This window comes from Vigna unguiculata, chromosome 2 (genome assembly GCF_037176805.1).
Source record: "Vigna unguiculata cultivar grain cowpea cultivar isolate G323 ecotype 2 chromosome 2, ASM3717680v1, whole genome shotgun sequence".
NCBI classification, from domain to species: Eukaryota; Viridiplantae; Streptophyta; class Magnoliopsida; order Fabales; family Fabaceae; genus Vigna; species Vigna unguiculata.
In genome coordinates, this window is record NC_140793.1 from 30,295,841 (window position 1) to 30,572,157 (window position 276,317).

Consider the following 276,317-nt stretch of genomic DNA (forward strand, 5'->3'; position numbering starts at 1 on the left):
CCTACATAGCAATAATAAAAGAAAATATATCCTCAGCTCTTAAAATCTATTTTATCAGAAATGAGATTCTGGCCTTGCAGACATGAAAATCTTCCAGAACCTCATCAGGACTTAGCTGCTAGGGAATAGATAGGCTACAGTGAGAATAGGTCATAACGGGTTTCATAGGTTGAAGGTAGGGGAAAGAGGACCGGTAACCTAACAGTCGGAGGTAGAGTTGACAGTGTCGGATTGCACTAACCGATGTAGTTTGTGGCACTTTTGTTTTTATTATGCAGAATACAATTTCTTAGACTTTTTGTTGTATTAGTACAAATTTTAAGATATATTATGTATTTGAATAATTTTGTAATTACGTGTGTACAAGGATATTACGTATTTGAATAATCTTGTAATCTTTTGTATTTGAATAATTTTGTAATTACGTGTGTATAAAGATTTGGAATAACGGTAGTAGTTACTTATTATATATGTATACATATTTTTTTGACAAAAAAACAAATCTATAAAGTTCGGACACATATCATAAAAAAGTGTTTAGTGTCCGATATATATATATATATTATTTATTTATTTTGGATACGAACACATAAGTGATATATATGACATATATGGATAAAGTGTCCAATTTAAAAGATATGACTCAAGACAATATTAATAACTATGAATTAAATAATTTTCTAAAATACCCATAAATTTATAAATTTATTAAATAAGTTTCTATATTATGATTATAAAAGTAAAAAATCTTATATAATCACTTTTTTTTCTTTTTGAATATTACATAGATATATTATTAAGATTATTATGTTAGTTGATAACGTGAAACTAATATCAATAATGTGTTGGGTAATAGTTTAAAACTAATTTATATATATATATATATATATTGTTTTGCGTCTTATATATATATATATATTTTTTTTTAAATTTAATAATTTTTCTGTATTTGTATCCATATTGTATGCATGTTGATATTTGTATCGAACATCATAAACACAATGAGAAGAAAACCTAACTTGGAGAAAGTACGGAGCAGTGTGTTTGCACCAATAAGAAAGGCCTTCTCCCTTTCTATTGCCACCGTGGAATCAAAATAAAAAAGTAATAATTTTCGGCCACTTAGTAGCCACCTAGACGTTTGTCAAAAGATGTCAACTTAATTTGTGTCAAAATATCAATTTCTAATTAAAAAACCGCACTTTTATTTGTTCATACACATAATTACGGTCAGAACGTAACATAGTAAAATAGTGGAAGAGAGGAGAATGTGTGCTCAAATTCATCTCATCACGCAATTGCAGAAGGGTGTGTTGGAAGAGGCAACCTAACCGGTTTGATGTCTATAATCTTTGTACTCTCTATATGATCATCTTCATGTACAACTGGGTTTGGACAAGATGTATTTGGATTGTTCATTTGAGTTGGAGTATTTCATCAATATATCCAAAAAAAAGAAACAGCAAACTCTATTTTCTTTCTAAAACATAACATTTCAACAAAAGGGTACTATATTATTTTGTATACATGTATAACATATCCGGTTGCAAGGTATATGAAGCTGAACCAACAGCATTCAACTACATGTATCCCAAACTTGTAATTAGGGCATAATTTTTTTCTCAAAACCCTACGAAAACAACTACAACTGAAACAAGAATACTAACCAGCAGCATTTTATTGAAATAGCCCAACATTTTTTAGGTATTACATAGATAACTATCGATCTTGATCCATCATTCTTCAGCCAAGGGCATCTCGTTCAAGTCAAACCCAAAAACATTTCCCTCAGCATTCAAGTCAAATCCAAAAATCTTTCCATTCTCAGCACTCTTTTCTGTAACAGCCCCACCAGCATTATTCTCCACTGCACTTGGTGGTTCATTCAGATCAAACATCAACATTTGAATAGGCACCGATGCTGACCCTTTCTCTCCACCAGTTCTCTTGCTTTCACCATCACCACCTGCCATTTAAGAACCACATCAAAATCATTCAAACATCGTTGTTGGAGTCTCATAAAAAAAAAAAAAAACCTTATTTTTCTTACTCTCTGAGGTGTTGCCCTTGTTCAGGGGATGATGGTGTTGGGTTGAGGATGTGGATCCAAACACAGGAGGTTTGAAGAAACCACGATAATCACGATCAGGGTGTGCCCTCATGTGACCAAACGCACCCTTCCATGTCGGAAACTCTTTGAGACAAAGAGGACAAGTAGGTTTCCCAGTGGGAGGATCCCTCACTACCGAAGTCTTTCTCTTTTTCCCCATCACTCCCTCCCTCACACCACCACTCTCCACCACAGCCACCGGAGGAACCCCACCACCACCACTAACATCACCACCATTACCATTCTCACCACCACTTCCACCACCAACACCATTCTTCCCTCTTCTGTGATTACCACTCCCTCCACCAACGTCATTTTCACCGTCATCACTACTTTCACCACGCAGTTCATCCAACACTTGCCAAGGGGTTTTCATGGTGCTTTCACCCTGCACGTTCTTCTTCATCGGATTCATCATTACAGTGAGGGTGTCACCAAAAGGGTTCTGCTTTTCCATGTCTGCGTGGTTAAATATGAAAACCTGAGAATGATCAAGTTTCAGATAAGTTTTTACGTTGCTTCATTATGCCATGCTTAGAATTAAAGGGTTTCGAGTGAAGGGTAACCTATAGTGGTTTCGTTGACGCTGTTTATGCACCCATTTCTGAAAAGATGCAACTTTTCCAGAATAATGACTCTTCACGAACAAATTTGCTACGGGGAATGTATGTATCTGTACATCTCAGTTCGCCTGAAAAAAAAAAACATTTAATGAAACAATCAATCGAACTATTTCTAAAGAGTCACTTTAATCATTTTCAAGAATTTATTACAGTGATAATCCTTCATTACAACAGTGAACAAATATTACATTAGTTATAAATAAATAAAAAAATCTATTGCTAGATTTATTTAGCAAAAGGGAATAATCCTTCATTACAGTGAACAAATATTACAATAGTTATAAGTAAAAATATGTGTATTTAGTGCAGCAGTATGTTGAACAAGATTATGTTTGAAAAGAATATCTATAGAAAAAAAAAACAACAACAAAATTGGTCTAATAAGATGCAGACATTAAAATACAAAGACAAAGATTAAATAAATACAAATACATGTTGAGATGAGACAAAGACAAATACAAATTTATGTAAATATTACTTCAATTCAACTGCTTTGGACTTGAGAAATTTCACTTTAAAATATTCATTTTGTATAAAAATAATTACAACTAAGATTAAATAATAAATATTAGGGTTTCTCATTCATTTGTTTTTAAAGTAAAAGAATCACTCTGAACAAAGATCCATATTAAATCCAAGAGCTTAATAAAACATAGGTGTTACTAGATTTGAATAAATATGATCGATATGAGAATTTAAACAAAATCAATCAATTGGATTTAGATTTTAATTGTATTAAATTTAACTCGAACTAAATCAATCAAACTAAAATAATTCGTTTCCATTTTGAATTTATGATTTACAGTTAATCATATGAAAGTATGTTGTTTGCCCCTTTTCATAACAATATTATTTCAAATTGTCTTGATATTTTTTGTTTTTTACAAATTCTTTTTGCACATTTACATGACGGTTAACCCAATTCATTTGAGTCGAATAATTTTAGAGTTTTGCAAGAACTAAAACAATCTAAAAAAACATTGTAAATTCATTTTCCTCAAAATTCAACCCGAAACCATCAACAGCCATAATAAAAATCAAAGGAATCGGGTCTGAAAATAATAGAATTTCTCGATCACATTCTTGTACTCTAATTTGATGCATTTTATATGTAGTCACGGAAAAATTGAAAAATCTTAAACTATAAAATAGATTATTTTTGTGTTTTCTTCATTATTTTATATAAATAATTACCAATCTTCATCCAAATACGATTAGACGCATGAGAGTTCAGGCAAGTTCAATTTTGCTTGAATGATAAAATTAACATAAAATAATACAATTACATTCATCTATTTGCACGATTTAAAAAAATAAAGAAAAGAAATGGTGAACACCATAGGAACAACCACACGATTAAGCAAAAGTGAAAGATATAACCACACTTGAAGATTTAACTTTCGAGAGTGTCAAAATATTAATGCTTTCAGAAATTGAATTTCAAAAGTGTCTAAGATATTGTCACCTTTGATATATATGAAAACATGTTTTTAAAAAGTGAGTTCCAAAAAATAGTTTTCAGAAAATAGTTTGTAACATAATTTATAATCTAACTTATAGGTTAATCTATGAAATTGAAGAAAAAAATATATTAAAAGATTGAAACTAACCGATGAATAGGGTATAAGGTGGTGCTGCAAAACTAGGGCAACAGAGAGGGCGAAACCAGAAAAGGACAAATCTTTTCTGGTTTTTTGTGTGAGTGAAGAAGGTGGAAGAAGAGAGAAAGAGATGAGTGAGGGATGCAAAGTGAAGGGTTAGAGGTACCTATTAAATAACACTGTGAAAAAAAAAATCAGGGGGTGTGGTGAGAGAAAAGTGGTGCAAATAGAATTGTCCTAAAATGAAATATAAAATATCTTTTAAATTAAACAACTTGGTTTATTTAAATAAATACAAATATAATTAGTATTCTTTTATTAATATTCATTTGGTATTTCAAATTATTAATATGCGTTAAAAAAACGCATATTTATTGTCATAGTTAAATGTATATTAAATGTGTGATTGACATGAAGATTCAAACCAATAAATTAGATGTGGTTTTTTGTTTTCTTTTTTAAATGTTTAAGAATGTTAATTTATATAAAGAGTTAAATTTACTTAAGACTAAAGCTATATGCTCTATTTCAAAGTCTCACTACAAGATAGATTTTAAATAAATTACGGTAAATGTTGGATTATATATATTTTAAATTATATTAGATAAAAATGTTACACTGTCTCCTATAAAATCTAGTTTTCCTTTTTTTTTTGTGCTTTTAATTTTGTAAAGATTTAATTTTTATAAATTGTAGTTTGCATAAAATTCTATTGTCTTAAGAGCCAGTTAGAATAAGTACCCTATATAAAAGTTTTAATTTAAAATATTAGACCTTTAACTTGGCTAACTGAAGAAGTGAGAGTTACAATTAAGTTAAGTCAAACCTAAAAAATTAAGTAACGCCAAACTCAAACTTCAAAATTTTGAAAATAAATGTGGTCTAGTCTAAATAAAGTTTTATTCGAAGTGGATTTTTTTCCATTAAAATTAATTTAAACATAAGCTAGTTTGTTAATATATATATATATATATATATATATATATATATATATATATATATATATATATATATATATATATATGTGTGTGTGTGTGTGTGTGTGTGTAATTTTTTAAAATAACTTAGGTCTGTCTAAATAAAATTTTATTTGAAATGAGTTTTTTCCTAGAATTTCAAAGAAAATCAATAAATAAATAAGTTTTTCATAGATTAAAGTTAATTTATACATAAGTTAGTTTGTTAAAAATATATATAATTTTTTTTAAAATTTTAATTTTTAACTTATACATTAATTAATTTAAATTTATAAGAAAGCATTTTTTTATTATTTTAAAATGTTTAGGGAAAAAATTTACCAAACATGTATCGTTCAACTTATTTTCATTACTTAAAATTTGGTTTTTACTACAAAATATGCACCCTTGTCTTTATAATTTAAAAATTAAAATATAATAAAGACATGAAATGAAAATATTTTACCTCTCTTTAAAGGGCATTAGTTATTTAACATTTAAATAGCTAAAATAAATAAATAAATAAATAATAAACATTTAATAATTAAATTAATGTTCAATTTAAAATATTGAAGTCAATAAGATCTTGAATAGGCAGTAATAATTTTATATTAATTTTATTTATATATTTAAGGTATTATTCTAAATATTTACCTAACATTATTTCTTATCCCTTGCAACATTCATCCTTATCAAGCTAAATTAGAAGAGTCTAGAAAAAATGAGGTGGACCACAATTAGGACCCACCAAGATTCATCCCAATACATGCACACTTTTCGTGGCTAAATAAATATAGCATATCCTAAATAATTTTACAATAATTACGAACACTTTATTACTTATTTTTTTCATAACTCCAATTTAATATTTTTCACATAAATTAATTACAATAATGAATGTATCATTTATATAATAAAAATAATGCATTACCTCAATAGATGTATTACTTTAAGGTATTTTTGCTCATTTATATTAATTTTCAATTCAATCCATTTAAAATTAATTGGTTTTGGTTAAATTTGTTTTTTAGTTAAACAACTCAGCCTTATCATGATTAGATTAATTTAGGTTATTATGTGAAATGAAGGAATAAATTTGATTTCATGATAAAAGTTGATGAATAAAAAAAAAGAAAAAGGTTTGCTTTAAATTCTCATGCTAACAAAAATCAATATAATAAATGATAAAATTTATATTTATCGATAAAAAAGAGCTATTAAAGTAAGTAATTTGAAAATTTAAAACCTTCAATAATAAAAAAACAAAATCAATAATTTTTGTGCATTTTAAGGCTTACCCATTACCAACAACATTATCAATAATTCTCAAAATATTGAAAATTTAAAAAATATTTATGAATATGTTTTATAACTTAATCAATGAAACCGTAATACTGCAGGTTAGATAATAAACCATTATTGTTTAGCTGTAAGTACGTGTGATATAAAATATTTACTCGTAGAATAATATTTACCTGATAAAATAATTTTTATTTTAATAATAAGATTAAATATTTATTATTTTTACGATATATTTATATTTAATTAATTTGTATTAGGCGTACTGAATTTGAAACTAAAAAAATATATCATTTAACTTAATTTTAATTATATTTACTCTAATATTTCATTGGTTCCAATTAGTTCATATACATACTATTAAATAAATAAATAAATATATATATATATATATATATTAATGCATTTTTATATTATAAATAATTTTTAGTATGTAAAATATTGTTTAATAGTGAAACTATTAAATAAAGAAGACAAATAAAATTCACACATTAATGGAATAGACTATACAGTTATCAAAAAGAATTATAACTATATAAATATAAGAAGAAACTTAAAGTTTTAATCATTAGGTGTTTATGCCAAAAGTCTAAATATATCTTAACCAACTATCACAAGCCTCACACTGAAGGCTCCTCAACATCCACTAATACATCAATGCATGCATCATCTTCTACTCACATCTTACATTGGTGATTGTAACAAAAAAAAAAAAAAAACATAACACAAGACAAACAAGAAAACATACAAGGTAAGTTAGCTGAATAAATAATACATGAATAAATAATACATATACGTCTTTAACATTTTCACATATATATAAGCTTCATGTAGCATATAAAACACAATCACTCAACATGCCATATTATCAAGCAAACTCTTCTAAATTTGATATTATCCGAATACTTGCATTTGAGTTAGACCTGTGAACTTGAGCACTTGTGGAGATACAAGTTTCTCTATCGAGCTAGCACACACAAGGTTAATCCATTACAATCATAAAAATAATCGAACCACCCTTATGAAAATACCTTGTGCTACTCTCACCACCTAACCATTCTCTTCTATATGAGTATGAATAGCTAGTAGAGTTTAAGATAGCTTTACAAAATGGAACAATCCTAACCTCAAGGTACATCCTAGTGAATACACATCATCAATGGGTTTCCTCTCTGGGAAATACCTTACAACAGTTCACCACATTCCTTTGTTTCATAATATAAATCAATCATATACTTTATTTTCACAATTACACAACAATTAAAGAAAGCAAACAACCAAACAGTAGAAATAAGCAAAACAAGGCATTTGACGCTCAACATCATTTGCCTTGCAAAAACTGGCGCTCAGCGCTAAAGTCTGGTGCTCAACGCCTTTGAGTTATATCACTTTCAGACCTGTTATGAACACTAGCGCTTAGCGCCACCTGTATGCCACTCAACGCTGATCAATTTGCAAAAATGTGGTGCTCAACGGTAGAGAATGTCGCTCAACGGTAAAGAATGTCGCTCAACGCCATATCAGAAAACAACATATACAGTTTTTGGTTTTAAAGTGATCTGGACCTGTTTCATAATTCAAATTGGTACTCCTTGTTTAGATATTGATCCTTAACAATTTTTAAAACATAAATATTGGTATCAATTTGACCAATGTCTCAGATTCAATTTATTCCCAAATACCACAAGATCAAACAACCACATACAACAAGAATTATAAATCTAAATCAACCAGATTAACCAACCAAAATCATACTAGTTTATACTTTATCAATCCAAGCACATGCACAAATCTGAAACACTCATTTATACATAAGTTTAAGGCTAGCTTGTCTTACTTGGTAAAATTCTTCAACCGACTCTAACAACGCCAAAACATTTTCTAAGTTATCGGCAGAGACAGACCTTTTTAGTGACACAAGGGAGCCTTGGGGCTCCCAATATTTTTATATTTATATAAATTTATATATAATTTAAATTATTTAAAAAAATTTAATATATTTTAAATGTATTTAATTTACGTGGTATCCCCGATATTTTTTATACATTTATATAAAGATTTTGGCACCTCTGAAATATTTGTTGAAGATCTGTCACTGGTTACAAAGTACTTTATCTATACATCAAATTACCATAGAAACGATTAGATCATACCCTCATGAACCGAAAAGAGTACTGGAATGACAAATGTGAGCTCAAAGAGAGACGCATGCAAAAAAGAACAGAGTTCAACCGAAAGAAGGGTTGAAAATCAACCTACTTAAACGGAGAAATTGATCAGTTAGACTTGAAGATCTCATCTTGAACATCACACATGCAGTCTCCGATTTTCAAACAGATGATCACACAATTAGAATTTCTAGATAAAAGAAAAAGGGTTACAGAAAACTAATTTGTAGAAAAATAAAATATTTTAAAATAATAGAACTCGTTTATAAATTTTATATTCATAATTAAGTATTTTATTATTAAAATAATCAAATTTCATTATTTTAAACCGAATACTAATTCAAAACAATCATATTATATTTCATCGTACCATTTTTTTTACTTAACCAACATTAAACTAAATCATTGGCGTATAAATGTTATCTAAACAAACACGATTTTATATATGCTCAACCCAAAGGCTTTCAAAAGCAATAGTTTGTAAGATGTTGATACTTTATGTATGTTATCTAGATGTTTCTTTTGGAATGTGTATGCTAAAGAATTACAACGTGTCCTAAAATACACTTAAACGAACAAGTTATCTTTGTGAAAAAATTTTCTTATCCCCTTCCTTCCATTATTGGAAAAATTTAGAAAAAATATAATTTTCCCTCTCCTAAAAACTGTTCTTCTCCTCCTAACAAATACTCCCCTCGCCTCTAAACAACTATCCCTCCACTTATCTTATGTTTGAACAGAGGATTATTCTAAAAGTTAAACCTAAATGATGCTATGTAAATCTAAGAAAATGTGACATATTGTTTTATTATTCAACTAATTATATGCAATGGAAACATTGATAACGAGTTTTTTCAATTTGGTAAAAAATCTTAGGTTTGGTCTAGATATAAATGAAATGAATCTATTTGATAGATTAAATACCAAACACAATTCACAACCTGTTTACTAGGTCTTTTTATAAATAATAAAGAACCTTATATATATATATATATATATATATATATATATATATATATATATATATATATATATATATATATAATATGGAAGTGTTCCGGTGCATATTTTATAAGATAATGATATTTTAATCCAATTTTTTTACTTAATTTTATCTCATCATTTCAATCATCTTTAGATCATCACATCACACCACTAAAAAAAATTAAAATAAATAATTGAAGGATAATTGGAATGATGAGTCAAAATATCATTATCTTTTTATAATATATAAGTACAAAATATTACAAGCAACATGAAGAGCCCCTCCAACATGAGTCAATTGCCATTACATCTTTAATCTTAGATTCTTATGATTTCGTGAACATTTCTTTTATCAGCAAAAGAAATTAAATAAATATAACAGGGATACCCTAATTTTACAAGATTACAAAACATTATATAATTAAGTACTATTTTTGTTCAAAATAGTCTCTTATGTTAAAGTCATCATGTCTTGTATGCACAATGACAACAACTTGTGTTATTATTTTCAAGTGTAAGACATGATAATGTAACGGAGACGAGTTTTGCTATCACATACCTATTTTCAGATAAAAAAATTCATCTTCATTCCTATATCTAAATTCAATGAGTATCAAATTTGTGTTTCACCTCCATCCCCACCAGATGTATACTCGTACTCATTTTCTTACCGTTCCACCATTAACCAATTAATTTTTATAAAATAATACAAAAATTACAGTAAATGAAAGATATATTATCACATATTCAATATTAAAAAGAGATTTATTTCTTCTATATCAAATATTTATAAAAAAATTATAATTGTATATTTTTCAATTGTATACATTTCAAATTAGAATACCAAATAAAATTTCATGAGAACAAAAATATTTATGAAATTTGCAAACACTAATGAAATCTAGTTGATAAAACTTAAAATTATTTTTACAAAATATAAAAGGGAAACAAATATTCAAATTAAAAAATGTTTTAAATGTATATTTACTTTAATTTTTTAAATTATAATGAAATCTCTTATTTTATACATTAATAAATATTATAATACATCATTTGATCAAAATCATACAAAGAACAAAAATTAAGCTAATAATAATAGAATTTTAACATATATATCTCATCTTTTGAACTTCAATATATGTTATGGTGGAAAAAAAAATTCAAGGCAATTACATTAAATAATTATATTATAGCAAATAAAATTTATTTATAGTGATAAAATTACACATATGATAATGAGTTAATAAAAAATTTCAAAATAGTATTCTACATAATAAAAATAAACAACAAATAAAAATATTAAAAAAATAATCAAATGTGTATCTTAGAAACAAATTAAGAGATAACAAAAATTGTTTTAACGAAGTGAAAGGGTTATTTAGATAAAATAAAAATTAATAATAGTAAAATAAAAAAAATATTTTTGTATGCAACCTAGTAAAAGAAAGGTTGATGTTATTAAACACTTAAATTAAGAGGATTAAACATTCTTATGTAATTCACATACATCATTTGAGCATAATTACATAAAGGTTGTGATAAGACAAAAAATATCTTGGAGATGCGAATGAATTTCATTATAAGTTAAACAATTAGAAGAAATAGGAAATAAGAAATGTGTAGTGTATGTATATATAAATATATATCAGGTTACTTGATAGACTATGAATATTTTAATAATTTAAACTGCAGCAATTATTATGGTGAGTGTAGAAAACAAGGATGAGACGAATATTTCATCCTCATATCCAATAGAAAAAATCGAATATTTTTCATACTTATACTCATACCATATCCAGTCAATGCAATACAGAGATTTTTCGTCAAAACAGGGACAAGTTTAGACAATATCCACAAGACGAGTTTATTTGTCATACCCACAAGACGAATTTATTTGTCATCTCTGAGTGTGAGTGAATTGATGATAAAAATGATGTGAAAATTAATGAAAATTGTGTTAATTGTGATAGTTATTTGAATTTTTTTTAAACGTTATTTTAAAATATGCTACTTTACTTTTTTAACATAAATATGATTGATACGAAACATAGGATATGACTTCAACAAAATTTGTCTGAAAATCTACTGGATTGAGGTCCTTCTCAAATATTTTGGTGATAACAAGATATTAAAAACAATTAACATATAAAAGGATGACTAAATTCATGCAAATATTCCTTTCATAATATATTTTACTTATTTAAAAAAAAATACTTTTAAAGTATCTCATTTTTTAGATAGGATAATCTACATGTTTCCACCTTTTTCCCTTTTACAAAATAATTATATGATTTCAGTCAACTTGAAGGGTAGGGCGTGAATTTTTAAATCTCATATATAAGAAAATAGATATGATTTCAAATTCAATGTATTTTATGGAATACATTTAGATTGGTTTTAAAGATTAATTTATATTTGGTTTTAAATCTAGTTGTTTTAATTATTAGATTGATTTTAAATTCAATTTTAAATCATAAACAGAATTTAAAGTCTGAAACTATAGTCAATTTAAAAAATATGGTGGTCGAAGTTATACAGATAATATTGTGATCAATGAGTCATTAACCGAAAGTCGATGCTTAAAATTAACTGGATAACATTTGGTTACAAGATTAAGAATAAAATGTTTAAGTCAAAACCAACCCAATACAAAAATAAATTCTTAAATAAATATATCTCATGATGAATTACTTTGAATTATTTAAAATCCAAAACTATATTCAATAAATTAGATTAATTTAAAATCTAAAAAATAAATCTTGACCCATTTAAATGCACTTAAAACAGTTTGATATTAGAATAAAATTCAATAGTTGGATTTTTTTTTTCTTTTGCACCTTAATACTTAGCCTAAACCGATATGGATACACTCATTCGCACACAATAAATTATCTAATAATTAATCAAGGACCATTTACATAGAAAAATCTCTTCAACCTCATAAATCATACCCTCTTTTATTTTTAAAAAAACACATTTACTTAGATTTGAGCATGCGCAAATAATTATTTTTCTTATTTAGTTGACTGAAATATATATCTAATGTACAAGAATTTAAGATTTGAGAGCAATATATAACCAATTAATTAGACTCCAGTTTGTACCATGATGTAAAATTGTACAATCTTATCCTTGATTTTGACGAAAATATCTCTCATTAAGTATATATAGATAGATAAAACAAAAGTTGACAGTTCTACGATCTTCTCTTTGCCAAATTTATAATTTACAAAGACTGTGTTTTCTCTCCATTAATATGTCTAACTATAGCAAATTAGCAAAACCTAATTAAAAAGAATAGTTGAAGGATTTGAAACAACTCAAGTATTTCATATATATAATATATACTTGTTCCTGATAAAAAAAAAACGATAAAAACACTATTTTTTTTCTCATTTTAAATTCTAAAAGCAACCATTTTATGAACTCTGAGACATATTTTAACCTAAAAATAATTATAATCGTACTTGGCAAGAACATTCTCAGTATCTCAATAAAGCATATACGTATAATGTCCCCAAAAACAAACTATATACCGATATGTTTGGTCATACACTAGCAGAACTAGTTAAGTATTAATATATATACTACTTCTTATTGCTTATAAAGAAAATAACACAAACCCAAAGGGTTCACTGTGCTTTGTTAAAACAAAACTACTTTGAAAATGAACTGTTTTTTTTTTTTTTAATTAAAAACACAAAACCACCTAGAATTATTGTTTCTCACTACATGTCTCTCTCTATAAGCTAGCTTTTAGAAAGTAGTAAAATACAAAAAACTCAATGAAGTTCAGCAATGGTTGATTTCTCTGGTCTATTTTTTAATCGTCCTCCATGGAAGGAACTTGATTCAGGTCAAGATCAAAATCCAGTGGGCCACGCAATAACCCTTCCTTCACCGGAGAAGATGTCTCCACATCATTTTCTTCATTGTTCATCTTCTCCTTCTCCTTCTCCTCATCCACAACTTCAACTTTCTCTGCAACATCTTCGTTCTTCTCCTCCGCAGCCTCATCATAAGGCTCAACTTCCATTTTCTCAGCATCATTATCAGAAAAAGGCTCGCACTCTTTGTTCAATTCACAAGGAAGCTCCATTTGATGATAAATTCCATCAATCAAGGAACCAGGCTCCTCTTGTTTATTCTCAGAAGCAGGAACTGCTTCTTCTGTGTTCTCAACCACGTTTTCTGCAACTTCTTCGCTTTCTACAGAATCATTCACTGTTTCTTCCCCTTTCTCTGTCTCCATCTTCGAAAGCCCCTCATGAGCTATCTCCTTGTCTTCTTCAGCCTTCACATCACCATCATTGCTTGAGTCAACCACTCCTCCCTCTTTGTTTAGGTCAAAATCCGAAAGTTCTCCCTTTTCAGGCTTCACTTCAATGTTCTCCTCAGCAACAGTTTCCACTTTTTCTTTGAACACATCGTCATGAATATACGCATCCATTTCTTCTGGGCCTTGGTTCAGGTCTATCAAAACCCCTCTCTGAGACATGTTCTTGTCATCATCTTCCACTTTCTCATTCTCTCCACCTTCTCAAAACACAGCACATAATCATCTATGTAAAGAAAAAGTGCTAACAACACACTCACTCACAGTTTATCACTCTATATCATTCAATAACCAAGATTTACTATAGTTTCTGTAGAAATTCAATTCGAAACATTGCGCTTCGGAATGTATTACCAGCATTTATCTCTACTACATAGATCCGACTCATTGAATAATAACAAGTGAGATCTACAGAATTTAATACCCTCCAACAAAATTCAGCAAAGATTAACTAGTATTGAAAACAGTTCACTCTGGAGTGTGGATATTATTAGCATTTATATATCAGAAAACCAACTATGGTATTAGATCAAGAAATTCATATATGAAAACTGGATTTTGTCTATACCTTGAGGAGGCACCATTTCAGCATGCTGTTCAACAGCTGGGGATGAAAGAGGATCAGAAGAGTTGGCACGATGAGGATCGATCTCTGATGAAGCCTTCCTCTTGTGACCCGCCAAAGCCAAGGGATCCGGATCCACTGAATCCACTTCAGTGACGTCATCAGCACCACCCTTAAGCTCCATTGTTTCCGAGGAGCAAGCAATTCCCTTTTCTCCGTCTCCCTGAGATCCTTCTCTACCTTGAATTGGAGTAGCAGCAGCAGCGTTCATGGTGGTGGTGGTGGTGGCCTCCATTTTCACTGATTCTGAGTTCTGCATTAAGGAACTGAAACTGAGAGCAACGTTAAACTGCGAAAACACGGAGAAAACGAACACAGAATAATAATGATAATAATAGCTTAATGTTGTGGGTAGGGTTCTTGCACTGGAAAAAGGTTCTTATATATATATAAGCTACGTAAGTTGACATAATGTTTAGGTGGCGAAGACTTATATGAACAAAACGGCGCCGTATTGTACTCTTTATATATATTTTTTTATTTCACACGTTTTTCAATTTTATAATTTTTGAAAATATTTTGAGGAGACAAAAATTTGGAAATCCTCGTGAAATTTACTTAAAATGAATCTCTATCTGTTGTTCTGATCTAAAGTGTATTGCGAAATTTACCTAAGACCGTGTTTGGTTGTTCAGTTTGCAAAACACCAAACTTACCTTCACAAAAAAAAACTATATAATATTACTCATTTTAACTCAATTTTTTTTTCTTAAACGCACTTCAACTTTTAAGCGAAACGCAGCGGAACGTACTTTTAACGGTGTTTTTTTTTTTTTTTTTTTTTTCCTTTAACGTAAGTTTTTTCCTCTTTGTATATGCTCACTGCCAACTAAGAATAAACGCACTGCATACACAAATATGTATATATATTAATTCATATAATATATATATTTTTTATTTCTATCTTTTTTTTTGTTCGTCATTTATTAAATTTTTAACTTAATCTCTTTTCCCTTTTTCTCACTCTCTGTTGTAGAACTAGTATTTGTCATAAAAAGTATTTATGATGTCTTTAATGACATAATTAAAGATAATCATTTTAAATATGTGGAAGAAATTAATGTTTATGTCTTTTTCTGGTTTTGTAATAACAATTGTTAGAAGTCAAATGTTTTTTTGTGAAATTCAAATTTCAAAGACGCGCTCAAAGATATCTCTCGAAAAATATTGAAATATTTTTCATTTTTAATCGATGTGTAATAAATTAAATTATAAATGCAACGCTCACTCTCCCACGTTAAGTGGAATTTTAGTCTTTTATAATAAATTTCAAACTGATTAGTGCTCTTAATTTTCAATAAAAGTATCATTTTTGTCTATTTAATTTATTCTTAAATTAATCACTTTAGTTTTCTCAATTAAAGGAATGTATTTATTAAGAAAATAAAGTTAATTTACTAAACTAGTTTTAAAATGCAGCTTATTTATTATTTTCCACAGATATCCCAAATGACCTTAAATCACGGTTATAGTGAGGGACACATTATTTTGTATTAGAAAATGAAAAGTCTTCAATAATATTGATTACCTTTGTGTTATAATTGTACCTTAAGGTAAGAACAAATAGGTGCTAATTTTTTAATCTACAATTGCATTATTTTTATTCAGAAAATAATTTATTTGGAAATAAAAGATAATAATATTTCTTCGAAAATTGAAAAGTGTAAATTCGAAATTATATTAAAATAATATAATTTTGGGAAGGAATGAGTGGTTTAAAGTCTTTAGTTTCTAGAAAAAAAAAATCACTTGTGTTTATAATTTGATTTAGCTTTAAATATGTTTTAATTGATCAAATTTTCTTTTAATCTCCTGTAAACCAAAAATATTTTTTATTTCTCAAACATTAGAAATTGTTCTTGTCCTCTCATTACTAACAACTTGCCACTTCTTGTTAATGCAACTAATAACATTCATAATAATGACATGTATAATTATAATAATAATATAAAAAAAATCAATTTCTTTCTTGTTTAAATATCTTTCAAGTTCTTAAATTTATGTAGAAGTTACTTTTAGCTTCTTAAATAAAAAATTATTGTTTCCCTTAATTTTTAAATTACTTTTTTAGTCTCTTAAATTTAAAAATATTTTTCATAGTCCTAAAATTAAAATGTGTTGTTTTAGCGATTATAATTTCAAAGGGATGTTTTAATCACGTCAAATTTCAATATGAATTTTCAGTCTTTCAATTTGAAAATGACCTATTACAGTTGACAAAGTTTTCGTTGCTAAAAGTTCAAGTTACTTCACTGGCAACATATTTTCTAACAATTTTAGAAATAATATTAATACAATTTTAAACTTCAAAAATTTAGATATTAGCAAGTAATGTTTTAAGATAAGTTAATAATCCGTGATTTTAAAGAAACAAAAACTAGTAAAATGAAATGAAATAGTGTGTTTACATATTGTATATCTATAAGACAATGTATATTTTAATATCAAAAATCAAATTTAGGTAAAACAAAATCATTGCATGACACGTGGAAAAGAAAAGAAAACTGAGCATGAGGAAGATGTAAAACGACATCGTTGTGGTAAAGAGTGCCGGTTGCCCTAGCTACTATAAAAGAGGAAAAGAAGAGAAAAGCGACAGAAAAAGAAAACCATATGCTAATAATATCGCATTTTTTAGGAAGTCTCACGTCGATTCGAGATATATAAGGTTAATTCACAATATATAAATGAGGTGCAAACTTCATCTTAAAAGTCAGTTTTATGGAGTTGAATTAGGCTTAAACTTCATTTCTAACATGATATCAAAGTCAGGTTAGAGTCTATTCTAGCAAGTTTTCTTGGACATTCTATTCCCCCCGATATTGGACTGCTAACGGACCACCCATTAATTTCTAGTCCCACACACGAGATGAATATACATCGACGTGAGGAGGTGTGTTGGAAGTCTCATGTTGGAAGTCTCACATCGACTAGAGATAAAGCCAATTCACCTTAAAAGCCGATTTTGTGAGATTGAGTTAGGCTTAAACTCCACTTCTAACATATACTAATTAGGTCAACAAACTTTTCAATCACATTCATCTTGAATTAAAAGAGGTCAAAGTGAGTAAATTTGACTTACACACATTAGTTTATTAAGGATTGAATTAAAGATGAGTTAGTTCGATCCTGTTCATAAACAAAAATTTTGTAATTTCACTCAACCCACCACAGGTTGGCGAGATAATCCACTTAAAGGATGTTTTATTTTTCTAAATTATTTTATATATTTATTATAGTACAATCATACAATCAAAGTGAATTGACTCGACTCACTGATTTACAATATTATTTTATGACAGCACAATCAAAGTGTTCACCTATTTTACTAAAACATTATTTAAAGACAATAGTTAAAAGTTAAAGTGTCAGCTTAACAAACCAATAAATTAAACATCGACACTATTCAAATATTATTGAACATCGTATTAACGTATTTAAAAATATCAAATTATCAACCTATATAATTCAAAATAATAAATAATTATAATAAAACTTGTGAAAAAATGAAATAAAAAAGACTAATAAATGATTTTGTTAGTGGGTTGTGGATCAATAGATGTTCTTACTAATCAAGTTCTTGTTTCATATGTGTGTGTATCGGGGGATGTTCTTGTGCAATGAGAAAAATCATACAGTAATGTGTTCAATAAGGGAAACCATAAATAGTTGTCCATGAATTAAAAATAATCATTATTAAAACTGAAAATGATAGATTATAATTAGAATACAATAAATTGTAATTATTCATGAATATAAAAGATGAAATATATTTACTTCTTGTGTTCCAAACAAAAGGTGATTTAAAGAGAAAGTTAACATCTTACAATTCTTTCTTAAACTTGTCATGAGTTATCAAATGTATAAGAACTCAATTATCTTATATGGGTTTCTTTCATTTTTCATGACGAGTTGGGAGTGAAGGAGGTTGAACAACACTAGTATCATCTTTTGAAGGTTGATACCTTGATTTCTCCTTTTTCTTCATCATTGTATCCTCAAGTTTTCTATACCTATTACGAGACAATATGTGTGGGAGTTTATTTGAGCAATGATGAACATGATTTTCACTCCAAGAAAATGTCTCATTAACAACCAATTTTAGTAACAAACAATTGTTAATCATTTTAATGATTAATTTCAATATCAATTTACAAAATAAAAATACTGGTTACTAAAATAGATATTGTTATGAATAAAAAATTATAATTAGTCGCTAAATTGATTTACGGTTATACTGTACCGCAAATCAAGCTTGTATTTTCTATACTTGCTACCCTATTCACATCCTAACAAAACAAATGTCCTACGCTCTGAATGTCCATTGATGGTGTCAGATATTACAATAATAACAATAAAAACAAGAAGAAAAGCTATACATCAAACCCACTTAAGTAGGTCATCCCGTGTTTTAAAAATCTCATCAGTTGTGAACGATCCACTATAATCTCCTTCCATCATTTCATTTTCACTCATAAACAATTCACAGTCTTTCATATACAAACTCTGGTTAACTTCATCTTATATATCTCATACATTACTCTAAAAGTAGTCCATCTATGGCATCAAATATCCAACACCAAAAGCATTTAGAAAATTAATTATGTGAACACTATGCATAATTGTAAGATAAATTGAGTAAATTACTTTGAACAACTGTTTCTATATTTTTTGTGAATTTTATTTGAAATATTAGACTCGTCGCTTTCTTAAATTAAATTGAATTTTTTTTGCTCTATATAATTGAAGAGTATTATTCCATAGTATCAATTTTTTTTTCTATATTAATTTTGTAACGTCCCATTTAATCAATAAACATAATTAAAGGAAGCGTCACACAAGATAATATAGCAGTGCGCAGTTCTGGAGTTTTAAACTTAACTCCTTACAACCCAAGGCATACCACGATGTCCAAAAAGAAACAGGTTATACAGTTTAATGGAAACATATAGAAATCTAAAAGACGGACAAGTACATGGGCCATAGCCCTAAAGAAAAGCCCAAGAATGACATGAAGTCCAGTCCAAGTAGACTATGCAACGGAATCATCTCTCCACTGTTGACCACGAGTACCTCTCACATCTGCTCCCATCAATAAATTGATGATCATCGCAAAGGTAGAAGAACAACATACAAATAATCAAACAAGCAAAGGGTAAGCTAGAGCCAAAAAGATTTCATCATGCAATCAGATATACTCCACAGTCCAATATACACACATCATCCAAGCATGTTATGACCTTCCAAATCAATACACTAAGACTCGACTCGACTCATCCGAATACATATAATCTGGTCGGATTCAGTGAATGCTTGCACTTGTGGTGGATACTTCTACTCACCCACGAGCTGCTCACCCCCGAGCTATGTGTTACAAGTGTTACAATAATTCAATCCCCCACACACAAGGTTAGCCCTTAATGAGTTTCAAGCCTCCTGCTACTCTCACCACAAGAGTCAGTCCGCTCTAAGTGAGACTAACTGACTCCTTAGAGTGTCAGGATGCAATCCTTACCTTGAATCCTTACCAAATTATATAGATGGGGCACCACCATGGACACCCAGTAACAGGGACCATGAAATTATGTCCCGACCACTGAAGCACGACCCTGAAACCTCACCTAGAGATTCCAAGGAATTACGCACTGACACATACCAAATATATTCAAACAACCAAATAACAATAATCATGCATTCAAACCTCATGTCAACATTTGTAACCACTTTCCATTCGTATTCCATGTTGAACCCATGCCATCTCATTCTTCCAATTTCATGAATATAGAGTCTCATCTCATACCAATATCATTCCCATTTTAATATCATCCATCTCATTCACTTTACATGCTAAGGTCACACCAATATATCAATTCAATTCGTAACTACATATATTCCATACCATTTCTCATACTTCATACTTAAAACATACCAATCAATCAACCAAACAATTTATAGTACCCAGGTGAAGAAAACAGCGAGGCCTACAACGCATCTCGCTCAAGCCAGAAGCCATCGCTCAGGCGAGAGGGGTTCCCTCGCTTAGGCGAGATCGCGACAGAGGCCCTGGGAGATTTTTCGCGAACTCGCTTAGGCGAGCCCTCCCTCACCTGAGCGAGCCCACTCCTCGCCCAAAAGTGAGGTCCCTCGCCTAGACTGCAACTGTAGCAACACACCTCGAGCTCCCACGCGTTCTCGCTTAGGCGAGCATCTCTCGCCTGAGCAAGATAGTACCTCGCTCAAAACTAAGACCCTTCACCTGAGCGAGAGCTCGAGTGCGAGCTAGGGTTTGTTCTCTGCAAGTCTCGCCTAGGCGAGACCGGGTCGCTTGGGCGAGAATAACAGGTCTCGCCACTGTTCATCCTGCAACAGCTATATTTTCATACTCAAACAATAGTATCAACCAGCACATGCATCCACAGTAGCATACAAGCTCAGAAATCACGGAACAAAGGCAAAACAAACATCAATCACATCAAATAGAAAGGTTTCTAGCTTCCCTTACCTGGAAAGGAGCTAATCTCGGCTTCAACTCTTAAACCAACGGGACCGACAGCTCCAAGAGCAGATATAAGAACTAGAACCAGTAGCACAGAACAGGAGCGAGGTTACTAAAGTGGACCTCTAACGGGAAAAGAACAACAGAACCTTGAAGGAAAATAGTAGGGGTTGAGGTTTAGCTTACGTGAAGACGAGCTGAGCTTAGAGCTAGCTTGACCAAGAGCAGCCGTAAGTAACCCTATCAGAGCGTTCTCAAAAGAAGTGGGGCAGCGTTTTAGGTTCTGTTTTGCAAGAATGAGACTGAAAGAAAAACCCTAGCAGCTTTAGTGGCCTTAACACCCTATGGGCCAGCCCTTAGGTCCAACAGATTAAGGCCAGCCCTTAAACATTAGGGCAGAAAATAAAACTGAGCATACAAATTTTCAGTTTCAAATTAACTATGAATTCAATTATGTTCCAACAAGTTCATGACATCTAATAACATATTTTAGATAAAATATTCAACATATTTCAAAATTATTAATTTGTTTCTATTGAATCCAAACACTATATCTTTAAGGTTTCAAATCTAACATTTATTCCTCTAAAACTTCTCACGAAATCATTGGAATTCTGAATTGATATTATGTTTGAGATGTGAGTGAATGTTTTACTCATATGCACCAGATAGATAAGAATGGGAGAGAGAATGATAATACATGATATGGTAAATTATTATCAAGATTAAATTCGTAATCCATATTTTAAATTTTTAAGTGCAAACAACTTTTTCTAAAATAATCAGTCAACAAATGTGTTTAATTTATTTTTAAAAAAAATAGATAAATAATAAGTTTTTCTTAACTTTTATAGTACCTTGTGATGAGTTAAGTTATCCATAGATTTGAAGCATGACAAATGAGACTACTTCAATGCTAAATGATATGTGACAGGTTAAACAAATTTTGAGAAAACTCATGTTGCTACCAAATGTGACTAGTCTAGGGCCAAACAAACACATAATGAATAATGAATTAGATACCTTCTAAATTTTCACCTTGTGAAAACATTTTTTAGGTAAAAGCTTTATTAGATCTTTTCTTATTATGTTTTATTTTATTTAAATAAATTTCCTCAAGTTACATTATTTTTTTAAGATATTACAAGTTTGATTTTAAGTTGTTAGATTTTATAAAATTCATATTTTTTTTATCTCTTATACCATTTAAAATGTAATTTAATTATAGTTAAACACTTGTTTATGCTTAAAACCAGTCTTATATAAGACCCATTATAATTACAGTGTGCATGACATCATTTAAATATTGAAGATGCTTTAAAGTCTTATAGGATTCACAATTTATTTCATTTTTTTGCAATTTAAAAATTAATTTAATTATATAATTGAATACTTTTCTAAGACCATAGCTTTATATAAGGTCTTAAATTTAATCTTTATATGTTACATCATCATATTTTAATGATATTCTTACAAAACTAATGTGTTAATTTAAGATTCTTACTAAAATCTTCCATTTAAAGTGTTGTAAAGTTTTTTAAACAACAATAATTAAATTAGTAGACAAGAATACCATTCAAATAATTTTTTCTTTACTGTAATTCTTCTTGCATATAAAATAGCTAATGAAGAAAATAAGTAACAGGAACCAAAAATAATCTTTTAATAAAATTCAAAATTTTCCAGAAAGAAAAAATAATAGTCGACCCATCATTTTAAATATAATTATTGTTGCTTTACATTTGGATCAAAGAATCCTGTCAATTTAAGAAATTGAAATAGCCTGCCATAAAATTCTTAACAAGTATCAACATTTTTTAACTATAAAGATTTTCCTCGAATCAACCTACAGGTCCTATTGAGCCAGTGACTTAAAACTAAGGTTGAACAAATCTGAAGAGCATTTTAAAATTCACCAGTGATTGCGCAGTAATTACAACTATAAATAATAAAACTCCAAAGAACATATTATAAAGCTTTCTTTTCATTCTAGAAAACCAAGGCATATTACACTAGCTCATAAAAATTGTACTTCTAAAATTTTCAAAATGTTATGGTTGTTTATGTAGAAACTATATGATGAAATTATATTTTGAAATAAAGATTGATCTCTAAGAACTCTTTTGCCACTTTGTCATTAATATCGTTGTGGGATTTACAGCAGGATTAACAACTAAAATAACAAACAGAAGTTCATAATTATATATGTAAATTTCATGTTCCAACGTAAATCCCTTCATTGGAGAATACCTATGAACCCAACCCTTGCTTGCAAACAGGCAAGTTAGAATTACATGTATATGGTACAAAATGCCTTGTACTTTCTTGTAGCCGAAGGTATAATTAATAATTGGACATTGTAATATTGGATTTAATACTAAATTCTGGATATCATGTAAACGAAAAAAATCAACAGATTTGTTTAAACACAATTCCATGACGAAAATCGAAGCTAAATGGATAAATATCTCACACCAGATTCTAGCGTTTGAGATTTAATTGCTAGTCCTGTGTCCCTTACCACCTGCCAAATCAGTAGCTATAAGTTATTAAAGTGTGAGAGAAAAAACTACACTAACATTGTAAAATAATTTTATACTATCACTCAAAAGCATAAATCACCATATATATCAACATTAACAGAAATTGCCTTCAAAGTCACACCAATGATGATTTATGATTTAATGATAACGTAAAAATTGTATTACATAGTCAACCTTAAACTGTTCCAGATAGTATAACCAAAAGAATATTAATACAATACATCAACAGTTTTGAAATAAATTCAGTTGAAAATATTTAAGCAATGCTGCCAAGTGTCTGACACTTGTTTTGATATATGTACATAAGAAAATAACTGCCATTAGAACTTGAAAGGAGGGAATTGATGATCAGAGTTGGTCGAACGAATAACCTACATCACCATGTCAGTTCGGAGTTCAGACCATTTTAATTTGGATATATTTCTGATTTTACTTAAATACCAAACAAGACGCTCTAAACAACAGAATTCGAAGGGACCAAACTCAGTAGTACACACATAAGAACCTCCATGAAAGGAAAATCAACCACCATTACCTGCTACTGTCCAGAGTTCCCCAAAAGCCGCTCAACTGCTGCATGAACGTTCCCTGATGTGGCAATAAGAGCCCTTATGTTCTCTTGTGTATCAAAGAATCCCATCTCTTGAAGCTGAGAAAGTTGGGTGGCATACAATTGCTCTGGTGGCTCTGGTTAACAAAAAAGTCACACAAGTTAGGGAGAACGTATAGAAACCATTTGGGCAGAAAGACAACAACAATGTCAATCTATTCAGAAAATTACGAAACTATGCCTAACCATTTGATCTGTTAGGAACAGCAAGGCTACCAGCTCCAAGTCCACCGAACATGCTCGATAACATCTCCAGTCCCATGTTGTTCAACGGTGCTACCATTAAAACAATTCAATAGCAATTACTTAAAATAAACAATTAATTTATGCATGCAATCAAATGGCAATTGCATCATCCAGCAGCCACCTTAGAACCTAAAAGCTCCCCCTTCGCTACTCTATAGATGCATGGGGCCCTTAAAGAGTTCGCAAAGAATAAGTACAAAGGGAACACCTGATGACATATTCCACATTCCACCGATTCAAAAAATTATAATCCAAACTAAATCAAGTACTAGCAGGTCGCATATGATCTTAATGATAGCCGAGCGATTTGAATTTCCAATGCAAAACCACAGCCACAACAAATTCCAAAAACCTACTACCAGAGCATAGTTTCTAGAACTAAACAGAAACAAAGAAAAAACAGAGTTCTCTTGCATACCAGTGCCTCCTCCTGTTTGACCTGGTTCCCTGCAAACGCATCCAGTTTAGAAGATTAGGCTAGCAACAACCATGAAATAATAAAGTAAATAAAATTCAAGCCATAACTACTTATTTTGCCTCCAAGAAAACTTTCCTTTCAAGGGCATTGTGCACACTAAGAGAAAGTTTAAGTTGAAGGAAGGCTCTCCACAACTCAAATCACCAACCTCAGCAATGATTTTTTTCATGGGGATTCAAATTATATTTGGCACCCTGGACTCAAACCCAAGTCATGCAATTGTTATGAACAAAAGGTCAACCATGTAGGCTTAAACCCCAACTGGCTGTGTTGAATGCAGGTTTTGTTAGATACTTGTAGCATGAAAATGAATGAGTGTTTAGAAAGAGAAATTGCGTCTATTAATGGAAATTAAGCAAATGGTTTGGAGAAGTTAATTGAATAAATGATTAGCTTAAGTTAGAGAGAAGATGATTCATTCCATTTTGCTATGAGAACTGAGCATTTAGCTCTGTTGTAAGACAGGGAAAACTTTTCATGACGGGGAACTACTTGAAAGGAGGATTCTCTCCTTAGATCCTTCATAATGCAATGAACGTTATCAAAGCCCTACAGGGCACTTGCTATGGTACAGAAAGTTTAGAGTAGGAGAAGGTTGTCCCATTCTCAGGAGCGTTTTGATAGAAATCTCAATCTTATATTTCAAGTGTAGGATCAGAGAATAACAACTAGAAAAAGTAAAAACAAACACATTAAAATTTTCCTCTTTAAAAGATTGCAGTTAGACAAATGCTAGCATGGGAGACAAACAAAAGTTTCAAACCATGAGAAAGACATTTCATCCATGGAACATTAATTTTAATATAAGTGGGTGAGATTTTTTTTTTTTCTTATTCTTTTCAAATGTGTCCCTCGTTATTCCCTTCCTCTCTCAGGGTCAAACTGCACAACACAATGGTGGGATGGAAGCTTCCACATGCCTCCAACTACAACACTAAAGCCACAATCACCCTCATTTACAATCTTTCTTGTCTCTGGCGTACACAAATATTCCAAAACTCCTCTATTTGTTTTAATGTCTCAAAACCCAAATCTGTGTGCCAGATTCTAGAGGGAATGAACGCATCACGCTTACAGAAATTGACAAATTATTTTAACACGCCTACAAATCAGTATTCATATCCAGCCTTCTAGTTTGAACGTGTGCAACAATGGAAAGAACAAAAGTAGTGGTGATGCCGTGAAAAAAAGCAAGGAAAATCTGGTAGCAGAGTTCGCCTGACCACTACAACAGTGGTTCTGCGCTGTGGTATTCTACCCTTCCTCTTCCTCTATCTTTCTCCCTCAACCATCTTCTCTCACCATTGTCTCAAACTCCTAAATCATTAACTGAGACAACCTCTCAAAGCTTCTCCGACATTCCACATTTGTTGTTGATGAAGGAGGAAATGGTACCATCAGATGGGGCTCAAAGAGGGAGGTGACATCACAGGATTTGGGCATGTGGGGAAACAGGAGGAGCCGAGGGACAAATTGGGAAAGTGAACCAAAAAACAAACAAATAGTATATCTACTGGACTACAACTGTTTCCCATGGTGGATACATCTCTGTTTTCCTACCCTAGGCATCTTGTTACTGGACAGGAATCCAAAAACCTGGTATTTGAAGCATAGTTTCTGCCAATAATAATCAGCAAAAGTAAAAAAGCAACAACAATGACTACATATCCAAAATGATAAGACAATTATGCGAACAGCATCTGCCAATAATGATCATCAAAAATATAAAAAAAAAAAGTAACAACGAGAAAATGATAGGACAGTCTATGAGAAGTATGGCAGTTATGTGTGTTTAGTAATTCATAGGGCAGTTATGTGTGTTTAGTAATTCATAGGGCAGTTTTGTTGTTTTAGAAACCCTTCTACAGTCATGCATGTCTCTCTCATACGCATATGATGTGTGTCAGGTACATTGTATTTTGAGAGTACTTGAAGGAGCAAGACTCTCTTCTAAGGCTAGGCCTGTGTATTGTGTACTAAAAGAGGTTACTGTGAGAAACTCTTTCCTTTTATTCTTTTGCTGTCTTTTTTCTGGTTAAATTCACAAAATATATAAATAACATTACTAGAATTGTGTGTAATTCTCAAGTCAGATTCTGTTGAGGAGGCCTAAGCTAAGTTGCAACAGGTGTACTAGGGATAAATAATACTTCACCAAGCTAAAGGATTGAAGCATTGGCACATTATAGTACAAATCCAGTTACCAATACTAAAAGGATTCAGAGTAAAAAACAGAAGGTATTTAAAAATAGAAATACAATGATTGCTTCTTTTCTTACTGTGTTGATTGTTGCTGACCAATCTGAGACAGAAGAGCTTGCTGGAAAGACAAGAGTTGCTGCCATTGCAAATAGGACCACGTCATTGTGAGAAAATTACTTAAAATAAGTATCAATTATATCGGCAAATATAATAATAAAACCTCTTTTTCATATTAAAACACGTTTTATGTGACATAATTTTTCAATGCAAAATATATACACACACACACACTTAATCGTGGATGTAAAACTCAATTTTTTCCTCAAATCCTTAGCTAGGAGGCCATTATGCAACTCTCAGTCAAGTTAGATCATATGCTCGTTATTAGAAATTTCCACAGACGAGACAAAAACAAAATAGCTGTAGAAAACAATCATAATTACCATTCTACATGCAGTGTATATAAGCATGGCTAAAAGTTCTAAAATTTAAACACATAAAGCACACAAAGACATGTATACAACTGTACAATTGAGAATATTGAATCAATAAAAATTTATTAACAGACTCAATTTTGAATCTGTCTACCTGCAGTGTCTCGGGTGAGGAAAACAGTCGTAAAAACTCTGGGTTTTGCATAACCTCCCTTAGAGAATTTATATCAGGCATGCCACGCTGCTCAGAATTGACCCCAAGAATCTAAGAGTAAAAAATGTCAGAAATAAGTTCAAAACAGGAGCTCATTGGAACAGGCAACAAATAATTACCTGATTCATAGTCTGTGGATTGGAAAGGATACTTTGCATCATTTGTGAAATAGCTGGATTTTGCATTAACTGGGTCAACATAGCAGCATCCGGCATTCCACCCATCATGCCTTCAAGATCAGGCAGTCCAAGCCCTCCTAAGCCAGTGGGTGGCTGCTGTCGAGCATCCCCACCAGCAGTAGTTGACCTTCTGGTGTTATTTTGGCCACCTCCAGCTGCAAATATTACATCAAACAGACCAGAAAAATTCACAATCCAGTGAACAACATAGCTACCAGCTAGAAAATAGACCATAATATCAGAAGTAAAAATAATTTAAAAGAGGCATTCAGTCACTATCTGAGGAGAAAATTGTGGTAAGAAAACTTACTTCCAGGAGCTGACCATGGATTAGGAAGTGGGTTCGTATTGGGTACAGGGGAAGTTGCTTCAGAATTAGCAGTTGAGGGATTAGTTGCTTGGTTCCTAGCCGCTGCACCATCATTTCCGGCATTACCAGCCATTGTGGTGGCATTTAAAAATGGTTCTTGAACATTTTCATACATGCGTCTCAGCATGTTAAATCCCTCAGGAGAAGATTCGATGTTGCTCATTGCTCTGTCTGTATTCCTCATCATTTCGCGCATGATCTCAGGGTTCCTTGTAGCTTCAAGTGTCTGACGAAGAGTGCTGGGATCATTAAGTATGTGCGCCAGCTCAGGGTTTCTATCCATTAACTCTTGCATCTGAGGATTATTCATTATAAGATTCCGCACTATCTCCGGATTATTTATTAAATTCTGCATAGCAGGTGTGTTCATTATATCTCTCACTAAATTGGGGTTTGACAAAAACGGTTGCTGCATTTGTTCAAGGTCTGGAAAGCCCGCTCCAAATAAGCCATTGAGGCCACTGCCTCCCATCGCATTGTTACCACCAAGTCCAGGAAAGAGTGAAGCCCCAAATCCTGGCCCTCCTAAACCCCCACCCTCATTAGCACCAGCACCTCTCGTGGTATTTGCTGTTGTGGTATTGGCACCGCCACTATTAGTCCCACCAGTGTTGTTGTTAGGAGCAAAGCCACGAACCAAATGTACAGTGTGATCAGCCTCCAAACCTATAAATAGATATGGAAAGTGAGTCACATTCAATCAATAAAAAGAACTACTCTCCAAAATATCAGTGTCTTCAACTAAAGAAATTTTGACTGCATTAAAAATTATTTTCCATTCCCAACTACATGTAATATTCTCACTGGAGGATTTTCATTCCCAACTACATGTAATATTCTCACCCGAGGAAATCATGCCATATAGCATATAAAATTCATATAACGCCTTTCACAAGCACCATTTTCATTCCCAACTACATGTCATATTGAGGAAATCATGCCATATAGCATTAAAAATTCATGTAACGCCTTTCACAAGCACCAGCCGAACCTGTACACAACTCGACAAATTTCTCAACAAATTAACCCCACATTACGACTAACATTAAGCCACAGAAAAAAAGAGTTTCCCGTCCATTACTATATCAACAATATCTGCGAGCAAAATACACAAACTACAAACCACAATATCCTTAATATACTTGAGTACATGAAATCAATAAAATCATAGATCACATAATACATATATTTAACAGCAAGAAAATCAGGATCCACAACTTGCCGAAAAAAAAAAGTCAATACCAAAGAAAAACACACGTATAGTAACAAGATCAAACAAACAAGATACCGTAGCTTTGGAGGGTTTGATCATCCTTGAGGATCCGACCCTTGTAAATCAGCCGTTGTTGATCGGCGGGGATGTCACAGCTGCCAGCCACAACGTCCTTGAAAGATCTGACCACGGAATCCAGACTAATCTGAACAGAAAACTTTGAGCCATTGGAGCAACGAATGTTGATGTTGACCTCGGCGGCGTTCGACTCCGATGTGGCACTCTCAGCTGTTGTTGCTGCGTCACCTCCCATGGTGTCCTGCGTCCAAAGCACGACGGGAGGGAATCAGAGGTGCCGCAATCCTTGATAAAAATTAAATCAGAGGGAGAAAGGATCGAAACCCTAACCCTAGAACGATTGAAGCGAAATCCAAATTAGGGAGAAGAAATAGGAAGATGAGGATTGGAGAGATAACAGGAGAAATCGTGGAGAAAAAAATAATTAGCAAAAAAGATTGAAAATAGGAGAGTGTTGTTGGGCTATGAAAACGGAAAATTAAAATTAAAATTAAATCAAAATCAAATTTAAAAAATAAATAAATAAAAAAAGTAAACAAATAGAAAGGAGAGAGAAGCGAGAGACCCCACACTTCTTAACCCACCTAAGCCGGGAAAGAATTGATGTTCTTCTTTTTTGGAAACTTGAATCCACTGCTCTGCCTGCGCGTGACTAAAGATGGCAACCGCCTCCATTCAGTGTTATCCTTTCCCAGCTCTGGAAAAGTCTATTTAAACAAACACTCTCCTTAACAAGCGCGTGAAAAGATTTTTAAATAAGGACTAATAGCCAGGTCATCAATTTTTTTCCAAAATTTTAATGAAATTTGTAAATTACGCTAAAAGAATACCACACTGTCCTTAATTAATTCGAGGTATACTTCTTGATATAGTTTTAATCCATTTCTATTAATATTAGTAAACTAAATTTTAATCATGCCAGAAGAATATCTCATTCCATTGTCCTCATGTTCTTGCAAAGAAGTGCTTCTCATTCTGGAAGATCCTCATGCTAATTTAAGTCTTTTATATTAAGGAATGAGTAATAGACATAGTTTAATTTGTGTGTGGTTTTGTTTTTCTTTCTTTGTTTTGTCTCTTTTGCTTTTGCATCCTTTCTCTACCAAAGTATATTTAGAACTAGTTTTAATTGTACCATTTAATATCATTGATACATTACTTATAAAATATAATAAATACAATTAAGTATATTTCATAATGTATTTTGAATTTTTCATATAAGTTAAGTCAAAGTATAATATATAATTTAAGTGATTCTCATCTTCAAATTATAGCTATGTTTATAACATGGGATTCATCCACATTGTCATTGAAAACCAAACTATTACACTCTTTCTACATATAAGTAAGAATGATGTTGAATTAATCAAATTTATCCACGATTTCTTTAATTTAAATAATGTCTTGTATATAAAGAAACTTTGTTTATCATCAACCAGTTAATTTGTTATAATCGAATTTGCATATCAATTTACTGAGAGAATTTTTGTTTTTCAACTTAACAAAAATCATTAAGTTTGAATTTAGAAATGCAGTTATACTAACTTTTAGGAACAGTGAATGTGTTGAATGGTAGTCGAGTGTATCACTTTCTATCATAATTATTAAAAAAATTATATAGAAAATATATAATTTTTATTTGAAACAAAACATTAGGTGCAAACAAAACATGAGAATGTAATTTATTTGTAGTGACCAATAAAAGAAGACAAATCTTTTATAAATGTAGATTAATTTATTTTTGACATTCTAGATTTAGAATCTATTTAAAAATAATTATGGACAGACCGAAAGATAAAACTTTGTTTTATAAAAATTGTGAAACAAAGTCATCTAAAGGTTTGATGATGTTTATTAAAAGATTTATTTCATTGAAGTAGTTTTACTAAAAAAACTATTTTTTTACGGATAAAATCTATATGTAATGCTTAAAACTGGTATGTAATCGAATATTATATACGGATTAGATATTATGAAAAACAATTTGTACGTAAAAATAGATGTCAAAATCAAAAACTTTACGTACGAAAAAAAATTGTATGTAATTTTCCATACAAAATTTTTCGTAAATAATAAAATTTATACAAAACTTACATAGGAATGATTTCATATGTAATTATGAATGATTTACATACGGAATAATTCATATATAATTTATATACAAAATAATTTATATGTAATTTACATAATACGTAATAATCCATAGATAATGTGAATAAATTACATACCGATTATTATATATATATATATATATAATATAATATAATATGTATTTTTCAAAATAAAAAGTATAAAATTTATTTTCAATTTTCTTGTACATTTCCAATCAATTGTAATAAAATTTAAATTAAACAAAATAAATTTTACCAACACATCATTCACAATAAAAATTATGAATAACATAAAATCGAAAACCAAGATAATATTATTTTAAATCCAAACTACAAACAAAATAAGTTCCAACAATTTGATCCAATTGAAATCTAATAAAACATAATCTAAAAGTGATGACGTATGTAAAATTTTAAATGCTTAATATTTAGAGTTGCCCGTCAACTCTCATTGCTCCATACCTTCTAACAATACAAAATCATACACATGAATAAAAACAGTATTGAAAAGGATAATTAAACCATTTTCTCTCATCACTCCTTAAAACAACATAAAAAATCACATATTAGTTCCTTTTTCATAGAACCCCAAAAGGGCGTGCATGTGTGCTTGTTATAAAATAAACCCAAAAAGAGATCCACCAGCACAAACAAAATTATAAAAATATAATCCTATGCAGCATATAGAAGTGAACTGAACTAGTATATAAAAGAGAACTATTAATATACTAAAATCGATTGCAATGAAACAGTGGCTACAACTACAATTAAACCTTGCTTCTAATTATTCATAATTTAAACTTATCAATTCGCACAACATCATTAACAAATATTAATGAGAAATTGACACTCACACTTATATGCAAACACTTAAGATGAATTTTACAGGGTTAACTAATCGAGAGTTTTAATCAATATCATTAATCTTTTTTCAGATATATATTAAATTGAAACAAATAGATATATGTAAGAACTAAATTGGAATAAAGACAATGATACTTGGAAAGTACCTTGTCACGTAATGTCACATGTCACAAGCTGTCAACGGCATTAATCATTCTTTTTATTCTGTAAAAGACTTAATTAAAACACTTTCTAAAAATTAAGATGAAATTGAAATTTTTTAAAAAATGGATAACTGAAATTTCGGAATGAAAACAAACATTATTCGACTAATTAAACCTTTTATTTTTAAATTACGTGATATGTAGTTATTTTTAAGAGAAGATGATATGATTATCTATTTTATTACCTAATAAAATTATTTTAATTTAATAGAAAATATAAAATTATATAATGCTATAGATGCATTGTAGCGATATTAAATAAAGTGATACAAAGGCACTGTTGAAAAATGTAGTAAGGTATAAAAAGGCGGGCGGCGATCCTCGGAAGAAACTTAAAGATCTTTTGGCGCTTGAAATGAAGTAAGACGAGATTCAGTGAGCGGTGAAGTGGTTGATTCATGCTCTAATGGCGGTTCCTTTCAGAATGAACCATAACAAACATGGCATGCTTGCTCGTTTGAAGACTCTCGTCAACTCTCAGGTGCACAAACACCACACCACTCTTTTACTTTGGTTGAGACATTTTCTCAAACACATTGCGATACGTGACATCTCTCTAATTTTTGTTGGATTCTTTGGTTTAGAACTTTCACTCACCTGCTCCCAAACCGGGCAAACAATCAAAGCAAGACAGACCGTCTCCAAAACAAGACTTGGACTACTCTATTTGCCGAGGTAAAATTACTTAATTGTTTTTTACTTTTCAGCTTAGCACGGTTATTCGAAAATTTGTGACCTACTGCTGCTGTCGCTTTCATGTTATCTGAATTTATTTTTCTAATCGAGTCACTATGATACTATCAAACAGAATGCACATAAAACCATAGCTAAGTCTCTGATACTGAGTGCAAGTGGTTACCTAAAGTCAGTTTCAGACCTTGTATACGTAGAAACCCATGTTAAGCCATTGATTGTATGCATTTTGAGACATAGTTACAATTTGAAGTTATTATTCAGATCGCATAGGCATATCAGAATCGAAGACTTTGGATGCAGAGGAGCTTGGTGTAACTAGTTCTATGATTTCACACTCATCTATGTTTGTCCTGAAACTTCTTCGGAGCAAAGGTGAGAATATCCCTATACATCGACTGTTGTGTGCCACGTAAAAGGCTGGTAAAATTTTGGTATTGACAAATAATGATAAAAAATTAGTATTGCCTTCCTTTCCAGTTTATTTTTTGTATCTTGATTTTGAAAGTCTGGTCTTAGTATTTAGTTATTGAGTATCCTTTCTGGTTAATCCTAATAATGTAGACACCTCAAAGGATAATTTACAGGGGAGCATTCTTGCAGCTTTGAGCTGGTGGAATTGCTAGTCAACAAGGTTAAAGTATAATTCTATTGAATTACAGTGCATTGGTAAGGACTAGAAAGAAAGAATAATTACTATGAGAAGTATATATTGATGTGTTATGTAAAATGATACATAATACTGACATAGTGGTTCCATTTATGCTAGTAATTAGGTACTATAGTTGTCCTACCAGTATAACCACAAGCCATCAGTACAACAAGAAGACTAACCGTATTTATGCAAAGGTATGGAGGAGGTTCATTTATGTAGTCTCGCCCTTGCAATGCAAAGAAGTATTCAGATGTGAATCCATGACCCACAAGTTACCAAGGCACAACTTTACCGTTGTGCCATTGTAGCAACCTTTGCACATGCAAGAGGCTGTTTTGGATTCAAACTCATGATCAACGGACCATCATGACACAACTGTATCAGCGCTATGACTCGCTCTCGAAAAAGAGAACAAAGCATAAAATAATAAATAGGAAGCTAATAAAGACATTATGAGATATTAAGAATATAACGTTGCGAAGATGTGCTAATTCATTTTAAAACACTCTCAAGACAATTTGAGATATACTCCGTGGTTTATGTGATCTTTCCGCCTTTTTTTGAAAAGGATGCTCAGTTGTATGACACCTTGTTTGTTAGCGTAGGAATGAAGTGGAAAGAAATAGGACAGAAATACTAAATTTCTATTGTTTACCAGAAAACATTCCCTCCCCTGAGTAAAATTGGCGTAGAATGGGAGGGAAGCGATCTCTCCCTTGTTCATTTTTTTTTTTAATATCTTAAAAATTAAACATTTTTTTATAACACTATTTTAAATAATAGATAAGATTATGTTAAGAAAAAATTATGGTGAAAAAATATTTTTTAATTAGTGTGAGGATATTTTTCATACAATTTGTTTGTTTCTTTGAATTCTATTTTTCACTCATCCAAACAAAAACAGAGAAATTGTTGTACTTTTTTCTTTCTTATTTCTATCCATGCAAGCAACACATATTTTCCACTCTATTTCTATCATTCCTAATTCTTTCCTTTATATTTCATTCATAATCCAAATAAAATGTTTAGGCATTTGTACTATACCTGTTTATATATTGGTACAAAATTTCATTTACCTTGAACTTTTTTGTATTTCGTTATACCCACATTTTCTTTTATAATGACTACGTTCTTTCACCTTTTATGAATTGCAGGATTTGAGTCCTACTTAGTAGGTGGGTGCGTGAGAGATCTAATACTCAATAGAACTCCAAAAGATTTTGATGTTATCACCACAGCAAAGCTTATGCAGGTTTTATGACAATGGCTCAATTTGTGAACTATATTGGAAGCATATGATACTATCACTTTTAATACACTTTTTTTCTTCAACGAAATCTAACAGGTGAGAAATCATTTTCGTCATTCAGTTCATGCTGAAATTGTTGGCCGTCGTTTTCCAATATGCTTGGTTCATATTAAAGGTTCTGTAGTTGAGGTTTGTCCATTAAGTAGTTATACAAGATTACCTTTGCTTTTATTTTTATCTACAAACTACATGTATTATTAGTCTGCACTCATTTGCAGGTTCTGCTTTCAATAATGTAATGTCAAAATATTGATCAACCTATACATTTATATTGTATCAGGTAACTAGTTTTGAGACAGTGGCACGAACTTCCAATGTGAAGGAACAATTTTTGTACTCTCAGTTGCCCAAATGCAGTAATAAAAAAGACCTATTTCGCTGCAAAAACTCCTTGCGTAGAGACTTCACAATTAATAGGTATCAATGGAGTTTATTTTTTTCCTTTAAATTTTCTATAGCTTGTATGCAATCTATTTGTTTTTGTGCATAGTTTCTGTTTTTAGTTGCTCTTTAAAACGGATTTTTGGATTATATGTTGCAATGTAGGAAGTTGAAGTAACAGTATCTGTTTTAATATTGAATATATAATTTTTATTTCTGTATTATTAATCCGTTTCTGATTGTGGTATCAGTTTATTTTATGACCCCTTTGCCAATAAAATCTACGATTATACCAATGGAATGGCAGATTTGAGGACTTTAAAGGTAACTCTCTATTCAATGTGTTAATGCATTTTTACAACCCCAAGTATGAGTGCAACTTGTAATTATGATTGGTGATGTGGATTCAGCTAGAAACTGTTATCCCTGCTCAGCTGTCCTTCAAAGAGGATCCAGGTAGGTAGCATCATACTCTCATCAGCATCTTTAAATAACGCATTCTTAATCACATTGATTTGCATGTACTATGAAAATGAAGTCACACGTAAGAATTTGTCTGTAGGAAGAATTTTGCGTGGCTTCAGACTTGCAGCTCGGCTAGGTTTATCATTATCAAGGGACATTGAGGCTGCATTCTGGGCGTATTCTTCACTAGTTATGAACTTGGACAAGGTACATCAATTGAAATTTTATGATGGTGGTGTGCTGCCCTGATTTTGGCATAAATGATAATTCTGCTCGTGATATCTGTTGTCCATGGGTTGTATAGAAATGCTCATTTTTTGTTGCACTTTATTATTGACATCTGTAAAAAGTAAATTGGTTCATTGCACTGAATACTGATAAGGTTTTATTTTTGGATATCAAATTAATTACAGTTGAAGTCTCACTACTCATCTTGCTTTTTCTATATATATATTTCAGAATAAAATTATGATTGAATTGAACTATATGCTGTCTTATGGAGCTGCTGAACCATCTCTGCGTCTACTTTGGAAATTCAAATTGCTTAAATTTTTACTTCCTTTACATGTAAGTGAATTCAAGTTACCGATTTTAGTCTTTTAATAATATGCCTGTCAACCAAATACAGTGTTTACAAATTGATTGGTTACAGGGAGCATATCTAGATGAAAAGGCTATTGAAGAAGATGATCAAGCTTCCAATATGTTGTTAGTAAGTTAGCTTTGCAAATAATTGGTTACAGGCAGCATCTTTCTTATGATATTATTTTGCTTTAATGAATGCAAATGCTAAAGTCATTACAAGCTGAAGGGATTTATTTCAATAAGTTTTAGTTCACTGTTAACTGGATCATTATTTGAATGCTTTGATGTGTATAGTCAAATATTGCTTGCTATTAATATAAGATTTGTTGTCACTCAAAATTGATCAACGAACTTGATTGAGTAATCCTAAATTATTTGCACACTTATCTAACTGAAATTCCATGTAGAACCATGAATCCTAAGGACAGAAGAATATTATTACCACTCTTCTGATGATAAGATTTTTATTTTTGTAAGGTCACAATTATGTCTATAAAAAAGGTCAAGGTATGAGGTCTTAGCGTCCAAATACTGATTACCTTTTGCCTTCTCATCTCCACCTACTTGAACGAGTGTGGCCTTATAGTCGGAATCACACTCATAAAAGTATACATTTGTTATACAATTTGCATGCTTTCACTTATGGTTCTGATTTTACTTTTGCAGAAGTTATTCTTTCATCTGGATAAGTCGCTTGCTTGCGATCGACCTTGTGATTGTACTCTGTGGTGAGTGATTGTAAGTTTCGTTTATCACAATAGTCCCCTCTCCAATAAAGAAAAAAAATGTTATTAACCTGAAGAATTTAGGCTTAGTTTGTCTATCAACCAGGTTTTGGGAACAATTTTAGGGTTTAGGTTTGAATGCGAACAAATATCCCATTGAACATTTACGCGTGTATAAAAAAGTAGAGCTATCTTCTGAAACCTTACTCCCAGATTGAAGGAGTTGAAAAATTATTATTGAATCTAAGTTTCAAATATTAGATGCTCGTAACTTAGTTTTGAGTGTTTAAGACCCATATATTGTAGACAATTTTACCTTCTTAAAACTATTTGTGTTACAGAAATCATGCCATTTTTAGTCAACTATTTAGCCGAGCTGACCTGGTTCCTGATATGGCAAATCAACATCCATATCAATAATTACTTTTATAGTAAAGCTATCTACTTTGACAAATAAAAACCAGCATAATGGTGGACTTAATTTTCAAGGTTTTACGGACGGAAGTGGAGAGGGAGAAGAACTGGTTTATAAAGGAACCTTATTTTCTACTGTAGCTGGAGTTTACTTGGCTAAGGCTTGGATGGATGTTGTTTGTGAATTTGTTTCTGTCTAAGTGATGGGTGTTTGTGTTTGACACCATTGTATATTTGTATATGTTACAGGATTGGATTGCTTGCATTTCACCTGGCATTAGTAAATGATCCTCAAGATCCCCTAGTGGTGTGGGCTTTTGCATCTGTTCTATATCATGGAGAGTGGAAAAAAGGTGTTAAATTTGCTAAAGAACAGGCCGGAATGAGTGTTAATTTTGTACCTGAAATAAGAAAGTGTAATATATACAAATCAGATGAAGAAATTGCAATGGCAGTTACTAAATTGGCATCTTTGGTGATGCGCTCGACACATGCATTGGTTGAAAAAACTAGTCTTCATCACTTCATGTGCATGCCTAGATACTCATCTTCTCCACAATCTGACATGGTAAGTAAATCTATATCATGAAGTTGCAATGGGATCAGATTCTATTCTAATTGGTTAGGCTATTCAAACATGCACTAGTTAGGGCTTATGGTACTTCCTTGTTTCCTACATAGACCTTGTCAACTATTATAAACATTTTTGGCTCTCAAATTGAAGTATCTCTGCTGTCTTGTAAAGAAATTGTTTCTAATTAGGTTTTTAGAATTTGGACTTGAAGCCTAATAAAATCCCACAAAACTCTAATAAAATCCCACAAAACTGATCATGAAGTTATTGGCCTGGAGCGTGGCAAATAGGAGGCTCAGTAATGGATTTAGGATTGACTCTAATACCATTTTAAAATTTGCGTTTAACTGCCAAAAGTAGCTTAAAAGGTGAGTGTTACCCCACTTATTTTGACTTTATTACTAATCATTGTTCTAACATCCCATTTCTGCAAATGTCCACATATTTTGACAGTATTATACATGCATACGTGCACTTTTAATCATTCAACCAGTTATCCATTGCCCGGGACTCCTTCTAAGATGAACACCAATCCGAATTTTAAATCATTGATCAATAGACTTAACGTAGCTTACTGGAAATTGGTACATGTCAGTAGATCATTTTGTATTTTTTACTGGGATATTTATCCTTTCTGCCCTTGTGCCAAACTGGTAGTATAGTTCTTGATTACAAAGTTATCCCACAGAGTCAAGCTATCTTTTACCCCTTGTAATTTGTAAATGGATCATTGTGTCCATTTGAAGATCTTATTGTGTGTTAATTCATAAGGCTCCGATCCAACTGAATCATTGTGGATTTCAGGTATTTGTATCCAGGAAAGCAGGGCAGCGTGCTCAGACAATTTTCAAAAGGCTGGCCAATGATGGTAAATTTTACACGAGTGGAAGAAGAAAAAATTTGAAGATAAATTATGACATGCTTGGGAAGGGTGAACTTTCAGAGACTGGATTTGTTTTGGGCAAAATTGTACTTGAAACTATGAGTAGTGGAATTGTTGGGGATGGGGAGGATTCTGAAGCTGGACAATGTCACCTAAAGACTAAGGGCACTGAAGAAATTGGTCTATCGCCACATCCAGATCTGGTAAACCATCAAGTGGCGTCAATGGATGGTGAAGGACAACTTTTATCAATACCAAATTCAGAATGCGGGCAAGGAAAAAACAAGAAACGGAAACTGGTTAAGGATAGTTGTATTGCAAGGAAGAAAATGGGCTCGGGGAACCATAAATTGTCTGTGGAATATGAATGCAAGGAAAATAAAAAAGAGCAGCAGAAGGTAGTTAAGTTAAGCCAGAAGGCTGATCCATCCTTGACGAAGGACTCCACAGAAAACAATATTTATCTCAGAAAACAGCTGACAAATAATAGGAAGAAAATAACCAGTGCCAATACATTTCTAGACCAAGCTATGCAAATGAAGACGGATGAATACAGCACATGTACGGCGTCACAATCTGCAGAATCTGATAATCATCAGGTGATAGCTCACAACTTGGACATGGATGCAAAAACAACAGATAACAACCTGGACGTGGATGCAAAAACACCAAATGAGTCGGACTTGAAGAAGAAAATAATGAGATTATCAATGATTGAACTCTTTAAAGTGAAGTAACACTGAAACAGCACTCTACACAAGCTAACAAGCGATGAATGAAAATTTTTGGTGGCAGTAGATGTTTGATTTCCTCCTGCCTGACCAGCATAGTTGAGAGGCAAAAAACGAAGCAGATAATTCTAGCTATGCTTTTTGCCATAAAGAGTTTAGCTTCCTACTTCCCTTTCCCCTCAAAGCTTGGTGATTTAAAACTGCGTCCAGTTCCTCTATTTTGTTCTTATGCTTATATTTTTAAGGCTATCCTGGGTCTGTACCATTGAGAGATATCTCTTTCCTCCACTTTTTAATGTGGCAAAGAACTGAGGGAAGCTTGGTCTGTTAGGTATCTGTATGAGATACAAAGCCCTAGGATGAGAGTTTAACAAAACAAAACTGTATGGTTGATCATATGATTCATTAGTAACTTAACAGGATATTAACCTAAGCAAATCAAACTGGCGTACTAATCTATCATCACTCGAGCAAGGACGAATACTAGCACTTACAATTAGGTATCAGCTATTTAATTATTTTAGGATCAAAACTTCGTGCCCAAGCAAATATTATTCAAGTAAAATTCCCTAAAGTTTTGTAACACAACGAGCTTGAGTTCTTGTTGAGCTTAATAATTAACTTGATATGAAGTATTTATAATATGTGTGTGGTATAATATATGTATGTGTGTTGTAATTTTTCTTAATGAATTTGTAGTACCTAAAATCGAATAAGAAACATTTTATGGAAAATATAATATATTACGAATTCAGCTCTAATTTATACGTGTAATATATCGATTTAAAATGAAGCAATTAATAGTTTTATTTAACTAGGTTGGTTTTGAAAGAATTACAATTTGCTTACTAAATACTTCATTTCAATTTTAAGCTTTTTAGTATCCTTACTTATTTCAGTAGTAGAAAACAACCCCTGCATATGCCCTAAACCATAATAGGAATAGAATTAAAAATAATGCAAAAAGTTTCAAACGTACAGTTTAATTCAAATGAAATGAAAAAACACAATGTGCTGTGGTCAAACTACATGTTCTATAGCTACTACAAAAAAATCAGATTGTTTTTTCTACATGCCATATCCTGGGAATTTGGTCTTGGTACCCCATGTTTCCTTCCTGCACCCCCATAATGAAAAGCTAAAATTTTCCCTCATCTTCTCTCCAATTCCCCGTCCCACTTCCATACTTTCCTCTACATTAAGTAAATGATATGGATGTGAAATTTCTCATGGTCACAATTTTTATGCAGTGATTGTGTTGTTTGAATAGAAATGTTTAAGTTTGAGACAAAATAGTTTGATTTAAATGAATGAATCCAAAAGGTGAGGTTTGTTGTATGGTGAGTAATGAAAAATTATGATTAAGTCAAATTGTTTAGAACAAAACAAAACATGTTATGTTAGACATGAAAAATGAAGAAAATATCAATTTGAACTAATTGGATCCTTGTCATATGTGTAAGTTTTCTTAATCATGCAAAGTCGCTGTGTGAGAAAAATTGAAATTTAATTAATTAGAAATCTAAAATCTTTAATAGTTGGACAAGCTGTTTGAATACAAACTCAAAAGTTTGGTCATCGGACAAATCAATTATTGTTGGATAAAATTCAATTAATTGAAAATATCAAAGTTTTGGTAGTTGGGTGAGCAAAATTTTCACTAGGCAATTAAAATTCACTACGTGTGCTAGCACCTTTGACCAGACAATTTGCAACATTTACTTAATTCATTAAGTAAATCAAGTGTTGGCTGAAGGAAAATTATTTTCAAAAAAAAAATGTTAAATGTTTCAAAATGCTAAAATTTGTTTATTATTCACCATATGATATTTGATTAATATTTTGTATTTGAATATTATTTTATTATTTTTGTGTAAAGAAAAATTAATTATAATTTATTAGTAATTAAGTTGTGGCTTGTTTAGATGAGTTATAATGTATGCCAATATTTAGTGAGATCAATGAAATTTGTATAAATTTGGAATCATACATCTAGTCTTGTTGTTTCAGAAAGTGGATTTGATTGAATTTAAGAGAAAATAGGGGTGAAAGTTGAGTTTTTTGAATTAGGAAAAAAATGATAAGATTAGAAGAGAAATGAAAGAAAGATGATGAGAATTACCAAACGATGTTATTAATATGATAAGTAAAAAATAAAAATTTAATTGATAAGAATATAAAGTTACTAGTTTACCTTTGTATATAAAAGTAATTTAAATTAAATTGCAAATAGTGTAAATTATATTACAATAAAATGTAAGTTAATATTTAAACTGGCAAAAAAATATTTTGTGATTTTTAGAAATTAAAATGGAATCATTTAAAAAAATTTAAATAATAATTTAAAATTATAAAATTATTTTAAATTGACATGTGCTAGTTTAAAAATAATATAAATTTACTTCTACCATAATTATCTAATAGAATTTCTAAATTACAAATTTATAATATATTAACAAAAAGTGTTTAATTCTATTCATTTATAATTAATATTATTTTTTTGTATCCAATCAAAAATTTAATCTAAATAAGATATTAATTAATTTAATCTAAACATAAATATAATTTTTAACTAATTAAAATTGACTAATCTACAACACTTCAAAATAAAGCTCTAATTAATTACGTTTTAAATAATTGGACATTTCTATGATAAATATCATTTTTCTGTAATGGCCTAAAAAATTAAAAATTACAATTTAATTAATTACAATCTTTTATAGTGAATACTATTTAAGCTAACGACGTAAAAAAATTGAAACTTTTCTTAAATTGGACTTAACAAAAGAATTAAATTAAACTTTTTACTCTAGTTACATAAAAAAATTTAAAAATATTATTTTACCATAAAAGATACATTTGTAAATTTTTTTACCATAAAAAACACCATAATATTTATTAAATAAAAACATATTAACAAAAACACATTTTTCTACTTAAAAAAAAATAATATATTATACAATGAAAAGTCATAATAGAAGTATGAAGATGGAATAATAATTGTATAAGTTTACCTAATTTTTTACTCAAATCTTTCATCACTCTCTTTTCACTCCTTCAAATACGTCAATCATCACAAAAGTCACTTACAAATTCATTCTCTATTACAATAAATAAGTACAAACAAATACAGACTTAAGATGATATGTAAACAATTATTTTTTAGTTGTGTATTAATTAAGTATCGACACTTATATGTAACAAATATATTTTTTCTTCACCAATAATTTCAATCACATTAATAAAGAGAAAATGTCTAAGTGATGAAAAGTTGAAAATATGGGTATTTGTTTTTCGAAGAGTCTATGTTTTTAGAAGATGGTACAATAAATTGAGTATTTGTTTTATAATAGAAAATTCGATTTTATGTTTTTAGGGTGTTAATGAGTACTGGTTTCATATGGAAATAATAAAATGTAATATTAAAATTCATTAATAATAAATTTAACTTAATGCTTTAGTAATATATTTTTTGAAAGATTCAACTAAATTTGTATGTGAATAATTATGTTAGAAATGTTATATATATATATATATATATATATATATATATATATATATATATATATATCATTTCGCGCTTTATTGGTAGTCCACTTTGATTCTCTATTTATCAAAAATTTTGGACTATTATCATGGTTAAAAAGAGTTTGAAGTCTATACGCAGTGTAGTACTCTTTCTACCGCTATATTAATACAGAAAGGAAACGGTTTCAAAAAAATTATTCGATGGATGACCTATGTATAAATTCAAAAGAAGTCTTTGGATTTGAATAAAAAAACAACTTTGTTGACATATATTTATTTGGTCAAAAGAGTTCTCCGAATATTCTAGTCTTATATTGGTAATTGTTTTCACTTTGAATAGAGAAGAGAGGATAGGCTCATTACATAAAAAATTGGTAAATTTCCGATAAGTAATTGAGTGTGAGAGCCAAATGAATCGAAAGATTCATGTTTGGTTCGGGAAGAGATCATAGACATTTTGAAATGGATGGAAAGATAGTCTACTTTCATTACGTGATTTATTAGATAATCGAAAACAGAAAATCTGGAGAACTATTCGAAACTCAGAAGAATTACAGGAAAACGCCATTGAACAGCTCGAAAAAGCCCAGGCCCGCTTAAGGAAAGTTGAAACAGAAGCAGATCTGTTTCGGGTGAATGGCTATTCTGAGATCAAACGAGAAAAATTGAATTTAATTAATTCAATTTATACGACTTTGGAACAATTAGAAAATTACAAAAACGAAGCTATTGATTTTGAACAACAAAGAGTTATTAATCAAGTTCGACAGCGGGTTTTACAACAAGCCTTACAGGGAGCTTTAGGAACTCTAAATAGTTGCTCGAACAACGAGTTACATTTACATACTGTTAGTGCTAATATTGGCATGTTTGGGATGATGAAATAAAAAAACAACTGATTAGGCTTTCTATTATAAAATAGAGTATAGGCATCATTTTTTTCTTATAAAAAATAAATTTAAGATATTTTCATGGTAACCATTCGTGCAGATGAAATTAGTAAAATTATCCGTGAACGCATTGAGCAATATAATACAGAAGTAAAAATTGTAAATACTAGTATCGTACTTCAAGTAGGCGATGGTATTGCTCGTATTTATGGTCTTGATGAAGTAATGGCGGGTGAATTGGTGGAATTTGAAGAAGGTACTATAGGCATTGCTTTGAATTTGGAATCAAAAAATGTTGGTGTTGTATTAATGGGTGATGGTTTGCTGATACAAGAGGGAAGTTCAGTAAAAGCAACAGGAAGAATTGCTCAGATACCTGTAAGTGAAGCTTATTTGAGTCGTGTTATAAATGCCCTGGCTAAACCAATTGACGGTCGAGGAGAAATTTCAGCTTCGGAATCTCGATTAATAGAATCTCCCGCTCCCGGTATTATTTCAAGACGTTCGGTATATGAGCCTCTCCAAACAGGACTTATTGCTATTGATTCGATGATCCCCATAGGACGGGGCCAGCGAGAATTAATTATTAGAGATAGACAAACAGGTAAAACAGCAGTAGCCACAGATACAATTCTCAATCAACAGGGACAAAATGTAATATGTGTTTATGTAGCTGTTGGTCAAAAAGCATCTTCTGTGGCTCAAGTGGTGACTACCTTACAAGAAAGAGGAGCAATGGAATACACTATTGTAGTAGCTGAAACAGCGGATTCTCCAGCTACATTACAATACCTCGCGCCTTATACAGGAGCAGCTCTGGCTGAATATTTTATGTACCGTGAACGTCACACTTTAATCATTTATGACGATCTCTCCAAACAAGCACAGGCTTATCGGCAAATGTCTCTTCTATTACGAAGACCACCAGGTCGCGAAGCTTATCCAGGGGATGTTTTTTATTTACATTCGCGTCTTTTGGAAAGAGCCGCTAAATTAAGTTCTCAGTTAGGCGAAGGAAGTATGACTGCTTTACCAATAGTTGAAACTCAATCGGGAGATGTTTCAGCTTATATTCCTACGAATGTAATTTCCATTACAGATGGCCAAATATTCTTATCGGTCGATCTATTCAATGCTGGAATAAGACCCGCTATTAATGTTGGTATTTCAGTTTCCAGAGTTGGATCGGCGGCTCAAATCAAAGCCATGAAACAAGTAGCTGGTAAATTAAAATTGGAATTAGCACAATTCGTAGAATTAGAAGCTTTTGCACAATTCGCTTCTGATCTAGATAAAGCTACTCAAAATCAATTAGCAAGAGGTCAACGATTGCGCGAGTTGCTTAAACAATCCCAATCAACTCCTCTTACTGTGGAAGAACAGATAGTAACTATTTATACCGGAACGAATGGTTATCTTGATTCATTAGAAATTGGACAGGTAAGGAAATTTCTTGTTGAGTTACGTGCTTACTTAAAGACCAATAAACCTCAATTCAAAGAAATCATATCTTCTACCAAGACATTCACTGGGGAAGCAGAAGCCCTTTTAAAGGACGCTATTAAAGAACAGATGGAACTCTTTTTATTCCAGGAACAAGTAGAAAAAAATTGATGAATCATTAAATAATTTTGTAATTCAATTTTCCAATTTTTATAATTAGTATCTTTTAATATGTTTTTATTTCATTTGAATATTATATATAATGAATTCGAATCAAAATGTAATAAATCAAAAAAAATAGAAGGACAAGGTTGAAATTAGATATGCAAACAACTTGCGTCCAATAGGATTTGAACCTATACCTAAGGTTTAGAAGACCTTTGTCCTATCCATTAGACAATGGACGCTTCTATTTTATATTTGATTCTTTAACCTTTTTAACTAAACCTTATTAAAAAGATTAAAGAATCAAACAAATATAAAGAATTCTAGAAATTATAAAAATAAAATAAATAAAATATTTAGAATAAAAGAAAAAAAAATAAAAAAGAAAAATCAATTGAATATAATTGAATATATATAACTAAAACTAAATTAAGAAATGAAAATGAAGAATTGACAAATTCTTTAAGAATTCTAGATTCATTCTCGAAGAAAAAAGATAGATTTAAATAGAATAAAATAGAAGCGGGTAGCGGGAATTGAACCCGCATCGTTAGCTTGGAAGGCTAAGGGTTATAGTCGACGTTGATTCATCATTTTGATTTAACGTCTCTAATTCAAAACTGAACGTGAAACTTTTGTTTCATTCGACTCCTTTACGGAATGAAGAGATGGACAATAAAAAAAATTGACCCATAACATCTATGTCAGCCTTTTTGTATGAATAGGTTTCAAATATCTTGCTTTTTAGATGATCCCTCTAGAAGAGCAATATTCTAACAATCTATGTTTTTTTTCTAGTTACTTCGTTCTCTATTTCTATTTCAGAAAATCTTTAGGAAAAGAAGAAAAGTTCCGTCGAGCTAAAAAAATGTCGATGTCTCTAGTAAACTAAAAGAATCGTTTAATAGCTATTTTGCTTCAATTTTTACTATGCAAAAAAATGGAAGATTTAGTTACGATTAGAAAGAAACTTTGTATATTTCTCTCCATAGATCCTTTAGTAATACTCAAAAAATTTGGATTATAGATCCAATTCCAAAAACTTATGTTTCATAATTTTAAAACTCAATTTGTCAAATTCGATTTGATTCTTCTTGTATACAAATTACAATACTGTATATTATATCGCAAATAATTCATCGAGGGGTATAAAGGAGTCCCTTTAAGTAAAAAATAAAGTTTTTGATCGGCATATGAATCAAATGGGGGATCCCTTAACTTTTGGGGGGTCCTTGAAACGAATCGCACTTTTACCACTAAACTATACCCGCTACAATATCATTATTGTATCTTTTGTTGAACAAAGCAATCAGACAAAATAAAGAAATGGGGGGCATAATATTCTAATAAGTCGAGTATTGACAAGTTTCATTAGAGAATCTTCTAATGAAATTTGAAAAACGGGATAATTTTCATTTTTTTATTTTGCTGAAGGTTATATATATACAATTTACGTTACCAGAAAAAAAAAGAAAGGGAGTAAGAAAAGAGAACATTTTTATATTATCTTATTTTGGTTTTATCTCATAGGAATCTATCTGTATCTCTTATTTTTTTTTAATTACAAATATTTTTTTTTTCGAATAAAATATATTCAAATAAAGAATTTTTCTTCAATATTCATGGGAATAAAAGAAAAAGAGCCCGACTAGGTACTAGCCGGGCTCATTGGCTGTATAAAAAGAAAAAAAGAAAACTAAAATATATAGAATAATAAAAAAAAGATAGATAAGATAAAAAAGAATAAAAAAAAAGCAAGTCTCTTTTTTTTTTAAGCTCCCTTTTTGTTCTTCTTGTTTATGTGATATAACATAAACAAAGTAATTCTTTTTTTTTTCAATTGGGGAGAGATGGCTGAGTGGACTATAGCGTCGGATTGCTAATCCGTTGTACAAATTCTTGTACCGAGGGTTCGAATCCCTCTCTTTCCGTTGATAATTTGGTATTTTTTTTTGAACTTGTTTTTTTTTATTTACTAGTTAAAGATGTTAAAATAGAGAAAATCCTAAAAATATTTCAAAATTCCGCACAAGCAAGAAAATACAGAATCCACTTTTTTCTTATTCTATTCTTCACGTATATATATATATATATATATATATATATATATATATATATATATATATATAACTCATATATATATATATATATAATATATTTGAATAAAATTAATTAAATACTATCTTAATATTAGCATCATGACCACTCACTTTAAAATCTGAGTTTACAAAATTAATTTTAATTTTTTCACAATTGAAATATACAAACGTTCATTTTTACCTAAATTTAATTCAGTCAATTAAGAATAATGAAATAAATTATTATGTATCATGCTAATACAAATTTCATATATTCTACTTTAAATATATTTGATAAATTAAACTTCAATAAATAGTAAGACAAATATTTAATGTGTATACATAAGTATGCATTAAATTTGTTGTAATTATTTTAATTTAAAAATAATAATAATAATGATATTTTACTTTAAATTAAAAACATATATTTAATACACATCCATTATCATTACATTTAAATTTAATAAATATATCATATTTAGTAATAAATAATATTATATAAGAAAAATTTTATACCAATATTCAATAAATACAATTTATTAAAATGATATTTTAATATTTGTGTTGTCACAGAAGACGTTAAAGCTAAAAGTCAATTTATAAGGATAGTTTTGTCCTTTAATCTTTTATATAACAATCCTAACATAAAAATTATAATATTTTGAATTGTCAAATAAAAATAAATTATTATTATTATTATTATTATTATTATATAACAAAGAGTGATAAAATCTCTGACAATAATTTTAAGAATTATTTTTACTTTTTTATATTTTGAATTAAATTTAATTCAGTCAAATAAAAACATAATAATAATAATAATAATTTATAATAATATATAAAGAAGATTATCTGTCCACATTTCATAATATTAATTATGTCTTTTACAGTATAATTATTTATTATTTTTTTTAAAATTAAAGGTTATTTTTACCTATTTTATATAAAACTGTTTTTTTTTATTCATCAACAATTGATTTCTCTATTTATTTCATTTTATTTTTAATAAATATAAACTTATTTTATATATTAACTTAATAACATTATACTATTATCACCTATTAACATACTATCATTTATATTTAAAAATGCGTATATACATTACTTTTATGTGTACACTAGTGATAATAATAATAATAATAGTATATGATGGTTATATAATAATTATAATAATAATAATAATAATAATAATAATAATAATAATAATAATAATAGTAGTAGTAATAGTAATAGTGTATAATGGTTATATAATTAAGAGGGAAAAAGTGTAAGCAACTCCTTTCATAAATAAAAAAGAAAAGAAAAGAAAATTTAAGTTAAATGTTTAAAATGTTTTAAAGTTGTATATAATATTAAATTATTTTATTTTTGTACTTTAAAAAAAAATATTTCTATAAAGTATAAAAAATATGACTTTTTATATTATTTCTTATTTTTCTTTTCTATTAAAACATACAATAATTTTTTTAAACCTTTTTATATTACAATATAACATCTTACTTATCGTCCTCACGCGTTTTTTATTTAATGTTATAAACAATAATTTAAATAATTCAACCATTCATATATCTCATGAACGTCTACATATGTAAGGAAATTATTAACAAATTAATATAATCAACATTTTAATTAAATTTGAATTCTAAAAAACATATAAACAAATTTGAATCAGAAAATAAATACAAAGCTTCGACGATAATAAGTGCATGAAAGTTTCACGTGAGAGACATCTAAATTTGATTTTAATAAATATGAAATCATCAAAATCATAAATCATATTCATAAGTTGTTTGACTGATTTTCAAAGATAGTAGATAAATAAAAATCACTTAGTAACTCTTCTATTTGATTAATTCACGTTCAATTTTTCAAACACATGTCCAAACATGTCTTAATTTGAATTTCGGACACACCGTTAATGTTTTCATTTTTAACATAAATTAAACCAATACAATGTAAATTTCGTTTATATATCTTAAAAAATGACATTTGATAATGAGTTTCGAAATAGATAAACATCATTCTAAATTTCCAAATGTTTATATTATAAATATAGATGTTAATGCTGATGAGGACGTTACTGTTTTTATCTCTAACATACAAATAAGATGTAAAATTTGTTTTATATATTAATAAAACATAATTTGATAATGAGTTACAGATGAACATCATTCAAAATGTTTAGATTATAAATATAGATAATAAATAGTAGGGAAGAAGATGGACAGTCTACTCTTTCATAATTTGAGTTTTTCAAGATTTATAAAAGGATAAAATAAATTAAAATAAACATTTAAGAAAAATAAAATTAAATATGTTTTTTATTTTTATTTTTAATATAAGATTACAAATTATTTTTTATGTTAAATTCTGATACAGTTTGATATTCAAATTTTAGAAATTAACAGGTATAATTTTTTTAACTTAATTCGTTTTAATTTATAAAAATTGTATATGTGAGATAATTTTGTGTGGTTTGAACGGTTTACTTTATTCTGTAAGGAAAAAATTCTTTAATATTAATTTAACCATCTTTATAAAGATGAAATAGTTTTAACCAAAATTAGTTTGACAATCTTTATAAAAAAAAATTTTTAACAAAAATTAATTTTTATATTTTAAGAAAAGATAAAAGTAATTAATAAGGAAGAATAATATCAAATAGGACCAAAATATATATTATGTAAGTAGAGACTATTTTTATAAAAAAACAATTAGTATTAAATTCACCTTCTAATATAATATTAAATTCTATCCAAATTAAGATGTACCGTGTTATGTTGCTGGTTATCAAACTATTTAAACATATCTGAACTTTATGTAATATTTAATCATGAGATGAGTGTGTTCAAAATCAACTATAATGCAGTGTTTAATCATGCATACACTATGTCTATATGAGGCAGTTAGATTGAAGATCTTACTTCAAGTGCTAATTTATATTACATAAATGAAACATTATGAAAATTTTATAAATTTGACAGTGTTATCAGAAAATACATATATTTATTTATTTGTTTTTGTTCACATTTTAAAAAATAAAGAAGAGAAAAACTGAATTCTAAATTAGAAGTGCGGTAGAGCGCAGGAAGGAGCGCACAATGACCGTTATAAGAGATAGGGAAGAGAGAAACGCAGCAAAGAAAATGCCAAATTCAACACCCAATCATTGGTTTCACATTCATAGTTTTTTTTGTCTTCTTATCACCTAAGTTAAATTGAAAAAGATTAAATACTATCATTTTATATTTTAATAATTAAAATAATATTTAGTATCAGATAAATAAATAATCTTATAAGATTTCAACACAACATTACTATTCCAAATATATCAATTATTTCTCACGACTTACCTTCTTCCATTCTTGTCGGAATATTAAGAAAAGAGAAAGATAAATTTTATTGAAAAATCATAGTAATAAACTATAACTTATCTCTTACTAAATTTCCAAAGTTAAAATAAATTGCAAGCAAACACTAACAAAAAAATCCACAAGATTAAACACTCTATATATATATAAATAAAAACGTCACAATTATTATTTAGTATGAAAATATATGCATATGAAATATACATATACGACTAAAATTTGGAAATGTACTATAACTTTTAATAAATTGTCTCCTATAAATTTTAAATTCTTGTTCATTCACCGTCATTAAAAATATTTCGTACCTTATCATCCGTATTCCAACTCAACCAAATATGAGAGTCATAATTTTTGAAATGTATAAACTAAATCTAATTTCAACTAAATCTCGAAAGATTTAGAATAATTTTTATTCAAACGTTTAATATATTAAACTATAAAAATATCATATTTTCAAGCTAATTAAAATATTTACTAAAATACCTAAAATGTAATTTTGTTTTCTAACACAGCTATAATCTTCGTATGGAAGTTCTTTAATGTTATCTTAAATTGGAAACAATTAGATAAAGAAAAACTGTTAATCAGCCATAATTATTATGCAATGAAAAACATAAACATGTACAAAATTAATCATCTATGCTAATCATAATTATTACATTTTTAATATAAATAAAATTGTTTACCTTAGAGTAAAAGACCAAAAAAAGGTAGAATAGTAAAGTGTAATGGTAACTGTGGTTTAAAAAAAAAAAAAAAAAAGAGATGGAGGGTTGGCTACGGCTACACGCTTCTCCACATGGGAGGCATTTTATTACCGTTATTAGAATTTAGGACAGAGAGACAACTTAGAAAAAATAGAAAAAAAAAATAAAGTAATGGTGGTGCCAGCCCAAGGATCCAACGGTCATTAGTGACTAGCCGTTGAGTTTTGAAAAGTGTTCTCACCAGACAAATACCCCATGGTTTCAGTCATTCAGTGTGGTGCTTGTAGTGTCACTGTTAATTAGTGTAGAAGAGTACCTACCCACTTCCATTTCCTCCTCCATTACATGCCCTTCTCCCTCTGATCGTAGTCTAGTGGTGGTTCTTTGTTTCTGTGTGTTCATCCACAATGGTTATATCAGATGAGAACAGATCTAAACCAGTGAACCCCACTAGTTTTCAAGGTATTAAGTGAAGGTTTCGGTTTCAATGTTGAGGAAAGATTCAAGATTTAATGATAAAAACAACATGGGTATTGAGGGATTTTTGTTTATTAATTTTTTTTTGGATGTTGTGATAGGAGGGATGAATCATGGGGGAAACAGAAAGGTGGGGCAGAACAGAAGGGCGTTGAGCGTGATCAATCAGGATCTGGTGGCGGAAGGAAGACCTTACCCTTGTGTTGTTAACAAGAGAACATTGGCAGAGTAATTTTTTTTTATTTCATCTTTTTCGATTGATTCATGCTGTTCTTTTTTGTTTGTCTTGTGATTTTTTCAGTTTTTTTTTTTTTTGGGTCTGTGATGTTGATGGTGTGGTTTTCACTTTCAGAAAACAAGATATGTGTGAGAAGAAGCAGGCGGATCCGGGGCATCGACCCATCACAAGGTTAGAGAATACAATAAAACCCTTTAGTGTGATCTGGAGTTTTATTTGGGCGGATGAAAAAAGTGAAAACAAGTGTTTGAATTTTGAAATTGAACTGCGTTTCAATGAGTGTTAGTATATATAAGCCTCTTTCTGTTTCTCACTAGAGGGAAGAAAGAAAAGAAATCGATTAATGAGACTTTTATTTATGATCTTTAATTTTAGACACAAGTTTCAATGTAACGGATTGTTGATGTTGGTTTGCTTTTAGGAGGTTTGCTGCACAGATTGCTAGCACACAGCAAAATCGTGTTGAGGTACTTTTATGGTGAAATTTTGATGCTTTGCACAAATGCACATAAATTTGAAAGTTGAAACTGAGTGGTGGGGTCAATTTGAATGAATGAACAGGTAACCAAGAAGTCAAACTTGGGAAATTCAAATTCAAATGGATTTGGAGAGGTTATATTTGTTGATGATGAACTCAAGCCAACGGATGACCAACCAGTGCCAATGTCTTTAGAACAGACAGAGCCGGTGCATAATGAAGTAGATCAGATGGAGGAAGTTGAGATGGAGGATATAATTGATGAGACAGTTTTGGACATTGATATATGTGACGCAAATAATCCCCTTGCAGTGGTGGATTATATTGAAGATCTTTACACCTACTACAGAAAAATGGAGGTAAATTGGGAATTGAATAGTTTGAATTCAGTGCACTTTTCTGACTCTTTCAAAACATTTTAACTTTAACTGGGGATACTGTCTGGATTCTGATTTGTCAATTGAACTTTTTTTAGTACTGCATTCAAAAGTTGCATTTTCTATTGAATTTTGATAACTAAACAACATTGCTACAATGCAGGGTTCTAGTTGTGTCTCACCCAATTACATGACACAGCAATTTGACATTAATGAAAGGATGAGGGCTATACTCATTGACTGGCTTATTGAGGTAAACGATCTGTGCTGCAATAATAATCCTTATGGATTTTGTTTTGTTTTCTGTCAATTTTGAATTCCCTGACATGTTTGTTTTGATCTTTCAGGTGCACGACAAATTTGACCTCATGCACGAGACATTGTTTCTAACTGTTAATCTTATAGACAGATTTCTGGCAAAGCAGACAGTGGTAAGAAAGAAACTTCAGTTGGTTGGACTAGTTGCAATGCTTCTGGCATGCAAGTATGAAGAAGTTTCAGTTCCTGTGCTGGGGGATCTAATTCTCATATCAGACAAAGCATACACAAGAAAGGAAGTTCTGGATATGGTAGATTTTTTTGCCTCATTGACACATTGCAGATAAACTGTTTGATAGAATTGTGTAGCTGAACTAATTGAGTTTGTTCATTGTAAACTATGCAGGAGAAGTTGATGGTCAACACATTGCAGTTTAACATGTCTGTGCCAACAGCATATGTTTTTATGAAAAGATTCCTAAAGGCTGCTCAAGCAGACAGAAAGGTGAGAAGTAGTAAGAACTTCATCATGTAGTTCTGCTGCCAAAGATTATCTGAGTTTGGAATCATGCACTAATTTTTTTTCACTCTATTATTATTCCTCAACAGCTTGAGCTACTTGCTTTCTTCCTGGTAGAGCTATCTCTAGTGGAATATGAGATGCTGAAGTTCCCTCCATCATTGTTAGCAGCAGCTGCTGTTTACACAGCACAATGCTCCATTTATGGCTTCAAACAATGGAGTAAAACATGTGAATGGCACTCCAATTACTCAGAAGATCAGCTATTGTAAGTGGTGTATAATTTTATGTTCCTATTACCCAATATGGTGTTGTGTTGATTATACTAATGTGTGATTAATTGTGACTCACAGAGAGTGCTCTACATCAATGGTTGATTTTCATCAGAAGGCTGGGAATGGGAAACTTACTGGGGTACATAGAAAGTACTGTTCATCTAAATTTAACTACACTGCAAAATGTGAACCCGCACGTTTTCTTGTGGAGAACTCGTTGTAGCAGGCCATGTATAGCCACTAACAAAACACCATCATCATGATATGATACACTTGACTATGATAATTGGGGGGCCATTTGGTTGATGCATGCATGCACATGAATGTGAGCAACTTAGGTTGCACTTATTATATGTTGTGTCTCAAGTGTCGGGTTTGTCTTAAGTATTTTGTTGTTCTATCTAAACTACTCATGTTATTTTTACTTTCTGTTATGTTCTAAATGAACAGAACATACTTGAGTCGTGTATTTCTCTTGTTCCCATTGAACAAAATAATGAAAACCATGACATACAAACAACTTCATTCATTCAACAAGTATTTGGTGACTTGTTTTTATTTACTTTTGCTGAGTGATTATTATATCTGTGAATTGGATATTTATAACAACAGCTGAATAGATTTTGATATGTGTTGTTGTTTGACTCAAAAAAACAAGAAGTAGTTATTGTATGTGTTGTTTTTTAACTCAAAAACAAATAACTAAGTGGTTCATAGTAATTTTTGTACATAAATATTTTATGATATAGAACCATGTTGTGTTGTGAGTCTGAGTAGATATAAAACATATTGACATAAATATTTTATGATATTGACATTTCTAAAACATATTATATAGGTAAAACTTCAAATTACTATTCAATAATATAACAATAGTTACGGATATTAGAACAAAAAATAAAAATAAACAAATGAAAATAAACTTTAGAAGTATATATTGTAATATTGTTTGACTATAAATAAATAGGTGAAAGAAGATCTAGGATAACAGAGTAAAATATACAATAATAACTTTACAAAAATTGTAATATTATTAGACTCTAAATAAATAGGTTAAAGAATGTAGGATAGGAGAGTAAAAAAGTTTCAGCAAATCATTATACAAAATTTGTAATGTAATACTTTAATTATAATTTTAGTGTGTTAATACAATGCCTAATAGAAGATATTTATAGTTTTTATAGTTTTGTGTGTTAATACTTTAATTAAAATTTTTGTTTTATAACTATAATTAATTGGTAGGATTTCTCTAATTTGATATTGTTTGATTATTTTATGTTATTTATAACTATAATAGTGAGATGTCTCTAATTTAATTTTGTTCGGTTATATTATGTTATTTATGATTATAATTATTTGGTGGAATGTCTTTAACATCAGTTTATTTAATAATTTTATGTTAATTGTAACTATAACTGTATAGTTACTTGTCCATAATCTTATTTTATCCAATTATATTATGTTATTTATGATTATTTAATAATTTTTGCGTGTTTTTGTGTGAGGTATCTTATTTATGTTTATTTAATAATTTTTGTGCGTTTTTACCTTATTTTATGTAGTTTATAATTGTTTAATGATAGTATGTTATTGAATTAATAATAATATAACATTTGATTTTTTTTATTATACATATTTTAAATTTAATTTAAAATATAATATTTTTGTTGGTAAAATAAATATAAACTACGTGCATAATATACTTATAAATGTAATAAACATTATTAAGAATGTTGTAATCATAATTAATCTCTTATGATGGTGACACTCTGAAGAAAAAATAATAAATAAGAACTGAATGAATAAAATAAAGATCTAAACTTTTTTTTTATAATTTAAGTAGGTAAATTCAAGTTAGATAAGATGATTTTGTATATTTTTATTTATAATAAAACTTATTTATATTACTAGAAGTTAATTTTTTACTATATATGCTGCAACTTTCATCACCTTGGTTTGTGCAAACTGACCCTGAAATAAATGTTTTCTTTAATGTTTCGTTGACCCCTGTGCTCTTCACAAGGCTACATTCTTCGACCAATCCTTTCTTAAAACAATTTTTAAATTTAGAGTACCAAGATAAACCAAAAAGGATAGTATTATATTTTAATATTTATTGTGTGTATATTATTCACGTTAAAATTTACGTAAATAATATTTTTATTTATATAACTGGGTGGCAAAATGGATTTAGTTCGTGGATTGTAGTAGTTTGTGGATTTGTGGTTTGTTTTAGTTTGGTTTGTTTAACACATCAAATTGATAGGTTAAAATTAATTTGTTTCGATCCGTTGATTATTTTTTAATTAAAATTTAAAATAAAAATAATTTTAAAAGTTAAATTTTTTATATTACATTTTATAAGAACCTAAATATATAATATTTTTTAATTTGAACATTAGTATTTATAAATTATATTTTAATTAGTAATTATAACATATAAATGAAATAATTATTTTAATTTATTTAATTAAAATATTAATTAATCAATAGAAAAACTTGAAAAATATTTGTATATTAAATAAGTTTTTAATATTTATTTATAATATATATATATATAAACAAATTTTAAAAATAAAATTTTCATTTACATGATAATTATTTAATTTTAAAAAAATAAAAATGGTATAGGTTGAAGTAATTTTATTTAATTAAATTTTTTATAAAGTTTATAGATTTGATCTGACCAGGAAAGATCAGGAAAGTAAAACGTAAATAAATAATCATTTTTAAAATAACATTATGTCTTCAAATAACATTTTTAACTACTACAATTATGATATCAGTATGATTTGATACAATTATTTTTATTAATCACGAGCCCAGATTTTAATATTTGTTAAGTAAAATCAAATTTAGATGTTCCTTTACAAATCTAACATATGAGAGAGAAAGTGAAAACTGACACATTTTGTCTAAAAATAATTATTATTCATTTAAGTTTTTTCTCAAATAATAACTTCATTCAAGTATATTTGAAATATTAAACTTTCATTATTTTATCTTTAAATTAATATTTTTAAGTTCAAATATGTTTTTTATTTTTTTTTCGTAAAAATTTAAATTAATTTTTTGAAATCTTAATCTAATTTAATCCTTTTTACTCTAGAAATACAATATATAGATTTAATTATTTTAATCAAATTTTGTTAAAATTATTTTTCGTTTTAAATGTTTTATCATAAGATTTGAGTTATTTGACATATTTTCACTTAAATGTTAATTGAACACACGTTTTAAACATTAAATAAATTTAAACAAAATTTTGGTTAAAAAAACTAAATTTGTACAATTATAAAAATGTTGGACAAAATGATTTAAAATTTTGAAAATTGACTAATCTTAATTTTTATTTAAAGTTAAACACTAAAAACATAATTAATCCACATTTTTATTAGAACTTATAAATTAATTTAGACATTTTTTATTTTCTTTTAATTGTTTTATCATTATTTATTATCTATCAATGGGCATAAAATATGTATTTGATTGGATAAAGGATTTGAGAAAGAGTGACCAAAATTGTGGTGATGTTTGTTTCGAGAGATAGATAAAAATATTTTAATAAAAAATTGATCAAATTTTGTAAATGATAAATGATTTGAAGAGTGTGATAAAATAAAATTAAAATATAAGATTAAAATATAAGATTACTTATTTGTCTTTATAATTAAAATGAATAAAAAACAAAAATGTATTTAGTTAAATTAATTTAAAATTAATAAAAATATAATTTTAAAAAAATACCGATTAAAAAATTTGTAAAATTGTTCTGCTTTTTTCTAGTCACCTTTAATAACCTTTAAAACTACTTTTCCCTCTTTATTTTATACTGTCAACATACCTTTATTATAAACATCAAAAGAAATACCAAAAACCAAAATAATCATTAACCTAATACCTATCATAAATTACACCACTTTCATAGTCAATTTTAAATAACTCTTTTTGAGAATAAGTTAGAAAAAAAAATGTTATTTGATAGCTTTAATTTAAAAATAAGAACGTGACAAATCAATAAAAACTTAAGAGAAGAAACAGTTCTGTGTGAAAGAGATGTGTGTACGAAGTCGTCTTTGCTTCTAAATCTGTAAATTATAAATACAATATTTTCTTATTAATACCAAATGTTTTATCAATTTTATTATTTAGTTTTTTAAAATTACTTTTTTTTAATAAAGGTAGTTATTAATCAAGTTTTTTTGTAGTCTGTAGTTTGAGCGACATACTAATCATACAAATTAATTTATTTCTCACTTGATCTAACACAAGTTTTCATTTTACTTGTAAATAATTATTTTTCTATACAAATCAAAATATCATTATCTCTATTAAATTTCCTTCAAACAATCAATTATTCAACAACAAAATATACATTATTATATAATAACCATAACTTTAAATTCAAGCAGTTATACAAACCTTATAACCCACATATACAATTCTATCTCGCACTTAATTCCCAGTTTTAAAATTTCAACTTTCACAATTTAACAATAATAAAAAAATAAAATTAAAGTTTTATAGATACATGCATATTCATCAAAATTCAAAATCCTAAAGAAAGTATTTGCTATCACAATAAACCACTGAAATGCCTAACCGAAGGTTTTCAAATTTTCATTCCAATATTAGTTTGGTTAACCGTATTTAACTTACCTTAATATTTTAATATTTTAGAGATTTACGTTGAATAAAACTAAATTGTAATATAAATTATACAAATCTTATTTTCCAAGCTAATTTCATAAAATTTAATTAAATTTGAAGTTTTTTTTTAATAATATTAAAATTATCAAATTTGTCTTATCATTTAATTGTTGAACCTATTTTGATGTAAATTACTGAAAGATAAAAAGGTGTTTGAAAAGTTGTAGCTTAATTTTGTAAAAGTTTACTAAAAAATAACTGCATTATTATGAAACCTCAAATTATCATATATTTTTTTTTTCATTATATTACTCGCAGAAGAGCAAACCTCGACCTATACACAAAAACAACAAATATTTGAGATCCAGCAAAAAAAAAAAAAGACTCACTTAATAGAAAGTACGTTCACGTAATCTTAACTTAAAAATTGATTATCTTATACATAGATAAGTCACATCTAGAAAAAAAAAATAGTAGTTTTCTTAGAATTTAAGATAGAAGTCAAAGATAACGAGTTTCAAATATTTTTAAGAAATAATATAAATAATTAGTTAACTAATATATACTACAAGAAAAATTATTAATTATTAATAACTAAAATAGTTAAAAAATATATTATTGATCTCTAAATTGATAATTATAATAGTTTATTTTATGAATTTGTTTCTACAAATTGGTCATTAACTATCAAAGTTTTAGTCACTAAATAAATTGATCTCTAAACTTATTTTTAATTAGAAAATAAATCTTTAAATTAGTCTTTAAATATTGATTATTATTTAAAAAAATTTATATAGGGATTCTCATTCTTCAAATTTTTTAAATCTTTCTTTCTAAAAGTTTAAAATTTGTTCCTCACTTAAAAGTATTTAATATAATTAATTTAACATTTAACAGTTTAAATAATAAATTTTTCTGAGTCGTTATTACATAAAACATTTTATTTTACATTTATTTTTAACAATATGATCAAACCATTGTTGTAACTATTGGATAGAGAATAATAAAGACCAAACTTCTTATATTTGGAAAGGCCAGAAAATCGAAAGTATGAAAATATATTATTATTAAATACAGTGATAATTTTTCATGATTCCTAACGTAGTTTCTAACAATATATTTCTTATTTATTAATTTTTTAACTAACTGTATTTTGATGGAAAACAACGACACAACAACTAAAAATATTAAAATATGTTATGAAATAATTATCTTCAAACTCGTAATTAAAATATTAATCACAAATTGACGATCTCATCAATTAGAATGAAGAATCATATATTCCTAAACCTACTAATAACATATCAACTTAAACAAATGATAAATAAAATAAAAATAACAATTTTATACCAACAAATTTTTTCTTTCAAAAATTGAAAAAAATAACCTTTTCTTGTGAGGAAGAAAATTCCTCTCCACTTAATTTCAAATAAGACAAAGTAATTTCAACTTAATTTGACTTTTTAAAGACATACTTAAAAATCCAACCTAACATATTTAATGATAAAATGTTATATTTAAAACTATTTTTCTTGTGACTAAAACAATGCTTTGAGTGAGATGTTTGGGTAGTGACCCGTGAACCAATCATCTTGCATATGCACACGCCTACTGAAGAATACAAATTTGAATTGAATTGCAAAAAGTCAACAAAAAGTAGAAAAATTAAGTTATGAACTGAAAATAAAATATCTAGGAGAGTTAATTGGATGGATTAGTACAAAATTTTGATTACATCAATTTAACTAAGCTTAATCTAAAAAGATGCAAAGATAAGATTTATTTATTTAATTTATTAATACTTAATGTTATGGCTAAATGTCACCTATTTTTGTTTTTTTTACCATATTAAGTTTTAAAAATTTACTGTGATGCTTCATATTTTTAAAAACCTTTATTGGTCTTTTTAATAAAAAAATGTTAAATAGGTTATCAAGGCTGACTTATACATGTTATTAGTCTATTTAACAGTTTAATTAAAAATAAAATAAAATATATATTTTTCAAAACATAAAATGCCAAATTAAAATATACAAAATAAATCTTTTTAAAAACATAGTACTTCATTGAAAGTACAGTGTGCCTTAAAAGTAATAAGAAGCATATATAAATTTTATTAAGTTTTTACATGTAACAAATATAATGACAATATTTTCAAACAATAGAAGAATGATAAATTATTAAACACAAAATAATTATACATAAATAAATATCATAAACTGATTACATGTAAATCTATACCTATCTATATATAAAGAAAATATTTATTTTTTCCATATATTTATTTTTTAATTTTATCTTTTAATTATTTTATTTAAATTTAAATTATTATTTTATTAATTTTACCTATTTTTTAATTTAACTATTTTTCTTAATTTGATAATCTTTTAAAATTTAATAACTATTTAATTAAAAAATTATCTACAATAATAATAATATTTTATAATTATAATAACAAATATTTTTATTAATTTTATTATTTTTTATTCTTGTAAAAAAAATAATACACATGCGCGTAAGCACATATTTTTTCGCTATGACTATAAAAAAACAGACAATCGATCATTTAGTATGAATTCATATTTTAATTATAGATCTGGTATCAGAAACTACCATTTGATAAGTTTAAGATTTTAATCTATAAATGGATTGCAAAGAATTAAAGTAACTTTAAAACATCCAAATCTTTTATATATATATATATATATATATATATATATATATATATATATATATATATATATATATATATATTTAAATTATATAATATTTATTAATAATTTTTTAATCGTGGTATAATTCATATACTTTTTAATATAAAGTAATCGCCATATAAAAATGTGTCATATACTTTAAATTTTTTAAAATAAGACGAATCGTCAAATGGGATAAACATCCTATCCATACATCATATTTCATTTTAATACATAACTAACTACAAATCATATATCATCCTAAATACATAACTTCAAGCTAATTCATACATATTTTGAAATCTGAATACTTTAATAATTTAAACAAAAATAAAAATGACGACAAAAATGAATATTACGAGAAATATAAAAGTGAAATAATAATAAATATATACATACAAATCTTAATAATAATAAATATATACATAAAAATACTTTAATAATTCTTATACTCAATTAAAAATATCAAATATCAGCGTAAAAATTTCCTATTAAAACAAAAAACAAGTTAAAACAATAAAAAAAAAAATTGCATTTATCATCCTAGTTATTAACACAAATGATTTACCTCTCACCCTCTTTCCTTGTCTCCAATTACATAATCACACCAACTTTTCGTCACCAACCAAAAGCATCTTACGCAAATTGCATTTGCACTCGTAGATACGATTGTGACATTTTCTTTATCACCGATGTTATAAGCAATAAACTTACTTATATTAATAATTTTTTATTATTAAAAAAATAGAGAGTAAAAACAAAATACTAAAAATAGTAAGATAAACGTTAAAAGAGATGAAAAGATTATTATAAATAAATATTATAAAAAAGAAGATAACGTATGCATTAACAGTGACATGGATTTTTACACTGTATTTACCCAAAGTCGTATGCATTAAAAAAAAATACACTTAATAACATAATAATGTATTCATGATATTTTGTGTTTTTATAAAAAGTAATTTTTTAAATTATTTATTTTAGTCTTTTAACTCTTAAATTTAATTTATTCTTGTCTTTTTGAAACAGTACTTATTTTCATTTTGGAGCATTAAATTTTAAGAAACCACACTAATATTGAATATGAATGACCAAAAAGATAGTATGTATAATGTCAAACGTAGACATACAAACACTACAAAATAAAAATATGCATTGAAATTTTGTAAGGTTTTAGATTGTCTGTGGAATTCATTTTTCATCATATTTAGGACTTCTTATTTAAATATTAACCGAGTTATATAATTATCTTACAAGCAATATAATTAACTAACCTTTATATCTGAAACTAATGAAAAAAATAATAATAATCCTATCTCAACATCGAAAAATACCAAAATTTATCTTAACACATGTTTTACTCTTAATAATAAAATCTAATACGTAATTTAAAACTAATAAACACACAAGAACATGAATCAAAAGAGGTCTTAGACAAGTAATTTAAAACATATCTAATGCAATAAATTCAGTGTGTTCTCAATTCTATGATAAATTCAAAACATAAGAAATTAAAATATGAATATACACTTGCATCTTACATATTTTTCACATTGCATTTATATATCTGAAAATAAAATCAACGATGAGAAAAAAAAATGAATATTTTTTTATAAAAAAACAAAATAAATTAATGTTATACACTTTTTTGTCAAGATAAAAACGAAAAAGAAAATCAAATACTGAATGAAATCCAACAACTACATGCCCAATGTGGGACTCACTATAAATGCTCGCTCTTTCTCCTTCAGATCTTTGCCTCAAACACCAAACTCAAAACACTCTTCGTCTTCTTCTTCTTCTCCGTTATCAGCGTAACCATGTCAATGGCAACTTCTCCTCACACCGCTCTCTTCCAAAACCGCACCACCCCTTTCCGCCTCTCCTCCCCTCGCCCCACCTTCTTCAAACCCACATCAATCAAATGCGCCACCCAACTCCACACCCAACCCCCACCCCTCACCCACGCCCAAGATCGCGTCTTCAACTTCGCCGCCGGCCCCGCCACCCTCCCGGAAAAGGTTCTCCTCCGTGCCCAATCCGAGCTCTACAACTGGGGCGGATCCGGCATGAGCGTCATGGAAATGAGCCACCGCGGCAAGGAGTTTCTCTCCATAATCCAAAAGGCCGAATCGGATCTCCGCACCCTCCTCCAGATCCCGCCGGAGTATTCCGTCCTCTTCCTCCAGGGCGGCGCCACAACCCAGTTCGCCGCCGTGCCGCTCAACCTCTGCTCCCCTGACGACGCCGTCGACTTCATCGTCACCGGCTCCTGGGGCGACAAGGCCGCCAAGGAGGCGCAGAAATACTGCAAACCCAACGTGATCTGGTCTGGGAAATCCGAAAAGTACACAAAGGTCCCGTCTTTTGGCGACTTGAAGCAGAATCCGGGTGCCAGGTATTTGCATATATGTGCCAATGAGACTATTCACGGGGTTGAGTATAAGGAGTACCCTGTTTCTCAGAGTGGTGTTCTGGTTGCTGATATGTCTTCAAATTTCTGCTCCAAGCCCGTGGATGTGTCAAAGTTCGGAGTTATCTATGCCGGCGTGCAGAAAAATGTGGGGCCCTCTGGTGTCACCATTGTGATCATCAAGAAGGACCTCATTGGGAATGCTCAGGGTCTCACTCCGGTGATGCTTGATTACAAGATCCAAGATGATAACAATTCACTCTACAACACCCCTCCCTGTTACGGGATCTACATGTGTGGGTTGGTGTTTGAGCATTTGTTGGAGCTAGGGGGGTTGGTGGAGGTTGAGAAGAACAATAAGAAGAAGGCTGAGATTCTGTATAACACAATCGATGAGAGCAAAGGGTTCTATAGGTGCCCTGTTGAGAAATCTGTGAGATCATTGATGAATGTGCCATTCACTTTGGAGAAATCAGAGTTGGAAGCTGTGTTCGTCAAGGAGGCTGCAAAGGAGAAGATGGTTGAGCTGAAGGGACACAGATCAGTGGGAGGAATAAGGGCTTCCATTTACAACGCCATGCCCTTGGCTGGTGTTGAGAAGTTGGTAGCTTTCATGAAGGATTTTCAGGCCAGGCATGCTTGAAGGAATTGCTTAATCCTACAAACTATTGCATCCAAGTTTTGGGTGTGTTGCTCTGAATTTTAGTTTTTGTGCACTAGCTATTATGCTAAGTATTTGTCTGGTATACGCAGAAAGGGTCGAATATGTTGTCAGGTTTTTGCTCTCTGTAGGTAGGTACCTTAGTTGTCTCTTCTTTCACTTTCTTCTGCCATGTTTGATATTCAAATTTGTGTCGGCTAAGTAGTGTTTTCATTGCAGTTTATCGTTGTTTACTTCTTAATAAAATCAAAGAGGTGAATGAAAATTGAAACCTGTATTGAACTGATAAGGTAAATCCCATGATTTAGTGCTACAAAGGTTGATGGAAGGAAAAGTTGTTGTCTGGATGTAGTGTTTGTAACTTGTATTGCAGGCATTGAATTTGAATGAATCAGAATTTTCAATAGGCTTTTTTAAATTCTATTCTGTAATAAGTTTTGAATTGTGTTTGTTGTTTGATTTTATCGTTTTAGTGAAAAGATTCGAATTCCCAACTTTTGAAGTGTGTTTTTGCTGCTACTTCACGCAATCAAGTGAGGGAACCGAAGTTCTATATTTATTAAAATGAAAGATCTAAAAATGGAAAAGCTTAAAAGAACACTACTTTTTGTGGTAAAAATCAAGGGTCTGAGAAAAACCGGACCGGATTTGACTCTTCAAACTCATGAAATTATACCGAATCAGTGAAAAACTGGTTTATCTAAATATATGATTTAAAAACTTTACTTATAGAATTATTTAAGTCGTCTTTGTTAGGTTTTATTTTACTTTTAGCATCATAAAATCAGTTTTTATCTTATATACTTTTCAATTATTAAAGTAATTTTTCATTTATCGAAAATAACTCCGGTTTGAGCCATTGATGGACATAAGATTATAAAATATTGGGAAAAACACAATTGTAGCGAAGATACTTCAATCACCTATGCAAATTATTTAAATCAAATCCTAAGTTAAATTAAAAATAATACTAAAGAAAATAATACCAGAAATAAGCCCGCAATGTTTGGTGTAATATCTCACTGTTTCATTTCTTCTCGCTCTTAATTATAAGCACCTAAACATTTATCCTTTGTTCCCATGCCTCTAACCATCCAGAAGGATGGAAAATGAAATTAAAGGAAGAAAAATATTAAATAATAATCAATTACTTCAAACAATTATTTCTACTAAGTATATTTTTAGTTTTTATATTTATATATGAAATTAAAATTCGTTTATTTTTTCTCAAAATTCATATAAACAACTATTTTTATCAAGAATATCTCTAGTTCTTATATTTAATATGAAATTAGAATTTGTTCTTTATTCTCAAAATTCATATAAGATTTATTTTTATATTTATTAATGCATAGAATACGTTTTTCAGCATCGAGAGAACAAAAAATATAAAAAATTTAAATTACATATATAAGTCACGTGATGTTTTAACATGTCAATCCATTAATCATGATCGTCAGTTACGTCAACTAGAGGTTAATAATGTCTATTATAGAAGACGAATCGAATTTCATATATTACTAAAATTAAGAGACACATTTTATATCAATTTTGAAAGATGGACAAATTCTAATTTCTCATATAAGTATACAGACAAAAAATATATTTAACTTTATTAATTAATATTAAAATTTTAATATTTTTCTAAAATTAATATAAGTGGGTTGAATCAAGTATTTACTGAAAGATCACCTATTCTCTAAATTTAAAAAAAATAAAATTTATTTTAAATTAATATCTTACTATATAATTAATATATCACAAAATCTATGTGATAAATTCACTAATTTTCTATTAGTGTAGATTAAAATAAAAATAATATATATCAAAGTAAAATCAAGTAGTTATTAAATTATTTAGATAATTTATAATTAAATTATAAATAAAAGTTAATTAACATGAATCAAAGACACTATCAATATTTGTCATCTAATTTTGTGACAAAATAGAAAAATAAAACAAAATGAATAAATAATATAGTAATTTAAATTTGGGTTAAATATGTTTAATTTTAAAATTAATTTAAATTACTATAAAATTAAATTAAATTAAAAATAATAAATAATTCAAACAACTATTTTTGCTAATTATATTTTTAGTTTTTGTATTTATATATGAAATTGAAATCCGTCTCTCTTTCTCAACGTTCATATAAAATTCGTCGATATACTTTAGTAGTATATGGAATACGTCTTCCAAAACCAAAATAATTTTTTATTTTTTTTAAATTACATATGTCAGCTACATGGCAATCACATGTTCTAACATGTTAATCCAAACAATAAAGTCGTCTAATTTGAAAGACGACTTTCATACATTACTAGAATATAAAGACAAATTTTATTTGAACTTTTAAATAGATAAATTCCAATTTCACATATAAATTCAAAAGCTAAAAACATACTTAACCCTATTAATAATCTACTTTTCACATGCTTTCATACGTCCTCTCAAAACCTACAAATTTCACAAGTATGTCATTTAACAAGATCTCTCAAAACCATGTACATTAACAACTTCACAACAATGATTTTTAATTAAGATTTTCAGCTAACAACAATTTTCATTTGTAATAAATACAGTAAACTCATTAAACAATTTCAACTTTCATAAACTCTATATGATTTTGAATATACTCATTTATTAACTTATGCATAGTTCTCAACCCAAAACATCACATATACTACAATTAAATTATAAAATAAAACTAATTTATCTTACCTTGATCTTCTTGATGTTCTAAGTAACTAACTCTAAAGGAAGAATGAGTTAAAAGGATCAAATAATCTTAACTTCGAACTCCAATAACTAACATTTAAAAACTCAATTTCTTCAAATTTCCAACAAAACTCTTCAACAATACATGACATAAAGAGAAACAAGAGCAAAATAGAAAAAAAAAAAAAGGAAGAAGTTTATAAATTTAGTTTTTTTTTAGGCATTTTCTTCCTCTATATTTATAAATTTGATCCTACATTACTCTAAACAAAATTAAATTGACTTTTGCCCTTTTAAAATTATGTAATTTGGAATTAAAATTTTTAACTTCCTAATCGTATATTCTAAAAGCAATCTTTTTTACAACAAATATTGGATTCACAATAAGAAAATAAATAACTTCTCAATTATGTATTGAATTGTAAAATCTAAAATTCATTTTTTACAATTATATGTCCTCCCATTTTGTTTTATTTATTAACTTTTTTCTATTCTCAAACCAACTTAAGCCTAAAATGTTTACTTCTTTTTATTCTCAAACTAACCAAAGCATGAAACAAGTCCAACTATTCAAAGTATGAAACTATATACTATTTTATACCACCCATGTCACACATACACTTCATAGAATATTAAAAGTTATGCATAATATATATTTAATTGTCATCTTTGAATCATTTACACACACTTAATTAAGACACCAAAATTACAAGTCCTTATAATAAACACAAATTTGTTATTTTATAAAAAAATTATAATACAATTTACAATCAATTAATAATATCAAAAATATATTTTAAGGTTAAATCATTAAGCGACTTATAAATACTTATCATATATATATATATATATATATATATATATATATATATATATATATATATATATTTCAATTACTGTAATTAAATTTAACAAAAAAGTATTATTAAAAAGAACGGAGAAAAAACGATATAATAATATTAGGTCACATAAGACAAAAAGCTTTTATATAATTTATAATAAATAAATAATAGATAATATATTAGTCCAACCCGACTTTTATATCTATAATTTATAAATTTATGACAATACAGTAAGCTTTCATATTTTTATTTTATCTTTAATTATATTTTAAAATCAATAAAAGAACATACAAATTACTTACATATATAAATATTCTTATTTTATCTTTAAATATTTTATAAAATAAAAAATTACAAACTACTTATGTAATAAAAAAGGAACTGAAAATATATTTACAGCACAACCTATTCCAAATCTTCTTTCAACTACATAACACAATCCAAATCATACATTATCTTTTATATAACATTATAACAAAACTTTTAAATAATAATTAATTTTAGTAACTAAAATTTGTAGTCACGCACCAATTTTAATACTAATTTATAAAATAAAAAATTATTAATTATTAAATAGTCACTATTATAAATAAAAAATTAAAATTTGTCACTAATTAATTAAAAACTGATTTAAAAATCAATTCTTTTGGTAACAAAAGTCGTTTAGTAACCAATTATCTTCTGTAGTTAATTGCAATTTAAAGACTAATTATAATTTATAATTTTTTATTCTTAATAGTTATTACTTTTAATAATCAATATTTTTTTTTTAAATTGATATCTAAATTTATAAATTGGTTGTTAAACGGAGATATTTTTGCAGTGAAAACATAGATTATAAAATAAATGACTTAAAATCATAAAAATCTTCGATATATTTCATTTAAAAGAATTTTAATATTTTAAACAACTTATAATAAAATATATGTACCTAAAAAACTTTTATAAGATAATATTTTAATTTAAAAGATAAAAAGATGTTAAGATAAACCATAAAGATAACAGATTATAAAATAAATGACTTAAAATAAAAATCTTCAATATATATATTTCATTTAAAAGAATTTTAATATTTTAAACAACTTATAATAAAATATATGTACCTAAAAAACTTTAATAAGATAACATTTTAATCAAAAAGATAAAAGATGTTAAGATAAACCATAAAGATAACATAGATTATAAAATAAATGACTTAAAATCATAAAAATCTTCAATATATATATATATATATATATATATATTTCATTTAAAAGAATTTTAATATTTTAAACAACTTATAATAAAATATACGTACCTAAAAAAATTTAATAAGATAACATTTTAATCAAAAGATAAAAAAGATGTTAAGATAAACCATAAAGATAACATAGATTATAAAATAAATGACTTAAAATCATAAAAATCTTCAATATATTTCATTTAAAAGAATTTTAATATTTTAAACAACTTATAATAAAATATATGTACCTAAAAAACTTTAAAGATAACATTTTAATCAAAAAGATAAAAGATGTTAAGATAAACCTATAAAGATAACATTTAAATAAAAAAAAAGATAAAAGATATATAGAATAAACAATAAATTTTCCTTTATTTCCTAATCCCATTGCAATCTACAAACAAATAAATCTCCTTTTCATTATTATTATATAAAGAGAATGAGGTAGTGTGTGGAGAATATACACTGAGAAGAGAAAAGATCATATAATTTTTTGTCTTCTTTCTTCTGTTATCATGAGCGAAATCAGAAGGAGCTTACCCCCATCACAAACACCAGGTAAGTTTCAGAAGTTCATGTTCATGTATCGTGATTTTCAATAATCTCATAATCTAACAGATTTCATGATATTTTGAACAGTATATTCAGGAACACCTCACTGCTACAGCATGAGATCGTTCGAGATGCATCAACGTTCCTATGACATATCCTTGTGGGGTTTCACTGAGATCACTACTCTCATGGCTCAATCTAATTTCAGATTCACCATTAGAACTTTTCATCAAAATACTTTACTTCCAGGACTACCTCGCTCTTCTGCTCTTTTCCCAACACAAACCTTCTTCCAACAGGCTCCGCATTTCATTCGGATACTGTTATCGCCACTGTCAGAGTGGAGAACGTTATCACTGTTATCGCCACAGTCATCGCAGGCACTCTTCGACACTCACACTATTGAAACAATAGCAAACGTGGCTGCTGATCAAGTTCAAGAAACCTTCCAAGTTCACGATGCTGCTGCTGCTTCTGCTTCATCTTCTTCGGAATCTCAATCCCCAGAAGTTTCTCTCTCGATGGTGATCAACGTTACTGATAACAGAATGCGTGCAGCAACACAAAATTCTTTGGGAACTGTTCCAGCAGCAGCAGCATCATCCGAAGAAGCCGCCATTGACAGGGTGTTGAAGAAATCTAGGGTTGTGCAGAGTGAGTGTTGCTGTTGCGTATGCTTGGATGAATTCGAAGTCAATGCTGAGTGCTACACACTTCCATGTCAACACTTCTTTCATCATAAATGTATTTTTCAATGGCTACGCACCAGTCGCACCTGTCCCATGTGTCGCTACCCTCTGCTAACCTAAAAGACTAGTAGCAAGAAAAGAGTTTCATGATTAGGGTTTGTTTTTGTTTTGTATACTACTTAAAGAATTTAAAATACAGAACATTTTCTTCAATTTTTGAGGATTATTTGTTTGGTGTGTGAATGTGTATTTGCAGAAGAATCAAGAGTGTTTTTGAATGAAGAGTCGTTTATGCTTATTATTCATACCAGCGAAAATACGTAGTCTCGCGTGTTCGCATTTTTTTTTTAATTTTCATTAAAAGTTTGAAAAAATTAATAAAAAATATATAATTAATTTTTAAAGTAATTATTAAATATAAATTAAAAAAATAAAATATGTATAAAAAATATTTTTTTAAAATAAATGATAAAGATAAAAAAATTTAAAATAACGATTAAAGATAAATTATTTATAAAATAATCAAATTTTAAAATAATAATTAAATGAACACAAAAAGAATATTTTTTTTTATATTTTTTTATATTGTTATAGATGAAATTAATTATATTTTCAGTTATTTATCTTTTCACTTATGTTTAAATTTGATCTTTTATTCTTTAAGGATTTCAATTTAGTTTTTGTGTTTTAGAAGAAAATATAAGTTTAGAGGTTGTCTCTGTTAATAATTCAAACACAACGATTATTTGAATTCGTTACAAAATATAAAGTTTTTGTGAAATATTTTCATTATATATAGTAATGGCATTTTAAAATCGATCTTATATTAACATTTTTAATTATTTTCATTATATATACTGAGATTGTGACCTTTCCTCATCACGCTTATATTAACATTTTTAATTATTAAAAAATAAAGCTAAAACAAGAAAAAAGAAAAAAGTAAACTTCGATAAATATTTAAGAAGTTTATAATTCTATAACTTTATAATTCTATACTATAACTCTACAATTTCATAAAATTAAAAAGTTATAAAATCGTAAAAATCATAAAATTTTAATATTATAATTTTATGTGTGATAATATTTATGTAAGCTGAAAGGAGAAGAGAACACTAATATCTCACCTAATTAATGCTCACATTCTAGAGTTAATAAAAAAAATACCATGATTCAATTGAAAAATATAGTTTATTAGAGATTTAATGGAAGATTTTCAAATTTATTAAAAACTCAAAATCTAATTAAACCTAAATAATATATATATATATATATATATATATATATATATATATATATATATAATAAAAGTTTGACCCATATTTTATATTTATAATCTATGATACACGGATATGATATGTATATCGGATATGACACGTATCAGATACGTCGATACTTTTATTTTAAAATAATTGGATATTGTACGTAATATATGAATATTGAAAAATGTACAATAATTCTTAAACACATAATAAATATATGATTGTTATTGTGTGAATCCAAATTAAAACCTTAGTAGCTAATATTAGTGACCAATTTACAATTGAAACTATTTTAGTTACCAATTTAAAGATCAGTTGTAATTTTTTGAATTATTTTAGTTGTCAATAATGTTTAGTTTATAAATTGATACTTAAATTTGTCACTATAGTAATTAATTATTTTGTCATTAAAATTTATTATTATTCAAATATTTTTTTGTAGTCTACAAGAACTTCATAATTTAGATACTTCATCGATAAAGTATCCTAAAATATTGGACATGGATAAATGTCAAACACGAATACGTAACTCAAATTAAAGTATCTGTGCATCATAGTTTATAACAATTTGTCGTAAACATTCATACTTTTGTTTTATCTTCAATTATATTTTAAATTAAAAAAAATACAAATTAAACATTTAAATATTCTTATTTAATCTTTAACTCTATTTTGAAATAAAATAAAAATATAAACTACTAATATAATAAAAAAGTAACTGCAAATATATTTACATCACACCCTACTATAAATCTCCATTCAACCGCATATACACTACAAATCATATATATTATCTTCTATATAACCACTAATATATAAAGTAAACTGGATTCAAATAAATTCAAAACATATAAAATAATTACTTAAAATCATAAAAAAATCTTCAATATATTTGATTTAAGAGAATTTTAATATTTTAAATAACTTATAATAAAATATTTGTATAAAAAACTTTCAAGATAACATTTTAATAAAAAAGATAAAAGGTATATATAATAACAAACTATAAAGATAACATTTAAAAAAAAAAAAAGATAAAAGATATATAGAATAAACAATCAAACTTCCTTTATTTGATTTAAGATAAAAAATTTTAAATAAATTACTCAAAATCATAAAAAAAATCTTCAATATATTTGATTTAAGCGAATTTTAATATTTTAAATAACTTATAATAATAAAATATCTGTACCTATAAAAATTCTGAAGAGAACATTTTAATAAAAAGATAAAAGATATATAAAATAAACAACCAAATTTCCTCACCTCTTCATTTTATAAAGACAATGGGTTAGCTTGTGGAGAATACTGAGAAGAGAAAAGATCATAAAGTTGTTTTTTCCTGTGCAGTAAGAGAGGATCAGTGAAGTTCTTATTAGAAAACGTAATCATGAGCCGATTACCACCATTCCCAGAAATGCCAAGTAAGTTTCAAAAGTAGGATTTTATATATTCATGTATCTGTGAATTTTAGTAATATCATAATTCAAGATTTGATATTTTTATTGGTATATTCAGGATACTGCTACAGCATAACAACCATAGGGAGTCATCAACGTTTTTCCTACTACGCATCCATGTTGGGTGCCACTGAGACCACTACTCTGAGGCCTGCAGCTATTTTTCGATTCACCATTTTTGTTTCTTCTGAATATGATCGAATTTCAGAACTAAATACTCCTTCTACTCTTATACCGGCCGAAACCTTCTTCCGAGAGGGTTCAAATTTCTTGCAGACACTGTTATCACCACTCTCATCGCACAGACTCTTCGGCACTCACATTTTTGAAACAATAGTGAACGCGGTTGCTCATGAAGTTCGACAAATCTTTCGCGTCGATGAGGCTGCTCCTTCTTCTTTGGAATCTGAACCCCCCGAAGTTCCTGTGTGGGTTGTGGTCGGTGTTAATGATAACACCTTGTTTGAGTCGACAAACCTGGTTCCAGCATCCCAAGAAGCCATTGACACGTTGTTGAAGAAATCTAGGGTTGTGCAGGGTGAGAGTTGTTGTTGCATATGCTTGGATGAATTCGATGTCAATGCTGAGTGCTACACACTCCCATGCCAACACTTCTTTCATCATAAATGTATTCTGCGCTGGCTACAAACCGATCACACCTGCCCCATGTGCCGCCACCCTCTGCTAACCCTAAAAGACTAGACTAGCCACAAAAGTTTCATCATCAGGTTTGTTTTTGTTTAGTATCTATAATTATAACTACGTACAAAGATATTTTCTTTTTTTCCACATTTTATAATTTCAATTTTATTTATTCATCAATCAACTATTAAAGTCCGCAATATTCTTGGTTGTTTTATTGAATGTGTATTTGATTAAATTTTGGCAGAAAAACTCAAGATCTAATCAAAGTTTTTTCGTTTTTATCAACGATCATTTATGGCAATCAGTTGTTAATAATTATGATTATTTGAATTCGTTATATAATAACTTCTTTTTTAATATTTTTATTATATATACCGGGGTGTAAACACACACGTTATAAACATTTTTTAAATATACATATTATTAAATTAATATATAAAATAAAATTATATTTATTAAAAATAAAATAAAATATATCAAAAAGATGAGAGAATAACTTTTGATAAATAAAAAAAAAGAAAAAAAAGATAAAAAAATAACTCTTGATAAATAAGAAAAAAGAAAAAAAAATGAGAAAATAACTCATGATAAATAAGAAAAAAAAGAAGAAACATAAACGATTTCATAAAAAGTTAAAGTTAATGAAAATAACAAACAATTTTCAAAAATTTTATAAATAATTATATTTTAGAAGATAAAATTAAAATTTTAAAATATCGACACAAAAGATAAAATCTTCTTTATATATATATATATATATATATATATAGATGACTTTTTAATATGAGATTCAATCGTTGACTTATATATAGAATTCACCATCATATACGTGATGGACAAAACCAGTCACCACTGTACTCTTATATGCTTTTCCATAAAGATCTCATTTAGCTGTTAATATCTCTTCTGTTTCTTTTTCTTTCTTTCTCAACAGAGCTCTTCGAGCTTTATTTGTTTTATGAATAAAATGCACGATTTCATTTTATTTTTTCAAAATAAGAAAGAAAAAATGAATAAGTTACTCCACAAACATAAACTAACTTGTTGAAACTTTTTGCACTTAAGTTATCTAAATTCTTATTTTAAATGTGCAAAAAATAATTTTAATTTCATTTGTTTCTTATTTTTCTCTCTTCTAAAAATACTTGTGAAAAAACTTAGCATGAACACAGAAGGATACTTCTCATTCCTTTGGCATTGCAAATTAAAAAATCATACAAAGACATGATACAGTTATCTAGTGATACTTTTAATAACATTTAATGGTAAAAAAGGACTACGTGGTTGCACCTTGAGCCAAATAAGAGGCAGAACATACGAGAGTTCTCCCACCCTGTTGTGATATATATGTATACTACCCTTGATGTCAGCCTCCAAACACCTGAATGGAACAGTTGCTGTTGTAACCATGTTTCCCCTTCTTCTTTAATTTACAGATACAAAACCTGCTTGGTCAGTAAGAATGAGTAAATAAACATTTTCCTAGAACTGGATGGTAGACGCAGACAATCTAACGCCAGCAAAAATAATTCTCCAGCACTCCATTTACACCTTAAGAAAATGTGAATCTTGAGAAAAGTGATAGGCCAGATCCTGAAGTATCACTTGCAGGAGTTGGTGGAACTTCTGTTGAGGTGCGATATGCCTGTTGACACTTCTGAATCTGCACCCATCATTAGATGCAGAAAATTGTTTCATTTTCAGTAACTAAAACGACAAAACTTTCGATTTAAAAAAAAAAAAATACTTATATTCTGTTAGCCATTAAAAGAAATTGCTGTAACATAAAAAAATTAATAAAAATAACTTTTGACTTCTCTAAGAGAGGTCATTTTGGATTATATCGAAAATTTATAAGTTTAATATATGGATCAGCCTTTGTTTCAGTGGAGCATGTTCAATCTTATCGTAAAAAGAATTTGGAAATTATTTCAGAGCGATTTCCAATGAGAAAACCCTTAATTTTAATTTTTGATATGTAATAACACTGTACAGACTACACCTCTTTACTTGGCGCAAGTTCATTCCCAGTACCCATGAAGACTTATCCTAAGATGTAAAGTAGAAGATGACAAAATTACCTCTTCTGGACTAAACTGAAGCAGCATTCCAATAACCGGAAGCAATACCTCAACTTCACCTGGTAAAATAAAATAGTCACATTAATAGCTTCTCAATCTAGTTAATAAATATAAAGGAGATAAAAGAAGGATCACTTTAATTTTTTTTTCAAAATTAATACCAGTCTCAAGCAGCTTTAAGATGACATTCTTTAAATATGTCATATCTACACCTTCCCTTTTCTTTGATCTTTCCATGTCGCGAAGCTCAGTCTTTAACATTGCCTCCTACAGTTAGAATATATAGAAATTCATAAGTCTAGATCTTTATAAACAAAAACAACAAAAGTGTTATCCTACTTGGAGGGGTCGACTGCATGGATCATTCAACACCATTCGACTGGGTTTCCATAAAGGTATAATTAAAATAAAATAGTTCTAACGAATGCTCATTTATCTGTTTATTTTTCAAGTCACAAACTTAAAAATAACAGTATTTGTTTGTTCTAATATTAGACCATAATCCTTAAGAAATCTGAAAACAAAACCTATGAGTTAGTCTAAGATACTCTAAATTATTCTTATGACATAAGCAAGATATTAAATTATATTTTTTTGTAGAAAAGGATACCCTCTTACTTTAACTATAATTTTTTGCCTAGTATTTGATCCAACAATTAATATCAAAGCTAAGATCATAAATTAAATTCTAAGTGGACAATTATTAGGGGGGCACTATTACATTTTACATCAAGTGTCCCGTGATGAAGACAAAGTTGACCAAGTCACAATCAAAGAGTTCACTTCCTAACAACAGAGTTGTTAAGGGAAAGATTTTTGCAGAATACATGAATTGTCCTACTGCAAAGACTAGGTAAGCTAAGTCACGATTGAATCGTAGTGTTTGGATTGTTACACTTTTCAATATAAAAATTGCACCATGACTATTAGATATAATATTTAGCCTAGTAGTAAGCATTCAATTTAACAGAGACAAGGTCCGCACTGCGAAAAGTAAGGCAAAACAGTGAGTGGATGCATCGTTACATACGGCAAATAGTGACAACGCACATGGAAATTATTTTGGAGTAATTGAATGAGCATATGAGCACATGGAAATTATTTTGTTGCTGATCTTGTGGTCAGCAACCTGAACTGGTGATGGCCAGTGGAAGAGCTGGAAAAGCAGCAGAAGGTGATCAGAAATGTGTGACAGACAACAAAAAAGTTCAGCATGATATAAGCAAAACAGGGCCATAAATGATGGCAGTTTTGGCGATACAATACTGGCAGTGACAAAATGGGAGGTTCCGAAATGAGGCCTGATAGGAAATATCACTAATTTGAAGAATCATGAAATAAAGGCCTCAGAATTTTAGGAAACTCAACAGTGGAGTAGTGATAAAATAACTCATGGAGGATGCTATTGCTCTAATACCATGTAAAAATTAACAGATTTAAGGTACAAGGGGAGGAAAAAGATAGGGACAATACCAAGGAATGTTTTTGATTTCTATTTCCAAAATCTGTTATAATTTTTAAAAACTAAAAATATGACAACTTGTTTGGTGTTTTGCTTTTGAAAAAACAGGGACACAACGTATGATGCCACTTCAAAAATTTACAGGCAATAATGTTTACAGGCAATAATACAGGAAGGATGTATGATGCACTTCAAAAAGCCAATCCAGTCTATGAGTCGTACATTTTAAATTGGGTTTATTTTTAAGTTTCATGGATTATAAAAAATTTGTGTTGACACAGTATTGGATCTGACCTTGCTGAGAATTTGCTCAGAGACTGCATGGATAATGAGAAAACAGAGGAAGAGGAAGATAAGAAAACATATCCCAGATGTTCTGTTTTTTTAGTTTTTAAAACACCTGTTTTGGAAACAAGTTTGAAAACTTAATAGACTTAATGAGAAAAATGTGTTGAGAAGAATACAATTGTTTTAGAAATAATTTATAAAACCACAAAGTGATAGGAGAATCAAAAGGCCATACATATTCTGAGATTGGTATTGACTTGATATGATGCTGTAACGTATTACAATATGGTACAAAAACAAAATGTATGTACCAACCCTTACATACAGTAATATTATATTATAATCCTAACTAAACAAGGAAATAAATTATGAGATAATAAGCAAATACAGAAACCAAGCTTAGGCAATAATAAGTAAATATGGAAACTATACTGACATAACCTAAGATGCTCTAAATCATCCTTAACAAATAATCAAGATATTATAAGACATTTTTCTTATGTTATAGCAAACAATTGCAAACAGCAAAACTTTCTATGAAAGGCTACAAGTTTTTCAGTGCTAAAGTGCCTAGGATTGTTGGATCAGTTGCAGAAAACTGAATTCCGTAAATGAACAATTCAGTCTCTCCCACTTATCAACCTTACGTTTTTTATTATAAAACAGTGATACCTTAACTTGCTTAACGTATCTATATTCAATACCAGAAATAGTGAATACTTCGATACATATATGTGAAGTATCAAGTGTCCATGCCTTTAAAAGAAGTTACGTAAAGCAAATACAATTACATAGGAGATACATAAGCATGTTTAATATAGAAGTATATCTCTCGACGAACCAAAAAGGGTAATTGTTTTTGTGAATGATTACAAGACAGTAATGAGGTTGATATCATTCCCATTTTTAAGACATAAAAAAGTGATATATGATGACAGTGATTTATAACTGTAATTTTGATTTTAGTAATGTCCAAGAAGTATATTCTTAATATGAATTTGTAGAATTGGAATTATATATTTATCTCTTTACGGATACACACATGCATATGTATAGACGTGTACCATACATGTATTGTGTCATACATATTTTTAGAATAATTGTATAGGCATATGTGATACGCATAACACACTCATCCATAGTAAAGCATGTCATTAGCAGCATCACTTGCTTGCCCTTTAGCACACTCTAAAAGGTAAACTTTTCCTTTTTCAAGTCTCTAGGGAATATATGATGTAAAATCAAAAATAGAACTTCAGTTTTAAATAAACCTAGAAAACTAGTCCAGCAATTAAAGAACAATCACTGACCTCTTAAGAGACATTTATGAAATATTTTCATATGGAAATACATTTACAAAACTTTGGCACATATAAATACCTGTTGGTTGTGGAGACGATTCTCACGTTCAAGCTCTTCAATTTCTTCCTAAAACACCAACATTAGATTATATAGTTACAAATGAAAGAGAGATGACCAGATGGGTGATGAGATAGATGTTCTAAAAATGTCAAGACATACTTGAAGAGCTAAAATATGACGCTGTGACTGTGCTAACTCCTCCTCTCTTTGCGCTTGTTGTCTAGCCAAAACCTGTAATTATGACAGAATATTTATTGAAAAACGGATGAAATGATAGAATCTAAAAAAAAATGGAAAACATGCAATAGAGTCTGAAAGAAATAGTATTGTATATTTTGAATAAAAAAACCTCTCAACTTCCAGAACATCCCCCCCTCCAAAAAAACTAACAGAGAGATGGTGAGATCACTAAAACAGTTGTTTTCTCTCTCAAATCTGACCAACCTGCTATGCACTACTTCCAAAATAGGGAAAAAAACAACAAAACATTACAGATAAATGATTTAAACTGAAAAGTTTGAATGAAAAGAGCTATACCAGAATTTGCTGTTCTGCAGCAGAGGGGCTTAAATTTGTTGAATCGAATTTATTTGAGGCTGTACATAACAGTTGAAGAAAGAAATGTCACTACCATTCCTAAATGTTTGATTTGTGAAAGAATTTAACAACAGTGTGATAAAATATCCGTAACATTGAAGAGATGCTTAAAAGAAACTTTGCAAGTGGAAAGACTTTGGCCATAAAAAAATAATTTAATACCTGTTGTGTAAGAATCATTTTGATCGACCTGACATCATTTGACAGCATTGTGAAAGCAGTAAAGTGAAAATACCAGACCATGTAAATGAGTACAGGATCAATCTATTAAATCTCATGATATTGAAAAAGCTGATAAAGAAACATACTAGTGGTCTTGATTGAAGAGACTGGCGAAGATTTTTATTTTCATCTAAAAGTCTGGATATTTCATAATCTTTCTCCTCAATCATTCTATCAGCAAGATCATGAAATGAAGTATGCTCTTCCTAAAAGTAATAGATTCAATTAGCACAACAGACAGGAATTGGGGAGTCCAAGCACAGGTTTAATGATATGCAGATTACCTTCAGTTTTTTAAATCGTTGTTTGAGCTCTTCCAATTCCTTTTGCTTATCTTTTGTGGCAGTTGCTTCATTTTCAGCCTTGATTGCCTCACATTTGACTGCAAAGTTTGATCTCAGTTAACATCTTATACAAAATCATACAGACAGGAGAATCAAAGAAGGTATAAGCAACTATTTAACAAAGTAGCAGAGTGCACTACTTCTCCATGTTTCTTCTACATTTTGAAGACTTAGTCCCCATTCCTCTTTCTCTTTTAGTTGCTGAGCATTAACTGAGTCAAGCTTTATTTCTAAGCTCCTTATCTGTTGCTTGACATTTTCAAGGGTTGAATCTCTGAAAATCATAAAATGAGAGGTTGTGACTGCTCCATACTCAACAGCAAGAAGGGAATTACTATAGTGTATCCAACTTTTTACCCAAACCATAAGCACAAATCAATGAAATATGCAAGTTTTTCACAAAATCAGTTGCTTGTGAGTCATCATTTCCTTCCAACTATATGCTCGTAATTATCTAGTATTCAAAATCAGGCGAACAAACCATAAAGATTTGTCAATATATATGACACCTTTCTGCAAGTTCTTTCTCATGATTAGCCATAGCAGATTGAAGATCTTGAAGAACTTTATCCCTTTCTTCTGTTATTGATAATACTTCATTTTCAACTTCCTGAAGAAAATTAAGAATGTAATTGGTGATTAATTTACACATGTTACTTAAACAATGTCTTCTACAAAAGACTGATAAAATGTACTTTCAGAGTTTCCTCTAGGGCTCTGAGTTGTTCCGAGTCTTTAGCAGCAGCCAGTTCAGCATCTTTCTTTTGAAGAAGTGCATGTGCACGAACTTTGTATGAAGAAAATTCCTTTTCTAGAGAGCGGATCTGCAGAGACACAAAAACCCACGTCAAACATCAGACATGTAGTTTTGTAAATGATTTGTCTTGTCTCTGTATGTCTGCTGCCAAGGGACTAATCAGCAGCCATTCAAGGGATAACACTATCTTGTCAATTATAGGCTGCATTAAAGTAATAACTATCTTGCCATCTTATTAGTGTCGATTCTATGACAAAGCATTCAACAAAAAACTCAAATTGCACCAATTTACTATTACTCAACAATGCCAGATACAACTTAGAAACAGGATTGTCTCCTAGAACAAGGATTCTATATGACAACAAATTATTACATAACATACTTTCTAATTTACGTAAGAAAATATGCTAAAGCTCAAGCTATAGATCAACATTGATTTTATTTGTTTAATTTACTCCAGTTTATTACTAATGGAAGTTTAAGTAGAACCTCTTCTTTGGCAGCCAACAATTCCACATCTCTCATATTGAGGATCCTTCTTTGTGCGGATACCTCTGATTCTAGCTGACCTGACAATTGTCAAAAGCATAAATAAGCATATTAAAATGAATGAGAAATCTTTTAGAAATAGAAGGATAAAAATGTACTTTTTATTTTGGCTACTTCAACTTCTGCATGTATGCAGTTGCTCTCTGCAATGTCGAGTTTTGCTTTGAGTGCTCGCGAAGCAGTCTCCCAGCTTTCCCTTTCTTTGTCCTGAACACACCACAAATAAAGATTAAAGCAGCCAAAATACAAAAACAGTTAAGCATTAAGTTTGGAAACAAAAAGAACTCCAAATTTCAAAACATTCCTATTTCTCTTCAAACACTCCTCCTATATGCCTATGCAAAAACGAATTCCAGTAAAAGGCACCCCATATGGTTAAAACCACAATGTTCTTCCACTTGTGAAGGGAAAGAACATTTATGACAATTAAATTAACATATGTAAAAATTGAAGATCATTCTCAGAAAGATAAATCATAGAGGAATTTAATTAAGTGATTAAACATCTAAACTAAGTGTTTCAGTTAACTAACTTCTAAGAAGTCAATGCACTATGGTCAACTTCATTCCTGATCGTACAAGCATAATTTTAGGGGAAAGCTCAACCCAAATAATTAGTTAAGGAAATCATTTATCGATTTCAACAAATGTACCTAGAAATAAATGCATCGTTTAAATTTGCATAAAAATTATGTGATCAATAAATTACAATTCTAGATGCTTCCATGTCTGAGACACAAAAATTGATGAGTAGAAAAAGTGACAAAATGCTCCTACATAGTTATTTAGTCAGTTCCTCAGAGGATGCAAGTTGTCTATAGTGACATACACAATAGTTAATGAGACATTACACACAATGATGTAACTTCACATGTTTTATTTTCTATTAATTTTACAATTGAATTTATGCGTTATTGAACTGATTTTGTATGTTGCTTAAATGTAAATATTAAAAAAAGGCCAGATATATGCAAATATCATAACAAACACTCTTGTTTAAGGAAAACGGAGAAAAATAAGAGAAATCAACACAAAGTGGAACACTAATTTACTCATTCAGAAGTCAGGAGGATCATACATGCTCCTCTTTTAGGTGAGAAAGCTCCCCTTTCACACTTTCCACCACTGCTCTGAGTCGTGCTGCTTCCCCGGTTGATGCTGCTTCCATCTCTGCAATTCTGGATTCTTTTTCTGCAACTAGAACCTGGAGGCATTAGTGAATGGAGCAAGGTCAGGTCATCAGCTAGAAACTTCTGGCATGTTTAGGAGCACACTTACTTCTATATGAACCGAGTGGCACCACTTACTTAATCAATGCAGAAAATAAATTTTATTCGTCTATTACGACTCTTTTAATTGTCTATAAAACTAGCCCATAACTTAATATTCCTAAGATAATTTAACTTGTTAAATATGTAAGACACTATCTGCTACAAATGCACACAATTTTATATGTATTGTTGAATTTAAATTTAAGTTAAATATTCAAGAAAAGAATACATGCTAGAGAATAACAAAATTGTATGAAATGCCCAAGAATAAGAAACCTATCAGCTGATGCAGCTCATCCTCAAATGTGTCCAATTCAGATTAATTCAAGGCCTAGTAATAGCTCAAAGGAAAGCTTGAACCTAAACAAAATTAGATTGGTTGGTGGTTTCTGATCCCAAAACTCACCTATAACCTTGAGCCCTAGCAGGCATTTATTTAAAAGAAGCTGCTAAGTAAAATAGCCAACCATAAACAGCTATATATAAATAAATCATCAAAATTTGGAAATCAACAATCCTTCAACCAGCTCATGGAACACAATTTTCAACTCAGAAAAAGCGTCTTTTTTCCCCATCTTGAAACACATCAAGTATGGAACAAGCTCATGATCATCGAACTAACCTGGAGTGAAGAAATAGACTCAGCTGCCTTACTTCTGTCAGACAATGCATCATTAAGTTGAGCCTCCAAACTCTCTATATTCTGCACAAGTAAACATTGAGTTGAAGCCAAAGCACAACTAGATCTAAATATAAAGAACATATTATAGAATTTAACCTTTTATTCAGTAAAAGAAGAATTTTGGCGAGGGGTAAAAGAATGTATAAGGATATGGTGTCCTCCTAAAAGATAAAGTATGAAAACAGTCAGCCAAAAATGCTAGAACACATGTACCTTTTGGTGCTTAGCAGAGAGCTCAACTAGTGCAGCTTGCCTTTTTTCTTCAGCAGCCTGAAGCAACCCTCTCATATCCTCCAACATCTGAGTTATTAATTTTATTCAGCGAACATAGTTATATGTAACCACTTTTAAATGATGTGGTACCAAATGAACATACACAAAAGTTTCATGACAGTTATTACTGCAGACAATAATGGCAAAAATAGGACTCAGTCCAGAACACTGCTCAAAGTAACGGGGTAGACACATGATCCAATGAAAAGGCAAATATGAATATATTTTGGCCTAAATGTAATTTTGTACTTGAGAAACGATTTGGGTATCAAATTCAGTTTGCTAAGTTTGAACAAGTCAAATGCAAATCATTTTGTTTACAACCATAAATAGATAATGCAGTTAAGTTACATACACAAACATCCACATGAGACAGTTGTAATAATCAGACATCATCAAGAAAGAGCACGAATAAATGTACAGGAGATCTTATATAGAATTGTGTTTATATATATACATATCAAGATCCAAAAGAAATAAACCACTTCAAGAATGAAAATGAAAAAAAGAGTGTACCTGTTCCTTTTCTGCAAGTGATTGTTGCAATACTTCAAGAGCACTCTCTTTAGGTTGCAATGAACGCTTTAAATCTTCAATGGTATCTCGAAGACTGTGCAACATACATTTTTACATCAATAATTACAAATGGGTGTAAGAGTGAGTATATACATAGGGTCTGATTGGAAAAGTTTCTCTATAAGGATTTCTGAGAGAAAAATACGAAGAAAAAAAAAATTATTTTCTCTGTAAGTTAAAATCAGTTATGCACAAACTAATTTGTAGAAGCTCTCTTATATAACTTCTCCAAATTTTTATTTTAACTTGTGCATAAACTAATTTTAACTAATGGAAAAGTCAATTTTATTTTTCCTTTATATTTTTCTCTCTGGGAAATTCTTATGTAGAAACTCAACCAAACAGGTCCATAGTCTATAGTGGAGTCTAGTCACATACATTAGTTATGACATATTATAGTATATTTATAACAAACATTCTTAGGAAATCACTAATCAATAAGGAACAATGAACCCAACACATGACAAAAAACACTACCTCCCATGCATGTGTGCCTTTCTTTGCAAGTCATAATTAAAATTTAAAATGAAAAGAAGTAAAACCAGCAATGCATGAATAAAAAATGGGTTGAAGTGAAAGCTGGTAGAAGTTATCGCGATTAGAGCACTGCAGCACAAATAACCTTTAAATGAGGCATGGATGAACTTTTACAAGCACCACTTCATATCAGTCTTACATAGAAAGATAATTGAGAAAATAACTTCTCATGAAACACAACTAAAGATGTGCAAGTTTCCAACAAATGGATGTACTCACTAATCATCATGGTCAAAAGCAAATTGGTTTCCTTACTTGTTGTTTGCACTTCTTAGTTGTTGTCTATCACCATCCATGGCTTTCAATGCCTCATTTGCTTGCTTCCTAGTACGCTCTAATTCTTGTTGCATTGCTAACTGTTGGGATGATGCTCGCTCTGCAATTTCATTCACCTCAGAGAAACGGGCCTCAATATCATCTTTTTCCTGTGAATGAAATTTCAAAAGTAAGACTAAACACATAAATTAATTCATTGACGTGGTTGTTTCAATGGATTTTGCTGAAGCACTAAACAAGAACTTCCTGACTTATTGTGCTTACATAAGAATTCCAGGGTCCAGAGTTCATCATTAAAAGACAGCCAATGTACTCTCTTTACAAAATTTCTATCATAAGACAGTAATACCATTTACACAGACTATTAATTAGGCTACACTGCACAAATTTTAGAGGGAGGGATGAGGGAACTTAAGTATGGCCACCAGATCAGCAGTTTGTGAAAAAAGATTGTATAAGTAGTACCGCTTATAGAAAATATACACAATATCAGCATAAAAAAATTAAAAGGAAGAAAATAGTAGAATCACCTTTTGAATTTCTCAGAAAATATACACAATATCAGCATAAAAAAATTAAAAGGAAGAAAATAATGTAGAATCACCTTTTGAATTTCTTGAATACGCTGTTTTGCTCGCTTGTGAAGCCTATTGAACTTGGAGTCAAGTTCAGAATACTTCTCATCGCGCTCTTTTATTTCTTGGTCCAACTTTGTTTGAGCTACACAAGAAAAGATAATGCAATGCATTCATTCCTTCTACGGAAAATAAAGCCGTTTAGAGCAATGTTAATTCTCTTTAGCCTGTATGATATCAGGAGCCACTACACATGTTGTTTATATTTATATCATTCTTAAACTGCAAGAGGAAAAGTAATTCAATCTGTAGGTGAAGGAATTGGTCTTAGAGGCAAAACTGGCTTCCAGAGCAAGTAATAATACAAACAGTAATATTTAATTTAAGTCAAGTTTGTTCATTTATAATTGATTAATCACTCCCACTGTTTAACACAAATATAACATACCTTCTACAAGGTTTTCAGAGAGCTCTTGGGCCTTTGCTTCTGCCTCTGAGTATGCCAATTGAAGATGCTTCAAAGCCTCCTCTGATGCAATTCTTGTTTGCTTTTCTTCCAGAAATTCTTTATTTAACAATAGTATTTTTTCCTTTAGTTCTTTCACAATGTCAGAATCCCCATCTTCTAAGCCACCAACTCCTTTCTGTATACTAGAATCACTATGTACACTGTTTACAATTTTTAATCCCGCAAAATGGGACTTTAAGTAGTCATTCTGAAACCTGAGGTCCATAACCATTTCTAGAAGCTGATCGTCAGTATCAGCAGGACCTTGATTAACATCAGACAATCCATTTTCCAATACAATATTTCCATTGCTTCCATCTCCGTAATGATGATCCTCATCAGGAAAATGCTCCTCAGGTCTAACAGAATCTTCCGCGTGAGTGTCCATCATTCCACCAGTATCCCCTTCACCCGATGCAATCAACCTCTTGCAGCACAAGTCTTACCAGCATAAGCTGCAATTGGACAGTCAATAACCATTATGAACCTACTGTGTTACGAAATACAGACACAAACTTACGCCCCCGCATTGATTCATAATCACTTAAAGATTTGCATATTAAAGAGCATAACATCCACATGCACGTATTATTTAAAAATTCAATCACAAATCCCAAAGGCAAATGGAGCATTAAAATATTTCAATTACTTCCACTTGAACATTGAAATGCTCCACACATGAAAACCCGTAAAATTGAATCAATCACGATTTTTTACCATAAGAAATAAGCAGGTTACCAAATCAGCTAGAGATAACGTAAAACAGAGCTAATTCTGGTGGCATTTGATTCTCCTCCTAATATATTGTGTGATGCGTTCAACGGAATTGGAATTCAATGAGAAACAAGTAACGTCATTGAATTAGAACAAATATCCAAGAGTGAAGGTTCCACAATTGAATGTACCTGAGTGTAGGGAACTTGTGTGACAGAATGAATGATAGACAGAATTTGGCAAATAAACGACGTTGAATCGATTTGAACGCGAGAAGCGCCGGTGGAGGTGAGATCGCCGGTGGCAGAACGGATCTCACGCCGGCGTGCAAGCGAGGGAGAGCAGAAAACGTTGCCGTTTCAGAATGCCCTGACACTGATTATTACAAACTTGGGAAGAGGATTTGGATCCAGAATAATGATGTAATATTTTTATTCGACGAGGGTATTTGAGTAATCTTGCTCATATTGATTTTCGGCTTTTAGAATTTTAAAATTTAGATTAAAATGTATTTGTCACACTTTCATATTTGTAATTAAATAAATATTTAATAAAAAAAATTACACTAACTACTCAAAAGCATTTACAAGGAAAGACTAGGACAAAAGAAAAGGTTAATAATGGGAGGGAGTATAATTTCAATACTATGAGTTTATTTTTTTAAAATGTGCTGAATTGAAAAAAATATAAAATGAAAAATACACAAAAAATAGAATAATTATAATACTTTATTTGTGTTTGCGCTTATTTTTTTAGTTAAAAGAACTAGATTTTATCCTTGTATTACAGTGAATAAATATTCTTCATGACTAAAAATTATAATAAATACTACTTTTAAATATCTAAATTACATTATAATTAAAACATGTATGACAAAAAATATCAAATCATTATAGTTATAATAAATAATTTATATTTTTATTTTTAATAAGTGATGTTTTCTTAAAAAATATTAAAAATGATAAATTAAAAAAATTTACATTAAATTATTCGTATAACGTTGGTTATACTAAACAAATCATATGCATGTTAAAGGAATATTTGGATTTTGATGAAATATATATATATATATATATATATATATATATATATATATATATATATATATATATATTGATATTAAGTTGCATATTGCTAAATCATTCTATTGATATGAAAAATATATTCAGGGCATAGTTACATCACTTATTAAATTATTTATTTGGTGTTAAAAAACAAGAAGATATATTATATGTGAAATTCTCCTACGCCATAATATTTTGTTGGCGTTGAATGTGTGAGAGTGAAGAAATGCAAGATGTGAGAAATAAATAATTTTATAACTTACATACAGGTTTAATAGTATATATTTCTGTTTTGTGTTCATTTTTGTCTCACTAATTCCAATTTTTTTAGTTTAGCTCTATTTAAAAAAAAGAAAAAAGAAATGAAAGTGTAGTATATTTTTATCAAATTCATAATGAAGTGTTACGAAAATAATATCGTATTTGTTGTTTTATTACATGTCACTCTTGTCAATGATGCCAAATTATTTAGATAATGAAATGCCATTTGTTATTCGTACATATTACTGTTAATTTAATAGAAGAATATACTAACTCAAATTTCAAAAGAATGACCAGATAAAAAAAAAAAACATTCAAAATATTAAATGAATTTGAGAAGAATATCATAATAGTGAAACAAAACAATTATTAAATTTGTTATATATGACATAATGAAGGGTTCTTTTATATTTGTTGTCACATTAAAATCGTTCTAAGTGATCTCAATTTAAAATTTTAGGTGTTTAGTTGAATACTACATTGAATTGGCAGATTCCATGTCTATTACAAATGATGAGTTACAGAATATATTCTTGGGCATTGAATTTTTGTGACAAATCAAACTTATGTCCGATTTGTGAGATTATTTAATATTTATCTTAACTTATAATTGTCACGGTAATGTGAAACGTAAAAACATATAAAAAAACCATTGAATTTGTGATCACTGTACTTGAAGAACAACTAATTTATTTTTAGCAAACTGGTATAATTTACTTTTAAAATTACTAAAAATATACATAATACATTTTTTTTAACTGTTTGTAGAAGTCATTTTTGTTTCAATGGCTTGAATAAACATCCATAATATTTTCAAGTCATAATGTATAATCTATAATATCTATAATAATATATAATGAATATGTTTTCGCTCAGTGCCCATAAATTATTTTCTATTTTATCTTTAATAATAGTTTAAAATTATAACACAAATCCATGATAATATAGAATTCGCAACGCATAAAACTGAAAAAAAAAAGCATAATTTAGAATGTTTCATTCTATATAATATTTTTTTATAATAACATAATTTTAATACAATTTAAAATAAACAATATATTTAATTATATTATTTTCATATAATAAAAAACACCATAGAAAACAAAAAATAACAATACATATATTTTTATTTATAAAAGTTAACAAAGAATAAGGATACATTTCTATAGTAATGAATAATTTTGCTATAAGCTTATTTTAATAGTCTTTTCTTAAAATTAATTTTAGTTAAAATTAAATGAGTAACTCATAATCATTGCCAAATTATATAATACATGAAAATTGATTTTTTTTTTCTTGAGTGCAGGGAAAAAATACAAATAAAACATCTTCTACATTAACAAAGAGTTTGATTTTTAACTGCATGGAAAAATCTAATTAACTATATATTTGAAGAGCTAAATAGTAGATGGAACAGAACAAAAGAAGTGAAGTTAAAAGGCAGAAACTTAGATTAAATACTGCTTTGTCTATAGATATTTGTTATACTGGTGCAACAACTACGGCACTCAGCATCACAAACTGACATTATGAAAAGTAAAAAGTACTATTGATACACGAATTTCACGTTATCATTTTGAACCTGATCCTGATTCTAATATTATTTTTTATAATATAATCCCTCCTTTGAAGGTAATCAATGTCAAATGAGATCTACGCTGCTGAACCTCTCAATTGTTCACTTCATTTCTATCTGGATTTTGAGCTCCTGGAACAGTTTATGATATTCAGATTTTAGATAGAAAAAGGGGGGAACTGAAAAAGCTTGGTAAACAACATAAACGATGTAACAAGTACGCCAACAAGTGGAATTTGAATCATTCAAATTTTTTAGTCTAGTGGAGTTTTGTTCTCATATTCAAACAGGATTATAAGACAAGAAAGCTAACCATTGGGCTTTTCATCTCTGAAGTTAGTAGCTACTTGTGTGAAAAAATCTTTAGTAGCATCTGCAGAATCACAAATTATGCCAAATAAGGATCACTTGACATGCACATTGAAATATTGTGATGGCAATAACAATTTTGATACAAAAATCGGCTAGATCATAAGAAACAAGTTAAAAGGGCAGTAGAAACCAAAGCAGAATATTCAACAAGAGTTATGTATGGTTCGGCATTTAGAGCTCCAGATCCACGTTTTGGACGTAAAAAATTAAAAACTATTCAAAGTGATTTTAGTTTGGATTTGGATCATGAATCCACATTTGACTCGATTCAACGTGAAACCAAACATACACTAAAATAAGGACAAAGGGGTTCTTTATTGGTAAATGTAATATGAATGAAAAAGTTGTTTCAAATATATTTTCAATCTATAAGCATAATAAGCCAACAACTTTAGGCCCACTAATTATAATGGAAATGGTCCTAGTAGAGTGATAGATTAAATCACATGACGAAAGAGATGGAAGACTTTGAGCCGAAGCCTCTTATCTTTAACGAGAGAGAAAGAGAGAGAGAGAGAGAGAAGTAATAATCAAGGGTGAGTCCTGCTCCAAGTGTTTCTTACCATGCTTCATGGTTAAAGATGGATCATGGTCCTCTAGACCACTAATAACTTTAGCTGGTATTCCTGCCGCAATGCTACAAAATAAAGCAAATGAATCTCTTAGATGTTCCCCATTCAGTATATCATATTTCTATTATTAAAGCTACTAGATGTAACAGGCTTAGACGCATCCCATTGTGTTTTCCTATTTATAAATACATAACTCTATGTGTTCCATGCACATTAGGGATTCAAACTACGCCTCTTTCTTTCTTATCTCCACAAAAACAATAAAAGAAACATCTTTCGTTACATAAAAGAATCCAGGTAGAAGCTGCAAGTACTAAGCACTGTGTGAAAGATAGATTCATTGGTACCTGTGGGGAGGAACATTTTTTAACACGAGAGAACCTGCGGCTATCATCGCACCTTCACCAATCTTTATATTCCCAAGTATGGTTGCACTAGCTCCAATTAGTGCCCCTTCACCTACTTTGGGATGACGATCACCAATTTCCTTTCCTGTGCCTCCTAACGTTACACCCTGTCAAAATGAGATATATCATACAAAGATCATAATAAATAGACGTGTAAAAAAACTATGGTTTAAAAAAAAAGTCTTATTTTAAAATAATAATAAATATTATAAATCAATTTTAAAACTTCCCTCTTCTTAGAAAAGTAGAATAAGATTAACTTTTCAGAATCTGTTTTAAGGATAGTTGTATTCTATCAGTGGAGGGTTGAACAGGGAACATAAAAAAAGCTGTTAACTATTTATTGCCAGTCTCTTTTATAGAAAATATGAAGCTGTTAAGAACATGTATATTAAAATAACTCATAACCTTTTCCTCTTATGCAAGAATCAATATGTTAAAATGACATCATTTAGGAAATAGTAGAAAAACTAATTAATTTGGGATGATTAAAATTTGTATAATAGCTACCAAAACATAATCATAAAAGAAATTAATGAAGAATCACAACTCACATGCATCAATGAAACTCTGTTTCCAACAATAGCAGTTTCACCAATAACCACACCTGTCCCATGATCTAATAAAATTCCCTCCCCAATTTTCGCAGCTATGTAAAAAAACAATAGAAACACAAAGTTCAATAATAATATTCAAAACCAAAGGGCTTTCAATATCTTCAATAGAGAAGCAAACATCCTTCAAGACAAGAATCAAATTATTATCTTGTAAAAAATGAAAAGTAAACAAATCAACTATGTAAGTGCCACAAGATTTAAAGATTGAACCCTCATGGATACATTCTGCTTTCATAATCTCTTTTTCCTTATTCAGAAAATAAGTTGGCCAGCATAACATTAATCTATCTGCTACATTACATTTTTTCTTCTAATAGAAATTTATAACTGTTAATTAATTGCTTTCCTGACATTTCCTGAAGCAAAATTATGCATACAAACATAAAGAAAGCAAACTTCTTTCGTAATTGTCATACATTATATGCATGCAAAAACTAAACAAGTATACCTGGATGAATGTCCACTCCAAAAACCTGTGGTAAAAGACAAGGGAATGGATGATCAGCAAATGAAACATCCTTGTATTTATGAGATTCAATATTGTTAACCAACTAGAAAACTACCTCACTAACGCGGCTTTGCAAAGCCAGGGCCAATACTTTGCGTCCCTGGTGCCACAAAGCATGGGCTACTCGATGTACTTGCAGAGCATGATAACCCTGGGGGCATAGCACAGCATTTAACGTCAAAAAGAGTTCTATAAATGTCATAGCAGTATTTTTTAACTTAAAAAGCGATTCTGAAGTTAGTCAAACTTTAATATCACGCTTAATTATATAAATAGTGCATTACGACAGCAGCAATGGATCAGGACTGGAAACTGGAAGAGAACAGAGACTTGCCTTCATGTACAAAAGTGCGGAGCAATAGGACAAACATGCAGGGTCCCGATCTTTAAATGCCTGTTCAGAAAACGGCCGCAGCATAAAATTCAAATAGCTCCAGCACACACCATCCAAAACACTTTAAACAACATGCGTTTATCAAAGACTTAATTTCATTTTTATTTTGGATTTAGTTAACCAATGTCTAAAAGAAACTTAAAATAAATAAATAAAATTATGGGAGAACTAATCTATTAAAAATTCATTAGGAAGTTAATATTTATGCTTTCCAATTAAAAAAAAAACAAAACAAAACACTTTTAATTTCTTAATCAGTATCTGGCATTGAGTAGCGTTGATCTTTAATTTTTAGTCAGTCTGATAGTAATGATGTGTGATTTAGATTTCTAATTTTAATAGTGGTAATTGAATCTTTCAAGATGGTCAAGTCCCTCTATCTAAATTATATCCAATATTTAATGAAGTTAGCAGCAGCACACTGAGCATACCATGAAGGTGAGGAGGTACGTAAGTACAGTGCACTAGGTAAAAAACATATAACATTTGAACGAACAACAGTGACCAAAACTTTACATAACCACAACATAACATGAATTGAAAAACAAGATTGTCCAATGTCATGTCATGCTCAGTATTCTGATAGCTTTGTTAAAAATGGTATAAAACAAGTTCAATTGATTTAATAAGGGAGACTAAAAATGTAAGTAATAAAGGTAAGAGAGAGAGAGAGAGACCTGAACATCAAGGCGAATGGATCGTTGGATAGGTTTGTCATGCAGAATGACATTGCAGAAAATATCCATGAGCTGAGTGGCCAAGAGAGTGGCGTTTTGGAGACGGTTGGCGACGACAAAGGCCAATGCTTGTTCGAAGCAATCATGCGCCAAAATACTAGCGTACAAGAAGCTACTCAAAATCGGCTCCTTCTCCGCCTGCACGTCCATACACGGCGCTTACACAATTTCACAAACACAATAAATGCAATTGAAACAAAAAATGAAAGAGTGAGTTAATTGAATTCACCTCGAGCTTGGCCTCCTCTCTGACAGCGTGCCAAATGGGGTCGGGTCCGTCCAATTCGGGTTCGGGCGTGGGGTCGCGGGCGCCCATGGCGTAGACGGGGAAGAGACGGTAGGCGGAGGAGAGAGAGGGGACGTAAATGCGGTTTGAGTCGGCGTCGTCGTGGAGACGGCGGTGGTGAGCGGAGAGAGGGCATCGTTGGAGCATGTCTTGGGTGGTGAGCCAAGCGCGGTGGTGGTGGCGGCTCAGACAAGCCATGGCTAGGGTTGAAATAGGAGAAAAAGAAAGAGAGATAGATAAACCGTCGTGTCCTCGTGTTCTGCTTTAGATTGTGGCGTTTGCGCTGCGTTTGCACCTCTACCCGCCCTAACTGTTCTTACATACAGAAAAGGTGATGCTTCGGAAATTAAATTTAATTATTGTGATCGTTAATTATTTATTTAGTAACATACTAAGATTTCCATGGTCCTCAAAACAATATTATAATAATAATAATAATGATGATGTTGGAAACAGTATAGTGAGTGTGTGTGATGATGAAAAAGGAGAGGTGGTGATGAAAAAAAAATTGAAGCAACTACCGAACAAAATGTGGCACTGTGAATGGCTGAGGATGTTCAACATGCGCAGACAGACAACTTTCCAAATCCCACCCATGAATGAAAAAGGTAAGGTTGCCTCATGCTCTGTCCCTACCCTTTTCAGTCTCATTCTTTTCCACAAAGAATAAAGTACTACAGTATTATTTTTTTGTATGAATAGTGTTAAACTATACTGTATTATTCTTTTACTATTAATGTTTCCATAGCTATTGGTAGTACCTTACTTATGATCGTTCGGATATTCTTTGCATGTGATATTTGTATATTTTTTTAATATTTATGGGTATCTGTAAAATTTTGTAAAAAACAATAATATTTAATAATACATTTTAATCATAAAATTAAATTAAAATATAATGTATAATATTTATAAATAAAAAATATAAATAATTTATTTAAGGTTAAATTATTCATTTGGTTTCAATTTTTGTATGTAAATTTGAATTTGGTCCCTAAATTTTAAAAAATGTTAACTAGGTCCCTAATTTTGATAATTTGTTTCAATGAAGCCCTTCCGTTAAGATGGCAGAAACGAAATGTTAGACGGGACTGAACAGTAAAGTGGCACATTTGTGGTACACATTAAATGCCAATCATTAAGATGTGAAGAAAAGATTGTATTGATGTGAGTGAAAATTGAACGAGTAAAAATAGAACAAAAAAATCGACGGTAGGATTTGGAATGAGAAGAAAAGAGCCAACGGGCTGGGGAACGACTAGAAACAGATGAAATTCGAAGTGGTTGGCCGGGGAAGGCAATTTCAGAGTGAATGAATATCGTTGAGGAGTCTCATACACACTTTAGGATGGTGCTTGGACTCGGAACCATTTAGCGTGTGAGGGGGATTAAGCACAAACATGGTGGCTACTGCGTCCGCGAAGTCAAATCCCATTTAGCTGAATGTCGAACCACTCCTTCCTCCGATTTCGCCCACGAACGCACACCCTAAAATAATCTCCAATTTGAAGCCCTAGTTTGAAAAACCCTAAAATAATCCCCAATTTGAAGCTTAAAACACACGCCCTTTCTGTTTTATTACATCTTAATTACAACATTAAATAACATCCAGCGTTTTTTCCAAATTAATTATTTATTACAGCATTTCAAAATTTCATGTGTACCACATCTAATGTGCCACTTCACTGTTCAGTTTCGTCTAAGATCTCCACGTCACTGTGCTCTTAAGTTGTTTCTATCATTTGAACGGGAGGGGTTTCATTGAAACAAATTATCAAAATTAGGGACCTAGTTAACACTTTTTAAAATTAAGGGACCAAATTCAAATTTACATACGAAAATTGGGACCAAATGAATAATTTAACCTTTATTTAAATAGTATTGAATGACAATTTATAAATATAGATTTTTTAAAACAAATCAATAAAAAATAATTCATTTAAAATCAATGTGTGATAATGTTTTAATTATTATTTTTATTTAAATTAAAGTATAACGGGTATAGGTAGGGATGTCAAAAAAATCCATACCCGCGGGTATCCGTGGATAAAACCCGCAACGGGTAAGAAACGAATATTAAAAATGGATACCCGCTATCCGTGGGTACGGATATTTTTGATACCCGCATGTTAACGGCGCGGGTATGGGTATCATAGTATCCATACCCGTGAATACCCATACCCGGTAAACTTTAATTTAGAAAAATACCCTTATATACATATATATATATATATATATATATATATATATATATATATATTAGTAAAAAACATTATGAGTCTTCATTCAATAATGGTGGTCAGATTCTTACCCATAATCGAGTAAATTACTTTCAGATACTGTGGAGGCATTGATGTGTCTCCAAGATTGATTATGGACCAACATGGAAGGTAATGAAATTAACACTTTTACTTAGATATTTTAATTAATTAAGTGATTGTTAGAAATTTGTAATGAACTTCTTATGTTTTCAGGCTCTTCTAGATTAAAATTGGACAACATGAAACTTTATAAAATGTTGCAAGAGGTGTACATTGATGAAGTTAGTAATTTCTTTAATATTTTATTCAAAAATAAACTACAATATAAATTGGTCGTGATTTTTTATTTGTTTGTTTTTCAAGAATCAATAGGAGAAAAGAGACTTCTTGATCAAAGCACTAATTATGGTTAAATATTTATTTTTTTAAATATTTTTGTAAATATCCGCGGGTGGATACCCGCGGATATGAAAAAATAGACGGGTACCCACATAACGGATACCTGACGGATATGGGTACGGGTACGGGGTAAATATTTATTCAGCGGGTAAGGTACGGGGGAGCTACTACCCGTACTCTACCCACCCCGTTGACATCCCTAGGTATAGGTACTATGATATCTGTACTTGCTCCGTTAACATGCGGATATAAAAAATATACGTATCCGTTATTCGTGGGTATTCATTTTTAATATCATTTTCTACCCGTTGCAGGTTTTATCCACATATATCCGCGGGTACGGATTTTTTTTACATCCCTTATTACTTAATTAACCATATAATCATCATCACTAGCAAAATATTAATCTCTAACCTATTTGAAATAATGTGAATTTTTTATATTTGAATTAAATTCATGTTTGCTTAATATTATATCATTCCCGTAATATGTGAGAACCGTAATATGTGAGAAGACTCATCACTTATTACCTCTAATTTTGGCTAAGATGATTAGAAAACACAACAAATGAAAATTAACATGGCATTAATAAAATTGATAGTGAGAGTGCCAATGAATATATGAAAAGAAAGTAAAATATAAAACACATGATTGAGTTGATGGTGGAGAAACCCATGATGCCAAAAAACGAGAAAGAAACCAACGTGAGTTGAACTTTAAGCTCGGCAAAAACAGAGAATGATTGAGCACAGAATAAAATATTATATGATATGACAAAGCAATTATTAAGAAATGAAGTTGTGTTGTCCTCTAGCTGGGTCAAGTAGTGGAAGAGGCACCGTCAATTTTCCACAACTCTATAACTTTTCTGTGATGCAAATGTTGATGAAGTGGATCCTTTTTATTGTTTATGTCACAGTAAAAGCTGAACATGAATTGCTTCTGTTGTATGTGGTCTTGTAAACGTCTAGACACATTTTCTCCCACTCAGCTCACGGTCCCGCCTCTGCAACGGACTCATTACTACCATAAATATTAATCATAATTTAAATAACTAAATTAATCTATATAACGCCATTACTTAATTTAGCTCCTGGTATCGTACCTAATATATAATTAGGAGTTTAAAAGAAATCCGTGCTGCATATTTCTACGTAAAATTCATAATAAATACTAAATACATATTATATATATATATATATATATATATATAATAAATGAGCGTTTAATTTAATTATCCTGGTGATAGAATGGAATGAATACAAATATCACTAGTGCAGGAAGGGTTCTTGACAGCGGTTATTTTTGTCATTTTGTCCCGGTTCTAGAATCAAGGTATATTAGGACGAGGCCAAAAAGATTAGCTTTTTGCCTCGGGTCTCAACCGAAGCAGAAACTTCATATTCTGCCTCGGTTCTGCTAAGAACAGAGGCCATATGTGCCTTTATGCCTTTTCAACATCCCATCTTCTCCACCAGAAACCCTAGGCAGCCACCATGGTTCCACCACAACTCCGTCAACCACCGCCACATCTGAAACTCAGAACCACAAATCTGCAGCCACTACAATCTTCTCCTTCATCATAAGAACAATTTGTGAATCGTGCCACCACCATGGAACCCCATGTTCTTCATACATGAAAATGTGAACATCACATTTGCATAAATGCAAACAAAAATCAACCATCTGCAGCAAATCACAAACCCTAAATCGCGTCTCCTCCCCCAAATCGCAAAACCACCTTTGTCGCAACGACAAGTTTCTTCACACTACCGCCACCTACACGTCTCACCACCATCAACGACAAATCTTCATCCACGCACCTGCAACACAACAAAATGATTCCCACTTCGCAAGCCTCAAATCGCACTTCGCTAAGCCAGAACACAAATGAGCCAAACGTCAAGTAGTCATGAGTGGTCGGAGCGCAACAGTAGCAGTGGAGGTGGGTGGTTGAGAGAGTAAACGTGCACGCAAGGAAGAAGAAAAAAAAAGTGATTCGCGATTTTTGAACCCTAACGAACCTTTTGGCCTCGGTTCAATTTTTAACCGAGGCAAAAAATAGTTTTTGGCAATGGTTCAATTCCACCCGAGGCAGAAAATAATTTTTGGAAAATAGGCTTTGAGTCTTCAAAATCGAGGCATATCAGATCTTTTAGCACCGGTTTTCTAATAAACCGAGACATAAAAGTTAGAAAAAATTGCAAAAGTGTCACTGCGCCATTCTATGCTTCGGTTAAGGGATAACCGAAGCCTATAACGCGAGTTAAAAAGCCAAAACTACACTAGTGTATGATGATATTTTACTGTTGATATTTGTTAATTAAAATAAAATTATTAGTAAAAAAATAGTAATTATGGAAGAATTATTTAAAGTTTAAATTTATACGTGACCGATATAAGAACGCAAATAATTAAAAACTATTTGAATCTTAATCCAACAATATTTCAAAAAATTAATGATAAATACATAAGATTAAAGAAATAAAATAATTTACTTTTTTATATTGTACAAATTTTAATAAAATCAGAAAATGATGGTCCACTTTCAATTACATATAGGTTCGTAAATAATATATATATATATATATATAATACTTTTATAATAATATATTAAAGTTAATAATAACTCATTTTATTTTAAAAATTACATTAATACTATTTTATCACTAAAATAAATTATAATATTCCAATTTTATCAATTAAAATAATCTTTAATATATTAAATCAATCACATCATTCAAAAAAAAATCTAATTTTTTATCAATTTCTCTTAATTCAAACAATCTCACTTTAACTTCCTTTTTCCTTCAAATTCATTCTTCAATTCAAACACAGTCTTAAGGTAGAAAACATATTTCAAAATGGAAAATAAAAATATAAATACTTAGGAAAAAGTTGTATACACATAACACATGCTTAGTCCAAAACTAAATTCAATATGATCAAAGTTAGGTCAAACTTAAGTCATGTTAACTCAAGCTAACACAATCTCAAGATGATCAAGCGAGCCTAGGTAAAGTCGCGACAAATGAAGTCCAAGTCAAACCAAGATAGATCAAATTCAAGTCAGGACAAATACAAGTTAGGACAAAATGAGACAAACTCAGTTTAGGTCAGACAAAGTCTATTTAGAGCAAGTTAAATCAAGCAAATCTGACTCGTATTAGGCCAAGTTGGGTTAGATTCATGTTTACCAAATTGATTCGAACCTATGTCGAGTTGAGCCATACAAAGAGCATGTATATTTAAGTCGGTCCAAGTGACAAGAGACAAGTTTTAGTTAGGCACAAGTAGGTCATTCAGATTAAACTTATACCAGTTTGTTTAGGTCATGCCCAAATTGATAATGTCTACATCATGTTGAGTTCAATAAAGTTCATGTTGGATGAAGTCGAATTGGGATCCATTCAGACAAAGTCAAATCTAGCCCATGTGAACCTAGTAAAGCATGGTCCACAAAGGGTTAAGTCAAACCCACACAAGGTTGTGTTGAGTCAAACACACTTCATACCAAGTTGAGTAAAACCCTCTAAAGCCCAATTGAATTGGGTCCATGTCAAGTCAAGTAGAGTTAGAACCACATTGAATTCATTCACGATAGGCCCTCAATATACCGAATCAAGTTGAACCCCTTTGCATCGATTCATTTTGAGCCTACCTCGGGTTGAGTTGAGTTAGGCCTACTTCAGGTCAAGTTGATTTAGGTTCACTTTAGGCTCAATTGAGTCAAAACCACCTAAGTCAAGTTGAGATAGACATATATCGAGCCAAGGTAAGTATGATATGTGTCAGGCTGGGTCAAATTGTGTTATACCTAGTTTAGATAAAGATGTGACAAACCCACACCGGGTTAAGTAGGGTCTGACCCATATTGGGTTGAGTCTAGTTTGCCCACCTTGAGCCGAGTTGAGTCTAAACCATATTGGCTAGAGTTGCGTTTGCCCCACCTTAATTTGAATCGAGTCAAGCCCACTTGGATTGAAGTCAAGTTGAACCCATGTTAAATTAACTATAGTTGTGTTCATGTTAGGTCGAGTAGAGTTGGGCCACGTTAAATGCAGTCAAGTCATGCTAATGTCGGATCCAGTCCAATTATGCCTAATATAGTTTTGGTTTAGTTGAAACTTTTGGTAAAATCCAATTGAACCCATCTTTGGCTGAGTGGAGTTGAACCCAATTGAGTCGTGTTAGGTTGATTTAGTGAGGTTGATGTCAAACTAAGTCCTGTTGAACCCAGGCCAAGTTGATGCTAGATCAAGTTCAAATCATGCCACATTAATTAAAGTTGAGGCAAAATTGACCAATGTTGAACCCGTGTTAGACAACATGGGATCGGGTTAAAATCAAGTTAGGTTGGTTGGTCGAATTGAACAAGTTAAGCTGGGTTATAATCTTTCCATCAAAGCTGCAAATAGTAAAATTAAGTAAGATGCGATTTATAATTAATGTAGAATAATTGGGGATAAATTTCTAATATAAAGTATTTAAAAGAACTCATACAATTATGAACACTGTTTAAGAATTAATTGAACTTTTTACAGTAGGTAAAAATCACTTTGATCTTAATCCCCTTTAAGTGGGACTGTTGGGGGCTCAGACTTTTTCGGTCCACTTATTTGATGGGCCAATGCAAGAAAACTTATTTTGCTTTTACTTCATGCACCCTCATAATTTCTTGGTGCATCTTCTTAAATTTTCAAAATAACCATTTCACCTTGTGTGAAAGTGACTTAAAGAATACGTGTTCTGAAAACTTTCCAAAACAAACTTTTTATAATTTTTTAAATAAGATTTTTAGAACAAATTTCCAAAACACCATTTTTAAAATATAATTTTCAAAATGTATTAAATGCATTTTGGAATAGAATTTTCAGAATAGAATTTCCAAAATGTATATAATGTGTTTACCCAACGAGTTTTCCTTAACACTTTGACATGTGTTTAGAAGAAGGTTTTCGGGACATGTATATATTTCGAAACAAGTTTTTTTCGCATTTTTTCTGTTATTCTTTTTCCACAGTGTTCTTCTTTACAGCGAAGGTGATGAAAGTGGTGGTGGTAATAATAGTAACAAGGGTGGTAATAGTAACAATGAATAAGGTGCAGCGGTGGAGGGAGTTTGAGTCTCTTCCTACGATAATGGGGTTGCACGAAGCAATAACTAACTTATTTTAGATATAGTTTAAGATTGATCCATGGAATATGTCATTTCTCAAAGGCCCAAGTACAAAAATTATTAAAAATAATAAAAAGAAGATAATAGTCCCTACATATTAATAAATTGACATTATTGCACATTTATTATTATATTAACGTTTTGTGGTATGTTGACTATGGATTTACCCAATCCTCTTGCTTGGACCAATTGCTTTAAATATAATAAAAATATTAAATTCACGGAAATTTTAGAATTATAAGAAGGATCCAACTTTTTTATTTTAGAGAGATTACCTAAACTTTGCAAAATGAATAGAAAAGATAAACTAAAATTCATCTTTATTTTTTTGAATTTTCAATTATAATATTTAGTGTTAATTTCCTTTTCTAATTTTATAAAATACGAAACACCTTTAAAAGTTGTATGTTTTCACCGGTAACATAAAAAGAAAGTAAAAAGAAACAAACATCACGACACGAGACAATAAACTTTGGAGTGATTAAGGAAATAAAGTGATGATGCCAACGTACTACGCATGCAAATACATTTTTCAACTAAAAGCACCGTGCTTCATCTGCTTTTTTTATATTGTAAAAAAACATTTTTTAATTTTTTTTATACAAATGTTTTTTTACCTTCTTATTTTTTATTATGTAATTTTCACAAATTATTAAGAGATTCCTCAATTACTTTTCTCTACTTATTTATTTTTTAAAATGTCGTTTTTTAGTTAGTAGTAATAAAAGTAAAGTGTTATAATTTTTCATTTTTATACATTTATTTATGTCTAAAATCACAAATTTTACTTATACATTATATTATTTTAATTTATTTTCATCGAAGAAATGAAACAAATAAATTAAACCTAAAAAAATAAATAAATTGACTACAATTTCCCTCCTTTATTCCTTCGTTTTCGCGCAGCGCTTTTTTACCTTTCCATGGCTATTCGAATCACATAGTCACGTCACACCACCCCAAATCGCACCCAATACTCCTAAACCCTAGCACGCCACCGTAGATGGCGACGACACGATCCGCGCCACTCCTCAAACATCTCTTGGCCCGCCTGAATCCGGCCCGATCCGTCACATACATGCCTCGGCCCGGCGACGGCACCCCGCGGGCGGTGACGCTGATCCCAGGAGACGGAATCGGTCCGCTGGTGACCGGAGCTGTGGAACAGGTTATGGACGCGATGCACGCGCCGGTGTACTTCGAGAAGTATGAGGTGTATGGCGACATGAAGGCGGTGCCGGCGGAGGTTCTGGAATCGGTGAGGAAGAACAAGGTGTGTTTGAAGGGAGGGCTGGCGACGCCTATGGGCGGTGGTGTGAGCTCGCTTAACGTGCAGCTGAGGAAGGAGCTTGATCTCTACGCATCGCTCGTTAACTGCTTCAACCTCCCTGGCCTTCCCACGCGCCACGAGAACGTTGACATCGTCGTCATCAGAGAAAACACCGAGGGCGAGTACTCCGGCCTCGAACACGAGGTTGTTCCCGGCGTCGTCGAAAGCCTCAAGGTACTCGCGTTTGAGCACCTTCGTTGCGTTTTGTTTCTCTGTGTTCTAACAAAACAAAGGCTGAATAATTAGCTTTTATCTCAATTCATTGAATTTGAGATAATGGAAAAATGGGAGTGAGCTTTTACTTATTGATTAATTAAATTATAAGCTGTTGTCTGTTGTTTGCCGCGTTGAATTGCGAGAATTAGCAGAGTTTCAATTCATGAATGGCTTAACCAAGCCGTAGGTGATTTGTGATTCGTGAGTGTTGATAAGTGAAAACGTTAGTGCATTGCTTGCCATTGTAATTGGAGATTCGTTTTGGCATACTGTGTACTTTTTTTGGTTGAATTGTTTCCATTTGGTTGAGTGGAATTGAAAGAACTGATAAAGGGAGATCGCAGTTTGTTACAGATTCTTGATGCTTTGGTTGTGGTTTGTGGATGGTAGAGTATTCAATATACGCGGAGACGTGAGGAATTTATTTGACTTGATCTGGGACTTATTTTGACTTGCTATAGACCTGGGGTTTGAAATTTTTGTACCAAGAAATTAATTAGGAATTCTTGGGGTTGTTTGAAAAGATTTCAGGTGCCAAGTTGTTTAGCTCTGATCACCTCAGAAACAGCAAAGAGAATGCTGCTTGGGAATTAACATAGTATAATTAACTTTTTTTTTTAAGAAATAGGTCACCTTAGATAATAAATCTGTTCTGCATCCAATGGCGTATGTTATATCATGGATTAATATCCACGGCAATTGTTAGTGATTTGTTGAATGCCTCGAAAAGTGCTAACAAAGAGGAGATCATTAGGTCTGTAATTGAATTAGTGGAGAATGGTACTAATTTTATGTATTTGTTTCATTTCAGTCCTTTGTATGAGTTGTGTACATGCTGCCCCTCTGTTAACATTTTCTTCAAGTTCTTAGCCTGAATATTTTTGTTAATTTGTGGATGTGATCCAGATATTTCTTGATTTCTTATGGGATTATTATTGTTATAGACAATTCATTTTCTCTTATATTCTCTCTCAAGATTTTTTTTAATGTTAATATTTCAATGTATATTTCATGAAGTTAGCACCTTGGTATCATGAACTGTTAGTTTTTTTATGTTTGTGCCTCATACTATTATTTTGCTAGGTAATAACAAAGTTCTGTTCAGAGCGCATTGCTAAATATGCTTTCGAGTATGCTTACCTAAATAATAGAAAGAAGGTGACTGCTGTGCACAAAGCAAACATTATGAAGCTTGCTGATGGCTTATTCTTGGAATCTTGTCGAGAGGTTGCCACAAGGTATCCTGGTATCAAGTACAATGAAATCATTGTAGACAACTGCTGCATGCAGCTTGTTTCAAAGCCTGAGCAGTTTGATGTCATGGTAAGCAAATTTATTATTTAATCCTGATTCTCAATTATTTACCAGCTTTGATTAATTCATGGTGCAATTACGAGTGATCAACGCTTGTTTGCTTTCAGTATTTTTTTTAACTTGTTAAAGCGCATAAAAAACAATAGAAAGAGGGAAAGGAACACTATTTTGTTATGTTGCCTTTGGAATAGTGATAACATCCTAAATGTAACGTTCACCGTTTCCTCATTTAATCTAATTTTACGAGAGGATTAGTATGCATATTCAATAGTTTGCTTTTCCTTTGGGGAAGCATTTTATAATGCACTTAATACCGAAGAAGGGTTTTGAAGTTCACGAGTGCTGTTTTTCCACATGCTAGGTAACCCCCAATCTTTATGGGAATCTTGTCGCAAATACAGCGGCAGGTATTGCTGGAGGCACCGGAGTCATGCCGGGAGGTATGGTTCTTAGTTTCCAGAATATTATATGTTGTAGCTCTAGAATTCAAATTTTATGATGTTGCTATTTTCCTATTTTCTTATTAAATAACTCCTTGTCATTGTGGTTGTGAGATGCGCCTATGACTAATGTTCAGAATTATCTAGTCTAGGTTCAGAGTTCACGAACTGTGTCAGAAGATTATTGCGGGAAAAACATGTGATGAAAGAATGTGTCTTTTATGTTATAAATTGTATATTCACTGGAAAGAAAAAATATTAGAGGTCATAAAGTTCAAACTGGCACTTTATTTGCTTACCACAACATTCGGTTGCAGCAATAGGGGCGACTGCTGCCATTGTGATTGGGGAGTAATGGAGTGTTGTCAAATGGTAGTGACAACTAATAGAAGCAGAGTCAGTGAATGGAGATGATCAGGGATGTGATAGATAGGGCTAGTGCAGCTGTTTGGGAGGGGACCTAAATTAGAGATCTGTGCTCAATGAAAAGAAAATTAACCCGAACCAAATTAAAAAATGGTTGTAGATAGCCACACTAGACAAGTTGGAGTAATGTAGTTACCAATGATAGTAAGTAACAGTAGTGAAGTCAGTGGATGGAGACTGTGATTTGTGAGGGCAGTGGTGGTGGCAATGACGCTGAAAGATGGGGAAGATTTAACAAAAATAGCAGATAGAGTTCCCTCTCCCTTGCCTTCTCTATTGAGTAAAATTCATACTCAACTCAACCTACTTATGTTAAGATCGAAATCGAATATCTCAAGAAATGATTGGCATGGGTTTTGCAGGTAATGTCGGGGCTGATCACGCTGTGTTCGAACAAGGTGCTTCAGCAGGAAATGTTGGTAATGAGAAAGTAGTAGAACAACAGAAAGCCAACCCAGTGGCACTCCTTCTTTCGTCGGCCATGATGCTTCGACATCTTCAGTTTCCTGCATTTGCTGACCGATTGGAAACTGCCGTTAAAAAGGTGATTTTGGAGGGTAAATATCGGACGAAGGACCTTGGAGGCACAAGCACCACACAAGAGGTAGTTGATGCAGTGATAAATGCTTTAGATTGATTCATTTCTTCGCTCATCTTCCGAATCAATCAAGCCAGCCTCCTATATTTTTGGCTAACTAATTTTAGCAAACATTTATTTGGCACCCCTTAAACTCGGAAGTTGCCAAATTTTTGGTCTTGAATAATGATAATTACTCAACACAGAAAACGATATGATAAGAATTTAATTATAGAATGTGATAACTGATGTCTATTCGCATTCCTTTTCAAACATTGATTTTATGTATGCTCTTATTTCAAAGATGTCTAAAATGAGTCATTACTCAAGTTGAATAATATTTTTGTCACTTTTTGGTGATAAAAAAATGCTTATTTGTTATTATTAAAATGTTGTTTTTATTTACAGTAAATTGCTTGCAAACCTAGTTTTTAGGTCCGGGTAGTTTGCCAATGTTTTAAAATTTCATACAGTTCTAATCTTTTACGTGTGTGATACACAAGTCTACCCGATGGAAAATACTGGTAATTTTTATCGTACAATATGCAGTTTACTAATAGCAACATGAACTCCGGGTTATTGTTATTATTATTATTATTATTATTATTATTATTATTATTATTATTATTATTATTATTAATGTTAGTATGTGGTTTAGCAAGTAAATTCTCAAAATTTTGGGCACACAAATATTAAAAGAATATATATATAGCACTTAATATTACAAATAAAAAAATTATCGTAAATGTTTATAAGGTTAAATGGATTTTAAGTGCATTTTTTAAAATATTTGGACTAATATACTTGAGATTGATTTCAAAACATTATGTATCTACAAAAAAAATATGCTTCATGCTAATACTAAGTTAAACTGAAATATATTAACAAAAACAAACGATGAATAAAAATATCAAATGAAATGAACATCTCAAAATTTCATTAAAATTTATAAGAGTTCGAAATTATTTTATGCCGATATTTTTGTATATAAAAAGGGAAATATTTTTTAATATATATTAAATTAAATATGTTTTTTGACTAAATTTTAAGTGAAATTTAAATTTGATTCTGTTCGAAATTTTTATACATTTTTATCTTTAAATTTAAAAAAATAACTTGATATATTATTTTTAAGACTGTTAATGTTTTTTTGTATTAAATGACTTTTTAAATTGATATTTGAGTTAAGATGTTTTAAACTATATAAGTAACTCAAACGTTAATTTTAAATGCTGCTGCTTTACACGTCAATCAAATTTGACATAATTGAGTTAAAAAAATTATTTACTTTTAAAATTTGATAATCAAATTGTATCAAAGTTTTAAATATAAAATATTTCAAATTTGTATTAGAGTTAAAAAGTTAAAACCATTTTAATATAAATATATATATATATATATATATATATATATATATATATATATATATATATTCTAAATATTCTATTTATCCATATTTGTATGCATAAATTTATTATGAACAAACGACTTATTAAATGTCTATTTCGTGAATGTATATTTTGTACATTTTTCAACAAAGCCCCGTAACTAATAAATTTTCGATTTTATTATAGTATTCTAACTATTATTTTGTTTGACTTTTTTTTTTCAAAAATAACCATAAACAAATTTTCTGAAGGACAATATTTAAACATTTTAGATGTGGCTTGCTATTTGAAGGTATAGGGTGTCTCCGCGTGGGTTTGGATTGGATTGAGGAAAATAAAATATTAAAGAATTAATTTTCATTCGATTTATTTTTTTCAAAATTAGAATCAAACCAACTCAATGATGAACATGTTTGTTAATTTTTTATCAATTGGATTCAGTAATATATAAATATAAAAATACTATTTAAAGGAAAGGACAAGTAAATAATTTTATCCAAAAATCCGCGCATAATTCTATAAAAGAAGGTTTTAAGCGTAATTGATTAACATAAATCAAGTAATAACAAAAGAAAAAAATATAAACAAATGTACACTTTTTAAAATTTCATATATGATAAATAATAATAAGGAAAATATATTATTATTATTATTATTATTATTATTATACTTCAGATTAAATTTGATTGATTAGGATATAATTACACTAAAAATGTCACTTAATTTATTTAATTTAATTTAGATTATCGAATTGATATAAAAGAATAAACATTTCAGTATACAGTCTTCTTATCTTACTTTTTTTTTTTAATTTTACTTTTATGAATTGTATTAAAACATTCCCCTATTTCATGAATAATTGAGTTCAACCGATCAAGATTAAAGGCATTTGAGGTTGGTATATATAACTACCGGTTTTGTTTAAGTTATTTATTTGTTTATGATCCAATTAAATATATTTTTAGTTTCTTAATTTTAGTGTAAATATGGAATTCATTATTTTTTTTAAAGTTTAAAAAATGAATTAATTTAATTTTTTTATGTGTTAAACAATATTTTATATTGATATTTGAGTTAGAACATATAAATAATTTAAATGTCAGTCTAAAATGTTGTTATGTCAAATAAAATTAATGTAATTGGGTTATTAGGATTATATTTATTTATTTTTAAAGTTTGAGGATCAAACCGTATTAAAGTTTAAGATAAAGACGGATTTCAATTTCACATCAAAGTTTATGGATGAAAAACATATTTAGTCCTTTCTAATTTAACTTTTAATATATCAATTTATTTTATACAATTTTTTTCTATTTAGTATTTAAAATTTTATTTTTTAATTCATTTTTTTTTGTATGCTACAATTGAAATGTTTGTTTAAGGATTGAGTTTTTAGTTTCTGGAAATGCTGAAATAAGTTATATTGTTATCAAATTGGTTGGTTGATATTGTCCGAGGATGTTTTGGGACAAATTATACTTATTATAATGTTTAAGTAAAAATAGTTTCGGTGTACCAATGTGAAAATCTAATATGTATATGTATTATTGAACTCTAAATTCATTTATGGTGCTAGGTGGGACCTCAAAATTGTTGGATGCTAGAAGAAAATTTGGATTCCAGAGAGCTCCGACAATCTAGGCTGTTGGGCACCAGTTGATTTTCTTTGGGCGCTATTTGGAATTAAATCACAGATAACTTCAATGGTTAGGATTAGGGATGTCATCGGGGCGGGTAGAGTACGGGTAGTAGTTCTTCCGTATCCTACTCGCTGAAAAAATATTTGTCCCGTACTCGTATCCATATCCGTCGGGTATCCGTTATGCGGGTACCCGTCTATTTTTTTCATATCCGCGGGTATCCACGAGTATCCGCAGGTATTTACAAAAATATTTTAAAAAATAAATATTTAACCATAATTAGTGCTTAGATCAACCAGTCTCTTTTCTCCGATTGATTCTTGAAAAACAAACAAATAAAAAATCACTAACAATTTATATTGTAGTTTATTTTTGAATAAAATATTAAAGAAATTACTAACTTCATCAATGTCCACCTCTTGCAACATTGTATAAAGTTTCATGTTGTCCAATTTTAATCTAGAAAAGTCTTAAAACATAAGAAGTTCAGTAAAAATTTCTAACAATCACTTAATTAAAATATCTAAGTAAAAGTGTTAATTTCATTACCTTCCATGTTGGTTCATAACCAGTCTTAGAGACACATCAATACCTCCACAGTATATGGAAGTAATTTACTCATTTATGGGATAAGAATCTGACCACCATTATTGGATGAAGACTCATAATGTTGTTTACTAATATATATATATATATATATATATATATATATATATATATATATATATATATATATAAGGTAAAGTTTAGCGGGTACGGGTATCCACGGGTACGGATACTATGATACCCGTACCCGCCCCGTTAACATGCGGGTATCAAAAATACCCATACCCGCGGGTAGCGGGTATCCATTTTTAATATTCATTTCCTATCCGTTGTGGGTTTTATCCGCGGATACCCGCGGGTACGGAATTTTTTGACATCCCTAATTAGGACGTTGGGCGCCAAGTAGCTACCATTGGAAGCTTGCTGGAAACACTAAGCATTAAACCCTTATTGTTGAGTGTGAACTAAAACTCAAGTTCCAAGGAACTTCTGTGTTGATTGCATTGGGCAGAAAAGAGTCCACATTGAGCACTAGTAGCTAAATTTCATGAATCAATATATATTAAATTTATATTTATATGTGATGGTAAATTATTTTGATATTAAGAAATGTAATGCATGAATTTTGTGGATGATGAGAGTGTAGAGACTTCAAGGGAGGAAGTCCAATTATGAGTTTGAGTTTATGGTGTATTGAACTGTGATTTGATGGATTATCTTGATCCTTGCAGTATTCAATTCACATAGAGAAAGATATTTAATTGTGAAAGTCGAAGGAGATTTCTACAAATTAGTGCTTCAATATGAAATAAAATTGAATTGTGTAGGTGTAAGAAATTTATAGTCTCATACTTGAGAAGGACATTGGTCTTAGTTTATTGATCAATGAGAACGTACTTATTAAGGTTGTGAGATAGTATGATAAGTGTAAAATCTTTCAGTCTACTTAATGCATGTGTATTCCGAAAGTAGAGTTAAATGTTTAAGTCTTGTGAATCATGGAATTGTAGTTATATTTTTGTGATAAGGGCCTGCTTTGTGTAAACTTTTGATTTTTTTATTGAATTTATTGGATTTTAGAATTAATGGGATTTTTTTTATTAAAATATGATAGATTATAACTTATATGGATTGTAATAATTGCATTAATTTGCTTAATTTTTTTACTATGGTCGTATGTTATTTACTCCATTGTCATATTTTAAAAAAGGTATAAACATATTAGTATCACATTACATTGTGGTTCTATTCAAATAAATTTCTTAATAAAACAATTAAAGAAGAAAATGAACATCTTGCTTCAATAAATAATTTTGATAATGATGACTTAGGAAGAAATGTGGAAGACTTAATGACATTCATGGGAAAATGTTGAAGACTTAAAGCTTAAAAAATATTTGGATTCAAGAAATATATTGAAGACTTTTAAGAGTTTAGTTGTTGTATTGTGATTTGTGTATCTTATTTAAAATAATTAAATTAGTAGATCAAGAGTAAGAAGAAGACATAATCCAAGTAGCATAACATCAAAAGAGTTTTATTTTTTGCAAAACTCACTAGAATAATCCATTATTCGTAGTAATAATCTATTATCTCAATGAAAAATGATTTTTGAGAAAAATCACCGTGATAATAAATTATAAGCGACAAATTATGACTTGAGCTTTCATATTTTTAATCTAATTTAAGAAATGACTTCTATAAATGAAGGTGAGAGTTCTCTTTACGAACCACGGAAATTAGAGAAGGTTGAGTACTTGAGAACTCTCTAGTTAGAGCGATCACTTTCACCAAGTGAGTTCTTGTGTGATTTAGTGTTGTTGTTGTTGCTAGGAGAATCTGTTCATCTTTTGTGTGATTTAAATGAAGTGTTCATTCCTTGTGGGTTCAAGAAAAGTGTTTTTTCATCTCTTGTGTGATTCAAGGGAAGTGTCTTGTGGAAAGAGAAGTATCTTTCATCTCTTATGACTTCACGAAAAATGTTTTGTTTTCTAAATTTGTTATATTCCTACTTCTACTCAATTTATTTTTAATGTTGAGTTAATCTCTTTTTAAAGATAATAACAGTTGAACGTAATATAAAATAATTGGTGCAATTTATCTTTCTCTACCTTCCTTATTTAATTGTTGTTATTATAAAAATAAATTTAATTGAATTTAATATGTCTAAAGGACAATTTTTATTAAGCAAACTAATATCATATCCTCTTTATTTTTACAAACACAAACATTCCGTTGTGCGATTTTAACAAAAATGAATTTATGGAAGTTAAAATCATATTTTTAATATAAATGAAACAATTTTTATAAAAAAGGTTCATATAAAATTAATTTTAAGCCATTCTTAATTACTTTTTTTTTCTTCTTCTAAGAAATTCATAAAAACAATGTCATCATCTTTCCCTTCACACAATTTGAAACATAACCTAATAATAAACTTGCATGCACAGAATAAACTTTGCCTATTTTTTGGTTCAATCACCAAAACTGAGTAACAAGACCTAGTTAATTCTAGAGAAATATAGTGACAAATCCAATCATTGCCCATTTTTCAAAACCAATTTGCATCATTCAAACTAAACAATGTTCTATGTTGTCCTAAGTGAAAAGTAGGCTCTGGTACAAGAACAACTCCAGAAAATTATAAGCTTAAAATTGGTAACAGCAAGCGGTTAGTCACTTGAGATGAACATGTTAATCATCTCCTAAGGACATTTCTGTGCGAGTTTTTCTTCTACGTTCATTATGCTCAGCCAATGTTTTCCTGCAACTTCTTTTGGTCTCATCAAATTCTGCAAGTTCATGGAACCTGCGTGCCATTCATCCAAAACAATACCATATTAACAATGGGATCTCATATCCATTAGATAAAAAACAAATTTATAATATACAACCGGAAACAATCTTCACTTTAGAGGTCTATTAAATGACAATGAGCTAGATTTAAACTCACTTTTTAACAACGTAGACTTGTTTTAAATACTCTAATTTCTTTAAAGTAACTCACTTGAGATATAATTGAGTCAGCTAAGGCCAAAAATACATTGTCAAAAAGGATAAACAGATTAGTGCACACCAAAGACGGATCGATCGATCCAACCCGAGATTCAACTACAAATATTTCGATGTAATAACTTAAATATACGTTATTGGAACTAAAATTACTCCGGTTGCTAGCTGACACCAGACTTAGCCTCCGATGAATCCTCCGATGAATCTCCTGAATAAATCTCCTTAAAGGATTTAAATTGCTTTATTAGATTTACTTCAGCAAACTTAGCCTCCAATGAATCTCCTTAAGAGATTTAAATTGCTTTATTAGACTTACTATTCTATTTGTTATCGAATAATATCATATTACTTATCAATATTTACTCTCATACATAAAATGTTTATGCTCAAAAGAATATTAAAAATTTTATATCATTTAAATATAATTTTAAGATCAATTTATTTATAGTATGGAATATAAATGTGTTATAATACTGATTTTATGAGAATGAATTAGGATTATCCGGTAATTAATTGGTCCCTCCTTAACCTAATGTCTGAAAAACTTCATCCCCCACAACAAAACCCTCCCCAAATCTCACATTATACCCTTAATGACACACATAATACATTCAAACCATACACTAACATGGAAAACAGGTAAAATTTCTGGTCACAACAATGTTTTTAAAGAATGTTGAGTGAGAAAAGGGAATGAAGTAAAACATGAAAATCCTGGTATTACGAAGAAAGAATAGACATTGTTGATGTTATATGAGATAATACGATACATACTTGCTACATTGTTGGCAGAACCTCTGACGAATGCTAGAAACTAAAACAACAGGAGCCTTAGAATGTCTCTCACAAACCTTGTGTCGGCGGTTGTAACTCTTTGCCATGTTCAAGTTCACATCACATTCATCTGCTTGACAAAAACTAGAAGATGATGATGATGATGATGATGACCCTCTTCTTGAACCCTTCCCATTACCACACACTAACATTATTCTTATCTTCTGCACTGCTTCTTCCCCTTCATTACCATTATCCATCTTTTTCTCTCTTCTGATCTTCTTTTTCCCACTGCACTCCAGTTTTTAGAGTTATCTTCTGTACCTACTCAAAATATAAAAACACGTTTATATTCTAATCATATCTCAAAACATTATAACAATTTTCTTACCTTTTTAATTTTAATTTTCATAATTATAGCAATCACCACCTTTTATAATTGTAACCATCCACCATCATTAAATCCTTACTATTGTATACTTATATTTCACTTCATAAATTTCACCACTTTTTTTTTTTCACTCATTACATGTAATGAATGATTAAAATACAGACAAATTTAAAAAATATTATGAAAAATATTTGAATAATAAAGTTATTAAATAATAATAATAATTGCATAGTGAAACATACATTAAATATATTATATAATCCGTTTAATCTATAATATAAAACATGTACAACAAAATTACTTGTACGAATACAAAAATAACCTACTATTAATGATATACAGATTCTACATCTAGTCATCGTAAAAAGGTAGATGATATATACAGATATTAAAATCCGAAAATATAATGCATCACAAATCAATAAAACAAATAAAAATATACCATTGATACATTCTAGTAGATATTTTATATATATTACTTTCTTTTGTATTTCATTTTAACTCATTTTGCTTTTTTTCTTAGGTTTTATGACAACATTTATTATATCTATTCATTCTTTTGGGGTTTTGTGGTTCTCTCTTATGTACTTTGAAAAAGTAGGCTGATGATGAAAATTTTGCATGTGAAATATGAAATAGGGGAGAAGAATAGGATTGTTATTTTTTTTTTTAGAAAAATATGTTTTGATACTACTATTTATTAAAAAACATTTGCTTAACATCTATTTTTCAATAAAATATTATATGACAATAAATATCGTGAGAATCTAGAAGGGTCTCTGCAATCAAAGACAGAAACAGAAAAGTACGGATCTTAATTGGAGCGCACATGAAATGAAATGTAGGGTGCCGTACCGTCTATTTCCCTATTGAATCTTCACCCTTCATTCTTCTATGCGCTGTGTCATCCCCCACCCTTCGATCTCCACTGCTCCACATTGTACTCTCAATCTCTGTCATCCAATCAAATTTACATGTAATTACGATTCAGTATGTGAAAAAACTCATATCAGTGACTAACCGTCAGATACGCTTTTCTCACTGCTACTAAAATGTGATCTACCGTTGGATCTAGTCTTCTGAAAAAGAATAGTCATATCTATCGGCAACCCTGTTCTAGCCAACATCTGCATTCCATGCATGTTACCAAATAAAATTCACAGATATTTTGATTTATTTTTTTACATATTTTTAATCCACCGTTCCAATCATTTTTTATCAGGGATGTCAAAAAATATTTGTATTTACGGGTATTCGCGGATAAAATTCGCAATGGGTAGAAAACGAATATTAAAAATGATACCTGCTACCTGCGGGTACTGGTATTTTTTATACATGCATGTTAACGGGACGGGTATAGGTATCATAGTATCCGTACCCGCTAAACTTTAATTTACAAAAATACCCTTATATATATATATATTAGTAAAAAATATTTTGACCTATTTTTTTTTTCAAGAATCAATCGGAGAAAGTGGGCTTGTTGATCAAAGCACTAATTAAAGAATTTTCATTGTGTTGAACGTCATTTTATAATTATTTTTATGATTATTTGGACTTGTATGGACTTGAGTTTGTTTGAACTTTATTTAAAATTTATGACAGTGATGTATTTTATTTTATTTTATTTGAATTTATGATTAAATATTTTTTTTTAAATAATTTTGTAAATACCCATGGGTACTCGTGGGTACTCGTGGATACTCGCGGATATAAAAAAATAAACGGGTACCCGCATAACGAATACCCGACCGACGGATATGGGTATGGGTACGTGGCAGATATTTATCCAACGGGTAGGGTGCGAGAGAGCTACTACCCGTACCCTACCCGTCCTGTTGACATCCATACTCTTCATCGATCTATTCTAATTGTCTTTAGTGATGTAATGTAATAATTTAAAGGTGATTGAAGTAGTAGATTATAAGTGAGTCAAAATATTATTATTCTCTAAAAAAAACCCTTTATTTATTTATTTTAATCATAAAAAAATAACTTTCTTTTTAAATTTATTTGATGATATTTTTCTTAATTAATTTAAGCAATGTCTGGTCAGACATTATAAGTATTTTTTGTTTTAATATATAAATCATGTACTCATTCTTACAAATGACAACTTGATTTTTAAAGCTGGTATATTTTTTTTGTTTTCTTCATAATTCTATCCTTTAAAATATAACTTACATTTAAATGTACGTTTAGTGGCCAAAATCTATATGAAAGATTGAGAGATTAAACTTAAACATTGGACTTAAATTCAAAACTTAAGTATGTAACTCACAAATACTTATTAAATAAAGTAAAGTTAAAAAAAAAAAAAAAAACTCAAGTAAAGATACTCCAAATGTAAAATACACTTGTGAACAATATATCTATTTGATGATAAATACTAGGGTAATGGAGGTATATTTTTTTCTATTTTATAGTTAAAATGAATAAATATAAAATTTTGAATTTAATATTAATTGCATACTAAGTATTTATAGAAAAATACTAAATATTTAATGTTGGTGATTGGACTTGACGGCCCATCAACATTGAGCAATAAGTGGATTCAGACTTAGTTTATATCTTTTTTTTTTTTTTCAATAGCAGCAATGATAGTGGCACTTTCCAATTTCTTTTATGCATTCTTTTGTTTCAAAATTTTCTAAACATGTAATTAACTGATTAATTTGTTGCATAACATACTCTAAATTGGTTTTGATATAAGAGAACATTACTTTTGAGTAAGATATTCTATAATGATAAGTTTGAAACAATTATTGAGTAAGATATGTCATGTGTATCTTTTTATATTGAAATGTTGACTTAATTCACTCTTTGTGTTCTTTGTTTATATAGTTTATGATGCTCAATTTAAAAACTACACTTATACTTGCATTTACATTTCTTTGTTCATGTTTTACTTTTTTAAAGTTCATATTGATTAGAAATAGACTAATCTAAAATAGATAAGTAAAAATAAACATCTCTTTAATAAATTAATTTAATAAGATTAAGTTAAATTTAAATTTTATTATCTTAATTCCACGTAAGGAAAATGCGTAAGACATTCTACATTAACTATAAGACCAACTTGTCACACAAGTGAGGTCAAAAGTGTTGGATTCTAATATCAAATTTATAAAGAGTCTAAGCCCTCCAACAAAAGTTACTATTTTTTTAATCTTCCTTATCATAATGTGTAAAATATTTTCATATGTCTCTCGTATGCGATACGAGTGTCATAACATTGGCTTCAATTATTTGCTTGAAAAAATTAAAAGGTTAAAAAAATAATTTATTTAAGCACTTTTCAATAAGATACAATATATTTTTACTCCACCATAAAAAATAAAATAAATATAAATAAATATATAACTGAATACAAATCTTATCTTACAAACTAAATTTTAAAATTCTAAGATGACATGAGTCATCAAAGTATATTCCAATAAAATTTGTTATTTGATAAGTCTATTATACCATTCATTATTGAGAGAGTTATTGTTTGTTAAGCTTATTGTGTCACCTGATATTGGATCGTTCTTAACCGTTTATTAATATTTAGTCTCATGCTCGAGATACATATGTCTCGGTATGAGAAAGTTGTATTAGAAATTTCATATCAATTAAAAAGAAAACGAGTTTACACCTCAACGTGAAGGAGTTACCTTTAAAATCACACATTGACTAGAAATAAGATGAGTTTAAACTCTATGGACCGAAACTTGAGCTATTTTATAGATTTGAATTAAAACTTAAAGTCCATGAAATAAAGAAAAAATAAAATAAAACCTTCGTTTTTTCTTTTTATCCTGTGTAAGAATTGAACATAAAACTTACAACAATTCACAAGCTACTAAACCTTCTTAGTAATAATGTATCTGGAATAAGCAACAAACGAGATCAAATTAATAGATTATAACATTTGTCAATTTTCACTCAACTCTTTATTTATAATCAAACAAAGCACATCCTCTTTCATTGAGTAACACCACTCTCGGTTTTGATCTTCTCCCTGATGCGAAATTTCTGAACCTTCCCAGTTGAATTAACAGGTAAATCTCCAAATACCACACTCCTTGGAACCATATGACTAGCCAAATGATCTTCACAGAACTTGATGATTTCTTCAACAGTGGCACTGCATCCCTCTCTCAATTCAACAACTGCAAATGGTGATTCCACCAAATATTCATCACATCTCCCCACAACAGCAGCTTTCAAAACCTTTGGATGATTCAACAGCACTGCTTCCACCTCTATTGAGCTCACAGCTTCTCCCTCACAATACATCATATCCTTTGCTCTATCCTTCACTGTGATTGAACCATTTGGTTGTCTAACACCAAGGTCCCCAGTCATATACCATCCATCCCTAATAGCCTCTTCAGTTGCTTGTGGATTTTTAAGGTACCCCATCATCAAAGCTTCCCCTTTGAACACAATTTCACCTATGGTTTTCCCATCAGGAGGAGTACTTTCATTAGTCTTTGGATCCTTCACATCAACATTCTGCATAACCTCTGACATACCATAATTCAGTTTTGTATGTTCACCATCTGAAGTGGGGTTCCATGGTCTTACAATGAAAGGACCATAAGTCTCTGTCATACCATATCCTATGTTCACATCAAATCCAAGCTGTGACACCTTGTTAAGAACATGGCTAGGTGGTAGCACACCAGCAACTGTGACATTCACCCTATGAGGCAGAGGCCTCCGGTCACCAGGTGATGCATTTGCAATCATGTCCAAAAGGGTAGGTGCACCACAAAAATGAGTTACCTTGTAACGGTGAATTGCATCAAATATACCTTTTGCTGAGACATTCCTTAAGCAAATATTGGTGCCACCAATAAGAGGCATGACCCATGGAAAGCACCATCCATTGCAACGAAACATGTCAACTGTCCATAGGAACACTGCCATTTGTTTCATCTCAAAACGAGCAATTGCTGCAAGTGAATTAACACAAGCACCTTTATGGCTATAAACAACCCCTTTTGGAAGGATCCCTGTGGTGCCTGAGGTGTAGTTCACTGATATGGGATTGCATTCATTGCTTGGTTTTAAAGGCTCAAAATCATTTTTTCCAGTTGCAAGAAGTTCATTGTAGTTTAATGTACCTGGGGGGATATCATTCGCTGAGAAAGATGGTTCTTGGTCATAACGTGGTATTAGAACAATATGGGGTAGCTTGCATTTTCTTTGGGAGAGAATTTCAAACACCTTGAGGGCAGAATCAATTAACTGGTAGTCCACAAACATGATTTTGCATGGCTCTAATTGTTCCAATATCAGAGCCAATACTGTCACATCCAATTGAGTATTCAGCGCAGAAAGAACACCCCCTGCCATAGGAACACCAAAATGAAGCTCGTACAGTGCTGGAATATTTGGTGCCAAAGCTGCAACCTGCTTATATTTATGGAAGAAAATCAAGGTCTAATGAAAGAGCATAATTTTGGTATAAAATATAAGTGAAATGATTTATATATATATAAAAAATGTTGATCTATGTAAAATAGGGATTTTGCACAGAATAAAAATGATTAGTTTCATTAACAGTGGTGAAAATATTAAACTAACACAAGTACAAGTTCAAATAGAAAATGAAACAATAATCATATGTATTTAATTAGATCACTGACTTGGAACAAAGAGCGATTAATTAAGTGAGTGCAATCCGCTAGAAAAGGTGTACTTTTTTATTATATGTTTTTTTAATCAAGAATATGTTTCAGTTATTATATTTTAAAGGTGTGGAAACCATTATTGCACTTTCTATGGATTTTTTGAAAATGTAAAAATTTATATTAGATTTAATTTTAAGAGAACGATATAATGACTCTTATTTTTTTATTTTTATCTTTTATTTTTTGATTTAATTTAGTGTGAATTATTAATTAATATATTATTATTTTTTAAAAAAAATTAATAATTCATACTAAATTATATTAAGTCAAGAAATAAAAGATGAGAATAAAAAAAATTGTATTCATAATGTAAATTTCATTAACTTTAATACATCAGGGTAAATTTACACTTAACTGTTAGGATATAATAGCCACTGTAATATTAAACAGAACTTGGCTTGATATGATAGTTTATATGTCTTGTATTTATTAGTATAAAAATGTTGTACTAATAATCAATAAAGGGTTTCAATCTCATTTTCTTTTTCACTTTAATCATAACTCGTAATCTGACAACCAATTAAAAATGACCTCAAATACAAGTTTCAGAAAAAATATTTTTAATCGTAAAATAATTTGTAAATGAATGAAAGTGTACTTTTTTAATAATGTTTTAGTATTTTTCAATTAAATAGCAATTATAATCAACAATAATTTTTCATTTATATGATTGTGTGAAAACATTTTTTTTAAAATATAATTTTAAAGCTATATGACGTGATTAAATTAAAAATGTTTGGGTGGGAGATCGTGTAATTGTTAAAAGAATAAAATTATTGGAAAGTTAACAATAAATAAAAATACAGTGAAAACAACAATAACAATGTTAAGATATAAGAATTAAAATAGTTATCAATTATTGTTCTTAAAACTTGAAAGACTAACATAAAGATGACAATAAGTAAAATTTGAGCGAACAATTTATTGTGTGGATGTATATGCATTGGTTTTTATGTGGAGGTATGTTTTTGGGTGCAATATTTTAAGCATTTATAAAATATAGAATTCAATTAATTTGTTATTAAATTTGAATTATGAAATATAAAGTATATTAATGAAGTTTTATTTTATAAAAGTTATCATTTCTCTAAAAACATATTTTCTCTTATTCTATACTCTATCTAAGGTTTTCAACAATTTATCCATCTATTTGAAGATCGAAGTGCAACCAAAAAATCTTAAAGTAGAGGACAATAATCTTATATGATTAAGATCTTAATCAAAATAAGTTCATCTTTTACCTTTTCCTTAATTCTATTTATATATAAGCTAAAATGAGGAAGAAAACAGGCGTACATGTGACTCTTTTTGGTTCAAGATGAATATATGCTTGTTTGTGATCATTATGATGTATTTCAATCATTGATTCAAAATTTCTTCGTGTAGATAAAACATATTTTGAGAGTTTGAGTATGTGGAGCTATAGATAGAGATAAAAGCTCGAGGTAAGGGAGACCAACTATTTTTATTTATTTATTCATTGATTGTGATATTATGTGATATTGTGATGTGGATGAAATCTAGGATGTGGATGATGTTGACTATTTTACGATGTGAATGAAATATAACTAACATGTATTTTGTTTTTGTGAGATAAAAATGCATAAGATGGGAGACCGAGTAGAGATAATGTTTATACCATAATCTATGAGAGATATGTAAAGTCAAATAGAGTCGGGGGCTTATGCCATAATTTATTGAGAATTGTTGTAGATTATATATTTGTATATCCATGTGATGTAGATGTAATTATTCCAAGTAAGAAATATTATCTTATGTAATTATAAGCATGAATTGAATGGTGATTTTGAAAGAGATTATCCTAACTCTACTAATTATTCCACTCACATAAAAAAAAATATTTAGGGGTGAAAATGTAAGGAGGTTCCTATAATCTAAAGAGGTTATATGAAAAAAATGATCGTGTCTCACAGATAGAAAGAATTTATCTTGTCATACGAGGAAAACTTAGTACCTTATATGTGAAGCCAAGTAAAGTCAAGACTTAGGTTATGATTTACTAAAAGATTATATGACTAATGCAAAAACTTTTACCCTATTAAACATAAAGTCTTGAAAATAAAATATGTTGGTAGTAGTGGATAATAATTTGTTGAATGAGTTTATGTAATTTTTTGAGGTGATCTAACATAATGGAGGTCTTAATATGTTTTTATTTTAGAAAATGATATCTTATTTTAGAAAATGATAAATAAATATTATCTGGTCTTTTAAATTTGGATTTCGTTATGTTGTTTTGTCAAATTTGAAGATTATTATTTGGATAACTCAAATTTAATTTTTAAGAGTTTTGTTTGGAATTATAATTTTTGTGGAAGATGTTTGTAAAAATAATTTAGTGTTATATGTGATATGGATTTGGTTGTCTTCTTACTTTGGATAAGAATTTAGGATTTTAGTTCAGAACAAATGTAGATAGAATAAATGCTTAAACATTTGAATTAAAAAAAAAAAAATCAACCTTGTAGATGTGAGAAACAAAAATTGAGAATAGAGATGTATCTCTAGTAATTTTTTTTTTCTCACAAAAAGTCATGAGACATCACTTATCTCATTTATTTTTGTCTTTGTCAAAAATAAAAAAATGTTTAGAGGTTGTATTAATACTCACTTAATAAGAACACACATATAAAATTAATTTTTGAAATAGAATGTAAGTTTTCATTTATTTTTCTGTACTTTTAAAATATAATGTTTATTTTGGAGGAAAAAAAAGAAGAAAAGAGCTTGGATGACTTTAAGCTCCAATTTATGATTTGAGGTTTTTCATATAGGTAAAATTTTTACATTCTTAATTGAATCATTACTTCTTGACACTTTCACATATAGAATCAATTTTTGGAACTGAAATAGTGTACATTTATTTATTTATTTTTATATTCATTTTTCTATGTATATAATAGCAAGTACATATTTATGGACACGTTTCTATTTTTTTTATTTCATAATTTGGAAGAAATAATCATTTTTAAACTTAAAAAGAAAAACTATACTCAAATCTAAAAAGTAAAAATATGTTTCTTAAAACATTTTGCTAATATTTCAAGTGAAAAACATAAGATAGTGTCCCCTGACAACAGAAGCATGGGGTACTATTCATAGAGATAATATAAAATAGAAAATAGTAAATGTGTTAATAATGTCAACACTTACACTACATATTCTTTTAGAAAATAGGTTAGACATTCAAAATATAACTACAAATTATTATGTATGATATCCAAATTTAAATTTAAAAACTAAACTAATATTCTTTTTCTTATTCGTTACTAGAGCAAGATTTTTATATTAACAACAGATAAAAAAGTAAATGCATTTTTTATAATAATTTTGATAAATTTTAAAAATAGTGTGAAGAAAAGTGAAAGAAATACGATATACAATAAATATCGTAGTAAAAGTAAAATATAAAATATAAAAAATGTGTATGTAATAGTAAAGTTTGAAGTTAGAAACTAGTACTAATTAATTATTTAAACTCTTTATTATTAGGTCAGATAGTGAGTGTAGTTATTTCACAAAGGCCTTCATAAACATTTATAGAAAATATTCACAAGATAAAGAATTATATAACTTAATTAATTTGACAAAAAATGAAGAAAAGACAGAATAATATAAAAAAAAATGAAAGATAAGATATTTAATCCTCTCTTTTTAATTATTTATTCTTCTTCTTTTTCTCTTTCAACTAGAGACATAATTTTCTCTAATATCTCCTTCTCTCCTTCTATTTTAAAGTTGGAATAAGTATAAAAATGAGATTAATGATTAATTTAACAGAAAAGTGAGAATATCTGAAATGTGAAGTTGATTTAGTGAATTAAAAAAAAATGATTGTGACTTTTTCTCCAGAAAAAAAGTATACCTGAGAGGGGACTTTATATGGACAGAAATTTCATGCAAATTTTTTTTTTGTCGTATTTACTCTAACAACCATCGAATGTAATACGACGTGGTCAAGTCAACATACTAACTAAGGTCACTCCTCTCCTCTAATATTATATTAAATAAACCAACAATACTTTTCAAATATAATATTCTAATAATTAAGTATATTAAGATATGACGACTTTATCGTTAAATAATTAAGCAGAGTAAACTTGGTTAATATATATACTTAAGAATAAAATATTTAACGTGCAAGTTCTTAAAGTCTAACATTATTAAACTTTATAACAATTAGTTTATTATTAATTGTATCACTTAGTTATATAGGGAAATATTTAATATTTTTGTATTCTAACTACCTAGCAACACTTAAAAGATGGGTACAAAAATAGGATATTTGAAGCACTATTCAAGACTAGACCATTGACTCTCTCCACATTGATAATGATTGGAGTAATATTGGGGTATGGAAAAATAATGTCAATGGGAATGTGAAGACATGAATAGCATAGCGTGTTTATATGGTCAAATTTTCTATCAACACACGTTTAATGAGTAAAGTGAGATCAAAATTGTATAAGAATGAAGTCACAAAGTCCCAATTCCTTCTCTTAAATCTTTTCCTTTTCTGAGAATGACCCAATATACCATTTCACAGAGTATTCATTGGGCAGCAATGCTGAAATAAAACACTGCAAATGTTTTATTCAAAGATATTTTAATAAATATATTAGAATCTTAAGTTTAATTTAGAAATTTTAAAAAAGTAAGTTTCATAATTTTATTATTCTAAATCAAGTATTTTCAAATGAATTGTTAAGAGATAAATTTTAACTCCGACTTATAACCTTTGAAGAGTGTGTTGTAAAAGTAGATTTGCATCATTTACATGTATGTTATAAACAGACATTATTTTTTTAGTTGACCTGAGACTTCTACCACACTTCATACCTAACAAACAACTCATGAATATTTTTTCTTTTTACTCAACTTTCTCATTTTACATACTTACACTAGAATTTCCAATCACTTAATAAATATAAATATGAAAACTCTAACAACTTATTAAAATATTCTCAAAGTATAAAAAAAAGAACAAAATAAAATTCCTCAGGCATGCAAGTACATTTTGACTTCCATTCGATCTAGAGATACATGCATCTAAAGATACATTTACTACAAGGGGCTATTCTAGAACACTAAGAAAATAAATATAATTATAAAGATGATATTATTATTTATATATATAATATGAGGTAAAAACATGAAGTTTTACACTGGTTCCTGAATTAAAATTGCAGAAAACATTTCGTAAAGATGGATCTTGATTCTATAAATTACAAATTGAAAAAGCTAGCTAGGGTTCATATTTCGAAATCAATATTGTATACACGCAATATGAAGTATTGATCTAGAGATATAAGAAATAATGATGAGAGAATGTGAAGAATGCAGAGAAAAATGAAGCAAAAGAATGGAAATGAAAAGAACTTACATTATCGTTGTGAGAAAGACCAAAGTTAACCAAAGCAGAAGCAAGTTTGAGGCATCTGTGATGGGTTTGTCTCCAAGAAAATCTGACATTATGATCGAAGACGATGGCGAGGTTGTCTCCATAGACAGTGGAAGCATGTTCCAAGAAACTCATAGGTGACAATGCCATGGTGTTTCTCAGAGACCACTCAACCAAGTCTTCTTCACTCATCGTGTAAAATGGATCTAAAACTATTTTAATTTCACACTGCATCATATTTTTATACTATCTATCATATACATATATATAGTCAGACTCATCTTGGAACAATTTTATTTATTATTTCTTATTTATTATTATTACTTTAAATGGTTGTTAACAAAATATATATTTTTTTTTAAATGAAATTAATTGGATCAACGTGTCAAATGGCTGGAGATTCATGCATCAGCGTTCTCTGCAAATTCATCTACACCAGTAGCTAACTTCAATTCATTTCGTCTTCTTAATTTTTATTTTTACCTAATTTCTATCTGACGTATGGCCACACACATATATATATTAGAGGAATAATCACAGTTCAGCAAAAAAAAGTTGTTTGAATTAAATATACAACAAATATCGGACAGGGTTTTGTGAGTTTTAAATGTGGTATTTAATTCAAAGTTAATGGAATTTGATTTAGATTATTATTTGGTTTACTAAATAGATTCTTGAATTTCTTCAATGTCTTTACATCTGACTTTTAAACTGTTTTTTTACGATTTAGATTAATAATTTACATGAATTATTTAGATTCTTGAATTTCTTTACATTTGACTTTTAAAATAATTTTTAACTTGATGATTAATAAATTAAACCTTGCATTTAAATTCTAATATAAATTTATGTTTACTATGAATGTATATTAGATAAAGTATGAAAGTATGAATTTAAATTCTAATTCACCTTCGGAAATAACTTTTAGTAGCGAAAAAAAAAGTATGAAAGAGTTTTTATAAATTAGGCAATAGCTAATTATTTTTTTTTTCAGTGAATAAATTAAAGAAGAACACTTATGGGGTGTTCTAACTCTTTTACAAAAAGCTCAATAATATGTATAAAAACATGCAAAAGCTTGACATCGAAACCTTTTAAGACATGACAGTAAAAAACTAGAGATCCATCAAAGATTAAAAGGACCCTAAAGAAGATGCACATGGAACTAAAATAGTAGCCACAAACTTGTTCTACTGCTCCAAAATACACAACCAAAAATAGAGACAGAAATACCCTACACATGAATAGGTATAGGCAAGCGTATAGAATGATGCATTCAAAGGTCACCAATACCATGAACCCAACCAGGAGCCAAACATAACCTGAAGCAATAAGACATAATCAACATAGCCTGGACAAATTTCCACACCGAATTGAAGAGCTCAAAGTCCTCATCTAAATGGAGAAAAGTTGAGGAACACAGTCTTGAGAGAAAGGCAAGGTTGTGCTTATCCCAAGTATGTTCAGGTTCCACTTAAACAATATACTTCCCTGTTAAAAAAGTCCTGCATCTTTCTCACTTGTCAAACTAAGAACACACAGTAGTTATCATATCATAAGGATTTTAAGCATGAGAGAGGTGAAAAAACCCAATCACTATATGAAAAATTTACTGAGGGAATTTTGTGTTTTATCCAAACCCAAGCTGTCACTTGTGCTAAACCAAATATTTCGTCAGGATCAACTTTCCTTTGTTTGAAGATTACCCCATTCCTATGTTTCCAGATTTCCTCCACAATCGCTAACCACATGCCTCTCCATATAGAGTTTTGCCTAGTATTAAGATTAATAATAGAAAAGTGCTTAAAATTCTCCCTAGCTTTAAAATGGTGCACAGAGCTCACCCCCAGCCAGTTATCACATAGGTTCCACACCTTTTGGGCTACTCTACAGGAGGAGAAAAGGTGGTCTACACTCTCCGCACTTACTTGGCACAACTCGCATAGATTATGTTGTAGTTGAACCCCCCCTCACAATTAAATTATCCTTTGTTGGTAATTTATCCAAGGATATTCTCCATCCTAGAAATTGTGCCTTCGGGGTTACCTTTGTGTTCCACAACATATGAAATACTTTATCCTCTTCCTCTACAAAATTTCCTTGCAACTTATAATAGGCAGACTTAACAGAAAATACCCCATCATCATCATCCTTCCAGAGCCAAGTATCAGGATGCCCCTTTCTAAATCTTTGATTACATATCATCTGAAGGAGTTGTTCCTCCAAAGATGTCTCCCAGACGAGTCTTAATCTCCTCCAATTTAGGTCCCACATCCATTCATTCCCTTCCCAGTGGCCAACCTCCTATATGTATCTTTCTTTACTCTCTGATATAGAATATAACCTAGGGAACCTAGTACTAAGAGATTCATCCCCTACCCATGTATCTTCCCAGAACTTTACCTTTTCCCCTTCTCCTACTGACCACCCAATGCACTTTTCGAACCACGCCCCATGCTCATAATTACCGCAAACTTTATGGATATCTTTCCACCACCTAGACGCATATCTTGATATATTAGTTTCATTAAGATTCCTCCATGACCCGTATTTTGATTCAAGTACCTCTTTCCAAAGGTCATGCCCCTCTATTCCTAGTCTCCATTTCCACTTTGCTAAAAGTGCTATATTGAAGTTTCCTATATCTCTTATTCCCAGACCTCCATCCTTCTTTAGTTTGCAAATATTTTCCCATCTAACCCATGCTATTTTCCTATCTACTGATCCCCATTCCCAAAGGAAGTTTCTCTGTATTTTAATGAGTTCATTGCACACACTTTTTGGCAGTTTGAAGAAGGATAGATAGTATAATGGCAATGCAGATAATACTGATTTTATTAGACATGCCCTACCAGCCATGGATATTAATTTGCCTTTCCAGCTAGATAGTCTACTTCTAACTTTATCTACCATAGGTTGCCAGAATATTTTCCTCCTTGGATTTTCCCTATAGGCAATCCTAAGTACACAAAAGAAATTTTCATGTGATTGGAGTTAAGAATTCTGGTAAAGTCTTTAATTAAAGTTGCATTCAGACCCATGCCTCCTACTTTGGTTTTAGAGAAGTTTACTTTAAGCCCTGACACCAGTTCAAAACTTCTCAATAGCTTTTTATACAATTTTCTTTTCTTTTCATAAATCTGTAGAAAGAAAGAAAATCTTAAAATCGATCCCTAATGAGAGAAAGATGACTTTGATAACAAAATATATGTGATTAACATGCAGTCTTCTTGAGTCTAACTTCATTCAGTGTATGACTTCGATATTTATGCATATTAGAAATGCGATTTTAAAATAAATGAATAATAAAAGCATTTAAAAATAATATTATAAAGAGATTAAAAATCATCTATTTTTTATTTTAAGTATTTTTTTTTAAATAGCTAAACCTTTTCTATGATATTCTTGTGCGACTATCTAACTATTTCTCTAAAAAATTACACCATTAAGTGAACACCAACGGATAAATCAAAATAAACAATTATAATTTAGATTGGGTAAATTTTGGTCCCACCACAATTTATTTTATCCTTTTTTTATCTTCTTTTCTTTGAGATTGAGAATTGTATCTGTCTTATAAGTAATCGAGAAATGAGAGTGTAATACCAATATAAACCAGAAAAATGATAGTTTGATAAACTTTTTTTTAATAATAAATTATCTATTTAGATAAAAAAGTATTATTTTATTTTGGTTAAAAAATAAAAATATAATATATTTAATTTTATCTATGGAAACTTTGTCAAGTTTCTCAAAAAATACTTTATCAAACTAATTTTCCTGTAAATTTTGGGAGTAGGAGTTTTGAAAGTCTTAAAAGCTTATTTGGCAACTTTTAGGTACTCGAGACATTTTCTTGCCGTATAAACTATCTCCATAGAAAATTATTAATCACAAGTGTTTATTTAACTTTTAAATTTTATATATATATATATATATATATATATATATATTAAAATAGTCTAAATGTAGTTGAAATTCTTTTAAGTTTGAATTGGATATAGTTTATTGGAATATATATAATCACAACTGTTTGTTTAAGTTTTAAATTATATATATTAAGATAGTCTAAATGTCATGAATTCAAATTGAAATTCTTTTAAGTTTGAATTGGATATAGTTTATTGGAATATATCTATGTTGAATTGATCTATGTTGAATTGATCGAAAGTTTTTGCGTGGTAAAATCCCTGGTCAAATTTGGGTTTATGTGAATAGTAATTTTATGGTTTAAATAAGAGGATAAAAAAAATATAAGGGTTAAATATATTTTTATTTCTTGATTTTTAATAAAAGTTAAAATTTTTTTTTTTGACATTTTATATTAATTTAGTGTTTTATCTTTAGAAATGCGTAAATTTAATAATTATAAAAAAAATTATTAAGTTTATTTTACATTTTAAATGTGTTCCATAATAACATTTGAGTTGTTTATATGACACATTTTCGCTTCAATTGTCATCATGAAGCACGTTTAAAACATCAAATTAATTTAATAAAATTTGGTTAAAAGTAATAAAGTCATAAATTTTTAAAGTTGAGAGACTAAATTTGGCAAAAGTTTGAAAAAATTACTAATTTCAATTTTCATTTAAGTTAAGAAACAAAAAATATATTTAACCCAAAATATTAAACAACAACCAATTTAAGAAATAAAAAATAATTAATTACTGTAGTGGTTAATTTAGATAATAATTTATAAATTAAAAATTATTGATATTTAAAATATTTTATATTATATATGTAATTATAATTGGTTTGTGAATCATGGTTTAAATTTGTCTATTAACATTAGCAAACAAGGTTTCAGTCTCCAAAGAATTAATGTCTTTATAATCTTTATACAGTGACTAATTATTTAAAATTAAAAATTAATTTAGACACTAATTTTTTGAAGGATAAAATTTTGATAGCTAATGTTAGAGTTCAATTTAGACTTTAATTCACAGATCAATTATAATTTTGTATTTATAATAACAATTATTTTAGTTTAAAAATTGATATTTAAATTATTTATTATAGTGCTACTTAGTTTTGTCTATAAAATTAGTTGTTATTTAATGATTTTTTGTTTGTATTATAACATTCATTTTGGTTAGGTGATCATGATAATTTTATCTTATAAATATGTTGTTTTTTTCTCATATGAAAATTTTGCTTGAGTAAGAAGGTGTTCTTCAAATGATGCTCGAGTGTTAAGAAATTGTTTTCTGCACCTTGGCGAAATTGCTTAAACGTTATCATGATTGCTCAAACGTTAATATTCTTCGCTTTAAGGGTCGAGGAGTTTAGGTCGCTTGATGTTTTGGAACTTGTTGGTTTTTGTACAAGTCACACCACCATTCAACAAAAAATGTAATGCTTAAAAATGAAAGATAATCGATGTTAATTATCTCTTGTGAAACTAATTATCTCTTGTGAAACTAGTATATATCACTGAAGTAACTTTAGTTTCTTAATAAATATATATATATATATATATATGCTTAATTATGTTTTAAGTTTATAATAAATTTAAAAAGTTTTAATTGAATTTTTATTAATTTTTTGTATGAATCCTAAAAATTTTAATTTTTTTTAATTTGATCCATGTGGTTAGATTTTTCTTGTTAACAATGTGATGTAATAATTATCTCAGATTGTCACCTTAACTTAAAAATTGTCATATAATATTTTATTATAATAGATTATGATGACAAAATCTCCTTCAAAAATTTATTGCTGTAATTTTATAATTTCACAAATTTATAATTTTACAAATTTATAATTATTTGATTTTATATTTTTTAATATTTTAATTTTATAATTTTGTAATTATTTTTTTAATAATTTTATAATATTTATTTATAGCTTCATAGTTTTATATTTTCTTTATTTCACAATTTTACATTTTATAATTATCTAATTTTCTAATTTTCTAATTTATAATTTTATGTTTTGCAATTTTATAACTTTATAACCTTGTAATGTTATAATTTGGTAAAAAAAATTAAGTAGATAATATTTATTTTATAATTTTATATGTCATAATTTTGTACTTGATATTTATATTTTTTATTTATATTTTGTATTTTATAATTTTAATTAAATTTAAAATTAATTTTCTTTAAATAGAGCAAATTTTGTAGGGTGACAATGTAAAATAATTGTCACGTCACATAGTTATTAAATCCTTTATCTACTCATACTCAATTAAAAAGTTTTAAAATTTTGAAGATGAATAAACAATAAAAAATTAAGAGGAATTCAATTGAAAGTTATAAACTTTGAAATATATATATATATATATATATATATATATATATATATATATATATATATTATGAGTTACCTTAATGTATTTTTACCTTAATGATGACATGATTTTTATAATCTTTTAATATGGTTTAACATGCTAATTTCGAAAATTAGTTAAATATGTTATTTTATTTTGCAATTGACCGGTTAGGACGGACACTAGACCGTTAAACTTTTTTGATTTGTCAAATGTGTTTTAGATTAATATTTGAGTTGTTTATACCGTTTGACATGTTTTTGTTTCAATATCATCTAAAAAATGTGTTTGACACATGAATAAAATTTAACATACTTAAGTTAAATAAATTATGTTCATTCATTTTTAAAGTTTGAGAACCAAAATGTATCAAAATTTTGGACAAAAATAAATTTTAATTTTACGTCAAAGTTTAGAAACTAAAAACATACTTAACTCTTTAAATTATCTAAAAAAAATTAAAAGTGTAAATAAATTTAAATTTATAGTATATATGTCATTAAAGGAAATGACGTATTTTTAAGTAAAATTTAATAACGTTTGATCTATCTATTTATCTGAACTAAACCAATTTACTATTAATTAGATTAATTAATTTAACTAATCTAAAAATGAAAAAAAAATTATAGTTAATAAAAAACTATCATCTTCTTATAAATTCGATCTAAAACCACCATTGCGTTCCGATATAGTTTTAACAAAATTACAAAAAATCACATGAGATTTCCTCCAAAACATAAAAAAGCTGAATGTCTTTTGCTTCTTTCTTATTACTTGACGTGAACGTCCTCCACTATGCCAAATAAAGTCTAGACCCTTTTGTTGTATTTTTGGTATTATATATTTAATGCATTTTAATATATTTTAAAATATAAAAATTATTATATATCAATCTATCTTAAGTGTACAGCGGATAATGAATATAAAAATTAAAAAAAAAAATCCAAATTCATTCCCAAAAAAACACACTTTTAAGGATACCAAACGCAGCTTAAGGGGTAGAATGAGAATTCAAAACGTTAACTAGTTCTTGGTTTTGGTCCTTAGTAGAATCATAGTGTGAACACTGGGAAATGCCTGTGACCAGCGTGTTGTGTAGGATAAGTTCAATTATAACAAATGCTTCCAGCTTCAACCTTTCAGATCACGAAAATAATGTTACAAAAAAAATTGAAAAAATATTTTATAGAATTTAATTTTCGTATTTGTTAGTATATTTTTCTACTATTATTTAAAAAAATTAATAAAATTCTAATTATGTATTCATATAATAATTTTCTAGTAAAAAAAAGTAACTGTGTATTATTTTGTGATTTTTAGTTAGAGCATTCAATACAGAGACTCTTTTATATTTTATAAGTTTTAATTAGTTATTTTATTATATCCAGAGCTTAATTAATATTATTTAATTTTTAAAAATTTATATTTTTTGAACCGATTTCAAGTATCACAAATAGATATTTTTGTGATTTGTTGTGTGTTACAACCTTAGGGAAACAGGTGTTGCACAAGTCAAATTACACCGATTTAGCATTTTTTGTCTCAACACTTTCTCCTTTTTCTGATTTCTATAGCCTACTGAAATTGGACCTACTGAAATTTTTCTAACGTGAAATAGTCCTCACTCTCTTTTCTTTCCTAATTAAAAAAAAAAAGTCGGAAAAATCTAATTCATCTTTAAGAAATTCTTTTATTTTTGTAACTCTTTATTTCTCCTTCTTTTTCTCCTTGAAAATGTAAGAAATTGACATAGTTTTTAGTATTTTCTCTTTCCATTTAGCACATGAGAAGAGAAAATTTTCAGAACGTGAAATAGACCTCTTTCAGTCCTAAAATTTTCCACAAACACAACTGAATCCTTTCTAACTTATCAAAATACAAACAACTCCCGTTCATTCCATACCTCTTTGTCCCTCTCCCTTCCCATTCTTTAATATATTTTATTTTTATTTTGTGGATGAAATGGAAAAAGTTATTTTTACACAACCACTGTTCACAGCACCATTATTTTCTTTTCACCCATATCACTACTATTATTTTAATGATTTTTGTAACATTTAATTATAAACATACCTTTTATTATATTTTTTTACTATTAAAATATTCAAATCAGGAGTTATAGACAACTCTTCCACGTCAAAACACCATTTCTGAACAAACAAAAAAAAAGAGCACCTAAGAAGTCTCTTTCACCTAAAGTTCCACACGCACCACTAAACCTCACAAACTAACGAAAACACAATCAGCTCACTTTTATTCCATAGCTCTCTGTGTTTCACTCTCTCTTTTCTTGAAAATGCAAGTGAATTGAGTATTTTTTTAATCCCTTTTTTCATGCATAAAATGAGATGAAAAACAGTGTATACTGATAAAATCCACCGCTACGTACTTTTCCAAAGAGGTCATCACATTAAGGGAAAAACCCTGAAACTTAATACTATATATACCTTCAGCCTCATCAACTTAACACACACACAAAACAAAGGGAAATATGAAGTTACACACTTTTGCCTTTGCATTATTAGCCTACATCCTAGTAATAACCTCATCGTATTTTCGTAGTGCTGTTGGTGCTGAGGTTGGAAGTGTAATCGGTGCTTCTCTATTCGACCAACTACTGAAACACCGAAATGATCAAGCCTGCGAGGGCAAGGGTTTCTACAGCTACAACGCTTTCATCACCGCTGCTAGATCCTTCGCTGCTTTCGGAACCACCGGTGATTCCAACACTCGCAAGAGAGAGGTTGCAGCTTTCCTAGCTCAAACCTCTCACGAAACCACAGGTTCTCTTCTGCTAATCATTTTTTCACTTAGTTAACTATTGTCTCATGTTACAACATATGGAGAATCTAAACATGAATCTAAGTCTCTTATTGAATAAAAATGTATAAGTTAAGATGCCATAAAAAGATGAAAACTCATAAATTCATCATCTTAACGTTAATCGTTGTTTAAACACTGTTGATGCATGTGATGTGTGATACAGGAGGAGCAGCAACTTCACCAGATGGACCATATGCATGGGGTTATTGCTTTGTGACAGAAAGAGATAAGTCCAACAGATACTGTGATGGGAGTGGACCATGTTCCGCAGGAAAATCGTACTATGGTCGAGGGCCAATTCAACTGACCCAGTAAGTAAATTGAGACAAGATATATATATATGTAACAGTTTTGATTAACGTGGTACTCATGGTTTTTGATGTTTTTGAGGAACAGCAACTACAACTATAATGCAGCTGGAAGAGCCCTGGGAGTGGACCTGATAAACAACCCAGACTTGGTGGCAAGAGATGCAGTGGTATCATTCAAGACAGCACTGTGGTTCTGGATGACGCCACAGGGGAATAAACCCTCGTGCCATGACGTCATCACTAACAGGTGGACCCCATCTGCTGCTGACAAGGCAGCTAATAGAGTGCCAGGTTTTGGTGTGATCACGAACATCATCAATGGTGGACTTGAATGTGGGAAAGGTCCTACTCCGGCATCTGGTGATAGAATAGGGTTTTACAAGAGATACTGTGACGTTTTTGGAGTCTCTTATGGTCCTAACTTGAATTGCAGAGACCAAAGACCTTTCGGTTAATCACTTCCATGTTTTTTTTTTCTTTGCTTTCGTTCCATAATAAGAATAACAACGAAAATGATGTCGTCTCTGGCTCATTTTCTATAATTTCCCCAACTTTTCTTCGGCATATATATTGAAAAAATCACATCTTTTTCTGCACAATTTGACATGACTGGATCTAACGTAAAGGATGAGAATAAATTAACCGAAAAATTTATATGACACGATTTCATGACCATTTAACCATTTTTAGAATAACGGTAAAATAGTTCAAACAAAAATTATCTTTTACATATTAAAAAGAAAGAGAAAATAAATAATAACGATAATAAAAAAAGTGTGATGTAAAACTAACCGTATCCTTAACTAATTTTTACATTTAACAAAAAATAAAAGAAAAATTTATTTGACACGATTTGAAGACCATTTACCAATTCTTAAAAAAATAAAATAGTCCAAACAAAAATTAACTTTTACATATTTATAAGAAAGAGAAAATATAGTAATGAAATTACATTATTATAAATAATTCATTGATTTGTGCTTCTTTTTGTTACAATCAATTTTGTATACATCAAAACATACTAAAATAAAATTTTGAAAAATAAATCAATACAGTACATACTAGTAAAAAATATTTATTTATTTATTTATAAAATCCTATATTTAGAAGTTAATTCACTTCAACTACACGTAAAACTTGTTCCGACTTATTTGAAAATCCGACTCAACTATGTTGATTTACGAGTTGGAGGTTTGGATATTTAGTTGATAAATCAAAAAATAAAAATAAATCACTAAGCTTCTCTTGATTAATACACACGTTTTATGTACTACTACTCAAAATTGAAAAAAATACACATTACACTTTCAATTATAAATTTGGCAGCGTTAAAATACATGAACCTTACATACACAACCCGCCGCTATGCTTGTTTCTAACTTTCATTTTTTTTTTGTTTGTTTGGTCCATTAAAGCCATAAAGATAAGAAAATTAAAATATTGTTACACCCTTTTAGAAAAAAAAAAACACTTACATTATAACACCTTTTAATAATAAATTATTAAAAGAAGATATTTAATTGAAATATAAATTATTCTATTTAATTAAAAAAATAAAATCAGTTGTCAAGTGAAATTAAATTTTTGAAGGGTGTGAAAGAATAATCTCCCCAAAAATAGAGTTTTTCATAAATCTCTAAATGGTTAACAAGGGACAGTAGTTTGGATCGTACAACTTTTTAAACACCTTCATTTATTTTATTTTATTTTACTTTGAATAAAATTTTAAATTATCTTTTATCTTACATTTTTAGATAAGATATTTTAAGGGGATAATTTATTTTTTAAGAATTTGAAATGATTTATGATAAATTATATTATTCTGATAAAGAATTATGAAAGAAATGAAATTCTCCGTTAGAGCAATTGGATGAGTTAAAGTTAAAGAATTTCAAATTTAATTTAAAAAATAATAATTTAAAATTCTTCATATGCTTAATTTATATTTTGATTTTCATATGACTCAACTTTACGTGGATCAGTTAGATTTAGTTTGACATAATCTTGATTCGATGCTCAGACCTAATTCGGATCTAATTAGACTTTGTCAAATCTGACTTAATTTGGTCCGATTCAACCACTCAAATCAACTTGACTTGACTTGGCTACTCAAGACAAATTGGCTTCACTAGGCCCGAGCAATCTCGACTTAACTTAGATTTGCACAAATTCAACTTGAATTCAAATTGATCGGAATAGGCCCAAATTGATTGAACTAAGATCGACCTGCGTCTAGTCCAATTCAAAACATGGGTCGACTTCGACTTAGATGCACATGAACCCACCACAATTTAGTTGAATTGTTCCAACTCATCTCAACTTAAGTCCTAACATACATATCTCGACTTTGGTTAGAACCGACTTCACGCTAGACTCGGTTCACCCAAGCTAGACATGGATTGCCAGGAGCTTGGATGAATGTGTTTTGAATTATATTAACCCCCACAAATGAATTTTGACATATAAAATTAAAATTAAAATATACACATTTTAAATTGTTAAATTCAGAACATCCTTCAAATTGAGTCCATGAAGACTTCAAACTCAATAAATTGCCTAGAGAATACGGTATTGAAGGAAATGATAAGTGATCCTGTACTCTGTGCCACAGAGTGATTGCAGTGTAATTTAGAGACGAGAGAGATCGTAAAGCATGGGTCAGAATTTGGATGGAGGAAAAGTTACACGCAACTCCCTCATAAATCTCTCCCTTTCCTTTCTCAAAAGGACAACTCATTCACCCATTTCTTAATTTGTTTCCTCGCCACATGTGTGTGAAATCATGACCAAAATCAAATAACTTAGCCCATGAAAGAAGTTTCATCCTAAGTTTCCACAAATGCAATCAAACTCCATTGACTAATCAAATCTATCGGTCCAATAGGATGTGAAAGAGAGCATTGCCACCATATAACAACCTTATTACTCTCACTTACCAGTACACACACACACACACACACTTTCAGTCATAATTCATAAAACAAAACCACTTATGAAGTTAGACACTGCCTTTAGCTTTACCTTAGTTTATATTTTGCTGATAAACTCATCAGAGTTTCCTAGTGTTGCTGCAGATGTTGGCAGTGTGATCAGTGAATCCCTGTTTGAACAATTGCTGAAACACAGAAACGATGCAATTTGTGAGGGTAAAGTCTATGTTTGTTGGTTATTGATTTTTTATGTGTTTGAAAAAATAGCAACTATAACTATGATCTAGCTGGAAAAGCCTTAAACTTGTACTTGATAAACAATCCAGACTTGGAAGCTCAAGATGAAGTGATATCATATGTTACTATTGGATGACACCAGAAGGTAATAAACCATCTGCTGATGACATAGCAGATAACATAGTTGAAGGTTATGGTGTGATTACCAACATCATCAATGGTGGAGTTGAGTGTGGGAATGGTCCCACTCAAGTAAGAGCTACTGTGACATTCTGGGATAACTTGGATGTAATAACCAAAGGCCCTTTGCATCTGTTAACTAGTAAAAAGAATAAGAACACTAGTCCCTCACTGATTAAGTTTGCCTTTGTAAGCTCAAGTGTATGAGTTTAGCAAAAATAATCGCTCTAGTATGTGTTTTCTCCATACTGAACTTGTTGATGAATTATTTCTAGACTCAAATATTTAAAGTTAGGCTAAAATCCTCCTTCTCTAATTTCTATAAAAGACTTAAATTAGATTCTAATTTTTATTTTGTTCAATTTAATCATTTAAGTTTAAAAAATATCGAATTAAATCATTTTTGTTAGATTTTTTTAATCTTGTGTTTAAATGAGAAATATCAACAATTCCAAAAAATTGAAATACCCAATAATTGAGTTACTTACAATTTAATTTTTTTTATAAAGTAATTGAAATATTTTAAATTTTAATTTATTGTTTAGATAAAACAATTTAATTTCGATTACTTAGTTCAACATTACTTAGTTCGACTTTCAATTTGATACGACTCATCTTGACTTTTGATTGAAGTTGACCATCTGGGCCAGTCCGATTCGAACTGGTCCAAATCGACCTTCAGTCGGGCCGACCTGGTTTGAGCTTTCACTCGATTTTGCTTGAACTTAGTCTCAAACCGTTGGATTCGACCTTTGTCCCAAGCTGGCCTGGTTTGATCTTCAACACGACTTGACTCGACCCGATTAGGCTTGATCTTCGATCCAAACCGACTTGTCTCAACCTTCTACTCGATGCTACTCCAATTTTTGGACCTGTGGACTTTTTTTGTCCTTAACAATTAACAATTCCACAACTTGAAAATTTTCAATTTTCTTATGTTTGGAGTCAATTCAAATTCTACTATTTTAGTTATTTGAAATATCTTCTTCAAATTTATCAATTTCAATTCCTTTTAATTTCCTCATCCAAATATATCATTTTCCATGAAAGTATTTCAAATTTTCCAAATTAATTAATTACTTTCTTAAGTTGCCTTATCCAAACAGACCACTAGACTTTTTAGCTAGAGTAATTTGATGTATAAATTCTACCAGAAATCTACTAAATTATTTTTAAAAATTAGGTGACTAAATTGAAACAAATAAAAATTATGGATCTAATTGAATTTTTTATAAGACTTAGAGGAACAAAATCGAATTTTAGCCTTTAAAGTTTTATCTATAAAAACCAAATTGAATGAAGGAGCATTAATTTGACAAAAATAGAAAAAAAAAGTACAAAATTTTAAGATTATTAAAATTAATAAAAATAGATAAAATTGAAAAAATATAAAATATACCCTCTTACATTTTTCTTTCAAAATATTTTTAAAATCTTACAATAAGTTGTTTTTGTTTCTTTTAATTTTATTAAAATTCAAATATATATATTGCATGAAATAAATGATTCTGTTTTTGTTTTTCTTAAAAAATAATAAATAAGTAAATAAACACTTCTCATTCAAAGAACAATCCATTAATTTAGTTTTACCCTTATATTTTTAACCTAGATAAAAATAATACAAAAGGAAAGGAGAGAGATAGGGGGATAAGTTAAAAAATAAGAGGCAGATAGGAGAGAAAATTACCAACTCGAGAGGAAGGAACTTTTTCTATTGAACCTGTTTTTGAACTCCTCACTACAAAGTATCAGTTGTCAATGCTATTGTTTCTTTACTATTTTTGCATAACAAACCTTTAATTATTCTCTCCTCTTACCCACTTCTGCTAACACATGCATTCTGCCAAAATGTCTTATAATTAATATGTCTAAGCTTTGTAGATTATTAGAGGTTAAAAGTTAAGCGTTTAATATTTATAACTAACCTTAACACTCATCAATTTTTTTTGCCGGACCACAATATTTTGTTGTGTTATTACTCTACATAAATTGTCTGGAATCTTCCGGCACATGGAACACAATACAACGTTTACAATTTAATGCCAAAAACACAAAATATGTATTTGCATTATTGGTGTTTGACCCTCACACCAAAACCTAGATTCTCACCCTACATTTCCTGCTAGATCCTGCTTTCTTTGTCATTTTCGTTTTACCTTTTCTAATCATCTTTAGTGCACACTGTTATGTTTTATCAGAATTAAAAACAACACAATCATACACTGCCAGCTTGTGGATTTCATGAACAAATGCCACTGCTTCAATTGAATCTTTCAGGGAGATCCTTCTGCCATTTACTGAGGAGACAACAAGGAATGTTATTCTTCCAATTAACACATGTCTGCACTCATAGGTACCTAAACAATTTTGTTATGCAACATATGTTGTCACTGGAATGACCAAGAGACTAAACAAAACATTTGGTACTCAACATTGCTGGCTGAAATGCCAAAAGAATCTTCAATATTGGTAACATGAATAAAACATAGAGGGTCCATGGTGGTCTCATCCTATGTTTATGTTCATGTTCATGTTCATGTTTATGTACTTTCTATATATGTATCTCTTGTTCCAAGCCTATGCAACTCATTAATTAGTGTTCAGCAATTAGCAAATGGCTGTCTCAGACATAGCCAAGGAATTTCACTATCATGTCAGATCCATTAGCTTGCCTTGTAGAATACACTCTTCATTACCCAAAATCGAGAAAGTGCTGAAGAGGATGAAGACATGGGAAGCCTCATCACAGTCACAGAGTGAGGCTATGAAAGAAGGTGTGAAAGGGCTTGTAGAGTTGTATAACTGTGTAGAGGAACTTGTTGGTTGTCCACTCACTCACCAAGCTCTTCTACGCAGGCATGTAGAGAAGCCACTTGACATGACGGTTCATTTGCTTGACACGTGTGGATCAGCAAGAGAATTGTTGACACTGATGAGGGAACATGTGTTAGACCTTCAATCAGCTCTGCGGAGAAAGGGTGTGGATTCAAGTGTCAAAAACCAGATTTGTGCTTACATTTGTTTCAGGAAGAGAGCAAGAAAAGACATCACAAAAAGACTCAAAGCATTGAAGACAATGGAAAATGATTTTAAGTCATATTCATATTGTCTCTTAGACTTTGACCACCATCTACCGATGATGGTCGATTTTGACCATCATCTACTAATGGTGGTCAATGTCCTAAGAGAAATAAGCAAAAACACCATCACATTTTTCAAGAAACTCTTAGTTTTCATGTGTGCACCAGTGCTGAAGAGAAACATTGGTGGATGGTTAGTGTTGACCAGAATTGTGTCCACCAGTTTTGATAAGGAGAATATGGTGATGAATGAGATGAGGGACATTGATGTTGCTCTCTGCTCCTTCGCCAAGCGTTGTAAGAAAACTGATGGTAAAACAGAAGTAGAAATTGTAAAGAGGGGATTAGGGGAAGTAGAAGGAAGCATCAGAGAATTGGAGGCAGGACTAGATTGCCTCTTTAGGTGCATGGTACAACAAAGAGTGTCACTTCTTAATCTTCTCACACCATGAAGATTTTGAATTTTTGTAACTGTAACTGTTAGATTGTTGTACTTTTTGGCAACTTTGAAATGTCATTTTCTAGTTACATACATGTGTAATATGTATGTTTTCTACAAATATGCATATACTCTGTTAGCAGGGTATTTTTTATAGACTACACTGTTTAACAGGCTTTGATTTTTGTTACATTCTTTCAAAATTGTTATTGTTCTTCTGGATTGTTTACTTACAATTGTATGTCATAAAGAATGAAGAGCAATGTAGCCAAAGGATACAACAAAATGTATGAAAAAAAAAAACAAATCAAAATCATAGAGATTAAAAATCAGAAATAAAAACTTCAATAAACCTTGAAAAGGGAAACAACAACCTTAAATCAACACACATGTGAAAGATGTCCTAAGAAAAAAAATGAAGAGAATGAAAAAGGGAGAATAATGTGTACAATAATTGAAAAAATAAAATCATTGCCATAAAGATAGAAGAACTACGTAGCCAAAAAATGCAACAAATATGTGAAAAAACCAATCATCAAAACCATTAGAGATAAAAAACCACAACAAATCTTCAAAAGGAAAAACAATGAGAGTGAGATTGAGAGAGGGAGAGATAGACAATAAAAGAGAGGGAAAAGGAGAGCTTTGAGAAAAAACGCACCTCGAGACTAAGGGGTTTAAAAACAAAAGAGCATAGGTGACATTAGAGAAATAAAAGAAGAGCATAGGGAGTTATGAATTATTTTTTTGTCAGAATTTAATGCTATGTTGTAATGTGTTATGTTTTCTCTTCTTTGTGTTTATTGTTTTGGTATATTTTTTTTAAAGATAACTAAAAAAATAAATATACATCTATTAATTGTCTAATAATATAATGGTACAAAATTATTTAAAATTTGAAAATCATTTTTATTAATAAACGATAATATTTTTAAGGATTAAATATGTTTTTTTTCTTAACTTTTAATGAAAATTATAATTAATCTTTTTCTAAAACTTTGATTCAATGTAGTAGCGGAACTTAGACAAAAAATCAAGGGTGTCAAATTATATTTTTTGTGTATAAATTATTTTCATATTGAAGAAACTTTTCATTTTCCTTTTTTATTTTTTTGACTCAAAAAACAAACACACATGATATCTTAGAATAAAAAATATATGACTATCTTTTATTGTGATATTATAAAATAACCATAAAATAAACACAAAATTCCTAAATTTTTTATGATTGTACTAATTTGGGAAAAAATATAATTAGGTTTATGATTGATAGTAAGTTGGAAAAACTTAATTTGGGAGAAACATATATAATAAAATAATCATAAATCTTAACATATATAAATCATTAAATCACAATAAGATAACATTGATTACTAAGAGATCTTATGATAAAGTGTTATTCAATCTCTTTATAGAAGATATGTGAGAATGCATTATTCAATATTTATTTGTTCTCCAAAATATATGTTTCTCGATTTATCATTTCTGACTTTTATTAACCAACATATTCATCAAATTAATTTTTATTTTATCTTTATTTTACTTTTTATTATAACTTTTCAGAATATAAATTTAATATATCTTCATCAACTTAATTAAAAATTTTATTTTAAAAATATATAAATATATAACAAAATTAAAATAAAAAAAGCTTTGGGGGAGCCACCAGTCACAACCATGATCTTGTCGATGTCCAATGTAGAGTCCCTAACTTTAGAATGGTATGAATCTAGTCATTTAAACCAAATTTTATTAATTGTTCCGATATCTCAATCAGTCTTAAATTGTTTAGGAGTGGAGGTCAAACAAACTTCACGTTGCTCTAAAATGGACAGTACCTCATGAATGCGCTAATTGTTTCTAATGACGGCTGCCGGATTGACTGAGGTCGAATAAGACCATTAACTTTATTTGGTGTTTTAAACACATCTCATAATAGCATTTAAGAGTTGTCTAAACTGTTTGATATATTTTTGCTACAATATTAATTAAAAAATGACTACGAAAGACAGACACTCTAAAGTTTAGGAACTAAATTTGGTTAAAGTTTCAAAAATTAACTAATTCTAATTTTTACTAAAAAATTGAAGGATCAAAACATATTTAATCCTAATTTGAATTGCTTCAACAATTAAAATTTGAATTAAGCTTATGTTTGGATTGATTGATCCACAATACATATGAATGAAGAGTGACAATGATGCATTACATTTAGATAAGTGTATTTGTGTTGATTTAGGAGCGTTCATTTGGGTGGTACACGCTTAAAACGTAACAATTTATCCCTTTAAATTACTAATATATCCCTTTAAATTTAACCTATTTATTATTATTATTTGTTTACTTTTCAACATAGATTTTCTGGATATCAATAATTAAAATTCTATAATCCTGAATTTTTAATATGATTCTAATGATAATGACTTTTAAATAACAATTTTAGTTTAACTTTGACATAATTTTTTCTATTTATATTTAAATTTATATCACATTTATCATTAATATCATCTAATTTAATTTATTAAAATATTTTTCTTAAATTTATCTTAACTATCATATCATATATAAACTTTCATCTCAAATTTATTTAAATCACATATTCTTTCTCTTAATCTAAATAATCATACATCGATCTCCTTTTTCTTTCAAAATTATTATTCCAAATCCATCTTCAAATCCAAACAAAATAAAATAAATTAATAAAAAAAATTCAACTTCTTTGTTATGTTATCTATTGGATCAACTATACACAAATATTCTAATACGTTTTTTATTTGTTTTTTTTATACTATTGAAAAAATTAAAATAAAAAACATAAATGAGAACAATTCCATTATAAAAATAATAAGTTTTCTCTATCTAAACAAATAAAAATAAAAATAAATAAATGTAGTGCATATTTGTTCGTTCTTCTTGGATTATTTACTCAACCAGTCACTAAAAAAAAATACCCCGGTACATGTTTATTTAAATGTAATTAAGTGTTATTTTTATTTTTAAATTCTGTATTTCGACTTTATTAAATTATTTTAGTATTGAATATTAAAAATTTTAATATCTGTGGATTCAGTTTATTTTATTTAATATTTTTCTCAATAAATTGACATAATTATTATCTTATCACCTGTTACGTTATCTTACTTTTAAGAAATATAAATGTTTGTAATCAATAAAACAATAAGTCACATTTATTACTTCAACAGTAACATATACTTAAGTAAGTATTTATTAATTGTTGTCAAAAGTATATTCACAATCCGAATTATTCTTATAAACAATTTTGATATATAAATCGAAGATAAATACTACCCATCTTGAAATATTGTTATGTTTTTGTTAAAAATAAGAGTAAAAATTAATATTTATAAAAATGATTAGAATCACTAAATTTGACAAAGTGGCGAATCAATTAAAATGTATCACATCAATTATAACCGTTAACTTTTAATATCAATAAATAAAAAAATTATTAGATATTTAGTTAAAACTAACTAAAATTAAAAGATTTTTAAAATTTAATTAAACCTTTTATTTATTTAATTTCTTGATGAAAGTAAAGAAAGAAAAAACATAAATGAGATAATTTTAATTACTCAAATAATTAATATTTTTTCTAATCCAACAAAAAACACCCCTTGTAACCTACATGCAAACGTACAAATTAATAAACCCAAATAAATGCAACCCAAACATTTTATCTCAAGTTAATGGTTTTTGTTTTATTTTATTAAATTTTCAAGCCTCCAACGGGGGAAATAACTCTTCGAAAATAAAAGTTTCCCGCCATTGCAGCACTTTAAAACCCCTTGTTGCCGTATTCATTTCTCACTTTTTATTGCCAACTTTTCACCCAATCGGTATATCTTCCATATTCTTTCTCTTTCCGAAGCAGACACAGCTACCATGCCTAAACGCAGAGCATCAACCCCACCCGTTGCAGAAAACGACGCCGTCTCATTGCTCCCCTCCCAACGCAAAAAGACGAAGGGTTCTTCCCATAATCCAGCCGTTTGCTTCGTCGGAAAACCAATTCCAGTCACCGAGGCCCGCGCCAAGTGGCCCCACCGTTATTCCAATGAGGTCTTATTCTTAACCTCTTCCAATCATAATTATTCATTATAATTAATTCTGTTTATTATCTTCGCTCAACTTTGTTGTATATGAATAATCAGGGAAAAAAGAAGAATTCAACCGGTAACAACTCAAGAGAGTTAGTATTTTATTTCATTTTGCTTTTTTCTATTTTGTTTAGCTTTAATTTTTATTTATATAATTGCATTTGGTTGTGTAGGGCTCCGAATGAGAACAATGAGGTTATGTTAGCCAAGTGTCATTATCGTCAGGCTAAAATAGACGGTGCTGTGTTTAACCTATATGATGATGCTTATGTCAAGGTATTTGGCTTTGTTCTGAAATTTACTTTCTGCTATGGTTGGTGAATCAGTGCATGTTGATCAAGTGTGTTGTTGTTGAATTTTTTCAGGCTGAGGATGGCAAACCTGATTATATTGCACGAATTGTGGAGATGTTTGAATCGGTTGATAATGAACCTTATTTTATGGCTCAATGGTTTTATAGAGCTGTGGACACAGTGAGATTCGCTCTTGCATGACTTGTTTTTATTTTTGTTTGGTTTTAGTTATTCCATATCTGTTAACTGGTTTAACTGATTTTGAAGTTTTGAGTGAGTGCAGGTTATAAAAGGTCACGGTGATCTTGTGGACAAGAAACGGGTGTTCTTATCCGATATAAAAGATGAAAATCCGCTTGACTGCATTGTTTCAAAACTCAAGATTGTTAAATTAACCCCAAATGTAAGTGCTTTGCTGCTGCATTGTTTTTGTGCAAATACATGGCATTTTTGTGAATTTCTTCTAGGTGTTTGAAAATCATTATATCAGTTTTTGGATTTTTTTTTATTTTATTTTCTGTCTAGGTTATTTAAATCAATATTTTGAAAGCTCTGTTCAAGACTAGTTCTTTTAATCTTATATCAACAAACATTATTATGGTCAGGTCTATGAATGTGCTATTATCTGATAAGAGTTTACTGAATAAATAGTTGATTTTACAAGTTATGTGTTGCTAAACCTTTATAGTTGGTTAAACATTTGAAGTTTTCATACTACAGGTAGGTTTGACTACGGAGAAAAGGAAGATTCCCCCTTGTGATTATTATTACGACATGAAGTACACTTTGCCGTACCTAACTTTTTCGAATCTTGTCGATGGTAAGAATGTTGTGATGTCTTATAAATTAACACACTACTCACTGTCTCCATTGTTTTTGCTCTGCACTTTGCTGGATTTTACCTTTTGATGTGGTTTCATCTAATAATTCAGAAACAGATAAAAGCGAGAGTGATGCATCATCCACAGTTTCTAGTGAATCTGGATCTAGTGGCTGCTTTAATGGTGCTAACCTAACTAATGGAAAGACTATTGAAAAGAACAGTTCCAATTCGTCGGAGTGGACTTTGCTCGACCTTTATTCGGGGTGTGGGGCAATGTCGACGGGGCTTTGTTTGGGTGCAACCTTGGCTGGAGTCAAACTTGTCACTGTATGTAGAGCTGTTCTTTTGAACAATTTGGTTAATTTGGCTGCTATTATTGGAGCAATTTCAAATGATTTTATATTTCCTTTTGTAGAGGTGGGCTGTAGACATCAATTCCCATGCATGTAAAAGTTTGAAGCTGAACCATCCGGAAACCCAGGTAAGTTTTTGTTAACATGTTTTAATTGACATTTTTTATTATATGTTCCATCTTGTTCTGATATTACTTTCAAAAATCAACGTTCAGGTTAGAAATGAACCTGCTGAAAACTTTTTGGAGCTAATAAAAGCCTGGGCCAAACTTTGTGAGGAATTTGGTTTGTTAGGATCAGAACGTTCGGAGTCTGGTTCAGATATGGAGGAAGATGAAATCGACGAGGAAAATGTGGATGTGAAAAAGGAAGAGTCAGAAGAAGATCATTCCGACTCTGAGGATTTTGAGGTTGAAAAGTTGCTCGCTATTTGTCATGGCGATCCGAACAACGTCAAGAAACCAGGCCTATATTTTAAAGTATGTTGCCTTCAAGCTTGCACGATGCGTTAATTACATATTTAGTTGAATGTTGTTAGTGTTATTAGGATTGACTTGCTCACGCCGGAGTTCTTTGCTCGTCCTTTTATTCTTTAAAATTTTACTTGACATGGAAAGATATGTAGACAGAAATTAATGCAAATCTAGAACATGGATATGACGAACTACTTTGAAGAAAATTTAGTACAGTTTGATATTAATGTTAAAATCTTTCAATAGCCTATACTCATTTTTAAAATCACATTCAACTAATTATACCTAATTGAATTTGCTATAACTATTCCACTAATTAACTAAATGAAGTGCCTGGCCTTTGATACTTAAACTGGAGTTCTCATCTTATGGGCCGAGGTACCAACAACACCTTTAGAAGTAAACTCAAACAATTGGTTGTCAAGGAAGGTGACTTTAGGTTTGACAATATGGATTTGATTTTACTGGAATACGAAGTGCTAGTATATCCTCTTTTTTTTTTCTTTTTATCTTTTTTCCTGTGCAATGAAGAAGTCTATGTTAATGATCTATCGTTCTGACATCTGTGGCTAAATCACTCAGGTGCGTTGGATGGGTTATGATTCCAGTTACGACACATGGGAGCCAATGGATGGATTGAGGTAAATCCCTTACTATCTGCTAGGTTTGTTACATAACACTTTTTAGCTAAATCTCTGCAAAATTATGACTATGATCTCGTTTGTGCCAGCGATTGCAAGGATGCTTTGAAGGATTTTGTGACAAAAGGGTACAAGAAGAAGTTATTGCCTCTTCCTGTAAGTTTCTCCATTTTGGGCCTACAGGCTACTGGTTCACTTGAGACGAATTTTCAATCGATTTTGTATCAACCTTTTGGCAGGGTGATGCTAATTTTATTTGCGGGGGACCGCCGTGTCAAGGCGTAAGCGGTTTTAACCGCTTCAGGAACGCAGCAGCTCCATTAGAGGATATAAAAAACAAGCAGTTGATTGTTTACATGGATATTATTGATTTTCTGAAGCCAAAATATGTCCTTATGGAGAATGTCGTTGACATTTTGAAGTTTTCTGGTGGTTATCTGGGCCGTTATGCCATTGGCCGACTTGTAGCTATGAATTATCAAGCAAGAATGGGCATGATGGCAGCAGGGTCTTATGGCGTTCCACAATTCCGTATGCGCGTTTTCCTTTGGGGTGCTCGTCCTAATGAGGTAAAATTATTATTGCTTATTATAGAACCAATTTTGCTTTTGATGCCATAACTTTAATGTTGTAAATTGAAATTAACTGACTTGATTGCACTTTTTTTTCTCTTTCGCTGGGTAGAAATTGCCTCCATATCCGTTGCCAACTCACGAGGTCGTGTCAAGAGGTTTTGTACCCACTGAGTTTGAAGTAAGGATCAACAGTTTAAAAAATCTTTTATCCATCTTCTTTGAAAAGTATTATTTTTGATTTAAATCTAAGTTTAAAGTGGAAGGGCTAATAGTAGTCACAATGCAGGAAATTACAGTAGCTTATGATGATAAGGAAACCCGTTGTAAGCTGGGTAACGCCCTTTTACTTGAGGATGCACTGTCAGATCTCCCACCTGTATGTTTGTCTGCGTATCTCTTCCTTAAGTGCATTAGTTAGTTAAGTTGGCTGGATTGATGTGAGTTTTTATTCTTAACAACGTTTTTCTTTTTAATTTTCAACTCAACCAGGTTACAAATGAAGAGAAGCAGGATGAAAGGAACTATGGAACTGCCGCTCGTACCGAGTTTCAAAAGTATATTAGATTGAAGAAAAGCGGTTCGTTTCTATATTTGCATTGCATTTTAAACCATGCTAGTGTTTTACATACTTTGCTTTTGAGGCCGCTGGTCTTTATCTGCATAAGAAACTAAATACTAGACATAGGTGAATATTTTTTGCTTTGTATTTGCTTTTGCCCTATTTGGAGTCATGTTGTGATGGTTTACTGATTGATTAAATTTAGTGTGGTAATATGTCACATCGCTTTCATGTGCTTGATCCTACTGTACAATATGGATATTAACATTATACAATTTTTGTTTTGAAGAGATGGTGGGTGGTACTATGAGTAGTACTCAAAGCACTGCACGTCGAATTCTGTATGATCATCGTCCTCTGCAATTGAATCAAGATGATTATGACAGAGTTTGTCGGATTCCGCAAAAGAAGGTTCATAACTTGACTTTATGTGTTTCCAGAATATTATTTTGGTTTATTCAATTTTAATAAAACCTCGGTAACTTTCATAGGGTGCAAACTTCAGAGATTTACCTGGAGTAGTTGTGAAGGATAATAAAGTTGAATGGGATCCATTGATTGATAGAGTGATGCTAGACTCTGGGAAGCCTTTGGTACTTGACCATTATCACCTTTGCTTGGGATATTATTTTGAGACTGGTCCTTTGTTGAGTACCATTATGTATCTCTAAGTTAAATTTATTTTATTCTCACGTGTAGGTTCCTGATTATGCAATGACGTTTGTTCGCGGGACTTCCTCTAAGTAAGTAATGCAAATCCTTTAGTTCAGTTATGTTTTTAATTTAGTTTGTATCAACATTTTTTTGATGTAACTTGGTGGTCAAAACACAGACCATTTGGCCGTTTGTGGTGGGATGAGATTGTGCCAACAGTCGTTACAAGGGCTGAGCCTCATAACCAGGTTATTGTTTTCACTTTTGATATTATTTGATTTGATTTGATAAACAACAGCACCATAAATTTTAGCCATTTAGAAGTAGTTTTCTCAGTTCCTGTATGCATCGTCTGAATTTGAATGTTAATTTATTGTCAGGTCATTCTACATCCTATACAAAACCGAGTACTAACAATCCGAGAGAATGCAAGACTACAAGGATTTCCCGATTGCTATAAACTTTGTGGGCCTATAAAGGAGAGGTACGTTTAGTAGGCTTCAAAATCCATTTGATATAACAATATAATATAGTAGCTCATTAACATAAGTTATAACTAAATTGTTTACAGGTACATGCAAGTTGGAAATGCTGTTGCTGTTCCTGTAGCTCTTGCAATGGGATACTCGTTTGGTTTGGCCTGCCAGGGATTATCTGATGATAAACCTTTGATAACCCTTCCCTTTAAGTATCCAAGTTGTCTGGCCAGTGCAACTTTTGCGGAGACCGAGAATGATGACCAATCAAGTTGAGAATGTTTCTTCCCCAACGTAAGACTCAGCCTACATCGGAAAAACACCCAAAATTTGTATTAGTTGTATGTTGTACTTTCATTTTTTGTCTATCTATTCATGTAACATTTGCTATTTGCTATATTTACAATAGCAAAAGAGCGCTGAGTCGTTTACACAGCTCAGATTCATTCCAACTGCTTTTATTCAATATCTTAATTTAATATATTATTATTATTATTATTATTATTATTATTATTATTATTATTTAGTGTTGTTTAAAGATTAGTGAGACAAAGAAAAATGTCAGAAATTTTGCACCTCACAATATGTTTTGGAACTAATGAAAACTGGGGATCATTTGATCTAATCTGTTATCTAGTTTATTAAATTTGGTGTACCTTTCCACTGTAGCTCTGGATCAAATCTAGTTACAGTACATTAGGTGTACATTTTGTATGAATAAAATATATAATATTATAAGATTGAAATAATAAATATTGTAATGAAATGATAAATTTTTAACACATCTATATAAATCAGATTTATTAAATTGAGAATGATATAGTTGGTGTGAGTAATAATCATTATCAGATACCAACGCATTTACGCAAAATAACAACCTTTATAGAATCTTTGGAAATAATTAAAGCTAAAATAGTAATAGAAAAATTTCAAAGAATATCAGTAAAATGTAACGAATAATAGTAAACTATTGGTCTTAAAAGGTAAAGTAATTAGTAGTACAATAATGATATAATAGTCTGAAGTTTATAAAAATAATAAGAAGATATAAACAATAAATAAATTCTAGCAACAAAAAATAATTATCTTTAAATAATAGTGAAATGATATTATTATTAATATCTATAACTATATTCATATTTAGCCGTGCATATCCACTGCTACCAAGTCTGGTAAATCTTTATTGATGTTAATCTTGTGATAGATTCTATTAATATTGATAAGAAGTACTAAGATTTAAAATTCTATATCTGAATAAATGAAATCACATGAGTTTTACTTAAGGGGCGGTTGATCAAACGTGCATTATAGTATAAACTACTCACATATAATAAGGGTGACAGAAATGACTTGCCATTATTATGTAGGAATATAAAAACGACAATAATTTTTTCAATTTTGGGTTTGATTGATTAGGTTAAGGTTAGTTCATACAAATCAAAGTCACATGTTAGTCAATGAGGCATTACATTTTGGATGATAATTGAGGTTAAGGGTTAGTTACATCACATGCTGCTGCAGCTCAAGTATTCTATAATGAAATGAATGTTTTGTATGTTACACCATTTAAAAGCATATTCAAAACTAAAGAAATATGAGTATATTGCAAGACTAAAATAATAACATTCAATGATTCAAAACAAGTGAGTAAGGTGACACGAGCAAATGAATATTTTATCCAACATTTCATTGGGAAGAGGTTCAAGTTTAACAAACTACACTTTGACAGAGAATACGATTCTCAGATACATTGCTCTTAAAACATAATGTTGTTTAAGCTGGAAATGCCTGCAGAAGAAAAAACCAACAAAGAGAATCAAGTTCTTGAAAAAAAGGCACACACCAAACATTTCCAAGTACCAGAAATTATTAATTCTATGATGCTAACACCTCAATTTCCAAGGTAGAAGAAGTGTCATTGTTGAGTGCCCCCTCTTGTCTCCCAGTAACAGTAAATGCAGACTTCACAACAACTCATGGCCACAAAAACAATGATTATGCCAACTTGAACAAAACATTACTCATATGTCTCCCCAACTATGGTAGAAACTTTAGGGTACATGAATTGACAAGTTCAATAATACACATCATAATTTCAAAATATCTTATATTATTGAAGTTTCACAGGGAGCACACACCAGCAATTCACTGTTCTCATTGTTTAGTTCTGCATTGTGTTTATCACAGTTATAAAGTTCTACATTGTTCATCTCATCACCATGAAATTAAAAAATGGATAGAGCTGCCAAATTTCTGACCCAAAATGTCAGAAAGTCATATGAAAGTTTGCATGACCCACATGTACACATCACATAATTAACCAAATAGTCCATGTTCATAAACATGGTACCATGTTTAGGTTCCCCAAACCATGGTGCTATAAATAGATTCAACAAAGACTAGTTATCATTCAAGTTATCAAACACCCTTCTATAGCAGCACTATTGTAGCAGACACTGCAAAGAAAATATGGAAGATAGTTCTAAATACCCTCATGCACATCAACCTGTGAGATCCATTAGTTTTCCCACCAGAGTTCACCCTGTTTCTCAGAGAGTTGAAGCACTTCTAAACCACCTAAAACATCATCATTCTCAACCTGTCTCAAGCACTGAAAATTTGGAAGCAGAAACAATTCAGAGTGTCTTAGTTGTGCTTGCTGAGTTGTATAACTCCATGGAGGAACTCTTCCATTCTCCACACTCACAGCAAGCTCTTCTACGCTACCAAGATGGGAAACTCGTTGAAGAAGCGTTATGTGGCTCAGTCACATTGCTAGACACATGTGAGTCTGCGAGGGATTTGTTGTTGGTTCTGAAGGAACACATGCAAACCCTTCATTCAGCTTTGCGTAGAAGAAAGGGAGATTCAAACATTGAAAGCAGCGTTTCTTCTTTTGATATCTTCAAGAAGATGGCAAAGAAGACAATTTCCAAACAACTTGGACAGCTTAAGAGAATGCAGAATAAGGTTAATTCCTTCTGTTTACTGGACCAAGATCAACAGCTAGCATTTTTGGCAAGAGTTCTAAGAGAATCAAACACCTTCACCATCTCTATATTACATTCTCTGTTAGTATTTCTGTCCATGCCAACGTTAGTTGCAAAAGGGTCCTCCTCCTTGATCTCAAAGTTGAAGATCACTGTTTTGTTCTCTTCCCAGAAAGAACAGAAGAACACAAATGGGGTTGCAGATCTTAACAGTGTTCTGTGCTCCCTCTTTGGAAGAGAGAAAAATGGTGATTCCTGTGGTGAATTTCAAAGGGCACTAGGAGTGTTGGAGACATTGAATGTTAATATTGAGGCTCTTGAGAGTGGATTAGATTGCATATTTAGATGTTTAGTCAAAAATAGAGTGTCGTTTCTGAATATGCTAGCTCATTAAAGAGTATTAATGGCTGAAAGTATCTATTTGTAAATATAGAATCTCCACAAATCCATGTTTAAATAAGAGCATCATGATGAGTTCATAATTCTATTTCATCTTCTCAACATTTCTCCATTCTAGTATTAAAATTGACAGGGGAAGGTCTTTCATCAAACTATTGGTGGGTGTTCAAAATTTAATTGCTGAATAATGTGATCAACATCATACCTACTTAACAGTTAATCATACTAAGCATTCCAATTAAATATATTTTTGAGTTCATATTAAATAATACTAACAATTCCAATTTAGTTAAAAAAAAGACTACACTTTCTCTCAGTCCACCATGCCAATGTAGAATATCCACATGCCTTGGTGCCTTTTTCACCAAAAACGTAACGATTTCTTCCTGAACTTTGCTATTTCTTCATTCACTTCGATATTTCTTCATGCACTCTCCAGTTTCTATAAGAAGAACATGTTATTCCTGTAGGTTTAATGTTTTGAAAGTTTTTTCTTTTTTTTTTTTCTTTTTCAGATTTTGTTATTTGGAAGTCGTTTTGAATCAATAATTCATAATATATTTTAAAATTTTATTGTTGTTATGGATTATATATTTTAGAGGATAAATACTGCATTATGGATAATACAGTATGAAGCAAATGACTTCATCGTATAAAAAACACAAAAATATCCTTCTTTACTGTATCACACCACAACTTCCTTAAAAGTAATGGGAGTGCAGAAAGAAAATGTCTTTCTATGATTCTGAATTGTGAACTTTAAAAAGGTGATACATATTTATTAGGGTTTTTACTTTTTGCATCCCACAATTCATACCACTTAAATTATCAAATTAACTATTTTATCCTGATTTTGAATTATATATTTTGAAATTTTTCGAAACCAGTCTTTCAAAATTTTCAGAACAGAAATTTTAGAAAAAACTTGGGGAACAAAATTTTCAGGAACACAAAAACTTGCGGAACAAAGTTTTCTGGAGCACATGAAATATGTTTCGAAATAAATTTTTCAAAATGCATATAATAATTATCAAAAACAAGTTTTATTTTATTCTTCTACACCATTCTCTCTTTTCGGATCGGCTGGTTTGGTTATGTTAGAAATGAGTGAGTCCAATCCGACTCATTTTTTGGTGAGCCAAAAATTTTATAACCCGACTCAACTCATCATGGGTTGATAGGTTAAGTGAGTTGACTCATATGAAAATAAAAAATATTGTTTTAATCATTTTCAAATATTCAAATTTGTAGGATGATAACAATTTTCTTCTTTTTCGGATATTAAAATTTGTAGGATCTCAAAGATATTAAAAAATGCATATAAATACAACAAGATTAGAGTTTCTTTCTCTTATTTAAACATATAAAAAAATATTTTTAAAAAAATAAGTGAGTTGTAATTAAATGAGTCTAACTCAGCTCGAACCTACATGACCTATGATCAAATAAGTACAACTCATTTTCGTTCATAATTGAAAAAAATTTTAAATTTCTCAATCCAATCCGGTTCAAATACGTGATCAACACGGGGTTGTGGCCGTTTTGACATGTTTGGGTGACAAAAGTAATGTGGCGAAGTGAGTAGTGAAGGATGTCTAAGTCTTTTCCTGGGTGTAGGAAGCAATAGCCTTTCTTAGCCACATCCTAGGTGCAGGAAGCAATAGGTTCTCTGGAATGGGCTTTCAAGAGCCCGTTTTGGAATGTACCAAAAGTGACTCAAAATCAAGTGAGACGCAGAAAGAGACTTTCGGGTCATTTTTTCAAAAAAGGAAAACCAATTTCTTTCGGCTAAAGAATCCCATTTTTTTCAGGAACTTCATCGACATATATTATTTATTATGTGATAAAAAACACAACCCCATATGCCACTGTAGCTCTACATTTTGATATATATTCTCAATTACGTCCAGAAATTTAAAAATAATTTTATGAAAACAATTCACCGAAAACTTAAAAGGAAGAAACTTAATACAAAACTAAAGCTGAATAAAATACCATTTCCTTGTTCTACCACGATTCCCAACTCACTAGGGCAGAGACACAAAATAGCAGCATGTTTATAGAAAGTTGCATTTTGAATGATGAAAAATTCTTTCAGAATAACCCACAGCATTAAAGCAAAAATAAAATAAAATCATATCCTTCATTTCCATGTTCATTGTTGTATCCGAGATGTATTTGGTCGAGTTCATGTATCAAGTCTTGAGGTATGAAAATGTTGAAGAACCTGCGTGGAAGAGATGGACAACATGTGTTCTCATTCTACTTTGTTGTCTGCTATGTTTTTGTTTCTCCCCAACAATTAACATTAACAATGGGACCGTAGGATACTCGTCCTTTGTATGTACCACCATTCCACAAGATTTCTCAACAAAAGCAGATAGAGGAACGATATTCTTCTTTTTGTTTAAAACAGAATGAAATAACGAGTGAATTGGTAAAATCAACGAATTAGACATAAAGGTTACAAGCCATTCATGCACACACAAAAATAGCCAATCATTTTGTTCTCGAAATTGTAAACAACATCATATTATATACATAACTCAAATTGTTGTCTATTTGTTACATCCAACAAGATGTGTACATCATGGATCCAAGAGCCATTTATTGCATCATTTTTTTAGTTTTGTGTCTTCTGCGTTGAGACAAGTCCAAGAGGCAATGTGGCAGCAAAAGAAGCAAACTGGGTGATGACTAATGAAGTTCTCTGATTGCCAACACTAGGAGGACATGCCAGTTATGCAACATAAACCCATTTCAATACTATTTTGGCCTCTATTATGTCACAAATAATAGTGCAAAATGTTTGGCAGAGATGTGACAAATTCACCTAATGAGTAGGAAACACATGCTACAACCACATGCTCACGTTCATCATCACAGTTTAGTTGTTTTTCCTATTTTCTTCACCAATAGGAATGGATCATGTTGCACCTATATATATAGAGAGTTAAGGACTTGGTGAGAGCACAAAAACATTGAGCTTCCTTTGAAAAAGTACAGAGCACAAAAAGGGTAACCATGGCAAACAAATTCCATGTTCGCTCAAACAGTTTCCCTACTGGATCTCATCCTAGCATCACTAGAATAGAGGAAGAGCTTAACAAGCTTAAAACTTGGGAAGACACTTCCACATCCACATCAAACTCAATTGCCACTGGCTTCTCCTTGCTATCAGATTTGCATATTTGCTTGGAAGATCTTCTCAACATGGCTTCAACCCAGAAGCTCATTTCTAACCATCAAGGTCAGAAATGCATACAAGAGCTTCTGGATGGTTCAGTGAGAATTTTGGACATCTGTGACATCACAAGAGACAACATGTTACAAATTAAGGAAAATGTTCAAGCCCTTCATTCTGCTCTCAGAAGGAGAAAGGGGGATTCAAGCATTGAAAGAATTGTAGCGGAATATAATTTCTTCTCAAAGAAGATGAAGAAGAATGCTAAGAAGTTGATCACAACATTGAAGCAGATGGAGAACAAATTTGGAGTATCCCCAGTGTTGGATCAAGACCAGCAACTTGTTTCTTTGATTAGAGTGGTTAGGGAAGTCATTGGAATGAACATGTCTGTCTTTCAATCGCTGTTAGCTTTTTTAACCGTGTCTGCTTCAAAATCAAAGGCAACCAAATGGTTATTGGTAGCAAAATTAATGCAGAAGGGAGTGATAGCATGTGAAGAGAACACAAAAAACTTGAACGAGTTACAGTGTGTGGAAGCATCTTTAAGCAGCCTTGTAAACGAAGGTACCAATGTTGCAACAATGCAGGCTGCACATGAAAGATTGGAGGCTTTGGAGAATGGAATTGAAATCATAGAAAATGGTTTGGAGAGCGTATTCAGGCGCATGGTTAAAACAAGAGCATGCCTTTTGAATATCATCACTCAATAGAGTTTAGACAGTGTTCAATCTTGATTTTCTCTCCAAATTCTCCAAAGTATCCAAGTTTTAGGGATCAGTTGAGTATTGAAAAGTTTTGCCCCATCAATTTGTACATGTATACAACTCAAAAGTCAAACAATGAATAGAACAGAATTTTTATACTCTATATTTCAATCTTCAGGTCATCTCTTTCCTTAAGAGAAATTTCTTTACTCTTATCATGTTTCTGTTACCAAGCATATAATTTACTTGTTAGAGAATGTTGGGTAAAGTCAACGTCCTTATCATTTAAAAGTTCTTCGAGGTTGGATTTCATTAACTCAACTCAATGCAAAGACTCTAAACAATATATATTTATATTTCTAACATAATCTACACATTCACATCATAAACTCACTAGTTCTAATTCCTTATAGGCATGTTTTAAACAACAAATAGCTTAGATAATCAACCATGAACATGAAGCACAAGGAATGGACACAAAAGTCGTGGTATATTGCAAAGATAAAACTACATCAAGTTAAGATATATTACATCCAACCCCAATAAATAATCAAGTTAAGATATATTACATCCAATCCCAATAAATAATGAGGTGAGATTGAAGATTGTTGTTCTTGTAAGACCATAGATTTATGATTTTTTCTAATTATATATCGTTCATATTATTCATATTTATCTAATGTAGGACTTCCGATTCAGTTTAAATTCCTCAAAATGTTTGGCTTGAAACAACCACAATTTAGTATAATTATTTTCTTACAATGAGGAAGGATGAAAATTTTCCCTCCTCTTCCATTTTCTTTCTTTCTTTTAATCTCCTAATGGTTTTTTTTCTTCTTTCTAGAAATACTCCAGCCTTAAGTTTTGTCTTTGTTTTCTTCTAAACGTTCTTTCTTCTGTAGCTTGTGAGACATTAACAAAGCTCTGCTTAGACAAATTCTTATTTTCTTTTACTCAAACAAAGAGGCAAATTTTTCTGCAATAGAGTCACATGGAAAAAATAAAGAAAAGGATGTGTGCACACAAAACCTTAAACAATAACATCAGCCCCTTGAAACTGGGACGATGGATACTCGTTCTTTAATGTGTACCACAATACAAAATTTTTCATTGGTTTAAAACACAATGAAAAAGAGTTGGTAAAATCAACAAGGGGGACATAAGGGTTACAAGCCACTCGTGCACACACCAAATAACTTATTCTTTTGTTCTCGACTCAAAATTAAAAAAAATAAGTCATTGTTGTCTATTTGTCAATGACCACCAGATTTGGATTTCACAGATCCAAAAGCCATTTTTAACACTATTTTGCTGTTATAACATCTTGTCATTGAGACAAGCCAGCTAATGTATATCCTTGAAGCTGAAACAACACATTTTATAATTCTAAGTCAAGATGAAATGTAGCAGCAAAGGAGGCAAATTAATTGATGACTAATGAGGTTTTCTGATTGCCAACACTTGGAGAACATGCCAGTTATGCACAACCAACCCATTTCATTACCAATGTGGCCTCTATTATATCACAAATAATAGTGCACAATGTTTGGAAGAGATGTGACAAACTCACCAAATTATTAGGAAACACATGCTGCAACCACATGCTCACACCGATCATGAATCATGAATAGGAATGAATCATGAATTGCTTCTATATATATAGAGTTAAGCACTTGGTGAGAGCACAAAAACATTGAGCTTCTTTCCAAAAAGAACAGAACACAAAAAGAGTAGCCATGGCAAACAAGTTCCATGTTCGCTCTAATAGTTTTCCTTCTGGATCTCATCCTAACACCAGTAAAGTTGAGGAAGAGCTGAACAAGCTCAAAACTTGGGAAACCACTTCCACATCCACATTAAACTCAATTGGCACTGGCTTGTCCTTGCTATCAGATTTGCATATTTGCTTGGAAGATATTCTCAACATGACTTCAACCCAGAAGCTGATTTCTAACCATCAAGGTGAGAAATGCATACAAGAGCTTCTGGAGGGTTCAGTGAGAATTTTAGACATCTGTGACATCACAAGAGACAACATGTTACAAATTAAGGAAAATGTTCAAGCCCTTCATTCTGCTCTAAGAAGGAGAAAGGGGGATTCAAGCATTGAAAGAATTGTAGCCGAATATAACTTCTTCTCTAAGAAGATGAAGAAGAATGCTAAGAAGTTGATGACATGTTTGAAGCAGATGGAGAGCAAATTTGGAGTATCCCCAGTGTTGGATAAAGATCAACAACTTGTTTCTTTGGTTAGAGTCCTCAGGGAAGTCATTGCAATGAACATGTCTATCTTTAGATCACTGTTGGCTTTCTTGACCGTGCCTGCTCCAAAGTCAAAGCCGACCAAATGGTTATCAAAGTTAATGCAGAAGGGAGTGATAACATGTGAAGAGAACACAGAAAACTCCAACGAGTTGCAGTGTGTGGAAGCATCTTTAAGCAGCCTTCTGAGTGAAGGTAGCAATGTTGGAAAGATGGAAGCTGCAACTGAGAGATTGGAAGCTTTGGAGAATGGCATTGAAAACATAGAAAATGGTTTGGAGAGCGTATTTAGGCGAATGGTTAAAACAAGAGCCTGCCTTCTGAACATCATGACTCAATAGAGATTAGACAGTGTTCAGTCATGATTTTCTCTCCAAATTTCATGGATTCGTTGAGGATCGAAAATTTTTGTCTTGTACATGTATACAACTGAATAGTTACACTATCAAATACAACGAAATGTTTATACTCTTATATTTCGATATATTTTTTCTTGCAGTCAGCTTTTTCCTATTTCCTTTATTTGAGAAGACCTGGTAAAAAATAAAATTAGCATCATTTTATACCTCGGTAACTTTCATAGGTGCAAACTTCAAAGATCTACCTGGAGTAGTTGTGAAAGACAACAAAGTTGAATGGGATGGATCGATTGAGAGAGTGATGCTAGACTCTGGAAAGCCTTTGGTACTTACCACTGTCACCTTTGCTTAGGATATTATCTCTAATTTTAATCTATTTTATGCTCATGCAAATAACTTCATTCTGTTATGTTTTTAATAAAATTTGTATCAGAGTTTCTGATCTAACTTACTGGTTAAAGCCCAGACCATTTGGTCGTTTGTGATGGGACGAGATTGTGTCAACAGTGATTAAAGGGCCAGGTTATTATGACTTGATAAACAAAAGCAACATAAATTCCCATTTTAGCCATTTAGAATGGTTGGTTTCTGTATGCATTATCAAAATTTTGTTGATAAATAAGACTTTTTAGATAAACACTCTATACGTTAAAATCTTAATCCAAAACCTTAAGGCAATGTTGTTATGGGCCTTTATTCTTATATAGTGTTTAACTTTGTTTTTTTTATCCAATGTGGAACTTTTGACTCATACTTGGACAATCCCCCTCTCTAAACTTAAAAGTTTATTTTGATTTTCATCCTTCTTCCTTCATCTTGACTTTGTCATGTGTAGCCCACACCATGCTTGTTTCTTTCGTGATTTGTCAGGTTTTTCACTTACTTCATAGCCGACTTTGCTTTCATTGTGTCTGACTTGTTCTCTTCATTCTCGGTGATTGATGTGCTATTTGCTTTGACCGACTTCTTATTAACCTTGATCGACTTGTCCTATGCTGGGTTCTTTATTATCACTGTGGCTGACTTGTCATTAACGAATTCCTCTCAATAGGCCGAACTCATTGTAAGAGATCGGACAATTCTCACGTCTTCTTTACACCAAACACATAATCCATTTCAATCGTTAATTCTCATCTTGCATCGGAGGTGCAAATCTAAGATCCTTCCTGGCATGTAAGTGCTTTTGCGAACTGAACACTTCTTGTTCAAGTTCCAATCGCTTATGCAAAACCTTTTTTCTACTTTCAAAGCTTGCCTGTAACTTTGTATTATCTCTAACTTCCTTTTCAATTCTTTATTACAAAATGTCTCTTTCAAGCTCTAACTTTTGGATAATAGACTCGTCTTTTCCAAGATCCAAACTATCTACACTCCACATCGGCTCCTGTTAAATTTTTTGAGATGTTCACTTGCTCTCCCAAACATCGTTTGTGTTTCGCCTTCCTTCTTTGTAGAAATGGTTCATTAAGAAGTAACTGTCGATGATGTGATATTTTTAAAGATCAAACATTTACAAACATTTACACAGAAAAATTTAATTGTACATGATAAACTTTAAAAAAAAATGAACAGTTTTTGTATCTTCAAGTTAACAAACTTGAAAAATGAATTTATAGGTAAAATTTATATATATATATATATATATATATAATTATTTTACAATAATATAAATTTATAATTATTATTTTTAAATATATGTTCATAGGTCTTCCCCACACAAATCTATCTAAACATAATACAAAAATAGAAACAGTAATGCATATGCCATAGTCAAAAGTTCAAAACTCAATTATAAAGTCAATAATTTTAAGTTCAAATGTATTAAATATTTCAATATTCCAAAAATAGAAAAATTGTTTCCCAATCAGTATTTTATTAAATATAGCCTTGTTTCCCTTTCTACCATACAATTCCACCGCTCCAGTATTATTGTAGAAACAAATATTGTAAATATAGCCACTAAGATTCTTCATTTTGATCTCCTAGTAACTTTTTTCTGGAACTGCTCCAGTCTTGAGTTTTGTCTCTGTTTTCTTATAAACATTCTCTCTTCTGTATCTGTAAGACATTAACAAAGCTCTGCTTAGACAAATTCTTATTTTCTTTTAGAGAGGAGATCTTTTACTCAAACAAAGATGCCAAAATTTTCTGCAATTAGAGTCACATGCTAAACAGAAATGATGTGTGCACACACAAAGCCTTTAACAATAACATCAACCCCTTGAAACTGGGACGGTGGATACTTGTCCTTTAATGTGTACCACAATACAAAATTCTTCATTGGTTTAAAACAGAATGAAAAGGATTTGGTAAAATCAACAAGGGAGACACAAGGGTTACAAGCCACTCGTGCACACGCCAAATAACTCATCCTTTTGTTCTCAAAATCTGTACTCAAATTTAGAAAAATGTCTATTTGTCAATGACCACCAGATTTGGATCTCACAGATCTAAAAGCCATTTTAAAAACTATTTTGCAGTTATAGTTTCTTATCATTGAGACAAGACACGTAATGTATATCCTTGAAGCTGAAACAACACATTTTATAATTTTAAGTAAAGATGCAATGTGGCAGCAAAGGAGGCAAATTAATTGATGACTAATGAGGTTTTCTGATTGCCAACACTTGGAGAACATGCCAGTTACCATTTCATTACAAATATGGCCTATATTGTATCACAAATAATAGTGCCAATGTTTGGCAGAGATGTGACAAACTCACCAAATTATTAGGAAACACATGCTGCAACCACATGCTCACATCGATCATGAATCATGAATTGCTTCTATATATATAGAGTTAAGCACTTGGTGAGAACACAAAAACATTGAGCTTCTTTCGAAAAAGAACAGAACACAAAAAAGAGTAGCCATGGCAAACAAGTTCCATGTTCGCTCTAACAGTTTTCCTTCTGGATCTCATCCTAACATCAGTAGAGTAGAGGAAGAGTTGAACAAGCTCAAAACTTGGGAAGCCACTTCCACTTCTACATCAAACTCAATTGGCACGGGCTTGTCCTTGCTATCAGATTTGCATATTTGCTTGGAAGATCTTCTCAACATGGCTTCAACCCAAAAGCTGATTTCTAACCATTATGGTGAGAAATCCATGGAAGAGCTAATGGATTGTTCAGTGAGAATTTTGGATATCTGTGGCATCACAAGAGACACCATGTTACAAATTAAAGAAAATGTTCAAGCCCTTCATTCTGCTCTAAGAAGGAGGAAGGGGGATTCAAGCATTGAAAGAATTGTAGCCGAATATAATTTCTTCTCAAAGAAGATGAAGAAGAATGCCAAGAAGTTGATCACAACTTTAAAGCAGATGGAGAACAAATTTGGAGTATCCCCAGTGTTGGAGGAAGATCAACAACTTGTATCTTTGGTTAGATTGCTAAGGGAAGTCATTGTAATGAACATGTCTATCTTCCGATCCCTGTTAACTTTTTTGACCGTGCCTGCTTCAAAATCAAAGGCAACCAAATGGTTATTGGTGGCAAAATTAATGCAGAAGGGAGTGATAGCATGTGAAGAGAAGCAGAAGAGTTTGAACGAGTTACGGTGTGTGGAAGCATCTTTAAGCAGCCTTGTGAGTGAAGGAACCAATGTTGCAACGATGAAAGCTGCAAATGAGAGTTTGGAAGCTTTGGAGAATGGCATTGAAAGCATTGAAAATGGTTTGGAGAACGTATTTAGGCGAATGGTTAAAACAAGAGCCTGCCTTTTAAACATCATGACTCAATAGAGATTAGACAGTGTTCGGTCATGATTTTCTCTCCAAATTTTATGGATCCTTTGAGGATTGAAAAATTTTGTCTTGTACATGTATACAACTCAATAGTTACACACTATCAAATACAACGAAATGTTTATACTCTATATATTTCGATATATTTTTCCTTGCAGTCAGCTTTTTCTTAATTCCTTTATATTGATCTTGTTTTTATGACTGAACATTATAATTTACTTGTTAGAGAAGACTGTGTAAAAAATAGCATTAACATCACTTTATACCATTTCCAAAGGACAAAAGATGATTTTAAAATTTTCTGGTCAAGCAATGATTTTAAGAGATGTATGGATGAACGGAGTTCAGGCTAATCAATTTCAATTTTTCAAATGAAAAACGCAGAAAGAAGATTCAAATGGATAAACATATGTTTCTTTTCACTTAGCTACTTTAGCAAATAGGGGATACAAACTGAAGATCAGAGTAGTTTCTTTCAACTGATCTACAATACATAACGTGATAAAATATCATGTTAAGGAAAAAGACACTGCACAAATACATCTCTATTCAACAATATTCCCTAGAATTCTAACCACAGTTAGAGGATTTGATGAAATTGAATATCTAGAAGGGAAGTGTTCTCATTATCTGTTTCAAATTTCTAATTGCTCTAATAGTACGATATTTCACCTTTTCACCCACTCTTGTTTTCAGAAAAAATGATTTTCAAGTATAAATTATTCAACAAGGTTAACAATTCCAAATCAATTTTGTTATGGAGTAACCAAAGAGTTGGTAAATCAACAAGGGAGAGATAAGGGTTGCAAGCCACTCGTGCACACACCAGATAATCTAATATTTTGTTCTCGAAATCTGTAATCAAAATTATATACAACTCAAGTTGCTGTCCAAAACTGCAACCAAAATTATAAATAACTCTAAATTGTTGTCCATGTGTGATATCCCTCGAGATCCGAATCTCATCTACCAAAGCCATTTATTACACCATTTTGCAGTTTCAGCTTCTTATATTCGAGACAAGCCAGGTAATGGATACTGAAACAACATTTTTATAATTTGAAGTCAAAATGCAATGTGGCAGAAAAGAAGGCAAAATGGTTGATGACTAATGAGGTTTTCCGATTGCCAACACAAGGAGAACATGCCAGTTATGCACACCAAACGAATTTCATTATCAACTTGGTCTGTATTATATCACAGATAATAGTGCACAATGTTTGGCAGAGATGTGGCAAACTCACCAAATTATTAGGAAACATATGCAGAAACCACATGCTCACATTGATTATGAAAGGTTAATCATGAATTGCATTATACTATATATATATAGAGTTAAGTGCTTGGTGAAAGCACAAAAACATTGAGTTTCCTTTGAGAAAGAGAAAAATACAAAAAGAGTTACCATGGCAAAGAAGTTCCATGTTCGCTCAAATAGTTTTCCTACTGGATCTCATCCTAGCATCAGTAGAGTGGAGGAAGAGCTGAACAAGCTCAAAACTTGGGAAGACACTTCCACATCCACATCAAACTCAATTGCCACTGGCTTGTCCTTGTTATCAGATTTGCATGTATGCTTGGAAGATATTCTCAACATGGCTTCAACCCAGAAGCTGCTTTCTAACCATCAAGGTGAGAAATGCATACAAGAGCTTCTGGCTGGTTCAGTGAGAATTTTAGACATCTGTGACATCACAAGAGACAACATGTTACAAATTAAGGAAAATGTTCAAGCCCTTCATTCTGCTCTCAGAAGGAGAAAGGGGGATTCAAGCATTGAAAGAATTGTAGCCGAATATAACTTCTTCTCTAAGAAGATGAAGAAGAATGCCAAGAAGTTGATCACAACATTGAAGCAGATGGAGAACAAATTTGGAGTGTCCCAAATCTTGGATGAAGATCAACAACTTGTTTCTTTGGTTAGAGTGGTTAGGGAAGTGATTGGAATGAACATGTCTGTCTTCCAATCGCTGTTAGCTTTTTTGACCGTGTCTGCTTCAAAATCAAAGGCAACCAAATGGTTATTGGTATCAAAATTAATGCAGAAGGGAGTGATAGCATGTGAAGAAAAGCAGAAGAATTTGAACGAGTTGCAGTGTGTGGAAGCATCTTTAAACAGCCTTGTAAACGAAGGTAGCAATGTTGCAACAATGAAGGCTGCACATGAAAGATTGGAGGCTTTGGAGAATGGAATTGAAATCATAGAAAATGGTTTGGAGAGCTTATTCAGGCGCATGGTTAGAACAAGAGCGTGCTTTTTGAATATCATCACTCAATAGAAACTACACACTCTTCACTCATTATTTTCTCTCCAAATCCTCTATAGCATCCAAGTTTTAGGGATCTGCAGAGGATTGAATTTTTTTTACCTCATCCAATTGTACAGAATGAAATACAACTAGTGTTTATACTGTATATAACAAAATGTCACAAGTCATCAAATCTAATCTTCATTTTAATTAAGAAAGTTTTTTCAATAAATTTGTTAAAATGAAAAAAATAAAAAACTTATTTAAAACTAACATTAAGTAATTCCTTTAATTTTGTTTTGACTATATTTACAACAATTTTTGGAACCGATTGAATGTATGTTTACAATTTAAAAATAAAGTTTTGCGCAACAGTGCCACTGCTGAAAAAAAAAATCATTGGATAACATCTTTCTCAATTTATTATAAAATATTTTTGTGGTTTCCTCACATATATATGTTGCAATTTCATGGAAATAACTAAAAGAATATATGAAAACAAAATTCATATTTTCAGTAACAGTGTCTGCAGTTTTAGAATAAATTGCCCATAGAAAAAGCAAATTGTAAATATTAGTTTGTTGAAAAAGTAAATTGAGAGTTTCTACTTATAGTTGCAGAGTATCAAAATCCCACATATATATATATATATATATATATATATATATATATATATATATATATAATAAATGTTCTTCTGTTTTTCTTAATTTCTTGTCTAATGCGATTTTCTATTCTAATATACCGTAAACTATAAGGGGAAAATGTAATTTTTTCCATTGAGTAAAGGATATGGCTAAGTTTTACTACAATAAGACTAAAGTTTTCAGCATAAATCACTTTATTTAAAATTATTTTATAAAAGAAAAAAACTATGTGAAATTTAGTTCATACAAGCTACACAAACATCCAATGATCATATTTATTATAATGACACGTTTATATAATAAGATGAGTATATATATAAGTTGAAAGTCCACATTAGATAAAGTTAAATAATATTATATATAAGAAAATTAGATGCACATTATGTTAAAAATTTTAAATTGAGAATGTCATGTAATATTTTGTGTAGTTTTAACAAAGAAGAGGTGTGAAAATAATGACCTGATTTGGAAGATTTGATAGAACATTATGCAGAGTGAAAGCATGAAATTTTAAACTCTCTTTCATAATAAATAAAGAGACTTTTGTTTCGAAGAAGATGTTATATCTATCAGTTCTTTCTTTTGTATTGTTTAAGCAATATTATGTTAACTTTATTTGTGCAAAATATTCCATGCTTTAATTTAAAGATCACAGGATGTGACACATTTGAATTAACATATATTTAAAAATAGCTTACACTCAGCTGAAGTGATAGAAAGTTCAAGTACATGTTTTATTTAATTAGAAAATGTGCCTGCCTTTCTGAGTTTGAAAATCTTCTTTTCCTTTTCAAAGTAACTAAATCTTCTTTTTTTTTTTTAAGAGAAGATCTTTAATATTTTTTCTTAATGTATACATTCTTTTTAGCTTTTAAAGTTTCTCTAGAATTGGAGCAGAACTCTTATTTTATTATTTTATTTATTCAAATTGAAATATATAATGTTAGTAGAATTATCATTTTTCGATGTAAATATATTTTAGGTTTCTTACTATATATGATTTTTAATTTGAACAACTTTTTTCTTTTAAATAGACCTGTAATGAATTAACTATGTTGGTTTAAGTTATTTTTACTACGGTGTGTAAAATCTATTACTTAAGTATTTATTAAGTTGTCTAATATATAGCACGAGAGTTAAATAATGATTAATATTAATAAATGTTCTAATCTATAAGTATATAGAGAATATATTTTTTTTTGTCTTTTTTTCTAATTTTACCTCTTAATTATTCTTTTTTAAATTCAAATAATTATTTATAATAAAAAAATTATCTTTTGAATTTTATCATTTTAGTAACTACTTATCATAAAAAAAGAATCATTTGTTATTTCATCGTTTTAGTAACTATATCTATAACTATATTATACATTTTTTGAATTTTATTCTTTTAATTACTATTTTTAAAATTTAAATAATTTGTATATATTTAAAAATTTCCTATTCATATGATAACGTTTATATTTACGTTAGTTTATATCTAAATAAATAAAAAAAAATCTTCTTATTCATATAATTTTTATTTTTATTTTATCCTTTTTAATGTAATTGTTAACTAATTTGATTTACCGTACGTTAAATTAAAAGAAAATTAATTTAATTTTCATATCTAATTTATTATAAAATATTATGTTTATTTTTAGTGAGCCAATCCAACTCGACTCAATTAATTAAAAAAAAATTTTTTTTATTTTTTTTCGATCAAAACTAAATTATAATTATAATTAAAATCTAAATAAATTTTAATACAATGCAAACCAAAATAAAAAAAGTATAAATTATTTATACGTTAGCTAAAAAAAATAACCTAACACAACCCAAATATAAAGCTCAACTTAATAAAAAATACTTGTGTGATCCTTTCATTTGCAGGTTGGTCCAACCCGGCTCATCACGGGTTCAACCCGGGTGAGCTGGATTCTAAATGAGCTGGGTTTCAAATAAATCGGGTCAAAAATTAACCCGTATTAAAATTTATAAAAAAATTTTAACCCAATCCAACTTGAACCAATGATGAGTCGGGTTGACTCACTGATTCTAATCCATTTTGACTATTTAGACGTATAAAATATTTTCTACATTACATACATAATTCTAGGTTAATTAATGGATCATATTACTTTTGACACTTTAATTTTTTCTCTTACATTCAACTTACAATTTCCTATGATATTATTTTATTATAATATTCCGTTTATATTTACTTTTATTACATTATTACATTAAGTATAATATTTTATTATAAAACCAATTGTCAAGTGTACGTTGGTTTAAAAGTGAATGTCAAGCAATACTTTTCCTTAATTATAATATATCCTTTACAAAGATAATAATTTATATTATTTAAAAAGAAATTAATGAAATGTTTCACAATTTAATTTACGAGCGAAAAACATAATTAACTTTTAAAAAATATCATTCCATAACACTGTAATCTTATTTTCATTCACAGTGTTTTTTTATTGATATATTATATCCATAAATTGAAAATCAACAAATTTGTACTAATACGATACATCAATACAATGAATTATATTCATTTACTTGATCTCTTCTCACATCACATTCACATTTCTCTTTTTCTACCAGGTGTCCATTGGCATGCAAGACAACACTTTTCACACGACACATTTCTAACAACATAGAATATTATTAGAAAAAGAAAACCAAAAGATCTATCATAAGTTATCTTAAATTTTTTAATTAACCTTCTCTTATAATATTTTTCAAGTAAGAAAAAAAAAATCAAAGACTCAAATCTCAGCAAAGGCAAATAACTTGGTGAGGCCAAATGTTAGAGTCATAGCCATCCAACCTCCGATGAGCACTCTAAGGCAAGATTTTGTGATCGGAGTTTTTCCGAGCACCGCTCCTAACCAACCAAACACCACCAACGTGATGCTAGCCACAGCAACAACAACACCAAGTCTTATTTTATGGTTCCTTATGAATGCAGCAGATAGCAGTGGCACCACTGCACCCACAGAAAATGCTAAAGCTGATGCTACAGCAGCATGAAATGGATTCGGCAACTTTTCCCTTTTACCTTCTTCACTCACTCCATCATCATCATCATCATCACCAACAACAACAACCTTGTTTTCTCTCTCTCTTTCGATCTCACCCATTTCTATGTCGTACTGAGTGTACACAGACACAAACTCTCCAATTGCCATGCTGCATGCCCCTGCAATTAACCCCGCAAAACCAGCAAGAACCATGGCTGTTACGTTCTCCTTAACAGCTCCAACACCCATCATCAATGATGCCACCGAGACTAATCCATCGTTCGCTCCCAACACTGCTGCACGCACCCAATTCGCCCTCTCAGAATAATCTATGTTTTTTGCTTCAATTTCTTGCTTTCGTTTTCGCTCCACCCCAATCGCCCCAACACGAATCTCAACATGATTTTCATTACTTTTCTCACCATCAAGGGAAGCCATGAAGGATATATATATATATATATATAAAGTTTTGATTTTGAGAGTTTGTGGATTTACACAGGTTGAAATGCAGCGTATTTATAGAGTAAAGGAAGGAACTTTGAGAATGAAAAGAGAATAGAGGTTGTGTAGAGGCACTAGCTAGTGGTGGTGGCTTTAACTAATGAATTGGGTTCTCGTTTTAGAATTTGTCAGAAAAAATAAAAAAGGTGGATTCATTATTTCTCATATTCCTCTTCATCAACTTAATCAGCAGATAATTCATGTGGTTCAATTAATTAGTTTGGTTTGGTTTGTTATTTTTGAAGTATGAGTTTTAGCCATGTGGGTATTAAGAAAGATGAAAAGAATATATTTTGATAGGAGTAGAGGTATATGCTTGTGAGGTACGGGAACAGTAGAAATATTCTGAGAATTACTAAAAGTGTAAAGTTTGGTTTTGAGAGTTGAGGCATTTTTGCGAATTTCAACGTATAAGCAATTGAAATGACTGATATGAGGTAGGAAAAAACATGTTGTTATCAGTATAACTGCCTAGCTCATAAAAAATAAAATAAAAATAGGTGCCCATGGAGTATTTGATTTTTTCTTTCCTTTAATTTTAGTTCAAAATTGAAAATAGTCCTTCAAATTTTAGATTAATTCAGTCTTTCAATTTTAGAAATGTGTGTAATTAATTTTTTAACTAAATTTTTTAAGTTTATTTGACATTTTAAGTTAAACGAAAATAAGTTAAACGATGTAAACAATTTAAATATTTTCACTCCTTTATTAAAGATGAAAGACTGAATGAGTTTAAAGTCTCGAAATGATCTAATTTCAATTCTCAATAAGAGTTAAGGGACAAAAACATATTTAACCCTTCATTAAATAAGATTTAATTTAATTTAATATTAAATTTGAATTAAATTAAATTAATATTTTGCAATTTGGTTTGAATTGGTTTTAATTTCCGTAAAATATCGAAAGGTGTTTTTTATAAAAATTATTAGAGACATCTTTCAAATTTTTTTGAATTTTTATTATGTTCATATATAATTTTAACTTTCTCTTGTACTTATAAATAAGTTACATCATTTTTTTATTAGAAATTAGATTAATGAAAAAAAGTCTTAAAAATATCTTAAAATATGTTATTTTTAATAAATTTTTTATTAAATTTTAAAATGTTTATTAATGGAATAACTTGACTGTCACTTTTGTCTTTACATTTTTAATGCAGTAGTTAACTTGTTTATTTTCTTTTGGGTGATGATATTTAAACACTATATTTTCTATTCTATGTCTATTCAACATTAACAAAAAGTATTTTTATTTTAAAATATAAAATAAATTATGAGATAAGAAAATTAAAATATTAATATTTTATTAGGTGTAAAAAGTTGCAGAAAGATTGAAAGATTTACGTTTATATTAAAAAAAACTAATTGACCTAAGAATTGGAGGGGATTGAAAATAGAATAAACAAGTTGATGGAAAAACAAAAATAACAACTATATAATCGTTCACCATAAAATTGAGCTATAAAATCCCTTTGAAAAAATTATAAATAAAGTAACAGTCAATATAACAGTTTATTTAATAAGAATCCAATAAAAATATCAAAATTAATTATGTATTTCAATTTAATTAAACCTAAATAAAATTAGTAATTTGTTTTGAATAAAGCTATTTGCTCCGATTCTTTTAAACATTTTGTCATAAACAATAAAATAGAAAACTTTTTTAGTCAAGCACAATAAATAAAAATGGAAAACTTTCTTACTCAAGCACAATAAATAATAAATAAAAATGGAAAATTAAGTTCCTTCCCGCAAAGTTAAAGTGATCTTAAATGACATTTACGTAATCCTTTAATTTTTAAATACTCGTTTATTTATTTTATTACTTAAATTTTTAATAATATATATTTTTTAATTTAAAATAATATATTCATTAAATTTTGAATAAAAAATATACGTAAAAAATAAGTTTTAAAATGTAATATTTTAAAACAAAATCATCAGTAAAAAAAATTGAATAATTGAATTATAATAAAATTGTTCGTATGTTTTTTAAATGTAAATGACAAATAAACTCATTCATATTGTCAAAACTCATTCTCAAGAAAAATCTTTTGTTTTAACCAGGTACACAATATGAAAATTGATAATAGGTATTTTTTCAATTGAGTACGACATATTTGTCTCTTTGCTCCATACCCATTATAGTAAATCTTATATCTTTGTCTTCATTATCTTCTCCATTTAAATTAATAAAGATATATAATTTATTAGTTAATTACATATATAAATATTATTCTTCTAATCTTTAGTTTTATAATATTTTTATTATACATTATTTTCTCCTATTATCTAATTGTTTGAGTTGTTTCTACGAAATTCATTCGGATCTCCGAATACTTTCTCTTTTATCACAACTTTTGTGTTGTTATATAAAAATGATATATTATGAATCACTCTAAATCAACCAATATAGAATTATAACATTTTATAATTTTTATTCTTTTCTAATATCTTTATCTACTATTTTTTTCACATGTATTTGACTTTTAATTTCAAATATTTAATTGAATATACACTTCATTTTTTAAGTAACGTAAAAACTTATCTTTTTCATTGTATTTTATCCTTGGTCTTTGTTTTACTTGAATAACTTTTTGTTAAAATAATTTTTATTATTTTTCAAGAATTCCACTAATTTGATATTTAACTAATTTTCTTATATATAAAAATAATAATAAAACCTAACTTTTTTATCAATTTTTAACAAATTAATGCTTGAGATAAAAAAAAAACAAAAAGGGGAAAGTACAATATTGTAATAAAATAAAAAAATATTTTAAAACTAAACATAAAAGATTAATAATATGTTTGGACAAAATTTATAAGGGATAATTAATTTTTATATAAAATTTGAAATATTTATTTCGAAATATGTTGTTTAGAAAGAGCATTTTAAAAGAAGTTAACTTTTTGAGATTTATTAGAGTAATTTTATTATTTTATATTATAAAATTTTAAATTTTATCTAGAAATATTAAACTATAACTGTTCATTTTTTATATATATATATAGTTATGCGATTTATATTTTAGTTTAATTTCAACCAAGTTTTGCTTTTTACTAGTTGTCGGGATTATGTTTTATTCTATATATGTAGAGATTTCTTGTATGAATGTTATTGGTGTTAAATTTTTTTCACATTCACCAATCAAGGTTTTTTTTGTTTTGTTTATGTTAATGAGGTAAGTGTTTTGTCAACCTTAACTGTAATTATTTTAATTAATACAAAAAATATCAACTGACAATCAATTAAAAGGTTGACCAATGAATAATTTTGACTATCGTCATAATAAAAAAAAAAGCTCTGACTAAATCATCAAAATGATTTTGGACCACCAGTCGGAAATATCTATGTTAATAAATCGTTTTTAATAGATTTTAACTGAAAAATATTTTAAATCAACTTTAAATGAAAAATATGATCTAATAATACTTTTTGAATGGTGAAATATTATTTAAAATTATTATTTTTATTTGATAATAAATCAAATTTCTCTAAATAAAATATTCAGATTAAAACAATTCAAATTTAATATATTTTATTTTCTTAAACTAATGAAACTTTCCTCCTCTTTCATCAAGCAATACCCTTGAATAGAGGGTAGCTAAAAGTTAGTACAAAGTTTGGAGGATTAATGACAAACATTTACTTAGTTGAGATTAAAAAAGAAATTTATGGATATATGAAAATGGTGTTTCATCAAGTTTTTTTTTTTTAATGATGTTTTTTCATCCTTCCTTATTTTTTAAAATGTTTAATTTATTTATTTTTATTTTATATATTTTATTAAAAATAATAAAATAAAACTATTTTTTATCACTTTTCGTACAAACTAATGCTTGAAACAAAGACAAAGCATAAATAAAATGCAATTTTAAAATAAAAAAGGTTAGCTAGAATTGAGTTGTAGAGTGGGGAAGCAGAGTAGCTATAAAGAATGACTTGGTAGAACTTTCTTTAATATTATATTAAACCATTCAGCACAATAAATAAAAATATTACTATAGTATTTTTTTTTATTTGAAGAACAAGTTTTTAGATTTAATTATTTATTTTTTATTCAAACACAAAAATGATTAATTTTTATTTTCTTATTTTGAATATTTGCTGAACATAATACTAAAAAATATTTATTCATCATATACAACTTAATGTTTGAAAAAAAAAACAAAACGTAAATAAAATTATATTTTCAAAATTGTGAATGAAATAAAAAGTTATTTTCAAACTAAACACTACAAAATAAAGTGTATAAATGACCCATTGTTCCTCCTTTCAAAAAATACCTTTAAAGAATATGATACGGAGGCTTTACTAGCGAGCAAATGCTATCATGGTTCATTAGTTGAATTATCCTATTATAAAAGATACTAGTTTTTGTACCCGTGCAATGCACGGGATTTTTTAGATTTTATATATTTGTAATGGTAATGAACAATGAGTGTTATGCAATAATCTATATATAAAAATATGATGTCCTAAAAAAATTGTCAAGTGTAAAAATAGAAAACATAAGATAAATGAATTAAGAACATAATAAAAAAAACATATTGTTGTTGTTTTGAGAAGCATTATTGTTGTATTTTATTTTGTCTTTGGTTGTTTATTTTTTTTTATCTGCAACAACAACACAAAAAAGATTATTGATAGAAATGTTAAGCTATGCTGAAAATATTATTTCTTTAAAAGACAATGATTTTCCTCCAATAGGGAACAGAACATGCAATACTTTGAAAGATAACAATTGAAGAAGAAGCAAAAAGATAAATAAGTTCATGTATGTTTTTACAAACTAATAAGTTAAATTCGAAATCAAAAATAATAAATTACATACCTATAAGAAGATGAAGCATATAATAATATGTTTTTACTATTTAAAGAAGCATATAACATCTCAAAAAACAACATGATGATATAAAAATTTTATATTTTTTATATACTTTAAATTGATAAATAATATTTTTGGTGAATGTCTTAAACTCTAATTATGTGTTTGATTGATACCTCATGATTCATTGAGTTCCACAAATCATGATTGTTATTGTTCATAATAAATAGTCATATTTCAAAATGTAAAATTCTTGGAAGACGAAAAGTTTTTCATTTATTCTTTATATTTTTGACATTTATATTGAAAGACGTAAGTGTTGATTTATAAAGTTTATTCAATGAGCTATGTTGAAATTTAAGAAAATTTTTGAAAACTGTATAAAGCTCTCTTAAAAAGGTAGGTAGATTTTAAAATATTTTCCATTTAAAATTTTAATACAATAAATTCATATGTAACATTGCAATGAGAAACACAAAAAGTTGTTGGTTTCTAATATTTAATGTTATTTAATGGCAAAGACATTCATATGTGAAAAGCCGTCAAAATATATCTTGAAAGTAGGTTGGAAGAAACTGAAAAGTTCTTTGAGATGTTGAAAAAATATAGCTTGGAAGTGGTGTTAGAAAAAACTGGAAAATTGTTTTAATTCTTCTTAACATCTTTATATTTTTTGAAGATTGAAAGTAGATTTTGAAAAATATAAATATATTTTTCAGTAAGCTAGATAAAAAAAACAAAGTCTTAATTTTTAATTTGGTAATTAAATATATTTAAGGTAAGTAAATTTATTTGCATTTATTAATATTGTTATTAATTATTAAGAAACTATTAACCGATCTGATTTTAAGAAAAGTGTAATATGTAATGACTATTTTTAAAATAAATTAATAAAATACATAATTTTTCTGTAGAAGAGGAGAAAATATTAATACTTATATAAAAAATATTTGTTAGTTATAAATCTTTCTTCTACTTTGAACTTTTTAAAAGTCTATGTTATCATTAATGAGACAAATTCATGGAGTCAGAACTTTATTTTAATTTTGTTTGTTCAAAAATTTAAAAACTTGGATTATGCCTTTATAATTTGTATTTATTATAAAAATAAAATGTAGTTTATGATTTGCATTTACTTCACTATAAAAATTCTGAAATAGTAAATATTATCTTATCAAATAAGATTTAATATTATATTTTAAAGTATTCACTCTTTGATGCTACAAAACATTTCAGTCGTGTAATATCCGTAAATTCCACACAAAATCCTAATTAATTTATTATATTATAATTTTTAATTAGATTTATTTTATAAAAATTAGCTACCCTCTCCAAGAAACTTTGTAAAAGTTACTAAAGTTGTTATTTTGTCATTCTTACTTCAAAATATTAATTATGAAGATCACCAATTATGTATATTTTGGGACAATGCACATTAGAATTCAAAAGAGTATTGTTAGCTTTGCAATTGTATATAATTATATATTAGATTAGATACTATTAGAGATTTTGGTCATTCAAAATGACTTTAATTTGAGAAGATTTTTGGACCCGTATAAAACTTTTTCAAGAAGGTATGTAGATTTTTTAAAATATTTTTCATTTAAAATTATAATACAATAAATTCAAATATAACATTGTATTGAGACACTAAAAAAGTTGTTGGTTTCTTCATAATTAATGCTAATAAATTATAAAGATGTGTTGGAAGAGACAAATTTTTATCTTGAAAGTAGTGTTGAAAGAAACTGAAAAGTTGTTTTTATTCTCCTCAACAATTTTTAATTTTTGGAAGATGAAAAATATTTTTTGAAAAATATAAAAAGCATATCTAGCAAGTCAAGTAAAAAAAAATTTTAATTTTTAATTTCGTAAATAAATGTATTTAAAGTAAATAAATTTATTTGCATTTTTTATTAATAACAAATTATTAATTAATCAGATTCACAAAGAGTGTAATATGTAATATTATTTTTAAAAAAATAAAAAATAACTAACTTTGTCTATAAAAAAGGAGAAACTATTAATATTTATATAGAAATATTTGTTAGTTATCATTATGAATTTTTTTAATTTTAAATTATAAATCTTTTTTATACTATAAAATTTTTAAGACGTGGGACAAAGTCCTGGAATGAGGAAGCAAACGAATATATTTCATTCATGGATTTAACTTATTAAACTTTAATAAATATTGATTGAAGCATGAGCTTTATTTCAATTTTGTTTGTTGAAAAATTTAGAAAATTTAGATTTTACCTCGAACAGCCTCTTTTGGTTTTTACTCTGGAAATAGCAACATATAGCTGGCAGTTGAGAAATCTTGACATTGCAATTATGATTTTTTTGAGGAGTGGACACGATGATGAAAGAAAGCTTTAAAAACTTGCACAGTGATCAAGAATCATAATTATTATTCATTAGTGGATTATTTTAATGTTGTAATCTGAATCAGTTTAATAATGAAAATGTGTGGGAGATGAAAGAGCAGTTTACATACTTACAACAATGCTTTAATCATCATTATCTCGAGTAGTGCGAATATTAATGAGTTTGAATATTGATTGACACGTTTCAAATTGACACGGTTTAATGCATTGGAATATACAACGTTTCGTAAGACGAAGAGATTTTAAGTGATTCGTGAGATGCGTTACAATTTTTCATATTTATGTAATATTTATATAAAATTATTAAAATATTAAATATTTAAACTTCACGTTAAATAATTTTGGAATGTGAATGTTATAAAATATAATATTTAATGTTTACGTTAATTTTTTTTTAAATAATAAGTAATATTTAATGTTTACATTTAAATTTTGAATTTAGATGGAATGATAATTAATTTTGATTAATTCTAAATATAATTAAAATTTATTTAGAATACAAATGTGCTATAATTCTGATTTTCATTTTTTTATCAAAGAACTTCATAATTAAAATAATTATAATTACATTGAGAGATAACTATATAACATCAAGAGTGGGTACAAATATAACTACTTAGAAGAAGATGAAGATGAACTGTTTCCTTAGGAAAGCTGAAAAAAAAAAAACAGATCTGGATAAAAAAAATGTGGATGTTACCCAACTTCAACTAAGCTCATTCATCTCACAAAAAAAATTCCAAAACAGAACTAAAACAAAAAATATTACAAAAGAAGCAAAAATACAAAGAGATATGAAGATGAAGATTATCTGGAGCCATGGTGTTGTCTGACAAAAAATCAAAATCTGGGTAAAAAGATGAACTCTTCATTTCAAGCTTGTAAACAAAAAAAATAGCATCAACAAAAAGTGGGTACAAATATAAGAAGAAGAAGATGCAGTTGATCTGTTTCCTTCAAAAAACTGAAAAAAAAAATCTGGATAAAAAAAAAGAAATGTGGACGTTACCCAACTTCTACTGAGCTCATTCATCTGAAAAAAAAAATTCCAAAACAGAACTAAAACAAAAAAATATTACAAAAGAAACAAAAGTACAAAGAGATCTAAGATCTGAAGATGAAGATTAGCTGAAGCCATGGTGTTGTCTGAAAAAATTATAATCTGGGTAAAAATATGAACTCTTCATTTAAGCCTGTAAACAAAAAAAAAATAGCATCAACAGAAAGTAGGTACAAATATAAGAATGAAGATGAAGATGAACTCTTTCCTTCAGAAACTCGAAAAAAAAAACAGATTTGGATAAAAAAAAAGAGATGTGGACGTTACCCAACTTCTACTGAGCTCATTCATATGAAAAAAATACCAAAAAAGAACTAAAACAAAAAAATATTACAAAAGAAGCAAATATACAAAGAGATTTGAAGATGAAGATTATCTGAAGTCATGGTGTTGTCTAAAAAAAATCAAAATTTGGGTGAAAAGATGAACTCTTCATTTCAAGCCTGTAAACAAAAAAAAAATAGCATCAACAAAAAGTGGGTACAAATATAAAAAGAAGATGATGAAAATGAACTGTTTCCTACAGAAACTCGAAAAAAAAATACAGATCTGGATAAAAAAAAGAAGAAATGTGGACGTTACCCAACTTCTACTGAGCTGATTCATCTGAAAAAAAATTCCAAAACAGAACTAAAACAATAAAATATTACAAAAGAAGCAAAAATACAAAGAGATATGAAGATGAAGATTATCTGGAGCCATGGTGTTGTCTGAAAAAATTAAAATTTGGGTAATAAAAAGATGAACTCTTCATTTCAAGCCTGTAAACAAAAAAAATAAATAGCATCAACAGAAAGTGGTTAGAAATATAAGAAGAAGATGATGAAGATGAACTCTTTCCTTCAGAAACTCGAAAAAAAAAACAGATTTGGATAAAAAAGAGAGTTGTGGACTTTACCCAACTTCTACTGAGCTCATTCATCTGAAAAAAAAAATCCAAAAGAGAACTAAAACAAAAAAATATTACAAAAGAAGCAAAAATACAAAGAGATCTGAAGATGAAAATTATCTGAAACCATGGTGTTGTCTGAAGAAAATAAAAATCTGGGTGAAAAGATGAACTCTTAATTTCAAGTCTGTAAGCAAAAAAAAAATAGCATCAATAAAAAGTGGATACAAATATAAGAAGAAGAAGATGAAGATGAACTATTTCCTTCAGAAGCTCGAACAAAAAAAACAGATCTAGATAAAAAAAAAAGAAATGTGGACGTTACCCAACTTCTACTGAGATCATTCATCTGAAAAAAATTCCAAAACACAACTAAAACAAAAAAAATATTACAAAAGAAGCAAAAATACAAAGAGATCTGAAGATGAAGATTATCTGGAACCATGCTGTTGTCTGAAAAAAATCAAAATCTGGGTAAAAAGATGAACTCTTCATTCCAAGCCTGTAAACAAAAAAAAATAGCATCAACAGAAGGTGGGTATAAATATAAGATGATGAAGATGTAGATGAACTCTTTTCTTCAAAAACTCGAAAAAAAAAACAGATCTGGATACAAAAAAGAAGAAATGTGGACGTTACCCAACTTCTACTGAGCTCATTCATATGAAAAAAATCCCAAAACAGAACTAAAACAAAAAAATATTACAAAAGAAGCAAAAATACAAAGAGATCTGAAGATGAAGATTATCTGGAGCCATGGTGTTGTCTAAAAAAATCAAAATCTGGGTAAAAAAGATGAACTCTTCATTTCAAGCCTGTAAAAAAAAATAGCATCAACAGAAAGTGGGTACAAATATAAGAAGAAGATGAAGATGAACTCTTTCCTTCAGAAACTCGAAAAAAAAAAACAGATCTAGATAAAAAAAAAGAAATGTGGACGTTACCCAATTTCTACTGAGCTCATTCATCTGACAAAAATTCTAAAAAAGAACTAAAACAAAAAAATATTACAAAAGAAGCAAAAATACAAAGAGATCTGAAGATGAACATTAGGTGGAGTCCATGCTATTTCGATGGACTGAGAAAGAGCGGAGAAAATCAGAAGAAAGTCCTGCAACAAAGAATGAGAAAGTGAGAATGAGAAGAAGATGAAGCGAGAATGAGAAACGAAAAGTCAGAAAGAGAGAGAAGAGGTTTAAGAGAGAGAATTGAATCTGAAATTTGAGAGTGGAGAGAGAGGAAAAAGAAGCTGTGGGATACGTGGAGAGAAATAATTGATTTTGTTTTTGAATTTTTTTATGAAGTGCCAAAATCATGAGAACATGACACGTAAGTGGTTTTACTTTTTGTAGATAAATTTTTTTGAATTGAAGTGTGTGATATATAGTATTTAATTGAAGAAGTTGCTATTTGTTAGTTCCCATTTGTATATAGTATTAGATTTAGATGATAAGGATAATAACTGATGATTTGATAAAAATAAATTTCATATGAATACGTAATAGCAAATTGTTGGGTTTATTTATATATATATATATATATATGACAACATACACATATAAGATATTGAAAAAATGTTTTTAATCTCTGAAATTTGATCTAAATTTAAAAATGATTTCTGTTTGAAATTTTGATCACTGTTTGGTACATAATTTTTGAAATTATTGTTTTTAGTTCTATTTTTGAACTATTTTTGGACGACGTTAAAAATATATAATAATAATAATAATTTTTGTTAATAATTATATATTATTATTATTATTATTATATTTTTTTAGGGATATATATATATATATATATATATATATATATATATATATATATATATATATATATATATATATATATATATATATATATATGGACTTTTATAGTGTTTAATTTTGTCAATATTATTCAATGTAGCACTTTTGACTCACACTTCAACTATTTTCAATATCAATTTATAAATAAACTATATATATTACTTTTTACTTTATTAAAATTCTAATTATATTTATTTAAATTTCAGTTTTTTTAATTCTTAAAATGAATAGAAAATAATTTAAACGTTGTTATGTTGTTTAGATTATATTTCTAATAAGATAGATGATGATCAAATTTAACCAATCATTCATGAATTGGATAAATATTTTATATTAAGGATTTCTCCTCTTTTGTTCTCTTTTTGGGTGTTTTGTAAATGAGAAGTTTTTGGTGTTTAATATTTTGAGACTTAATAAAAGTTTAATTGGATTTTTAGAAGTATGTAAAAGAAAATTTGTTAACTGGAGTTAATTGTTATATATACTTGATACGATATCGGTATATGTATGATCTTTATGGAAATGATCATGTTCAGGAGTGATTATGAATGAATATGTATAACTTGAATTGTTAAAAATATTTTTTTCATTATAAGAAAGTTATATTATCATAATAGATGATAAAACTATAAAAATATTTGTTTTTAACTACTGCTGGGAAGCAAGACCAACATGGTAACACAAATGATTATGCATGCACTAAATCTCTTATTCACACAAAACCACTAACCTGCATCATTGATTTTGAGATTTGAAAATCTGTGATGTTTCCACAATCCTTTTTTTTTTTTTTTTTATTTCTCCGTGCACTTAACAAATATATAACACAAACCAACCCCTTGACAATGGGACAGTAAGGTACAGGTTCTTTTATATGTACCATACGATTTCTCAAGAAAATCATATAAAGCAATATGAGAGACATTGTTGGTTTGGTTTAGAACATAGTGCAAGAGTTGGTAAAATCATTAAGGAAGGTTACAAGCCACTCGTGCCCATCATTTTGTTCTCAAAATCTGTAATCAAAATTATAAAGAACTCAAATTGTTGTCCAATTGTCATATACCACGAGATCCGGATCTCATCCACAGAAAACCATTTATTTTTTCAATTATATAGCTCCTTACCATTGTGACAAGCCAGATAATGGATATGCTTGAAGCTGAAACAGCACCATTTTTTTTATTGCGAAATCAAGAGGCAATGTGGCAGAAAAGGAGGCAAACTAGGTGATGAGTAATGAAGTTTTCTGATTGCAAACACAGGGAGAACATGCCAGTTATGCAACATAAACCCATTTCAATACTATTTTGGCCTCTATTATGCCACAAATAATGGTGCACAATGTTTGGCACAGATGCGACAAACTCACCTAATGAGTAGAAAACACATGCTACAACCACATGCTCACATTCATCATCACAGGTTAGTTGTTTTTCCTATTTTCTTCACCAATAGGAACGGATCATGGATTGCACCTATATATATGTATAGAGTTAAGGAATTTGTGAGAGCACAAAAACATTGAGCTTACAAAGAACAAAATACAAAAAGAGTAATCATGGCAAACAAATTCCATGTTCGCTCAAACAGTTTCCCTACTGGATCTCATCCTAGCATCACTAGAATAGAGGAGGAGCTTAACAAGCTCAAAACTTGGGAAGACACTTCCACATCCACATCAAACTCAATTGCCACTGGCTTCTCCTTGCTATCAGATTTGCATGTATGTTTGGAAGATATTCTCAACATGGCTTCAACCCAGAAGCTCATTTCTAACCATCAAGGTGAGAAATGCATGCAAGAGCTTCTGGATGGTTCAGTGAGAATTTTGGACATCTGTGACATCACAAGAGACAACATGTTACAAATTAAGGAAAGTGTTCAAGCCCTTCATTCTGCTCTAAGAAGGAGAAAGGGGGATTCAAGCATTGAAAGAATTGTAGCCGAATATAACTTATTCTCTAAGAAGATGAAGAAGAATGCTAAGAAGTTGATCACAACATTGAAGCAGATGGAGAACAAATTTGGAGTGTCCCAAATCTTGGATGAAGATCAACAACTTGTTTCTTTGGTCAGAGTGGTTAGGGAAGTGATTGGAATGAACATGTCTGTCTTCCAATCGCTGTTAGCTTTTTTAACCGTGTCTGCTTCAAAATCAAAGGCAACCAAATGGTTACTGGTAGCAAAATTAATGCAGAAGGGAGTGATAGCATGTGAAGAGAACACAAAAAACTCCAACGAGTTGATGTGTGTGGAAGCATCTTTAAGCAGCCTTGTAAACGAAGGTAGCAATGTTGCAACAATGAAGGCTGCACATGAAAGATTGGAGGCTTTGGAGAATGGAATTGAAATCATAGAAAATGGTTTGGAGAGTGTATTCAGGCGCATGGTTAGAACAAGAGCATGCCTTTTGAATATCATCGCTCAATAGAAACTACACACTCTTCACTCATTATTTTCTCTCCAAATCCTCCATAGCATCCAAGTTTTAGGGATCAACGAGGATTGAAAAATTTTGTCCTATTGTACATGTACACAATTCAATAGTTATATAATGAAATGCAACAAAATGTTATGTATACTCTATATTCGATACACTTTTGTTTCAAGTCACCTTTTTCCTTGACACTCCTGCACCGTTAACAATAAAAGTGCAATGCTCCTTAACACATACTGCAAAACGCAATTGAGACATAATTAATAAGTTTACTTATTTCGTTAATAATATAGAACTCAAAAAATCACTATAAATTAACTTGTAATCAGTGAAAATATACTTCTCTTACACTGACATTAAACATCTGACATATGAACACAAGATTTTACAATAAGAGATTAACAAGTGGTAAATTAATTTATATCTTTTAGGCTTTCACTTTTTTTTAGCATAGTTATAAAATAGGCATAAACCATTCCCAAGTAAATTTTGCAGGTGAAAATGCATTTTTTTTATCGGTACCAGTGTCAAACTTCGAACAAAACCATCGAAGCTGGGTAAAATCAGAAGAGACAAACAAGCACAAATGCCACTCGTGCACACACCAAACTAATCTAATGCTATAATTTTCGAATCATTTGGTTCTTTGAATTGTAATAAGCTTATCTGTCACTTCAATTATTGTACATTTTCTAGTATATCTCATGAGATCAAAATCTCAACCATGCAAAAACAATTTCAATTCATTGCAGTTTTAGCTCCTTCATATTGAGACAACTCAGTGGACATCTCTGAAACAACAAACAGCAACAGTATATTTTATATTTGAAACAGAAAACTAGTTGATGAGTTATGATGTTTTCTGATTACCAACACTCAAAGAACATGCCAGTTATGCAGCAAAAACCTATTTTATTACCACTGTGTCTTACAGAATATCACGATGTTGGGAAGAGGTGTGACAATCTCACCTAATTCAAAGGGAATCCCATGAGAGCACCACATGTTGATTAAGAGAAGGTACTCATCTTTTTCTAGGCATTTATTGAAATCATGGAATGATTAATGAATCGTCAATGGCCACTATATATATAATGAGGTAAAGGACTAAGAATGAGAACACAATTCTGAAAAAAGAACAAACAACAAAAGAGAAAGTAACAACAATGGCAAACATGTACCATGTTCGCTCAAATAGTTTCCCTTCTGTTTCTCACCCCAGCTCCATCAGAATAGAGGAGGAGCTAAGTAAAATGAGGACATGGGAAGCCACATCCACGTCAAATTCTGAGTCAATTGGCACTGGCTTATCCTTGCTTGAAGATTTGTTCATTTGCTTCGAAGATTTTCTCAACATGGCATCAACTCAAAAAGTGATTTCGAACCATCAAGGTCAGAAATGCATGGAAGAGGTGTTGGATGGTTCAGTGAGAGTTTTGGATATCTGTGGCATTACAAGGAACACGGTTTCACAAGTTAAGGAAAATGCTCAAGCCCTTCATTCTGCTCTCAGGAGGAGAAAGGGAGATTCAAGCATTGAAAAAAGCGTGGCTGAGTACAATTTATTCACAAGAAAGATGAAGAGAAGTGCCAAGAAGTTGATCTCATCTTTAAAGCAGATGGAAAGTAAATTTGGATCATCAACAGTGTTGAATCAAGATCAAGATGCTGTGATAAGAGTTCTTAGGGAGGTTATTACGATGAACTTGTCCATCTTTCAAACCATTTTGTCTTACTTGGCTGTGCCAGCTTCAAAAGCAAAGAATACTAAATGGTTGATGGTGGCAAAATTGATGCACAAAAGGGTAACATCATGTGAAGAAAACTCCCAGAATCTGAACGAGTTGCAGTGTGTGGAAGGATCTTTAAGCACCCTTTTAGGCGAAGGTGCTAATGTTTTGAAGGTGCAGGCTTTGCGTGAGGGATTGGAGGGTTTGGAAAATGCCATTGAAAGCATAGAAAATGGTTTGGAGAGAATGTTTAGACGCTTAGTTAGAACAAGAGCTAATCTTTTGAACATAATGACTCCATAGAGAGTGCTCAATCGTAGTTTTGTCTGCAAATTTTGCCTAAAAACTTGTAAATGTGTATGTATATATATACACGATTCAATAGTTACACAAACAAATACAACCAAAAGTTCATGGACTATATTTTGATCTCTTCTTCTTCTTCAAGTTGTCTTTTCTCTGTTAATTGCGAGACCAAGAATTACTTTTAATGTGATGTTCTCTGCCTGAACACTATAGTGAGTGATATTGGTCAAACAACCATGTCCTATAAGCAAGTGAAGTAATTATTTGTCTTTGGAGAAATTTAATAAGAAAACCTTCGATTCACTGTTACTTTTCATCAAGGTTGGAAGCAAGAATACAAACGAGTCAAGTAATCAGAGCTAATATGATCTGATTCATTTATTGAAGAAATCATACTTAAACGTTTTTAAAACCCTATTTAAATAAAAGTAATCCAAATTTTAAGCCTTAAAAAAGTTAATCAACCTAATGAATATATATAGAGAGAGAGAGGGAGAGAGGGAGATTTTAATTTGGGAATCTAATTAGACATTTTAATTTATTTATTTATTTTGTTATTTGTGTCCCTGTTACAGTTCATATGTCAGTTAAATTAAAAGAATTATCATTTTATAGTGTTAGGAATAATATAGATTAAGCCATTTCTAATAAATATATATACATCACCATATGTTAATTGTCATGAAAAAAAATAATCACTACACCAAAAGAAAAAGTTTAAAGTATTTTAGGAATCAATTAAAAATGACAAAATAAAATAATATATATATAACATATTTTAATAATGTAAAAATAAATAATAATATATTTTCAAGTATCATATGACAAAATAGATTTTTAAACAAATTAGGGACTATTAATTAATTGATTATAAATATAAATAATATCTAATTTTAAATTAGGTATGAAAATGCGAAAGAGTATGTACTATGTATTTATTAGGTTGTTTATTTGATAATTTAAAAATTTTATAACTTTATTTAGTCTTTAGTTTCGTAACATATGTAAAACATATCCAAATGTTATTCGATATTCACATTTAATATTTATAATATTATAATTTATTTTTTGTATTTAACAATGAAAAAAATGTATATCTTTTCAACATTGAAATATTTAAATATTATGATGTGATTTATATTTTCTTGTAAAAAATTATTTAATTAATATTAAAAATATTAAAAAGACGAATACATACATGAATATGCTATAATTATTTGTTGACGATGATGAAAATGAAATAAAAATTTCATATTCTTTGAATATAATCAAGAATATAAATTTGTATCATGGAAAGTAAATTTTGAAATAAAATTTATATTATGAATTATCTTTCAAATTTGTATCACATATTATATAATTTAAAAAATAAATTTGTAGTACGGATTAATCATTTAGAACATAAATCTACATGCATTTCATAATGTAAATTCATATTTCGAATTGAACAATCCAAAATGTGTAGAATTAATATTTTTGTGTAATCCAAAATATTTACTATACAATCTGAAATTATAATTTCAACATAGATATAATTGAAATTTTAAAAAATACGGAGGTGCAGAAAGAAAACATGGAGTAGAATAAGAAATTCACCATTGTTTATGTAAAATTTTCTAGCAGCCCATTCTCATAAAAGCCCATCATACATAGATAGGAACTATGTAATGTATGTATTCACCCTATTTAGTTTTCACATTCTCTACATATACTAAAAGTGACCACTTTGTTTAAACTTAAAATAACTATTTAAAATAATTACTTATTTGAGATATAGATAAAACATTTTTGTTAAAATATTATTTTTAAAATAAACAAAAACATACTAGCCCATTAGAATAAAGATAATTCTATAACAAAGATCATTAACCTTCAAAATAAACAACTACTTACACTAAAATTGTATCACTTATAAAATATCTCAAAAGCCAGCGGATTAACATAGTGCAAGAGTAACTCTAAAAGAATTACTTATTATCTTTATTGTTTATTTTATTTTAATATAACAGTTATGGTAACTAATTCGTTTTTCACCATTATATTATATTAAATAAATAAAACAAAATATTAAAAATAAGAAATAATTCTTTAAATTCAGTTTCAAATAGACTTGATCCCTCTCTTTCTATAATATTTATTTACTTTAAATGTATCGCATTATCTATATTTCATCTCATTTTTCTACTATTTTTTTTTTGTTGTGTACAAGTTTATTATACAAAAACAGTTTCTTTCCTCATGTTAGAGGTAAACAAAATTAAATTATCTCCCCTTAAAATTTTATGTAACATATTTTATATTAACATGCATTAATAATTTTTGTCATTTTACTTCAATTAAACAAAACTAGGTTTGATGAAAGATTTTGAGCTTTCATCAAGTGGTTAATTAAGGTTTGAATTTCGTTTTAAAGACACTTTCACGTTAGTGTCTGTCACTATTTGGAAAACAATGTCCCTTTTGAAAGATACATATACACGTGAACACGTTTTAGGTGTAACAACTAATGATGATTATTGCAATCCTTAAAAGGAACTCTATGGAGTGCTGTTCGTGCAATTCAAAATTATGATAATAATTTTTTGTCAATCTTTATAGCCACCACTTAATAACAAAAAGGCAAAAAAGACGTGCCCTCTTGAATCTGAAATTTGTCATATATGTAATATAACTTTGATCATATTGCTCAATGTCATGGATTATGAATTATGATTATACATTAGTCTTACACATAAAATATTTTTGACACCACTTTAACTTCAAAATCTTAATGTATGATTATATATTAGTCTGTCACTATTTTTCATATATGAATTATGATTATATTAGTCTTACATATAAAATATTTTTGACATCACTTTAACTCCAAAATCTTAATGTAATGGTGTTATAGTCTTTATATAGTGTTTAACTTTGTCTATTATATCCAATGTGAAACTTTTTTTTAACTCACATTTGGACTATTCCCGACACAATGCAATTTCATAGAACTTTTCCAAGTTATGTATCAGAACTTTCAAATAGTTTTGAATCATGATTGTTTTTAGAAGAAAAGAAGAAAAGAAAAGGATAGATAGAGAAAATGATGAAATAAATTAGTTTTTTCAAGAAGAAAAATGAGCTTATATATTAAAGTTATAAAAACAATTAATTACTACAACTAATTATAGGCATATATATATATATATATATATATATATATATATATATATATATATATGTTTATGTTTATGAGTTTTATGTTGTGATGTAAAAATACTATTAAAGATGAAATAGAAAAATAGTTTACATACATAAAATGTCATTTGTACATTTTTTTTAATAAATAATAGAATATTACAAGTATTATCAACCAAGTCAATGAATACAAATAATATAATTATCGAAAATAAAATATTGAAAACAAAAAGCTTTTCATTTGATTATGTTATCATGTTTCTTTTTCAACTGTAATAACTACCACTGCTGTTGCTAAATATATTGACAATTTGTGCCCCACACTTAGTACATGATTGGTTTGGTGAACAATTAAAGCAGTTGTCAAATCCTCATTGCTAATCACTGTAGCAATTGATTCAATTTTCAGCCACAATTTATAATTTGGCATCAGATAATAATTGGTTGCTGATAACAAAAATAAAAATAATTGCTCCAATTGGTTGCAAGTGATTCTTTGTGACCAATTTAGCAACCTGGTTATCTCAGGTGCTAATTTAACCAATCATTAAATTAGTTGCTAATTAAATTATTAATTATGATGTGATTAATAGTTCAAATAGTACTAGTTTTGTTAGTTGCAAAACTATTTTTAAATATTAAATCTTTTTTGCTACATTCTTATTTTTCAAATCTTAGAATTTAAATATTAAAAGAGTACAACCAAAATCATCATTACACATGTATTATGCTAATATAAAAAAAATTTCTATCGTTCAACAAAATCAGTCTATTACAATTAATAATGTTGTTATTTGATAATGAATCGCAAATGGGATAAACACGTGTTAAGAATTTAAGTGTGAGTTTAAGTCTTAAATTGGATAGAAATGAGAGAAAGTAGAGCATTATATAAAGATAAAGATCCATAAACTCATTGTCTTATGTGATTGAATTCAGGTTTCATTGATGTTTGTATCTCTCCAATAAAACCCTTTCTATAAACCTAACACGACAGACCTGAGGAGCTTTCTCTTACTGGCCTTTCTGGCTCCCTTGACAGACATTACATCTCATGAATTCCTCTTACATTTCAAAAATCTTAATTTCAAATCTACCCATTTTCACTTTTAAATTTTTTAAAAGAAACAACTTACCTTTAAATTTACACAAATTTATTTATTCACTCCCCTTAAATCCATCTATTCTACTCTTAGATTCTTAAGAATAAGTATAAATAAATAAATATAAATTGTATTGAGAAAAAGTCATCTTACAAATTTGATGTTTTAGCCAAGACAATGAATGTTGTTGAGTGATTCGCCCAGAGAATTCTCACACAAGTGGAGGCTGCCATGGTTGTACTGTGTAGAACCTCTTCCCGCATGGGCCCTTCTTATGCATGATTTTGTATGGAAGTTGAGTGACTCTGCATGAGGGACGGTGAGATAAAAAAAAGACATGAGAGCCAATTTGAGAGGTCCACCTTACACCCTTTCTTACACTTACATACACCATTTAAAACACGACAAGACCTCACAACAACATCCCAAATGAATTTGGATTCTCCCCTAAATTTTTTTTTTTTGTTTTTCTATTATATCTTTGTAATATACTGATTATCACTAAATTTGATATTTTAAAATATATTAAAAAAATATTTAAAATGTCAACACAATATACTTTTAATACTAAACAAAGAACAACACAAAAAAACCATATGAGAAAACCACACGTACATGCTTTCTTATATATATCATCACAACCACAAAATGTCTTGACATTCGTAAGAACAACAACTATGGCTTCTACCTTTTCACCAAAACATTCTCATGGCTATGCCATTCGATCCATAAGCTTGCCAACAAGATCACACCCAAACACGGTTCGAATCGAAGAAGAGCTTAACAAGCTCAAATCATGGGAGGTTTCATCTACCTCTGAAGCGGAGAGAATTTTCTTCGGTCTCTCAGGCCTTGCAGAGTTGTACAAGTGGATGGAAGATCTTCTGAAATTGCCACTCACCCAACAAGCACTCTCTCTTCATCACAACCAAAAATGGGTCGATGAGTTGCTGGATTGTCCACTCAGATTCTTGGACATTCTGGGAGAAACAAGGGATGCCATGATGCTGATGAAGGGAAACGTTAGAGACCTTCAATCAGCACTCAGAAGGAGAAAAGTTGGAGACTTTGTGATCGAAAACCATGTTTCTTCGTATTGGAGTCTCAGAAGAAACACAAGGAAACAATGTACGAAATCTCTTGTTTTGTTGAAGCACAGTGAAGGGTCATCATCATCATTTCCTTTGGATCTGAATCATCATCTTTCAGCAGTTGTGAGGGTTGTAAGAGAAGCTAGCTTCATCACCAGCTGCATCTTTCAGTCACTTGTGTCGTTTCTTTCTTCGCCGATCTTAAGGTCGAAGGTGAATAACAAGTGGACATTTGTGTCGAGAGTGATGAGAAAAGGAACACTTGTTCAGAATGTGAATGAATTGGAAAAAGTGGACTTGGCACTTTGCAGAATGGTGATGGATAATGCAGATAAAGATTTTGAAGCAGAGAATATTCAATGTGCGAATAAAGAGCTTGAGGCTGTGGTGGTAGTCATTGAAGGGCTTGAAAATGGATTGGATTGCTTGTTTAAACGCCTTATTAACACTCGAGTGTCTTTTCTCAATATAGTGTCTAACTAAGGTAGAATATGATACACATGTAGATTTCACAATTTCTCAGAGGATCATAAACAAGTTAACCTTATTGACTTTTTTTTTATCAGCAATTTCAATTTTCTTTTTCTGTTTTCTTCCCTCTCTTTTACCTTTACATTGAGCATTCTTCAGCATATTATATTTCTTGTAATTTAAACAAGAACCATGTAAGTGGTGGTGTTACTTTTCTGACAGGATTAAGAGGAATAGAGAAGTGTATCAGCATGTCATTAAACTTAAATCAATTTTACAAATCGAGTTACATATAGAATAAATCAGAAGTTTTGTACTCATTTATCTTATATAATGAAGATTAACGTATAAACGATGAATCATGTTAAGACTTTCCAAATAAACACTTAAAAGAAGTCATTAGTGTTTTTATAGAATAAGGTCTCTTCAAGATAAAACTGCATGAATGATGATACTATAAAACTTAAGGAAATCCCTATCATTATCCAGTGTTTATATCATCATTTTTAAATTTGGATACCGTCTATTTATCTATCATGTGTATATATTTTTTAAACCTGAGTTTAATCTAGCTTAAAATAATCAATAGATCATATAATCATGCAAATTTTTCTTTATTTTCTGAAGAACAATATTTAAAAAAGTAAGAAAATTTAAAACATAATAAATTACCGTATTAAAAATGGACAAACACAACAAGTACACAAAGTTTGAATATTTTCCCAGAATAACAAAAATGAAAAAAAAAATCTGTATATTCTAAAATAATTAAGCGATAAAAAATCTTTATACCCTAGAATAAGAATTTTTTTTATTAAAGTCATGAACATTTATACCATTAGGTTGAGCTATCATTCTATTAACCACTATAGACAATCACTCTCTCTCTCTCTCTCTCTCCAAAAGACATAATAATTTAATCTTTAAAAATATCTTAGGAAAAACAATATAATAACTAACTTCATTCAGATATACTGAATTTATCAAGAAAATATAAAATTTGTGTTTTATAAATTAAACAAGTTGATTGAATGTAATAAAGTACATACTAACAATAACTTTATTTTATTTAATGGAAAATTATTATTATTATTATTATTATTATTATTATTATTATTATTATTATTATTATATATATATATATATATACATTTATTAATTTTATAATAAGTATCTCAACTTTGTATTATTAAATAACATATAAAATTGTGGTGTCCATTCAACTTATCTTTATTTTTTTATTTTAATTCCTGTAATCTTTTTTTTTTCATATGTTATATAACTGACATTTATATTAAATAAATCAATACAATTTAAGTAGAGGTGAAAATTTGAATCAATATGCTAAGAGTTACCCATAACTTCATATGTCCAAAACTTAAAATTTCAAATTTACTTTCTTTTATTATAAAATCTACTATTAATATTTATAGTTATATATAATATGATTGTATATAAAATATATAATCAAATAATATATCAGTCAAAAAAATCTTTTTAAAATATTTAAACATGATTTTTTGATAAAAAGGTCACGTAGAGAAGTCATTTTTGTTTGAAAATTTTTATATCTACAACTTCGTTTTTTTTTTACATCATTCTAATATCTAATAAAAAATAATATTTGTATCTTTTTTAGGTTGATATTCATCCTAAAAAATAATATTTTAAACTAAAAATAAGATGTTTGTGCATCATATTTTTTTTTTATTAATTTCCACCATCACCCTATCACCCATCACCCTAATTTGGACCCACAAATTACATAATTATTCTACTTACAATAGTACACAACTGCAAAACTTAAACCATTCGATCTATTTCAACTGTGGAATGAGCACTTAAAGTATGCTATTATACACCTACAAACCTACAATTATTAGAACAGGAGCCTTGAAGTTAAGATGGGATGTATGACAAAGTTTTGGACCTAAAGCTAGTGGTTACTCAACCACATATTCTAGAAAACTATGGTTTTTAGCAACAATTATAGAACAAGTGCAAGAGTGCTAGCTGAGGAAAATGGGAAAGGAATAGTGCATTTAATGAATAAGGAGTGTTTAATATCATATATTTTTATGAATAAGGGACCAAATAGACTCAAATATGCCTCAGTTAGGTCAAGACCCATTCATGTTGGATGCTGTAGGAATACATATCTATTATAATTAGTGATTAGTGATATATCACTTTATTTTTCACACTCTCAGATATCACAATTTCAATCAGCACAGTACTGAAAGTGTTAGTAAGCATAAAAATCGGGATTCATAATATGTTTCTACAGCAAAAATGTATATTTTACTGTTTTCTCATATTATGTTTCAACCTTCTACAGTCATCTTCAGAAAAAACAAAAGATAAATTAAAAATAAAATGATATATTTTATAATTATCGACAAAAATAGATACAAAATGAAACAATATTTTCTTTAAATCATTCATGCCCATTTCTCTACTATTTTCTATTTTCTATCTACTTCTACTTCTTTATAATAAAAAGGGACACTAGGTTACATGATAAAAATTTAATCAACAAATATATACCGATGTTTACCCTCGTATGTAACTAAGAATGTCAGAAATCATTCGTCGGAGTAATTCTCCTCACTGTCTTCCTCGTATATGTGATATTCTTCGTCGCTATCATTTGTTAGTAGCAGGTTGGCACCATCAACTTCATTATGCGGAAAGCTACCAAAAAGTTCCTGTAAATGAGTCCTTGAAAAATTCTCATTGTTGGTATCTGAACATTGTAAGGGAGTCCAAAAAGTGTCAGTTGAGAGCCTTGATGAAACCTAACTTACACGATAAAAATCTATCTTCTCTTAACACGTACCAATCTAATAGCTTAACAATGAGAAACATAAACTTCTATGTGCAAAATTTTAAAAAGCATAATTGCGGTAGTATGTATGAATTATATAATTATCAACTTTTAGTTCTTTAATTAATTAAATTTAGAGTTGAAATAGAAAAGGATACACGACTGAGACTGCAGAGGAATTTGAATATCTCCAGCCTACACGTATCAACAACATAAAAAAATATATATTCAGTTTAAAAGTCATTACTAACCTAATCTAATGACAAAGCACAAAAGCATAAAATAGATAGAAAAAAAAAATCACCAGATCGAGTTCTTCTTCCCATTCTTCTTCACTATCGTTACCCTCAGCTGCCTCCTCTTCATCTTCAGCATTATCAAGTTCTTCATGCTCTTCCAAAGCTGTGTCCATGACACAAATTTTTTCATTGATATTTTCTTAATCAAATGTTATTCAACAGATCAGAAAAGAGTAATTTTTACTTGAATATATTAAACTATTGTTTTACAAGGACAACAAATCTTCTAATTAGTTCCCATTCATATTAAACAACAAATTAGAAAAACAGAATTTGTTCTAACTACATTAATAAAGTCTGATACAAAACAAATAACCGTTTGAGGAAACAAATTAGAAAACTTTGGCTCGGAATTCTCCCTTTCAAGTTTCAATCATTAAATACTCAATAGAAATGTAGGGGTTTCTTGAGAAATAGAAGTGTAATAACTAATGAAAGGCTAGGAACTAGACAAAGTTTAAAAGGGGATTTAATTATTCTTCTTACATCATATTATTAGATGTGGAATTATTCCGTTGGCTCTATTAATTTACTAAAGCAATAACAATAATAAATATAAAGAACTGTGGGAAAAGAAAAAGAAAAAATAAATAAAAGGAGAACCTAAATTAGGTTGTTGGCATTCTTCTTCGTCGAGCTTCATCGCATGTCTGTAGGTCTCCCTCCTCAACTTTTCAAACTTTAAAGTAGCAGCTCTGAGTAAATTCTCGGCACCAGGCTTGGGAAATACTGATAGGAATCGCACCATAAGACGTTGTCTGATACAATTGATCATGTGTTGTGAGAACCAACCAGTTGCAAACTGCAAGAGTAGCATTTTGGATGCAACTTAGTTAATGAGTTTTCTCATAACTTCAAGCATGATATATTAAATCAAGCATTTTTTTATGTTATCTTTTGTGGCATAAATTACACAACAATTCGACATGCACAAATTTCAGAGTAAACCAATATTATATGGAATAAATTTGCTACTCCTTGACTGCTCAAGCAAAAAGGAAAAATGAGCAATTCCACATCATTCATAGATAACACATAAGGGACCTCTATGCTACGCAATAGAAAAAATATGAAAAACGTAAATGCACAGTAACAGGTAAAGCATGTTTGTCTTTTAAAAGTTGGCGATATCAAGTGTGTCAGCACAAAATGTGTCAGCATAATTAGCGAGATATTAAATAAAACTTCATATAAAGGAAGTACAGTGCAAGTTGATTGGAGTGGAGACTTCTTTATTTCTGATTGAATATAATCATCAACAAGGTCAAAAAACTGCAAGGAAGTCTGGAACTTGTAAGGGAAGACGCGAAAGGCACATATATCCTCCCATTTGTGTTTTGATCTGCATGAAACAATAGCCCTTTCGAATGAAAAACAACTTAAATAGCAAGATAATAACGAATGAGAAAACAACTTATTGTGGCAAAAACCAGATATGTTATATCAACCTAGATGTCAGCAAATAAATTTAATTGTGATTGTAGTAAATTCCAGTGATCTCTTTCTCTTCACTTTTGTGATTCCAAATTACAGTCAACAGCTATGTTAACGCAGAAAGAGATAAAACGAAGAAAAAGACTTACTTATTGGCTAAATGAGCATCACAGTAACTTCGTAATGGGACAGGTACTCGATAATCGATTCTTTGATAACTGCTAAACCAAAAAGCTAAACGTAGTCAACAGATTGAAGATTCAAATTTATTGAACAAAAGTACAGCTAATAAAAATTCACTAAAAAAATGCTTGACTGAATGAAGATTGTGTGTTATTAGACCATGGTACAAAATATATAAATTCATATTTGAAGATTCAATATTATAGGCAAATATCATCCGAAGCTCATGGATAGTTGGTCAATTATGAACCAGAACGGAATCTGAAACCAGATTAACAAATAAACCATCCAGTTTCTTCATATCCGTGTGGGGGACTCCTAAGAAGAGGCATGGAAAAAAAATGATAATTTATAAAAACAATCCTCTCCCTGATATGATATAAAATCTGAAAATAGTACTTGAAAAAGGATTAAAGCTAAATACACCAAAAGTAGCATACATTTAGCTAGAAAGCCAACTCATCTTGGTCTTACCAAAACCTGTGAAGCTCCTAAGAACAACTGATCCTAGTTCAGAGGGTACACCCCTGGAGCACATGTTTCTTACTCCTGTTCTATTTTACTGCTCTGATAGATACCAACAAGTCATTGTTCGTTGCCTCACAAAACTGATAGAGGAAGTCAATGAGGTGGTTGCAGTGATGGCTGTAATTGTGTATCTCAGTGTCAGTTCACTTACAGCTTAAGTGTGACCAAACTAGGATGAACTGCTGTACTGTAGGAACCACCATGATGGCCCTTAAGCAAATTATAAAGTAGTAATAAATTCTAGGTAAAAAGGCTTGAATTAATGCCATGCAAGCACCTAAAGTAAAGGCACAATTTCACACAAAAAAAAAAATAGCCCAAATTGTATGACACGCCTTTTTAAACCTAACATTGTACGATACTGAAAATTCAAAGCTAACCCTCTAAATTAACTGGAAGTTCCAGGTCATACTACCCTACATCTTCCATCAATCATCATTGAGAAAGTTAACCAAAAAGAATTAGGTTAAGCTAGACAGACTCAAAACTCAGGAAATAGGAAACCAAATGGAGTGAAAAATAATAATATAGATTTTCTCATCATTTTGAAAGAATAATACAATATGTTGTCATACTATCAAACACCTTTTTAGTGCAAATGCATGACTAGAATCCAAGACATTATTTAGAAATTATGAAGTAAGTCTCACATGCGAGAATTGGGATCCTTGCGTGGATCATATCCTTTCTTGATCCAGAACCTTAGAAACGGGCCACTGGAAAAGTAATAAGAAATTCTAGATAGAAGCCTGCAAGAAAGAACAGATGGTCACTCGCAATTCAATTGTTACACTTTCCAAAAGCTAATCAGCTGAATTTACTTCAGTCACCTTCTGAGCATGCCATGCGAAAAGCTTAAGCCCTTCTTGTGCAAGCGTTCAGTAAGAGAATCTTTGGACCATATAGGTCGCTCATCAAACATTCCAGATACAACCATCTGTAACTCCCACTGATCTGAGCCTTGTGGTATGTATTCCTCCCAATTCACTTTCTTAGGAATATGTAGGACAGCTAAGGAAACATAGAACCACAAAGTGCAAATTGCACTAAGATCTATTTATTGCAAAAAAATTTCCAAAATTTGATTCAAAAAGCAAAGAAATATCAACAAAGAGAAAACCTATAAAATTTAAAAAAAAAAAATTAATGGGTCCAAATGGGAAAATACACTGAACATACAGCAACAGTGAGATACTAAATAATAGTACTAATTTGCAAGTACTTTGTTGATATCAGCAATGTGCTAAAATTAATCAAGAATGGTTCAAATGTATACTATAGAAGAAATTTAAGAAAAAATAATAATAATCCAAAGGAGCTAAAACGATAAAAATAGGCATAATATAATCCCATAGAGCTTTACAACTTAAATAAGTTTGAAATACGATAATTCTACCAATTGATAAAAGGATATCTTTAATATCAAAATCAAGTGCAAGGACTGGCTCCATCTCCACATCCATCTGCCACATCACAAGAAAAAATTTTCTTAAAAATAATGCATATGACTGATGACAGCAAAGCAAAAAATTACACAGAATTCATTTTAGTTCTTTTCAATGTATATGTCACCTAGTATCAACAGATTTTCATTATGTGATCTTTTTCATTACTGGCCGAAAATAAATGACAAATTAACTACTATCACCATGGGAAAAAACTGTCATTTGATTTCAGTAACGAACTTTTTACCTGAAACAGAACAAGAGTATAAATTTTTCAAAGGAAACTTAGGTCTTTCCTTTTTTTGAAGCTTTACATACCTATTATCTCTCTATTTTTGCTCAAGTCAACGATAATTAATGTTCCTTTAGGTCAAGACCCTAATTTTATTTGGAATTTTAGTTTCACAAGTCACAGAAACTAGAGTGGTAAATTAGCCGGTCAGTACAAACACTTTTGATCTTAGCCTATCAATTTCTCTGCTAATTTATATAGGATGGTTTGGGTTGGATTCTTCTAGTTTGTTTTCTACAAAATCCTTAATTTTAGCTTCTAATGCACTCAACTGCTAACAATTGAAGGTCCCTATTTCATTAAATCACTAACTCTAAATTCAATTCTTTTATATGAATAGTGATTCTTAACAGGACTAGTGACATTCAACTACCATTTAAATATTCATAAGCCTGACACTTATTTGTCCTATGACAAGAACCTTGGGAGAACAACACAAATGCTAGCTGTTACAGTGGAAAATCCCAAGGACTGATAAATCCCATATTTGAATCTCATATGTCCAGAATGGGTCCATGCCCTGTACCTTACAGTTGAATCCTAACATCACACCACACCCTGCAGCCCTAGAAACCACACAGGCAGCAATATACTAATTAGCCCTTTGACCAGTCCTCAGCAAAAACTGTAATGTGTTTGCAGCAGAGAGACATGGCGGAAATCTATAATACCAATTGATAAGAATCTTGGAAGACCACACCACATAAGCTAGCAATTGTAGTTGGAGAGCCCAAAGCCTTATGAACATCACACTACCATTATATACTACCAATGTAGGATTCATGTCTCATACCTTGCAATTAGATCCTAAAATAATTAAATGGGTCTGTGTTGTTGATTTTGTGTTTGTGTGTGTGTGTGTTTGTTTAATGTTATATCAAGTTCGCTAGGTACTTCATTCACCTCTCTCTAAATATATCTAACCCCTTTACTTTAATGCCGTTATTACTATGCCCAGCAAGGAAAAGATATTTACATGTTTATATGTATGAAATGTCAGGATGATAGAAAGTTAAACAGACAACGAATGGGTCAGACTAACTAATAAAAATTTTCAATCAATAGACTCATATGAAGGATTCTGCAGAGAAGTAATTGTGAATCAGAGCCAAAGAGACTCAGACAAGTCATCAACACTTACCAACTGTCACTAATATACTCCTACCTACGAAAATGATTAAATTTTATGTCTATATACTATTAAGAAATTTATCTGAATTATCCTTACCTCGATAAGGTGTTGTTGTATAACTTCCTCTTGTTTCTTTTTTGAGCTCGGTATGGCAGCTGGTCTCAAGCTGAAATAAGAAAATGACTATGTCCCTTCATCGTAAAGTTAATACAAAATAAAATTGCCAGTCAAATCTTTACAAGGGTAACCAACAAAAGTTACAATAAAAAACTTATGATGTAGACAACTAATAGGAAAACCAAGTACAACTGAGAACTTCATTGCCAACTCCCACTCCATCAGTGGAGCGGAAAGACACGAGAAATGAAGATATTTGTTAGAAGTGGGTTTTAATCCTAACTCAACCCCACAAAAAACCGGCTTGTAAGGTGAGGTTTGCACCTCACTTATATATTGTGAATTAGCCTTATCTCTAGTCGATGTGGGACTTCCAACCCACTCCCTCACGCCGAGGTATATTCATCTCGTGCGTGGGATAAGAAATTAGTGGGTAGTCCGTTAACGGCCCGATATTGGGTGGAACAGAATGTCCAAGAAAGTTCGCTAAGATAGACTTTAACTTGGCTCTAATACCATGTTAGAAGTGAGTTTTAATCTCAATCCCTATTTTCTTTATTCTTAAAGATATTAAATGCATCAATTTTAAGAATTTAATGTGTCATAATCTCCGAAGACACCAAACTGCAGAAAAAATGTACAGAACATACAGATATAAATTGGCAAGAAATACAGCCTCGCTGAAAGGTACCACAGAGGCAATACACTATAAATGTACACAAGATGACAAAATAATTTTAAACAAACCAATCCTGAAAACTATAAATGAACTATAAGAGCTAAAACAAAAAAGAATAACAGATAACAAAATAAATATCCTCTCAAGCGAGTCTCCAGAGCTTTCCTCATCATGAAGATTGATAATAATGTCCAGGTCATTTTCTTTGTATTTTCAACAATTATGGTATTGCATGCTGTTCCCTGACTTCTCTCTTAAATTAAGTATCTGATCACTAAACAAGAAATTTCAGAGAAACTTACACTAAATTTTCTGGCACATCTTTTGGAGAAAAAATTGGAGGCACTATAATCATAACATCCTCATGATCCGGATCCATGAAACCACCCTTATCTATGACAGAACACAACACAAGCCACTAACCTTAATAACAGCCATTAATCACACCAAAGACATTAAGTTGGAGTAACAGAAACATTAAAACAAAATATTCACCAAAAAGCGGTTCTTCTAGCTCTGGCCAATTACGCTTCTTCCTCCTGGCAACATCAGCATGGACTGGAATCACATGTTGGTAGTCCGCCATCCCTTCATTATTTTTTTAAATACAAAAATAAAATCAACCATATAACTCGCTTAAGAGATCGCAAAAATCTAATTAAATTCTTTAAAAAAAAGAAAAAATAACACTTTAAAGTGTCGAACCATCAAAAAAATAAGCGTCAGTAACCCGAGCAACGATGTCAGCACAAAGACTTTCCTCTTGCTTCCGCTCACTTTCCGGTTGATTTTCTTGCTCCCCATTTTTCACTCCGGAGCTGCTAGAAGCTTCTTCGGCTTCACGAACACATGGAGACTTTCTCTTCGAAATTTTGAGAAGCAGAGAGTTAGTGGGACGAAGCTCCCCAAATGCAGGGTGTGAATACGGGTCTTCGGGACGGAAACGGAGCTCCAATTTATTTGATTGTGAACTCCGAGCCTAAAACGTCACTCCAAAAGCAAAAATTAACAGAAACTGCAATCAGCATGAAGGAACTAGAAAGATAAAGGCATACAAAATTCACAATTTGAACAAAATGTAAAAGTAATAAGCAACGACATTGATTAATTAATCTAATCATACAACAAAATTAGGGTTAGCAATACCTTGAGAATGCCTTGAATTCCACCAAGAGTATCAACAGCTCGAGAGATAGACGAAGGATACGCAGGATAGTGCACCAAAAATCCTTCAGGTTCGGGTACAACCCCTGAGATTGTTCCATCCTTTATCACTCCCATTGTTAAATTTCCAGCAACATATAATTCAAGTGATGATGCTTTTCTGAAGTAATCGTTACTCTAATTCACAAAAATTATTACTCTTGGTTTCAATTTCAACGAACCAAGAGTGAGTTCAAAAAAGTGTTACTGTACTGCGTTCCTTGTCGTGACCGAACGAACAGTATCAAAGAGGTGCGTGCCTCTGAAATTGGGGTTGGGCTTTTCGCGAACCTATTTGGGCTACCTATTTTTGGGCTTTACGTGCAATTGTTGGGCCCTTATATTTTTTTCTAACAATTGCACCTATAAAACCCAATTTACACCTTCTTAACAATCCTTATTCATGGTACTAACTAACCTCAAACATTCTTGCCAAAAAACCTGATAAGAAATTATGTACTTCAAAAATATACTATAGATGGTTTAGAAAAAAAAATAAAGTACATAATTCTTTAAGGTATTGTGTATTCTACAATCATGTCAAGAATTTATAATTTTATCTTTCAACATTCTTATCTATTTTTTATTTTTTAAATTCTTTTATTTCCATATTTATGTTGTATATAACTAAAAATTGGATTTTATCTAAAATTTTAAAAGGATGAGGGTTGTTACGATCTTATATTTGTAAACAAATATTTAATATTTAATTTTGTTGTTTTCCTTCTTTTTTGCAAATTTTGACGTCTCAACTAATCTTCGTTTTAAACTTCATAACAACTTGATTTTTTCATATATATTGCATTCTTCAATAATTGTTAGATAATATCAACACTTAATCTTTTTGAATATCATTTTGAATATATTAGAAGCAAACGTATGCATAAGGTTGGTTTAAAAAAATTGAAAAAGTGAAGTGTAAGAAGACTTTTGAAGGTGACTTTGAGGTAGGTTCATTTTATTTTATTTTTTTATGTTGGTGCAGTTTGGATTTGGATCTTTCTGGGTTTGTAATTTAATTTTGTACCGATATTTTTTCTGATTCAAATGTACTAAGAATATTTTATAAGTTATTGGTTTGATCATATACTATCATTAAAATATATATTTAAGCTGACAAAAACTATTAACTTTTCTAATATAAAAGAAATTATTTTTTATAGTGAGATTCTATGAAAGTTAAACTAAATTAACAAAAGTCAATGTTGCATGCATTCAATATTTTATACGTCTGCCAACCGTCTTTTACATACCAAATTTATGAGTTGAGTTTCATAAACCGCCAATGTAAAATGAAAGGGAAAGGCAAAATAAATAAATAAATTGCAGTGCCATATAACTAGGGATAGCAAATTAATCGGTCTTCCAAATTCGTTTTCATTTTAAAAAATAAATATGTATTAATTAAGTATAAATATAAGTATTATCTAACTTTTTAAATTAAATATGAAGACTACGTGTATATATAACAAGAAATATATATATATATATAGTCTTTTTATTATTATTAAAATATTTTTTTAGGTAATTTATCAGATTGTATTAATGCTTTTTTATTATTATTTATTATTATTATTTTAACTGATTTTTAGATGTACAACCATTCATTTTTATTCAAGTATTATTTTATATTTTTACGGAAAATGCTAACTAGTATCTTAGGTCACCGATTAATGATAATTAATTTGTATTGGTTCATCATTTTTACATTAAAAATTAAAATAATTAAATACATTAATTAAGACATTAATTAAGACGGTATAAATGCATATAACAGATTTTATAAAGACAAAAAAAAAATACTATTTTTAACTCTTAGACAATAACTACTGATACAAGAATGATTTTGGAATTTTTAAGGTCTCTCTACTAAAAAGAAAACAAAAATCTCTGGTGGCACTTCAAGAATCTCTCAAAGTAAAGTCTTAAATGTGAAAACGGGTAAACCTTTGAAATGTACGTCTTTAAGTTTTGCAAAAATAAAAATAAAAAGAAAACAAAAATCTCTGGTGGCACTTCAAGAATCTCTCAGAGTAAAGTCTTAAATGTGAAAACCGGTAAACCTTTGAAATGTATGTCTTTAAGTTTTGTAAAAAAAAAAAAATTATTATTCAGTGATTAAATTATTACACTTTTTGTGAAAAAAATTTGTCTTTCTACTACTCCTTCAAATTAATTTTCCTTTTTTGTTTTGAATATGCTTTCTAGAAGGCAAATTGCACATTGGATGGAGATAGCGATAGAGATAAGAGCAACAATGAAATAAATTTTGATTTGAATGAATTTTTTAGTTGTTTTTTTTTATAATTTTTTTAAAATTTTAACACTATTTTATTTTCGTGGTTGTTTTGTTAATTTAAACTTTCTTATGTTTAATTATATTTGATTTTTAGCAACATTAACACGTAGTTATTTAATTATTTAATTATTTTTTAACTTTTATTTGTGAACATTAAATAAAATATGAAACACACATGTACAATACTTATGAACATTTTTATCCTTTAAATAAAATAAAATTACATTAATAGTATTAAGTCATATTAATTTAATATCACATTTACTTATGTATATTTTATAGGATTTAATGCATATTAATTACCTTAATCAGTATGTTAAAGACATTGGTTAACAATATCCCATTTTTATTTAATAATATAAGGAGAATGTTAACCAGTACCCTAAAGGCACTGGTTAAGGAATAATAAATATGTTTTAATATCATCATTTTTACATTGAAAACTGAAATAATTATATATAGTAATTAAAATAGTATAAATGCACATAATAAAATTTATAAAGACAAAAATACTCTTTTAAATTTTTAGACAATAACTTACTGTTACAAAACAAAAACTTTGAAATTTGTAAGGTCTCTACTAAAAAAATCAATTAAGTCTCAAATTGACACTTTAATTGTTCTTTTTTTGTAACATGTTTAGATGTTTAACACTATTTTTTTTTGTTGATTTTTCTGTTAATTTAAACTTTCTTATATTTAACTATATTTAATTTTTAGCAACATTTTAATATAGTTATTTTATTAAGTAATTTTTTTAACTTTTATTTGTGAATATTAAATAAAATATTAAATATACATGTATAATATTTATGGACATTTTTGTCCTTTAAAAAAATAAAATTGCATTAATAGTTATTAAGTCAGATTTTATTTAATATTACACTTATTTATGTACTTTTATAGAATCTAATATATATTAATTATCCAGTATCCCAAGTGCACCGATCAGCATGACCATAATATAATTATAATTTGTTGATTTATGTTTGACTTTGAAAAAATAAAAAATAAACATGTATTACCTTGAATGATCATTAATATCATGTTTTATGGATGTGCAGTATACCGCTTCTGATAAAAATAAAGACAAAACAAAAATTTTATATTTATGGAATATAATAATAGAAATAAATCTAAAATAAAAAAAATAAAAATAAGTCTTCTAATTAATTAACTTATACACATAAATTGGAACCCAAGTTTTGAAAAAAGTTGCCAAATTTTGTTTTTATAAGTCTATATTAGAAAACAAAATCCTTTTTACTTTCTTTTTCCTTAAAGTTTGGATCGCATCACATCAACATATTTATGTCTTCTCCCATTTAAGTGTTAACTAATATTCTCCAACAATATTTTTTCCTCGTATTAATTTAGCTCGAAGACAAGAACAATATGACTACAAAATTGTTTTCAATAAGGATTAAACTCGATAATGTCTTAACAAACCTAAGTTTGAGTACATTAATTACTTGCACACCACGTTATTAATTGTGTTTGAATGCTAATTAAGTAGCTCAAATGTAATTTTGTATTGAACTCAATAACTTTGTTCTTTTTTCGTTGTATCTTATGTATATGTGCACTAATTCTCAAAAGTAGGTTTGAACTTTTATTCGAATACGTGAAAAAGTGTTAGTAGGAAAAAGAATTTTCGTTCTACATAAAGCATGAGGAAGATGTGGAGAAGTTATAGCATTTGAACACGTGTATCACTTTGACTTCTCTTAAGAGGTAGGTAGTAGATAGTGGTTCCAAAACTATATGTGTTGTTCCATACACTCAAGAAGTTATATAAAATTCCACCAACTCCTTTTCAATATTAATGATGCACTCTTTTTATTATGTCATTGTAGATTAATTAAATTTGCTTACATTAGATGTATACATATCTCTAAACAATTGACATTTATTTCAACAACCAAAAAGAAGAATCAAATTCCTTAAAAAAATTTATCTCAAATCATTTAAGATAAAACATAAAGGCTTATTATCATTTTTATCTTTGTAACAATTATTCAACATATACTTTTTTTTTTAATTTTTTATGTGATCTCAAATATTTATTAAAAAAAAACAATGTAATCTATTTCAATAATTAACGTTAACATAATTACAAGATAATAACTTGATAGAATGATTTGAACACTTTTTTTTTTTAAAATACAAATGTATCATTTTGTCAAATCATCACAATCTAACAACGTTAACAATAGTTAGAACCATATCGACTCTCCTAATAAATAATAAGACCATATTGAAATTTTTAAGAAAATATATCGAACAATTATTATAAATATGAACTAAAAAAGTATTAATTTAAAAATAAAATATTTAATGTGTTTGAGTATATTCATTAAGACTTACCTCTTTCTTTTTATCTTTCGAAATAGATTTATTAGAAATATCTAATACTAACAAATTTTCGCACGAGAAATCTATATAATAATAAAAAAAATCTTAAAAAAAATGAGTTTTTAAATACACATATTATTATATTTTTCTATTTCTATTTAATGTGAGATTCAAACTCACATATGAATTTATAACTAATTACATCGGTCAAACTTTTCTCTTTTATCCATTATCGAGATATGACAAGGTTAAAAAAAAATAGTCTCTTGATTTCTTTTAATATACACTTTATACTTAAATAATTGAAGGTTAAATTTTGAAGGAATTCGATTCTCTTTTTTTCTTCGGTTGTTGAAATACATATAATGTTTTTTTTTATTTATTCCAACTATGTACCTACCAATCAAATCGTAAGCACATTTCATTAATCTATAGGGCCATTATAGAAACAATAATACATCCATTATTCAGTAAAGAAGTTGGTCGAATAATATACATGGATCACCAAATATAATTTGAGTCACCTCTATTCTTACAACTATATTTAAAAGAAAATGTATTTCTAACATAAAAATTCCAACAAATATAACTATTTTATGTATATACTTTTTATTTTAATAATTAATTTTTTAAATATATGTTTTTTACTATAATAAAAAGAAAAAACACGTGTGTTCACTAATTCTACATAATTGCTATTAAACTAAATATACTATTTTTTTTTTTATTTCTACGTATTTTTATATGTAGCTTGAAATATCACTACATGTGAAGAGAGATATAGGAAAAGTCAAGACCAAAATTTGTCAAGATGCCATTTTAATTACGAGAATATAGAATGTATGCCGTTACCATCATATTAATAGTTTCAACTGTGTGATGTGTGATGAAAAATCTCAAATTGATATTCTAAATGTACAACTAAATTAAATATTAAAAAAGTTGTCTTTCATAATCATCTTACCTAATTTAAATAATTTTTTTATTATAATATGTAATCCATGTTAGGTTTATATTTTTCATATAGGTTACAGTCCATGTTGGATTTGTATTTTTCATATTATAATTATAAAAAAATTGTAGTTCTATATTAGTCTTACACATATATAAGTTGTTTGACACATTTTTATCCTAAAATTTTAAAATAACAAAATTATGAATCTTTATTTTTATATATTGTTAAACTTTGTTTATTTTATCTAGTGAAATTTTTGGCTCACATTTGAACTATTCCTAACCATCCATAATTTATTCTTACGAAGATGATTCACGTAAAAATGAAACTCATATGTATACACAAAAATCGAGTATCATAGTCATATATCTAATATTACTAAAAATTAAAAATCACTATCAAGTTTCTTATTAAAAAAATACAGATGAGAAGATTGGACTAAGACTTTGTTTATTGAAAACCCTAACAGATTAAAAGTTAATTAATAGCTACCAGTTTTGTTGAACTGATAATGTCTTAGTGTATGTGTGTACATTGACCACCAAGACAAGCCAATAACTTTTACCTTCCTTGCAAGACTAACCTACTTTATAATTTGTATAAAATAAAATGGTGCTTTTAATTTATATATATTTCCCAAAAAAAAAAAAAAAATCAACGACGACCACAGCACACACCTTGTTCAAACTCTGTTTCTACGCCCTAGAAAAGTTCTACCACACAATAATCAAATCGTCTTATGTAATTGCACAAACATGGTGCAACTTTCCAAAAAAGACATTTGACAAATGAAGATTTTAACATAATTTTCCTTTCAAAAAGTCTCTTAGTTTCGACATTCCTATGAATAATCAAGATATCGGACCAAACTTTTTTTTTGTCGTGTGAGGCTTCTGCTATGAAATTAATTAATATATACGTGACGCCAATTTGGGTTTCCTCCTCAAAATACAACCAAAAGTCTTTTGACACGAAGGGAGACAATTTTGCACTGATATTAAGAATTGAGTTAAAAAGGTTTTTGTCTTTGAATTTTAATACAAAATTGAAGTTTGTTTTTATATACAAAATTTTGATATATTTTAGTTCCAAAATATTAAAAGTTAATTGATACAATTATTTTAATCCATTTAAGTTAAATTTTTGTTAACGTGTCAAATATGATTTCCGATTAATACTAAAGTGAAAACGTGTCAAATAGTGTAAATAATTCAAATTATAGTATGAAGTGTGTTTGACACATCAAAAAATTTAACATAATTACGTTAAAAGAATTATATTCATTCAATTTTAAAATTTGGGAATCAAAATATATTAAAATTTCGGACAAAGATAAATTTCAATTTCGTATCAAGAACTAAAAACATATTTAAATCTTAAAAATTTAAGGGGTGTTAGGAGTAAATGAAAAATATATAAATTTATCATTTTAAAATTTTATTGTTGAAAATGATATCCTAATTTTTTTAGACAAATACTTGTTCATATTTATTGGTTGTGTTAAATATTTTTTATATTTCTCCTCAGAAAGTCTAACAGTAGTATTAATGGTTTATCTAAAGAATATATAAAGTTATATATTATATAAAGAAAAATTTATAACACTATTGTTTTAAGGTTTTCAGATTAAAAATAATATCAAATACTTTATATATGTATAAAATATATATATATATATATATATATATATATATATATATATATATATAATCCATATGAGAAATACATAATTCAACAGTTCAATAACTGTATCAAATTGATTGATCGTATAACTATAACAAAAAGATATAACTTATATGTGAAAAATATATAACAACAGGTTTCATAAACTCTTTTTTTAAAAAAAAAACAAAAAACAAAAACATGTCTAAATGACGTGAAAAGAAATGATCGGCGTTAAAATATTTGTGCATAAGAGCAAGTATTGTGATCTATGAGAGACTCGTGTTTAATTAGGAAATAATTTTGGATTAAAAGTGATAGTATGTGTTTATTGGTTTCTCAACCTTATACTAAGATATATTAAATTGACAGAAAGGAAATCGGTTAATGGGACAAAAATTTGTAAAGAAAACAGTTTGACTAAGATGTTTTTCTGGTTTTGTCAAATACTGTTTGTCGTAAAACAAAGTGACCATGTGATCGTTATTTTTAACTTTGTGGTGCAATGGTGACGTGTTTATGAACATAACAAGAAGCTTCACCAGCACACACGGTAGTTGAGTTGAAAGTCTCATTTGACATGAGATGCATTTTGTTGACCAACTTCTCATTTATTTTTTACATAGTATATGCATATATATCTTAGTGCTAAATGTGGGACCATTTCTATTACTATATTCAACAATGTAACAACTTCCATCCATTTTAAACCAATAGCTAGAAAATGATTTATTCTAAACTAAAAATTATTTTTAACAAGTTGAAAATAAAATTTATTAAAAAAGGTTTGTTAAAATATTATAATTTTAATGTTTAAATTTTTTTTTCCACGATAATAATGTTAGACCTTCTTCATGATCCCTTGTTTGTTTCGATCTATATTGTTTTTTTTAAATTAATTTTTAAAAGAATCTATTACTAACTTAAAACAATTTTTATCATCAAAGTATAATCCTTCATTTATAGCATTATGTAAAGGAGATTTTCCTTTTAATTTTAATGTACATATTTTACTTTCAATTTTATATTTTATCCTGTTTGTTTAACTATTTTTTAAACTAAAATAACTATATTACAAAAAAATTACCTGTAAAAACTATTCATAAAAAAATTGTAAAATTTATTTATATTTACTTTTATAATAATAATAATTTTATTATTTTTATCATAAGAAAAAATAATCACATATATACATTCATTAGTCATAAATAAAAAAATGTATTTTATATTTTAAAAATATCTACTTATTATATGTTTTAATTGTTATTATATAATTCACATATTCAAATAATTTACTTATATAAAATAAGCATTTATCTTCTGTATTAATTACAGCGGTTATAAGTAATTACTAGAGGTAAAATCATTTCACAACACGACTTTACAAGACAGTAATTATGTGAAGTTTAAGTTATATGAACAAACATTGTTTATTTATTGTGTCCATTACAGCGGCTATTATATTATATTATATTATATATATATATATATATATATATATATATATATATATATATATATATTAATTATGTGACAGTATTTTAGAAGCATGACAGATTGGCAGCCATATTTATTGGTCAAATTCGTCCTTGAAAATAAACAGGATTGAGTTGAGAAACAACTTGGTGCTTAAACAATTCTGAAAATGTTGCCGTCAAAAAAACAATACTGAAAATTCTTGGCCAACCTAGGTGGCTACTTTAACATTTAAGACGGTCACACAAAAAAAAAGTCTCAAAAATAATGCATGTTATGGTGCACTAATATTATTCCACCCACGTTTCTACATGCTTATTTTGAGCCATAATTGGCATGCTAAAATGGATTGACCATATAATGTTCATATTATTAAATTAAAATCCTACCCAAAGGTTTGTTTTATTATATACATGCACAACAATGACTGTGCAAATGAAAAAAAAAATATCATATATGTTGAAATCAGTCAAAAAAGTAATGTTGAATTATGATATGAATGGCCCCTCCACACCACACTATATATATACGTCCAAATGTTTGAGAGCACACAGAAGGTGGAGGAGAGAACACAACAACATAGCACACATCAAGTGCAGAACAAAAACTAAAAACTAGGTCGGAAAAAAATGGCTGGTGCTGGTGAAGCTAAGGAAATATGGTCTGCACCAATAACCCCTAGAACAGCTTCAGTGATGGGAACACCTGTTGTGGCATCTCCACCTGTGTCATGTCCACCCTCTCAGCTTCATTCACCTTCTCTAACTAGGTCACCCCTTCTTCACCCAGAGAATGGAGAGGCACCACGTCCTAAAACTAAGACTCCTAGAACACCAAGAACCCCAAGAACCCCACTTAGGCTCTCTAACTTAACTCCAAGGTTCATCACCCCTTTGGGAAGCCCTGTCAGAAAAGCTCTTAGGTTCACCAAACTTGATCCTCAAGATGCTTGGCTTCCAATCACTGAGTCCAGAAATGGTAACAAGTATTATGCTGCTTTTCATACCCTTTGTTCTGGAATTGGAACTCAGGCTCTTGTTCTCCCTGTTGCCTTAACTGTTCTTGGATGGTAAGTTTTCAATATATTCATCTTTGATTTTCGAATGATAATACAACATGTTTCTTTTACGATATCAATTGTTGGACTTCCCACGTCGACTATAGATAAAACCAATTCACAATATGTAAGTCAGGTGTAAATTTTACCTTATAAGCCAAATCAATTTTGTAGGATTGAGTTAGGTTTAAAACTCATTTCTACCATAATATCAAAATTAAGTTAGAATCGATAATTTTTTTGAATATCTGTGGTCTTTTTCCTCTTTTTGTTATTTTCCTTCCCTTCATATATATAAGAGAATGTATCAAATTACAGTTAGGATATGTATGTACTTGGTAGGTAAAAAGTATAGCTGGAATTATTATTAAAAGACAATCATAAAAACAACTTGTCAACTTGTACGATATATAAAATGACAACATTCTATATTATAATAGTAAACGATGCACGTTCCATGTAATCTTCGTGGATGTTTCTCTTTTTCTTCTGTTGTGTCATTATTCAATGTTTCTTTCTGTGCTCAATTATTTGGTTTCAAACACAATACAAAAAACTGATGTGTTCCATGGCCCACTGTGATTTTTGCTTCAACTGTATAATTTTGAAGTAACATTTTTTTATTTATTTGGTGTTTGCAGGACATGGGGTATCATAAGTTTGACTCTGGCTTTCATTTGGCAACTTTACACCTTATGGCTTCTGGTCAATCTTCACGAGTCAGTGGAGCAAGGTGTACGCTACTGTCGATACCTTCAACTTTGTGGTGCTACCTTTGGTATGATTTCTGCATCCGTGTACTCTATATTTTTTATGCATAAAAATTTTATATCGACTAAAAATAAGACTATTCCATAATATATAAATAGAATATAAATCTTATTTTACAAACCGATACCATTTTACGAAGTTGAGTTATACTTATAATCCACTTCTTTAGATTTAGAATTGTTCTAACTTATTAACTGATAAATTAACTAAACCAGTTTTGGTGGAAGCTAAAGGAGAATTTTGTTGTTGCAGGGGAGAAACTAGGGAAATTGCTAGCACTGTTTCCAATATTGTACCTATCAGCAGGAACATGCACGACATTGATCATCATAGGAGGATCTACTGCAAGGACATTCTATGAAGTGGTGTGTGGTGATTCATGCACTGCAAAACCCATGACTACTGTGGAATGGTACTTGGTGTTTACATGTGCAGCAGTGGTGCTGTCTCAGTTGCCAAACTTGAATTCCATTGCTGGGATATCACTCATTGGAGCAGTCACTGCTGTAGGGTACTGTACCTCCATTTGGATTACCTCTGTAGCACAGGGTGCCCTAGCTGGTGTCAACTATGATCCTATAAGGGGTGGAAGCAGTGTTGAAAATGCCTTTAGTGTTCTCAATGCCTTAGGTATCGTTGCCTTTGCTTTCAGGGGCCACAATCTCATCCTTGAAATTCAGGTAAAGAATTAAGAATTGAATTAAGAAGTGAATTTCTAAACTTAATTTAAATCCGCAAAACCAACTTGTAAAATAAAAATTACATCCACTTTTTTTATATTATGAAATTTTATAATCGACGTAGGACTTTCTATATCATTCATAGAGTTTACATAAGCAGAAAGAATTTGAAATTTATTTACCTTTTATCTTTTGACTTGGTAGAATGAAATATGTTTTTACATTGCTTAGTTGACATTAGAGCTGCTTTCAAAGTAGAGATCAAAGTTGTTGAAAAACTAGTGTAGAACTGGTCAAGCATACATTATTGAAGTTAGCTGAGGACTTTGTTTTTTGGAGTAATTAATAATGTTCCAACATAGAAGAAAGTCATGATATCAAGATAAGTATGAAGTATAATCAATCTTATTAAATATTTAATAGGTAAGATAACAGTTAGTTGAGTTGGTGGCTTCATAGTTTAATAATTATTTGAAAGTGGCTTCCATTACCTCTACCATACAAATCTCAATTATTATTTCAATGAATTGAGTTAAGGTTAAGAAAGTCACCATCACTGTAGATAAGGGGAGTTTTCTTCGCATTAACCGATCAAATAAAAAAAAAACATTTCTTGTTAAGCCATCAATGTAGAAATAAAACATCATTAAAAAATTTCCATTTTTTTTTTCTTGCAGTCCACTATGCCTTCAAGTGAGAAGCACCCATCACACGTGCCAATGTGGAAAGGAGTTAAGGTTTCTTATGCCCTCATTGCAGCATGCTTGTTTCCTTTAACCATTGGTGGCTACTGGGCTTATGGCCAATTGGTAAGCATACATAGTCTTTTATTATAATTTAGTACAATGATATTTTAACTACTAAATTTTGACAACTTTTTTCTATAATATAAGATGTCATCTTATAAGTGGTTTTTGAATATTGAGAATGAGAAAAATGAAAAATGAAAAACCACTTAAAAAATAACACTTAAAGTTGTAAGAGAAAGTTGTCAAAATTTAGTAGTCAAAAAATTATTTTTCTATAATTTATATACTTAAACATGTTTTCGGTCTCAGATACAAAATTGAAATTTATTATTATCTGAAATTTTAATATATTTTTATTTTTAAATTTTGAAAATGAGTAAATATAATTTTTTAACCGTATTTTAAATGGTCTTTTAAGTTGTCATTTGAATTAGAGTTGTCTGACATAAATAATTCAAACATTAATAAAAACATCATCTTACACGTAAAAGTTTTTTACACGATTAGGTTAGAAGATGAAATTATACGAAAGTTTCTAACAAAAAATCTCAATTTTGTGCAAAAGTAGAAACATATTCTGATATGGGATGAAAATTTACAGATTCCATCAAACGGAGGAATGTTGACAGCTCTGTACATGTTCCATTCCCATGATGTGTCAAGATTTGTGCTGGGATTGACGAGTTTCTTTGTGGTGGCGAATGCTTTGTGCTCATTTCAAATCTATGGCATGCCAGCATTTGATGACATGGAGTCACAGTACACTACAAGGATGAAGAAGCCATGTCCATGGTGGCTACGAGCATGCATTCGTGTGTTCTTTGGGTTTGTGTGTTTCTTCATAGGAGTGGCTGTTCCATTTTTGTCTCAGTTGGCAGGGTTAATCGGAGGAGTGGCATTGCCGGTGACGTTCGCGTACCCTTGTTTTATGTGGCTCAAGACCAAGAAGCCAAAGAAGTACAGTGCGATGTGGGGCTTGAATTGGTTCTTGGGAACATTGGGGGTGTGTTTGAGTGTGGTTTTGGTTGTATCTAGTTTGTATGTTATCATTGATACTGGTGTTAATGTCAGCTTTTTCAATCCTCAGTAGTGGAAAACATTAAGGGGAAAGAAAAAGTACTAGGAAGATTATGTTGGGAGGTAATTAGTGAAGAATATTTGTGTTTTTTTTTCTTTGTTTTTTTTTGTTTTTTTTTTTTATAAATTCAAATTTGTACCCCACTTTGTAGTTGTGGACTGATTTGTCCTAGTAATGATATTTGTATAATAAATATCATTAACTGCATGAGGGGAGAGGAAGGTAAATCAAGGTTGTATAAATTTCTTGTTTGGAAATTGAAAAATATTTTAATAGAGCTTGAAAGATTGGGCTTCTTTTATTTTTGTTCGCTTTTAGAAACTGATATATTTTAAGGACTAAAACATGTTTTTACCCTAAAAATTGACTGTGGAAAAATTAATTGTATTTTTCAATATTATACGATGTTTTTTGTTACATAAAATAAAAGACTATGCATTACATAATATAAGGATGTGGTGTAGGAAGCAGCATCCTATACATTATTATATGTGATTTTAAAAAAAAAATAACGAGTATTGCATAAGATTAGAATTTGGATATCTAAAAGTTAGGGTCTGAATCAAGTCTAGATGGGAACGTGACTGCGCAAATACAGATAGCAGTTATCCACTATTTGTCTTGTTATCAATCTTGTTACGTCTTACAAAAATATATGTATTAAATTATATTATTAAAATATTATTTTTAAAATATAAACTTAAATTCAAAAGGCGATTTTAAAATCTATAACAATATATAAAGGGATTTTTTTTTCCACATTTCAAAATATCGATTTTACCCTTTAAATATAATAATTTATTAAATTTTTAAAAATTGACCGTTACTTTACAATTTTTTATAAATTCGGCTATTTTTGCTTCTTCTCTTTTTCTTTATTTATCAATGATTATTCTTTCATTTGTTCTGATATATTTCACTTTATTTTTAATAAATATAATTTTAGTTTATATAACAACTTAATAATATTACAATATTATCACCTACTAATATAATATCATGCGTATTTAAAAAATATATACACACAGGCATTATCGCGCATGTGTTTATGCTAGTATAATTTAAATAAAATTGCGTGAAAAATTATTAGAACAAACAAAATTCATCTTTATAAAAGTCCAAATTTCATGGTACAAACTTGTCAATTTAAATAAAATTGATCTCTTTGAAAAATACTTTTATTTCATAAATATAAATTTATGAAAACAGATTATGAATAATTATTAATTGTTAATATTTTCTTTATCTTAATTTTAATTTGATTAATTGATTCTAAACAATTAAGTAATATATATATATATATATATACACCCCCGGTAATTATATTGCAGCACAGAATTGGTTGAAGATCACAGGGCGTTTTGAATAAGAACACTCTGTTTCTTTTTTTTCTTATCTATTTATCTATCTATATAAAGATATAGATAGATAAATATATATTGTTATAAATTCTTGTTTCTTGTCCCTATCAAATTCAAAAATCATTTCTATAGGAACGACCAATCACATAATTTAAATATATCCCTTCTAATTTTGTTCGATTTTGTCTAGTATTTCATAGAAATAAACGAGATGTGGATACAGTAGATAATTTTCTCCTTTTTTCTGTTATTTAAACTAATATTCAATCAAATTAAGAAAAGAGACCTTCAAAAAAAGAAATAAAATATAGGTATATTGCCTAAGAATGAATGCTAATGCCTGCTCAATTTGAAATAGAGTACATACTTATACTTTATCTAAAAAAAAAAATAAAATCTAAGGAATAGAATTAGAATAAAATCTGAATACATTTGATTAGGCTGCACGAAAAATTATTGAACTTCCATTCAGAGTTCCCAAAAAGGTCTTAGAAGATTAAAATAGGTCCGTTGAGCGCCTCACTCTTATGTCATAATAGATTCGAACACTTGCCCCGAATTGACTTCGAGATCATAATTGTTCTAGTGAAAAACTAAAGAAATGAAATTTACTAAGATATCCAATACATGAGAGATAGGAGAGAACAAAACTCAATAGAAACATCTCTAATAAGTTCACTAATTCTGTTTTATGTTGGCAGGTCTCTTTGTATGTGTTGTCTGGAAAGAGGAGGACTCAATGATTATTCGTTCACCGGAACCAGAAGTTAAAATTTTGGTAGATAGGGATCCTATAAAAACTTCTTTTGAGGAATGGGCAAAACCTGGTCATTTCTCAAGAACAATAGCTAAGGGACCAGATACTACTACTTGGATCTGGAACCTACATGCTGACGCTCATGATTTTGATAGCCATACTAATGATTTAGAGGAGATTTCCCGAAAAGTTTTTAGTGCGCATTTCGGCCAACTCTCTATCATCTTTCTTTGGCTGAGTGGCATGTATTTTCATGGTGCTCGTTTTTCCAATTATGAGGCATGGTTAAGTGATCCTACTCACATTAGGCCTAGTGCTCAGGTGGTTTGGCCAATAGTGGGTCAAGAAATATTGAATGGTGATGTAGGGGGGGGGTTCCGAGGAATACAAATAACCTCTGGTTTTTTTCAGATTTGGAGAGCATCTGGAATAACTAATGAATTACAACTCTATTGTACTGCAATTGGTGCATTGGTCTTTGCAGCCTTAATGCTTTTTGCTGGTTGGTTTCATTATCACAAAGCTGCTCCAAAATTGGCTTGGTTCCAAGATGTAGAATCTATGTTGAATCACCATTTGACAGGGCTCCTAGGGTTGGGGTCTCTTTCTTGGGCAGGACATCAAATACATGTATCTTTACCGATTAACCAATTTCTAAATGCTGCAGTAGATCCCAAAGAGATACCACTTCCTCATGAATTTATCCTAAATCGGGATCTTTTGGCTCAACTTTATCCGAGTTTTTCCGAGGGAGCAACCCCATTTTTTACCTTGAATTGGTCAAAATACGGAGAATTTCTTACTTTTCGTGGAGGATTAGATCCAGTAACTGGAGGTTTATGGCTGACCGATATTATACACCATCATTTAGCTATTGCAATTCTTTTCTTGATAGCGGGTCACATGTATAGGACCAACTGGGGTATTGGTCACAATATAAAAGACATTTTAGAGGCACATAAAGGTCCATTTACAGGCCAGGGTCATAAAGGTATATATGAGATTCTAACAACGTCATGGCATGCTCAATTATCTATTAATCTAGCTATGTTAGGCTCTTTGACCATTGTTGTAGCTCACCATATGTATTCTATGCCTCCTTATCCATACCTAGCTACTGACTATGGTACACAACTGTCATTGTTTACACATCACATGTGGATTGGTGGATTTCTCATAGTCGGTGCTGCTGCGCATGCAGCGATTTTTATGGTAAGAGATTATGATCCGACTATTCGATACAACGATCTATTAGATCGTGTCCTTAGACATCGTGATTCAATCATATCACATCTTAACTGGGTATGTATCTTTTTAGGTTTTCACAGTTTTGGTTTGTATATTCATAATGATACCATGAGCGCATTAGGGCGCCCTCAAGATATGTTTTCAGATACTGCTATACAATTACAGCCGATCTTTGCTCAATGGATACAAAATACCCACGCTTTAGCACCTGGCACAACAGCCCCAGGTGCAGCAACAAGTACCAGTTTGACTTGGGGAGGTGAAAATTTAGTAGCAGTGGGCGGTAAAGTTGCTTTGTTACCTATTCCTTTAGGAACTGCGGATTTTTTGGTCCATCATATTCATGCATTTACAATTCATGTAACAGTATTGATACTCTTAAAGGGTGTTCTATTTGCTCGTAGTTCACGATTGATACCGGATAAAGCAAATCTAGGTTTTCGTTTCCCTTGTGATGGACCTGGAAGAGGGGGGACATGCCAAGTATCCGCTTGGGATCATGTCTTCTTAGGACTATTTTGGATGTACAATTCAATTTCCGTAGTTATATTCCATTTCAGTTGGAAAATGCAGTCAGATGTTTGGGGTAGTATAAGTGATCAAGGGATAGTAACTCATATCACAGGAGGAAATTTTGCGCAGAGTTCCATTACCATTAATGGGTGGCTTCGTGATTTCTTATGGGCGCAGGCATCCCAGGTAATTCAGTCTTATGGTTCTTCATTATCTGCATATGGTCTTTTTTTCTTGGGTGCACATTTTGTATGGGCTTTTAGTTTAATGTTTCTATTCAGCGGGCGTGGTTATTGGTAAGAACTTATTGAATCCATTGTAGTCAATTACTTGGTCTCCCAAAATTATATTATTATATTACCTTATTTTATGATGTCATAAGAGTATAATTTATTTTATATAGTGACAAAAATATATTAGAAGATGATAAAATAGTTTATTAAATTGATCTTACTCTTTATCATTTAACTTATTTAATCATTTCACTTCTATTACAATTGATATTACTCCAATTATCATTAATATCATCATTTATGTACTTGTCATTGCTACTTTTATTATTTTTATAGGGGTTAACAAATCACTGTTAATTATACTAATTTTAGTCAAAACTTTTATCACCACTTCTAATATGTTTTCATCACTTTATTTCTACTATTGTACACTACAACAACAACATTATTATAATCATCATGATAAATAAATAAATAAATGTTATTTGATTATGTTTACTATTATTACTACCTTTAATATTAATAGTCAATACTTATCATTAAATACAACAAGCATATAAGAAAAACTATGTTTATTTTATTCCTATCTTATCATTTATCTTGTTATCAAACTAGTCAAGAAATTCAATGTGAACCAAATGTGTATAAACACGTATGTGATACTATTGGCCGCCATCAGCGCTTTAGAAGTTAGAACTTGGACCAAGTATGACGTTGCCCCTTTGAAGTATCCTTTTTTTCTTCAAGATGTGGGACCCTATTTTTGAAAATTTACTAATAACCGTTCGTTGCACAATTATACCTCTTTGAGCATATTGTAGATTTTACCAAGACTAAATTATAATATACAAATCGAAACAAATTTCACTTCATCAAACCAATCTAATAAGATTCAATTAGACATAAGTTTTACTGCTTCAATAAAATAATAGAATCATAAAAATTTAGACTTTTTTTTTCACGATCAGCTTGAGGGAATTACAGAATTACTGATACAGTGTGTTCTATTACATTTTTTAGCATTCTGATTATAAGTTTATTAATTTATCAAGCTTTTTTAATGTTTAAGAAAGCAATAAATGTGTTATTCAGACCTTGGGGAATGTTTACTATGGAGAGCTTTTTAGTTTATCAATTAAACCCCACACTACAGTACTATTCAGCTTCTGTGTATAATCGAAAGAAAAGTCATGACAAGTTTCACAATAACAGAAAAAAGTAAAATATTGTTATTATATAACTGACAATATTTAACAAAGCCTTGTCTTAATAGAAAATATAGTAAATTTAATATTTTTCATTAATTGAAACTTCGGTCCTCAAGTACCTCTGTTTAGTTAGGAAAATAGACCAAAGACAATATAACACAAACAAAGACGCCAGCTAGGTAACTATTTTCTCTATTTTGACCTTTTTCACATTTTAGGAGAGAAAAAACTTAACTGATTTAAGCTGTCATATAATATTAACTATTGTAGTGGGAAGTACATAATTTCATCAACATTTCTTAAATTTCGTTGCTAAAAAATCTAAATCAAACAACTGTTTCTATATCCAAAAATTAACTAAACTGTTTAAGAACACGTATGAATCAAACTATAAAATTTAATTTTTCTTTTAAAAGGAATAAAAAAGTTATCTTCCTTCCAATATTGATGAATATGATCGAATTCAGAACAGTCTAATTCAGCTCAAGACACAGTTCAGTTTGAATTTGATAAAAGAATTCATCAAACTAAGAAAAAGTTTAATTTAAAACTTTTTCAATGTTCAGATAAACCTGTTTTGTAATTTAGTTCTCAAACAATTCAGTGCCATTAAATTTGGAAATGGAAATGCCTGAAATATTTCAGGACATGCTCCAGAAGAGCGTTAAGTGTTAAAGACTTTGTACCTCCTAATAGGTAATAATAGTGTAACATGCTGCGAATTCTAGCAACCATGGGTGAGGCTAGATAAGGTCAAAACTAGGTATTTGGGGGGTAAAAGTAACAGAACTCAAGAGTATTAAACATGTGTTGAGGTTGAGGGAAGCCAACGCCCACCATGAAATGGAGGATGCCGCACACTCTGTGCATGCAACTAAGATGAATGAATAGTGTATTTTCTCTGATGTTCAACGGCAACAGCAATAGTCAGTTTCATAATAGCTAGGTATCCAGGCCTAAAAACTAACAAGTAAAGACAAACAGCACACTACCACTGCAACTGTACATCAAACTTGGAACTCTACCTCCAAAAATTAGACAAAGAATGAATAGCAGAAGATAAATCATAAAGCAAACTGCCCAAAGATAACACCTATGCATCTACGCGCATCGACATACTTCTGAGTTTTCCCAATTAAACTGTTGGACGAAAAGACTATTACTTATACAAAAACCATTAGCAACATCGACATGTTAAAACATCTGAGCATGTGTACGGCCTTGATTTTTCCTCTATTTCTTGAGTGGTAGGCATTGGTTCGAATCTGTATACGGAGCTCCTTGCACAGCAGAAGTAGTATAAATTTTTTCGAACTCCTCCACTGAATGGATGCACTCTTTCCGGAATTCCCCTGAAAGATTAATTGGATGCGTTTATCATAGATATCCCAGAAACATAGTTGGCAAGTAAAAAAGATTCCCAAAATCAGTGTTTAACCATTTAACACCAACGTATACATGTTACTGATGCTGATACAAACAAAAACACACGCACACACATATATATACGTTGCTAATAAATTGAACCCAAAAGAAGAATCATATTCTAGCAAAATGTTTTATTTGTTGATGTAAGGTTGAAATATGAAATCATACAAAAGCATCAGGAAAATAAGTTATCTAACCTGAGATAGTGAATCCGTCTTCTCCTTACAAGTTCAAAGGTAGTCTGATTGGTTAAAATAAGATAACTGCGGAAAAGACAAAACAGCTGTCATTCTGAATAGAATACTCAACTATACATTCAACGTAAAGGAGAGAAAGGGCCAGAGAGTAAAAGATGAAGAACAAGTTCAAGATTTCATTTTACGTATGGTTATATTGGCAAAACAGAGCTGCTAAGATTAGATTAGATGCGAAATGAAAATATAGTAGCAAACTCACCGAATACAAACCACTAAGAAATTTCGCTATGCATTCTTTATTAAAGTAAATATCATAAAAGGGGTTCTGAGATCAGGAGTATTAGATTTAAGTTTAAGTTATTACAGGAAATATTTGTCATAATGAAATCTCCAGTTAGTATTTGATGTTTCAGATACATAAAATTAAATAAGTAGTAAAGCTAGTATTCTGACATTGAACAACGCTCTCGACAAACAAAACTTACAACAAGGAACAGAAGAAAGGCCTATATAAAAAGAAATCTTATGCTACATACAGAAGTTACCTATGAAAAAGCAGTAGGAGGAGAAGAAAGATGAGACAAACTGACAGAGTGATCAAGAGTAGTATCAAGATTGCACCCTGCCACCTGAGAGCATAAAAAAGTAACGACCTAATGTCAGAGTACAGAAATAAAGAAAAAAAGAGCATTGGATTCTTTTCCTTTCGTTATGGAAGACCTCAAGATAAATTTAAAGTGTAAATTGAACAATTAGCCTTAACTTTATGTCAAGAGTCACCTAATACTAGACAGGGTGATCTTTGGCATAAAAGTATAATTATTGGCATACACAAGCTAGTAAAACCCTCACCCCCACCCAAATATTCATGTGCGTAACTTTCCCCAAGGGAGGATTTTGCAAATGAAGATTTTAGAAATCTGGGAGCTTCAATAATCAAGATATCATACCAAACCCTCGTGATGTGAGCTTTCAGGTATGAAATATACAAGACACCAGTCCAAAGGCACAAAGCTGTCTCTTCAAAAAGGTACCACCTAAGTGTGTTTAGACAGGATGAAAAAAAGAATCATAGTGAGAGAAATATAGTTAAACTAAGATATATACAAAATAATAAAATAAGTACCTTGAACAATGCTGACATATTATTGATTACAAGGAAAACATAGCAAAATCTTCACAAAGATGTATACATAGCACTTCCTTAAATAAACCATAAAAATAATCCCATTCACAAATTTCACACGACAAGTATCCAACCATAGTAAACTACAGTACTTACACAAACATATATATAGAAGCATGTCCAATGAGAATTGTTCTCATTTGAAAAACGAATCATGATCATACAATATCAAGGGACCCTAGCTCAGTTGGGTATTATCTTAGTCTTAGCCATCTGTGTACAATTGTATGGTCATGATTTATTGTTCTCTTAAGTCAGAACAATTCTCACTTAATATCGCTTCTCTACATAAAGTGAGAGAAAAAAAAAGTTTAAAACTATCAATAATTTACTTAAAGCCATCTATAATTATTAAATTCACATAGTCCTTAGTAGGACATATGACTAAATGTAAAAATAACAGTAGATATGAAGAAAAAGTAAATATATAACGTAAAAATAACAAACTAATTAAGTTTCTAAATATGTTTCTGGCTTTATCCACTCATCCCTTGCCCTTTAAATAATATTGAAAAAAGAAGACTGAGTGCACATTGAAACTAAAAGTCTTGTACAATGTCATCATAATGAAACAAACAAAAATGGCATTCCACTGTTGATTAGCAATGATTGAATTTCCAGGCCACTGATCCTTCGTATGAATATCAAGACTAATTACAAATGAAATAATATCATCAAGCAAACAAATCCATTATGAATTTTTTCATCTATAAAACGGATAGCTTAGATAAAGTCTAACATAAAAAATCTTGGCAAATGTAAATTATGAATTTCACATCCAATATAATAACTCACCAAAATTTACAGTGATTGCCCTGTCCAATGCAGTTACCAAGCCAAACACAATGATGATCAAATTGAAGAACACACTTGTCACAATCATGACAATGCTTCGCTCGTGGAGGCTGCATAATGGTCACCAAGAAAATAATTGACCATCAAAATCTAGATGTTAAACTATTAGAGCCTGAAAGTCATTGTGCATAGAAGGAACTCCTAACGTGCTAAAAACGTTAAAATTCATGTATATAACACGAGGAAAAAGTAGTTTATAAAGTGTAGCTCAACCTATCTTTTCATTATCCGTAGAAATATTCTTTTCTCGTGCTTCAAAAACAGGCATCAAATCCAGAGTGAAAAAATATATTCCAGCATTTATACTGAGCATAAATTACTTTTTTTGTCATGAACCAATAAAAAAAAAAAAAAAGCATTCGCATCATGCTGACTTCTTTCTGCCACAAGGCAAGCAAAATTCAGATCACAAATGTCTACCAACCAAAAACCCAAAAAACGCTTTTCACAGAAACAAGATGTAGAGTAGCATCTGGGAAAGCCTGACAACATTATTAAAATTGTACTTAATTACTAAAAAAGATGCTTCAAGACATGGCAGCGTCAACACTTGGTTTCTCACATCCTTACAGTGAATTCTCATGATGCTGTACAAAATGAAAGTGGACAACTAAAACCATCAACTGAATGCAAAACCATCACCTAAAAGATGAACAGAAGAAGCAATACAATATGAAATAGCATACACAAAAATATAATACAGATTATAGAGTATTAGAATGTCATTTGAAATACCTGCTCCGCATTGCAATAGGTGCATGTCCATGTTCTGCAATGAGAAGTAAGCCATAAATAACAGTTTATGAAAATTTAACCAGCAGTGACAACGGTCCTATCTACCTGATTGATGATCCCAAAGGATACAAGTCCGCCACTAACTTTGACCAAGCTGTTTTACTGCTTCCTGAAAGATTTCTTCCTAATAGATTTCCCTCCATGGAAACAACGAAACTACCATTTCTGCTTGAAGCTGATTGACTTTGCTTAAGCAATATAAAATTGAAAAATAGTTAGGCGAGACCAGAAAGATAAGTTTGCTTCACATCTTATTAAATCCCTTTTCCTAACAATAAATTTTATACAGGAAAGTAGGGCTGCCTACCTGGATGTATCTGGTGTCTTTTTGTACGCTACATTTCTATCGTGAACAGACATCATGGCATCAACAACGTAGCTGCGCACAGAAAATTAGCAAAGGAAATCAAATCCCATCAGGTAGACATACAAGCGAAAATACTTCAATTCCTGATAACACTCATTATTCAGTTCATCACAGGTAAGCAAATGTTTTATTACCCTGGAGAAGAAATTGAGGTGGCAAAGTATTGAATTAAAGTAACAACGAACAGCAGTAAGTATAAAGCAGTGTACCTGACAGAAAAAGCAAGTAAAAAAAATGAAAATCAGAAACACTGCCGCAACAATCCAAAACTGCTAGGAAACACTGACTTGTATAGTGAATTAATCGTGCATAATACACAACGCAGAAAATGCAACTTCAATTTATATCACAAAAAGACAAAACAATACTAGGGAGAACAACTCACCACGGTTCCGTCTTAGTGCTTTCTATCAAATCCCCGTCAAACAAGAAGAGCACGCCAGCATAAATGATGTGAATCGTCACCAAGGCCAACTTCAAGCACAACGAAGACCTTCGACCTTAAATTCAGCAACAGACATTTACAATGAGGAAACAATTAAGCTACCACAAAAACATTTCCAGGAAAACGAAATTAAATTCCGATAGAACACACATTAAAGTTCAAAATCAACATAAATTAAAATTCAGCGTTGCTTTCTCATGAACCAGAGAGAGCTACCAGGATCGGCGAGACATGGAAAAGTTCGGAAGCAACGATCTATCGGTCGTTCCCACGTACGCATAGGGGAGCACATCCTGGCGATCGTCATGAATTAAAGCGAAACCGCGGAAGCAATCGAGCAAACGATCGACATCGAAGATTCGCGAGTGTGTTTCCGGGAAAATCAATTTTCTCACTGAATCGAGCTTTCCCGAGAAAACGACAAGTGAGAGTGGGAGAGAGCGAAAGGTGTTGGGAGTGATGACGATTGGAATTTATAAGAAGCGTATGCTACTTTAACTAAGCCAACTCTGAAGAAGAAGAGACGATAAAGGGAGGGTGCGCATCGCGCATCCTTGGTGTAACTTAGCGCGCTCTAGGGCCAAAGCGAAATCTGGGTGAGACTGTTAGTTGTTGTCATTATTACGCAACGAAAAAATTTGCAACCAATTTGTTATTAATTCAAGGAATTTATCGAGGACAGTTAATCTGGATCACAACGATTCTTCAACGTCAGAAGACTGAAGAAGAATGTTAAAGAAGAAAGTAATTATGTTGCACTTCGTAATATAACGTAAAAAATAATAGAAACCAGTTTAAAGTATTTTTACCCAATAAATAAGTTAGCTAAATAAATTTGTTTTACTAAAATCTGTTTATACTCTTTTATGTAAATAATTACATATTAATTTGTTTTCTTGTCAATTAGTTTGTAAATGCACTATTGATGGCTAAGCAATAGTTTCTCTCGCATGTTTAATGAATAAAATTACAGTTATTATATTAAAGAATACAGTCGATTTAGAAAAAAATCCAAAAATTTAAACAATATAAAACTATTGAAAACATAGGTGCAGTAGTGTTATGTGTTTGTATTTTTAAATTTTTATAGAAATTTGAGTTAAAATTAATAATATTTACTTAAAATATATAATTAATTTTTAAAATAGTTGTTAAATAAAATAATTATTAAAAATAAAATAAATTTTTAGAATAATAATTAAAAATAAAAAAATTCAGTTAAAAATAAAAGAAGTTTTTAGAATAACAGAAAAAAATAAATTATTTTTAAAATAATTAATTTTTAAAAACATAATTAAAAATAAAACTGAAAAAATAAAATGTGAACGATCTATGATCTATATATTGTTATAGATTTTTATGATATTGTTATAGATTTTTACGATTTGTTTATACCGATTGGGAACGTGTTTCAAAATAACATCACATTCAAATTTGGATCACCTGCTTAAAAATAGTTATTGTTACTATTTGAGTGAAATTGGCAAGTTATGTTTAAAATAGTTAAAAGTGTAAAATAATTCATTATACGTGACTCTGCACCAAATATGACAATCTCTATATAATAATAATAATAAATCTTAAAATATTCATATTCTTAAATAACAACTTTTCAGTAGTTTTTTTTTTTCTCTAAAAGAATCCTTTAACAGAGTTGTGTGTTTATTATTGATTTAAAACACGTGGTTTCTATTTGAGGTGAGGTTTGTTACATAATATTAATAATATTTTTGAAGAGTAATGTAAGACAAATTAGTGGCCCAAAAGTTACATTTGTAAAATCCAAATAAGTACCAGAGCCTAATTTCTGGTAAAGATGCCATTGGCACATTCAACTTTCTTTTATCATTTTTTATTTTATTTTTAGTAGAACTTGGTGAATTTCAAAAGGTGTTGCTTTATACTATTAGCATGTATCTAAGAGATGGAAGAATTGACTCAATACTAGTTTGTTTTTCTCCCTTTTCTTGGTTAAATCTTCACTGTTTAATTACTGTACATTGGGTTAAAAGGTTCTTTTTATTCAAACTGTTGTTCATTCTAAAATAAATAAAAAGCACGAAATTAATTTATTTTTACTGTTAACTGTTTGGTCTGTTTCAATTCAATAATTTTTTTCTTTGGCTTTTCTAATATTAAATAAGCTAGTTGATATTTATTTTCCTCTTCAAGCTTGCTAGTAGAAAATTAATTTAGAAGCTCAACCACTGAATTAAGTACGTCACTAGCCGAGTTTTTTCTTTCTACCTTTTAATTAATAATTTATCATTTTTTTCTAATTTTTATTGTTATTTTATTATTATCTTTTCATATATTTTAAATTTTATTTAATAAATTTTAAAAAGATAAACATTTGATTCATATTTTGAAAATAAGTGAAAATTTTAGAACAAAATCAATAGAATTGATTATTACAAAAATATTAAAAAAATCATTCATAAAGTTGATTATTTCAATTACCCGATCAAATATTTAAAGAATATCTTAAAGATAGTGAGCTTCAAAAGATTAACAGACATATATTTAATATATCTCAACATAAAATCAAGTACAAAGGTGTAGGCTCAGTTCAATTTGAAAAATTTATAAATAAGGAGCCTAGGAGAGGTGAAAGGAACAATCCTTCATAAAAGAAACCCTTTTGTGGAAAAAAAAATTCTCTTTGGGAGAAAAAACCATCTTTGGGAGAGAGGAGAAAAATATGTAATATATATCATGAGGTTGGTTGTAATATATTCTTAACTTTTTGTGAATTTATCCCTATTTATTTGTTTTTGTTTGTTGTGTGTGTACGATGATAGTATGATATGCGTGTTATACGCGAGGAGTAAGTGATATCGTAGTTCAAAAATTTCATTGCTCTCGTATAACACACGTCATAGTAACAAACAAATAGGAGTAAGTGATATCGTAGTTCAAAAAATTCATTGCTCTCGTATAACACATGTTATAATAACAAACAAATAGGTGTAAGTTAACCATAAATAATGATATATAAATGAAATTTAACAAAATAAGACATTTCAAATAATACTCAACATCACATCCAACTAAAATACTTAACACATAATAGTAGCTACAACCAAGTTCTGATTTTCTGTCAATTTTTACCTCACCATATCATCTAATTTTCTAGAAATAAACTGTTTGAATCGTTTTGTCATCGTAGGATCGAACCTAGACTAGATAAATAATTGATTGTGCATGTAGACACTAATATAAGAATTAGAAGAGTATTGTTTAATTTTGTTGCTCGGATCATAAAACTTAATTCTTACAAAAAAAAATTGTTGTGAAGCTATAAATATAATTGTTGTGAATTGTTTCATAAACTTCTTAAAAATAATACTTAAACTTTCAAATTTATTAAAATCTATTACATCTTCGATTTGACATAGTTACCACTTCAAACTAATTATTTGTAAATATACATTCTAAAAATAATTCCTCAAAGTCTTGTATTTATTTTTTCATTTTTCACTTATCCCGTGTTTTCTTTGATCTCCTTAATTTATAGCTCTTTGACCCTGCATTTTATCTACTTTTATTAGTTTTTGACCCTGCACTTTATCTACTTTTATCAGTTTTTGACCCTGCATAATCTAAAGAAAGATGATAATTAATTCCCACAAGACTGACTCCAACACCGGATGTGATTTGTCTTATTTACTTATTTAATACTTTAGTCCTAATATGGTCTCTTTTAAAGAAAATATTTATTTCTCATAAATAACTTTTTTTAGCTTGTAAATATGTGTGTTGTCAACATAATCAATAATATAAAAACGCGAATCACGATACACCGGTTTGTTTTATTTAATTTAAAATATATGTAGTATAGTTTATAGTGGATAGATTTTGGTGAGATTGAGAAGCTTCAATTGGACCAAAAGAAATGAATGGGAGAATGTGAAAGAGAAAAACCAAAATTAGTCGGTGGAATTCCTTTTAATATCATTGATCTGAATCATCCAACCAAAACTGAAAATGCTATTGGATAAGTATTACCACATTAGCAAAACCTAAAAAACCACTATTCTTTTCATTTTTTCTTTTTCCTTTTTTTTTTCTACACAATATCAACATCCACGTAGCTATGGGCCTATTTAACTAACAGCCAGGCCCAGTCTACCTAACACACAAAACAAGACACCACGGGTTGTTCAATCTCCTGGAAGAATCCTATGAGATGCACCTCATGGAATAGGTGGTGACTGGTGAATCCATTGTGGGAGCACCACCGTACAATCTAGCGTGATCACTCTCTAACCCGTAATCCATCATCGGACGGTATTCCAGATCCTCGTCATGATCAAACACAAATTCTGGAATCTCTATCTCGTTCCTCCTCACGTGCTCCCACAGAAAATCAACCCTGCTAATGTACTTCAACTTTCCATACAGCCTATCACACACAATCAAAACCCGCAATATCAGCATCATTACAATAATGAAACCTCACATTCACGCACACTAATGAAACTCATCCAATTAATAACAGACACTACAATAGCAATTTATTGATTATAGTTACTGTTTCCAATTGCATAGTTAAACCTACTTTTCCTATTTTATTATATTTTAAACTTTAAACTTCAATTCAAAAAATTCTTTTAAAATGTTAAATAATGCAGAGAAAAAGAAAAAGATAGAATCAATAATTCAAGAGATCTTTCAAAGATTTGACAAGCGAAAAAGAAATCGTATTTACAGAAAATAAAATTAAAATATCCAATTAAATAGAAAGAGACTGAAGAATTCTTTTCAGTTTTATATTTTCTTTCATTATAATCTAATAAAAAAAAATCAACATACAGAAAATTTTGTTTTTATTTTTCTACCAAAAAAACTAGTAGTTGCATGGTACCAGGATTTTTGATTGAGAAAAAAATGAAGAAACTGGGTAATGAATTAAAAATTGTGAGAGATGCATGATGCATGTGTGAAGTATTATTGAAAGATGAGAATGGATCTATGTATAATTTAAACAAAAGTAAAATTAATAACGAATAATTAAGATAACACCAGACATACCCAGCGTTGAAGAGGAAGCGGCCCAAGGTGGCAAGGAAAAGACGGGCCTGTAAGCCCGGGTGAATAAAATAGAAAGCTTCGAGATTCTCCTTCACGTTGGTCGGAATCGCGTCGTAGATCGACCGGAGAGCGGATATTCCGGGCAGATTCTCGCTTCTCTGCACGTCGGTGTGCACGTAGAGCACGGCAAATTTTCTCTTCCCTAACTTTGGAAAAACCCTCTCTTCCAGGTACTTCTTCAGCACCTCAACAGTGATCAACCGCGCTGAAACAAAAATCATAACAATCCTGTGAGTCACAATTGAAATTTCCATAAAACAAAAGGTGCGAGAAAAATCAGGAACTGAATTGACCTGGGAAGAATTTTCCGATAATGCGAAGGATCTTGCGGCCATGCTTGTCACGGCCTTTGATCTTGAAAACCTCTAGTTTTTCGAGCAGTTCTTCCTGTTCGAGTTCTGATATGGGCGCGCACATGTTTGGTTTATAGAGAAAGAGAGAAAAACGGAGTGGAAGAAGAAAAAATTAGAGAATGGATAAGAAAAATCGATTGTGATGGTGCAGAATGAGGGAAGGCATTATAAGGGGTGCGAGATAAGGAACAAACAGAACTTAATTATTTGATTATGGATAAAAAAACAGAAATAAAGAGTGTTAGGAAAGAGAAAATAAGGGATTGGAAAATTATAAATTATAAATCAAATTGAAAATATAAATTGAAAGCAACGCGAGCATGTTGCAGTTTCGCGGCCACTAGGAATATTCGAAGGCATCTTCCTTTTTCAGAGTACTTGGGTCCACACTGCCCACACGCAATCTCAGCCGTAGGTTTCTTCATCATGATTCGTGGAGGATTCAGGCTTTATCCGTAATTATCGTTGCTTAATTAACTTATTGTTCGTACAACGAGACAAAAATGGGATAGTGTTGAACGTGTTACTTGACAAATATTTTAAATTGGGTAAAATACTTTTTTTTTTATTTATTTTTGTTCCGTGCTATTTTTAAAATCTAGATATTAAATAATTTAGATAAATTTATCTTTTACCATTTCTTCGTCGTTACTTTAGAAAATTATTGAAAATAAATGGATTTTTTTATCATGCTGAAGACACACAGGTTAATTGTTATTAAAACAATTGTCATAAAGTATACAAAACGGTTTACATAAAAAAAAAACTTATTAAAGTATTGTAAAAGTAAAGATAAAGTTGTTGAAAAAATATAAATGAAATAAAAATGCACAGTTTCTGTTCTTGTATATTTGTATTTTTATATGTAAGGAAATAATTTTAGAAAAGTAAAATATAAAGAAATTTCTGTTCAGTTATCTTTTGATGGGGAATATGCAGTTATTTTTGTTGATGTAGAGAAATGATATACTTTTCGAATATTGAAATGATTTTAATCTAGAACAAATAGTGAATTATTTAATTAGAAAATAACAAGAAGAATCTTTATTTTAGCTTGTAAATCTATACAGGATAGATTATGTGGTAAAATTCATCTAGTCTGATATTTTAGTTATATAATTTTATCCTTTAATCAATAATTATTATTTATTTAATAAGATACAAAGTGAATAAATTTTTATTTTAAAATAATTTTAAAAATTTATTTTTTAAAATAATGGTTATATAAAAATTTTAATATTATTTTTAAGAAATTGTATATTTTAAATTGTATTATTTTTTCATTTTATAATTAGTTACTCATAAAATATTAAAATATTATATATATATATATATATATATATATATATATATATATATATATATATATATATATATATATATATATATATCATGGGTGGAATCACAATATAAAAATAATACTCATTATTGAACTCCATTAAGATGTTTTAACTAGTAATTTTATAATTAATTAAAGATGAGTAGCAGGGAACAATTACTCTGTTAATGAAACTGTGGTCGATTTCGTAGCGGTTTTAGTGATTGCAATTATTGCCTTTGATGTCATTGGCTCGTGTAAGGAGGGAAGTTTTGTTTCGAAGTAAGGTACATTAAAGTATCTTATCTTTTTATACTATTATATTTAATATTCAGTTCCTGATATTTTTTCAATTAACATGTAGTTTTTTAAATAAACAATGTTCAATTCTCAAATCTTGAACCAACCAATATGTGATGTGTGTGTGTGTTTTTTTTTTCTTTTTGTTATCTTCCTAATTCAACAAGAGTGATAATTATATTTTTGTTTATCCACGTACAACTCTAAATTATATCTAAGAAATAATTCTGATATTTCGATTTCATATTGTTATGATTAATTATTATATTTAAAATATTGTTTATTTTGAATTTTAAAATTTTTATACAGTTTTATTTTAAAACACATCTTAAAAAATTATAAAAAATATCTTAATCTCAATTCTTAGATCGAATCATTTGAACAAGAGAACAATATTGTACTTGATAATTATTTCATAATCCTTATCATTTTTTCTTCCCAAATTTATTTTCTTTTTTAAAATAAAAAATAAAAATCATTGTCTTTATGTTTAAATAAAAGTTTGTTAAACAAGTATATTTTTTGCAAAATTTATTCAGTGATTTGCTATTGAACAATTAGATTATATTTTTGGCGATGCGTCACAATCAAATATATATTAAGTGAGAGATATATGCTACCTTCTAAGCTCAAAACATTTTTTTTAATAACATTTATTTTTTAAGACAAGTTATAATTTATATTTAAAAATTACGAATTATTTTAAAAGTGATAACTATTATAATCTCATATCTGAAATTTTAGAATTGATTGGTTTAAAGAGTAAAGAAAATTAAGTAAAGAAAATTAAGAGAGTGTAACTTAAAAAAAAATACATGTTTTGTTATAACTTTTTCACGTTTAAATATTGAATAATACTTATATTATCATTAAATTCAATTAATATATATTTTTTATATAATTATAAAATTATTCCTCAAGTTAAAATAAAGTTTTTATGATATTTCCCCTTCCTGATTTATTATCTATTTCTTGATTCAAATTAATCTGCTCACAGTATCTTTGAATTTACAAGAAATTTATATGATTTGTTGAAGATAAATTATTATCAACTCTTTAATATATATATATATATATATATATATATATATATATATATATATATTTATCTCTTATACTATTTAAATAATAGTTATGCTTGTGAAGATAAATTATGCTGTTTTTTTTCTTCGAGATAATGATTCATATTTTTTTCTACACGTGAAAAATAAAATATTGTTTATTTATATATCCTTATCTTCAAAACCCACGAGGACTTGTTGATATAAAAAAGTAATAACTTTGTTTGGCGTTATAAGTAATGTTATAGTTAAATGTTTTATATAGTCCGCAGCCATGTGAGACAATTTTAGAAGGTAAGAAACTCTAAATGTTTATCTAATGTCTAGGAAGAAGAGAAATGGAAGACTATATAACCAAACAACTTTTTTTCATTAGATACAAATACTTTTTTGAAGATTATTTTTCATTTTCAAAGCTGAAATTGAAATATTGTTTAAGTTACATGAGTTGTACAAGTGGAAATATGTGATAAACAAAAGAATAATAGTTTTTCTCTGGCACCATGGCAGTGTGTGTATCACCCCTTTGGTTTTTGCAGTATCTTTTATTGACTTTAATTCTTTTAATATTTCTCATTACAAGTATATTTATTGCGGAGGTGATAATGATTTAAAATATTAAATCTTAGCTTACATTTTGTTAAATCCTTTAAAAGTGTTCCATTATTAGTGAAATATTTTCTTATAAAAAAATTAATATAATAAAAAGTTTGAAATGGTTGTTTCAAGGATCCAACAATTTTTTTTTAAAAGACAGGAGAGAGTATTAAAGGTCTATGAATGCCTACATAATTTATTTAAAATGAATGGTTTGAGTACAGTGAACTTGTAGTGTAGATGAAATTATATAAAAAATTATATAAATAAAAAAAATTAGATTCGTAATACAATGGATAATATTATACCGTTACCAACCGTTTCCTCTAATAGATTATAAGTAATTTTGCATCTGCAAAATTTGAACTTTCACCCAATATAGAGTATTGTTAAATTACTATTTGTCAAATTTTTACACACTTTTTTTGTTTGTTTAGAATTAATGATTTCAACAGCAATTTTGACATCGTTATTGAAACATAAAAGTACAAATACGGATTCTAATAATTTTTACCATATGAATTAATAAAATAGAGGAAAATTTAGCTTCCTCCCAGCAGTATCATGACTTAATTGAATGAGTTGGTATTATGCGAGCTCTAGATCATTTGCTTCTGATTCTCATCTTCATTGACTAATGAAATTTCATAGAAATTTCATCAATTAAAAATAAATGTCAACAAACAACTACCCACATTAAAGATTTGACCAAAAAATTGTAAATGCTAACTATTGCATTCTTACATAACATAGAAACCAAAAATAAAAATATATTTTTACTAATTTCACCATCTAAATTTTCAACAATTTTACCATCACATTTTACAATTTTCAACGTCAAATATCATATTGATATCATAATGGACATATAGTAATTAAAAAACATCTAATAATTTATAATTTATAACATGGCAGGAAGTATCATAGCGCAATGGGAAGGAATTTGTAGCTACAAAGGACAAACTATTCATCTATAAGCTGTACAATGTGCAACTAAGAATTCTACAATGGTACCTTTGTTTCTTTTAGTCCAAGCCTTAACTAGGTTGAACAGATTCGTTATAACCAGACACTTGAGCCAGCTCCGACAATTCTTGCTCACCACTTAGAACCTGAAGGAGGAATGGCAAGCCATATGCACTTAAATTGGGGTAGAACAAATAGAGATGCATAGCTATAATCACAGTTTATGGTCTTTTTACCTGGCCATTAATAATCCACGTAGGGAAACCGTCAAGTTTGGCGTCAATGCATGCCTTGATCATTTTAGTTCCTGTACGATATCCTTCGGGAAAGCATTCCACGTAATCCAACTCCTTGGCGGCCTCACGCCCAAACATCTGTATCAGTAGGTTAAAGTGAATATTTAGGCTTCCAGACAGTTAGGCAATAAACTGCAGCAAACTAGATTTGTGATCTGTTAAGTTCTGGACATTATCAAGCATTGTTAAAAGTTGAGTGGGTTAGAATGCGGGGATAGATCCAAAGCACATGAATCTAATAACACTAGCGAAAATAGGAAAATTTGTTCATGAAGCATAAACCATGATATTTATGAATCCATTGACAACTAATTCTAAAACCAGGGTCAAGATCCTCACGGGTAGAGGTAGTCATATTGTTGAGTTCTGGATTGAAAATTACATTACCGAAGTTGAATTCTACAAACTAATAAGATATCTTTTACATGTTATTCACTTCCGAATACAATGACAACAATCCATCTTTTCAAGGTAGAGAAATGCAAAGCACAGATCATGATGATTTTTGTTCCATTCAGTATGGCCAATTCCAGGTGTTAAAAGGCTGGAATGGACTGCGTGATAGAAGTAACTTCATTCCAGAAGTTACAAGCTATTTACTTGATTGAACCATGAAGACTAAACCCGTTCCACCTTGCAGTCCTCTCAGGTCGAACATATATATGTGAATGCCAGTATGCTCCTATAGTGCCGGGTTCTCTTTGATATTTCTTATTGCCGTGAAACAGTATGTACATTCGTCGAGAAGGAACCATGGCTCTGTCAATGAACTACTGCACATGGTTGTAACGGACGGTTATCATGATCCTCCACCTTATTTTGCCTCTGTGGTAGGTTAGTGGTACTACCCAAATTAAAAACTATATCGCGGCCACTGGATCAGTCCTTGGTGTCCCCAAATATTGTCTCCTCTTTGCAAGTCACAAATGAGTCTGAGTAATTTCTTTCCCAGTAATTCTTGCTTTTAAAAACTTCATTTTTGCGTCTATTCTATTCTTTAATGTTGTTGGGTTTCTCTCAGTTGTAGTACCTCTTTTGTATTCATTTCTTGCCCTTGGGTCACTAGTTCTATTCTCTCCAATTCTTCATCTTGTGCAGTCGTTCAAAATCAGATTTTGCCCCCACTCCACCACTTTTTGGCTTTCCCCTCGAACTTCATCTCCAGAATTGCTTTCTTGCTCCTCAGTTTCTGAATCTGGAAGCCAAACTCAAGTTTCTATTTGGAATTTTTTGAGCACTGCCTTATGAAAAGTCCACCAGATTGCATTTATTAGATTGTTCTATTTCCAAGAAACCCATCATTTGAGAAACTCTCCTTCCAACGCCAAGTTGCCATCATAGCCCATGATAGTTTAATAACTTCATGAACTTGGTTGGTGTAAAAATACTGTTTTACCTTGATAAGTGGCTGACAGTTTTCCCTTTAATCAATAATCAAATCAATGTTTCAGACTAAAACTCCTCCCACAGCTTCAAGATCAGAGCTTTGATAGAAACACGTATAGATAAATTTTATCAAAAACCCTAATTCCCATTCATAGAAACTGGTTTAGAAAAAACACACAAGAAATACATTTTAAGATCACTAATCCCCAGTACTTGCCCCAATGTCGTTTCAGAATTAAGAATATGGAAAAGGCAATGAAATGAACACTCCAGCACTTTTCCAGAGGTCCAAGTCTCTCCCACCCAATTCATCTACAATTTTCTATACAAAGAATGACTCCCATCTCAAATCCCTCTTCCTATCTATATGCATAATAAGCCACTTGATTCACTAAATAAGTAACATACTAACAGCCTAAGTAACTAAAACTAATTATTTTACTACTTACACAAGACATGCACTTCTCACTAAATTCACGAAAATCTAAACTTTTTAAGGTAGAGATACGCATAACACAGATTGCAATGGTTTAGGATCCATTTAGTGTATAAAGGCTTTGAAAGGAATTATAAGTGACCACATACCTGTTTTTGTTCCTGACAATGTGAACACCAGAAAGCACCATACATTTTAGCTCCTATGGAATGCAAGTGCCTTGCAAGAGATAGCGCAAAAGGGCTTGACGGAGTTGTAATCTCAGTTGCATAATATGGAAGTTCAATTTCAGCCAGGCTGTTAAAATTAGTAGATAACGGAAAATTTTGAGCATTTCAAATTGTACATTGCAAGCACAAACATTCACTTTGGTTTCAATAGGTAAAAACAAAAACAAACATAGAGCCGGGCGAAGTTTATAAATTAAAATGTCACAGACAGGGGCTCAACTTCCATTTTGCTATCTATATATGCTTAAACCCTAATATGTGGGTTTTGGGGCAGATGAAAAGCGAAGGACAATTAAAATTGAAACATCGAACAAAAAGAAACACCAGATAAGGAAATATAGGCCACGTCCTAAAAGCCAGACAGTATAATTTTACGGGAAATAAAGGTATGCCCAGAACAAGAAAATGTTGGCAGACAGTAAGCATATGCAGAAGAAAATGACAATTAGAAATTACTTTTTCATCTGCTTTAAGCTTTAGACATGGCAATGTGATTAATTGATATGATAGTAAAATTGCACATATGCACCACATGGAAAAGAGAATTTGAAGTGATCTAAAGATCCTAAGCAAGTGACAAATTCACCTTGAGGATCCAGATTTAGAACTGTTATACGAGGTGTTCAGCGTGAGAATCACTATGCTAGCAACAAGCAGTTGTAGGCCCAGTGTTTTAGACACCTCTTGTAATCCAAGGTCCTATTATTTAAATTCCAAAAGAGAAAGTACCAATCAAGCAACATCACACGAAAGAAGCAAAAACACATTGATAAAAGATTAACACAACGGACCTTGAGTGTAACAAAAAATAAGGTGAAGGACAAGAAAGCCGAAAGCAAGCAGTAGGAGCAAGAGGAATCAGAGAATCTCGTAGTTAGAGTGTACAAAAAATACGCACTAGCAGCTGCCATAGAGGTCGTGGCTCCAAGCAACACTGCTTGTGCAGTCGATTTGTTAATCCCAAAACGCAACTTATTCGAAGCCAATTGAAGACCTAACGCAGCAACCAAGCCATACGCAGCCATCCCAATCAACGGAAGAGGAATACCTGAAAATTGCAAAACGACCATACCGTTAATAATAATAACGCAAATTCCAAAAGCACTTACTTACAACTCAGTTAGTTACGGCGCATTTCACGTTAAAAAACAATACCGAAAACAATTGCGTAATCACTGTTGAGTACGTCGGAGCAGGTGCCACCGCCGACGGGACAAAAGGCGTCGCCGCCGGTGAGCTTAAGGTAAGTGAGGTAGGAGGTTTCGAGGAATCCGAGTCCGGCAGCCCCGGCGATCAACTTGTGAGTCCAGTCGGCGGGAGACATGGCGGTTTCCGGCTCGGAAGAGGAGCATTTGAGAGGCGGCAACCTAAGGTGGTTGGGAGAACGGTGGTAGGGAATCGGAGCGCGGCGAACGAAAGCGCGAGAAGATGAGGATAGCGACGGCGCGGCGAAGGCGAAGGTAGTAGCCATTCAGGAAGCTTTAACAGTCTCTGGCTACTTCCCGCACCATTCCTTTCCTTCACAATCTCAAAAGAGAGAATCAAAACAAAATGGTCAACGGTAATTATTATTCACTTATCCTCTGTTTAGAACATGTTTGAAGGAATTTCAATCAAATAAACTTGTTATGGAAAACTTTCAAAACATGTAATCCAAAACTCAATTTTACATAGGGCAGAATAGTCATTTTGAAAATTTTGGAGGTGCGCAAAGAAATTGCGGGGAACATAAAGCAAAAGCCTTATTTTGGTGAAAATGAAGGTGGAGAAAGGCCATTAAAGTGTGTAACGGGCCTTATGTCGGTGTGAAAATACGTAGGCCCAACAAAGAAGGTCCATAAGGTGGGTAGAGGACGTGGTGCCACGTGTAGAAGAATCTCTCCACCCAAATCCGATGGGCTTTGTGAGGTGGATACTTATCCATAGTCGTGGTGGTGGGTCAGCACCACTTCCTTCTTTATCCAAAATACCACACATTACGTGTCATCTCCCAACATTTTATCCAAAACAATAACTCTCATTTATATTTTCCCACACAAATTTCCATAACATAAAACAATCAATAATTCATATACATTATACATTCACGTAACACGTGTCACCAGATATTCAACTCCCACAACAAATTATGAACACTCACAATATCACTTCCAAATAATCCATTTCTGCATAAAATTTTCTCCTGATGGAGATATATTGTTATGCATAGTATCCTACAAAAACGAGCAAGTCCAGAAGAAAAATCAAAGACCAAATAGTGGAGATGGATTAACCTCAAAAAACAACAAAAGAGGAATCTTGAAGAGAACGTTAACGTGGTCGCATATTATTGGTCGTCACAAAATTATCACAGAATGTCATTGTCTCTTTTACGTGACATTCTAACTCCTCTAATATTCTCAAGAGATACATTATATTTATTTATAACAAAATTTTACACTATTTTCGTATAATAACTTTATTTCACACCAAAGTTCTTCATGATCTCTTGAACTTTGCAAAAAAGAAAATATCGGTTTTTCAACATTATATTATAATAATTATGTTAATGTTTAATAAAATAAATATAAAAGATGTGGGGCCAATGGTTCTGGAGCTTCCTTTAAAATATGAAGGTTGGAAGCGGCAACATTGCATTGCATCAATATCAAAGCTAACCACTTATTTTGCATTTGGTAGCATATTCCATTCCAAAATAGTATCTGCAAAACAATGACGACGACGACGACAACAACCACCTTTGATGTCTCCGCCGCTTGTTTCCGTGTTCCTCCTCGTTTCTCACGAAATCCATGCCACACCAGGTGAAATATTTTCTCCATTCTTTCATACCAAAAGTCATAATTTTCTCTTCTTTTTTTATTTTATTTTCTTTGTACTTTTTCTAAAACTTGAAAGTGTTGTTGCAGGTTTTCAGTTCTGAACTCCTTGAATCCTCACAGGGGACGGATAAGCGTGAACGTTCCACCCAAGTTTCCAAACTTCCGGTAAGTGTGAAAACAAAGTGTTAATCTGCGAAAAAAAAGTGTTTTGTTTTGTTTTGTTTTTTCTACTTGAGTGAGTGGAATCGAATTATTGGATGGAATGGAGAAGTTTTGGTCTGAATATTTTTGAGTGAAAAAAGGTGCAGAGTCACTTGTACCTCACTCATAAATAGAAGAAACCGATGAGCACAATATTGAATAAAATAGGATCATGTTTATATTTGGCAGATAGCGTGCTAAAGACGAAATAGAATGTAAATATTATTAAATTTCGTTTCACTTATTTTATTTGATCTTTTCATCAAATGAAAAAACGTGGTTTTTGGGTAATTGAAGGAGGGAAGTTGCACTGAAGGGGGATTTGGAGGCTGTTGTTCCAACTTCTGTGCCTGTGCGTGTAGCGTATGAACTTCTTCTAGCTGGTCATCGATATTTAGATGTGAGGTAAGCGATTGAATATTAATTACAACAACTAACAGAACTTTTTCGGAATCATAGTGTTTAATCAACCCAAATCTCATCAATTCTTTCTCATGTTTTGTTGCAGGACCCCAGAAGAGTTTGATGAAGGGCACGTTCCTGGCGCAATTAATATTCCTTATATGTTCAGAGTTGGATCAGGTTGGTTCCATTTCTATTCTCAAGTGATAGTGAACTAGTGGTAGTAACTACTTTGTTGATTCCTAAACTTTGTTCTGAATACAAAAAGAAAAAGAGTGATATACGAAATAGCTATATAAAGTATTTTTTTTCACTGTATTTTCATCACAAACTGACATTAACTTGCTAATTGGCTGACAGAGTAAAAGTTTTTATGCAACTCAGAAAAGAAATCCACCTGATCCAATAGCTTATTGTTCTTTAGATTTGGATTCTTCTATTAACTTTTTAACCCCTTGCTAAGGTTTGTTCTCAAGGGCTTTAACCCGATTGATAGTATATATCAAGATTATGTCAGTTATCACACTCAATTTTGTCCATCCTTGAAATGCAAGCATTTTTGTTATGAAAAATTTACCCTATGATCTGAAAAACTCTTCTTTTTCTTGTATTATTATATTCTATGATCTCAATTTAGATTCTCCATTCATGTATTCAGGGATGACGAAGAACAGCAACTTCATTAGAGAGGTGTCCTCACATTTTAGAAAAGATGATGAAATTATAGTTGTGAGTGCATATCTTCTTAAAACTCTTGTTGAGTGATTAAGTTCTATGTTAGTTTTAGCACTCCAGCTTAATTAAGATTTTGACTTGTGGTTTCACAGGGGTGCCAGCTTGGTAAAAGATCTATCATGGCTGCGAGTGACTTGCTAGCTGCTGTAAGCATCTTTTTTTTTTTTCTTCAACGCCTTAATTTTAAGCTTGAAAAAAAACATCCTAGTTTGTTTGAATGTCTGAATATCTGAATCAAGTTTTTGTTTCTCCACATCAAGGCATCTTTCATGTCTAGCTGTATACAAACTAGATTTACTATGGAATAAGGTTATTTAATGTTGTACTGCAAAAATGATCTTAACCATTGATATTTATAGATTAGCACAACCTTGTTTCAAAGACAGACATATTTAGGAAAATTTGATATTGGTTTTTTGTGTCATTCGGTTTTCTTAAGAATATTCTGATTGGTAACAACCATGTTGCAAAAATTGAGCTCAAAGATTGTACATAGAGTGAGTGACTAAAATTTCTTCATTCTGCAGGGGTTCACAGGACTCACAGACATGGCTGGTGGCTTTGCAGCTTGGACACAAAATGGACTTCCAACAGAACGATGAAGTGTTCCTGTTGGATCTGCAGCTGTATATAAGAATAAGTTTTGGGAGGAGTCGCATGCATGAAAATGCGGAAATATCACACCAAGACTGTGAGAATCTGACACAGTGAAAACAAAATGAAATCTGATACCAGAAAAGTTCATGTAAATGTGGAAAAAGAGGGTTGTGAATTTGTCGACATAGACAATAAAAAAAGGTTAATATTTTTCGAACTTTGCAAAGAAACTCTTGTGCCTTGACGTGGTGTTCGTCTTCCACTACTTCCAATTAATTCAAACCATGATATATTTATGGATGAAAAATTGAGGCCAAAACTTAATACAACGTGATAACAAGTTTCGTTTTTGCTTTCCAAAAGATAACGTTATTATGATTCCTAGCAAGTTAGAAAAATTTTATGGTAAGGAACAGGTATTGGGTAAAACATTGGATTCATCCAAGATAATAGGATTCGGCTCTCAGTTTCAGCACCCGATAGTTATAATTTCGAAAGTTAGAAGCACGTGGTAAATTTTCTTAGGATCATTCCATGTGCACATCGTAAATATTGGTTAGTGGACTACAGATTTGAGAATGATGATGATACATATTTGAAGACGGCACGGAACATTTTTTTCTTTTTTTCTTTTCGGCCAAGCGCTGTTTTCCTGACCCACACGCATCAAGAGACATGCTGAAACTTTTGCGAAGGGTAATAGAATTTATAGAACAAAAATGAAAAAAGAGGTTATCTTTAAGAAAGAGTTATGATTGTAGTAATTTTAGTTAAATAAATTTTTTTTATCAATATAATTTTTATAAAATACAATTTAAAAAGTGAAGAATTATTGTATACTATTGCATCATTATTATTCTTGTCGATTCTATTAAAACATTTTTTACTGTATTCATTTTTGTACATAAGGAGTCGGTCGAAAAGAAAAATCCGACATTTCAAATTGTGAAATTTTTTTCAAAAATTCTCGTTTGAATTCCCATCCAATATTTGGGTTTGGGGTCAATGTACATTATACTTTGGACACTGTTGCAGTCGATCGGATGGTGTTGTTGATACCAAGACGATCGATCATAAACTACTATCTCGATGATAAGAACGGTTGTTCGAGATAAGAACGCTTGCTCTATCGAACGATAGGGTTGTCAACACTGAAATTATAACCGAAAGATTAAAGGAATAGCAAGATTAAAGATGTAATTCACGACTTAACCTTTTCAGCAAGGGTATGATATCATTGGTCACAATTAGACTTCACAAAAGATAAAAATCCACTAAAGACACTGTAAATAGAGCGTAAGTGAAGTAATTGACACTTTTGTATCTCTACATTTATTGCATTATTAGGAATCAAACATTTACTTGAACGTGAGGATATCTTTTGCAAGTATCTCAACCGCACGACGCAATAGAAGGAGACCAAGCAACTAAAAACAAATGAACGAATAATAGAAGGAGACCAAGCAACTAAAAACAAATGAACGAATAATTACAATGAATATAGGAGATCTTGAAGAATTGTACGAGTAATATTGGACCCGATAAGAACAATTTTTATTCATTTAGCTGTTTTTATTTCTTTCTTCCTTTTTATCGACACAATTCCAATTGCAAAAAATCTTCATTAATTATTGGTAAACTTTTAGTCAAGTAAATTTGATAATTCATTTATTAAAAGTAACCTGAGAAAAATGATACATAGAAAATTGAACATAATTCTGTCTCCTCAAGGATCCATTTATTTAAAAAAAAAAAAAAGTAATCATTGGAATTTAGTGCATATAAAAAAATTTAAAACTCATGCACTCCATTCAATCAAACTTATATACACTCCATCGGCTAAAAATAAATAAAACTAATTTCAAAGCATTAAGGAGAAACTGATCACTCACTTACAGTATAAACCATCTAAAACATAATATAAGCCATCGTATTTAACAAATTTGTTATCTTCTCCGATGTGAAAATCATCTGGTGCATAACCGACAACAATTGTTCGTTATGCGTATGCTTGGTAGCATAAGCGCTAGAAGACTATAAAAAGCATATAATATAAGCTTTTGATTTGCAAAGGAAACATGTCTGAAGAAAAATAATTCACGACTTCTTAGGGTGAAGAGAGAATGGCTTGAGTAAATAGTCTGTTACAATCATCGAATCACAAACTGTTATATATAAAATACCTTTATTTACTTTTACAATAACTACCTTTAAAAGAACAACGATATTTTTTTTAATTATTGATCGATAATCTTAAATTACTAAACTGCCAATAAAATAGTTTGCCAGATCTTTAACCAGATTGACAAGCACAATCTTAATACAAATATACATTGTCATTAAGAAAATTATGACAATTCGTGCCTTTGAATAAAATTGCATTACATATGCCGATTTTATTACAGTTAAAGTTGGTACATCTCAAGTATCAACACGTAACGCCTCTGAGTCAACTTCAAGGGTTTGGATACAAGGGAGTGCATCGAAAAAACTCCCAGTCAAAACACATAGAATACAATTAGCAAAAAATTAATTGTAAATGATACATGGAATTTTCGACCTTCACTAATCTTGTATCCATCCTAGGTGAACAAGTTGAATAGATAAATTGGAGAAAGACGAAGATTCTAAAAGAAATTTAAGGCAAGCACAATACCACCGAATCTTTCAAGAGTAGAAACAACCAACTGAATAGATATTTGGTCAGAGTCTGGCTACTATACAGGACAAAAAGGCTATACTGTCGTGTAATATCAGTGATGGACCCGTCTAAGAGCTGAGAGAAAGCCATGGGATGATGATTTATCCTTGTGATCATTGACCTGGTAGAAAAATAAAACCCAATTACTCAGCAGGTCCAACTCTGTGTTGGTTTTTAAATTTAAGAATTAATTTTACCTCTTTTGCTATGTGCTGAAGAATTTCTATTATTTCAGAGAAATCTGGTCTGAGAGTCGGATCTTGTTGCCAGCAGCGCTGTAGCAGTTCAGAAAGTCTTGGGTGTGTTGTTTTTGGAATTGTAGGCCTTAGGCCCTAATAGCAATTTAAGCACATAGAATCATTATGCATAAACAAGAAATTGTTTCCGATGAAATTATTTACAAAAGAAAAATAATAAAAACCTTCTGCACAACGCCGACTGCTGCTTGTAATGGGGTCAAGCAAGAGTAGGGTAGCTGATTAACAAAAATAGTATATACAATGAGATAAGAGTGGTACAAGACTGATTATTTGAGAAAAAAAGAGAACAGAACACAATGCAGAAGACCCACTGTCTGGCATGAAAGTACTCACTTCTCCAGTTAAAAGCTCCCAGAGAGCTATTCCAAAACTGAAAACATCTGCCTTCTGGTCATATGGTTTGTGTTCAATGACCTTCAAATAAAAGTCAAATTAATAAAGAGATCTAAGGTATCATTAACAGCTGAATTCTTAAAAAAAAAAAAATCAGCAAACCAAAGCACATGCCCTAAATCGTAAATGCCTTATAGTCCAAGCATTAAGGCATCCACTTATGAAGATGAAAACAAGAATGGAACTGAGGAATAAATATCAAACCACTGCATACTTTGTAAGGAAATAGTCAAGAAAGAATAAAAACAAGGCAACCATTTCATGTATTTTTCTAATCTTCGTTTGAAATTTCAAAAATAAAAAAAAAATTTGAAATAAAATCCTAAGTTCAATGCCCAAATACAATAAATTTAATATCTATATGACACAATATTCACATCAACAAATAAATTCAATATCAATATGACTAATATAAGATAATCCAAACGAGTATATTTTTTAGTAGTTTAAAATTCTCCTTCACTATGGGCAAAGACATTTCAATCATAACCAAGAGCAATAACTCAAGTGGGTCGACTTTGCCAGATTGCCAGATTCCACCTAGGATGTTTTCTTACATTCATGCTCACCTTGCCCTAACCACACAACCCAAAATAAAAATAATAAAATAACATCTTTTTCTTCCCTGCCCACCACCATATTTCTCACTTTTCAAGCAGGCAGAACATAAATGCCTAGCAACAACAAATAAATACTGATACTGAATTGGTATTTCACCATGATCAATGATGTCATAAAAAAATCAAACAGAAAGTACCATGAAATCCAAGAAAATTCATACCTCAGGAGCCATCCAACGGTATGTTCCAGTTTCAGCTGTCATCACACCAGACTGAGTTTGCACTCTAGCAACCCCAAAATCAGCAACCTTTACCACCTGTTGAAGAACAACATGCTATTTTAGTGATGTTTTCATCTCAGGTCTGTGTTCACAACTCATATGTTACTGTATTCTAACAAGAGCCCAGCATCACAAAGTTACCCATCTTAAACTTAATCTACAAATAATAGACTATGGTGATTATTGTGAGTCAAGATGACAAACAATTTTCATTCATTGATAAATATAGGACCAAATACTAGTATGAAGAAGAAAGGGGACAGATACCCACAAGGCTAGTAGCCTTTTAGATTCAAGCATTTGACTCCTCCAAGTGATGGGTTAAAGTGCAGTTATATTTGTTCATTTGGAAAACGTTGATTGAGATATGTGCATGTATTTTATCACAATTTCAACCATTGATTTTTTAATCAATGATTATAGCTGTTCTTTATTCAGTAAAGCGTACTCCAATACGTAAACAAATCTCTTTTTGTTTTGTCACAACACAAAAGATTAGTATGATGATATTTGGGAATAGAGAACATAAAAGTACAGAAATTATATTACAAAACCAAAATACTATGCAGAGAACATAGAAACATGGACCATAATAACACTGAAAATGCAACAGACAGTATCAATGCGTGCATTCAATATTCATGGAATCCTCTTACTTCATTTTCATCCATCAGAAGATTGGCAGTCTTGAGGTCCCTGTGAATTATATTATTTTGGTGCAAATAGTTCATTCCCTTGGAAACATCAATTGCTACTTTTAGCAAAGATGGAAGCTTAAATACACCTCTTTGTTTGTGCAGAAAGTCATATAAGCTTCCCCTAGACATAAACTCTGATAAAGTCATAAACATGAGCACATAAGCATTAAAATTGCATTACCAGTGGACTGAATAAGGCACCCAAACCATCTTACAATTCCTAGATAAAGCATACATAGGTAAGCACAGATATTATACCAATTCTAAAACTAGATAAAGTAAAAAATAAAGCAGCAATATGAATATGAAAGGAAGGCATGTGCACAATGCTTCCAGCATTAAGGGATGTGGGGAGGGTCGAAATGTATGCAGCCTCTGCCATAAGCAGAGAGGTTGTTTCCACAACTAAAATTGATGATCACCACAAAGCAGTAACATTATCATTAAACCAAAGCACACCCTCTAAACAAACAAACTTCTTGAAATAGAATCATGCAACATCATAAATTCTCAGGATTCTTTCCTATTTACCCGTAACAATACAAAGATTCGGGGGCCTGGTACATGCGCCGATGAACTGAACAACATTCTTGTGTCGAATCTTCCTGCAACCAAGATATATCGTACTTAGTAAAGGAAAAATGATTACTCGGGACTACAAAGATACCACACACCAACCACTAATACTCACTTCCTAGGATAAAAAGACAGATTCACAAACAAGTGAAGTTGTCAGGATTAAAATATTATTAGATGTTTTCAGAAGCATTTGATGTAGTGAATATCTGAAATTGAGATATTATTTTTAGTTAATATATTTCTTTCCAGAATGGTCTAAGTCAGACAAATAAGGAAGTTAATGCCATAACTGTAATTCAGTCAAAGTTCATGAACTTTTGATACATGCATTTTGACAGTCTATCTATGATGCCAATTTCATGGAATTGAAATCATGTAACAGAAATGTTAGTACTTTAAGAAACAAAATAAATTACAGCATGCTTCACTTTAATCAAACAGCACTATTGGTAGCACAACTTTACATGTGTGCATGTGAATCAAGCTACCAGGGGTTGTTCATTTTGAAACTGAAATAAAAATAAGACATTAAAGATCTAGCCATACGTATAATGCCAGAACAGTTCATATTTTAAGGGAATAGTATGAAAGGCATGATCCTAAATAGAAAATAAGAAACTAATAGCATAATATATCAAAGAACATTGATTCCTCCATCACTCCCATTCCTCTGTTGTAGTTAGGTTGTGCAACAAAATGAATATAAACAAGCAAGTGGAAGCTACAGCACAAGGCAGGAAAGCATGAGAAATAAATATCTCAGTAATGGTAAATATAATCTCCACGACTACAATCAATCATGCAAACAAACCTCATGATATAAACTTCTTGTGCAAACTCCTTCAGCATATCTGTACTTATGCGCTCAGGCTTGAGAACTTTGATAGCAACATCTTGACTGCAATATGTACCTCTGTACCTAAGGAATATCAAAGAAATGCAGAGAGAAACCTCAGCTACAAGGATTAGTTGAGTTCAAATATAATCAAGCAAAAATAACTTACAAGTCACCAAATGACCCAGAGCCAACTTTGTTTTCATATTTCAGCTGGTTGGTATCAAGTTCCCAGACATCAGCTCCATCCGTTGGTATTTGAATGCAGTGAGGGGATTGCTCTATCCTTGGCTGGTAATGATCATTGGCAGCACAATGTATGCCCTGATTTGACATATTCTGCTCCTGCAAATCAAAGAAAGTTTATATCATTAAGTATTTAACAAAAGGAGAAATGAATTACAGTTGTCTATATGAAGTGCACGTATGTAAAGAACAAATTATTTTAACAGACGTTCCCATTACTCAAATGTAGTTCAAACTTCAAATTAATGTCAATCCTTTCTAATAAAATTCAAACAACAATAATCTCATCTTCCCTGCTTAATCGTGAACATGTCATTTTATCAAAAGTTCATGGCAACTATAAAAAATTAAGATATTTCCAAAAATATATAGCACCCAGTATTTTGAAATTGTCATGAGCTCTCAATCCCAAATATTAAGGTGTTAAGTGAAAACTCGTGAATGGTTGTTATATTACATCTCTAACAGAAAAAATAAAAAAGGAGAATATACCTTAACCTTGTAAATTTCCTTTTCTAACACACCTTTCAGCTCCTCAGTTTCCTAATGGCCAAAACATATATAAAATAGATTCAATAAGTTTGGATATAGAAAACATAATTGAAAAAGCAAATAAATTTAAATATTAGATAAAAATAGAGAATTCATGAACATGTAAGAACTGCAAGTAAAACAATCAATGTATAGAAAGGTAAGAGAGGCAAAATCCTGATAAATTACATGACGGCTCAGCTCTCTTGCAAGGAGCCGTTACATTAGTAAACAAAAAGAAGTGAAAAAGAGAAAAGCTTGCAGATAAAAAGACAACTCAACAAAATGTTATTCCTCAATTTGGATGTACACAAAAGGAGTCCCCAAATCTTCCTTTAAAATTTTATTGCTATAACAATTCCATTATGTTGTGGAAGTCAACTGCATGATCATTAAGGAAGCTTGTGCAGAATGTGCCTATATTAGTTTTGAAATAAATTTAATTAGAACTTGAAACAGGAAGTCTCAAATTTTGTACAAGAGACACAGCTACTAAGACTTTTTAACCAGCCAATGCATTGCGAATACATGGATGACATTAACAGAAGAAATATCATATAAATAGTTATCTATGATTAAAAAAACTGTGGGGCGAGTCTTTCACAAGAGTTAAAACAAGAAACTGTAATTTATACAGCATGTCTAGGTATATTTGTACTGATACTCTAGGCCATCTTATACATCACTTTGACATAGCACCTCTACTAGGTATGTACCTGTTAGCAAGTGAAACTCAGTGAATGTTTGAGGTATAAGTATCTTTTTCTATGTTGATTTTATCAAGAACAATTGAAACAGAGATTTAATGGGCCACAACGCACCAGAAGATCCAAAAAATAATGGCAGCAATAATATTCCTTATAATTGAACCATGCTCCATTTTTATCTATCGGTCAAAGATGAAATGAAATCCTCCTTCCCTGTTCTACTTAACAGGTGCCTTGTAATTTGGCTCCAACACCAACAGCAGCAATCATGCTTTGGCTATTATTAGGAGGGACATCAGGTAGCAGCATACCTCTCCTGACCAGCCCTCTTTCTCCCTCTCTTCATGTTTCTCTTTTTAATAGAGGAAGAGAAATTTTCTTCATTAGCTATGATTTAAAATAATTCTTCATCCTCCAAAATTGTTTAAATTGGAAAGTTTTACATTTTGTTGGCTGAAGATATCGTTTGCATAAACTGTTTGTTAATAAAGGAAAAAAATTAATGACATATACTCAATAACATACCCCACAATGTTCTTAATTTGTCAAAAACCACCATATTTATTATCAGTTTATATCTGTAAAACAAGTTTGTTAGAAATGTCACAGACAACAGATGTAATAACACATTATCTACTGAAATGAAAAGGTAAACATAACACAAAGAGACGAAAAGTTAAAGGTATTATATATCCTTTTACAAAATCAAAAGTGCAAATACTCATGGCAAGATGCTGACCAAGACATGCATAATGTAATACTCATGGCAAGATGATGATCAAGAGATGCATAAAATCTTTCTATTTCCCAAAATACTTGCTAGTAGTTTTATGGGATCATTATTCGGCTACTTTCATCCTACCTCATTGGGCCATCCCTCAACAACAAAGACATCCAGAGAAAATCCATCAGTAGTGGAGAATGCATGAGCTTCTTGAATATTCAGTCCCATCTCACCAAGTATTGATGTTAACTGAAACGCAAGTAAAGGTTGACAGACAGCCATGATATTAAATACATTTGTTATATTCTATCTTACAAATGAAGAACTTAATTTTCATCCACTCTTCATGTGAAAAAAATTACATTGACATCCAATAACCCTGTTAAATCGTGCAATGAATTTGACACCTCACGCAAGCGTTACCACTGCCAAATTCATCTAATGATGTGATAAATCATATCATTAGATGTCAATGAAAAACTTTTTACATTGATAATTAAACTTGCTTAAGAACTCCAAAGATTTGTAAGAGAAAATGTTAAAGAGATGACAATTGAAAAGATTATGATGTGCGGAATGATTTTCTTAGCTTTTTACAGTTGTACCTTCATAAATTCTCAATCTAAACTGCGTGAAAAAGAATATTTGGGCAAAGTTAAAACTTGTAGTACTTTACGATGAAAACTCTTAACATATAATTTTAGTTTGACAGCAATTGGCAGACCATTTGCCCATAATCAATACAAAAGAAACTACAGTCATAACTATCTCCTGCATAGAATTACGTTGCAATAAGTTCCCTAACCCAATTGACGGCCCAGAAATGCAAGACACATTCCTTGCTATCATGTCAAAAGCTGAATAATACAGTAGAAAAGAAAACATAACAAGGATTGTATGAAATAAAATAACAGAGTAATTTTAAAGAACCGTTTACAAAAGCATAAAAACACTTTTAAAATAAAGTCAGAATTAACCACCTGACTAAGGAGTTTAGGCTTGTCAACTGTTGAAAAGGTAATCTCGTGCATGGGCCTAAAATTAGTAAGTAAAAGATTAGTTCTAGTTAAACTTTAAAACATTAGTACATTTATTAACTGCTATAACCTAATGGAAACAACATGCTATCCCTAGAGAAACTCAATATGGAGAGTGTGTAATCGAGAGTGTTGGCATTCACAACCTTGGCAATACCCTAAACAACACATACCTAATGACTGATTCTACAATTTATTCTTTCTGTACATACGTCAGTGCTTATCACGTATTCATGAAAAGATGAAAATGCATGATACGAAAGTTAAATATTCTGCAACATCTCTCTCTCTAAAAAGTTGGACAAAAGTAATAAACCAAGAGACTTGCACTTCGAAAATATTATCTTCAAAGTGTGAGATTTTACCTTAGCCTATATATCAAACTTATCATATAATACATGTTTCTACTTTATCAACATAAGACAAATTTTAGCGATACTAACTAAAGCTGAAGTGAGCAATCCATTACCTGTGAAAATATGGTGTTACACTCATAGCACTTCCCCCATCTTCAATGTTATTTTTGGTTGTTTGAAGAGCAAGAGCTTCAAGATTAGAGGATGAACCAAATGTGGGTGGTGGATGAATTCTGTTTTGCCCAAGAGAGAGACAAAGAAATGACAACAAAAAAATAAATAATTGGCACAAACGAAAACATAAAAACAAGTGCATAGATAATAAGAAAGGACTGCACTTATTGAGCAACAGCAGGGATGGAAATAAAACCGATAACAAAATCACACAACCCGTACCCCTGCTTTAAAGAATAGTTAAGAGAACTCTGTGCATCCTCTATTTCAGAAGGATCTGAATGTGTGGAATCAGTATAATTTGCACCACCAAAAGGATATACCTGCATTAAGGACGAAACTGTTATAAACTAATTTGTATGTAGGACGTCTCTGTACTTGGATTCAAAGCTCATAAAGTAAATGATATAACATAGTTCCAAATTTGCTACCAGCTAACAATGCAGTCAAGGAACATACAATTCCATGATGTATCCTCCACAACGTTTAAAAAACTGAATTCTCCGTTAGATGAGAAAACATCTAGCCTTAGTAAAAACTAGTGAAAATACAGAGTAAAGAACTTCAATAGCCTTTATGAAATGTGTTTTAATTACCTGTACTAACCGAACTTGAAATGCAGGTCGAGATGCGGGATCCTCCGCCAACTTGAGCAATCTTTTATGAGCCAAAACATCTTCTGCCCTCTCAACATTTACATCCAACGCGTACCTATGTAGTAGCAATCAGAGTGACCAACCAGGAGACTCGGACAAAAACCACTCTGGCAAATCCACTTACAAAAGTAAAGTAAAAAAAAAAAAGGCAAAAAAAAATCACTCAGCTATCTTCTTCTTTCTTCATTTTGTTTTTCTCAAATCTCATCAGAAATCAAAATAACACAAAAAACACTCGAATTGCATGAATCAGTTAAAAAAACACAAGCAATCAGGAATATGCAAAATCACTGGCCACAAATTCCCCTACCAATCATTTTCACCGCTTTACAAAAGAAAAAAAAAAATCAAATATAGAGGAGAACGTGAGAACAGAAGTCAATTAGCTAGTTAGTTAATTAATAAGGAAACAGCGTGAAAGACCTAGCAGGAAGTCGATTGAAGTGTAGCCATAGCTGATCATCGAAGCCGGGAACGTGCGCCTCCTCGCAATCGGAATCCTGAATCCGCCGCAACACCTCATTGTACACCTCCAGTTTCTGGCGGTGGTGTCGAGGGTGGTTAGCATGCGACAACTGCACCGCTCTGCTCCCGCAGCTCTCAATGTCATGCTCGATCACCATGAACACACGCGATCAACACCACACACAAACACTCAACAACAAGAACAAGAATAAGAAGAAGAAGAAGAAGAATAACCGAGAGAGAGAGAGAGATAGAGAAAGGGGATCGTGAATCGAAGAAGAAGCGGAGAAGGAAAACGCGAGAAAGGGAAGGGAAGGGGAAAGACGATGGAGATTCAGTTGACGGAAAACTCTTTTTGAGTCTCTTATTTTAATCTTGTTGGGTTCTCTTTCCAGGTACTAATGAGTGTTTTTGCTTCGGCGCTGAGTGTTTGTTCCCAGCTATCCACGTCAGAGTGGGCCCCGCATTCCGCCCAAAGTGGGCACACACAGCAAATTGAAACTTTGCTCATTGGATAATTAAATATTTCTTTCCCGCATCTCCTCTCCGAATAAATCAAGATGCTTTTTTTTCTCTTTTATTGTGGACTAAATAAAATAATAATAAACACAATCAAATTTATAAAATGGGGTGAAAAATAAGTAAATTAAAAAATAAAATAATGGGCCCACAGGGACTCTGTCTATGGTTTATTCGGGAATATGGGCTTTTTTTGTAATCCTTAATCCTTATCCTCTCGGATTAAAAATTCTGGGCCTACCAAACCATAGAAGCTTCTTTTTTTTATTGCACTACTATTAGCTTAGGGTCGTTGAGAGAGCACGATCTGTATAATGGGAAGAATAAAAGCAAACAAAATTAAATAACAAGAGGTTAGGAATCTGATGTAATGTACCTTTCTCGGAGGGATTTTTCTTTTAATTTAAGTGTTTTTTATCTGGATAATTTTCTTTAAAAAAACATAAATCATAAATTTATTAAAATAATCAAATATATACCAAGAAGTTACTATATATTCCTGAAAAATAAAATCGGAAAGGATGTTTTTGGAATGAAATCGAGAAGGTGACAATTAGCAATGCTTTTTATAGGTAAACTAATTAATAAACATTTTTAGTAATATTAGAGTTTAGCACTTCTGGAAAAAAAGTTAAAAAATTTAAATAATTGAAGATAATGTTTTGCTTATGTACATTACCTTATATGTTTTCCAACCACCACAACTTTCTTATGTTGTTAGGGTTATTACATCTGAAATATTTTCTATTTTAGACCTTAAACTAACCTTTATTATAACTTTACAGTGAGATTAAACTTCATAGCACACTAACAAAATGCTCCCTGAAGAATAAAATATATCTGTAAAAGACATTGTCAAATCACATAATTCACCTGTCTAAGAATAACTGCTGATATAAAAAAATCTAAGAATAACTTTTCGAAGCTTTGAAATGAACATACTTTACATTCATTCCTTGATCAGAAAAAACACTTCAAAGAAAACTTCTTTTCTTACCATGCTTCTTCTAGAAGGAAAGTCCACTTCCGAAATGAATTATTATTTGGGTTAAAAAAAAAATTTCATTAAGTGAATTTTGGAATCATTTTTTTTTCAAAATTTTATATTAATTTAGTCATTTATCTTTAGAAATGTGTAGATTTAGTCTTTCTTATCGAATTTTGACAAATTTATTTAATATTTTAAACACATTTTATGATAATATTTGAGTTAACATTAAAGTGAAAATGTGTTAAATGGTATAAACAATTCAAATACTATCATGAAATGGGCTTGAAACGTCAGATAAATTTAACAAAATTTGATTAAAAGGACTAAATTCACGCATTTTTAAAGATGAATGACTAAATTGGTCGAAAGTTTTGAGAATGGACTAATTCTAAATTTCACTAACTTGAGAGACTAAAAACATATTTAACCCTTATTATTTTACTATTCTTTTTTTTATATATATATAATTATTTTACTTTTATACGACTTTCAAATGGTTGTTAAACAAGTTTTTTACTTGCAGCAACATTTCATTTGTATTGAGCGATGGCTGATAATTTGTATTTAATTGAAAAAGGACAGAAAATTAGGTTTGAAACATTTGTAGCTATCATCATTGTTATGCATGGGGCATGTTTGGTGCAGTAGAAGAATATTGAAAATTTTGTTGGTGAGAATTTGAGTGTATATAGAGAGAGGGTAGGTTTGACATGGTCAAAAATGACTCTACACACATGGTAGGAGCCAAATTCAGGTGTAGAAATGGGGAAAAAACATTGAAAATAAAAGTCAGCTCTGTCTGCATGCATGCATGCTGAGCAAATTACAGGGTTGGCAACAATAGTTTTTAACTGAAAAACTATGAAGCCATCAAAGGTGGAACAAAAAATAATGCAGATGGGGAGGGAGGGGAAGGTCAGAATATCTCTACACAATAGAATTGAAACGAAATTTTGATAATCGATTAAAATTTATAATTCTGAACCAGTTTTTTATTATAATTGTACTGAAATCAAAATTTTAAAAAATGGTTAGAAATTAGTTTAAGTTTCAAGCATTTCATAAGCACCGGCTCAAAAGTAAACCGAATAAGGTTTCCAACAAAATAAAGCTTAAAAAAATAGTATTATTATTTATTTTTTAAATTAATTATAAAATTATGTTTAAGAAAAAATGTAGTAATAATATATCTCTATTAAATCAATTATAATTTATGTTGGAAAATAAAATTTAATTAAATTACTATTAATGTCTATTAATTGTTATTGTATTAAAAATGTTATTTAATGTTTATAAATAAGATAATTATTAGTCATTTTTATTCTTTTATAATTAATTATGATTATGTTTTATATTTATATCTCTTTGTGACTTCTCTCATATCTCATTACTTTATTCTATTCTATAGTCCTTTGTTGAGGGTATTGACATATTACATTTATTGAATCTCATATTGTCTATGTCTACCAATATTTATCCTCATTTATGGTTAGTAGGTTTTTATAATTAATTATGATTACGTTTTATACTTATATCTCTTTGTGACTTCTCTCATATCTCATTACTTTCTTCTATTCTATAGTCCTTTTGTTGAAGGTGTTGACATATTACATTTATTGAATCTCATATTGTCTATGTCTACCAATATTTATCCTTATACAGTACACCCATTTTCTTGGGATTGTAGTTCAATTCTATGATTTTTATTTTGCTTGTTGAATTTACATTAGGATTCAAATTACTCAATTTTGTTTTTTGGTATTTTTAATTTTACGAATTTTGAGAGTTTTTCTGTATATATCTTAATGAGGAGCTGAAATTTTCTACACAACTATTAATTAACGTCTTTCAATTAATATCTTAATGATGAGATACAATAATATTAACGTCTTTCAATTGGTTAGCAGAAAAAGATAAAAGGGACACAACTTAAAAATATAAAAATTGAGTGTTAAATAGATCAAAATATTTATTAAGGACTTAATGAGAAAAACTTGAATTTAACATAAAATGCTTAAAACTTAATTAAATATATTTTAAATTAGTTTTTGTTAAAATTCTATTGAGTATTAAAAGAAAAATACACTTTTTAATTAATTTTTTCATTTATTTTTTCAAGTGATATAACTATTACATGTCATTCTATCATCTTATTTATTTGTATTCACAAATTAAAGAAAGTAATCACATCAATTAATTAAAAAATAAAAAAGTAAAAACTTAATTAAAAAATATATAACTTTTAAATATTTATCTAATAAAAAAAAGTAATAAAATTTAAAAAACACTTAAATTTATAAAAAATCTAAGAATTAATTAAGTATATTATTATCTATATTTTAAAGTGCGTTCACATCGTGTTTTCGTTTGACCCCATTTTATTAATCTGCCACCAACAAACATTTTTCAGAGTTATTTATTCGCTAATTATCCTCACACTTATCACATTGCAAATGTATTAATATAAACTTAAGATTTTCTCTCTTGTCACGATAACAATAAGTACATACATACTATTTAAACCCAATAATAGGTATTATGGGAGTTTTATATTTAAACCCAATAAGTGCATGCATACTATTTACACCCAATAGGTACTATAAAAATAAATTATTTTTCTACAAAAAGAAAAGATAACGTGATCGTGATCTTTCATTTTTTTATCATTTTCGTGACTGTGATCTTATCGCAAAGGTCCTTCAGCAATATCCTTCTACTACAATATTGGAGCAGAAACTTTATTAATTGAAAGGCATGTATCATGTGAATGTCCATTTGGATCCTAGTCTCACCAACCAACAATTTCAACACCAACAACTAATGTCCACTACTAGGATCACCCCTCATTTTTTTAATATATATTATTATAGAAAATCTTTTCATATATGGCCTTATTATAATTATTAATATATGATTTGATCTCTTCAATAGTAATTTTTTTTGTTTAATTTTTTTTATTGGTGGGATTTTTTTACATATAATTTAGAACAAGTACAAAAATTGTGTTGGGTTCAATTGGGCCTACACCTCTGGTCCACATCAAACTATGGAGGTACAAAAAGAAGAATGAAGTCGATGAAGAAACAACTTAGACCCAGAACTATAGTCTTGTTCTGATTAACACCAAGAAAGTTGATAAACTGACCATTACTATCTACATAACGCAATTCAATAATTTAACAATTCAATCATTCAATAATTCCAATTTATCTAAATCCTAAATATTATGACATTTTATAATATATAATTTATAACTCTTAAAACAGTTAAGAACGATTAATATCTAATTAGGATTAGTTTTAGCTATTACAAATATCCATTAATTTACATGTATAATTTGAATTCTTTTTAATTGTTTCAATTACATCTACCGGGTTAGTCAATTTATATTAAAAACTTTGACAAACACCTTGCATTTTCCGTATATGGCATTGTCCATCATCTTAACTTAAAAGAAAAAACTAAAAAAGAAATTAATAATCTGCATAGACTCTGCAACTATACTAAAATCAATGAAGCACGGTTCTTCTTTCACCTCATAAAAGTTTTCACACACTTTTTTTATGATAAACAATCTAAAATCCAAACTTACTGTGCATTTAATTTTAGAATTTCATTTATATTTCTCGAACATCAAAATATATTTATATCATTGATATTTGAATTGATTTATAGAATATAATTAAACAATATATATTCTACCTAAAATATAAAAACATAATATAAAATAATTAATGAATAATATTGCAAAGATAACACGAATCACACCAAAGAAAAAATAACATTATTATATTCAGAAAAAATAAAAAATTAATACAAATAAAATTTCATGAAAAAAAAATAGAAATAACAGTTATTGTAACAACTACCAAAGATAATAATACAAAGTAAAAGTAAATACAATTTAAAAAAAATACATATTGAGTTTATTATAGAATATAAATATATACTTTTTTTACCAAAAAATTATTTTAAAATATAAAAAGTACAGTGTAAATCAGTTACAAATAATATCCATCCGATCTCAAAACAATTATCCTGTACACAAATGTTCATTCTCAAATATAAAATACAATACACTTTAATCATGAATAGTGAAATGTTATAAAGATATTCAGAAACAACTTGTATTATTCTATAACACCGTTATAATATTAGCTAAAAAAAGTTCTGCGGATAAAGTAATTCTCTTTCAATAAAATTTATGTGATTTTTTGTTTTTTTCATTATAGGTGTACAGTTGAAAGAAAATACACAACACAGTGAAATATTTGTTAAAATACACCCGTACGTGTATATATATAGATTAGTCCCACCTTTTTCTCTTTTATAAAAGAAAAAATATCACTATTTATGATACATAAATGTAACATCGTAATATGAGTAAAAAAATTACATTTATGTTAAACCCTCCATTGCTAACATCATAAATTGAATTTTAAATGAAAAAATAAATTAATGCATTAAATGTTTTAGAAACATTGAGAAGTGAAATAAGTTATATTGTAGCTTTTAATATAATATTAATTACTTTTATCCATTTATACTTTCAATAAAATGAGATAATAAATAACAAAAATTAACACAAAAACATTTAATGTTTTAAAAGCATAAACGTCGAAAAGTGAAATAAATATGTTAGCTTTTAATGTAATATTAATTACTTTTATCTATTTATACTTTCAATAAAATGATACAATAAATAACAAAAATTAAACACAGAAATATTTAATGTTTTAAAAACATAAACGTCGAGAAGTGAAATAACTATGTTATCTTTTAATATAATATTAATTACTTTCAATAAAACAAATAATAAACAACCAAAATTATAAAAATTTTAATAAGGATAACATTAATTAAAATAAAAAACTCTTTTGTCCATTCATCAGTTTGTTTTTAGCTTCTATAAAATAAATCTAGATTGACATATAATAGTTGAAATGTAATAAAAATAAATTTTTTAAACCAGTTTGATGTGGAGTTGCGTCAATATAATGAGAGGATCACAGTATCCAACAACAACAAATTTATAAAAATCTGAAAAAAAAAAGCCTTTTGAAGCTGGTTACGGTTAAGAACCAGGAATGAAAAAATAAGAAAAACAGTACAATACAAAACACAGAAAACAAAAAAAAATACAAATGACAAAAAGTTACTCCCTCCGTAACAATACATTATCGTAACAATACATTATCGTAAACAAAATGTAAAATTAGCAAAAGAAATGGTAGTGATCATTTAAACAAATACTTTTCCACTATAAAATGAATTTTTCTCTGTCTATTAAGCCAACATTGATATGTAGCGGATTCACATGTAACAAACAAAGAATTGAAAGCAGCGAAAGGGAGTTAACTACCTCCGTATTTGTGTTTGACCTTGTACCAGACAAGAAAAGATGAAATAGCATTGAGATATTGGCACGGCTCAATCAAAACCTCAAAATAAAAAAAAAATTTAAGGTTTGAATGAGCCGAGACAATAGCACAATAGCTACATCATAGAAAAGTAATTATGTTTGTTCGATGAAATCGTTCGATCGAAGGAGGGTTTTATAGTAGAATGTGTGGGGAGAGTGTTTAAGAGACTCTGAAAATGGCATTTAAAGGCCCCGACTACCAAAGCAAAAAGCAGCGACAGAGCATTAAAACGCCTTACCGTTGTTTTCCATTTCTTAACCCAAAACATAACGCTTTTAATGTTGTATCACAACCGTTGTTTTCAACTTCAGATTGAATTCTTGATTTTATCCGAACTTTTTTCTTCCACCGTCTCAACTGTTTTGTCAGAACCTAAGCATTTTTTTCTTTCTATCTACCTTTCTTCCCTTTAAAAAAACTAATATTTATACTGAAAACAATAATTTTATTTAATTTCTTTATTATCTAGACCCTAATGCTTATCCAGATAGTTTTTTATTTATTTTTTTCTCTAAAATAACCTCCAATCCAACTTTTATTTAATTTATCTATAACAATTAATAGTAAGATTAGATTTATTAACTAATTTTTATACATTTTTCTTTTTCTTTTTCTTTTTTTTATCTTTATCTTCTTAATAAATTTTTAGTTCCTATTGTTATGTAATTGTTAATAAAAATTAAAATATTTAATAACTAATTTGTATTTTATTTAAAAATTACGTGTTTTTTATCATATAATTATAACATTATAAAAAATAACTACAGATAACTGTATAGTTACATATACAATTTTGTACAATTTTAATGTAAATTTTGATAACATAAACGGTTTTATTTTTATAATTATTCTTTTATTATAATATTTTTACCGTAAAAAATAAGTAATATTTATAGTTTATCTCAAAATAGTTAATATTTAATTTCTGATATACTAGTATTAATATTTTTTTCAATATAAATTTTTTGTTCTTTCACTTTCAATGCAAATTGGAATTAGCATTCTCTTTTCAAAATTTTGGTCAAATTTAGTGACTCGACTTTAGAAATGTGTAAATTTAGTTTTTCTCAACAAAATTTTTCTTTTAACAAAATTTTACTAAGTTTATTTGATATTTCAAACGCAGTTCTCGATCGACTACCATTAAAGCAGAAATGTATCAAATGGTGTAAACAACTCAAATGTATCATGAAACACATTTAAAATATTAAATAAACTTGACAAGGATTGGTTAAAAAGATAAATCCACACATTTCTAAAATTGAGACACTAAATTGAGTCAAAATTTTGAAAATAAAATAATTTTAATTTTTACTAAATTTTAAAAGACTAAAACATGTTTAACTTTTTAAAGTCAAAATTCATTTTATTCAAACAAAAAATTTATGATATTGATGAGAATATTTGAGTGACGAAGAAGAACACTCTTTTATGATATATATATATATATATATATATATATATATATATATATATATATATATATATATATATATATATATATATATATATATATATATATATATATATATAACTTTTAATTCATTTTATCATGTAAATATCTTTTGTCATCATAACATTTAGCATTAAGTATATGATAATGGTGAAAATATTTAACTAACCAAGAAGGACATTTTCACTTTCACATATAATTATTAATGTTGCATGGACAATATAATAATTAAACACTTTGCTTCTCACAATTTTTTGGATTATTACAAGTACTATAGTAAAATAAACGAAAAGACTTTTCTCCAGGAACAATACAATTATACATGACGATGAAAAACAAAGGTACTGATAATTATAAAATGGTTAAATAAGTTTTTTTTTATTGAATATCGTTATATATTCTTTATCCAATATTATTTAAGTATTGGTTACTATATAATTTAATGTGATTAGGTTTAAAATATCAGTGCATCCGATTTTTTTTTATTAAATCCATTATTATTATCAAAATTTTATTTTTGAAAATAAAAAAATAAACTTTATTAGTTAAAGATAAATAAAACAAGAAAATTGCATATTATTAACATGTATAATCCATTATTAACAACGTAAATTTGTCATAAAATTATGTTCACGAACCAAATGATGGTTAAAAATTCGTCAATGAAGTGGTTGTCGGTAAACTTTTATGGCAGTTGGAGAAATTGATTGATAATTATTGATGACCATGAATCCGTCGATAAATATATATCAATTACTATCAGATTTTGACCATTAGTAACATCTGTTGATAAAATATGCGAATGAGTCTCCTCCTTCCCTCTCTTATGTTTTTTCTTCATTTCTTCATCTTCTTCCTCCTCATCACTGTAATGTCACCACTGCCACCTCCAACTCCTTCTTCTCTCCTTCCAATTTGTCTTCCTCTTCCTCCACCTCATTTTCTATCTCCAACAACCACCACCATGTCATCGTCGTGCCTTCATGTCACCATCAAGCCACCATCGCTTCACATATAGTCATCCCCATGTCACCACCTTCTCCTCCACTTATCTTATTTTTCTTCTCCTCTTCTTCTTACCCATCTCCCTTTAATATATAAAAAACTTCATCAAATTGAACGATAAAATTGTCGCCCAAATTGCTGACAAATTTACCAACAAATTGAGACTACTAGTACTTGTAATGTTAAGTTATTGAAGAAAACATTCATTGATAATATGAATTGTAATTTATCGATAGACGATATTAATTTTTTTCCTCGATAATTATAATGATAAGTTATCGACAAAAATATCTTATAATTTATCAGTGATATTTTCAACAAATATTACAATTTGATACTTTCACAAATAAATCAAATTGTGAAATTTGTGACAAAAAATCGCTAACAATATTTGAGTTTACCAACTTGATTGTCACGTGTAATAATAATTTGGTAATTAAAATAATTAAGAGAATGCTTGTAGTAAATGCAATTGAAGAAGTAAAAGAAGAAATCACTTAATAATGAATAAATATAACATGCAGTTCATTTATTGATTACATTAAGAAAAAGTAATTGAATTATCTTTCAATTTAAAAAAATAAATGTATAATTTGTAAAATGACTATTAATGTAGTATAATTCGATAATTAAGAAAATAATTACAGAGAGTAAGAAGCCTATATCAAGTTGCTTCTTAAATATTATGAGTTCAATTTAATTTAATCAATATATACAAAAATGAAAAGAGTAGACTATGTATAAAGTGAGTAAAATTGGATTGAGAATTAAATAATTAAATTTTTTTCTTGTTTAGGGGAGACAACCTTAAATGCCTTGTTTATTATATAGAGGGAATAGTCGTTATCGTCATTCTACAATGACAGAGAAAATTTTAAATTTAAAATATTTCTAATTTTAAGATGATTATAGACGTATTTAACGTTTAGGAAAACAAAAATACTTCAACAAATATTTAATTTTGTTTAATTAATTATTTTTATTATAATCAATATCTATATACACATAAAAAAGAATATTCTCTTTTATGTTCATATTTATTTTTTCAATTTTATTTTTAAATTAAAATAATTAATTTATTAATATTATTTTTTATTTTAAAATTAAATTAATTGTTTTATTAATATTCTATTTTTAAGTAAACGTTCGTTTAAATGTAACTATTTCTTCGATTTGATATTTTTTTTTAACTTTACTGTTATTTTAATTCTTAAAAAGTTAACTACAAAATAAATAAAAACTACTTAAAAAATTATAAAAATTATTTATATTTAATTATATAATTATAATATAACAATCATAATAATTTTATTCATTAATAGAAAAAAGAACAAACATATATGAATATGCATATGTTTCTATTAATAACTTAACAATTATGAATTATTTTAATTTAAGTCATCAATCTAAACATCAAAAAGATCATATTGATAAATTAATACTTAGCATTAGTCATCCTTACTCAAGACAAAACTTTAGATTGATTTATCTTTTAAACAACATCTTTTCTAAAATATCTTATGAAAATAAGGAAGTATAGGGTAAACAAATTCCCACTCTTGTAAATATATTAACTAATTAATCAATAAACATCAAACATTAAACAAAAACTATAGATGTTGTTAATTAGTTAATGATTTTAAGATGTAACATGTGGTGTTGAAAAAATATATTTAAAAGTCATGAAATTCAGGTAATAAAAATGTAAAATTGTAAATTCAGCTAATTAAAAATTTTGAATTAAAGTTTTTATTTTGAAGAATGATTTTTTATCTTAATTGTAGCATTTACATGTAATAAAGTTTGAAAAGTATTTTTATATAATTTTTTGAAATCTAAATTTAAAAAATGTATCTTTCAAAATTGGACTAAATATAAAATTAATTCGAACCCATATTTTTTTTGCCTATTTAAAATATGAGGACGTCATTTTCTCATAAGTAAGGTTAAATTTGTTTATTTTATTGGATAAAAAATATAGATCGAAGTCTTAAAATATACAGATAAGGAATTACATGGTTAGCAACTTTCCTTAAAAAAATTATAGTTGGCAAAATAAGGATTTTCTCATTAATTTGGTGAGCAAGTTGATATTTATTTACTTTTCTTTCCTTCGACGATTTTTTTTTTTGTAAATTACAAATTAAAATAATAAATAATTTCAAATATTAGATCTTAATATAAATATAAATATAAATATAAATATAAATATTACTATAATATAAATTAATAACACTTATAAATCAAATTTTAATTATTAATTACAATAGAGTATTTTAACTTTAAAACATAATAATTTTTAAATTTATTTAATTCATTAATTTTTCCTCTAGTTGTTAAACTTGCGAGTCAATGCAATTCACTGAAAAACAGTCAATTCGTTTTAGATGGATTAAATTAAATTCAGTTTACTTATTAACAGTAATTCTTTATTTTGCTTTTTCATTTATATATTGTAATTATTTATTATTTTTAATTACATAAGTTGATAATTAGATTCTTTGTAAGGATTGAAATGTTTTTTAATATTTTTGAATAGTCGGAATGCTTTAAGTGATTGACACTTTAACTTTTAATTGTTATCTTTATATTTATATCAACTAAAAAGTAAGACTAATTGAATTAACTTATTTTTTAACTAAATTACAATGAATCGGTTGAATCATTTTAACATTCTAAACTCATGGTATGTATATGTGTATAAAATAAATTCTTAATGTACTTATGATATACATGATGTAATATATATGAAATTGTAGGGAATCAAGATGTAGGTGTAAATTTTACATTGACTTATAAGAAAATTAAATTTCGTATAAGGATCAAAATTCATAAAGTTATTATCTTATTTTAAGATTTGTAATTAAAGTGTTATTCTTTGTTGATATAGATTGAGTTTATGTTCCATAAATAATATCCCTCCTTAATAATTATTGATATAATGCAATATCAGTTAACCATAAACTTTGAGTTTGCGGATAAATTAATAATCGAGAAGTGTTAGCATAGCAGTTTTTGCTCCTTGAGGAGTACCAAATATATGATTATTGGAATCTGGGTTTTGAGTATAAAGATTTTCCTGACATGTAAAAAATGGATCTAATCCCTCGAGGTGTGGCCAAAGATCTAATAAATTATTCCATCTCCCCCGGATCCCAAAACTACAACATGAACTAAATGCCTTATCCAAGCCAAGGAACTTACTCCGAATAGTCCTGACAAATGATGATTGAGGCGGGATTCAACATTTTTAAACCACTAAAGACTTGGTTTCCATTTTGGTTGTAACCAACCTGCTATTAAAGATATAATAGAAAGTATTAATAGAAAAATAGCTTCAGTATAAAGATCCCCATTAGTACGTAAACCGATTGTATACCACCACTGATAAACACCAGAATAGGCTATATTAACAAAGCCTATAGCACCCCCTAAAGTAAAAGCTTCTACAGCTGGTTGACCAAAATGAGGATCCCAAATTGCATGAGGGAGTCTTCTTTTATTTTCTTTATAAATTTTCATATTTTAATTAAATATAGGAGATAATGATTCATATGATAAAGATTAAATGCAATATTAATGTATATTAAATATTAGTTATTGAGAATTAATGTTGAATGTAGAGGGTATTGTTTAATTTATCCTACAAAAGGATATTATACCCAATGGATTAAATGGTCAACGATTGGAGTGTACCTAGTAGATGTAGATCAGATGGCCAACCATTAGACTAAGAAGAGGATACCATGTACCCGACCAAACAAAAACAAGGAGAATGAATAAAAGATTACTGAGGATGACAATCTACACATAATAGACATTAAGAGAAGTTTGAGGATCAAGGATAATCTTCGTCCAATAAGAACAAATACACTTTGCAGGACAAAATATATATATATATATATATATATATATATATATATATATATATATATATATATATATATATATATATATATATATATATATATATATATATATATATATATGTATGAATTTGATAAAAAAATGAGATTTCTCTGTGTGAGAACTTTTTTGAGTTATTTGAGTTATGAGTTATAAGAACTCAACTTTGATATTATCATGATAACTTATGATGATTAATCTCATAACTTATTATTCATCTTTTTATATTTTCATCGAATATCAAAACAATGTACCTAATTTCTCATCGATTCTTGATCACAAGAAATAAACAAATATAATCTTCGTGTATATATATATATATATATATATATATATATATATATATATATATATATATATATATATATATATATATATATATATATATATATATATATATATATATATATATATATATATATATATATATATGAGAATGCTAACCAGTTCCCTAAGGACACTGGTTAAGGAATAATAAATGTGCCTTAGTATTATCATTTTTACATTGAAAGCTCAAATAATTAAATACAGTAATTAAAATAGTATAAATGAACATAATAAATTTTATAAAGACAAAATTACCCTTTTAAATTTTTACAAAACGAAGACCTTGAAATTTTTAAAGTCTCTATTAGAAAGAAAAAAAAATCAATTAAGTCTCAAATTGACACTTTAATTGTTTTTTTTTTGTAATATTTTTAGATGTTTAACACTAGTTTTTTTATTATTTTTTTTATTTTATACTTTCTTATGTCGTCTTTTTTTAATTTTTAGATGTTTAACGCTATTTTTTGTTGATTTTTAATTAAACTTTATATTTAATTATATTTAATTTTTAGCAACATTAAAATATAATTATTTTATTATTTAATTAGTTTTTAACTTTTATTTGTGAATATTAAATAAAATTAAAATATTAAATATACATATACAATATTTATGGGCATTTTTGTCCTTTAAAGAAAATAAAATTGTATTAATGGTTTTAGGTCAAATTTTATTTAATATTACACTTATTTATGTATTTTTATAGAATCTAATATATATTAATTATCCTTAACCAGTGAACAATGGTTAACAAGACCCATAATTATATATATATATATATATCTTTGCAAGAACTTTTTGGAATTACGAGTTATAAAAACTCAACTTTGATATTAACATAATAACGTGTGATGATCAATTTCATAACTTATTATTCATCTTTTTATATTTTCATCAAATAATAAAATAGTCTACCTAATTTTTCATCGATTCTCGATCTCAAGAAATAAATAAATATACAGTAGAATATATATATTTTTTATTTTATTTGTTTGAGTTGTAAACTAAGAAAGGAATGGGTTTTGAACTTTTTGGTTATGATGAAGGTGTAAAGAAAGCCATAGAGGAGACACGAGGTGTCTTGCAGAGAGTGGAAAGAGCAGAAACATTAAATGAGGGAATCTAAATCCATTAATAAGCTTCCAAAGATAGAAGACTCCTCACACTGCCTCCAAACTGTTACAACCATTTGGCTCTCTCCATTTTCTGTTTTGCATAATCTATTAAAACCCCTTTCATCGTAGCTTCATTGTCTATTTATGACAACACTTAATACTATCACCTTTATTTCTCACATCGAATCTCCCATCAAATTTATGACACCACCACCATGCTTATCTCCTTATGCTAGTGCTATGCTATGCTATCTTCTCTCTACACCATTTTTCATTCCTATTACACTGCTAAACAACTCTTTCATTATGGTTATGTATTTCACTATAAATTAATTAATTTAATCTAAATACATTTAGTATTACTTTATTTTTTGTTATTGTGATTATAACTTCCCTGAAAAATGTTAAATTTCAATGATAACGATATATAATATAATAAACAGTATGAAAATACATCAATTTGACACAAAACATCTGTTAAAAAAAAACTTAGATTGTGTCTAAAAAAAGTTTAGTGTTGTGTTTAAAATACGTATGGGTAATGAAGACTTGCTGGCAAAGAAAATGCAGAAGAGGTTGAATGACAAAAGCTTGATGGTGTCTATGGAAATGTGAGACATATTCATATAATAAACTGCATCAGAAATTTCATCACAGGACACAAGTGCGTTTACATAAGTATTGCGCTTCCTAGAAAATTTGAGAAAGAGATTTAAATATGGATTTGGATTATTTGCTGAATTCTTTTTCTCTTTGTACTTTTATAATACACCGATTAATATTACTAATTTTAATATTTTAAAATATATTAAAAAAATATTTAATGGTGATAAGAGAATCGCACTAAAAAAACTAATAAAAAATATGAAGTCGTTGAACACAAATTTGTTAAACTTGTGACTACGTCCATATAAATTTGGGAGACATGCTTATACAGAACTTTGTATAAAAGGTTTAATCATAAAATGTCTATTGGGATCATGAGCAAGTGACATGCTAGTATCATAATAAAACTAGATGTTGAACCATGTGATTTCATTATGGATGATAAATGAACTTTTCATAATATATTTTGGATATAAGTATAAATACTAGTAATATTTAATTTTTTAATTGAATATGGAGACTATGATAAATATGATAAATTTGTGTTGTGTATATTCCTTCCGTCCTCATATTTGTTTTGTTGTTATTCGAGCATGGATATAAAAAGAGGTGAAAATAAAATTGTTTGGATTAAGAGAAAGATTCGAAGAAATAAAAGAAAAATTTAATAAAGTGTACGAATGATTTGATGATCGATAAATAAAAAATAGTTTTTATAAAATTAGTTAACTAAATATATTTTAAATTAATTATTAATTATTAAATTATATTTATCATTAGATATTACATTATATTTATTATTATTATTATAATATTAATTATTTATTATATTATAAATTTTCAATAAATGTTTTGAAAGTATCAAAATCTAAAAATAAAGATATATTAAAGGCATCAAAATATAAATTAATTATTTTATTTTAATAATAATTTTTATTAATATAATTTAAGTATTTATTATATTAAAATAAAGAATAAATATTTTATTATATTTATTCAATTTTAAGTAATTAATTTATTTGTTTAATTAATATAAATATAAGTTATTATAAACTTTCGAAAAGTAGCTTCTTCATTTTCCATTGCTGCATCTAAACAGTTGCTAACACACCTTTAATTTATTAGATCATCCAAAAATTTTGTATGATTTTTTTTCTTTAGTTTCATAACTTACTTTGAAGTTTCACAAATGATCATTTTAATATTTTATATAATTTTTTTACCTTTATATTTATTTATTTGATATTATAATTTAATATTTATACAATATAATTTATTTCTTATATTAGACATACAAGAAAAAAATAATTTTTCTTCTAACATGTATAATAAGTTTAATAGTGCATTAATTACATGTTACATGTTAGTTTTTTCTTAATTATTTTTATTTTTTTATCAACATGTTAAGTTAGTGTCGTATCACATGATACTATCAATGTAATATGAAAGTAACATGTGTCAATATTGATATTAAGTGTCATTGTTTTATTTTCGATGAAGTCCTTATTTTTATTTATTTTTTTGTTCAAATTACGTTATCACATTTTTTTTTCTGAATTAAACAATGTTATCTCTATATTAGACCAATCTTATTTTTTATATATAATGTTATATTGATATTTTTATTAAATATTTATAAAATTAATTTTAAACCAACTCTAATATATTATTATTAAATTCCATTTCAATATAATAATATACTAGTTCTTTACTCTTTTTTTAAATGAAAGTTAAATTATTTAATAATATAATAATGTTTATAAATTATATATACAAATATTTTTATTAATTAAAATAAATTTGTATATTTTCTAACTTTTTTAATTAATAATTATAGATCTAAATTTTTATATGTCTAAAATTTTATCTATATTAATAAATCTAATAGTTTTTACATACTTTAACTATTTTAATTAAAATTAGAACCAAAAAAATAATTTAACTTTAATAAAAAATTATTTAAAAAGTAATTTATTTAAATGAAATCTTAGTTATTCTAAAACGTTTATTTAAATCTTATTGATATGGATTGAATATTTCTAAAATATTCGGTGATAGCTACAATTTCTATGAAAATAAAAATGAAAGGCTAATATATTTTATCAGCATGTTTAATTTTAAAATACTTTGAATATATATATTTTTATCTATTTTATATGAATATTAAGATCACAAAATAAGTAAGTAATTTTTAATAATGGGAAAAAATATATCAAAATATACCTTTAGAAGACAAATTTCACACTCTAAACATTCCTCCAACCAAAAAAAATGGGTTGATCCAAGTAGGCAACTCTAGAACCAGCCCAACAAGAAGTCTTCTGGACGAATTTTGACTGTTGAATCATATGTATCATTTACATCATACATTATTTCTTTCTGAATATAACTTAAATTCTACTATTGTCATAAAATGTTACAGACACCTTTAGTTTGTTTGGAAATAACAATAGGAAAGACAGTACCATAGATCAATATCAATACTATAAGCAAAAATTTAAAATCATCAATATCAACAACTTAAAAAATGCTATATTTATTCATTATAGTGTCTAAGTTCATACCCAAGTCATCAAGTATACATTTTATTTAAGAGTTTATTTTATCTTGCACAAACTTACACTGTTTGGATATAGAGTAATCTATTCAAGTTTGCATGATAGAAAAGCCCTTGATTTAAAGGGGAATAGAATAAATTTTGTAAGTTAAACATATTTGTATTTGTACGGTGCCTCAATTAAGAAGTACCCGTATAGATTAGCTTGCTTTTTTTGGAAAGTATGAAAATTGACTGTGAATTTAAAGCAAACAGAAGCCAATTCTCATTGATACCCATGACCCATGTCCAGGATTGAACAGCGAATACATACAAGATTATCATTGTCATTTCTGGGTATTGGCAGAAGCTTGACAATCTTCTACAAGGTATTGGCATTTCAATAATTTATGTACATAAAGTGGGGTCGAAAACTATAATACATAGCTGTACAAGATTTTGCTAGTTTCCTTCATTTCTGTAACCAATACCTCAATAAATCCCCGTCGAAAAATTAACAGGAATAACACATTACTCATACATTCCCCCACATTCTTCGTCAGAACTCACCCTGTCATCACATAAAAAATTTCAACAGTCAAACTACAAAAGACAACTTTATCCTTTAAAACTTCAAATTCCAAATGTATAATTTTTTTAAAACATCAAATTCCAAGTGTTTAAATATACGAAACCAATTATGGGCACAGTTACCTAACAAGCTAATTAGTGTTCATGGGCTGATTTACGAAGATTTGCAAGTTTGTCTCTCCATGTAGCTGCAAAAGCCACACTATAGTGCTTTAGGCATTCCATAACACAATAAAAAAAAACACACATACTAAGTATAATCATATACACAAGATATTTCACCTGCATCTTTAAATCTTTCCTGTTTGATAGCTATATGCATATTATGCATCATACTTAGTTCTTGAGCTACCAAATCTGGACCATCTACGGGGCTGTAGAAATCATGTAAAGTTTAACTTATATGACAAACAAATATGTAAAGGAGTTCGGTCTTGCAGTATCTCATTCACAAAATCTATGGCAGCAAAATTGGCACATAACAAAGTAACTATGTAATACCTGTCAAGCAATACATCATAAATAGTCTTTTTATTACGTACTCTGCCCATTCCATAACCAATCCGGATGGCATCTGTGAAAACAATTTCTTTACTTACATATATTGGAGCCTGCACAAATCAACTTTAAAATCATACAAGTGGATTTTCCATCATCTATGCACAGAATGCATTCTACTAGGAGTTTTGCATAAGAAGAGATGAACTATAGTTTCTGTTGATTCTTGCTCAACATAAGTTTTGATAACAAATATTGGCAAGGTCAACATAGAATTCATACCTTGCATCTATTTGCAACGTTAATAGCATCTGAGGGACGTGCATCCACACTGATAAGATCACTTTTCCCTGGCTGAAGGAATTATTAAGTTTTATAATGAAAGAGCATAAAAGAGAGGTGTTTTATCATTTGAGTTGAATAGTTTTCAAAACCTGGCTAATGTACAATCTAGCAAAGTAAGTGCTGACCACTCTCTCTGTAATTCTCACCATTATCACCTGAAAGTGTAAATTGAATTGAATTATTTATTTAATACCAAATGTATATTTGAAAATTGAATTGAACTGAAATGGGTGTTTAATAAGCAAAATAAGTTCAAGATCAATGCCATATTTTAGGCACATAGAGATACATATGATCAGGAAGAATGCATAACAACGGAAAGTTCCAAGGCAAATGACACAGTGATCCTCCTACATACAGGCGGAATCCCATGAATGCAAGGCAAAATAATGAAGCTAAAAGAATGATGTGGAATACTAGTCGTTGCAGCAATTTCACTACACCTAAAATGCAAGCATCAGAATAAACAAAACTTAAATGAAAAGAAAACAAAAAAACAGTAATTGATAATATGTCCACAGGCATCAATGTAAGTGGAAATGCTCAGCTTCATACTTCATGATCTAATCTTCCAACTAGATTTTTCACAAACTGGAACTGATCACGACAATCCTGTAATATCACCATATGCTAAGCATCAATCATAATAATAAATAATAATAATAATAATAATAATAATAATAATAATAATAAACACAACTTGAGTAACCACTTGGACCAGTTTTAAAATTACCTCACTTTCTCGTTGAAATTCCGCGTCCATAAGGTTCTCAATAGCAATCTGTCCTGAACCAACAAAGATACAAAGTTAATAAAACTTGAACTTTCCAAAAAATTCAGAAAAAGTCAAACAAACTAAAAAGCACGTCTACAAGTGACACCTACCTACAACAATTGGCAGTATATAGTCTCCATCACAAGAAATCCTGAGAAAAATCGTAGGGTTCTGGAAACGCTGTAGAAAGCTATGTCTCAATAAACTACTATCCGTTCTGGACAAGGGAATTGACGGCGCAGACGATTTCCATTGAGACTCCGCTTGGAATCTATTCTTCCACATATAATAGTGCGATAACGTTTCTGCACTAGTTTAAGTAATTAAAATTTCAGGCAATCATACACATGGATAGACCTAAAGGATGAAAACAACCAGAGTTACTACAACACTCTACTGTAATACAATTAATCCATTATAATTCGTAATCACTTTTTTCGTTTTTGAGAAAGCAGAAAAAGTGAACAAACACAAGGAAGCATTGCGTTTATTTATTTCTACCATCGCGATCAATGATGAGAGTGAGTAACCTGAGAGAAGGAGAGAAGCTTCGAGATAATCGTTGCCGAGAGAACCGTCGGAGCTGGATCTGCTGCGAGAGGAATTGCAGGAAATGAGGACGGATCGGCGGCAGCCTAAGCGGCGGGACCGGAGCGGCAGGAGGTGGAGCGGTGAGAAATCGACGGCGACAGAGTTGGGAGCGGCGCGGGCGGTGGCCGCGGTGGCCGCGGCGGCATTCGTGTGATCTGCGGCGGCGGAGCCCACGCCAGATACGGTGCGGACGCAGAATCTTGAACCCAGCATTTTGTATCGAAACGACGACGCAGATGCTGGGAAGAGAAGAGAGAGAGAGAGAGAGAGAGAGAGAGAAAGAGAGGGTGGTTGAGGTGAAATGGATTAGGAAGGGAACAGGTTGTTGGAGAGACTGGAGTTGATGCTATTATGGTAATACTTAATTATATGCTTAGTTTTATTTAATCACAATTAATTAAATTAAACCCGTTTTAATTGCGTGTGCTTTATGCCCTTTGTTGCGGATGAGATTCTTCTCCTGGCATTGCTAACTAATATGCTTTGCTTTGCTTTTATCACACTCATGCACACTTGTACCTCTTTCTGTTACAAGTGAAAAAGATAAATTTGGGTTTAAACGGCTAATTGATTCAAAACTTAATTAAATTTTAAGTTTTTCTATAATGTAGATATTTTTAATTAAGTTGATTAGTTTTTAAAATAGTATTCAATATTTTTATAATTAAGTTTAATTTCGTTTTTAATTATGTTATGTGATTGTTACATTTTCTTATAAAATATATAATATATGACGAGTATTTTTATTAGTTTAATTAAAAAAATGCATTTTTCAACGACTTACCAATCATTACTTATCATTTCGTTACTATTATTATTGATAAAATTATCCTTCTTATCCAAATTTTTAATGAAAGGGTCATTTTAACAAAAAGGTTTGAAATACTCAATTGAAAATATAAAATTTTAAATGTTTAACAATATATTTTTTAATTAAAATGTCTAAATTTATAAGATATTTTAAACATGAATTAAGTGTTAACTAAAAATGATTATACTTCTTTTGCTGCAACAAATATATATGTAATCTTAGTTTTTGATCAAATAATGCATGACTTACTTTTTGAGAGAAAAAAAAGTTATCTTCTATCTATCATTCTTAATGTTGGATGTGGATAAGAGGTTAGTCATGGGCATTGGTTCCTCTTAAGTATTATGTTATGAATATTCTCTCTCTTTGTAACATCAATGTCTATCTTTCTATTTTTTTCGATATCTACTTTAAAATTTAGCTGTCACCAAATTGGATCTCGTTCTAACAAGTGTCCCTTGGACAACAAAGATATTTTGACCTAGTTGTGATGCTGATATTTTGTTCTCTGCTTCATTTCACAATTTAGCAAACGAGAAAGAAATATCTTTTATTTTTTTTTCAATTAAACTAAATAAGAATTTCTGATTT

General features: G+C 29.6%; 31 protein-coding genes, 2 long non-coding RNA genes and 1 pseudogene across 45 annotated transcripts; 18 read left to right on the forward strand and 16 right to left on the reverse strand.

Annotated features, from left to right (window-relative positions):
• Positions 1 to 1,660: 1,660 nt before the first annotated feature.
• Positions 1,661 to 4,458, reverse strand: LOC114166823 (zinc finger (C2H2 type) family protein). Its single transcript, XM_028051669.2, has 4 exons — positions 4,344 to 4,458; positions 2,677 to 2,801; positions 2,051 to 2,591; positions 1,661 to 1,966 (listed from the first exon to the last, which is right to left on the reverse strand). Exons 3-4 carry the CDS (start codon positions 2,565 to 2,567, stop codon positions 1,737 to 1,739), a joined length of 747 nt encoding a protein of 248 aa, XP_027907470.2. The 5' UTR covers positions 2,568 to 2,591; positions 2,677 to 2,801; positions 4,344 to 4,458; the 3' UTR covers positions 1,661 to 1,736.
• An 8,879-nt stretch (positions 4,459 to 13,337) lies between these two features.
• LOC114174694 (uncharacterized) lies at positions 13,338 to 15,045 on the reverse strand. The gene is made up of 2 exons (XM_028059521.2): positions 14,646 to 15,045; positions 13,338 to 14,277 (listed from the first exon to the last, which is right to left on the reverse strand). The coding sequence occupies exons 1-2, from the start codon at positions 14,959 to 14,961 to the stop codon at positions 13,565 to 13,567; spliced, it is 1,029 nt and encodes a 342-aa protein (XP_027915322.2). The 5' UTR covers positions 14,962 to 15,045; the 3' UTR covers positions 13,338 to 13,564.
• Positions 15,046 to 19,534: 4,489 nt separating this feature from the next.
• LOC114168146 (uncharacterized) lies at positions 19,535 to 21,523 on the reverse strand. The gene is made up of 3 exons (XR_003600622.2): positions 21,385 to 21,523; positions 21,205 to 21,276; positions 19,535 to 19,784 (listed from the first exon to the last, which is right to left on the reverse strand). It is a non-coding gene; the product is annotated as an uncharacterized LOC114168146 (long non-coding RNA).
• A 1,854-nt stretch (positions 21,524 to 23,377) lies between these two features.
• Positions 23,378 to 30,326, reverse strand: LOC114166238 (ubiquitin domain-containing protein DSK2b-like). Of its 3 annotated transcripts, XM_028050947.2 has the most exons (10): positions 30,096 to 30,326; positions 29,763 to 30,006; positions 28,415 to 29,140; positions 28,045 to 28,259; positions 27,866 to 27,976; positions 27,355 to 27,413; positions 25,016 to 25,044; positions 24,538 to 24,627; positions 24,277 to 24,428; positions 23,378 to 23,722 (listed from the first exon to the last, which is right to left on the reverse strand). In XM_028050947.2, exons 2-9 carry the CDS (start codon positions 29,998 to 30,000, stop codon positions 24,280 to 24,282), a joined length of 1,617 nt encoding a protein of 538 aa, XP_027906748.1. In that variant the 5' UTR covers positions 30,001 to 30,006; positions 30,096 to 30,326; the 3' UTR covers positions 23,378 to 23,722; positions 24,277 to 24,279. The 3 variants fall into 3 exon arrangements, with proteins under 3 accessions (XP_027906748.1, XP_085526187.1, XP_027906756.1); XM_085670061.1 differs by having other exon boundaries at positions 29,763 to 30,190; XM_028050955.2 differs by lacking the exon at positions 23,378 to 23,722 and adding an exon at positions 23,845 to 24,112 and having other exon boundaries at positions 29,763 to 30,191.
• Positions 30,327 to 33,219: 2,893 nt separating this feature from the next.
• Positions 33,220 to 40,801, forward strand: LOC114170901 (uncharacterized). The gene is made up of 14 exons (XM_028056316.2): positions 33,220 to 33,424; positions 33,528 to 33,618; positions 33,901 to 34,011; positions 35,446 to 35,543; positions 35,637 to 35,729; positions 35,881 to 36,017; positions 36,233 to 36,305; positions 36,392 to 36,437; positions 36,544 to 36,653; positions 36,906 to 37,013; positions 37,099 to 37,158; positions 37,698 to 37,759; positions 38,420 to 38,738; positions 39,549 to 40,801. Exons 1-14 carry the CDS (start codon positions 33,350 to 33,352, stop codon positions 40,362 to 40,364), a joined length of 2,199 nt encoding a protein of 732 aa, XP_027912117.1. The 5' UTR covers positions 33,220 to 33,349; the 3' UTR covers positions 40,365 to 40,801.
• Positions 40,802 to 52,781: 11,980 nt separating this feature from the next.
• LOC114171554 (G2/mitotic-specific cyclin-1-like) lies at positions 52,782 to 55,700 on the forward strand. Its single transcript, XM_028056505.2, has 10 exons — positions 52,782 to 53,002; positions 53,119 to 53,245; positions 53,370 to 53,426; positions 53,677 to 53,722; positions 53,817 to 54,092; positions 54,274 to 54,363; positions 54,458 to 54,679; positions 54,775 to 54,873; positions 54,978 to 55,156; positions 55,242 to 55,700. The coding sequence occupies exons 1-10, from the start codon at positions 52,948 to 52,950 to the stop codon at positions 55,384 to 55,386; spliced, it is 1,296 nt and encodes a 431-aa protein (XP_027912306.2). The 5' UTR covers positions 52,782 to 52,947; the 3' UTR covers positions 55,387 to 55,700.
• An 8,547-nt stretch (positions 55,701 to 64,247) lies between these two features.
• Positions 64,248 to 65,998, forward strand: LOC114173808 (phosphoserine aminotransferase 1, chloroplastic-like). The gene has a single exon (XM_028058433.2). The coding sequence runs from the start codon at positions 64,327 to 64,329 to the stop codon at positions 65,560 to 65,562; it is 1,236 nt and encodes a 411-aa protein (XP_027914234.1). The 5' UTR covers positions 64,248 to 64,326; the 3' UTR covers positions 65,563 to 65,998.
• Positions 65,999 to 74,155: 8,157 nt separating this feature from the next.
• On the forward strand, positions 74,156 to 75,167 carry LOC146888506 (uncharacterized). The gene is made up of 2 exons (XM_085669533.1): positions 74,156 to 74,289; positions 74,384 to 75,167. The coding sequence occupies exons 1-2, from the start codon at positions 74,256 to 74,258 to the stop codon at positions 75,025 to 75,027; spliced, it is 678 nt and encodes a 225-aa protein (XP_085525659.1). The 5' UTR covers positions 74,156 to 74,255; the 3' UTR covers positions 75,028 to 75,167.
• Positions 75,168 to 76,133: 966 nt separating this feature from the next.
• ATGRIP (Golgi-localized GRIP domain-containing protein) lies at positions 76,134 to 88,449 on the reverse strand. 4 transcript variants are annotated; one of them, XM_028058457.2, is made up of 23 exons: positions 88,235 to 88,449; positions 87,270 to 87,784; positions 86,851 to 86,966; positions 86,226 to 86,395; positions 85,374 to 85,467; positions 84,798 to 84,884; positions 84,525 to 84,605; positions 83,710 to 83,835; positions 82,731 to 82,839; positions 82,573 to 82,652; positions 82,022 to 82,150; positions 81,836 to 81,936; positions 81,467 to 81,600; positions 81,267 to 81,364; positions 81,069 to 81,188; positions 80,923 to 80,950; positions 80,701 to 80,759; positions 80,323 to 80,394; positions 80,182 to 80,229; positions 77,213 to 77,318; positions 77,052 to 77,110; positions 76,522 to 76,633; positions 76,134 to 76,415 (listed from the first exon to the last, which is right to left on the reverse strand). In XM_028058457.2, the coding sequence occupies exons 2-22, from the start codon at positions 87,718 to 87,720 to the stop codon at positions 76,523 to 76,525; spliced, it is 2,379 nt and encodes a 792-aa protein (XP_027914258.1). In that variant the 5' UTR covers positions 87,721 to 87,784; positions 88,235 to 88,449; the 3' UTR covers positions 76,134 to 76,415; position 76,522. The 4 variants fall into 4 exon arrangements, 3 of the variants coding, with proteins under 3 accessions (XP_027914258.1, XP_027914257.1, XP_027914259.1); XM_028058456.2 differs by having other exon boundaries at positions 76,134 to 76,633; XR_003602601.2 differs by lacking the exons at positions 76,134 to 76,415; positions 76,522 to 76,633; positions 77,052 to 77,110; positions 77,213 to 77,318 and adding an exon at positions 80,513 to 80,617.
• A 2,347-nt stretch (positions 88,450 to 90,796) lies between these two features.
• LOC114172263 (serine acetyltransferase 2-like) lies at positions 90,797 to 95,460 on the reverse strand. Of its 2 annotated transcripts, XM_028056859.2 has the most exons (11): positions 95,359 to 95,460; positions 94,781 to 95,147; positions 94,492 to 94,689; positions 93,755 to 93,814; positions 93,476 to 93,571; positions 93,361 to 93,385; positions 92,850 to 92,944; positions 92,236 to 92,402; positions 91,880 to 91,953; positions 91,258 to 91,317; positions 90,797 to 91,076 (listed from the first exon to the last, which is right to left on the reverse strand). In XM_028056859.2, the coding sequence occupies exons 2-11, from the start codon at positions 95,033 to 95,035 to the stop codon at positions 91,039 to 91,041; spliced, it is 1,068 nt and encodes a 355-aa protein (XP_027912660.2). In that variant the 5' UTR covers positions 95,036 to 95,147; positions 95,359 to 95,460; the 3' UTR covers positions 90,797 to 91,038. The 2 variants fall into 2 exon arrangements, with proteins under 2 accessions (XP_027912660.2, XP_027912655.2); XM_028056854.2 differs by lacking the exon at positions 95,359 to 95,460 and having other exon boundaries at positions 94,781 to 95,173.
• An 8,111-nt stretch (positions 95,461 to 103,571) lies between these two features.
• On the forward strand, positions 103,572 to 107,252 carry LOC114173960 (isocitrate dehydrogenase [NAD] regulatory subunit 1, mitochondrial). Of its 2 annotated transcripts, none has more exons than XM_085670116.1 (4): positions 103,572 to 104,180; positions 105,318 to 105,545; positions 105,898 to 105,976; positions 106,765 to 107,252. In XM_085670116.1, the coding sequence occupies exons 1-4, from the start codon at positions 103,680 to 103,682 to the stop codon at positions 107,037 to 107,039; spliced, it is 1,083 nt and encodes a 360-aa protein (XP_085526242.1). In that variant the 5' UTR covers positions 103,572 to 103,679; the 3' UTR covers positions 107,040 to 107,252. The 2 variants fall into 2 exon arrangements, with proteins under 2 accessions (XP_085526242.1, XP_027914470.1); XM_028058669.2 differs by having other exon boundaries at positions 103,574 to 104,180; positions 105,306 to 105,545.
• Positions 107,253 to 112,957: 5,705 nt separating this feature from the next.
• On the reverse strand, positions 112,958 to 114,683 carry LOC114166805 (squamosa promoter-binding-like protein 13). Its single transcript, XM_028051646.2, has 2 exons — positions 114,340 to 114,683; positions 112,958 to 113,362 (listed from the first exon to the last, which is right to left on the reverse strand). Exons 1-2 carry the CDS (start codon positions 114,597 to 114,599, stop codon positions 113,248 to 113,250), a joined length of 375 nt encoding a protein of 124 aa, XP_027907447.1. The 5' UTR covers positions 114,600 to 114,683; the 3' UTR covers positions 112,958 to 113,247.
• Positions 114,684 to 118,479: 3,796 nt separating this feature from the next.
• Positions 118,480 to 126,065, reverse strand: LOC114174113 (butanoate--CoA ligase AAE1-like). The gene is made up of 2 exons (XM_028058873.2): positions 125,819 to 126,065; positions 118,480 to 120,133 (listed from the first exon to the last, which is right to left on the reverse strand). The coding sequence occupies exons 1-2, from the start codon at positions 126,026 to 126,028 to the stop codon at positions 118,697 to 118,699; spliced, it is 1,647 nt and encodes a 548-aa protein (XP_027914674.2). The 5' UTR covers positions 126,029 to 126,065; the 3' UTR covers positions 118,480 to 118,696.
• An 8,506-nt stretch (positions 126,066 to 134,571) lies between these two features.
• LOC114173185 (basic endochitinase) lies at positions 134,572 to 135,795 on the forward strand. Its single transcript, XM_028057440.2, has 3 exons — positions 134,572 to 134,893; positions 135,097 to 135,244; positions 135,330 to 135,795. The coding sequence occupies exons 1-3, from the start codon at positions 134,602 to 134,604 to the stop codon at positions 135,697 to 135,699; spliced, it is 810 nt and encodes a 269-aa protein (XP_027913241.2). The 5' UTR covers positions 134,572 to 134,601; the 3' UTR covers positions 135,700 to 135,795.
• Positions 135,796 to 141,205: 5,410 nt separating this feature from the next.
• Positions 141,206 to 142,123, forward strand: LOC114174609 (uncharacterized). The gene has a single exon (XM_028059439.2). It carries the CDS (start codon positions 141,206 to 141,208, stop codon positions 142,121 to 142,123), a length of 918 nt encoding a protein of 305 aa, XP_027915240.2.
• A 3,808-nt stretch (positions 142,124 to 145,931) lies between these two features.
• On the forward strand, positions 145,932 to 151,573 carry LOC114171392 (putative DNA (cytosine-5)-methyltransferase CMT1). The gene is made up of 21 exons (XM_028056451.2): positions 145,932 to 146,190; positions 146,283 to 146,320; positions 146,402 to 146,504; positions 146,594 to 146,701; positions 146,805 to 146,924; positions 147,242 to 147,341; positions 147,454 to 147,671; positions 147,760 to 147,825; positions 147,913 to 148,176; positions 148,753 to 148,811; positions 148,901 to 148,967; positions 149,051 to 149,380; positions 149,496 to 149,564; positions 149,673 to 149,762; positions 149,876 to 149,963; positions 150,235 to 150,356; positions 150,437 to 150,538; positions 150,645 to 150,688; positions 150,778 to 150,847; positions 150,980 to 151,083; positions 151,171 to 151,573. The coding sequence occupies exons 1-21, from the start codon at positions 146,014 to 146,016 to the stop codon at positions 151,349 to 151,351; spliced, it is 2,520 nt and encodes an 839-aa protein (XP_027912252.1). The 5' UTR covers positions 145,932 to 146,013; the 3' UTR covers positions 151,352 to 151,573.
• A 1,704-nt stretch (positions 151,574 to 153,277) lies between these two features.
• LOC114174272 (uncharacterized) lies at positions 153,278 to 154,552 on the forward strand. The gene has a single exon (XM_028059083.2). It carries the CDS (start codon positions 153,545 to 153,547, stop codon positions 154,457 to 154,459), a length of 915 nt encoding a protein of 304 aa, XP_027914884.2. The 5' UTR covers positions 153,278 to 153,544; the 3' UTR covers positions 154,460 to 154,552.
• Positions 154,553 to 157,452: 2,900 nt separating this feature from the next.
• Positions 157,453 to 158,518, forward strand: LOC114166319 (uncharacterized). The gene has a single exon (XM_028051035.2). The coding sequence runs from the start codon at positions 157,489 to 157,491 to the stop codon at positions 158,359 to 158,361; it is 873 nt and encodes a 290-aa protein (XP_027906836.1). The 5' UTR covers positions 157,453 to 157,488; the 3' UTR covers positions 158,362 to 158,518.
• A 1,445-nt stretch (positions 158,519 to 159,963) lies between these two features.
• LOC114166443 (uncharacterized) lies at positions 159,964 to 161,077 on the forward strand. The gene has a single exon (XM_028051181.2). The coding sequence runs from the start codon at positions 160,092 to 160,094 to the stop codon at positions 160,956 to 160,958; it is 867 nt and encodes a 288-aa protein (XP_027906982.1). The 5' UTR covers positions 159,964 to 160,091; the 3' UTR covers positions 160,959 to 161,077.
• Positions 161,078 to 163,500: 2,423 nt separating this feature from the next.
• Positions 163,501 to 164,856, forward strand: LOC114174706 (uncharacterized). Its single transcript, XM_028059534.2, has one exon. It carries the CDS (start codon positions 163,850 to 163,852, stop codon positions 164,720 to 164,722), a length of 873 nt encoding a protein of 290 aa, XP_027915335.1. The 5' UTR covers positions 163,501 to 163,849; the 3' UTR covers positions 164,723 to 164,856.
• A 1,019-nt stretch (positions 164,857 to 165,875) lies between these two features.
• Positions 165,876 to 167,153, forward strand: LOC114174691 (uncharacterized). Its single transcript, XM_028059517.2, has one exon. The coding sequence runs from the start codon at positions 166,132 to 166,134 to the stop codon at positions 167,002 to 167,004; it is 873 nt and encodes a 290-aa protein (XP_027915318.2). The 5' UTR covers positions 165,876 to 166,131; the 3' UTR covers positions 167,005 to 167,153.
• A 2,985-nt stretch (positions 167,154 to 170,138) lies between these two features.
• On the reverse strand, positions 170,139 to 171,118 carry LOC114174671 (vacuolar iron transporter homolog 4 pseudogene; annotated as a pseudogene).
• Positions 171,119 to 178,962: 7,844 nt separating this feature from the next.
• On the reverse strand, positions 178,963 to 181,542 carry LOC146888507 (uncharacterized). Its single transcript, XR_014992928.1, has 3 exons — positions 181,024 to 181,542; positions 180,310 to 180,802; positions 178,963 to 180,172 (listed from the first exon to the last, which is right to left on the reverse strand). It is a non-coding gene; the product is annotated as an uncharacterized LOC146888507 (long non-coding RNA).
• Positions 181,543 to 183,530: 1,988 nt separating this feature from the next.
• On the forward strand, positions 183,531 to 184,752 carry LOC114174701 (uncharacterized). The gene has a single exon (XM_028059527.2). It carries the CDS (start codon positions 183,667 to 183,669, stop codon positions 184,537 to 184,539), a length of 873 nt encoding a protein of 290 aa, XP_027915328.1. The 5' UTR covers positions 183,531 to 183,666; the 3' UTR covers positions 184,540 to 184,752.
• Positions 184,753 to 185,675: 923 nt separating this feature from the next.
• On the forward strand, positions 185,676 to 186,688 carry LOC114174444 (uncharacterized). Its single transcript, XM_028059286.2, has one exon. It carries the CDS (start codon positions 185,712 to 185,714, stop codon positions 186,576 to 186,578), a length of 867 nt encoding a protein of 288 aa, XP_027915087.1. The 5' UTR covers positions 185,676 to 185,711; the 3' UTR covers positions 186,579 to 186,688.
• A 4,841-nt stretch (positions 186,689 to 191,529) lies between these two features.
• LOC114174610 (uncharacterized) lies at positions 191,530 to 192,576 on the forward strand. The gene has a single exon (XM_028059440.2). The coding sequence runs from the start codon at positions 191,539 to 191,541 to the stop codon at positions 192,433 to 192,435; it is 897 nt and encodes a 298-aa protein (XP_027915241.2). The 5' UTR covers positions 191,530 to 191,538; the 3' UTR covers positions 192,436 to 192,576.
• Positions 192,577 to 194,918: 2,342 nt separating this feature from the next.
• Positions 194,919 to 202,803, reverse strand: LOC114166375 (uncharacterized). Its single transcript, XM_085670136.1, has 14 exons — positions 202,506 to 202,803; positions 202,065 to 202,338; positions 201,855 to 201,947; positions 201,662 to 201,752; positions 200,660 to 200,729; positions 199,105 to 199,157; positions 198,525 to 198,692; positions 198,345 to 198,443; positions 197,133 to 197,201; positions 196,753 to 196,891; positions 196,153 to 196,351; positions 195,555 to 195,652; positions 195,409 to 195,445; positions 194,919 to 195,169 (listed from the first exon to the last, which is right to left on the reverse strand). The coding sequence occupies exons 1-14, from the start codon at positions 202,638 to 202,640 to the stop codon at positions 195,009 to 195,011; spliced, it is 1,686 nt and encodes a 561-aa protein (XP_085526262.1). The 5' UTR covers positions 202,641 to 202,803; the 3' UTR covers positions 194,919 to 195,008.
• A 9,072-nt stretch (positions 202,804 to 211,875) lies between these two features.
• Positions 211,876 to 215,929, forward strand: LOC114173535 (lysine histidine transporter-like 8). Its single transcript, XM_028058001.2, has 5 exons — positions 211,876 to 212,378; positions 213,008 to 213,144; positions 213,390 to 213,817; positions 214,495 to 214,626; positions 215,168 to 215,929. The coding sequence occupies exons 1-5, from the start codon at positions 211,939 to 211,941 to the stop codon at positions 215,654 to 215,656; spliced, it is 1,626 nt and encodes a 541-aa protein (XP_027913802.2). The 5' UTR covers positions 211,876 to 211,938; the 3' UTR covers positions 215,657 to 215,929.
• A 5,904-nt stretch (positions 215,930 to 221,833) lies between these two features.
• Positions 221,834 to 226,758, reverse strand: LOC114173811 (DHHC-type zinc finger family protein). Of its 2 annotated transcripts, XM_028058436.2 has the most exons (11): positions 226,454 to 226,752; positions 226,178 to 226,292; positions 225,927 to 226,001; positions 225,733 to 225,804; positions 225,471 to 225,608; positions 225,366 to 225,399; positions 224,571 to 224,680; positions 223,540 to 223,626; positions 223,135 to 223,218; positions 222,590 to 222,655; positions 221,834 to 222,316 (listed from the first exon to the last, which is right to left on the reverse strand). In XM_028058436.2, exons 1-11 carry the CDS (start codon positions 226,542 to 226,544, stop codon positions 222,142 to 222,144), a joined length of 1,047 nt encoding a protein of 348 aa, XP_027914237.2. In that variant the 5' UTR covers positions 226,545 to 226,752; the 3' UTR covers positions 221,834 to 222,141. The 2 variants fall into 2 exon arrangements, with proteins under 2 accessions (XP_027914237.2, XP_027914238.2); XM_028058437.2 differs by lacking the exon at positions 225,927 to 226,001 and having other exon boundaries at positions 226,454 to 226,758.
• A 3,408-nt stretch (positions 226,759 to 230,166) lies between these two features.
• LOC114166815 (SEC14 cytosolic factor family protein / phosphoglyceride transfer family protein) lies at positions 230,167 to 231,911 on the reverse strand. The gene is made up of 3 exons (XM_028051658.2): positions 231,625 to 231,911; positions 231,272 to 231,536; positions 230,167 to 230,642 (listed from the first exon to the last, which is right to left on the reverse strand). The coding sequence occupies exons 1-3, from the start codon at positions 231,746 to 231,748 to the stop codon at positions 230,420 to 230,422; spliced, it is 612 nt and encodes a 203-aa protein (XP_027907459.2). The 5' UTR covers positions 231,749 to 231,911; the 3' UTR covers positions 230,167 to 230,419.
• A 3,516-nt stretch (positions 231,912 to 235,427) lies between these two features.
• Positions 235,428 to 239,873, reverse strand: LTO1 (NAD(P)H dehydrogenase (quinone)s). 2 transcript variants are annotated; one of them, XM_085670137.1, is made up of 7 exons: positions 239,430 to 239,873; positions 239,066 to 239,322; positions 238,861 to 238,973; positions 238,194 to 238,341; positions 236,163 to 236,300; positions 235,975 to 236,072; positions 235,428 to 235,594 (listed from the first exon to the last, which is right to left on the reverse strand). In XM_085670137.1, exons 1-6 carry the CDS (start codon positions 239,743 to 239,745, stop codon positions 235,998 to 236,000), a joined length of 1,047 nt encoding a protein of 348 aa, XP_085526263.1. In that variant the 5' UTR covers positions 239,746 to 239,873; the 3' UTR covers positions 235,428 to 235,594; positions 235,975 to 235,997. The 2 variants fall into 2 exon arrangements, with proteins under 2 accessions (XP_085526263.1, XP_027913730.2); XM_028057929.2 differs by lacking the exon at positions 235,428 to 235,594 and having other exon boundaries at positions 235,836 to 236,072; positions 239,430 to 239,872.
• A 991-nt stretch (positions 239,874 to 240,864) lies between these two features.
• LOC114173488 (Rhodanese/Cell cycle control phosphatase superfamily protein) lies at positions 240,865 to 243,261 on the forward strand. Its single transcript, XM_028057930.2, has 7 exons — positions 240,865 to 241,078; positions 241,184 to 241,261; positions 241,595 to 241,702; positions 241,806 to 241,879; positions 242,358 to 242,428; positions 242,527 to 242,580; positions 242,962 to 243,261. Exons 1-7 carry the CDS (start codon positions 240,987 to 240,989, stop codon positions 243,034 to 243,036), a joined length of 552 nt encoding a protein of 183 aa, XP_027913731.1. The 5' UTR covers positions 240,865 to 240,986; the 3' UTR covers positions 243,037 to 243,261.
• Positions 243,262 to 245,396: 2,135 nt separating this feature from the next.
• Positions 245,397 to 254,638, reverse strand: STY17 (ACT-like protein tyrosine kinase family protein). Of its 3 annotated transcripts, none has more exons than XR_003602443.2 (16): positions 254,193 to 254,638; positions 253,710 to 253,824; positions 253,336 to 253,436; positions 253,053 to 253,172; positions 252,527 to 252,581; positions 251,685 to 251,795; positions 250,077 to 250,127; positions 249,508 to 249,683; positions 249,315 to 249,422; positions 248,456 to 248,529; positions 247,883 to 248,058; positions 247,167 to 247,262; positions 246,304 to 246,406; positions 246,154 to 246,207; positions 245,930 to 246,064; positions 245,397 to 245,853 (listed from the first exon to the last, which is right to left on the reverse strand). XR_003602443.2 is itself a non-coding variant. In XM_028057197.2 (16 exons), exons 1-16 carry the CDS (start codon positions 254,390 to 254,392, stop codon positions 245,785 to 245,787), a joined length of 1,716 nt encoding a protein of 571 aa, XP_027912998.1. In that variant the 5' UTR covers positions 254,393 to 254,637; the 3' UTR covers positions 245,397 to 245,784. The 3 variants fall into 3 exon arrangements, 2 of the variants coding, with proteins under 2 accessions (XP_027912998.1, XP_027912997.1); XM_028057197.2 differs by having other exon boundaries at positions 246,326 to 246,406; positions 250,083 to 250,127; positions 254,193 to 254,637; XM_028057196.2 differs by having other exon boundaries at positions 246,326 to 246,406; positions 254,193 to 254,636.
• Positions 254,639 to 272,377: 17,739 nt separating this feature from the next.
• LOC114166785 (Wound-responsive family protein) lies at positions 272,378 to 275,233 on the reverse strand. Of its 2 annotated transcripts, XM_028051616.2 has the most exons (10): positions 274,855 to 275,232; positions 274,435 to 274,629; positions 274,283 to 274,335; positions 274,105 to 274,161; positions 273,639 to 273,704; positions 273,487 to 273,558; positions 273,208 to 273,317; positions 272,989 to 273,080; positions 272,830 to 272,894; positions 272,378 to 272,686 (listed from the first exon to the last, which is right to left on the reverse strand). In XM_028051616.2, exons 1-9 carry the CDS (start codon positions 275,126 to 275,128, stop codon positions 272,842 to 272,844), a joined length of 972 nt encoding a protein of 323 aa, XP_027907417.2. In that variant the 5' UTR covers positions 275,129 to 275,232; the 3' UTR covers positions 272,378 to 272,686; positions 272,830 to 272,841. The 2 variants fall into 2 exon arrangements, with proteins under 2 accessions (XP_027907417.2, XP_027907425.2); XM_028051624.2 differs by lacking the exon at positions 274,105 to 274,161 and having other exon boundaries at positions 274,855 to 275,233.
• Between the last annotated feature and the right edge of the window lie 1,084 nt (positions 275,234 to 276,317).

What these genes read in the sequence shown, in the direction of transcription:
- LOC114166823 (XM_028051669.2), bottom strand. Translation starts at nt 2,567, where the DNA reads ATGGAAAAGCAGAACCCTTTTGGTGACACCCTCACTGTAATGATGAAT. An exon ending in CAAGGGCAACACCTCAGAGA is followed by an intron (nt 1,967 to 2,050) that starts GTAAGAAAAATA and finishes CTTAAATGGCAG; the next exon opens with GTGGTGATGGTGAAAGCAAG.
- LOC114174694 (XM_028059521.2), bottom strand. Translation starts at nt 14,961, where the DNA reads ATGCAGAACTCAGAATCAGTGAAAATGGAGGCCACCACCACCACCACC. An exon ending in TGAAATGGTGCCTCCTCAAG is followed by an intron (nt 14,278 to 14,645) that starts GTATAGACAAAA and finishes TGTTTTGAGAAG; the next exon opens with GTGGAGAGAATGAGAAAGTG.
- LOC114166238 (XM_028050947.2), bottom strand. Translation starts at nt 30,000, where the DNA reads ATGGGAGGTGACGCAGCAACAACAGCTGAGAGTGCCACATCGGAGTCG. An exon ending in CCTCACCCGAGACACTGCAG is followed by an intron (nt 27,414 to 27,865) that starts GTAGACAGATTC and finishes TTGCAATGGCAG; the next exon opens with CAACTCTTGTCTTTCCAGCA. An exon ending in TGTTCCTAACAGATCAAATG is followed by an intron (nt 24,429 to 24,537) that starts GTTAGGCATAGT and finishes TTTGTTAACCAG; the next exon opens with AGCCACCAGAGCAATTGTAT.
- LOC114170901 (XM_028056316.2), top strand. Translation starts at nt 33,350, where the DNA reads ATGGCGGTTCCTTTCAGAATGAACCATAACAAACATGGCATGCTTGCT. An exon ending in AGAGACTTCACAATTAATAG is followed by an intron (nt 36,018 to 36,232) that starts GTATCAATGGAG and finishes TTGTGGTATCAG; the next exon opens with TTTATTTTATGACCCCTTTG. An exon ending in TAGTTATGAACTTGGACAAG is followed by an intron (nt 36,654 to 36,905) that starts GTACATCAATTG and finishes TATATATTTCAG; the next exon opens with AATAAAATTATGATTGAATT.
- LOC114171554 (XM_028056505.2), top strand. Translation starts at nt 52,948, where the DNA reads ATGGTTATATCAGATGAGAACAGATCTAAACCAGTGAACCCCACTAGT. An exon ending in GGGCATCGACCCATCACAAG is followed by an intron (nt 53,427 to 53,676) that starts GTTAGAGAATAC and finishes GTTTGCTTTTAG; the next exon opens with GAGGTTTGCTGCACAGATTG. An exon ending in GAAAGGAAGTTCTGGATATG is followed by an intron (nt 54,680 to 54,774) that starts GTAGATTTTTTT and finishes TAAACTATGCAG; the next exon opens with GAGAAGTTGATGGTCAACAC.
- LOC114173808 (XM_028058433.2), top strand. Translation starts at nt 64,327, where the DNA reads ATGTCAATGGCAACTTCTCCTCACACCGCTCTCTTCCAAAACCGCACC.
- LOC146888506 (XM_085669533.1), top strand. Translation starts at nt 74,256, where the DNA reads ATGAGCCGATTACCACCATTCCCAGAAATGCCAA. An exon ending in ACCATTCCCAGAAATGCCAA is followed by an intron (nt 74,290 to 74,383) that starts GTAAGTTTCAAA and finishes TGGTATATTCAG; the next exon opens with GATACTGCTACAGCATAACA.
- ATGRIP (XM_028058457.2), bottom strand. Translation starts at nt 87,720, where the DNA reads ATGATGGACACTCACGCGGAAGATTCTGTTAGACCTGAGGAGCATTTT. An exon ending in CTCACCTAAAAGAGGAGCAT is followed by an intron (nt 82,840 to 83,709) that starts GTATGATCCTCC and finishes TGGTGTGTTCAG; the next exon opens with GACAAAGAAAGGGAAAGCTG. An exon ending in TTCAGTTTAGTCCAGAAGAG is followed by an intron (nt 76,634 to 77,051) that starts GTAATTTTGTCA and finishes TGATGGGTGCAG; the next exon opens with ATTCAGAAGTGTCAACAGGC.
- LOC114172263 (XM_028056859.2), bottom strand. Translation starts at nt 95,035, where the DNA reads ATGGCTTGTCTGAGCCGCCACCACCACCGCGCTTGGCTCACCACCCAA. An exon ending in CCATTCGCCTTGATGTTCAG is followed by an intron (nt 93,815 to 94,491) that starts GTCTCTCTCTCT and finishes TTTTCTGAACAG; the next exon opens with GCATTTAAAGATCGGGACCC. An exon ending in TGCAAAGCCGCGTTAGTGAG is followed by an intron (nt 93,386 to 93,475) that starts GTAGTTTTCTAG and finishes CTTTTACCACAG; the next exon opens with GTTTTTGGAGTGGACATTCA.
- LOC114173960 (XM_028058669.2), top strand. Translation starts at nt 103,680, where the DNA reads ATGGCGACGACACGATCCGCGCCACTCCTCAAACATCTCTTGGCCCGC. An exon ending in GCGTCGTCGAAAGCCTCAAG is followed by an intron (nt 104,181 to 105,305) that starts GTACTCGCGTTT and finishes TTATTTTGCTAG; the next exon opens with GTAATAACAAAGTTCTGTTC. An exon ending in CACCGGAGTCATGCCGGGAG is followed by an intron (nt 105,977 to 106,764) that starts GTATGGTTCTTA and finishes TGGGTTTTGCAG; the next exon opens with GTAATGTCGGGGCTGATCAC.
- LOC114166805 (XM_028051646.2), bottom strand. Translation starts at nt 114,599, where the DNA reads ATGGATAATGGTAATGAAGGGGAAGAAGCAGTGCAGAAGATAAGAATA. An exon ending in TTCTGCCAACAATGTAGCAA is followed by an intron (nt 113,363 to 114,339) that starts GTATGTATCGTA and finishes AATGGCACGCAG; the next exon opens with GTTCCATGAACTTGCAGAAT.
- LOC114174113 (XM_028058873.2), bottom strand. Translation starts at nt 126,028, where the DNA reads ATGAGTGAAGAAGACTTGGTTGAGTGGTCTCTGAGAAACACCATGGCA. An exon ending in GTCTTTCTCACAACGATAAT is followed by an intron (nt 120,134 to 125,818) that starts GTAAGTTCTTTT and finishes AAATATAAGCAG; the next exon opens with GTTGCAGCTTTGGCACCAAA.
- LOC114173185 (XM_028057440.2), top strand. Translation starts at nt 134,602, where the DNA reads ATGAAGTTACACACTTTTGCCTTTGCATTATTAGCCTACATCCTAGTA. An exon ending in AACCTCTCACGAAACCACAG is followed by an intron (nt 134,894 to 135,096) that starts GTTCTCTTCTGC and finishes TGTGTGATACAG; the next exon opens with GAGGAGCAGCAACTTCACCA. An exon ending in GGGCCAATTCAACTGACCCA is followed by an intron (nt 135,245 to 135,329) that starts GTAAGTAAATTG and finishes TTTGAGGAACAG; the next exon opens with CAACTACAACTATAATGCAG.
- LOC114174609 (XM_028059439.2), top strand. Translation starts at nt 141,206, where the DNA reads ATGGCTGTCTCAGACATAGCCAAGGAATTTCACTATCATGTCAGATCC.
- LOC114171392 (XM_028056451.2), top strand. Translation starts at nt 146,014, where the DNA reads ATGCCTAAACGCAGAGCATCAACCCCACCCGTTGCAGAAAACGACGCC. An exon ending in ACCGGTAACAACTCAAGAGA is followed by an intron (nt 146,321 to 146,401) that starts GTTAGTATTTTA and finishes TTGGTTGTGTAG; the next exon opens with GGCTCCGAATGAGAACAATG. An exon ending in TTTTTCGAATCTTGTCGATG is followed by an intron (nt 147,342 to 147,453) that starts GTAAGAATGTTG and finishes CTAATAATTCAG; the next exon opens with AAACAGATAAAAGCGAGAGT.
- LOC114174272 (XM_028059083.2), top strand. Translation starts at nt 153,545, where the DNA reads ATGGAAGATAGTTCTAAATACCCTCATGCACATCAACCTGTGAGATCC.
- LOC114166319 (XM_028051035.2), top strand. Translation starts at nt 157,489, where the DNA reads ATGGCAAACAAATTCCATGTTCGCTCAAACAGTTTCCCTACTGGATCT.
- LOC114166443 (XM_028051181.2), top strand. Translation starts at nt 160,092, where the DNA reads ATGGCAAACAAGTTCCATGTTCGCTCTAATAGTTTTCCTTCTGGATCT.
- LOC114174706 (XM_028059534.2), top strand. Translation starts at nt 163,850, where the DNA reads ATGGCAAACAAGTTCCATGTTCGCTCTAACAGTTTTCCTTCTGGATCT.
- LOC114174691 (XM_028059517.2), top strand. Translation starts at nt 166,132, where the DNA reads ATGGCAAAGAAGTTCCATGTTCGCTCAAATAGTTTTCCTACTGGATCT.
- LOC114174701 (XM_028059527.2), top strand. Translation starts at nt 183,667, where the DNA reads ATGGCAAACAAATTCCATGTTCGCTCAAACAGTTTCCCTACTGGATCT.
- LOC114174444 (XM_028059286.2), top strand. Translation starts at nt 185,712, where the DNA reads ATGGCAAACATGTACCATGTTCGCTCAAATAGTTTCCCTTCTGTTTCT.
- LOC114174610 (XM_028059440.2), top strand. Translation starts at nt 191,539, where the DNA reads ATGGCTTCTACCTTTTCACCAAAACATTCTCATGGCTATGCCATTCGA.
- LOC114166375 (XM_085670136.1), bottom strand. Translation starts at nt 202,640, where the DNA reads ATGGGAGTGATAAAGGATGGAACAATCTCAGGGGTTGTACCCGAACCT. An exon ending in TACAACAACACCTTATCGAG is followed by an intron (nt 199,158 to 200,659) that starts GTAAGGATAATT and finishes GTGATGTGGCAG; the next exon opens with ATGGATGTGGAGATGGAGCC. An exon ending in AAGGATCCCAATTCTCGCAT is followed by an intron (nt 197,202 to 198,344) that starts GTGAGACTTACT and finishes TTGGTTTAGCAG; the next exon opens with TTATCAAAGAATCGATTATC.
- LOC114173535 (XM_028058001.2), top strand. Translation starts at nt 211,939, where the DNA reads ATGGCTGGTGCTGGTGAAGCTAAGGAAATATGGTCTGCACCAATAACC. An exon ending in GCCTTAACTGTTCTTGGATG is followed by an intron (nt 212,379 to 213,007) that starts GTAAGTTTTCAA and finishes TGGTGTTTGCAG; the next exon opens with GACATGGGGTATCATAAGTT. An exon ending in ACTGGGCTTATGGCCAATTG is followed by an intron (nt 214,627 to 215,167) that starts GTAAGCATACAT and finishes GAAAATTTACAG; the next exon opens with ATTCCATCAAACGGAGGAAT.
- LOC114173811 (XM_028058436.2), bottom strand. Translation starts at nt 226,544, where the DNA reads ATGACGATCGCCAGGATGTGCTCCCCTATGCGTACGTGGGAACGACCG. An exon ending in CTCCTACTGCTTTTTCATAG is followed by an intron (nt 222,656 to 223,134) that starts GTAACTTCTGTA and finishes TCTTTTCCGCAG; the next exon opens with TTATCTTATTTTAACCAATC. An exon ending in AGACGGATTCACTATCTCAG is followed by an intron (nt 222,317 to 222,589) that starts GTTAGATAACTT and finishes TTAATCTTTCAG; the next exon opens with GGGAATTCCGGAAAGAGTGC.
- LOC114166815 (XM_028051658.2), bottom strand. Translation starts at nt 231,748, where the DNA reads ATGTGCGCGCCCATATCAGAACTCGAACAGGAAGAACTGCTCGAAAAA. An exon ending in TATCGGAAAATTCTTCCCAG is followed by an intron (nt 231,537 to 231,624) that starts GTCAATTCAGTT and finishes TTTTTGTTTCAG; the next exon opens with CGCGGTTGATCACTGTTGAG. An exon ending in CGCTTCCTCTTCAACGCTGG is followed by an intron (nt 230,643 to 231,271) that starts GTATGTCTGGTG and finishes TGTGTGTGATAG; the next exon opens with GCTGTATGGAAAGTTGAAGT.
- LTO1 (XM_085670137.1), bottom strand. Translation starts at nt 239,745, where the DNA reads ATGGCTACTACCTTCGCCTTCGCCGCGCCGTCGCTATCCTCATCTTCT. An exon ending in TCTAAATCTGGATCCTCAAG is followed by an intron (nt 238,342 to 238,860) that starts GTGAATTTGTCA and finishes TAATTTTAACAG; the next exon opens with CCTGGCTGAAATTGAACTTC. An exon ending in CGTGGATTATTAATGGCCAG is followed by an intron (nt 236,073 to 236,162) that starts GTAAAAAGACCA and finishes TTCCTCCTTCAG; the next exon opens with GTTCTAAGTGGTGAGCAAGA.
- LOC114173488 (XM_028057930.2), top strand. Translation starts at nt 240,987, where the DNA reads ATGACGACGACGACGACAACAACCACCTTTGATGTCTCCGCCGCTTGT. An exon ending in CGAAATCCATGCCACACCAG is followed by an intron (nt 241,079 to 241,183) that starts GTGAAATATTTT and finishes GTGTTGTTGCAG; the next exon opens with GTTTTCAGTTCTGAACTCCT. An exon ending in AAGATGATGAAATTATAGTT is followed by an intron (nt 242,429 to 242,526) that starts GTGAGTGCATAT and finishes GTGGTTTCACAG; the next exon opens with GGGTGCCAGCTTGGTAAAAG.
- STY17 (XM_028057196.2), bottom strand. Translation starts at nt 254,392, where the DNA reads ATGGTGATCGAGCATGACATTGAGAGCTGCGGGAGCAGAGCGGTGCAG. An exon ending in AACTATTCTTTAAAGCAGGG is followed by an intron (nt 253,173 to 253,335) that starts GTACGGGTTGTG and finishes TGGGCAAAACAG; the next exon opens with AATTCATCCACCACCCACAT. An exon ending in CAGTCGGCGTTGTGCAGAAG is followed by an intron (nt 246,065 to 246,153) that starts GTTTTTATTATT and finishes AATTGCTATTAG; the next exon opens with GGCCTAAGGCCTACAATTCC.
- LOC114166785 (XM_028051616.2), bottom strand. Translation starts at nt 275,128, where the DNA reads ATGCTGGGTTCAAGATTCTGCGTCCGCACCGTATCTGGCGTGGGCTCC. An exon ending in TTGGAAGATTAGATCATGAA is followed by an intron (nt 273,705 to 274,104) that starts GTATGAAGCTGA and finishes TTACACTTTCAG; the next exon opens with GTGATAATGGTGAGAATTAC. An exon ending in CTAGATTGTACATTAGCCAG is followed by an intron (nt 273,559 to 273,638) that starts GTTTTGAAAACT and finishes TAATTCCTTCAG; the next exon opens with CCAGGGAAAAGTGATCTTAT.